This window comes from Monodelphis domestica, chromosome 5 (genome assembly GCF_027887165.1).
Source record: "Monodelphis domestica isolate mMonDom1 chromosome 5, mMonDom1.pri, whole genome shotgun sequence".
NCBI classification, from domain to species: Eukaryota; Metazoa; Chordata; class Mammalia; order Didelphimorphia; family Didelphidae; genus Monodelphis; species Monodelphis domestica.
In genome coordinates this window covers 208,660,428-208,899,854 of record NC_077231.1, presented here as the reverse complement: position 1 = coordinate 208,899,854, position 239,427 = coordinate 208,660,428, and the positions used below count along the sequence as shown (strand labels likewise).

General features: G+C 36.7%; 4 protein-coding genes across 6 annotated transcripts in view; 2 read left to right on the top strand and 2 right to left on the bottom strand.

Annotated features, from left to right (window-relative positions):
• Positions 1–19,066, top strand: part of FAM180A (family with sequence similarity 180 member A) — a 30,726-nt gene extending 11,660 nt beyond the window's left edge. The window contains exons 2-3 of the mRNA XM_007504382.2: positions 13,295–13,395; positions 15,455–19,066. Coding sequence (XP_007504444.2) covers positions 13,295–13,395; positions 15,455–15,799 — 446 coding nt within the window. The 3' untranslated portion in view covers positions 15,800–19,066. The remainder of the gene's footprint in view (positions 1–13,294; positions 13,396–15,454) is intronic.
• Positions 19,067–27,869: 8,803 nt separating this feature from the next.
• SLC13A4 (solute carrier family 13 member 4) lies at positions 27,870–81,699 on the top strand. 2 transcript variants are annotated; one of them, XM_056799735.1, is made up of 16 exons: positions 27,870–28,894; positions 37,705–37,833; positions 54,740–54,876; positions 56,778–56,956; positions 58,072–58,126; positions 59,536–59,575; positions 60,673–60,750; positions 63,066–63,250; positions 64,080–64,199; positions 66,819–66,920; positions 68,069–68,170; positions 71,557–71,654; positions 72,035–72,165; positions 75,666–75,827; positions 77,585–77,722; positions 79,843–81,699. In XM_056799735.1, exons 1-16 carry the CDS (start codon positions 28,796–28,798, stop codon positions 79,978–79,980), a joined length of 1,893 nt encoding a protein of 630 aa, XP_056655713.1. In that variant the 5' UTR covers positions 27,870–28,795; the 3' UTR covers positions 79,981–81,699. The 2 variants fall into 2 exon arrangements, with proteins under 2 accessions (XP_056655713.1, XP_056655714.1); XM_056799736.1 differs by having other exon boundaries at positions 27,912–28,894; positions 79,943–81,699.
• A 1,137-nt stretch (positions 81,700–82,836) lies between these two features.
• STMP1 (short transmembrane mitochondrial protein 1) lies at positions 82,837–102,024 on the bottom strand. The gene is made up of 3 exons (XM_007504379.3): positions 101,863–102,024; positions 89,608–89,661; positions 82,837–88,155 (listed from the first exon to the last, which is right to left on the bottom strand). The coding sequence occupies exons 1-3, from the start codon at positions 101,875–101,877 to the stop codon at positions 88,081–88,083; spliced, it is 144 nt and encodes a 47-aa protein (XP_007504441.1). The 5' UTR covers positions 101,878–102,024; the 3' UTR covers positions 82,837–88,080.
• A 3,277-nt stretch (positions 102,025–105,301) lies between these two features.
• On the bottom strand, positions 105,302–206,957 carry NUP205 (nucleoporin 205). Of its 2 annotated transcripts, none has more exons than XM_007504380.3 (43): positions 206,677–206,957; positions 199,197–199,339; positions 198,394–198,565; positions 195,716–195,860; positions 195,103–195,262; positions 194,472–194,700; positions 192,338–192,502; positions 189,149–189,324; positions 187,525–187,641; positions 186,633–186,770; positions 182,687–182,837; positions 181,352–181,557; positions 178,397–178,579; positions 176,784–176,834; positions 175,958–176,167; positions 173,495–173,594; positions 172,894–173,031; positions 170,797–170,986; positions 170,258–170,378; positions 168,619–168,700; positions 168,140–168,304; positions 167,213–167,337; positions 166,445–166,559; positions 158,965–159,114; positions 157,887–157,961; positions 155,863–156,020; positions 155,010–155,090; positions 153,090–153,281; positions 152,462–152,744; positions 152,272–152,370; positions 146,068–146,216; positions 145,103–145,294; positions 142,143–142,264; positions 135,855–135,993; positions 133,472–133,598; positions 129,668–129,744; positions 128,378–128,503; positions 128,076–128,202; positions 122,657–122,823; positions 120,232–120,355; positions 116,855–116,983; positions 111,826–111,899; positions 105,302–110,192 (listed from the first exon to the last, which is right to left on the bottom strand). In XM_007504380.3, the coding sequence occupies exons 1-43, from the start codon at positions 206,702–206,704 to the stop codon at positions 110,040–110,042; spliced, it is 6,054 nt and encodes a 2,017-aa protein (XP_007504442.1). In that variant the 5' UTR covers positions 206,705–206,957; the 3' UTR covers positions 105,302–110,039. The 2 variants fall into 2 exon arrangements, with proteins under 2 accessions (XP_007504442.1, XP_001374148.1); XM_001374111.5 differs by having other exon boundaries at positions 157,887–157,958.
• Between the last annotated feature and the right edge of the window lie 32,470 nt (positions 206,958–239,427).

Here is a 239,427-nt window from a genome sequence, read left to right as displayed (position 1 = left end):
TGCAGGCAGGCCAGGCTTTATCCCCCTCATTTATTCCTCCATTCATTCTGCTGTTGCTCTGTAGCACCTTCATTCAGTTAACCACATGTGCTGCTTGGAGGGCTCCAGCCAAGGGAAGCTGGCGAGCATCCATTCCTTTCACAAGTGGCCACATGTGTGCTCCCACAGGACCCCACTGTATTGGGCTCCGCTTCCAGCTTCCTCAGAACAAGGCTCTGCTTCCAAAGACTTGGCCCAGGAGCAAAAGAGTAAATTACATCAGCAGGACCTGAAATAGACTCTTGTAGAAATGAGAGCGTTTCCCTTCCACTCCCACTCTCATTTCCATAAAAAGTTGCTTCGTCTGATTCATGAAAAACATATTGAGTGTAATGCTATAAATGGAATTCTATATTATGCAGTTGGAGTCGTTGCTAGAGGGCTTGTCTAGTACCACTGCTACTTGCTGAGAAATAGAAAAGTAGTTTCCCCATTCTCTTAACTTGATTAATTGTTCTGTTTGTGTTTAGATATGTCTCAATTGTTTAGGAATAGAGGAGGGGAGAATATGGAGGAAGATTGTTCTTCAGAAAATATATAGCAATAGGGGCAGCTAGGAGATGGGACCTCCTATGGCTTCAGACACTTAACTGTGTGATCCTGGGCAAGTCACTAAATCCCAATTGCCTAGACCTTTTTGCTCTTTGTATTGGAACTGATACATAGCATTGATTCTAAAACAGAAGTTAAGGGAAAGGGAAAGGGAAAGGGAGAAAGGGAGAAAGGGAGAAAGGGAGAAAGGGAGAAAGGGAGAAAGAGAGAAAGAGAGAGAGAGAAAGAAAGAAAGAAAGAAAGAAAGAAAGAAAGAAAGAAAGAAAGAAAGAAAGAAAGAAAGAAAGAAAGAAAGAAAGAAAGAAAGAAAGAAAGAAAGAAAGAAAAGAAAGAAAGAAAGAAAGAAAGAAAGAAAGAAAGAAAGAAAGAAAGAAAGAAAGAAAGAAAGAAAGAAAGAAAGAAAGAAAGAAAGAAAGAAAGAAAGAAAGAAAGAAAGAAAGAAAAGAAAGATCCTATAGTAATAAGCCATAAATGATGGGCAAAAGCCAGGTTATAAAATAGAGAAAGTTCAAGGGAAATTTTTCAAAAAGTATCCATCTGGGGAGTGTTGGGATTCTGTCCTGAGGTACATAGACTGCAGTCTTTCTGGGAGAAATTAAAAGCAGTGCCTTCCAGGTAGGAGAGAGATGCTGGTGCTCAGAGTTAAGGTTGGTATTAAGCACGTGGTGAACACATACATCTGAATGAGGAGAAGAAAGGAATGAAAACTGAGAATAAGTCTCAGCTTAGTCCTGTGGGTAAGAATAGGGTTTAGCTAAGCACAACTTAGTGACAGTGAAGTTTAGGGATGAGAATATTTAATTTGTCCCTAGTTATATTATTTTAACCTGCACTTTAATATTGTCAAAAGAGAAGATCAAAGTTAATTTTTTTAAAGTACTATTGGTAGTTCAGTAGATTGAGTCGGTTCTAGAGATGGGAGATCCTGGGTTCAAATCTAGCCTCAGACACTTCCTAGCTGTGTGACCCTGGGCAAGTCACTTGACCCCCACTGCCTAGCCTTTCCTACTCTTCTGCTTTGGAACCAATACACAGTCTTGATTCTAAGATGGAAGGTAAGAGTTTAAAAATAATAATACAGATATATTACAAATTTGAAAAAGATATTTTTGAAGAAAATGGATACTGTATTATATGGCACATAACTGTATTCTATACTCTCTTCCTCCACTCCAAACACACACACATACCCTTTTCCATTTCTGGAACAGTAATCAAATCAATACCCTTCCTTGGCCACACCCCTACAGTTTCTACTTTTTTTTAACCCTGTCCTTCCACCATAGAGACGATACTATGTATTTGTTCTAGGGCAGAAGAGCGGTAAGGGCTAGGCATTGGAGTTAAGTGACTTGTCCAGGGTCACACAGCTGGGAAGTTTCTGATGCAGAATCCTCCTCTCTAGAACTGTTTCTCAATCCACTGAGCCACCCAGCTGCCACCTGTCTCTACTTACTAGAATGTAAGTTCCGTGAGGCTTTTGTGTTTGTATCCGCAGTGCTCATTAGCCCAGCACTTGCACAAAGTAAAGGTTTAAGGAATGCTTTTTCATCTTATTCATTCCTTTATTCATTTTTAAGTGATCTGAGCCTACAGAAAGTCGAATTGCACAATCTGTGCATTCACACAACAGCATCTCATTTTAATGGTGACACCCAAAGCTTAAGCAGAGAACCTACGAGGAGAACAGAGATGGTAACACCTTGTGAGTGTCCTGTGAGCCTGACCTCTTGGTCTTGTTTCCAATTCTGGAGTTAGTTGTCAGTCAATAAACACTGACCAACTGTGTTTCAGGCACTGTGCTGAGGGTACACATATGGAAAAAAGAAAGACAATTCCTGCCCTCAAAAAGCTTACAATCGGGGGCAGCTGGGTAGCTCAGTGGATTGAGAGTCAGGCCTAGAGACGGGAGGTCTTAGGTTCAAATCTGGACTCAGACACTTCCCAGCTGTGTGACCCTGGGCAAGTCACTTAACCCCCATTGCTAATACAAAGTATTGACTCCAAGATGGAAGGTAAGGGTCTAAATAAAAATAAATACAACCTTCACCTTCTGTCTTGGATTAGATACAAGATATCAGTTCCAAGGCAAAAGACCTGTAAGGGCCAGATAACTGGGGTTCAGTGATTTGCCCAGGGTCAGGCAGCTAGCAAATGTCTGCAGTCACATCTTTTACTATATTAAGACAAAATCAAAATCTGCCATTTTTGCAGTAAGGCAAGTAGCAAAATCTGGACTCAGGCAAAAGATATGGCACTTTGGAAAAGCCCTAGAGGTAATGGGGCAGAGAAGCGGGTCAGGACTGAGGAGAAGCTACCTCTAATTTTTCATGGCAGAGAGAAGGTAGACAGGCTTGGGAGTCAACAGGAAATGTGCATCATGTCCTCGCTTACCATTTTACCTACTTACTCTTGCTCGTTAGATACAAAGATCCATTGGTTCTTCTAAGATTCTAATCAGATGCATACTGCACAAACTATCAGCACCCTCAAAATGTAGCTTGTTATTTAGTCATCTCAGTCATGTCCAATTCTTCTTGACCCTCTTTGAGGTTTTCTTGGCAAAGACACTGGGGTGGTTTGCCATTTCCTTCTCCAGCTCATTTTATAGATGAGGAAACTGAGGCAAACAGGGTAAAGTGACTTTCCCAGGGTCACCCAGTTAGTGAGTGCCTGGGTGAGGAAAATAAGTCTTCCTGACTTCAGAGCTGGCACTCTATCCACTGTACCTCCTGGCTGCTCTGCAGGCAAAGTCTTGGTTGGCTTTTCCTAGTTATGGCTCTGTACTAGATATTGAGGCCATATAGGAGAAGGAAGAGGAAGAAAGCTAGAATTTTATCTAGTCTTTTCCAAATCATTTATCATGTAATAAATGAAAGTAAAATTATTAAATGTAATATTAATAAAAATATTGTGGTCGCCATTATAAAATTAACTCTCAAGTCAGGAGTCTGTTAGTAGCTCTTTAACAATGTAATTTTAGTCAAAATGGAAATATATGAAAAAAGGGAAATATAGGAAAGGGACAGAAAATCTCACCTACCTAGAAAAATACCCCCAAGCCAAAATCCTAAGCCCACCAAACCATTTAAGCCTCAAAGCCCTTGAGAGGAGAGGGGAGAGGGGAGAGGGAGAGGGAGAGGGAGAGGGAGAGGGAGAGGGACAGGGACAGGGACAGGGAGAGGGAGAGGGAGAGGGACAGGGAGAGGGCGAGGGCGAGGGCGAGGGCGAGGGAGAGGAGAGAAGAGGAGAGTATATATATATATATATTATATATATATATAGAGAGAGAGAGAGAGAGAGAGAGAGAGAGAGAGAGAGAGAGAGAGGGAGAGGGAGAGGGAGAGGGAGAGGGAGAGGGAGAGGGAGAGGGAGAGGGAGAGGGAGAGGGAGAGGGAGAGGGAGAGGGAGAGAGAGAGCTTCACCTCTGTGCCCCTACATCCCACAACACACTCATGCAATGTGGGGTAGGACAAACTTAAGGAATGGTTTCTATCATCACAATCTTAAAACAACACTGTGTAAAAGATAGCAAAAATATTCTTATCCTTAGAGATCTCAAGTGGCCTATCCAGAGTCAGGTCCCCAACCTACATCTTCCAACAAGGAGAGGTAGAAAGAACACTTACTAGAGTTGGTATCAGAGAATCCAGTTAAATCTCAGGTTCTTTAGCGGTAAACTAGGTGGCTCAGTGGATAGAGCACCAGGCTTGGAGTTGGGAGATTCAAATATGGCCCTAGACACTTCCTAGCTGTGTGACTTAACTTTCATTGCCTAACCCTTACAGCTCTTCTTAGAATTGAAAGTAAGACAGAAAGTAAATGTTTAAGCCAATTTTTTAAAAACCCTCAGGTTCTCCATGATGCCTCCTTCTCTCCTCTCTCACTGTCACTCCCTTGACCCAAGTCCTCATCACCTCCCACACAGACTACTATAATGGCCTACTGGTTGGTCTGCCTGCCCCAAGTCTCTCCTTATGCCAGTCTGCCCTCCACTTGGCTATCAAAGTAATCTTGCTCAGGGCAGGTCTGGCCATGTCACCTTCTACTCTGTAAACCCCAGTGGCTTCCTCTTCCCTTCCAGAATGGAATATAAAAACTTGTATTTAGTCCCAAAAGTCTTTCATAAACTGACCCTTGATTGCCTTCCCAGACTTCTGAGAACCTCTTAGGACTGTGAAGATTTAAATGACACACCCGGTGCCTGGCACACAATAGGCACTTAATAAATGCTTGTTTCCTTTCATGTTTCTCCTCATGTCACAAAAGACACTCTATTTCCCATTCTGTGCATTTTCATCAACTCTTTTCCCCTAATATATTAGTTTTTTGGTGTTTTGTTTTGTTTTTAATTCTCAACTATTTTAGTATCCATTCTAAGAAGGAAGAGCAGAAAGGGCTAGGAAATTGGGGTGAAGGGACGTGCCCAAAGTCCCACAACTAGGAAAGGTCTAAGGCCAGATTTGAAGTCAGGACTGCCTACTGCAGACCTGGAGCTCTATCCACTGTGCCTCCGCCATGCCCTCACTTCTTTGGAGTCTCAACTCTAATCCCATCTTCCACAAGGAGCCTTTCCCATTCCCCCTTAATGCTAGTTAGTGCCTTTGCTCTAAGATTTCCTCCAAGTTGTCCTAACTAGCTCTTGTTTGGATAAAGCTGTTCTCCTATCCTCTCCCTCATCAGCCTGGGAACTCCTTGAAGGCAAGAATTGGTTCTGTGCTTAGCACAATGCCGGGTACCCAGTAGGCACTAAAGGGATCCTTGTTGGCTTGGCCTGGTAGGCAAGTTACTTTGCCTGTTGCCTCATCTTTAAAATGAGGGAGTTGGTCTAGAGGGCCTCTGAGGTCCCTTTCAGATCTGGACCTCTTCTCTGACAACCTCCAAAACCAGCCTTCTTTCTGCTCCACCACGTTGCCCGGCTCCTGCTCATGAACAGCTTAGAATTTTGTCGGGCAGGGATCATGATGAGGTAACTAGAAAATACAAAATTATCAACCACCGATCATTTGTTAAGTCCCTCCTCTGTGCTACACACTGAGGATAAAAAGACAAAAAACCAAACAACCCCTGCCTTCAAGAAACCTACGCTCTCTATTATACAATAGTTGCTAAAGGGCATGGGGGCCAAACACAGGATGGCACCACCAAGGAAGGCTTCAGGGGAAAATTGGAATGATTTCTATTTTGAGGAGGATTGTGACATAGAAACAAAACATCATTAACTTAAAGATTTCATTGTTGTTCAGCCGTGTCCAACTCTTCCTGACCCCATTTGGGGTTTTCTTGACGAAGACACTGGACTGGTTTGCCATTGCCTTTTCCAGCTTGTTTTACAGATGAGGAAACTGAGGCAAACAAGGTTAAATGACTTGATCAGGGTCACACAGCTAGTGTATGGGGCTACATTTGAACTCAGGAACTGGGGGCTGTCTCTCAACAACTACTTTAACTTGAATGTCCTAAAAGGGAAGAGGAAAGGTGTGTCTCTTACCTTCCCTAATCTGAAAGTGAGGAGTAATGTGCCTTTTTGATACTCATTTCTAACGTTATGATTGTTTACTTCTTTCCCCTCCCCACCCCAACACACCCAAAAAGTTAATCATGGAAATAAATTTTGGAAATGGAATGAAAAAAAAATCAAGCCATTAACACCATCAAGCTCCCCTGTGAAAACTACCAAATTTTAGTCATTAATAAGAATTGCTAAAAACTGAAATTATTATTGTTTATTTAAAGAAATATTAAACATGGCACTGACCTACAAGAGCTTAAAATCTTCTTGGGGAAGACTAGCAGAACTTCTTTTCTCCATTGAGGGAAGGGGAGGAGGTAGAAGGAGAGTTGTGTAATACATTTAAAATGCTCAGGGATGGCAGGGACAGACGGAGATGATGCTCCCTCGTGGAAGAAGAGCTTCAGTGACCTCGTGTGAACCAAGCCTGGGGACCAGTGATCTGGAGTGCCACCACAGCTATCTCAGTGGGTGACCATTTAGATAGAGAAGCAGCAATCACTTGAAAAAGGCCACACGTGGCTTTGCCAAACCACAGAAGAAAGAAAAGCCATCTGTTTTAGGGGAGAAATGGGACTCTCAGCCCAGTGTAAGGTTCCACCGTTTAAGGGAAGTGGCAGACAACTGGGCTGCGATTTCCTGGCGGCAGCACAAGTCCTGGAAGCTGTCCTGATGCCCCAAACGGACGGCCAGGGCCAGCTTGGGACACTAGCCCTCTGTCTCGCTTTTGGGGACAGCAAGAGAAAGCAAGGGAAAGGTTTCTTGGACTATTTTCAAATAGGGATCTTCTGGATCAGCTATAAGGGACGTATACAGGATTCCAAACCAACGTGGAAAAAAGGGACTAAAAGAAGAAAATTCAGGTAGACAGCCCTGCCCTTCTTTTCCCCATGAAAGAAAAGGGGAAGGAGAAAAGGAGAAGGCAAAGCCTGAGAAGTGGGCACAGGATGCCTTGTAACATAAGGCAGTTTTGAATAGCAATTGTGTTGTGTTTGACAACGTGGGCTATGCTTGAGGCAAGAAGCATGATGACAGAACCCCCTGGGAAGAGGTCATTGTAGGCCATTTCTGGGGAGACCTGAAAGGAGGGTCATTTGGTAACTTTCTGTTTTAACTAACTCTTTTCAAACCTTTACTTTCTGTCTTAGAATCAATACTGTGTTTTGGTTCCAAGACAGGAGTGGTAAGGGCTAGGCAATGGGGGTCAAGTGTCTTGCCCAGGATCACCCATCTAGGAAGTGTCTAGGGCCATATTTGAACCCAGGACCTCTTATCTCTGGCTACCTAGCTTGCCCCCTATTTTAACTATTTTTTCTTGCTATCTAGAGGTTAAGCTATTGTCTCTTCTGCAGGACTACAAACGCTATCAAAGCCCTCTAAATTTAGGCACCTAAAAAAAAAAATAGCTGCCTTGCCCTAGTGGTAGTTATGATGGCAAGAATAATAATCATGGGAAAATCCAATTCAACAAACATTTATTGAGCACCTATTCTATTCCAGGGGGTTAGAGATAGGAAAACTCAGATCCATAGCATCACAACTTTAGAGCTGGAATGGATAAGAGTAGCCACTTAGTCTAACTCCTTCATTTTACAAATAAGGAAACTGAGGCCAGAGAAGCAAAGGGACTTGTCCAACATCACACAGAGAATAGATGTCAGAGATAGGGTTCAAATCCAGGTCCCATGACTCTAGATGCAGAATGCCTTCCATGGTGACACACTGCCTTCCTTATTATGATATAATACGAAACAGATGGAAAACGATCATTGTCCAAATAAAGACTCCAAGAGGCTCAAGGTGCCATGACTTGGGACTTCTGGGAAGGCTTCACAGAGCAGGGGGCATTTTTTGCAGAATCTTGGGTGGCATTTCAACTGGCAGAGAAGAGAGGAAAAGACATGAGAAATACCTAGCAAAATCCAAAGAAAAACTCACCATGGGATGTGGAGTTGGTCATATTGGCTCAGCGCTTACTCAGAGTCACAGGAGAATGAAGCTGGAAGGGACCCACCTCAGAGACAATCTTAGTGTTCCAGGGGATGCTGGGCAAATGAGTCAGGCAAATAATTCAAGTGTAAGCCCTTTGAAAATGCAGCACTACACAAATAATAGATAGAACTTGGCTCTCTAAGGCCTGGATCATCATCTTCTCTCAGCATCATTCAGGCAACTTGGTGGTGCAGTGGGTAAAGCACCAGGCCTGGGGTCAGGAAGATCTGAGTTCAAATCCAGATTTAGTAGACCTTTTCTAGTTGTGTAATCCTGGACAGATCACTTAACCTCTCTCTAACATATTTTCCCCATCTATAAAATGGGGATAATTATAGCATCTCCCTCCCAGGTTTACTGTGTAAGAATTAAATGAATGTTGAATACTTTTAGTATTTTTCTATATAGATTATTATCTGACAAAATAGAACCACATGAATAAATTTTCTACCTGCTCAAAATCCTCACTCCACCAAAACTGTGGACAGGAAGGAAAAGAGAGCTAGACACAAAATTCCACCCAATTTATATCCTGTCTATATCAGCACATAATGACAGGAAGTGAGTGGGGTTCCAGGAATCATAGTTTTATTGGGGATCATAGTTTTTAGGGTAACATTCTAATTTCACAATTGTAAGAATCAAATGAAATAATAATAATAATAAAAGTGCTTAATACAGTGTCTGGAACATTGAAGTCTCTATAGAAATGTTTGCTGTCCATTCCTGGAGTCGGTGTTCAAATCTAGCCTCAGATATTTCCTAGCAGTGTGACCCTGGGCAAGTCACCTAATCTTAAATTCATAGCTTTTATTGCTCTTCTGCCTTGGAACTGATACTTAGTATTAGTTCTAAGAGAAAAGGTAAGTGTGTGTGTGTGTGTGTGTGTGTGTTTTTTAAGAAAGAAAGGTTAGCTGTTATTATCCTTATAAATATTAAGTAAACATAAAAAAAACCATAGAGTCCTCTATGACCATTTTTTCCTTTTTCTTTTCTTATTTCTCTCTTTCCTTCCTCCCTGCCTTTCTTGCTTTCTTTTTACCTCCTCCCTTATATAATATAATATGGTTATTTATGTAGCATAATAAAATAGTTATATATAAAAAATAGAAAAATCCAGATGAACCCAGCTCTCAAGAAGAGTAAATTCTGACAAGGGGGAGACAACACAGAATAGAAAATATAGCTGTCAGAAAGATGAAAAGATCCAGAAATCCTGAGAGTTCCACAGTGGGTAAAGAACAAGGCCCAGAGAGCCTATAGGGGAGCTGAAATGACAGATCCAGGGGATGGCAGGGCCTAGAGACCAGACCTGCAGGTGTCTGGGGAGGCAGAAGCAGTGTATGGAAAGGCTCGTGGACCTCCATCCCATCAGAAGGAATAACAACCAAATGAGGTGTTAAATTTAATTGTGGTTGGACTCTGAATATTTATATACATGATTTTATTAGGTAGTCACCAGAGATTTAATTTCTAAATCCTAAAATGAATTACTAAAGTAAATGGAATTTATGGTAATTTATTTACAATAGAGGGAAGGTATTAAGAAAGAGAGAGGAGAGAGAGGAGAGAGACAGAGGAGAGAGAGGAGAGAGTGCGAGACAATGAGAGAGCCAGAGAGCGAGAGCGCTCTGGCTTCCACTGATACCAGTTAGAATTTCTAAGCCCCAGAGAGGGGAAGAGAGTCTCAAGATGATGGGCCTTTCTTGGAGGTTTAGAACTCCAAGAAAGACAGGGTCACTAAGTCAGCCTTTCACTCACCAATGGTGACTGTCTAAAAGGAAAAGCAGTCTGAGGTCTCCTGCACAAGTTCCTCCAGTCCAATTCTGAGTCAAAGAACTTCCATAGAATCCAAGCTCGAGGCTGATCCTCCAGTCCCACTCCAAGTCAGAGATCCTCCATCCAACTTGAATCTCGAATCGAAATCTCCTTTTGGCCTCTGATCCTCTTTTTAAAGATCCTTTTCTCTTGTGTCACCTCCCCTAAATTTTACATCTACCAATCACAGCAGATGCTTTTCTCCAGGACTGCCCACTCCTTAGTTCACACCTTCTTTGGTTAGATTATATCTTTTTGGGTTACTTAACACCTTTTTTGGTTAGTTCACCTTTTGTAGTTACTTAACACCTTTTTGTAGTTAAAATGGGCAGATCTACTTAAAATACTGAGTTATCACCTTTTGGGGATTAAAATCTAAAAATAGATTGTGGATTACAATTCAATCTTCCCAATAAAGGAAGAACTAAGTACCTTCATTGTTACAATCAGGGGATTACAATTTAATCTTCACAATAAAGAAAGAGCTAAGTATCTTCATTGTTATACTCAGGAGATAGCTAAATCCAATCTTCACAGAAGAAAGGGTGCCAGGATGGGGGGACACTTTCCTGATGCCAGGGCCAGAGAAGGGGCTTAGGGGGCCCTCTGCCAAGTATAGCCACTTACCCTTGAGAGGAAGGAGAGGGACACAGTTGGTCTAGCCCCCCCACACCTTCCCTGTTCCTTGCCTTCACTGTTCAGTGAAGTGGCCTTGCTAAGGCATTCCCTCCAATTGGGATGTTTGCCTCACAATAAAAGTCACAGAAAACAGCAAGTGGACAGACATTTGGAGCAAAGCTAAACACCAGAAAGGCAACTGGACTGTTTCTTTTTCTGAAACACAACAGCAAAAAGCCCAACGCAGCCAAAGAAAATGAGAGAGCAGTGAATTACTAGCCAGTTAGTCACCACCCTGTGCTGAGCGCACACTCTGGGCAAAGGCTACAGGAAGCCAAGGAGTACAGAGGAGAGAACAAGCTCCTAGGCACAGTAGGGCCTGCTACACCTTTACTTAATGCCTTGAGAGAGACCCAGTTTAAACAGCTTTAAGTTGTTCTACGAGTGAGTCCCCAAGGCCTGCCCCCCAAAGCTTGTAAACCAAGATGATGGCAAAGAAGCCAAAAGTTGACAGATTTAAAGGCGTCCATCCATCCACAAGTATGTATCAGGTGCATGCTAAGGGATGAAGATACAGAGAAGGTTTTTTTTTAAATCCTTACCCTTTTTTAACCCCTTACCTTCCATCTTAGAAACAATACTATGTACTGGTTCCAAGGCAGAAGAGTGGTAAGGGCTAGGCAATGGGGGTTAAGTGATTTGCCCAGAGTCACACAGTTAGGAAGTTTCCAAGATCAGATTTGAACCTCCTATCTCTAGGACTGGTGAGATCTCAATCCACTGAGTCAACTAGCTGCCCTCCCATCACTTAGTCTAGAAAATTAATACAACAATAAGTAAAGTCCTGTTTTGTAGACCTTGCTGATTTCTGAGATGTAAATGCTTACACCAAATATTTGACCATCAGCTGTCCCTGGAACTGACTCCAGCACATTCCGGCTTGCTTTGTAACTCTGGAACAAGTTCCAAAAACACAATATGATTATTTTTAGTTTATCAACTATAATTAGAGCATCAGACTCTGATCTCCCAGACCCTTCCCAGATCTAGAATTCTGTGATTCCAGGTTATTCAGAAAAAGAGCTTGGGTTTTCTGTGACCCCAATACTGCAGATGACATCAAATTTTGATGTTATTACTTAGTTTTATGAAAGAAGGAAGGAAGGAAGGAAGGAAGGAAGGAAGGAAGGAAGGAAGGAAGGAAGGAAGGAAGGAAGGAAGGAAGGAAGGAAGGGAGGGAGGGAGGGAGGGAGGGAGGGAGGGAGGGAGGGAGGGAGGGAGGGAGGGAGGGAGGGAGGGAGGAAGGAAGGAAGGAAGGAAGGAAGGAAGGAAGGAAGGAAGGAAGGAAGGAAGGAAGGAAGGAAGGAAGGAAGGAAGGAAGGAAGGAAGGAAGGAAGGAAGGAAGGAAGGAAGGAAGGAAGGAAGGAAGGAAGGAAGGAAGGAAGGAAGGAAGGAAGGAAGGAAGGAAGGAAGGAAGGAAGGAAGGAAGGAAATAAAGATGTCATAGAGAAGATTGAGTGACTGCCTTCTATCCCCTGTAAATCAGCTGATTGACTGAATCACACAGGCAGGTAACAGAAGTAGGTGCTCAGTGGTCCCACATTACTAGGTTAGGAAGGAATAAATAAAAGAATAAAAGAATACCTATAAGAAGACCAAAACGTTGGCCAGTCATATATGTGTGCAGGAGATATCTCCTAATTAGTAAAAACCTCCTGTTCATTTTTCTCAGGTAGATTTTGGACAAATTTGAAAAAAAAAAATAGGATCTTCCAGGCACTGTGCTAGGCTCTCGGAAAATAGAGATAAAAGTAGAACAGTCAAATAAGGTAACAAATGTAAAAACTTGAAAGTGCTGTACAAACGTCAGCTCTGGCTGTTACGTAAGGTTACACATCCACTCTTATTACTCTGTGAAAAGGCAAATGTGGAAATTCCTACCTGTCAGTTGCACCACTAAAATCTTAAATAAAGAAAAGGATTTGGATCTCCAGAGAGCCTCAGGCCAAATACTGCTCAGGAAGTCAGTGTCCTGGAACACCATAGCCTGAAGTTATGAATCCTACTAATGTTCTGAGCAACCAGTCTGCCCATTGGCATCAGCTCCTAGACAGCCCTGGACATCAAATTCCCTTTTGTTGGAAGCCAGCCCTTGACCAAAAACCTCATGCTCCTTATTTCTCCACCTAGAAAATCACCAGAAATTGTCAATAAATCATGGAAGCTGGAAAAACTGGCTCCTTGCTAGTCCATCTGTGTAGGAAGTGAGTCCAGATAAAATGCTGAGCTAGAAAACGAGGCCCCAGGAAAAAAAGAAGTGGCCAAATAGACAGACAGCTGGGGTCCGAAGGCATCCAAGACATGAGAGGTGTTACCCTGAAGGGGCATCAAGACTAGGTGTTGTGAAATGTATTCCAGTCTTCTGTCTTTGTTTCTAGTGTCCTAGCAGAGCTCCTTAAGGAAAGAAGTCTAAAAATAACAATAGCATTTAGATTGTACCTCTATGTGTGCCAGTTACTATGCTAAGCGCTTTACAAACATCTCATTTGACCCACAACCTTGGTGCCCTCTGTGGAATAAGGGAGAACCTGCAAATGACGAGGCACTTACTACCAAAAGAATCTGTCACCCCTCCTCTCAGTATTCAGCCATCGACATTAGTCAATATTGGCTCAAGATTGACTAATGACAAAATCTCCTGGTTCCTATCCATCACATCCCCATCCCTGTCTCTCTAACCTTTTGTATTTATTTGCATTCCAGCTATGCTCTTCCCCTCAGCTCATCGGTCAAAGAGATCGGCGTCAAGCCCAATAAATCCAGTACTTCAGAACTCTCTAGAGGAGGTAGAACTGCTCTATGAGGTGAGCTCTGGACCCAGTCTATCAGAGGGCATTGCCCACTTTCAAGGTGGGTTTGGGAGGCAACAACAATGATCTAAGCCCTAGAAACTCTCCCTAATGCATAAAATGAAGGAGAACCAGGAGATGAATTTAAACAATGACCACAAAAAAAGTGAAGAAAAACAATATTAAAACATTAAAATTCAGGTGGATGAAATGATCAGTCTTCATGCTCAAAGAAGAGACAAACAAGTCTTCCTCTCAGAAGAAAGGTGGCAGTTAACTGGTACATAAGGTAGACACTGTCCAGACAACATTTATTTTTATTTTACTTAACTGTATTTCTTTGTCATAAGGAAAGTCCTTTATCAGGAAGTACACTTATTGGGAAGTGACACTTTTTAAAAAGATAAGAAAGGGGCATCTAGGTAGCCTACTAGATAGGGGGCCAAGACTGGAAACTGGAGGTTCTGGGTTCACACTTCTTCATTATATGATCCTGGTCAAGTCACTTAATCCCAGTTGCCTAGCCCTTACAACTTTCCTGCCTTGGTAGTAATACTTAGTTTTGACTCTAAGATGGAAGGTAAGAGTTAAAAAGAAATAATACATTTAAAACTTCCTAGCTGTGTGACTCTGGGCAAGTCACTTAACCCCTATTGCCCAGCCCTTACTATTATTCTGCCTTGGAACCAATATTTAATGTTGATTCTAAGATAGAAGATAAGGATTTTTTTTTCAAGATGTGGGAAAGCTTCAATTAAATTCTATTTATAAAGAAATTCTATTTATAAAGAAATTCTATTATTAGCTATTCATTGAATTTGGAACCAGAAAACAAGGTTTCTCATCCTGACTTTCAATTGTAAGTGACCTGGGACAAGTCACTTCCTATCACCAAAATTTCTATCAGACCTGAAAAGCACCAGGAAAACCATAGCAAAGTTATAAAGAAAATAATGTTTCAGGGTAACCTTTCCCCTCCTCCCTAGAGCCTGGCATGGAGCTCTACAGTAGGTGCTAAGTAGATTTTTGTTTATTAATCAGCTAAGACTGTCAGTAATTTATTTAACAACCAAATGAGATCATGTAGAACCTTAAGGTACTATTAATATATATTATATATTATGTCAGAAAATATATAATAAGATACTATTAATACATAAATTTCAGCTACTGCTACTGTCAGGCTATTAGGTAGGGGTTCCATATACCCATCAGCAATAGAGCAAAGAACCCTAAAACAGGAGCCAAGAGACTGGACCACAAACTCCCTGCATTACCTTGAGCAAATCATTTCTCATCATTCTGCCCCCAGATTCCTCATCTGTAAAATACTGGGATTGGATTAGAGCTCAAAGTTCCCTTTCCAGTTCAAAAAATTGGATTTTTAAAAAAGTTTATTTAATTAATTTAGAATATTTTTCCATGGTTACATGATTCATGTTCTTTCCCTCCCCTCCTCCACCCCTCCCCCATAGCCAATGCGTACTTCCACTGGGTTTTACATGTGTCATTGATCAAGACCTATTTCCATGTTATTGATAATTGCACTACAGTGACCATTTAGAGTTGACACCCCCAATTATATTGCCATCGAACCATGTGATCAAGCAGTTGTTTTTCTTCTGTGTTTCTATTCCCACAGTTCTTTCTCTGGATATGGATAGTGTTTTTTCTTAGAGGTCCCTCAGAATTGTCCTGGATCATTGCATTGCTGCTAGTAGAGAAGTCCATTACATTCAATTGTACCACAGTGTATCAATCTCTGTGTACAATGTTCTCCTGGTTCTGCTCCTCTCACTCTGCATCAATTCCTAGAGGTTGTTCCAGTTCGCATGGAATTCCTCCACTTTATTATTCCTTTCAGCACAATAATATTCCATCACCAACATATACCACAATTTGTTCAACTATTCCCCAATCAAAGGGCATCCCTCATTTTATTAAATTGGATTTTATAAAAGAGAAAGAGAAGCATGGTGATAAGAAAAATGAACTCTTAATAATGAATTCAACTATATTTTTATTCATAGCAGACTAAAAATAATTCCTGTATTTTTTTTGTTTCTCATACCAGTTTCTTCTAGCTGAACTTGAGATCAGCCAAGACTTAAGGATCTCCATCAAAGATGAAGAACTTTCTTCTTTGCGCAAGGCCTCTGACTTCAACACCATCTGCAACGAAATCATCCCCAAGAGCATCACAGACATTCGTCGACTGAGTGCCCATCTCTCTGAGCGGGTCGGCGTCCTCAAGAGAGAAGACTTTGAACGGACAGCACTGACCCTAGCCTATACCGCTTATCGAACAGCCTTGGCCCAAGGGTTCCAGAAAGATGTATGGGCTCAGTCTCTCCTTAGCCTCTTCCAAGCTCTGAGACACGACTTGATGAAGTCCTCCAGACCCAAGCGTTCCCAATGAGAGACACCAGGAACACTGAGAAGGGGGAAAATCAGCAACCCAGGGCTTTTCCTAGCTTGTCACACTATAACCCCCCAAAAAAGGTCTTTATTCTCTTATCTTTTAACTTCCTTGTAGAAACAGGCAATTGAAGCACATTCTACTTGGAAAGAGAGGTAGTAATCAGAGGGGGAAACAACCCACAAAACCCTGTCTTTCTTTACTCCCAGACTATTTCCAACAAACACTGGCATCAAGTCAAGATTCTCTGGGCCAGTGTTTTTAAGGTACCACCAAAGATAAAATGGTTCACGCCCAGTGGCATTTGGAAGACACACACAAGTGTCCTGAGAAACCAGCCTAGATTCAGCATAGAGCTGGAGGAGGAGGCTCAATAAGTGTTGGGAAGAGGGATTGATTCTTCTTGTTTGGTGCTAAATAATTAAGAAACAAGATTTAAAAGATCTCTTTTTTCCATTTTGCATTGGTAGGAAACAGAGATGCTTGAACTATAAACAACATTGTATTAAACACATCAATGCATTTCTCACTTTCTTCCACAAAAGCCACCAAATGTACACCAGATCAAATACCACAAATTCTGAGATCTGAGCCTAAGTGTGAACTAGAGCAAAATTCAGTAATGCCCTCATTTCTAGCATTAGAAAGGAGGAAACTAGATACGGGTGAATTTTCCAGATAACTAAAAGATCCCCCTTCACATGTCAAGTCTTTTATATTTAACCTTTTTATGTAGAAATTTTTCTAAAATGTATTAAATATTTCCCTGTCTTCTTAAACAGAGTATATTAAAAATAACTTAAATTTTTTTCTCTATGGTTCATGATAGCTCATTATGATCATCAATTATTGTACTGTATTCTGTAATGTGATAATCCCTTCTGGGGCTCTGAGGAGTGCAGGGATATTTGCCCCTACACTAAATGTTCCCAAGTTACAATGCTTTCCTAATTTTGTGTCTGGCTTTTAAATTGTTCTATTTTCCCATACTGTCAGGCTCTCAGTTTTCAACTTTTTTTTTCCTATTATATCCTATCCTCCCTAACTGCCACCTCTCACTTACTACAGGCTAGAAAATCATATAACTCAGCCAGAATTGTGTGCTGAATAAGTCAGTCAATTTTCTGAGTAGGGATCTCCTTCACAAGCCTCTGCAAACAGCCATTTCAGCAGCAAAGAGATCCTTTCGGCTTACCTCCAAGTTCATTGCTATGTTCTAGAGGGATGAAGTTCCTTCAAGGTTGACCTCAAGATAAGCAGGAATTGGAGGCCTTGAATTTGGTTATCTCAAGGGCAACTTTAAGGACCCTGATTTGATCACGATAAAGTCTGATCTGGATTTCTATAAATCTTGGGATAAATAAAGCTTTATATACCCAACCCAAATAGCTTTTTCAGAGAAATAGTAGTAGGCTGGCAGGAAAAATATAGTCACCATCAAAAAATGTTATTTATCTTCCTCCAATCTCCACAGCTCTATTTTGTTCTGGTTCAAAAAACCAATGCCAGGACCTTTCTATCTGTCTGTCTCTCTCTGTCCCTCATCATGTGTTATCGTTCTTTCTGTTTCTTCCTAGAGAAAATGGAACATCTCAGGACCTGACATGCTTTCTTCCAGTTCTTTTTTTCCTCAATCTCTTTCCTTTTTATTTATTTATTATTATTTTTTTTTTGGTGGAAAGAGGGAGATGTTTGTGTTCATATCTCTCTATCTCTATGCCTGGCTCTGTTTATCTCTTAGGTCTGTTTATCTAACTTTGCCTCCCTGGGTCTGTTCTCTGAATCTCTTTCCTAATTAATATCATACCCTTCTTTCAGTGAGTTCTTGGGAGGATGAGAAGAGTTAATTGCCTCAGAATACCAAGATGCTTACATATCTTTTGCTTTAGACTCCCCAGACAGGTAATTGGGTATCTGCCCCATAACCTGCAATGTCTGCTCCTTTCCTAAGCATAAGTGTCCTGAATCCTTAAGAGCTCTAATGACCAGGTATCCAAAGAATGACCAGGTATCTGCTCTCTAGGATATCCTTCTCTGGAATGGCATTTACCCACAAATTAGCAGAACATTTCCAAGAACTATTCTGACCATAATTCATGGTCAAACCAACCCATAATAGAGGTAGATATATCAATTCCATTCCATCCTATCCAAAAAGCACTTATTAATCACTAAAGTGCCAGACATAGTCCATGCTAGACTCTGAGGATAAAGATTTCTAAATAGCTATATATTAAGACACTATATAAATGAATAATTGATTATTTTGACCCCCAAAACACTGGCACAATCTAATTATTCACCAACAAAAAATGTAAAATAGATAATGTTCTATCAGAGAGTCTTAATTCTATGTGTCAATCAATGATTGAAGAAATATAGAGGAAAAGGGGGGAAAGGAGCTCTCCTTGAAATTTTAGGTAATCAATTTTTAAACATTGTTTGCTTGAATATAAGCCAAACCTTTTTTTTTTTAAACTCAGAAAAAATTCTGAATACCTTTCTTTCTTCTAGGTACAAAATAAATTCAGACACTTTTCCCATACCAAAACAAAAACCAGAATCAAATGAATATAGCAAAGCTAGATAGTCCAGATAGCCTTAATCTTATTAAGTCCTTGTTCTGAACAATTAAATTAACTAGCTGTAACCTAAAAGGTTAGCTTCAAGTAAGACTGCCTTATGGTCAAAATGAAATGGTTGTTGGTTTGTGTGTGTCCATTTGGAATTTGCAAATGAATTATCTAGCAATATTTTTGCCTCACTTCTACATAATTCTTCTAGATAACTTCTACTAAGAAATTCTGAGAGCTGAGATATTCTAAAAATCATCCTCCTGCCATTCTCTAGAGATAACAAATCATTTGGTCAATATATCGGTTTTGAGAAACCTATGTGGACAGAATGGATACTAGATTCCGAGGAACCACATAATATGTTCATTAATTTTCACTGCCATGTGTTTGTACCCTGGATAGAGTAAAAGAGAATGTGAAAGTGGGGGTTCACTGTCGGGATTGATTTCCATGAATGAGCTAGCCTAAGCTTAACTTCCTTTTAAAAAACAAAGATTACAGAACTCTGAAAGAATCTCTAATTTCTCCATCTATTTGGATTTCCTATGTTTCATAAAATCATACTCTGGAAATGACTTGCTTCTTCAGAAAGTGGATACAGCCCCAAAAGGGAACTTTCTATGTCACTGACCTCCCCATTTTTATTTACTAGATTATCATATCGGATATAATAAAGATGCTCTACCATGTACTCCAGATTGCCTCATCTCTGTGCTGTCTTTGTTTTATTAAGTTATATTACTGAGGAATTTAAGTGCTTCAAAAGCTAAAAAGCACATGCTGACTCTAGTAGCTGCTTTGGGATCTCAACATATGGCAACTATAGCCCCAGATATGTCATTACCTATTCTTCCCAATATTTACAACCAAAATATGTCACATTATTCATGGCCCAAGTTGAGTTTTTAAAGCCAGCATAGAAGTGAGGTCAACATATCAGTCAGCCAATCAATAAGCATTTATTAAATGCCTAGTAGGTACCAGGCACTATGCTTAGCTCTGGGGATTCAAAGTGAGGTAACAGAGAGACCCTATTCTCAAGAAGCTCATGGTCACATGAGCTTCAAGAGAAGGCACAAGAATTGAGGAGGATCACAAAAGGTTCCTGTAGAAGAGAACATTTTAGCTGGAATTTGAAGGAAACCAGGAGGCAGAGACGAAGAGGGAGAAAACTGTAGGCATGGGGGACAGCCAGTGAAAACTCCTTGAGTCTTGAGATGGAATGTTTTGTTTAAGGAACAACAAGACCAATGTCACTAGATCATAGAGTACATTTATGGAGAAGAAAAATCTATAAAAAAGCCAGGAAGGTAGAACATGAATATTTTCTATTATATATTATATATGAATTATATATAATTATAAATTATATTTTATTTATATTATTAATCATTAATTTTGTTGATTAATTATTGTATTACTTTATTTATATAATACATATATTATATTATATATGATATGATAAATAATTATAAGATATAATAAATAATCATAATTATTTATTAATAATTATTAAAATTATAAATGAATCTAAAATCCAAACAGAGGACTTTCTATTTGCTCCTAATAAGGAGGTGTTTTAGGAAGCTGACAGAAGAGTAAAAGATGGACTGGACTGGGGAGAGATTTAAAGCAGGAAGACCAACGAGGGAGCTATTGCAACAATCCATGCTTGAGGTGATAAAGATCTGTATCAGGGTGATGTCAATGACAGAACAGAGAAAGGGCTATGTGCTAGAGATGTAATGAAGCCATGGAATCAGCAGGTCTTGGCAACAGATTGGATATGGAGGTTGAAAGAGAATAAGGAGTCAAGGATGAAACCAAAGAAGCAAACAGGTTAAATTGGAAGATGGTGATGCCTTTAACAGTAATTTTTTTTTTAATTATAAAAAAGGGAGGATTGGGGGGAAAGCTAATGAGTTCAGTTTGGGACATGTTGAGTTTAAGATGCCTCTGAGATATTCAGTTGGAGATGTCTGAGGTCAGAAGAGAGGATAAAGCTGGATAAATAGATTCAAGAATCATCCACAGGGATGATGATTGAATCCAGGGGATCTGATGAGATCGCCACGTTAAATAATAGAGAAGAGAATAAGGCAGAGGACCCAAGACAGCTCTGGGATATCTATGGTTAGCTGGCATGGCTTGAAAAGATAGAAGGAAAACCAGGAGAGAGTGATATCCCAAAAACCTGGAAAGGAGAGATTTTCCTTATGGAGGGTCATTGAAAATGTTAAAGATTTCAGAGAGGTCAAGAAAGATGATTGAGAAAAGACTATTAGATTTGGTAAATAAGAGATCACTGGAAACTTTAGATAGAGTATTTCTGGTTAAACGATGAGGTCAAAAATCAGACTCTGGAGTGAAGAAGGGTCTGAGAAGAAAGGAAGTGGAAGCACCTATTGTAGACAGCCTTCTCAAGGAGTTTAGCTACAAAAGGGAAGGGAGATGAGGGATGATAACTGATAGGAATGAATGGATCAAGTGAAAGTTATTTGATAATGGAAAAGGCATCGGTATACTTGTAGTCAGTAGGAAAAAAGCCAAGAGAAAGCGAGACCCTGAAGATAAAAAACAGAATGAGGATAATAAAGGTAATAATCAGCTGTAGAAGACAGAGTGGAATGGAACCACCTATACATATACCAGCGTTTGCCTTGGCAAAAAGGGTAATTTCATTTTGTAAATAGAGGTAAAGGAAGCATAAGAAGGGGAAGAGAAGACATTCCTGACAAATGGCATCAGTTTTTTCAGTAAAATATGAGGTAAGTTTCTGAACTGAAAGGGGGGAGGTAGGGAGAACCATAAGAGGTTTGAGGAAGGATGAAAAAAATTGGAAGAACCAGTGTGGTGAGTGGAATAGTGAGTTAATTAAAGAGATATTAAACACGTGCATTGCTGCCCAGAGAATCCAGTTGAGATTATATAACAAAATAGTAGATTCAGTCAGGACAGTATCTCATGATTTTTTCCAGCTTTGTTCAGTTGGACATAAATACATTATTCAGTTCTTAAATATACACTTTTTCAGTGTAATAAAAGAAATGCTGCCCAGGTCCCTGCCACATAGACTAGGCTAGCTTGCCTAAAGCCCTATTCCATGCAGATTTAGCTAGTTCTTTTCACTAAAAGGTCTTAAAATTCTCCTTAAGAGTCAAAACTCTCCTTGATTGACTAAGGAGATTATCTCAGGTTGTTAACATGGGTTCCTGGTCACCTGAGTAGAGAAGGCCACAAGGAGCTCCAGCCTCCTTTCTGAGATTTTTGGCCTCAAATGAAGAATATGACCTACACCAAGAAGCTGGGCTCAGCTGAATCATCATGGAATTCTCTCTACAACAAGCAACCTATTTGCCCCCCTCATGGGCCCTTCTTCCCCTCAATGTGACTCTAAAGGGAGAGAGTAAGGAGTACAAGGAGTAGATCAGTGCATGGCAGGTATGTAGGCTGTTAGTCACATTTGCTTTCAGGAGAGAACCTTGAATTTCAGGAGGCTGAGACAGAGGGGCAATAACACTAAATGAGGTTGTCACTTCAGGATTAGTGAGAACAGACTGTAGGATTGCTGATTTTCCCCTAATCTTTTGTACCCTCCCTAGATACCTCTCTTAAATCTCCCTTAAAATATGACAGAAAAGGAAAATGATAAATGCTGGAGGGGATGTGGGAAAATTGGGACACTAATACACTATCAGTAGAGTTGCAATCAGATCAAACTATTCTGGAGAACAATTTGAAACTGTGCTCAAAGGACTCTAAAAGTATGCATGTCCTTTGATCTATCAATACCATTACTCGGTCTGTATATCAAAAAAATTTTTTTTTTAAGGGAAAGGGACATATTTGTATACAGATATTTATTGTAACTTTTTTATAGTAGCAAAGAATTGGAAATTATGGGGTTTTCCATCAACTGGGGAAGTGGCTGAACAAATTGTGGTATGAGATAGTTATGGAATACTAGTGTGCTGACAAGAAATGACAAAGAGGATGATTTCATAAAAATCTGGAAAGAACTTACACGAACTGACAAAAAGTGAAGTAAGCAGAACCAGAAAAACATTGTACACAATGACAGCAATATTTCTTGATAAACAACTGTGAAGGACATCACTATTTTCAGCAATACAATGTTCCTAGACAATCCCAGAGATACATGACAAAAAATGCCATCTGCCCTGAGACAGAACTGGAGTCTGAATGCATACTGAAACACACTATATTTCATTTTCTTTATTTGTTTTTTCCATTTGAGAATTCTTCCACAAAATGACTAATATGGAAAAATGTTTTACATGATTACACATGTAGAAGCTATATTACATTGCTTGCCATCCCAGGGTAGGAGCGAGGAAGGGAAGAACAGAGAGAATTTGGAGTTCAAAACTTTAAAAAATATAAATATTTTTAAAATTCTTTTTGCATGCAACAGGGAAAACAAAAATATTATTTTTAATTCTCCCTTAAACCAACAAATTTTGCTATTCTTATGAACAGTATAGAAACTCTAAATAAGAGAAATAGTTTATATTATACCATCCATCATCTCAAAAGAGGTTTTTACTAACCACTTCATGGTCAGGCATAGGTGACAATCCATCTGACCTCAGCTTAATTGCACAGTTATTCCTTATTCCTCCTTAAATAGCCTTAAAGGATTTCTCTAATGGTAACCAACAGGACAAGATATGTAGTTGTGTCTGCCTTTTCTCCAAAGGGCTTAGAAATAGAACTTAGGGGAGATTAGTTCCTAGGAAATACAAATGTAAATATAAAAGGAAATTATTTTTTTAATTTTAAGTGCCTACTATGTTCTAGGCACTATGGAAGGTTTATAAATATTAAGGGAAAAAATTATAATCCCTGGCTCCAAGGAGTTTATGTTCTACTGAGAAGGGAGGGGAGAAGAAAGCCAGATACAATATGTTATAGTTAAGTAAATACAAAATGCCTTACACAAGGTCAGAGAGAACACTGGCAACTTGGAAAATCAATCCTGAATAATAATTACAATAATAACAATAACAATAGCATTTATACAACCCTTGAAAGTTTGCAGAGTCCCTTACAAATGTTATCTCCTTTAGCCTCCCAATAACCCTGGGAGATAGATTCTATCATTAACCCAAATTTGATAAAGGAGAAAACTGAATCCAACAGCAGGTGAGTAACTTGCCTAGGATCACACAGCTAGAAAACATTTGAGGTTGGACTTGAGCTGAGCCTTGGAAGGAGACAGAGATTCCAAGAAGCATTCAAGGTGTAGAGTCAGGAAATGCAATGTCATGTAAGGGAATGGGTTGGCTAGAATACAGTTTGGGGAGGAAGATAAGTTATTGAAAAGTAAGATATATTTTCTTTCCCAAACAAGTTCAAGGACCTCCTGAAATCTATCCATGATCCCAGATCTGCTGGTCCTTGTAATGAACAGAGTAATGAATGAATCCTATCTCAAAGCTCTTCAAATAATTCTTTTTTCTTCCTCTTCAACCAATTTAGACTACCCTCCCCACCCCATTCTTTTCCCTTTTTTGGCAGTTTCCTCACCTGGATTCCTCTGGCTTCAAGATCAGGTAAGAGATACCAGGAATATTCTGTCTCCCAACATATGGTCCCTCAACACCCTCACTAGCCAATGAGCCATCAAATGAAAGAAGGCATGTAGGGCAGGCAGCACATCATATAAAAATGACCTGGAACATCATGGTGATCCGGTTATTGGCAAGATCAGGCACCTCTCAAAACCTATTCTCCTGGGGGAGAGTCCAGAATCAGGGGGGAGGGAGATAAAGATGGCAAACAGGGCTGTCAGCATGGTATAGAAATGTCTGGAAAATGATCATAGAATGTAGAGTTGGAAAGAACTTTATTTAGTCCAACTCACTCATTTTACAGACAAGAAAACTGAGTCCTAAAGAGTAAAGGAATTTACCCCACCATACAAGTAGTAAGTAGTAAGGCCAATCCACTGACCTGTCAGGGATTTCATATAGGGGATCTGTAAAATGGAGATTTTGAACTCTAGACTTCAATGCCCAGAAGTCCTTGGTACTTCCCAGAATTCCCTATAATCTCACCTGAGTCCCCACCTGGGCGAGATCACAATTAGTATTTTAACTGGTGGTAAATCATACCTCAGGCTCTTCCATTGCAAAGATGTAGTGGGTAAGCTAAGCATGGGGGTTTTGAATGGGCTAATCAGCCCTAGGCACGTGGTTTTTCTATTTTGTATTTTCTTTATTCCTTGATTTCTAATAATCTTTAATAAACCTCTTAAAATATAATATTTCTATTACTAGAGACTAAATTTAATTTTTACAGTTACTTACTGAATTATAGTTTAGACTAGGTGATTTCTGTCTTTATCCTTCATTAGTAGACTCATCTGCTCAGGGGGTGGATGACCAGCACCTCTGGTGTGAGGGCTCCCTTTCCAGGGCTGTGCAACCACCTTGGGTGTCTACCGGCGATCCAATTCTCTCACCTGTAGTTTCCCAAAACTGTGGTACGCTCAGTAACCACAGTCAGGTAAAATCATCTAGCCAGACGGGCCAAACCAGACGGAGGGTAACCAAAAGATCTGGAGCCTGTGGTGGAGAAAGGGGACCGTGTACCCCACGTCTGTGAAGACTTCCCTCAGCAGAGCGGACTGTGGAGAACAGTTCGTTCCAGCAGCCAAGAAGACAGCTGAAACCGGTGCTGTGGAGCATCCATCGCCATCCTCAGTCATCCTGACTCTTGTCCTGCCACAAGACTACAATAACTCTGGAGGGAAGAGTGAGCCTGATGACTCTGTCCAGCTCTGCCTCACTGAAGTTCAACTCATGGGGAAGTCATGACCTGACCCCATGATATCATTAGTGTAAAGGAAGAATGCGGGGGCAGCTGGGTAGTTCAGTGGATTGAGAGCCAGGCCTGGAGATGGGAGGTCCTAGGTTCAAATCTGGCATCGGACACTTCCTAGCTGTGTGACCCTGGGCAAGTCGCTTGACCCCCATTGTCTAGCCCTTACCACTCTTCTGCCTTAGAACCAATACATAGTATTGATTCCAAAAGGGAAGGGAAGGGTTTTTAAATAAATAAATGAACAAATAAATAAACAGACAAATAAATGAATGAACGGGCAAATAAATAGATAAACAAATGGAGCGAGGGAGGGAGGAAGGAAGGAAGGAAGGACACACAACAGCTGACTCATCTCTATAGGACTTTCACTGCCATCCCTGGATACTGGTTCCCTTTTTTTCCTGATTCCACCCACACATACACATCTTTCACTTCCCTTTTACCATGTAAGCTTCTCAAGGGCAGAGAATGACTGCCTTGCTGCTTTTATTTGTATTTCGCATTGGTAAGCACAGTGCCTGGTACATAGTTAGTGCTTAATAAATGCCTGTTAAGCAACTGGCTGACTGATTTCCAACTCAGAGACAATATGGCCAATATGCATTCCTACTTCACTCCAGGGCACCATCAAATACAGGCATACTCCATTTTATTGAGCCCATTTTATTGTTTTGCAGATATTGCATTTTATATATATATATATATATATATATATAAATCTTATCTTCTATCCAAATCACAACTCAAAGACAAAAGGGCAAGGGCTAGGCAGTTGGGATTAAGTGATTTGCCAATTGTCAAATAGCTAGGAAGTGTCTAAGGTCACATTTGAACCCAGGACCTCTCATCTACAGGCCTGACTATCCATTGAACCATCTAGCTGCCCCTCAGATACTGTATTTTTTTTTTTACAAATTGAAGGTTTGTAGCAAGTCAATCTACACCATTTTTCCAATAATGTGTTCACATTGTGTCTCTGTGTCACCTTTTGGAAATTCTCAAAATATTTCAATCTTTTTCATTATTACTTTATCTGTTATGGTGGTCTGTTATCATTGATTTTTTATATTGTTATTGTACTTATTTTGGGACTCCACAAACCATGCCCATAAAAGATGACAAACTTAATCAATAAATGTTGTATGGGGGGCAGCTGGGTAGTTCAATGGATTGAGAGTCAGGCCAAGAGAGGGGAGGTCCTGGGTTCAAATCTGGCATCAGACACTTTGTATCTGTGTGATCCTGGACAACTCACTTAACCCCATTGCCTAGCCATTATCACTCTTCTGCCTTGGAACCAATACATAATATTGATTCTAGACAGAAGGTAAGGGTTTTAAATGAATGAATGAATGAATGAATGAACAAACAAATGAATGAATGAATAAATAAATAATTTTATGTTGCCTGTATTCTGATTGTTCCATCCATTCAGCTATGCTAGTCTCTCTCCCTCTCTTCAGGACTTTCTATTCCATGAGATACAACAGTACTGAAATTAGACCAGTTAATAACCCTAGAGTGGCTTCTAAGTGTTTAAATGGAAGGAAGAGTAAAGTGATGAGACAAATTCCATTGTTGTCTTATTTTAGGAAATTAGCACAACCACCCCAGCCTTCAGCAACCACCATCCTGATCAATCAGCAGCCACCAACACTGAAGCAAGACTCTCCACCAGCAAAAAGATTATGATTCACTGAAGGCTCAGGTGGTGGTTGGCATTTTTTAGCAAAAAGGGATTTTGAATTAAGATATGTACATTTTTTTTACATAACACTATCATGTGCTTAATAGGCCATAGTATAGTGTAACTACATAGTTACTTATATACAGTATAGCCTAACTACAGTAGAATATAATTTTTACATGCATTAGGAACCAAAAAATTCATATGACTTTATTTCAATTTTCACTTTATTGAGGTGATCTGGAACTGAACCTACATTAATCTCCAAGGAATGCTTGGGTTAGAAGAGATCTCCAAAGGTTAACCTGCTAAAACCTAAATAGTCTAACATTATTCACAAGAAGTTTCTGAGAGCCTCACGGAGGGTCTCTTTCTGCCTGATAGAAATTGCTTTTACTGCAAGGGCAGCCCAATTTCTTTGCTGTGTCCTGGGAAAAGATATAGAGAAGACAACCAGCATCCTCTACAGAACAACTTCTCATTGACTTGAAGAACACTGGAGTTTTCCCAAAATTCCAGAGACATTTTTCTGCTTTGCAATAGGGCTGCTTCATAAGCCACACATCTGCACTTTCAAACGCTGCTTTGGTCACTAGTTTTTCCCCAGGTGCCAGGTAACAGAGGTGCTTCACTGTGCCAGGCCCTTACCACCATTCAAAGAACTTGGTTGCCTACATTTGGGCTGAGGATGCCTTCTAAGGAAAGTTCTCAGCCCATTTTTCAAACCATAAAACAGAGTTCTCTTGGAGAAGGGGAGTTATGTCAAGGAGGAGGTCGATTGTTATTTCTACCCTTGGAATGTTACAGAAAGGTATTAAAAATAAGCTTTGCCAGTTGCTGCTATTTTCCAAAGTCAGCAGACACAGGGAGTCAGAAGTCTGGGGGTGGGGGTGGGGGGTCATTCTTTGAAACATCCTGATTGGCTTGGTGAGTTGGGGCAGGACCACTATTCTCTTTCAGGCTTTCCATAGGTGGATTGGAGGGAAAGGAGGGTCCCCAACATCTTTTTATCTTGAGCCAGAAAGGAATGTCTTCAGGGATTTCTCTTGCAAAAGGAGGACTTGGCTCAAGAAGTGGAGAAAAAGTAAATCAGAAGTGAGAAACCAATTTGAAGGAGAAGAATTTGGACCCAGCATGGTGGCAAGCCGTAGAAGAAAGAAAATCAGCCTTATCTGAAGTCATCATCTTACTCCATCCAGAGCTGGTCTTTCTATTTTCTTTCGTTGCTTAAAGTGAAGGAGAAAATAGATTTCATAGTGTCAGAGAAAACAGAGGTAGCCAAGGGAGATTGCATGTACTCTCAGGAATTAGCCATCAAAGGAAGTAACCCAAAGAAATCACAGTGCATGTAGGTTTTCTTTAATAATAATAATAAACTCTCCTGTGATTTTTTCTAGAGTCAGTCTTAGAATCAGCAAAAACTAAAAAGAAAAAAAAAGATGGAAGAAGAGAGCTGTTAAAACCCAGGGACCAAGTTGTAGGATTGTCCATTCTAATTTACCCAAGCCAAAACAAAGACGGAAATCACTATGCCCCAGTTTGTAATCCTTGGCCAATTCCCTTTTCCTGCTCAGAAAACTCTGCTTATCAATCCCACCTAAAGCATTCAAGGGCATAGAGGCCTTGGTGCCATTTCTTGGTCTATTTTTTAAATCCCAATCAAGGCAGCATCACCCCTAAATTCTGCTGCCTCAAAGGGAGTGTGCTACCTAGACAAGAGACAAGAAATAGTAAAGGCTTGTTGATGGTGCGATTGCTCTTTGTTTGGAGGTTTGTAACTGGAAAGGAAGGAGAAAGCCAGAGTTCCTGTTAAAGGCCAAGTAAAGCTCAACCAAAAGAGGGAAACAGGCAGGTCAACAATTGGGCAAGGAAGAAGAGTGGAAAATGGCTTTTCTGAAGGAATTGCTTAAAGCAAGGAATCTGCTGCTGGTCATCTTTATCCCACTTCTACTACTGCCTCTACCGATTTTGTACCCCAATAGTGTAAGTATCTCATTTGTTTCCCCCTTCTGATGTATAAATAACAGCTGCATGGCAACTGGGAGAAGGGTTCACCATATATCAGAAAAAGGAAGGGGGGAGCCCCTTGTATGCTTATGTAGCACGTAAATAAAATCCAGAACTTACTTGGACTCTTGACCATTCCTTCTAAGGAATGACTGATTTGCATTTAGGGGAGAATGTTAAAGAATTCCCCAACTTAGAGGGGCCATTCTCACCACCATAGCCCTCCTAGTCCATCTCTGCTACCAGCTGTTAGGTCATGTATTCCAAGAAAAGAGAGAGTCCAAGATGAAGACACAGAAAAAGCCACTCACTTCTGTAAGACAGCGTCTTTAAGGATAGGAACCCTTTCTGAGTTGTGGAAATGATTAAACGAGAGAGTTGACCTGAGATGAATCTTGAGGACTCTTTGAAGGCTGAATGGTACAACCCTGTAACTAATGATGAATTTGTTTTTGTTGGGAATTACCATGTGGCTGCCGTGTGGTATAGACGAATGAGTAGTGTTCAAATCCCACCTCTAAAGCTTGACTACTTGTGTGGCCTTGGGCAAATCATTTGCCCACTCCTGGGACTCAGTTACCTCATCTGTAAAATAAGGGGGTTGGACTAGATTTCTTCTGAGGTACCTTCTAGCTCTATGATCTGAGAAGGGCTAGAAATATGGGATTTTATATTTATATTTATTGGGAGTTTATAACCTTTTCTATGTCATGGAACTCCTTAGGCAGCCTGTGGACCTTTTCTCAAAATAAGTAGAATATTAAAAATTCATTATTAAAGGAAATGTTAATTTAAGTCAGAGGTTAGAGAAAATAAAGATGTGTTTTTTCCCATCCAAGTTCAAGAACTCCCTGAAATGACTCCTTGGACCCCAGGTTTAAGATCTGCTTGCTGGTCTAGTGTTGTCATAAATGGTGTAGATCTAGTGAAATGCTGTGGAATAGTCAGCTTGGTATCCAGGAAAGACTACTAGATTTGAAGCCAGAGGCTCTGGTTTCAAATCCACATCAGCTACTTATTACTCGGATAACCTTCAGCAAGTCCTTTCATCTCTCTAGTTATCAGCTTCCTAATTATAAAATATGATGGCCAGACTAAATTATCTTGAAGATCCCTTTACGATGTACTATATCTTGCTATGACAGTAAATTTCAAGATCTAACTTTCTGGTACCAAATGCAGTTCCAGTAAAATTTCTCAGACATCCCCCAGAGTTTGAGGGTCCTCTTCTAATGGCACTCCAGTTCTAGTGGACCCTCAAAAAAGCCAAAACTTAATTGGAATTCTTGCTCCCAAGGAAGTTACAAGGCAAAAATTGAGTATGGCTTTTTGCCCTGATCTTAGGCACATGATTCATCTGCTTATTTTTGTTCTGTGTGGATTTTCCCTTTGGTGCTCTTGGAAGAAAAGAAACAAAATACGTGGCCTAACTAATGACACATTCAAAAACAAAGAAGATCTCTAAGTCCCCAGAGCATGACCTTGACTTTCAGCAGGGTTCATGGAAACAGATCAGTCGGAGTCCTCTGAGCAGACTGTTTTGGCTCCCCACATTGAATTCTTCTCAGACTTACTACTTGCCTCTCCTTCCCCCTTTTCTCTTTCCCTGTTCAAACACAGTCTTTAGTTCTCTAGTTTTCTATAAAGTGGAACTCGATAAATTTCCATCAAACTGGGTCTAGTCCTTGGAGATATTGGATAAGAAAGCAGGGTGGAAAAAACCCCAAAGGAAAAAAAAAATCACCTTCCCCTTAGCCATAATAACTTGGTCACTAAGATTAAGTGCAGAAAAAAATTTTAATAGAGGAGATTAGGATGGTTCCTCTTGGAAACAAACTGGCTTAAATCTTTCAATGAATACCCCTGGAGAGGCAGAGGAAGCTGATTAAGGTTTGGCTGAGACTGGCAAGCCAAGGATGGTTGCTCAAACTTTTCATACCTCTGCTCTATCCATGTCCCCTTGCTGCCACCTGGTTTTCTATTTTAAGAATAACTCCTAATTATATATATTTCATAATAACTCCCATTTACAGAGGGCAGCTAAGCATGGTCTTGGAATCAGGAAGACTCATCTTCATGAGTTCAAATCTAGCCTCAAACAGCTATTAGCTATGTGATCCTAAGCAAGTCACTTCACCCTGCTTGCCTCAGTTTCCTCATCTGTAAAATAAGTTGGAGAAGGAAATGGCAAACCGCTCCAGTATCTGCCAAGAAAATCCCAAATAGGATCATTAAGAGTCAGGTAAAACTGAAAAACAACTGAACAACAACCCTCTTATATAGCTCTTCAAGGTTTAAAAAAATACCTGCCCCACCATAGCCTTGTGAAGTAGATTATACAAATATTATTAACCATATTTTGCCAAAAAAGGACACTAAATTGTGAGATTAAATGACTTTGCATAAAGACCTGCACACTGTGATATGAGAATCACATTAAAAGACTGATATATATTGATTTAAGGTTGCCAAGGAATTCAGCTATGTAATTCCTAAATGAAAACTCAAATCAGCAGTCAACCTTTTATGGGGTTTTTTTTTACTAACAGGAAGAAGAAAGGTATGTGTGAGAGAGAGAGAGAGAGAGAGAGAGAGAGAGAGACAGAGAGAGAGAGAGACAGAGAGAGAGAGAGACAGAGAGAGAGAGAGAGACAGAGAGACAGAGAGAGAGACAGAGAGACAGAGAGAGAGAGAGAGAGAGAGAGAGAGAGAGAGAGAGGGGAGAGAAGGGAATAGGGCTTAAATACCCCCTCTGCTGGGCCAAAGGCCCAAGGCCTTGGATAGCCAAGGCAAAGAAAAGAGATCAGTCCCTATCACTCACGTGACCAAAATGGAGAAACAGTCTCAGGGCTTCCACTCCAAGCCACCAGCCTCCAACAACCTCCTTTCCAACACACAGGAAGTCCTCAGACTCCTCAGCTGTCCTCTACCTCACTTCTTGTGTCTCCCCTGTGCCAATGGTGACTCTAGCTTAACCCAGGACTGCCCAGAGGTCTGTCCCCTATGCACATGTCTGTTGAAGGTCATATTCTCAAATAATTAAATCTTGAGCTTTGCTGCAGCCCTTCCTAAATCCTGTTACCCTGAGTAGGGTGGAGATTATAGTTTCCAAGACCTGATTCTGTCATTCCAAGTATCTCCATTGTTATTGATCAGGAAATAGCCAAATCCCATCCTCTAAAGAATGGCTTGAACAGAGTTGAGTAGTTTTGAAATTCACAACACCTAGTATCTGGGGCAAGACTTGAACTCAAGGGCTTCTGACTCCCAGGTTCTGTCCCTCATTAATCCAAAAGCATTTGAATAAAAGAAAAAAAGGGGAAGGAAGGTAATGGTACAGGAATATGTCGAGATGAAATTAAAGGAGGGCAGTCTCACCAATTCTTCCCTTTTGTGTATAGGAGGACACAAGAAACTTCTCTCCAAAAGAAAATCTTCTTCTTCCAATATGACCTTAAGTTTCTTAAATTTCTGTTCAATGGAGCAGCCATCATGGTAGATGGTGTGGTAGAACTGAAAGGGCATTGGGCATTGGTCTGGGGGTGTGAGATCTCAAACAACTGACTTAATCCCTCTATATTTCAATTTCCTCATCTGTAAAACAAAGCTAATGATGCTTCCATTGTTTCCTTAAGTGTTACAGTAAGAATCAGCTCAATATAAAGTCCATTGCAAACTGTAATGAGTGCTAAAAATGTCAATTATTAATACTATTAGTCAAGAGTGCTCTAGGGCTATGTTTCTTCATTTTTTAGCTTCAACTTGTGATGTCTAATTTTTCTGTGACCTATCAGGAGCAGAAGCAAAATGTGATATGTGATAGGAGTAGGAGTAAGCATAGCTTTAACTCATCATTTTGGTTACCCAAAATATCCTGCAAAAAAAAACCACACTCAGATTTATTCTGTAATTTATGATTTGAAAATAATAGAGGTCATTCCACCAATGGGAGGGGAAATTAGTTACCATAGTAGTTCATGGATGGGTGTTAACAATGCTGAAGGTCTGGTCATTCGTATTTCAATTCATTATTCGGGAAAGGGGGGGGGCGGAGAGAGACAGAGAGCAATAGAGACAGAGACAGAGACAGGGAGACAGACAGAAAGACAGAGACAGAGAGAAAGAGAGAGAGAATAGTAATATCCTCTAAATTTCAGTTCCCTAAGGTAAGACATCAGCACTTACTCAGCCCTTATTATGGCTCTAGAAGTGAGAGAGCATATACCCCTAAAAGAAAGATGGCAGAAAGGATTTGTCATTGGACATTTATGTTTGCTATGACAATCTAACATGAAGAGGAAAGAGATGGGAGAAAAGAGACTTAGGGAGAAGGAAAACAGAAGAGAAATGAATGAGAGCAGGATGATAAAGCAAGGTAGGGAAAGAATTCCAAGGAAACCTGTGTGCTGCTTGGTTTTCAGATTATTTGTGAGTTTAGTTTTTAGTCCTCTGCTTCTCCTCTAGCTTGTCCTCCTTTTTATCTTCTTTAGCTTTTTTTAGTGCTCACATTAAATCTGCATTAATTAGTTCTGAGAGATGTTGTTCCGTTAGAGTCTTAATTCTTCCTTCAACCTGGACTGCATCTCAGGTAATTAAAGATAGCATTAGTATTAATGCTTAGTCCTTAAAATCCCCAACTGGATTTGATTGCTTGATCTGCCTAAGTCCTCAGGGCACTGATTCTGCTACTGAGCCCAGCCCCCAGTGGTCTTAAGGGTGGTACTTAGGGCTCTTCCCAGAAACCTTCCCTTTATCTCTGACTTACAAGTATTTAAGAACTGGAAACCCAAAGTTAATTTTATATGTAAGAAAAAGGGAAGAGTAAATGGTTCAGACTGTGTTCAGCTTAAGTCACTTCCCAAAAATAAATATATTAACCAAGTATTATAAAGCTAAACTATACTTAATACAAATACAATTTCAGAAAAGCCCCTTTTCTTTTGCCAACAAACTGATCTGTTTTGAAATTGGGTAGTACATTATCTAGAGAAGCATTTCATATTATGATTTTTCAGATTCAGATTTATGAATTTTTCTTTTTAGTTCTCTAAGAATTTCTTTGTTTTGTTTAGTCATTTTTCAGTCATGTTCAGCTCTTCATGACCCATTTTGGGATTTTCTTGGCAAAGATACTAGAATGGTTTGCCATTTCCTTCTCCCTATCACTTTGCAGATAAAGGAACTGAAGCAAAAAGGGTTAAGTGACTTTCCCAGGACCACATAGCTAGTAAATATCTGAGGCCAGATTTGAACTCAGGAAAAAGAGCTTTCCTGACTCCAGGCTCAGCACTCTATCTACTTTACCACTTCACGGCCCCCAAGAACTTCTTTACAATGATATAATGGAAAGAGTCCTGTTGAAGCTCAAAGATCCAGGATAGAGTCTCATTTCTGCTACTTACTTTCTACATGACCTTGAGATAAACCACTCACCTTCTCATACTTGTAGATCAATGATTTATTAAATGTCATATACAACAATGACAACTTCTTAACCCTGAGGCTGGCTGCCTATCCACTGTGATACCACTTTGACTCTCCAAAAAACTGTTATGAAGTTCAAATAAAGAAATGGAATGTGAAAGAGTTTTGTAAATTGTAAAGTGCTGAACAGATATCGTCTTATTATTATTTCTGTTTGATGATTATGTACCCTTTTATATACCAATTTACATGTACTAAACTCAGAAGAACATATGAATTCCTTAGAATCAGTTGGAAACTTAAGCTAATCTTAAAAGAATTTGGTCAAAAAACAAATCATAAAAATGATCAATTATTTCTTTAAAGAGAATGATAACAAGGAGACAACTTAGCAAAATTTGGGGGATGCAGCCAAAGCAGTACTTAGGGGAGAATTTTTATCTCTAACTGCTTACATCAATGAAACAGAGAAAGAGGGGATCAATTGAGTATGCAATTCTTAAAAATTTGAAAAAGGACAAATTAAAAACCTCCAATTAAATACCAAATTGTAAATCCTGAAAATCAAAGGAAAGATTAATAAACTTGAAAGTAAAAGTATTTTAAAAAATGAACTGGTTTTATTGGGGGGGGGGGAGTGGTAAAATAGATAAATGATTGACAGTTTGATAAAAAGAGAAAGAAGAAAACCAAATTCCCAATATTAAAAATGAAAAGGGTGAAATTACAGTCAGTGAAGAGGAAATTAAAGCAATTATTAGGAGTTATTTTACTCAATTAAATACCAATAAATCTGATAATCTAAGCAAAATAGATGAGTATTTAAGAAAGCATAAATTTCCCAGATTAACAAAAGAGGAAATATGATACTTAGTCCCATCTCAGAAAAAGAAATTGTAAAAGCCACTAGGAAATTCCCTTAAAAAAAGCCACAGGACCAAATGAATTTGCAGGTAAATTCTACCAAACATTTAAAGAACAATGAATCTCAATATTATATAAATTATTTGGAAAAATAGGCAAAGAAGGAATCCTACCAAATTCTTTTTATGACACAAATATGGTGCTAAAACCTAATCCAGGAAGAGGAAAAAAAAACAGAGAAAGAAAACTATAGACTAATCTCCCTAATGCATATTGATGCAAAATTTTTAAATAAAATACTAGCAAGGAGATTACAGCAATATATCACAAAGACCATTCATTACAACCAGGTTGGTTTTATACAGGAATACAGAGCTAATTCCATATTGGGAAAACATCAGTATAATTGACCATCTCAATAACAAAACCAACAGAAATTATATAATTATCGCAATAGATGCAGAAAAAAGAAACTTTTGACAAAATATAATATCCATTTCTATTAAAAACACTAGATAACACAGGAATAAGTGGAGCTTTCCTTAAAACAATAATAGTATCTACCTAAAAAAACCATCAGCAAACATTATTTGTAATGAAAACAAGCTAAAAGCCTCCCAATTAAGAGCTGGAGCAAAGCAAGGTCACCCATTATCACTCCTATTATTCAGTATTATGTGAGAAATGCTGGCTATAACATATAAAGAAAAGGAAAAAAATGTGGGAATTAGAATAAACAATAAAGAAACAAAATTATTACTCTTTGCAGATGATATGATGGCATACTTAGAGAATCCTAAAGAATCAACTAAAAATTTAGGTGAAATAATTAATAACTTTAGTAAAATTGAAGGATATAAAATAAACCCACATGAGTCATCAGCATTTCCATACATTACAACAAAGCCCAGCAGCAAGCCACAGAAAAAGAAATTCCATTTAACTTAACAGTAAATAATATAAAATTCTTAGAGGTCAACCTGCCAAAACAAAACCAGGAACTGTATAAATTTAATTATAAAACACTTTTCACACAAATAAAAAACTGTTGGGAGAACTAGAAATCAGTCTGGCAGAAACTAGATATACCATTTATGAAGAAAAGATAAAAATGGATATATGACCTAGGCAGGGGGGATATCATAAGCAAATTAGAAGAACAGGCAACATATGACCTATCAGATTTATGGATAGGAGAAGAATTTGTGGATAAACAAGAAGTAGAAAGCATTGTGAGATGTAAAATAGATAATTTTGAATATATAGAATCGAAAAGGTTTGTAGAAATAAAACTAAAGTAGCAAAGATTAGAAAGAAAGGAGTAAGTTAGGAAAAAATTTATAGATAGTGTTTTGGATAGAGATCTCATATCTAAAATATGTAGAGAACTTTGTCAAATACATAAGAATATGAGCCATTCTCCAGTTGAAAAATGGTCAAAGGATATGAACAGGCAGTTTTTTAATGAAGAAATCAAAGCTAGATATAACAATATGAAAAAATGTTCTAAGTCATTACTGATTAGAGAAATGCAAATCAAAACAATTCTGAAGTATCATCTCTCAACTATCAGATTGGCCAAAGTGATAAAAGGGTAAAATGACAAATGCTGAAGGAAATATGGAAAAACAGGGACACTAAAGCACTGTTGGTGGAACTGTGAAATGATCCAACCACTTTGGATAACAATTTGGAATTATGTTCAAAGAGTTATAAAGCTGTAGTTACTTTTTGACCCAGCAATACTACTGTTGGATTTGTTATCTAAAGATGAGGGTAAAATGAAAATAATCTATATGTTCTAAAATATTTATAGCCAGCTCTCTTTATGGGGACAAAGAACCTAACATTGAAGGGATGCCCATAAAATGGGGAATGGCTAAGCAAGTTGTGGCAGATAATTGTGATAAAATAGTACTGCACCATAGGAAATGACAGATTAATTTTGGAAAAATATAAAAAAAACTACATAAAATTATGAAGAATGAAACAAACAGAACCAAAAGGACATTATATACAACAATAGAAATATTGTTTGAAGAATGATTTGTGTATTTATGCCTCCAGAGAAATAACTGATAAATAGAAATAAGTAAGACATGGTTTTATATGTACATATATCTTTTTGTCAAATTATGCTTTCTCTAATAGGGAAGGGAAAAAAGGGAGGGAGTTAGCTGGGTATTTTAATGTAACAAGCAAATTAATTTTTTAAAAATAATTAATACTAAGGCAGAGGAGTTAAAAAAAATTCAAGCTGTCCAACTCTTGGACTGTACCCCTGACAAAATGGCTCACTCCATCCACTGCCAGGTCCCAATTTGTTGCTGACTTCATCATTGGTGGGTCCCCAAACTAATTTTTAAACCTGGTCAGTCCATGTGACCACCTACTGCCTCAGCCTGCTCTCTCTGTGGATCTTGGTTCCCAAGGGTGGGATGAGAAGACAGCAAGCAGTGATGTCTGCCATGACTAATCTCCTCTTTCCTCTCCTGCAGGAGGCTGCATGTGCCTACGTCCTGATTGTTACGGCTATATACTGGGTATCAGAAGCAGTCCCACTCGGAGCTGCCGCCCTCGTGCCTGCTTTCCTCTACCCTCTCTTTGGAGTGCTCCGATCCAGTGAGGTTAGATCACACTGTGCCACTGGTCCCATTGTACCCTGCTTAAATATCCCAGATGGAGAAAGAGATCCAGAATATTTCACAAGTAAAACCAACCCAGTTGTCACTTGAGTAGGGTTTCTCTTTGTCCTCTGGGGGAAAAGAATCCACAGCTTTATTCAAACTTAAAAAGTACAAAGTATGAGTGAATAGAACTGCCCTCATCAGCTTTATAATCTAATAATCTTTTGCACAAGTCATCCTCCTCTTTAATTATCCATAAGTCCCAACACATTCCAAAGGGCTGCCTTCTCTGAATGACCACATCCAAATCCAGTTACGCCTTTTTTTCTGAATCCCCTCGGCATGAGTACACTATTTGTGCTACATGGTTTTGTGCTTAATATGTTACTAGTGATTTTTAAAAACCTTTTTTCATGTGTCCTTTCTAATCTCATTATATTGTAACTATCTCAGAAATGTGCTCTTTCCTTCATCTTTCCCTAAAGCACTAAGAACCTGTGAACAGAACAGTAAATGCTCATTGAGCACTGGACTTAATGAAGTTTCCCAGAATGCTCCCAGTTAGCCTTGCAAGTGGCCTTCTGATATATTCCTCCTCCATCTCAGATCATTAGATGGCTCTTTCTTAGAAGCAGTCAGTTTAAAATCATTGGCGGTTCCCCTCAGTCACTATCCTTAAACTGTTGGTCCTTTTCTCTTTTTGAGACATTTTCCAACTTCTTCAGCAGAAAGAGTCCAAGTTTAAGCATAGATATCCATGTTTAAATGTCCACCTAAGCCTATAGAAAGAAAAATGAAGTTGGGGGGGAAAAGAACCCAAGAGTAAAAGAAATGACACTTTTTTTTTCATTGAATCCTAGAATCACACAAAATCTCTAGAGCTGGAACTGAACTCAAAAGTCACCAACTAAGATTCTACTCAATAAAGTGACATTTGACTTTTGTCTAAAGTCCCCCAGTAAGAATCAACCCACTCTCTCCCATTTCACTTCTTATAGCTTCTAATTGTCAAGAAGTCTTTGCTCGCGTTGAGCCTAAATCTGCTTTGTTTTGTTTTGTTTTGTTTTACAGTTTCTACTCTTTCTTTCTAATTCTGCTCTTTGGGTCAAAGCAAAACAAACCAATTCTCACTACTTCACTTGTTGGTCCTTAAAATACTTGAAGATAACTATCATTCTCCCTGCCAAACTTTTCCAGGGCAAGCACTCCCAGTTGCGTCAATCTATTTTTATAAGGTATAATCTCCAGGCCTTTCATCATTCGAGTTCACAGATACCCTGGCACCTTTTACCCCTTCTGAATTGCAAACTCTGTAAGAGAAGGAATGAGCATCTTTTAAAGCAGAAGTGTCAAATGCATATAGAAATGGGGCCACTAACCAAAACATAAGAAGCCCTGTGGGCCATAGAGTGACTTAGAAAAAAACAGAAATTTTGTGTTTTAAATGTTTTGCTGAATTTTTTTTTATTTGGTTAAATATTGACCAATTATATTTTAATCTGGTTCAGGCTACACTTGGGAGTATTTGGGCCATGTTTGAGAGTTCTATTCTAAAAGACCTAAGGAAAAAAATTGTTACTAGAATTCATTCTTCCATTCTGTTCTTTTTATGAAAAACTGCTAACTTAGAGGTAAGATTTTTCAAATAAGCCAACATTTAATTAAACAGGATAAATTTTTCTATCTCACTGTAAACAGAACAGAGGCCAGACACATTTCTGAGACTTAGAGGAGATGATGAAGCACTAGGGTTCTAAGGAAATGGAATCTTCCTGGGAAAAGCAGCCAGGTCAGGTTCTGAACACTGTGAAAGAGCTGCTAAGCAACAGTCCAACAAAGGACCTAGGATTGTGAACAGTCAGGAAGGTCAAGCCAATAAGAACTACAGGCAGAGTCTCTGGTACCATCCTTGTAAGACGAGGTAGAGTGTTGGAGATGTTTTTATCCAAGGGTAGAAGACAAAAGATATTTTAATGAAATGTAAAAACTTCTTATTCCTTAGCAATGCCAAAATTCTAATCTCGCTGGCCAGGATGGAAGTGGGAAGAGGACAGGAATCGTGAAATAACAAGCACCAATTTTCCAATAACCAGTAGCCTAGTTTAACTGGCTTTAACATTATTGATTAATGCACAATGCCAGTGAGATCAAGGTCATGGACTTGGAGTAGTTATAAATAAGCCTATTAACTTTTCACATGGTAAAAACAGTCCCACAACCATGAACTCAATCCTCCTTATATTTACTGGATAGTTGTGCAAAAATATATGATTTCAGTCATAGAAAGAACTGAGCTATCCTCCTACATGAAGCCTTTGCTCCTGTCAAACTAGCCTACTTATTGTCTCTGAAGTATTTGTATTTTACTAACACTTCAATTCAACAAACATTTACTACATGCAAAGCAATATGGTAGACACTAGGGATACAAAAAAACAAAAGAAAAAACAGTCTTTGCCTTCAAAAGGCTTATCCACTTGTATTCTACATTCCCACTTTTGTATCTTTATTTATTTATTTTAAACCCTTGCCTTCCATCTTAGACTCAATACTGTGTATTGGTTCCAAGACAGAAGAGTAGTAAGGGCTAGGTGATGGAGGTCAAATAATTAGCCCAGGGTCACACAGCTGGGAAGTGTACATATTTGAATCCAGGACCTCCCTCTCTGGTCCTGGCTCTCAATCTATTTAGCTGTACCCTATATTCCTTTATATATGCCATTCCCATCCCCACCTGCATTAAAAATGCCCAAGCCTATCAAAATCCATATCCTTCAAGATCTGATTCCAATCCCACCACCTTGGCAAACACTCCTCTGTTCACCCCAACCAGAACTGATATCTCCCTCTTCTAAGATTATCTATAACCTTTCAGTCTGTACCACTATAATGTGCCATGTATTATAAATTGTTCTGTAGATATCTTCATCTCCCCAGCTTGCTGATAAGCAGATGTAAAGCAAGAGCCTTGTCTTATACAACCTTGTATATATCCAATTTGGGACCAATTCAAGACTTTTACCTATAATAGGAATTCATTATATTCTCTGAGACAATGACACAAAGTGGATAGATAGGTAGATAAAAAGAGAGACAGACAGGAAGATAGATAGATAGATAGATAGATAGATAGATAGATAGATAGATAGATAGATAGGTAGGTAGGTAGGTAGGTAGGTAGGTAGGTAGGTAGGTAGGTAGGTAGATTAGAGAGAGAGGAAGAGAGAGAGATGGATGATGGGTGGGTGGGTGGATGGATGGATGGATGGATGGATGGATGGATGGATGGATGGATGGATGGACAAGGACAGATTGATAGATAGGGATAGATAGATAGATAGATAGATAGATAGATAGATAGATAGATAGAAAGAAAGAAAGAACATGAACATAACAAAGTGAAACGTTAAGAATTGTCATTACAACAAATGTCATCAATTTGTATAAAAAATACTCAAAGATTTTGGCTGCTGATTAAAAGCTTAATATGGGCCAATACTTTGCCTTATCAACCAAAAAAGCTAACTAATTCTTAAAACACACTACAAGAAGTTTAGTATCCTTAAGAGCATAGAGAGAGAGACATCTTAGAGTAGCAGATCAAAGATTAGCCTTAGAGAAGAGCTTCTTAGAGAAAAAGGGTTCATAGACCCTCAAGGAAACTATAGGTTGATTTCAGGGCAGAATCAGTTTGGATTGGGGGGGAAAATTACTTTTTTATGTTCACTAGCTTCTAACTGAAATTTAACATTTCCTTCCATTTTTTCCAAATGAATTTTGTCAAGGAGTTCACATGCTTCACCAGACTGCCAAAGGCAGTTGGAAAAAAGACCTGTTTTCCAGTCTTATCTCTAACACAAATTGGTTATGGCAATATAACTTATTGGCAAATAACTTAATTTTTCTGTGCCCCAAACAATACTCATTTGCAGGACAGAGGCCTTTTGGCTTTTCTTCTACAAGTGAAGAAACAAATCTGGATAATAAAAGCATTCAGGACAAGAGAGGCAATGGTCCCATTGGACTCAACATGTATTAGACCACTTCTAAAGTTTTGTGTTCTTTTTCAAGTGCCACATTTTCATAAATAAATTTATTAACTGGAGCATGATTAAAGAAAGTCCATGAGAATGGTCAAGGAGTCCCATTAATGATATTATATGAGGATTGCCTAAAAGAAAAGGGAACATCCTCCCATAAGTGGGTAGTAGTAGCCTTCATCATTATCTTTTAATATCACAAAGATACCAATGGGGGCCAGGATCTACCAATTATGCTTTGCTCTTGTCATGTAACTAGCCCAGCTTCTTCTGTGCCCATACATTTCATCCAACCATACTTTTCTATAGTCTCCTTCATAATTCTTCCTTTGCTGTAGTGTGCTCATACCCAAAACATGTTCTCCATTGACTTCTCTTTCTTAATTCATTAGAGACTATTGTGGCTAGAGAACATATTTCTCTGTGTGTATCTAGTCATACAACACCACCAGAAGATATCAGTATTAAAAAGATGGGCCTTTGTTTCATAGAAAAGTTCTAGGTCAGGGGGCAACTGGGTGGCTCAGTGGATTGAATCAGGTCCTGGGTTTAAATCTGGTCTTAGACACTTCCCAGCTGTGTGACCCTGAGCAAGTCACTTAACCCCCATTGCCTAACCCTTACCACTCTTCTGCCTTGGAACCAACACATCGTATTGATTATAAGACAAAAGGGAAGGGTTTTTTAAAAATAATAAAGCTCTAGGTCATTAAAGCAATTTTGTACCCTCCAAAGACAATCCAGTCTGCTTTCCTCCTATTTAACTGTGAGCCCAAATAATTAAAACAACAATAACAGCATTTACATAGAACTTACTAAATTCTAGGACACTGTGCTAAATGTGTTACAATTATTTCATTTGAACCTCACAACAGCCCTGGGAGATAGGAGCTATTATTATCCTCATTTTAAAGATGAAGAAACTGAGGCAAACAGAGGTTGAATGACTTGCCCAGGGTCGCATCATTAATAAATATCTGAGGCCAGGATAATATTATCCATTATTATATTGTTATCATACATAGCTCTTAACTACATTGGGTCTACTATTTTTTTTTAATCCTTCACCATTAAGCTATCAGCTGTAAATTCTCACTGCAGCCACTAAGTAAAAGATCTCTTTCTTGTTTATTGCTTTTTGTAGGAAACTAGATAATTAAGCCTGTTGCAAACTGTGATTTAATTAGAAGAAAGCTGTCCATGAATGATAACCTAATGGCCTCTGCTAGAGAATTAAAGTACAGGCTTTAATGCTCAAGCTTTGACAGCTATTTTGAGGACTAAGAAGTCTCAGGAATGACCTCTTCTAAGCATCCCAAAGCTCCCTACCTGGGACTCCTTGACTCCTGTGCCATTCCCAGAGAACTTTTCCTGCAGTCCCATCCCTTCAAGTCGAGATGAGTACTCTCATTAAAGCAAGAGGGGAATGTCGAAAGCTGGATCTGAGGTGGCAAAACTGCCCGATTTCAAGGCCTTATTGGTTCTGATGACAAGCATCTTCCTTTTCTGACCACATGTCATAACCTGGAATTATTGCCCTCTTCTCACCCTGAGCTATTTGGGGAACCAGTTTCCACCCTGACGTCAGCTTTCTGTACGCCATGACCTTGTGGTCACAACCTTCTCTCTGCTCAACTGACCAAACACCACCGTCGTTAACCGTCTGTCACTTAGAGATAGTCCATAGTCTTTGACCAAGGGGGGCAGCATCCCTTAGACCCAAGCCTTAGGCAAAATCCAGGAAGAAATATGTTCTCTAGGAAAAAGGGCAAGAGGGTGACAGCTGATGGTGACTCCCCTAAGAGACTCCCCAGCAAAGAGTTTAAAGGGTGCCCGATGAAGCAATGATCACTAAGGAACAGGGCTTTGATCTAGGACTTCATTAATATAGGAAGGCTCATATCTTGCCTCTTTAAAGAGTTGCCAAGAGCAATGAGAGGCATCGTGTTTTGCCCAAGGTCAACAGCCAGTATATTAGAGACAAGATTTGAACTCATGTCTTCCTGCCTTTTAGGTTGGATCTCTATTCTGTATGTTATGCTACTTCTCAATCATCAATAAAACTAAAGAAAAACACCAGGAAGTTCCTCCATCAATTCCAGAACTATGCAAAAAAAAAAACGGGGGATGGGGGTGAAACTAAAAGCCAGCATGGTCTTTGGCAAATATGTGAATATGGGAGGTATCAAAACTTGAAGTCAGGAAGACTTGAGTTCAAATCCTATCACAGGCATTTACTAGTTGTTTGACCTTGGGCAAATCACTTAACATCTCTGATCCTCAGTTTCCATATTTGTGAATGGAAGAAATTGGACTCGGTGGTCCCTTCCAGCTCCAAATCTCTGTTGCTATGAGGCTGTGTTCTACTCTCAAGACCACTGACTTAAGGAACAGGACAAGGAGGGAGAATTGAAGAATCATCACACTCCCTGCAAACTTAACCCAATTCAAAACCTGGATACCATATGTCAAGATCCTCAGCAACTAGCATAACCTCTATGTACCTCAGTTTCCTTCTCTACAAAATGAGGGGAATGGATTCAATGGCCTCCAAATTCTAAAGTGTATGGTTCTATGATCCTAAGAAATCAGAAAACTACTCAGATTGAGTGGAACAAGTAGAAATGGTAATGAAAGACACCATTTGGACCACCATGCCTTTTATGGCTTTCAATTTGAGCTAGAGTTCTGCAAAAATTAAATTTATATCTCAAATAATAAAAAAAATTATAGTTTAGGAGGTTTATTAAATGATCATTAGAAATCAAGGAATAAAGAGGATACAAAATAAAAACCAAAACCACATGCCCATGGCTGGTTAGCCATTTTCAAATTTCCTCACCTTACCACCATCACCTCTGATGCTACATCAAGCCAAAGAGAGAGGAGGAGCTTCAACGCCCACTCCCTTTATCCTCTATATATTGGAAGTCATAATGACAAGAAGTCAGTGGACTCTCAGGATATGTAGTTCTTTTTTTAGGGTAACAGATTTTCAATTATACAATCCCTAAGGGAAGAAGAAATATAGTTGCTATTGGACCCACAATCTATTTGTAGTTCCTATCCCATACTCAGTACCTAGCCCCATCCCACCGCCTTTGGCTTTTCCATTGCTACAACACATCAATGGAGACTTAAAGAAATCATAAGTATTTATTAATTAGTGCCTCCTGATTTTCTAAACCTACCATTAACTGTGTCCTTTAAAAAGGAGCCAAGTCACTGTATCCTTTTTAAGCCTAATTCATACCAATACACACATGGTCTTTCCTGGATAGAGAAGATCCAAGACCAGACAACGTAGAACCTAGAAAATAGAAATAGGGGACTAAAGCTGAGAAACAGAAATGGTCCTCTAGCACATACACAAGGAGGAACATTCAGAAGCGCATAATCTGTTGAGTCTAATAGTGCAGTGCTTCCCATTCTCACAAGGACTTAATTCAAAACCTGAAGGATGTTTGTTCAAAAGAGCAACAACCCCTTCACTCCCAAGCATCTCAAGGATCTCATTAAGCTCTATAAAAATAATTTAAGCCCATGGACAGCTAGGTGACACAGCAGATAGTGTGTCAGGCCAGGAATCGGGAAGATTCATCTTCTTGAGTTCAAATCTGGCCTCAGCCACTTACTAGTTGTGTGTCCCTGGCCAAGTCACTTCACCCTATTTGCCTCAATTTCCTCATATGTAAAATGAGCTAGAGAAGGAAATGGCAAACCACTCTAGTATCCTCACCAAGAAAGCCCCAAATGGAGTCACAAAAAAATCAGAAACAAATGAAAAATGATTGAACAATAACAAATAAGTCCATGAAAACTAGGAGGAGCATACATATCACTCTACAATTGGCTAAGAAGCCCATGCCAATATAAAATGAGCATACCACTGGATTTCAGAGCTAAAAAGCTGCATGCTTATACCCTCATCCTCCTCTATACTGCATACCGCCCAAACACCCCATCTCAGAGTCCCTCTAAGAGAAATGCTCCAATCCGAAGCGTGCTAGGATAAGGCCTCTCGAGGGTACCAGAGGCAACTCCAGCTATGGCTCTCATCACACCATGAACTTACAAAGGGAAAATAGTCCCTCATCATCCTCAGAATCAGAACAGAGATTTGATTTCAATGAGGTCATGAATCTGGAACTAGAAGAAAATTTAAATTTCAGATGAAGTCAGATGAAGAAACTGAAGCCTGGAGAGGTTAAGCAATTTGGCCAAATTCACAGAGGTAGCAAGCAAGTGAGAGTAAGGGGAGGAATGTGAACATGGATCCCCTCACACCAGAGCCTATGCTCTTTCCACTGCATCAAGCCCCCTCCTTTGGGCAGATGGTATAAACATCAATGTATTCCCAATTCAGTTCAATTAATAGATATTAATAGTGAGTATTTACATAATGCTTTAAGGTGCACAAAACACTTTTCATATATTATCTAATTTGATCCTCACAGAAACCATGTGAAGTAAGCATTTTTGTTATTATCCCCATTTTACAGCTGAGCAAATGGAGGCTGAGAAAAATCAAATGATCTAAGGTCATAGAGCTAAATAAGTGTCTGAGGCAAGATTTGAACTTGAGTCATCTTAAATTCCAAGTCCAACACTTTGTCCACTGCACTTAAATATCTACAACAGGCACAAAAGCATGCTAGAGGTAGAATATGATAGCAACCAGGAAGGACTAGGCAAAGCGCTATGAAAAAAGTTGGGGAGGGAATGATCCCACTGGGACAAGAGGAATGGGGAGGAGGAATTGGGGTCAGGGAAGACATCATTTGGGTGGCACTTGAAGAAAGAAGAATTTTCAACACCTGGGTAGGGAAGAGAGTTTATTATATAGAGGGAACAAAGACTTGGAAACAAAACAAGTGTAGGACAAGAATTGGGAGCCATGATTAACCAGCATATATAACATGGGAAGAGGAATAGCACACTGGCTAAATAACAGGATAGAACAAGTTAACAGGGAGCATTAAATGCCAGAATCAAGAGTGTGTACCTTATTTATTCTTGAACCCTTACCTTCCATCTTAGAATCAATGATGTGCATTGGTTCCAAGACATAAGAATAGTAAGGGCTAGGACTATGCAAGGGGGAGCCAAGTGACTTGCCCAGAGTCTTAAAGCTAGGAAGGGTCTGAGGTCACATTTGAACTCTGGTCCTCCAGGTTGGATTCTCTATCTGTTCTGAGCCATCTAGCTGCTCCTGGAGGAGCCATTTCTTTTTTTCTTTTTTTAAAACCTTTACCTTCCATCTTAAAATCAATATTGTGTATCAGTTCCAAGGCAGAAAAGTGGTATGGCTTAGGCAATGGAGGTTAAATGACTTGCCCAGTTAGGAAGTGTCAGAGGTCAAATTTGAACCCAGGACCTCCCGTCTCTAGATCTGACTTTCAATCCATTGAGTCACCCAGCTGCCCCTAAGAATTTATACTTTAATAAGAAATGGAGAATGATGGGTAGTTTTTAAGTGGAAAAATTATGTGATCAAAGCAGTACATTACAAAGATTATTCAGAGAGATTAAGTAGGGAAAAGGCTAAAAGAAATAAGGGTCAGATCTAAGGAAAGTACTGGGATAGTGAAGAAGACAGACTAAATGCAAAAATATTGTGGAGACAGAATTAGAAGAATTTGGCAACTTACTGGACATGTGCAGTAGATGGGAGGGAAGAGTCAAAGATGGTACACAGCAAGGTCTGCCATCACCAATAAGAAACTCCAGGAAACCATTACCCTGGCCAGCCTCATACCAACCAGCCATTTAACTAACCCCAATCCAAAATAACCAGACCATGACAAAATCCAGTGACCCTCTCTTGTAACCCTGCCTATGTCCTCACCATTAGACCAAAGCTTTTGTCAGCTCTTCCATCAAGGTCCCTATTGCTATAGCAACATCATCACCAAAGACCTCCAACCAATTCAGGACCCATCTAAAATAGTCAAAAAACTTGGGATGAAAGGAAAAAAACCTGGCCCTAGCAAGAGTCTACACTCTGCCCATAATGAGCAAGGTGATCATGAATGTCAGCCTTCATCATCTCTATCCACTGAGTCAGTCAATTCAATGAGTTCTGTGATCCCTGTGACCTGTGATTAGAATGATTTCAACCTTTCCAGAAAAACAACTCAAACTGTGTGAAAATTTTGTACACAAGGATATTATATTTGAGAAAAATCAGATTGAGATATTCCCTACCACCACCATCCCCAAACTGCCTTATAGACTTACAACAAAGGGTTAGTTAAGAGATTCTCATTGAAATAATTTAGTGATCTCATCCACCTCTCAATAATATTGATAATATCAACATCGTTACTATTATTTACTAAGATAAATTATTTTATAGTGCTTTAGGGTTTGCAAAGTGCTTTACATATATTTTCATTTGATCCTCACAACAACCCTGTGACAAAGGTGTTAGCATCATACCTATTCCCATTTTATAAATGGAGAAACTGAGGTTCAAAGTGGTTATATCATTTTCTCTGGGTCAAACAATTAGTCAACTATATCTGAAGCATGATCTGAACATTTTCTAAGACTTGGTCCTTCCTGGCTCCTTTTAATGTGCTTTTATATATGTTGTTGTAACTATTTAATAAATATCTCCAGTGTGGTGGACAAAGAGCTGGACTCGGGTCTTAGGATAACCCAAATTCAATTCTTACTCTGCCTTTCTTGTTTCCTCTCTCCATTATTCTATGTAGCCACCTCTCCATCTCCTCTCTAGGAACAGAAACCCTGGCATTGACAATCTGCCTGGTCTTGAAGTATGTGCCAGATCCTCTTCTCTGGACTCATTTTTGTACATATTTGGGAATGGGGAAAGGAGGTGCTTTTATTAATAAAGAAGGCCATGTCCCAGGGAGAGGGCTGTGGCAACTTCCCGCCATCTTGTCTTCCTACCCCAGAGCCAGTGACCACAGTGGAATAGCAAAGAATGGAACTGGGATCCCAGCCCTGAAACCAATCATTTGTGGCTCTGAAATAGACCAGTTTGGTGGAGTGGGGGAAACCTATCCCTGCCCCCCATACCAGTCCCCAACAGCAATTTCCTATCTGATACTTGGAGAATGCCCACCACTTGAAGCATGGCACTTTGCTAACCCCACAATCATGTTACAATATAAATTATTTAATCAAAGTATTTTAATGCTGGGATGGATCTTAAGAACCATCTAATCCAACTCTTTCATTATTCAAATGAGCAAATTGAGGTCTACAGAGATTGTGACTTGCCCAAGATCACATAGCTAGTTAGTTGAAAAACCAGGAAGCATAAAAAGCCACATCTCCTGGCTCCCAGTACACTGTTCCATCCACAATACCATCCTATAATATTATTAAATATGCTTAACATTTTACCAGAAGATTTGCTTTGTATAAGATTTTAATGGGTCATAATGATCTTAAATGTGATTTTATGGTACCAATTTTTTCTGACTAAATGTTGCCTCATTTTTGTGATTGAAATCAATGGAAAATAATTAATTACATTTAAATTCATTTTAGAATGAATTCTCCTAGAATGTATGTTATGTTAAGTGAGGGAAATCATCTCTGTATATAACTAGCAACAGCTGCTTGGAACTACCTAATGTGCATGAATGTTTTGTGGTTGTTGGTATGAATGGAGTTAGGTGGGGTAGTCTGGTAGGATTTCTTGGAGGAGGAGGGTTTATAGCTAAGATCCAAAATAAGGGAGAAAAATAATTGGCAGAAAGTCAGAAGAGAGGCTGGTAAGCAGAATTCTTTAGAGGAACCAGACTGTCAGAGATTGTGATAAATGGAGATTTTGTTACAATTGTTAGAAAGACCATGTCAAGGCACCCAGATTTTGTAGAAAATGTTACTGGGCTCCTCTATCAATTACTGTGTAGGAAGGAGAATGTTGGGATCAAAAAAACACTTTAGAATGAATAAAGAATTATAAAACCTTACAGTCGGGTGGACCTTGGTTATCATTTAGTCTCCAAGAAATCCTATCTGATGTGTCTCCACAGATGAATGGTTGATTTACCCACCTTCTACTTAAATAATTCTGGTGAAACTTGTCAACCTGTTTATTATTCCATAGAAAAATAGCCTTTACTTTAGAAAGTTCTTCCTCACATTAAGCACAAATTTAATCTTTGGTAACTTCCACCCACTGATTCTCAGCCTGCCCTCTGGAGAAATAAGAAACAGGCTGCTGGCTCTCCTATGTGCTGACTTATTAGGATATTAGGGAATGGTTAGCACATTATGCTGTAATTTGTTCTCTAAGATAGATTGAAAAGAGCTCTGTTTTAGTGGCCTGGGATTTCCAACTTAAATCCTATCATTTACAACATTTAAATCCTGTCATTTACAACATGTGTGACCATGGGCAGGTCTCTTCCTTCCTCTGGACCTCAGCTCCTTATGAATAAAATGGCAGAGCTGGACAACTTTGTTCAATCAACAAGCATTTATTAGCACCTACTATGTGCTAACTTGCAAAGATTAAAATTAAGTCATCCTTGCCCTCAACAGACTTAGGTTCTATTGAAATGATCCCTTAAAGTCCCTTCAAAAAAGATCATGTGTAGTTTATAGAGCACTGGCCTTGGAATCAGGAATGTTTGGGTTGGAAGTCTAGATACTGACTAACTCTGTGAGCTAGGGCAAGTCATTTAATCTCAACAGCCTCTGATATCCCCTCTAGCTTCTAATCGATGATCCTACAATGCTGCAATTCCAGTTCTAAGGTCCCCAAATCTTCTGGTTCTTAGACTAAACAGACCCAGTTTTTTTTCATTGATTCCTCATAGAATTTTACAGGCACACCCCATTTTATTGCACTTTGCATATTGCATTATTACAAATGCAATATGCAATATTGCAAAAAAAAAAGATATTGCAAATATGACAAATTGAAGGTCTGTGGCAACCCTGCAGGAAGCAAGTGTGTCAGCATCATTTTTCCAACAGTATGTGCCCATGTCATGTCTGGGTCACATTTCTGTAGGGTTTTTTTGCAGAATTTCAAAGTTTCTCATTATTGTTATATCTATTACGGTGATCTGTGATAGTGATCTTTGATGTTACTATTGTCATTGGTTTGAGGTTCCATGAACCTTGCCCATATAAGATAGCAAATTTAATCAATAAATGGACTGACTGTTCCAGTCTCTCTCCCTCTCCTCAGGCCTCCCAATTCCCTAAGACACAGAAATACTGATGAGACCATTTTGAATCTTAATTGTCGCCTACATCTACCCACCATCCAGGTCTCAATGCTGTGCTCCTTACGGATTCTTCTTGCCTACCTTGCCACCAGGTGGTAGTAGGGTTCTATGCTGTAATTGGTAAGACAAGTGATTTTTTAAATAATGGCACAATTCTGTAAAGGCAAAAACATTTTAAATATGAGAAGGCTGGAACCTAGAGGTCAAGATTATGAGAGTGCAAATGATTAAGGGACCAGCTGTAGAGATGCTACAGACAATACTTGTGTGGTACCCACTGGCCTTCTGCCTTGCCTGTGATGCCCAAGTCAATTCAACTGCCATTGGGATCACTGGTTTCTAGTTTCCAGAAGCCATCACCCCACACATTCCCTCTAATACCTGCACTGGACTTCCCGAAGGGCTGTCAGAGACAGCCAGAATTTTGGGATGGGAAGTGCCTGGAGACTGAAATAACAATTACCCTAAAAATATAGAGTTCCTGCACAAACTCTTGGAAGTGGTAACACTGAAGTGACTTTGAAAAAGCACTTCAGAGTACCAAGAGCCTGTGCATACAAAGTGAGTCGTCTGTGCTTTGGTCTTTCAGAAGCTGGAGATAATAGTACTAAGCTACCTGCCAGGACTATGGGAAAGCACCATGCAAATAAAACCAGTCATTAGAAAGGAATCCTATGAAGTCTGAACAGAACCTCAATCTTTCTGACTTCTTGTCTGGCACTTGTTCCACTCTACAATGTGAGATGACTCCAGATTGTTGCTTAGGTTCTTTCTAAAGCCATTTCAATGGTATTTTCACCTCCTGTCAGGAAACCAGCACTTTTATGCTTGGGTCAGACATCAAATCAAATCATTCATGTCACCAGAAGGGGAGAATGGATTTCCCCAAAACTCTAATGAGCTCCTGCAAGGTGGGGATATCATATCCTCAGTAGGATTCGTGATCATTATTTCCTTTGGATACTAAGGGGGACCAAATGGATTTGCCTATGAGGGCTAAGCAATCAAGAGAGTTCAATCAACCAATCAACAGGCATTTGGTAAGTACCTACTATGAGCCAAGCATATGGTAGGTAATGCAGAAGCCAAAAGTGAGACATCTCTGTCTTCTTCCAAACATCTTTATGGAGATAATCTTTCCCTCTTTTAGGAATCAGTAGGGAGGCATTCCAACTTGGAATTGGGGAATGATCTAGATTCTGTGTAACTTTTACAACATGGATGAAAATTAATTGAACATATAAGACAGGTCGGTTTTTCTTTTTTACTATTTTGTCAAGTGGTCATACCTTCTCTTTCCAATTTCAATAATTTTCATTTATTCATTCCATGAGTATTTATTATATATCTACTTTGTTCTGGGAATGCCAAAAAAATGTATGCCTGCTTACAGTCTTTTCTTGTTGCCCGTCTTTTCTCTTTGAAGAAGATCAATGAGATCACAGAGTGATATCTTCACTTGTCTATGAACTGGATTTTTAAGTGAAATAGAGTTGCACAAAGCTGTCAGCCCATTCTTTCTTCCAGAGTCATCCAAGTCCAGGGCAAAAGTCAGGACAACTGGCAATGGCCTGGGATGCAATGGATGACCATGGCATCTTTAAGGTCTGACCAAGTACTCCTCCACAGCACCTACTTCAGCCACCATTATGTTTTGCGGGTTTTTTTGAAATTTTTATTTAATTAACACCATTAAGGTTATTGAAACAAATTGTTCTCATTCACCCATTCCACCCCAGGAAGTCTTCACAAGCTTGGGGTGGAATGGGTGAATGAGAACAATTTGTTTCCCCTAATTCACCTATGGATTTGTGCTCATCAGTTACCTTCAACCTGGTTTAGACTATCTGCCATGATGGTTTATTGGGTAAAGCAACTAGGCATGCTACAACTTCTTGAAGTCATGGTGAGAGCTGGGCACAGAATGTGGATGAGCAGCCCTGAAAAGAGCTAAGCAAGCCCTCACACTAGAGTTGCTAGTCCTCCTTTAACAGTCATACACCCCACTGACAGTCTAGTGGATAAATGACATACATACAAGTGAAAATTAAACAATGATGTAAGCTTAAAATACAAGCCACGTCACAAGACAGCATATATTACAAGTCATTTTTGACTCTTCCTTCTCCCTCATTACACACATTCAAAGAATTTCCAATTTCTGTCAATTCTATCACCATTGTATCTCTCCTTTCCATTCCAAAGGTACCACTTCCACCCCCATTTAGCACCTTACCTTTTCTCACTTGGTTTCTTCATTATTCTCCTTACCTCCAATGTACACCATCTCCTGTACATCCTTCGCATGACTGTTCTAATCTTCCTAATCTGCCTTTCTGATCAATCAATATCAATCAGCATGCATGGAATTAAGCACCCATTATGTACCAGGAACTGTGCTGGATGCTAGCGATATAAATAGAAATAAATATAAAAGTTACATAGTCCCTGCTCCCAAGGGATTTGCTTTATACTAAAAAAGATATAAAACATATTCTCAGTAACTTACAATTAGGAAGGATATATTCCCAACACAGATAAGTAAATATAGGATCCGGACAAAATAAATATATGATGATTTGTGGAAGAACACTAACAACTAGGGAAAAGCAGGAAAGGCCTCTTGAAGACGGCAGCTGTTGAGCTGAGTCTTAAAAGGAATTAAAGGTTCTGGAGTAGGAAGGAAAAGCATTCTAGGCATTGGGGACACACTGTGCAAAGGTAAGAGTGGAGAGAGGAAATATCGTATGTGGGTAACAGCAAGTGGGCCAGTTTCGTTGGGAATATGAGAAATAATGTATAATTGTTCTGGAATGATAGACCAGAATGTGATTGAGGAGTCATGAAATTTCTTTACTTAAAATCTTTTAGCAATTCCACATTTCTTAAGAACAAAAAAAAATTATAAACACAATCCTTGCATTCAAAGCCTTCTACACAATCAATCTCTAATCCATACTTTATAGCTGTGTGATCCTAGACAAAGAACTTAACTTCTGTCTGCCTCAGTTTCCTCCTTTATAAAATGGAGATTATAATACCTCCCAGGGCTGGCTGTAAGGGTAAAACAAGATAATTATTTGTAAGGTGCTTTACAAATCTTAGAGAGTTCTATAAATGCTAGCTATTCTTATTCCTATTCCTAGGCACTAGCACAGTACCTTACATATAGCTATTCTTCAACACTTCCATAAATCAATAGGCATATTCAATCAATATTCATATTCATATTCAATTCATCAATAGGCATCAGTGCTGATCACAACTCAACTCTACTTTCTTATCTTATCCATTTGATTTGTTTGACCTTCAGAAAATACCCACAACATATTATATCAAAGGATTTGAGCATATTAAAATTGGATCATTTAAAATATAATTTTCTGACCTCTAAAACCCCAAAACAGTTAATAAAATGTATTTACAAAGTCCAAAAAGTGGATTCTTACCATTCTTGTCTGTGTTGTCTCATAAATTCTCTATGAAGGATACAGATTTAGAACCTGAAGGGAACCCCTTCCCAGCTGACTTGATGATAGGAGTCAGTCAAATTTAGTTCATAAATATTTATTGAAAAGTTAGAAGAAAGTCTCCAGAAACCCCTATCCTTCTAGATGACTGGACCCAGTTCTTGCCTCCCTTCAGGTGGCTGCAGAGTATTTCAAAAACACCACCCTGCTGTTGATGGGAGTCATCTGTGTGGCAGCGGCAGTGGAGAAATGGAACTTGCACAAGAGAATTGCCCTGCGCATGGTGATGATGGCAGGAGCCAAGCCAGGCATGTAAGTAGAGCCTTACATTATTGGTAGATCCATGGCCACATTATTTTGCAATGTCTCTCCTCTTTAAGAGATTATAGGATTTTTAATCATAATTAAGAGAGGAGAAGGGAAAAAAGGGTTCTTTCAGTCAAGTGAGCAGAGAAAAAAGAGACAGAGACTCACACTTGCAACACTACCAAAAGCACAAGCTCCGAAAAAAGAGCCTCTCAGCATGGGTCTCAGGCAAATATATCTCTTAAGCATCCCTACGTAAAATGATGACGTAACTTAAAAGGATGCTGGGAATGTAGCTCAGGTGTTGCAAATTTTCCATCTGTACAAAACATACTCTATTTCTCCAAGAATGGGATTAAATTTTCCCTGTACCAACCACACTCCTACCTTGTCTCATTAGGGTCAGGAATATACATCTGTAGAATGACAATTGGCAATTAGGATGGTCATGAAACAGATTTTTGTCTGCATGAAGAAACTTAGCAAATATAAGGACTGAATTCAGGGATGAACTGGAGCCAGCTTGGACCAGCTATCAAGAATCAAGTGTTAAATTTTCAGAGTGAGCATTTATCCCTCAGAAATCGGCAAATACTACAAATCAACGCTTGATTTTTTTTCCTTTTCATGATTTCTAGGCTTAAGAAAGTAAAGGAGAAAATGTTAATAATGCAGATTAAACTTAAAAGTGTGTCATTCATACAGTGTTTTTCCAGACAGCTGACTGTTAAATATTTGAATACAGCACTGATTGAATTGATGACATCATCCATATCAGTACCATAGTTTAATGAACCAGATAAGTAGGCCTTTGGTAGAATATATGTATAAGATTGGACTTCTGCCTTATGGGACAAGGGTATTGACTAAAAGAAGATGGACAGATAGACAATGTGATCTTCTTGTGATGTTTTTCTTTTCACCTTTTTAAATTTATCAGAATTCTGGCAACAGGAAGGACAAAGGGTTGGGAAATCATCTAAGATATGGAATGTATCACTATTTACCACTCTTAAGCTCAAGTTCTGTGTTTATATGTATAAACATATATATTATATATGTAATAGATAAAATAAATATAAATATGTGTATATATATATATATATATATATATATACACACACTTGGAGAATGCATCAGATATATAGGCCAGTAATTTATTACTATGTCAAGTGTTATTTTTTTCTATTCCACCATTTCTAAAAAGTCAGAGGGATTGTTATTCATTGACAAATATCAGTATTTGAAAGGGCACTAATATGGCCCCATTTGGATCTGCCAGGTTACCAGCATGGCTCCTTCCACTGTACAGAGTTAATTTCAATCAATTCATTTTTGTAGAATGAGGACAATAAGGTATGTGCTTTCAAGGCCTGTAGATATCATTCCCTGGGTTACTCTAGCAAAGGATTATGAACTCCTTTGAATACTTTTTTGTGGAATGTTCATCCCAGACTAGATTCTCATCGACCCATTATCCAAGTATTTCTGGGTCATTCCCACTGATCATCTCCCCCATCACTTGTTATGATCCTCAAGAGGTTTTAAAAGCCATTGGATGTCAGCCTACTCAAAACACCTTTAGACCCAAGTAATCATTCGGGAATTCAATACGCTGCTCACCCTACTTAATTAAATCACATTGTTTCTTGTCTATCAAATAATGAGGCTGTTTTTATATATGCCCTATAGAAAGAAACCTTACAGAAACCTCTAGTGTGAAATACAAGTCCAAGTTTATGCCTAATAGATATATATTGTTATTTACTAGATTAGGACCATCCAATGCAAAGGCTACTGATGGAAGAATTGGGATGATTTTTTCCTAAGGTTCTAGATTATATTGCAATCTTCTCTCAAGCACCATTTGGCCCAGAAACAGCATCTCAGTTTTGCTGTGTTTTCAGGCTGCTGCTGTGTTTCATGTGCTGTACCACCCTTCTGTCCATGTGGCTCTCCAACACCTCCACCACCGCCATGGTGATGCCTATCGTGGAGGCCGTGCTACAGGAATTGGTCAGTGCTGAAGAAGAGCAGGTCATGGCGGCCCCTGACAACTCCACCAGTGAAGAAACTCAGCCAATCAGTACAGTTTGCTTGAGTTTTCCTAATCCTTTAGTTCTCTTTTCTTCCCCGTAGAGGACTATATCCTAAGTGTCTCCTAGCTCCTATTTTTTTGTGATTTGAAAATTTTTATTTAATTAATTTTGAATAGTTTTCCATGGTTACATGATTCATGTTCTTTCCCTCCCATCCTTCCACCCCCCTCCTGTAGCCAATGAGCAATTTCACTAGGTTTTACATGTATCTTTGATCGAGACCTATTTCCATATTATTGATATCTGCACCAGGGTGATCATTTAGAGTCGACATCCCCAGTCATATCCCCATTGAACCATGTGATCAGGCAGTTGTTTTTCTTCTGTGTTTCTGCTCCCACAGTTCTTCCTCTGAATGTGGATAGTGTTCTTTCTCATAAATCCCTCAGAATTGTTCAAGATCATTGCATTGCTGCTAGTAGAGAAGTCCATTACATTCGATTGTACCACAGTGTATCAGTCTCTGTGTACAATGTTCTCCTGGTTCTGCTCCTCTCACTCTGCATCAGTTCCTGGAGGTCATTCCCTTGAGCACAATAGTATTCCATCACCAACAGATACCACAATTTGTTCAGCCATTCCCCAATCAAAAGGCATCCCCTCATTTTCCATTTTTTTTTGCCACCACAAAGAGCGCAGCTATGAATATTTTTGTACAAGTCTTTTCTCCTGGTTCCTATTAGTTATATACTTTCTTATATGACTCTATTTTTCCAGTCTTTCCCCTAAAATCTTGATAATTTTCCCTTGAGAATGGCCACCTTCAATCTTTGTTTCTTCTCCCTTCCCCAACTAGTGAATACCATTACAAACTCATTCACCTTTTCTTCCCTCAAATGTTGTGGACCATATCCAACGCCCAACCTGAAGCCCATCTATGTACATTGTCCCTCTGGGCCTTCAGGGCAGAAAAGAAAAGTGTGGCTATCCATCAAGATACTCTGGAAGTTGGGAAGAGACAATAATGAATGCTACTGAAGACTTGAAATACTTCTCACCAATCTCAGAACCCCCAAAGAATCCCTTACTGTCCTAATGTGACACCTAAAGCCCCAATATTTTTTCTCCTCTCTTTCTCTCTCCGCCTCTTCTCCAACTGTAGGTCTTGGTGAAAAAAATGGACCCCCATCTCTGGAGCTCATTTTTGTCAATGAAGAGTAAGTACATCCACTCCCCAATAGGAAGAGGAGCAAAGTTTCTGCAACCCTTTGCATGTCTCTTATGCACTTATTCTATTTTATATCATAGTTAGCCATAATCTGTGTTACTTATAGTTATCAAGAAGTATCATCACATAATGGATAAAGTATTTGCCTTGAAGATAGAAAGACCTAGATTCAAAACCCATTTCTGAATATTCTGGTTCTATGACCCTGAGCAAGTCACTTAACCTGGTAGGGTTCTGGTTAATTATCTAAAACTGTAAGTTGGGGGGGGGGGGGAAGTACCAACTTGCCTTAACATCAAAGGTTTTCCCACCAAGGATCCCTATGAATGAAACCACAGATCCAATTCCTATCCTTACTTATATATACAGCTATATTATCCCTCCTGTTATTATTCAGTCATTTCAAGTCACATCCCACTTTTCATGATCCCATTTGGGGTTTTCTTGGCAAAGATACTATAGTAGTTTATTATTTCCTTCTCCAGCTCATTTTACAGAAGAACTGAGGGAACTAGAGTTAAGTGACTAGCCCAGGGTCACACAGCTAGCAAATGTCTGAGGTCAGATTTGAATTCAGAAACATGAGTCTTCCTGACCCCAGTCCTGGCACTCTATCCCCTGCACTACCTAGCACACACTTGGGTGCCAGAAGAATAGAGTAATCCCCTTCCTTACCCACATGAAGACTTTGGAGAGTCCAGTTTGGGTCCTTCCCAGGTGAGACAGATATGGCCTGCTAAGCAAGGTGGCCTATTTCTCTACAATATGGCCCAACATTGGGCCAGGGGCAAGGAGTGAAGGGAATAAAAGGAAAGTGAAAATGTAGGGGAATGGAGGAGGATTCCTATTCTATTCTCTTTTCCAGGCTTTAGATCAAGGATCAGGAGCTTCTTGAAAGCCTTAGGGCCACCAACAGAGATAAAAAATGGCTGTGAGAGCTACAGGTGGGCCTCAAGCACAGATCAGGGAGGAGGGAAAAAGGGAAAAAAACAGTTGCCCTATTATTCCTCCTACTGGAGGAATATACTATATACTCCTAGACAGTGGGTGCATTTGTATTTATTTCTGAGCGGTACTGGGGGCAGCTGGGTGACTCAGTAGATTGATAGCTGGGCCTAGAGGCAGGAAGTCCTGCGTTCAAATCTGGCCTCAGAAATTTCCAAGCTTTGTGATTTTGGTCAAGTCACTTAACCCCCATTGCCTAGCTAGTATACACAGTATTGATTCTAAGACAGAAGGAAAGGATTTTTTAAAAATACTAAGTACTCAATGAATGTTCTTTTATTCAATTAAAAAATAAATACTGTCAAAAATGAATAGAACTTAAGAGTTCCTAAAATCCCACAAAGTCCAGTCCAATGTCCTCTCTCATTTCTTGTTCTTTTTGCTTTCTTACAGCTCATCTCCCCCAGATTTCCCTTCTCTGATGCAGGGCAAGGTATTGCTTTTCTTTCTTTCTGTGCTCTGGGATCACTCATCAGGACAGTGGGATAAATCAGGGAGGTAGTGCTGCCCAGCCTCCCTGGTCCCCAAGATCATCATCTTCTACTGTCTAATGAAGGCAAAGAACCACTCAAAAATGGAAGGGTAGGGAAAGCATCCAACTTTGGGCAAGATGATGACTAACATCACCTTCTACTACAGGGTCAACCTAAATCCTTGACTCATAATAATGGACACTACTTCAGAAAGTACAAATGTATCTCACTTTTCACAAACTTGATATAGGAAAGTACAGATTTATAAGAAAAATAAGTTGAAGTATGGGAAAGGAACAAAAAGGATTCTCCATTTAAATAGCATTAATAATTATTAAAAATCACTAAAAATACTCCCTTTTAATAGCAAGCTTCTTTATATTTAAAATGAATAAATCTATAAAAATTCAATCTGCAATCAATTTTAAAGGGTACATATGTATGTGTGTAGGTAGGTATAATGTATATATATAGTAACAAAAGTTTAAGGAAGTTTAAAATTTTTGTATCAGAGATCCATCTGAAAGTCTAATCTATGGATTCCTCAAGATCCTATTTTTATTTAAATAAAATACATATGCTTACAAAAGAAACTAATTATACTGAAATATAGTTATCAATATGTTATAAAAACATGCTCACAAATCCCAGGTTAAAGAACCCTGGGTTTAAAAGACATCTTTATTATAAAGGGGCGGAAAAAAGAAACAAAAGTTTCTTTAGAGAAAACAAAATTCCAAAAAATTGATATCAAGAAGAGAGTTATCTTCTACCAGAAGTCTAACCTAGTGTTTAGCACAAAGGATGTTTTAGAACTAACAGCATTCCTATAGCAGTAATAACAGTAGCCAATTTATATAATGCTTTAAAATTTACAAAGTGTTTTTCTTAGCAAGAATGGAGGCAGAACTAATGGGAGAGGCAATCCCAGGCAAATTCCTTGGCTTCTAGTCCACTAACTCCATGGAGTCAAGTACCCTCTTCCCCAACCATACCAAGTGTCAGGGATACCCTAGATATGCTTCTCCTGGCAGACTCACTGCTCTTGTTCCTATAGAATCTGAATGGAGTACACATGATCACCAACCCCATCAAATCTGTGAAACCTCAGAGCAAGAGACAGCATGAGCCTCAGGTAAGGGAGTCGGGGGTAGTTCTGTTTCCTATATGAGCATGTCTTGAGGCCACATCATCTTCAATGAAGGCCACTGCCCCTGCAGACCTCAGAGGATCCAAGGTCTTATACTGGCTGGTGGCGCTGTGTCTCAGCGCTCTTTGCCCAGATGGACGTGGCTCACCCATGTGTGCCACAGGAATAGAGTGACCCCTTCCTTAACCACACGAAGGCTTTGAAGGGTCCAGTTTGGGTCCTTCCCAGGAGAGACAGATACGGTCTTAGTTCTAAGCAAGGTGACCTATTTCTCTACAATTTGGCCCAACATTGGACCAGGGCCTGGGAGGGAAGGGAATAAAAAGAAAGGGAAAATGTTGGGGAAGAGGGAGGGACCTACTCTATTCTCTGCTCCAGGCTTTAGATGAAGATTCAGGAGCTTCTTGAAGCCTTAGGGCCGACAGCAGAGATAAGCAATGCCTACTGGAGCTACTGGTAGGTTTAAAGCGCAACTTGGGGAAGAGGGGGAAAGGAGAAGGGGAAAAAAGCACTACAAGAAAGGGAAAGAGAGAAAAAAAAGAAGTTAGAGAAAGATGCATATGCTAGAGAGGAATAGTGTGTCATCAGCAGATAGATATCCAAGCAAATCCAGTAGAAATAGGGCTGCAAGTCACTGAGGTCAAAGTCAAGTAGAAAAAGAAACCACTAAACCACAGAGAAGAAAGGATCCCTTGAGGAGTGTACTGATATAGGGGACCACAGATCAACATTACTTTCTCATTTACATTTTAATCTGGTTCCCATGCGCTGCTGAGTATTGCTAGGGAATGTTTGACACCTCTGCTGTAAGTCAGGTCTACCAATTCCAGAACCTCCCTCCCTTGTGTACAGTCCATCTGGATCAAGAAGAAACATTTCAATCAACAGTCAGACTCCTTCTGTACCTCAAGAATGAACCATTAGTATTCACCCAACTAGGATGCTTTCTGATGTGAATCAGAAGAATGGGTTTGATCTTCACAGTAGTCACCTCCTCCCAACCGCATTTGGAAGGGTGATCAGACTTACTCTGCTTGGCTCCAAAGGAAAAAACAGGGGCAATGGCTGAAAGTTGTAGAAGGGCAGATTTCACCTTATCATAAGAAAATAATTAGAGCAGTCTGAAAAAACTCTGATGTCTCTAGAAGTAATGAGTTTCCTATCACTGGAAGCCTCCTAGTGCAGGGTGGATCATAATCATAGTTCACCTTTGACCAACATTATGACCCTCCTAATAGCCCTGTGAAATAGGTACTCTTATTATTTCTATTTTACAGATTAAGAGATTAAAGCTCAGAGAGGCTAATTAACTTTCCCAAAGTTACCCAGCAAATAAGTGTCTATGGTGGGATTGGAACCCAGGTCTTTCTGACTCTATCTACTCTACCACACTGACTTCTGTTGGTGATCATTTATCAGGAAAGTCATAGAGCAGATTCCTACTCAAGTACAAGTTGTACTAGATGGCTTCTGAGGACCCCCTTCTAGCTGTCAAATTCTAGGAGTCTGTGAATAGAATGTCAGTTCCTTGGGAATAGGGACTATTTCATTTCTATCTTTGTATCCTCAGTTATTATCATAGTGCCTTGCAGAGAGCAGTTGTTTAATAACTAATAATAGTAGTAAGAGGAGGAGGAGGAGAACAGTAGTAATAGAGTAGGAGTAGTAATAATAGTAGTAGTAGAGTAGTAGTGATAGTAGTAGTAGTAGTAGTAGTAGTAGTAGTAGTAGTAGTAGTAGTAGTAGTAGTAATAGAATAGTAGTAGTAGTAGTTAGGATTTGTGGTCTGATGGTGATGATGGTGGTGATAGAGGTGACAGTAATGGTGGTGATGGAGGTAACAGTAATGGTGGCAGTGAGTGTGGTGATGGTAATAATGGAAGTGACAGTAATGTTGGTGATGGTGATGGAGGTGACAGTAATGATGGTGGTGGTGATGGAGGTGGTGATGGTGATGGATGGTGGTGATGGAGGTGACAGTAATGGTGGTGGTGATGGAGATGACAGTAATGGTGGTGATGGTGATAGAGATGACAGTAATGATGGTGGTGGTGATGGTGATGGAGGTGATGGAGGTGACAGTAATGTTGGTGGTGGTGATAGAGGTGGTGATGTTGATGGATGGTGATGATGGAGATGACAGTAATGGTGGTGGTAGTTATGGAGGTGGTGATAGTGATGGTGATGGAGGTGAAAGGCAAGTATCTATGCTGGACCCAGGACAGCCCATCACTTGGGATGCTCTCTGCGCCAGGTAGCCAGAGCTGGGATGGAGGGGTACAGTACATTTCCTTTGGCAGGAACAGCTATTAGTCCTGCCCCCTGACCCTAGGAACCTGAAGTTGAACAGCAAGTACAGATCCCAACATGATCAGATGGTCTGCAAGTGCCTCTCCCTGAGCATATCGTATGCTGCCACCATTGGAGGCCTGACCACCATCATTGGCACGTCCACCAGCCTCATCTTCCTAGAGCACTTCAACAAGTAAGACTGTGGAATTTTGCACTGCCCTCCTCAGCCAGGGAGAGTAGAATAGAATAGAATAATAATAGAGTAGAATAATGCTACCTTTGACTCCAAAGGCATAGATCAGCATTCAGCAAAGCAGGCCTGTAGCCTCTTGACTACAAAATACTATGTCAGGATCTGAACACCAATCTTACAAGACAGTAAAAAAGACTTGATAGAAGCCTGGGTTCCTACTGGCTAAAGCAAAAGGGATATCTCAACCATCAGATATCTAGCCCAACTACTAAACACCTCAGTGGTCTGTCAGAGAATCTCTTCCAGTCCAACATTCCTGAGAGCAGAAGTAACCCTACATAAAACTCTGAAACATGTAAAGTTGGTCTTAGAATACAGAACTGGAAAGACTTCGTTTTAAGCCCAACTCCTGATCCTTGCCAGTTATACAACCCTGGACAAGTGATTTCTGAGCTCTAAACAATTTTCTAAGTTGAGGAGCAGAAACCAATCTGCTTTGATCAGAGGAGTATCCTCAACTGGAGTTCCCTGTACTAATGAAATCACAGGTCTAAGAAAGAAAAAAAAAGAGGGATGAAGAATTCAGTAACTGTCCTTTATCTTTATGATAACTATTTGATTACTCTGGGGATATTTTTGCCTCCTTTCTGGTTCCAACCAAGGTCCTGAGGAGTTGGGCTTATTAGCTATGTGCTTTCTAGATGAGGAAGATGTTAGTCTAGAATTATAGGCCTCTTCCCAACCATATTTATCTTCCAGAGTTTGAGTGTCAAAATGCTGTGTTTGTCCCAACTTTCCTGGTCACTGACCCAGCTCTTTCTTTCTCCAGCCAGTACCCAAGTGCCGAGGTGGTGAACTTTGGGACCTGGTTTCTTTTTAGCTTTCCTATCTCACTCATCATGCTGGTGGTGAGCTGGTTTTGGATGCACTGGCTGTTCTTAGGTTGCAAGTGAGTAGACCCTAATCCCAGAGCCCTCTCTATCCTTTCAAGTATAAAAGACTGGCATTGTTCCTATGTGTGGATGCAGGGTTCTTCTCATTACAAAAGCTGTCTGGAGGAGCTGGCAACAGTCCTAACATTATGCTTCTGGGAAACCTCAGTTTCTTCCTCAGGGAAGAGACTTCTGCTATCTCTGATCTAAAGGTGACTTTTTAATAAGCCTACAAAGAGTACTTTGGATTGGGAGGCAGGAATTCTCCATTCTGGACTTTGCTATTTCATTCATTAAAAGTCATTTCAATTTTCTAATCAATCAGTCAATAAGCTTTTATTAAGAGTTATGTGCCAGGTTCTGTGCTAAGCACTGGGGATACAAAGAAAGACTAAAAAATAAATAAAATCATTGCATGATATCATATAACCCATATCATATTGTCTAATGAATATGTCAGCCATTTGTAATTAATATACCATTTGAATATTAATAATAGCTAACACTTATATAGCAATTTAAGGTTTACAAAATACTTTGCATATGTTATCTCATTTGATCCTTGTAACAGCCCTATAAGGTAGATGCTACCATTCTCACCATTTTACAGAGGAGAATACTGAGGTTGAGATAGAGTAAGCAACTTGCCTGGAGTCACACAATTAGTCAGTATCTGAGATCAGACTTAGACAGTCCTAAGATCCATAAAAATTTTGTTCTTTTTGTGCTCCCTGAAATATCGTTCAACTTGCTTGGCAAACTGCTTCTTTATAAACTGTATAAAGATAAGCTCCAGCAGGTCAAGTTTTCATAAATTCCACACTGTTAAAGTCTAGCATTCCATAGGGCATAGAGCACTGTATTTGGTGCAACCAAGGATTTAAATTCTGTCTCAGGCACTTAATCATTGTGTGGCCACAGGCAAATGAATTTACCCCTCTGAACCTCAGTTTCTGAATCTGTAAAATGAGGCTGCTAATACTTGCAGCACCTGTTTCACTGGGTACTATAAGGAAAGGGTACATGGAACTCCTTAAAGACCTTCACAGATATGAGATATCACTACTAGGTCTGTACTCCAAAGAGATCAAAGAAAAAGGAAAAGGACCTATATGTTCAAAAATATAGCAATTCTTTTGTTAATGGCAAAGAATTGGACACTGAGAGAATGCCTAACAGTTGAGGAATAGAAGTTGCAGCACATGATTGTGATGGAGTACTAGTATGATAAGAAGGAAGGTCTCAGAAAAGCCCAGGAAGACGTATATGAACTGATGCAAGGTGAAATGAGAACCAGGAGAACATTGTACACAGTAACAGCAACATTGTACCATCATCAGCTGTGAATAACTTAGATATTCTCAGCAATACAATGATCCAAAACTATTCCAAAAGCCTTATAAGGAAAAATGCTATCCACCTCCAAAGAAAGAATTGATAGTGGGTATGCAGATTAAAGAATACTTTAATATTTCATTGTTCTTAACTTTTTAGTCTGAGTTTGCTTTTGCAACATGGCTAATATTGACCAATTTTGTATGACTGAACATGTATAATCTATATCAGATTGCTTGCCTTCTCAAGGAAAGGAAAGGGAGAGAATTTGAAACTCAAAATTTTTTAAAACAAATGTTAAAAAATTGACTTTACATATAATTGAGAAAGATAAAATGAAAATTAAATGTTAAAAAACCGTAATTAGGGGGCAGCTGGGTAGCTCAGTGGATGGAGAGCCAGACCTAGAGATGGGAGGTCCTAGGTTCAAATCCAGCCTCATACACTTCCCAGCTGTGTGATCCTGGGCAAGTCACTTGACCCCCATTGCCTAGCCCTTACTACTCTTCTGCCTTGGAGCCAATATACAGTATTGACTCCAAGACAAAAGGTAAGGGTTTTAATAAAAATAAATAAATAAATAATAAATTAAAAAATAAAAAAAAACATAATTATGTGATATTCGAATCAGAATTTTGTAGTCATCAAAGCATCAGCAAATGCAAGAAAGAAAACAGGGTGATTGATGAGGATGACTTTATAGTCAAAATAAAAAACTGTTCCTATTTCTATGCTGCTTGATAGTTTGGGGGGAAATGCATTCCTTATTCTCTTACTATGAGGCAGGTGGTGGGATCATTTTCAGTTTGGGTTTATAAAATGAAGACACTGGGTCTCAGAGAGATGTCCCACCTAATAGACTAGTCAGTGCTCAAATCAATGACATCACAGATATATTCCACATGCATATATCTGTTACCTCACATCTGTATAACAGAGAAAGTCATACACTCTCCAAATTACATGTATTTGGTTGGGGAGGCACATGAGAGGGTATGTGGCATGGATACAAATGGAAACAAAATGTATTTCACAATTGTCTCTCCCATTAGATTGTGAGCTTTGTGAGAGCAAAGGCTACCTTATTTCTATTTGTATCCTCAGGGATTTGCACATCGTAACAACTTAATAAATGCTTTTTCATCCATCCAGTTCAATGATAAGGAGGCTATAGGGGAGAGAATATCTGGTGAGAGGGGGAAGCAGTCGTAAAACCACAGAAAAGTAGGCACTTGATGTTGAAGCTACTATCTAACTTCTTTTGTTCACCTGGAGTCCTCTCTCTCTCTTCCCTTTCTCAGCTTTAAAGAGACCTGCTCCCTAAGTAAAAAGAAGAAGACCAAAAGAGAAGAACTATCAGAAAGGAGAATTCAAGAAGAATATGAAAAACTGGGAGAAATTAGGTAAAAAGCAACCTTCCACCCTTCAGGAGATAAACCATAACACAGAAGGGTCTCTAAGTCCAAGGTTTTTCCATTACTATAAATCCAAGCATTCAAGAGATGCTATTGCAATGACATATTGACCCAGAGTTGTGATGACCTGCATAAAGATACTCTTAGAGTATCCTTTTCTTTTTCTTTTTTAGACCTTTACCTTCTGTCTTAGTGCCAGTTCTAAGAAAGAAGAGCAGCAAGGGCTAGCCATCCAACTAGGTAGTGTCTGGGGCTATATTTGAACCCAATTCCTCCCAATTTCAAGCCTGGTGCCCCTATCCACTGCCACCTAGCTGCCTCTTCAAAACATATCCTTGTAACAGGTGAGAAATCAGGGGGAAAGTCATCCTTCTGTAACACCAGACTCATCCTCAAAAGCTCTATCTTGAATTATCCCTCTTTCATTTTTTACAGCCTATAGGCAAGTGAGGATGACAAAGGAAGGTACAGTTTAAAAAAAAACAATAAAGTCATTTAAAGACCCAGAATGGAATCCCACTTCTGTCACTCACAATCCAAGCGACCTTGGGCAAATTACTTCAACTGTCTGGGCCTCAGTTTCTTCATATTTAACATGACACAGTTAGACTAGATAGCCTGAGGTTTCTTCCACCTGTAAATCTATGATTTTCCTTTTATAGACATTTAAGAGCTTTTGATTTTTGATTTGCATTAAACACCTGAGGCAATATTTAATGCAATTAATCTTGCAAATAGGCTCCAAGTATGTACCTGCCCACAGTGGCTTTTATCAACTCTTCTTCCCATGTGACCAAAGTCAAGGTTAGTAATGGCTCTTCTGATAGCAGGAATGTATATGGCTTAAAGTGATCAAGTGGAAAAAAAAAACTGTGGAAAGAACACTCAATTGTGAAGCAGAGGATGTGGGTTCAAATTCTCAACATATATCTTTTCCTTCTGTGTGGCTTTGGGTAAATCTCTTAATTTCTCAGAATCTATGTTGCATCAGGTATACAACGAGGCAGTTGGCCTAGATGGCCTCTGAAGGTCACTTCTGGCTCTAGACCTATGATCCTATGCCAGGAAGCAAGCCTGGAATGAGGGAACTAGAAGATTAAGGCTCAATCACAGGGGGTTTCCTTTCTGTTCTCTAGCTACCCTGAGATGGTGACAGGATTCTTCTTCATCCTGATGACCCTGCTCTGGTTTACCCGGGAGCCTGGTTTTGTCCCTGGCTGGGATTCATTCTTTGAAAAGTAAGTAATAGGACCTCCCCATTGTGAATAAGTGTCCCTAATTGTTCACAGTGCAATTTCTCCTCCCCTTTCTTCTTCATGAAAAAAAAAATAGCAGAGACATTTTCTTCCTTTCCTTCCTATGTGCCCTGCTTCTGCCCTGACCCTCAGAAGCAGCTGAAGTGCCCTAGAACTAGCCCTGAATTAGAAATATCTTACCCTTCACAGAATTCTCAGAAGAGAACTGTGTGGCCCCCTTATATCCTATACTTACTCTTGCTGTTGGGAAGTTCTTCCTTAAGTAGAAGAGATGAGAGTAAAAGACAAGGATAGGAAGGGAAGGGAGGAAGCCAAAATAATAAGGCACCATTTCTAAAGCATTAATATTTTTCCCCTTGCCCCCATCCAAAAAAAAGAAAGAATTCTGCTTAATGTTTGGTCCTAGAGAAGAGGTAAGAAAAGATATCTTTTTCTCAAAGAAGATGGAGAGTCAAAAGATATGAAATCCTAATACTATTAGAAATCTCCTTCATCAAAAGTGGTTGATGTGTTATGGAAGTGTTTTTCTTTCCCTCTCCTTAATCTTTGTTACAAGGGATAACAAGGGAGGGTTAGATTTAGGGAAGGAAGGAAGGAAGGAAGGAAGGAAGGAAGGAAGGAAGGGAGGGAGGGAGGGAGGGAGGGAGGGAGGGAGGGAGGGAGGGAGGGAGGGAGGGAGGGAGGGAGGGAAAGAAAGAAGAGCATTGATAAAATAAGATAATTTCATTTATTTTTATTCTGAATTTTAAAACCAAATAAAAGGGGCACTTGCAATGTACATCATAGAATAGAAAAAGATAATATAGAAAAGATCCTTTTGGATATAGTTTGCTTTAAGCCTATAAGTCCAAGCTATAACTTTTACAGCAGTCATGCTTGTCTCACCTTCTTGCTCATCTTCCTTCAGTTTTTTCTCTCCATTTTTAATGCCTCAGACACCCCGTTTTCTTTCTCGTTTCCTTAAGATAAATTTTTATCAAAGAAAAAATGTTTTTTCCCTACTTAATCTAAGGACTTCCTACTACAATTTGCCAGTTTCCTCTTATTCTGGCCCTTTGAGAAGCCATGTTTGAACAGCATATCACTTCTATTTTGTATCAGACAGGCTAGGAATAGAAGGTATTAGTATTGTGGAAGAGAGAAACTGGGAAGCATGCAAAAGACAGAAGCAGTGGAGGCTGATGGCCTGTCAGTCAAACGAAGGTTCTATTTGGAATGTTTCCAGGAAGAGCAGTTGGAAGGAAAGGAACAGACAAACTGAAAGGTTATGGCTTTTAACCTGGAAGACAGAAAGAAGTGGTGGTCTCTTGTGACTTTGAAGGCAGAAGAAAGAAGGACAAGAGTCCAGATATCTCTCTGACTTACTCTGTTGATAGTGACTGAACCTCCAGACCTATCAGACATTTCTCTCTTCCACAATATGTTTCTGTTTTAGTTTTGGTACCACTAACATTCTTCCATCAGGTGATACTGATTATTATACTCAATGACTTCATGCTCCTACCTTGTTTTAAAGTACAGGGTCCAATTTTTTTTTTTAACCCTTACCTTCCATCTTGGAATCAATATTGTGTATTGGCTCCAACGCAGAAGAGTGGTAAGGGCTAGGCAATGGGGGTTAAGTGACTTGCCCAGGGTCATACAGCTAGGAAGTGTATGAGGCCAGATAGGACCTCCTGTCTCTAGGCCTGGTTCTCAATCCACTGAGCTACCCAGCTGCCCCTGGGGTTCCAATTTTTAAAAATTCAATAAAATACTCAGTGAAACTAAATGAGGTGCTCCTATGAGGTAGGCACAATGGTTCTTATTCCCAGATGCATTGTTCTTTGACAGAAATCAACATTCTAAAAAGGGAAATGGAACTGACTTTGATGGAAAATGGAAGTCCAAGTCCTACTTCTGCCACTTATCCGGGTGACCTTGGGCACAAATTGGTTAACTTTTTCTTTGAATCTCATTTCTTCATCAGTAAAACAGGGATTGTAATAATGTATCCCAAAAGTCTTAGTGCAGTTTTAAGTTATTAAAGCTTAAATTAAAATGATAATAAAATGAAAATGGAAAATGCATTAAATTGAAAATTTTAATAAAGTAAAGCTTTAATAGCTTAAAACTACACTAAGATTTTTGGAACATCCTGTACTTCCACCACCTCTATTATAAGACTGTTGGGAGAAACAAATCAGATAGTGATATGAAAGTGCTTTTTTAAGCATAAGACATAATAGAAATGTAAACTGTCATCTTCACACATGCCACTGTTATCACTACTGTTCTCCTATGAAGTTGATGCTAGCATATGGCAAGGCCTCAGCTTGACATTCATGCTCCAGTTTATGGAAGCAGGTCTTTTTTTTCCCCCCAGGCAGGCTGCCACTCTCCAGGGCCAGGCTCCTACTCCCTTTTTGACCTAAATGATTGACCTACAGTGACTTAAAAAAAAACCCCAACAATTATATGACTCCCTCACTTCCCATCTCCACCTCTACCACTGCTGAAAAGTTATGTCCTGCCTCACGATGGTGGCATTCCACATTTCTGGATACCATCAACACTGCCAATCAAATCTTCTGTAGTAACTATTTCCAGGAAGAATTTGGGTTAAATATAGTCAAGAAGTGGTCGTCCAGACTTTGCTAGAAGATCTGAAAGGAGGTGGAACTTCCTATGTCCCATTTCTCTTCTGGATAGCTCAAATAGAAGTTGACCTCTTATTGTACCAAGCTCTATCCTTCAAAGTATAGGAGAATTTCTCTATTTCCCCCTTCTACAGGACAGTCCTTCAAACACCAATAGCTATTGGATTTCTCTCCCTGGAATTAGACTCAAAAGTCCTGAAATTAAATATATAGTTGGCTACTTACTACCAAGTTATTAACCTCTCTAGGTCTTCATTTTTCACCTGAAAATTGTTTTTATTCAGTCACATCTGATTCTTTGCAATCCCATTTTTGGGGGGGTTCTGGCAATGATACTCAAGTGATTTACCATATTTTTCTACAGCTCATTTTTACAGATGAGGAGATTGAGGCAAACAGAGTTAAATGACTTGTCCAAGATCACACATCTAGTAAATGTCTGAAGTCCTATTTGAACTCAGGTCTTCATTAAGTCAGACCTAGCACTCTATCTACAGCACCACCTACCTGCCTATAAAAGAGAGGAAAAAAAAACACTTTATATCCCTAAAATTTTAAAAATAAAATTTTAATCAGAGATTAGGTTGACTCAATGAAGTTCTGAAGTACTCAGCAGAAGAGACAGAGAGTCCAGAGGATCCCAAAGGTACATAGAAATCCCTAGATACCACCCTATACCTCTGATCTCTCCGGTGGCATCTTTACCATTCATATTTGTTTCTTTGCTAGGAAAGGCTACCGTACAGATGCCACTGTCTCTGTCTTCCTTGGCTTCCTCCTCTTCCTAATCCCAGCTAAGAGACCTTGCTTTGGAAAAAAGGATAAAGGTAAGAGGCAAGCTGGGGTAAAAGACATAAAAGGCAATCAAATGAAGACAAGTTATAAGAACCACTGAGGAAGATCAAATATGTTATGATCGCATATGCTGTCAGATGTGGCTACTCTATATATTAGTCTGGGCTACCTTTTTTCTGTTACAAGGAAGGTTTTAATGAGGAGGAGGGTATTTCAGGAAAAAAATGATATAAAAACAAAAGTATCAATAAAACATTTTTAAAGCCTTCAAAGAGAGCCTTAGGTTTATTATAATCCATTCCCAAATATTAGAGTAGCCATGCTAATTAACTGATCTATTAAAATGCCATTTATCTCCTCTAATGAGGCTTTTAGGTTTTAACACAGACTTTTTACCTTCATAAAATTCTAGAGGCAGGAGAAAAAAGAGAAAACACAATGGAAATGGAACCCATCATTACATGGAAGGACTTCCAGAAGACCATGCCCTGGGAAATTGTCATTCTGGTGGGTGGAGGTTATGCTTTAGCATCTGGAAGCAAGGTAATGTTTTCTCTGGCTTTGGTCCGTTGAGAGGTTTTACAGAAGCTTTGTTTAACTGGACAATAGGAGGGAAGCTCTAACTGATGCTTTCTCTGGACCAGTGAAGGAATTGAGAGAGAAAAAGAATAAGTATCTTTTCTATAATCAATCAATTAACATTTATTAAGCACCTATTATGCCAGGCACTGGGCTAAGTGCCAGTGATCCCAAAAGAAGTAAAGGAGATCCCTATATAATGAGGGAAACAACAAGCAGACAAAAATATACAAATAAGCTATAGAATGCTGAAAGATGGGGAGTCTTGTTCGTGGAACAAGGTGGCCAATGGCATTGGATCAAAGAGTATATGTGGTAGGAGAGAGGGGAGAGTAGAAGCTAGGTGTCTCAGTAGATAGAGCACCAGAACTGGAATCTGAAAGACCTGGGTTCAAATCTGATCTCAGATACTTCCTAGCTGTGTGACCCTAAAGGAGACACTTAACCCTAATTGCCTAGCTCTTGGCTTTCTGTCTTAAGAGTTGTTCCTAAAACAGAAAGGGTTTAAAAAAAAAAAAGGTACATGTCAGTGAGTAAGATGTAAGAACACAGGAAAGGTAGAAGGCAGGTAAGTTCTGAAGGACTTTGAATGCCAAATAGAGCATCTTGTATTTGATCCTGGAGGCAATAGGGTGCCACCAGAATTACTGAATAGGGATTAATATGTTTAGATCTTCATTTTAGGAAAATCAACTTCAGTGGTTGAATGATGGAATGAAGTGGAGAGAGATTTGAAGCAGACAAACCTGCCAGCAGGCTATTGCATGGTCCAGACATATGTCAATAAGGGCCTGCACCAGAATGGTGGCAGTTTCAGAGAGATGGGGCCATATTGGAAAGAGGTGGAAAATATGAAATTGATACATCTTGATAATAAATTGGTTATGGGTGGTGAAAGACAGTGAAGAGTTGAGGATGACATCTAGTTTTGAGCCCTCAAAGACTGGAAGGATGATGTTGCCCTTTGCCATCAGAAACTGGGGGTGGGTTGGTTGGTTGGTTACTGCCTTTCATGCTCAAAGAGGACCAAAATGTCGGCAGTCAATGTACAGTGTGTCCAACTGTGGCTCATCCAGATCAATTTGAGCTCAAAAGGCTCTACCACAGGTAGGATACAAATAACCTGAAAAAACATTTGAGATGGAAATGTCTCAAAATTTGTGAATTTCACATTTCTTTTGAGCTTATTAAATGCTTGTTTCCTTCCTTCTTTCAGAGCTCTTTCTGAATAACTCTGGAAAGGAAGTCATTTTCTCATGAATTGCTTATTAAGCAGTCTCTTCCATGCTGTATTTGTACAGCAAATTAAAAAAAACAAAAACTTAAATCTTACATTCAATATTTATTCCTGTTAAATTTTACTTTTATTTGGGAGCTATTGTTTCCTGCCCATTACAGTATTTTTGATGTTTAAGTATTAAAACATTTGCATAAGATCATAGATACAGAGCTGGAGGAAATCTTAGAAGTCAGCTAACACAACTCCTTACTTTACTGATAAGGAAACTGAGGTCTCAAAGACATACGTGGCTTGCCTGAGGTTACCTAGGTAGTAAGTAGCAGTAAAGATTAAAATTCAGGACCTCTGCCTCCAAATTCAGCACTCTGTCTATCTGAAATAATCGTAGGAGAGCTACATTATACTAATGGTCTGATGAGGCAGATTTAAAGGGGCAAGTTTATAGTCCTTCTGTCCCTCTAAGTATAGTTATGAAATATGGATGGCTTATGATTATGACCCCAATTAGAGAAAGCAAACTCCCTAATAATGGTTCAGGGTGTTGGGATCCTAGCTCTGCAATAGGAAAAGTCGCTCTCAAGACTGTGTGACTTCCATAACTGTCCTGAGCTAATAATAATAGCTAACTTTGATATAGCATCTAATGTGTGTCTGCTGACACTGAACTAAGTGTTTTACAAATATTATCTCACTCGATCCTCCCAACAAACCTGGGAGATAAGTGCTATTATTATCCCCATTTTAGATATGAAAAAATTGAAGAAACAAGAGATTTAGTTGATTGGCTCAGTGGCACACAGGTAGTCAATGTCTGAGGCCAGAATTGAATTCATATTCTTTTTGACTCCAGACTAGGCACCCTGTCCACTGTGCCAGCTAACTGCCCCATACTCTGAACCAAGGGCCTCAGGAGATGCAAAGCATGGGGTCAACCACAGGTATTTATGAGAAGGAAGATTAGAGGAGTCTTGTAACAATAAGAGAATACGCTTAGAAATGGGTTGTGGTCACACCAGTTGAAGTGACAGGACGGGACAGGACAAGACAGGATGACAGCTAGTTAGTTGCTCCTCCCTATTTTCCTCCAGTTTCTGGGAAACAGTGACCCAAGATTTCATCAGATTGCTTAGTCATTCTTTCTGGCTCCTGAAAAGATAGCTTAGAGGTTGCACAGAAACAAAAACCCTCAGAGATCAAATGGATCTACACCTTAACAAGAATCCCCTTTAAAACATGCATGACCAGTAGCCATTGATCACATTTTACATGAAGATTTCTAGGGTGAGGGAAACTGCTAACTCCAGAATAGTAAGTAGAAAGTCAATTCATTTTGGGATAATAATCAGAAAATTCTGTCTTGTAACTTCCACCCATCACTGCCAATTTTGCCTTCAGCAGCAAAGCTGAAGGAGTTTTTTCTGTCTCCTAGTGACAGTCTGTCAAACAACTAAAGATGGGTATCATATCCAACCTGAGTCTTTTCTTCTCCAGGTTAATGGTCTTACCCTTGCTTTATGGCACCATTTTGAAGACTTCCATCATTATCCTGGGCCTCCTTCTTTGAACATCCTCCAGATTATCTATTTTTTTTCTAAAATGTGGCACTCAGAATCAATGTAGTCTAATGAATTAATTAGTTAATTCATTAATGTGTTCAGGTCAGAGTACAGCAGGCCTACAGCCACCTGAGCATCATGCTTCTCTTATTATTGCTAAAAACTGCTTTCACTCTTTTGTCTCAAGCCACATGCCCTTAATCGACAGCATCATTTTCATATATATAATACATCAGAGGTTGTAAGAATGATTAGATGATAAAAAACTAGCATTTATATGGTACGTAAAGGTTAATAAAACATTATACATTTAATCTCATTTGATCCTCACAACAACCCTGTGAGGTAGGCACCATTGTATCTCTATTTTACAGATGAAGAAACTGAGACCAAGAGAAGTTAAGTAATTTGCCCCAGGTCATACAGCTAAATGTCTGAGGGCGCATTTGAATTCATGTTTATCCTGACTCCAGTGCAGTGCTCTTGTCCACTGCACCACTTAGCTGCCCCTATAATGGAATTCTATTGCCATGGAAGGTTTTGATCCACATAGAGGCAGGAATGGCCTATTTGGCCTCTGGAAATCTGCTATGAGTCCAGCTTGCAGATTCCTGGCCATCTCAGGTACTTCTGCCTCACTCTTACCCTGTCACCCTCCCTCCTCTCAGTCCTCCGGTCTCTCCACATGGATTGGGCAGCAGATGTTATCCTTGAGCAGCCTCCCACCATGGGCAGTCACCCTACTGGCATGTATCTTGGTGTCCGTGGTCACCGAATTTGTTAGCAACCCTGCCACCATCACCATCTTCCTGCCAATCCTCTGCAGTTTGGTGAGTATGTAGAAGGGGCAACTTCATGTCCCCAGACCAATGGTCCAAAATAACCCCAATTTGGACACCCAAATCAATAAAAAGGGACAAAAGGGTAAGAATATTCTCTTCTATCTTTGATTATTTCCTACAACCTTCAGAGCTTTACACATCTGAGCCTCCCTTTCTATTGGGTAAAGAATGAGTAGAAATAAATGATAGGAGAGGGGGCAATAGTTGTTTAACATTGGAATGGCATAAGGGAATCTCCTTTCCAGAGTGAATGAATAAAAAAGCATGCTAAGTACTCGTGTACTCTGTGCTGAAGATGCAAATAGAAAAGCAAAACAGGCCAAGAACTTTTTCCAAATGAGGAGACAACATACATAAGAGGTTTCAGCTGCCAATCAATTGGAAGAGCCAGGTGGTCCTTAGGGCTAAGAATCAAAGCAGATGCTAATGCATCTTCTTTAGTGTCATTTCCATTGTGAAAACCATATATGCTGAATCTTCTGAGAGGAGAGCCAATAGGGTTAAGAAAGAAGTGAGAAAAACAAAATAGGACGAATCTTCATAGAAGTCCACACTTTCCAGTACAAACAGATCCAAGCCCTTGGCTGCCATAACCACCCCAACAAAAGTGTTTAGGCCAAGACAGGAGGAAAGCTACCCCAACCTCTGTGAGAGCCCTTCAGTTCAAGAAAGATGGGGAAACAGTTGCCTAGAAGTTTTTAAGGGCCTGACACTAAGTAAATGGTGTTCAAAAATGGAAGCAGTCTGCCATACTTTACCTGACCTGAGACCTGGTGAAAAGGAGATGAAAAAAAATTATTTCTTTTTCTTTACTTTTCTTCTTTTTCCCCCATCCCTTACCTTTGCTCTGATGTCTCCAATCATTCTCATTTTTCTCTTCAGTCTCCTTAAATTCTCTTTTCCTTAAGTCAGAGATGGGGTACTATTGGTGAAGTCAAGACTGGAGTCACAATTCCAAAACTGTCCATTATCTTCACTTAGAAGAAAAATTCCATTTTAGAGCTTCACACTGAGAGTATGCAACCATATGATAGATATATGCCATTGGTCACCCAGAAGACTGAGAAACACAATATAGATGGTTTAATGCAATCCATTCCTACAGAGGGAAAGGATCTCAGGGTATATGTCCTATTGATAAACTTAAGAAGGAATATTTGGACTTTGTCTCATGAAAAAGGGCCATGTACTACATAGAACAATAAATGTCATTTGGTATGGGAGTTAATTGATAGTTTTAATGTTTGTAGGCAGGACGGTGTGTTACTCCCTTTTTAGATTATATGTGAAATCATTTGTGTTAAATTAATGGGGGTGACTATTATTTTTAACTCTTTACAACATACTTGGTTTCTAATAAAATCCTAGTTGGTAAAAAAAAAAAATATATATATATATATATATAATTGATAGCATTAGCACATGATGTCTAAATCTGGCCTCAGACACTTCCTAGGTATGTATGGCTCTGAGAAAGTGACTTAACCCCTATTGCCTATCCCTTACCATTCTTCTGCCTTGGAACCAATACACCTAAGACAGTAGGTAAGGGTTCAAAAAAAGAAAAAGAAAAGATGACCTTTGTGGGTTGTAATCTCACATCATATCCTCCAAGGAATAGCAACTAATGTTACACAATCATTTAGAACTTACTTAAAACAATAAATACAATCGAAAATGTGAATGGGGGGAGGAGGAAGTTTTATATTGAATTTAATGCTCCTATCAATTCTCTCCTCTCCTAGTCTGAAACCCTACATATTAACCCACTCTACACTCTGATTCCTGTGACCATGTGCATCTCCTTTGCTGTTATGCTGCCAGTGGGAAATCCCCCAAATGCAATTGTCTTCAGCTATGGCCACTGCCAGATTAAAGATATGGTGAGTAATGTACCAGTATCCCCTCTCTCGAAAGTCCATGAGAAATAGGCAAGTTTGTCCTCAACTCTCCTAAAATTTTCCGAAATATCATTTATCAATTTATCAAAAGATATGTTTTTTATCCTCAAATCAGATACCCCCTAGTAGTTGCTTTACCAGTCCAGTCATCCATCCTCCAATGGTCAAGCCACCCACCATAAAACACTGAGGTCACTTTGATGTCTTGGGGTATCATGTCTGTCCCTCTCTGCTAGGTTTTGATTTGTCACAAAAAAAAAAAGAAAACTTCAAGAACCAATATATTATGGATATCCCAGTCTTTAAAAGGGAAAAAGTCTGGTTAAGAAAATAGAAATAAGATGGCAGAGCACTTGGACTCTATGACAAATGTGATTAAAAGAAGGGATGGAAAAAAAAGGATTTAAAAAAAGGATGTTTACCCTATAAGCTTCAGAGGGAGACATATAACTCTCAAGTGGAAGAGAGATTAGATTTGTTCTTTGAATAGAAGTTTCCATGGGAAACCTACCACCTCCTAAAGCAGTCTAGTCTACTATTGGACAGAACTAATTGTTGGGAAATTTTTCTTGATATCAAATTTAAATTTGCCTCTTGGAAACTGTTAAAGAGCCATGTTACTAGTCTCCAGGGCCAAGGTAGAATCCCTGTCTTCCTGATTCCTACCTCCTTCATAAACCTATCCATTATACCACGCTGCTACAGAGAGCTGGGCAGTGAGGTGGCACAAGTGGAGAGTGCTGCACCTGGAGTCAGGAAGGCCCATCAAATCTGGCCTCAGACACTTACTCGTTGTGTGACCCTGAACAAATCACTGTCAAATGAGCTGGAGAAGGAAAAGGTAAACCACACCAGTATCTTTGCCAAGAAAAACCCAAATAAGAGTTCCAAAGAGTCAAACATGTCTGACTGATCAACTGATCAACAACTTAGAGCTTAACAAGTATTGAATTGAAATCACCTCCTGTTGTGAAGATAAAACAAGACAAAATATGGAAGCTTCATAAATTTAAAAGTACTGTGCATGTGTATAAACAACAGACTATCTTAGAGACCAGGACTTAAGTTTCAAGTTCCATCTCTGACATATACTGTTATGACCCTAGCAAGTCACTCTGGGGGCTTTAGGTAAATCTTGAAGGCTCTTAAGTTGAGCAGAAGGTAAAGACCTACATTGGGATGGGGAATTTCCTTACCAGAGGGTTCCCTAAAGCATGTCTAGCCTCTATTCCTATAGGTACTATTCCTTATTCATATTCTATGACAGGGACACTCGCCGGTAACTCTTCCTCTCACCTTGCTGCCTAGCCCATGGCATTCTTAAACTGATTATCTGCTTTTTCAGACTTCTACTTTGGTATCAAACCAATGGCCCTTATGGCCCCAGAATTTGGACAGCAGGCTTTTATGATCAGTATAGCAAAGGATCACAATAATTAATAACTCCTCAGCTCAGGCTAGGGTACAGTAGAGAGAGGTTTTCCCTCATTTAGTCATTTGAAAAAATTTCCAAGCATACATTTTTCCCTTGCAGTTTTTCCAAGGGCCAGGCTAGATTTATTTTGTGTATGCTCTTTGCATGCTTGGCAACTCCTCTGGGTGGGGGAACAGTCATGTTTACTATACTAATATTTCCATTTGGCTATGCTGCTCCCAACACAAACCCCCATTCTACATGCCAAACATAGTTCTGCTCTGTGCTACAGCAGGTAAATGGGTAAAGTCCAGAGATGATAGCCCCTAGAAACAAAGGTCCCATGCAATTCCACCCTCCTGTGCTCATCCTCCATAGGAAGGGGTGAGTGGAAAGTAGACATAAGTGAGCTCCGATGACTAAAGATCTAGTGTTCACCTTCTCTTCATGCCTGACTCCTGAGATACTTCTCTTCTCTCTCACCTATCCATAATTACCTGGCAAAGCCAGAACATCCAGCAGAGAGCAAGCACATTTAGGAGCAGTGGTAGGAATATGGGAGGCAGTTGAATTATACAAGGAAGGGATGAGGAAATGTAGCTGAGACAACAACTCTCACCCTCTTTACCCCCACTCCTTCCCAGGGTCTAGAGAAGTGACTAGAATATATTGGTTTTATTTCCTATAGGTAAAAGCCGGCTTGGGGGTCAATGTAATTGGACTGGTGGTGGTGACAGTGGCTATCAATACTTGGGGAATTAACCTCTTCCATTTGGATACCTTTCCAGTCTGGGCTAAGGTCAGTAACATCACTCAACAGGCCTAGCACCTGTGGACAGACACATCAAACCAAGGCAAAGGTGCAAACTGCAATGCTAAGGACATTAACATGGACACAACCCTACATCCAAGCAATCTGAAGAATTCTTCTCTTCAAAGCTGGTCATAGGAGATGGAAGAAAAATGCACCAACTGGAAGGACATTCTGATTTTCTGTTGCCTTCTTTCCTACCCCTTTAAAGTGGCACTAAGAAAGCAGTTGTGAACTTTTTCCATTCCTCTTTAGAGAGTCTTCTTAAAACAGAGATGTGATTTTATGTAGGGCCTTTCTAAAACAAAGGAATTTCTCACTTTTCAAAGCCAAGAAAATCTGAAGAAGGCTACATACATTCTAGCTTGTGTAAACTCTGCCCTGTTTTTTTTTTTTTAAAGCAACACCTTATTGCAGCCCAGGAGCTGAGTTCTTGATCTACAAGGACTGATTGGATCTACCATGTTGCATGTTACAGCATTAATGTCACCTTGGGATTGAGGGATGGGAGATGGATGTCAAACTGTCATGTAGATAAGCCCAGAAGGCAAAACAATGCCAATTGGAATCATAAATGGTATTTGTCACTATTCCAGGTGCCTCTTCCAGATCCTGAAAGACAACTTTAGTTTCTTTCTTCTAAATGTTTAATTGTCCTAACTCCTGCCAAGGAGAACTAGTACAACTTCTTCTTCACCAGGATTCCCTTATTATTCTTAGCATCTCTTTCTGGAGGAGTAGCCCAAAAAGAAGAATTGCTTCTCTTTTCAGATAGGCCCATACAGTTTTCTATTTCAGCATGAAAGGATGTGCTCAGAATTTATAAGATTTAGAGATAGGAGGAACCTTAGAAGTCTAGTCAGCTCTCTCATTTTACAGATGAGGAAACTGGAAATTAAGGTCCATCAAAGTAGATTCTCCTAAGGTCACACAAACTAAAGTGACAGAATTGGAATCTGAGACAAGGTCCTCCAATTCCAAACCAAGCATATCTACACCTAGCAGTAAGAGAAGGGAAAAAGACTAAAGGGCAAAGAGACTGGCACCCCTTTCTTGTTTGGTTGCCCCTAGCTTCCTATTATAAATACCATCTCAGTGGTAAAGGAGAAAAAAAATTTTTTCATGACTATTTTTATCAGAGAACGAAAAACTATATATAAGCCATTAAGCTGCTACATTCATTATTTCACTTTATTTAATCCCACATAGAGATAGAAGAGAATATAGGAAACTGAAAAAACTGAAGCTTTCATCATTTCCAAAAACCTTTAGTGGTAGCTAACACTAGGAGGATGCTAGAAAGAACAGACTGATGGTGAATCCTTGTCATCCTTCATAGACCAGAAAACTCTGTAGGGCACAAATGACCTATCTTCTTTTTATTTCTAGTGCTTAGCACTTTACCAATAAGTTAAGAGCATGGTAACTCTGTGCCCAGTAAGCATCCAATAAATTTTTGTAGCTAATGAATATTCCAAAAAGAAAACCATTTCAGAATGTTTTTCAACTCAATGAGAACTAGTCTACTTGTTCCATGCTAGGTGTTCTACATGACTAAATGAATGCTCATTATTCCAGTAGCTTAACAGTATTGCATATTTCTAATCACTAAGTCAATTATTTGCTAAATATCTTAAAGTCCCTTGTAGTCAAATGTACTTATTTTAATTGGTTTTAAATTTCCAGTTATTAGCATATGAACTCCTACATAAATAAAACCAATTATTTAGCTTCTCTGGGTTGTAAAGATTCTTTTATTATCTAACATGAGCACTCCATATTACTCATTTCTATAGTGCTTTAAGGGTTTTAGAAGAGATCATTTGAATTTGGATGTGGATGGAGGGAGAAAAAAATGTCACTAAAAAATAGAAACCAGACTTGTGGGTTCTATGACTGCTGCTGTCTTGAAGCCGTTAACATGAACCACAGCTCTTGGGCCTGCCATACAAAATCACCTTTTCTACTATTCAAACATTGAGAACTAACATGGCTACTTCATATCACTATATGAACAGTAATTTCTAAGAATTAACACTCCAATACTTGGTGACATCATTACTCATTCAGTCCCTCATTTATCTCTTGCCAACGTTTCAAGACATTCTTTGTAGACACAAAAATTTTTAGACCTAGAAAGGATCTTATATGTCATCTAGACATAGGATTGAGCTAGAAAGGCCCTTGGGCGTTTGGTCCAACCGTCTCATTAAACAGATGAAAAAACAAGGCCAGAGTATAATGTCCCAGGGTGATGCAGCTAGTTTCTGAGGTGGGTCTGTCCAATTGCAAAGAAGTTACATTAACACAATATGATCTTGCCTTTTTTCATTTTATGACTAAGGAAATGGAGGCTCATTGGTTAGACAATTTGCCCAAGGTCATGCGGTAGTGGAGAGTTGAGACAGAACATCAATACCAAGGTCTCCTAATTCCTAGTTCCAGGGATCTTTTTACCATGGTATTTCTTCATTTTTTAGTTTTTCCTCCAGTGATGAAGATATACTCAGTATTGTTAGTGGATTGAACGATTATGTTTCTCAGACTCAGGAAAGATGTAACTTGAACACTTGAGAATGTATGTAAACTCCCTTTTTAAGGCTATACAAGTATCTCATCATATTTCCTTCCCCAAGTCCAGGGCCCCAGCAATAAGGAGAAATTAGTTCATCTCAATCAAGGATCCAAATAGCTACATATTGTCTGAAAGCAGGTGTCAAACCCAAATAGAAATGGATACCTGTATGTTGGGGGCACTATGAACGGAGAGCCATCATTGAGGAAGAAAAAAAAATAGGTAGATAGACAGGTAGATCTAGAGATCTACAAATAGATGAAGAGATAAAAAAGCAAGAGTCAGATGGGAAGGCATGACGTCCACAAACTGTTTATTATGACAAAGAGAAAGACTTTTATAGAGTAGTGTACCAAGCATTACAACATTCTTGGGGGGTGTTACTTTCCCACAGGATAATGTTTATGAAAATGGCTTCACACAAGAATGTTACCATAGTCACTATTACAGACATAAGCAAATTGAGAAAGAGTGATAACTAATCTATTCTATGTACTTAGGAAAAGGCAGGTTTGGTACTTTCAGTCATGATATTACAAAGATTTCTTTGCTCTTCAGAGTGGGTTTAATGATAACCTTTGGCTGAGAGCAGTAACGCCTTTGTGTGAGAATGGGACCTTGCCAGCAATCTCAGACAAGCATGGCTGCTTTCCTCAGTGGGCCTGACTTGTCCTTTATATATCCTCATAACTGTGGGTCACATATTAACTTAGAAAACTCCACACTAACATTACCTATGTTGTATTTAGTACTTTTGCTAAACATTTCCCAAATACATTTTAACTTGGTATCATCCACTTGGGAAGTCATTCACTCCCGCCATAAAGATGATGAACTCAAAATACACAATGAGACATACATTTTTAGATATGGTTACAAGTACAAATTTGTTGTGATAGACTGTATATTCGTTTTTTACTTTTTACTTTTATTTTTCCCCAATCACATGTAAAAAGTTTCCAACATTTTTATTTTTCCCCAATTACATGTAAAAGTTTCCAACATTTTTCCAAGAATATTGAATCTTCAATTCTCTCCCTCTTTTCCTTCCCACAGCTTTGAGATGGTAAGAAATCTCATATATATTTTACATATGCAATCATGGAAAACATTTTTCCATGCAAATAGAAAAAAAATTAAGAAAGTAAAGAAACCTTGGTCTGGATACAGACTCAGTTCTTTTTCTCTGGAAATGGCATTTATCATGAGTCCTCTGGGATAGTTTTGGATCACTGTATTGCTGTTATTCAGTTGTTCATTATACAGTATTCTTGTCACTATATAATGTTCTCCTGATTCTGCTTATTTTACTTTGCTTCAGTTTCTATTACAATCATATACTATAACTTACTTAGCCATACTCCAATTGATAGGTATCCCCTCACTTTCCAAATCTTTGCCCCCTTAAAAAGAACTGCTTTAAATGTTTTTGTACCTATAAGATTCTCCCCTTTTTTAAAATCTCTTTGGGATACAAACCTAGTAATAATATTGCTGGGTCAAAAGGTGTGTACTGTTTTATAGCCCTTTGGGCATAGGGTAGACCATATATTTGTTATGAGTTTTAATTTTTTAATTATTATTCAATGAGGAGATGTGACAAGAAATGCTTGATAAAAATAGACTTTGAAAAACAAATTAACCAGGAAATGCTAAATAATTTTTGGTAATTAACGAAAAGCATATAATTATTTTAAATTGTATTATTTACTCATAGAGGTTGCTTTTTCTCTTGATGGAAATGGATTAGAATCTTACATTGAAATTTATGACAAATAAATCATGGTTCACTTTTTATTCATGTAATTTATCAATCTTTCAACTATGAATATAATCAAAGAAAGCAAAAATGAAAAAATGCTATATGCAAATTATAGTAGAGGAAATATAAGAGAAAGCTCTTTTCCTCCATTATAGTAATGTTCCTTTTACAGAGGCTAATCAGAGCACACTGAAAAAGGTGCAGACCATAGGGAAAATACAAACATTGAAATAATATCCAAAGGGTGAGTGGAAATGAAAACATTATGTGCTATAAATATATGTATATATACTCTGAACATATTTAAAAATACTCATGTATGGATGTCTTCTATTTTACCTACATTTACACAAATGGAAATTGAAGGGGAGTAAATTAGGTGGAAAAATGAAATGGGGTAGTAAAACTGTTCCTTTAGCTTAAGCAGCAGAGAACCAAAGTTTACAGCAGCATAAAACACCAAATCAGAAGCAGCAAAAGGCATTAATAATTTCAGCCAATGAAATATCAGACCTTCCCTTTTTTGGCAGAACACTTTTTCTATTTATTCATAATGTAAAAAGTACAGTGAGTACTTTTGTAAAATTACATTCTACATAAAGTTTAGAAAAGTGTACTATGTATATATCTCATTTGAGCTTCTCAAGATCCTTATATGGTAGGTGGTAGAAATATTACCCCCATTTTATAGATGTGGGAACTGATTCAAAGTCACACCAAAAATCATAACTAAAGAACTAAAGGAGAATCCATACCTTCATCTTCAGAATCCACATCCAATGGTCACTCCATTTACATCATGCTCTTTTGTAGATCTAGTGAAGATCCAAGATTAACAGACCAAGTCCTGGTTTAGCTATTAGTATTCTCTGGCATTATAGTTAGTACAAGACAGAGAAATAAATTATCCTCAGACTTTTGCCCATCTCACATCACCCCCAAAAAATTCATGTTACTAGCAAATCTCTTTATGCATTCTACATAGGTCTTTACTAATGAAATATAGAACTTGGAGAGATCTTCTTTAATATTAAGTAGTCCTTTAAGAAGAGATCTGATGTTTGAAAACAGCTAAAAATCATTCAGAACCAAGTGGTTCTAACCAGGTGGGTTAGACTAGCTGGTCAAAAGCAGTAAGCCTTAGTATGAAACAGAAAGCCTTCAAGTCAGAAAGACCTTGCTTTCAGTCCCATCTCTGCTATATAATGGCTAAGAGATTTGAACTTCTCACTGCCCAACTCTAAACAAAATAAGTTGTAAAGCAGGTGACCTGCATTTGTAGACCAGCAAAGAAATCAATAGGTCTAGCCTCAAATCCAAAATAGCCCCAGCTGGTCAAAACCATTGTGCTCCTCTCTTCTCTTGCTCTCTCCCTGCAATGCCACGCCCCCCCCCAAAAAAAGAGTAAAATTTTATTATGAGGTTTAGAAATTAGGTCCAAAAGTAATGTTGATGGAACATAACTGAAGAGATTTTAGAATTAGAAGGGCTTTTAGAGATCCTTCCCTTCAATACTTTCATTATAAAGAGAAACAGAGGCCTAGAAAGGTGATATTCCTTGAGCCAGGTCACACAAGCATTAAAAAGGCACATGTTTGTAGCCCTGGTCTCCAGGTATCAAATCCAGCACTGCTCCCACCATACCAGGTTCCTTACTACAGGGGAACTATACAATGCAAACATCATTTAGACATGTTTGTGGTTTCCCAAGGGATATGATAATGGAAGTCTACAGCTTTATATATCTAAGTTCTGGGAGATTGAAGGTGGGTTGGTTAAATTCTTTATTTCATAATCACATAATATACTGCTATGCTGAGTATTTAGAAAAGCATGAAAAATTATTTCTTTCTGTTTTTAAGTTCTGTTAAATAACCTAGATGACACCACCAGGGAGGTTGATAAAAAAAATTTTTTTTAATCCACAAGTCTCACTAAAGCAGAACACCTAATAAAATAATATTTGATTTTGGCATATCTTAAAATATATGCTTTTAAATTAATGTGTGGATTGGTATTTCATCTGCCCAGCAGTGGAGGTCATCAAAGAGAATTAAATTCACAGAATGATGAAATGCTCCTTAAAGTAAATATGGAATTTGTAAAACAAAAATTACATGGGCTAAGTCAAAATCTTTTTTCAGACGACATATCTTTGAAATAATTAAAATAAATATAAAAGTATGGTGTAACAAATATTTCCTTTATATACAACCTTTCATATATCACAAATAGTTAAATCTCCTTAAAATGAGAATGATGACATTTAGGAGGAAAGATAGGACAAAATAGGCATATTAATTATAGGAACATGCATTCCACTCTTATAATCAGAGAAATGCAAATCAAAACAACTCTGAGGTACCACCTCATACCTAGCATATTAGTTAACATGATAGCAAAAGAAAGTAATGAATGTTGGAGGGGATGTGGCAAAGTTGAGACATTAATGCATTGCTGGTGGACTTGTGAATTGATCCAACCATTATGGAGGGCAATTTGGAACTATACCCAAAAGGTGCAAAAAGACTGTCTACTCTTTGATCTAGTCATAGCACTGCTGGGTTTGTACCCCAAAGAAATAAGGAAAAAGACTTGTACAAGAAAATTCATAGCTGTGCTCTTTGTGGTTGCAAAAAATTGGAAAACGAGGGGATGCCCTTCAATTAGGGAATGGCTGAACCAATTGTGGTATATGTTGATGAGGGAATACTATTGTGCTCAAGAAATAATGAACTGGAGGAATTCCATGGGGACTGGAACAACCTCCAGGAATTAATGCAGAATGAAAGGAGCAGGAGAACATTGTACACAGAGACTGATACACTATAGTACAATCGAATGTAATGACTTCTCTACAAGTAGCAATGCAATGATCCAGGACAATTCTAAAGGACACTATCCACAATCTGTGGGAGTAGAAACAGGAGAAAAACAGCTGCTTGATCACATGGGTCAATGGGGATATGATTTGGGATGTAGACTCTAAATGATCACCCCAGTGCAAATATCAGTAACGTGGAAACAGGTCTTGACCAATGACACATGTAAAACCCAGTGGAATTGTGTGTTGGCTATGGGAGGGGGTTGGGGGAGGGGAGAGAAAGAACATTATTTTTTTAATCCTGGAAAAATACTCTAAATTAATCAATTTTAAAAATTTTAAAAAGAAAATGCACTCCAAGGAGAGTAATCCCAAGAGCAAATTTAAGGTCATATTTCTTTTTTTAGCCCCCCAGAGCATCTAACACAATGTTGAGTACCTAAGAGGTGCGTGGGGAGTGGGGTAGGAGGGGAATACTCAATCATTATTTAACTGGTTACAATTATAAAACTGTGGTACTAGGACATAAAATAAATGGAAGTCACCATAAATCAGTTGCTACATAATGGTTTTAATTGATTTGGAACAATACTGTTTTGATACTAAATGCTTATAAAGCACCCAGAGTGGTAGACATAATTAGAGAATTAATATACTCCCATCTATTCAGCCATATAAAAAGCAACTTCAGAAAATCTCTAGAAATCCACAATTTAAAAGGTATGGGGAGAGACCACAAATCAAACTAGCATTTCCTAGTCAAGCACCTGTAATTCAAGTATCAGAATCTCCCACACATGTATAGAGGTCAGAGGAGTCCAAGAGGAGAAGTAAAGGGTAGTTTTGGCATGATGGGTGTATTTTAGCTCAAAGGCAACCTCAGGGTGAAGAAAGTAATCCAGTCCTGGAGAAGAGAATAGGAGAGCATCCAGATGACATTACTTGCTGTTGACATTAAGCATTTGGAGGTTTCTTCTTGGCATCTACATCTTTTTTAATCTCTTCAAGCTTTTTGGCCAAATTCGGAATCTTTGAAAAGAAAAGAAAGGATTTTAACTTTGCATCTAACCAATACTCTCTCCCCTCTCCCTTTTCCACCTATCCACAAAGGACAAACATATATTTCATAAATATATGTGATAAATTTTACAAGTTTACATTTATTTCCAAAAGATTTGTCAAATCACAGGTCTAAGAAGTACTAATATTGCTACTTGAATGTTAATTATACAAGAACTTATTAAGTTAAAAGAGGAGGCTTCCCTGAAAACATGGACATTTTCTCTATTTTCCAGTACACCACATATTCAAATGCTATATAAATGAATGAAACCTATAACAAGGAAATTTTATTTCAATGAGAAAGTTGATACTGCAAATGTTCTTAATTGTGCTAAAAATCTTACTCTTGAAAACTAACATCATTTTACATATTGTTTTTTAAGGCAAAAAAATCCTTCCCCCTCTAAAAATCTTTTCAGAGGTTCATTTCACTCCATTCCACCTCACTCCAAACTCCACTTTCATAGATAGGAATCCTGAGTTTCCAGTCTGCTTTTATCAATGATTTATTCTGACATGGGGAAAATAAACTTCCTTCTCCATCAGTAAAGGCTTAATGGCATCTCCTAATGATAATGAAGATAAATAGCTAACATTTTTATGGTGATTTAAGATTTGCAAAACCTTCTGTGTTTCTCCTCTGGGGTGTGTGTGTGTGTGTGTGTGTGTGTGTGTGTGTGTGTGTGTGTGTGTGTGTGTGTGTGTGTGTGTGTAAAATCCTGTGAATCTTCATCAACAACTCTGTAAGATATGTACTATTATAATCTTCATTTGACAAGATGAGGAAACCAAGATTAAGAGGGACTCTTATTTTTCCAGGGTTCACATAGCCAGTAAATGTCTAAGCCCATATATGAACTACTAAGTTTGTTGCTCTATCTGAAAAACCATCTTGCCTCCTTAGACAGTTCTGAAGAACTCTGAACAACTTGCAGAAGCTGACTATAAAAATTAGTCTCCAAAATTATTAGTAAATTGTTACTATAATTATTTTTCTCTACAAATGGGAATGATGGAAAGCGAAAACTATACTGCCAAAGTCTTTTATACCCTTTCTACTTGGTTTTTCAAAGGAACTGAAGAGGAGTCCCAATTAAATGAAATAATATTAACTCAGGACTAACAAATTATAGTATAAACTCACTGGAAAGGTTCTCTCAAATGTTAACAAGTTGCCCTCTTGTGGTGAGTTGAGAGAGAGATAAACATTATGGCGATGTTCAAGTATGATAGAAAAATCTCCACTAAATGCTGGATTTACTCCAAGATTTAAACCTCAGTCATCATCCCTTAAATATTTAAGAGAAAACTGCTCCTTGTTTTTGCTGGGATTCTGGCAAAGAAAGTACCCATGATTATGGTAAATTACTATAAAACACTTCAATAGAAACAAAAAGGTCTTGGATAACAGTCACTTACATCATAGTTCTGAGCCAGATACATCCCAACCACATTGCCGAGTGTAAATCCTAGCTAAAGGAAAGAATGGAACAGGCGTTACAGATGTAAAGGGAGAAGGGAAGGGATTAAGTATTTATATAGGGCCTACTAAGTAACAGGTACCATGCTAAGTAACTTTACAAATATTATCTCATTTGATTGCAAAATGAAATTTAAAAAATTGACATTCTTTTTTGTAGAACAACTCTTGGCAATACATGGTGGAGTTATAAAATTGATTGTATCCCCCTTGACCCAATGATCCCAATAGTAGGCATATATCCCAGAGTTTTTTAATAAAAAAGAGAAGAAGGGGGCAGACTAGGCAATTCTGTGGATAGCCTAGAGTCAGATCCTGGGTTCAACTCTAGCTTCAGATACTTCTTAAACTGTGAGACCCTGGGCAAGTCACTTAACCCCCATTATCTAGCCTTAATGCTCTTCTGCCTTGGAAGCAATACACAGTATTGACTCTAAGACAGAAGGTAAGGATTTTTTTAAAAATAAATAAAAAGAGAGGGAACTATAGCTACACAAAGTAATTTGTATTGCTTTATTTATAAAAGCAAACTGATAACTAATGTAACCAAAGATTTGGGGAATGACAATAAAAATATAGCATAGCAATGTAATGGAATGTTGTTGTTACAAATAAGAAATATAAAAAAATGTGGAAAGATAAAAACCAAAAGCAGAATTAACATACACATTGAATGCAACTATATAAAAACAAGACTTTAGATCAACAGGGGACAGTAAACTATTTTAACATTTAAATTCTTTAAATTGTTCACATCAGATAATGTTCTTAGGGGTTTGTTCCTTATTTGTATTGGTTTACACAAATTTTTGACAAAACTTTAATTAAAAAGTTGTGAGTGGGGTCAGCTGGATAGCTCAGTGGATTGAGAGCCAGGCCTTGAGACAGAAGGTCCTGGGTTCAAATCTAACCTCGGACACTTCCCAGCTGGGTGGCCCTGGTCAAGTTACCTAACCCCCATTGCCTAGCCCTTACCACTCTTCTGCCTTAGAACCAATACACAGTATTGATTCCAAGATGGAAGGTATGGGATCAAAAACAAACAAACAAACAAACAAACAAATAAATAAATAAGTGATTTTTGAGAAAGAAAAGGTTGTGAGTGTTGAGCTCTTCTCTCCACTTATAAGAAAAGGTAGCCAAGAAAGCTTAACATCAAATCAAATACTGTAACATCTTCCCTAGAGTAAATGACAGGTATTATTCTACAGATAGATGTGATGAAATTCTGTCCTATCTTCTGATCCAGTCTTAAAGTACAAAGTTGTTTTCCTTGCCAAGGCTAAACCTCTCCACATGGATCTCATCCCTGCTGCATGTCTATCTTCAATCTACTGATCAATTCTGTCTGAGCTGCCCATAAACACACTCAGATCTCTCCATCCAGAAAAATCTTCTCAATCACATAAGATGTCTTCTCTTTTTTCTCCCCTTTGCTGCTAAACTTCTGGAAAGAGAAGTCTACACTCAATATCTGTACTTCCCCACCCTCTTATTACTTCACAGCCCCACAATGTAGCTTCTGTCCCCATTCTACTAAAACTTTCTCCAAAGTCTCCAAAAATCTCTACAACTGGCGTTCTTAGTCTTTCTCCTTGAACTTGTCAATCTTTTTTGACTGTCTTTTTAAATTAAGCTTCCACGGTAATACCTTCCTGCTTGTCTGACCAGTACAACATAAATTACTATTTTCCTCCTGCCTTCTAAATGTGGGCAAAACCCTAAAGATCCTTAGCCCTTATAACTTTTTCTATATTTTCCCCCTCAGCTATTGCATCTACTCCCAAAGCTTCAATTATTAGAAGCCCTCACCCCCACCAAAAAAAAATGTTTTCCCTATAAATCTGCAACAGCATCCTGGAGAGTTGTCCTATATATTTCCTCAAATTCACACATAAAATTCAAATTTAACACCTCAAATTCAACATAAAACCAAATTAATCTCCTCTGCTCCCCCCAAAAAATTCTTTTTCTCCCAATTTAATTTTTTGTTGATGCCACCACCATCCATCCTTTCAATCATCTAGACTTAAAATATCTGAATTAAACATGGCAATGGGTTCGAGTCAAGAACACATATGATACCAGTGGAATCACGCGTCAGCCACGGGGGGGGGGGGGGGAGGGGGGGGGAGGGAGGAAAAGAAAATGATCTTTGTCTTTAATGAAAAATGCATGAAAATGATCAAATAAAATACTATAAAATTAAAAAAATATATATCTGAATTAATCATCTCCAACTCATCGTCCTCATATTCTCTATATCTAATCAGTTATCTGCAACATCTTCCATATCCATCCTCCAACTCACACTGCCACTATATTTATTACTTGAGATCCTCATTACTTTGGTTTACTTGTCTTTAGTTTTTCCCACTCTTCAGTCTAGCTTTCTATATCTATAGCATATATCTATAGTATCTATAGCATCTTCCGCCTTTCCATCTCTAAAGTACATTTCATTCTTAGGACAAGGGTTTTGTCTTCCTACACCAATATATGAAGCCTAATTAGCAAGTAACAAATCATTCAATGTCTGTGGAAAATACTGCCCTATGCCTACAAGCGTTATTTTATAGTAGCTAAAATCTCTTTAAGAAACATATTTTTCCTTTATTTTAATTCTACTGTGTTCATTCTCTATCAGTGGCTTTCACTGTCAATTAAAATCTCTCAATGTCAAACATCTAATATGGTTGGGGGGGGGGGGTAGGAATGGAGTGGAGAAAAGAGATTAATCAAAGCAATATTTTTTTGCCAAAAAAACAAATCAGAGGCTAAGTATTTAATTATTATGGTTTCTTTGATATAGTAATAATAAAAATAAATCGCTCTGGTCAAACTTTAGGGCAAAATACAGCTTTATCTTACTACTTATTCTTGTGGAGCAGTCAGATGTTACAATCCCAGGCCTAAAATCAGGAAGACTCCTCTACCAGAATTCACATCTGGTCTTAGACACTTCCTAGTTGTATGACCCTGGGCAAATCATTTACCCCTGTTTGCCTCAGTTTCCTCATCTGTCAAATGATCTGGAGAAGGAAATGGCCAACCATTCTGACATCTTTGCCAAGAAAACCCCAGAGGTCATAAAGAGTAGGATACAACTAAATAACAAGAAATGCTTGTACTTATATAAATTTCAAGTTCCTCTGGTTCAAAAAATTGAGAGAAAAAAAAAGACTGGACACGAAGAAAGGTCTCTCACAAAGTAACATGTTCAAGTTCTCAAGAAAATTATCTTTCCATATAACCATGCCACCTCCCAAACTATCCAAACTCTTTCTGTAAACAAATAAATGTGAAGGCAAAATAGAACTAGCTTAAAAAACAAAATAGTTTTAATGTTTTTAAGTACGAAGAGTTAAAATAATTTATACAACTTACTTTGTAGCACAAGCTTCTCTGAGTCTCATTTTTATCTTCCGAAAAAATTAGAAATTCAGACTAAATGTCTGTAGTTCCTCTCTAGACCTGTGTCTAAATTACTTCTAAAAGTTTCAATTTTTCAATTTCCCTGGGAATTAGAGCAGGATTGCAATCATCATAGTAACTATATAAAACTATCTAAACAGAAGTCATTTAAAACCCTAGTCTGAATACATTTAACATTTTGCCAGAGGTTATGTCTCAAAAATGTGTTACCAATTTGTCAAAAGGAAAGTTAATTCACTTTAAGTTAGTATATACATACTAAATAAAATATGCACTTTTTATTCTAGCCTGTTAGACCAAAAGGATTAACTATAGTCATTAGAATACAGAATTTTTTTAAAAAACTAAATCAGCACTAAAAGACCTTTGTGAATGTGACCAATTTTTTATCATAGGCTCTCAAAGAACCAAATATACTTTGTGAATCTGTCATTTCATCATTGCTGGTACTTCCCTACAATCGCATAAATTCACCATTCAAATGGTTCTGCCTCCTTTTCCAGGCCTACATCTTTGATGGTATTTTTAATGCATAATTCTTCACCATATGTAGCTGGTTTTAATATTTGTCGACTATGCATCTCTCCATTGTTCTTTAGGTGACCTACGATCCTGAGTATTTATGGTTTGCAGTCATATGAGATCACCAGAAAAATACTGATATTTAAAAGACAGGGATATTTTGGGATTATATAGATAATGTAAGAACAAAAGATGTTATTTTAAAATTTTTATTATGAAATAAAATTTTACTTAAAAGAAAAAAGGTTTTGAACTTGGGTCTTAGAAAAAAATAAAGAAATGTACCTCTGTCCTTTCATTAGAAATTAGAAGAATGATACATGCACTGTCATACTGAAATCAGTATAGCAGTTGTATTTATTTAACTGGTTTTTATTCTTTGCTAAAAAGGAAAGCTTACCAGGTAGAAAAGAAGGAAATATTCATAAATGTTTCATATAAAAAGAAAAGGCACAAATAAGTCAAATAAAAATAAAAATATAGGTTTCTGTTTCTGGGAGATGCTTGGAGTTATTAAAAGTACTTACTACACAATTTCCCACTCTCACTCCTGTAAATCTGATTCTTCCGTTTCAATTCTGGTCGCATTTTATTATACATCTGTTGTATCCATCCAAGATGTATGTGCTGACAGACTAACTATATGTGGATTATTCACCCAATTACATCTCAGGCTACTACCTTTTCCCCCCTTATGTAGAGTTAGGCCAAACTCTTGATTGATTTTGGATTTCACTTAGAAGGCTCAGCAATATTCTGAGACTTGAAAGAAATAAACACAAATCTATTCACAAACAGGAGAATCTGGAAAAACCAGATAAACCAGAGGGAATTCTCTATACCACCTCCTTTTTTTTTTAAACCCTTACCTTCTATCTTAGAGTCAATACTATATATTGGTTCCACGGAAGAAGAGCCATAAGGGCCAGGCAATGGGAATTAAGTGGCACACCTTAACACACCTAACACACCTAGGAAGTGTCTGAGACCATATTTGAATACAGGATCCTCCCATCTCTGGGCCTGGCTCTCTTATCCTTTGAGCCATCTAATTCCCCCATCATTCCCTCTTTTTGACTTGAACCCTGCACTTGACATCTTCCCAGATGGTGTCAAAAAATTCATACCAAATACAATTTACAATACAACTAACCCACTCTAGGTTCCATTTAGTAATAATCAGAATGTCAAACAACTCTATGTATCTCTATTGCACTTTTCAAGGATTCCTCTATGGGCTCAACATAAGCATTAGGCACATCATACTGCAGATCTCTACCCATTCAAATGCCTCCTTAACAGTCAATAAACATAGAAAAATGCTTCACCTCCTGATCAATAATTCCACTGCAAAGATATGATATACTACACAACACTGCCTGCAAAAGCCTGCCTGTTCTTCCCTAGCCCTATTAAAGATTCCCTCAACATATGGGAAAATCATTCTCATAAAGCTCCTGTAGGGATAGGAAAGCAGGAAGGGATCCTCAGTACCTGGAGTTTTCAATCATTTTGTCTAATATTTTTCGGATTTTAACCCAGGACCTCCCATATCCAGGCCTGACTCTCTATCCACTGATCGACCTCGCTTGCCATCCCCCTTCTTCTCTTAATCTTTAGCTATAATTTCCAACATTTTTGCTGATCTCCCCTATACATACATTTTCACTTGTCACCAAGTATTAAGAACTTCCAAATTAAATTAAATGGACCTTAAAAAGCTTTTCACTTAAGTTTTCTATCATCCTCTGCATCAAATGCCCACACTACAATTATATTCATGATGGTCTTTTTTACAAACTTTCACCATGAGTACTGAAATAAAATATCAAATGTACCATGAAATAAGATTTATTGTTTCATTTGAATGTATCAACTCTAAAACCAAATTTGCCAACTTCTTTGTTTCCTTCTTCAAGAAGAATTTATGAGCCATCTTTCATTTAGCTGCAACTTCCTTTTGTCTCCTTACTTTATAGAAGGAATGTTAAAATTTGATGATTCAGTTACTCCAATGGTGTGTCCATTTGATGGTCACTGGCCATGAACCTTACTTTAGAGCACTAAAAACTGAGTTCAGATTGGTTACAATCTCTAAAAGCTGTACAATTCTTAGTATCCTTTGTCCTTTTGTGTGTGTGTGTGTGTGTGTGTGTGTGTGTGTGTGTGTGTGTGTGTGTGTGTGTATGTGTGTGTGTCATTTTGGCCAACACTGCATAAGCATAAGAGGCCACACAGGAATTAGGATCATTTTGCATTTTCTGTTCCCTGGGTTGCCAAGGCTAAATAATTTAGCACCTAAAATCTATTCTAGCTAAGTGGTTCAGTGAATAGTCAGGCCTGGAGATGGAAGGTTCTGTGTTCAAATGTGATATCAGATAACTACTAGCTGTGTGATACTGGGCAAGTCACTTAATTCTGTTTGCCTTAGTTTCCTCATCTGTAAAATAAGCTAGAGAAGAAAATGGTAAATCACTCCAGTATCTTTGCCAAGAAAATTCCAAATGGGGTCACAAAGAGTGGGATTAACCCAATGAAATCAGTCCAAGAACCAAAATTAAAAAATAATTCACACTATTTCAGTTTTCTAATATACTCTATCCCAGGAACTTTACTGAGACTAAATTCTGACATAAGAAAAGTAAAAAACACGAGGCATCCATTTATTCAGGAATAAGCATTTCCAGGTTGCTTAAACTATACAGACAACAGTACTTTGTAATATAAAGCCTGTCTATTTGGGAGGGGTGCATATTAGGTATATAGGGAATTGTCTCTCTATTATGTATTCAGCATGTCCTACTCTCCCAGCCAGTAGGTCAGCAGGATCTAACAGTAGCTTCTGAAGCCTTGCTTTTGTGGCATGCATCTCCAAGCCAGTTGCCATTCCACATACTTCCCCACTATAAACTTTCTCAAGATTCCCTGGGGAAAAGAAAATCTAGACATAAGCAAGGACCTTCCCTTCTGGCTACAAGTACCTTCTTCTGGTAATCAAAATTTCACCACAAAGTTTTTGGAAATTAATCCTCACCAAAAAGCCAGAAAAATGAGAAGGTAGTGATGGCTCTTAAGCAAGAAATGCCATGATGTTTAATCTGGTAGCTGGCTTGTAGTCAGACAAGCTTGCCTCCTATTTCTCTAAGAGTTCCCTTATTTCCCAACCCCAATCATCCACTCTTACTCTCCTTCATCCCCTAAATCCTATCAATTCTATCACCACATTTATAGTCCTTTGCTCCCTTATCTCCCCTCACTCAATCATCATTTTAATTCAAGTCCTCATCATCCTTTGCCCAGACTATTATAATAACCTAATTGCTCTCTTTACTTCCAATCTCTCTCCTATTCAGATAATCTTTCACAAAGTGACCAAAATAATATTGATAGGAGAATGTTGGCAGATTGGTGGCACAGCCAATAGAGTGCAACATTGGACTTTGGCATCCAGTCAAATCTTGCCTCAGACACTTGCAGGCTCAGTGGTCCTAAGCAAATCATTTAACCTCTTCCAGCTTCAATTTTTGCAAAACTTTTATAATAGCATCTATCTTTAAACAAAAATTGATATAACTCTTACTATGTGCCAAATGATTTACAATTATTATCTCATTTGATCTTCAAAACAATTCTGGGAATTAAGTGCTATAATTATCCCCATTTTATGGATGAAGAAACTGAGGCAAACACAGGTTAAGTGATTTGCTCAGGGTCACACAGCTAGCAAACAGCTGAGGTTGGATTTGAATTATGCTCTTTCTGACTCCAGATATTGCACTCTATCCAACTAGCTGTGTCAGAAAAAGACATCAGGTAGAAAATGCTGTCCCAGATAAGTCTTAAAGGAAAGTAGGAATTTAAAAAAGCAGCAGTGAGGAGGCAGTGCATTCCAAGAATGGGGGACTTCACTAAAGGCACCAAGACAGGAGATGGAGGAAGGGCAAACAGTACCATGTACCTAGACCACAGAACATGGAAGAAGTAAGATATAAAGGAGAAAACATAAAATTGAGCCTAGGTTGGGAAAGGCTTGAAAAGTCAAACAGAGGAGTTTATTTTATACTTCAGGTTAACAGGGAGCCACTGTAGCTTACAAAGTGGGGACTGGAACATAGTCAGGCTTCCATTTTAGGAAAATAACTTTAACAACAATATGTAGGATATACTGGAGAGGAAAAGGTAAAGGAGGGAAATCAGTTGAAAGGTTATTGAAATAGGTGATGCACACCTGAACTAGGGTTAGGGTTATGAGTAGAAAGAGAACAGATGCAAGAAATATCGCAGAGGTGGCTCAGAGACCAGGAAGTCTTAGATTCAAATGTGACTTCAGACATTTCCTAGCTGTGTGACCCTGGGCAAGTCAACCCCCACTGCCTAGCTTTTATTGCTCTTCTGCCTTAGAACCAATACACAGTATCAAATCTAAGACAGAAAATAAGAATTTAAAATATATACTTTGATAACTGATTAGATCTTTGAGAGTGGATGAAATCATGTAGTTGGGAATGACACTGAGTAGTAAGTCAATAAACATTTATTAAACATCTACTATGTGCCAGGCACTATGCTAAGTGCTGTGAATACAAAAAAAGGGTAAAAGACATCCCAATCCTCAAGGTGTTCTCAAGCTACAGCATAAATATCAAAAGCAAAATAGCAGGGAGAAAGTATGTCCAAGGAAAAGGTAGTAAAAGTTCTCCAGGCCAGGTGGTACCTGGGCCTCTACATAAAATGAAAGATATGGGAAGGGCTCTGATGTCCATCCTCCATTCTCTCCAATCAAAGGAATACAGGAACCCCAGGGACAGGATGTCCTGAGGAGGTGTAAGTTTCAGAGTTGATTCAATCTTGCAGAAACAATGGAAACAATGATGAAGTCCAGGAGAGTAGCCAGTTGGGAAATGATGAGTACACAAACTTAGGTTACCAGGATGGTGATGCCCTCAACAGAAATAGGGAAGTTCCAGGTGAGTAGGGGGTCCAAATTACTCCTGTTTTATTCATTTTGAGTTTGAGATGCTTACAACACACCCATTTAAAAACATCCAATACCAATTGGTGATGCAGGACTACAAATATAGTGTTATGCTATACCACAATGTCTCTCAGTATCTTTGATCTGATTTCCACCTATCTTCCTAGTCTTATTTCATATAATTCCCTGTATTCTACTAGTTGATCCAGCTAAATTGAACAATAATCTTTCACCCTCTACACCTGTAATAACATTTCTCAAAATTCTTACTTTTTTTAAGGCTTTAGCACAAGTTCTACTTCCTAATGAAATCTTCCTTGATGCCCCCAATAATTAATGATAATCACTGACCTCAAATTACTTCATGTTTACTTACATATCTATTGTGTCCCTTAATGGAATGTAAACTCCGGGCTATGAAGATATTTTTGTATTCCCAGTTTATGGTACAATAAACTGGAACTTAATTTATTTGTCAAACTGAACTATAGAATGAATTAGAAAATAAGTCTGTAATATTGTCTCAGGGTCAAATCCTACCACCAGCTATTTCCTTTAGTATTACCAGGGAACTAAGAAATGTTTTTGCATTTTAAAATAAAGTGGTAAGGCTCGGCCTATAGATCATAGCTTGCTGACTCCTCAATTAGAAAAAATGAGAGGTTGAAGAACCAATGAGAGAAGGTTTCTGACTATATTAGTAATACAGATGTGAGATAAGGTGGCAGATATGAAATTAAAAGAGATGGATGCAAAAAGCACAGATCTAAAATATATTCCATTGTCCAAATATGTACTGAAAGCTCATGTACTCAGCATTGTACTACAAAAAGTCAAAGAGCTTTCAATCTAGTTAAAACTAGATAAGGGATCAGCTAGATGGTTCAGAGGATGGAGGCCAAGCCTGGGAGGTCCTGGGCTCAAATGTGCTGCAGACACTTCCTAGCTGTGTGACTTAACCCCAATTGCCTACCCCATATCATTAGCTCTTCTGCCTTAGAACAGATACTTAGTATCAATTTTAAGACAGATGGTAAGGGTTTTAAATTTTTTGAAGGACTAGATTTATACAAAGAAAGAGTTAAATAACAATGCAAGAAAGCACCTACTATATTATCTTACATATAGGAAATGTTAAAAAATATATGATATAATTAAGGGTAATGATTTAACAATACAAATGAAAAATACAAGATGTCACAGAAGAGCTCAATGAAGACTCTAACAGTCATACAGTATATTAATTCATGGACAAAGTAGAACTTGAACTAGGCAGAACCTAAAAAAGTGGTGAAAAGCATTGCAGATAATGAAGCAATGGTAGGAAATAGGAATCCTCTACTACAGTCAGGCCTATTGAAAAATTGTAGTTAAATAAAAGTTAAATAACACTAGTTAAGATTAAATACCCACAGAGAATCCAGAGAAATGGGAGGGGTGAAATAACATTAGAATTAATAAGGCAAACAACTGGAAGTCATTACATGTCATGGAATGCCATTACTCTGGAATTTTGTTGGGGGGGGGGAGTAGTGGCAGTGGGACTTCTGCTGTTCAGTCCTATGTGACTCTATGACCTGATTTGGGGTTTTCTTGACAAAAATACTTGAAAGCGTCTGCCAATTTCTTCTCCATTTTACAGATAAAAAAGGGGGACAAACAGGTTAAGTACCTTACTCCAGGTAACATTGCTAGTTAAGTGTCTTGAGGCCAGAACTGAACTCATGAAGATGAGTCTTCCAGATTCCAGGCCTGGCATTCAATCCACCTAATTGCCCAAGATAATTAAGTAGATAACTGTCAATGTTTCAGAATAGGGTATATAGCTCATAAAAGGTACAACTTGTTAAAAAATAATCTGTTCTCTTCCCAAATCTTAGTGTTCTCTCTTCCAAACTACCTTGGATTTAACTGGGATTTATGTATTTTCATTTATTCTCTTTATATTTGTTGTATATATTTATATAAATACTTCTCTTCTGTATTAGGATGCAAGCTCCTTGCCAGTAGATTGTTTCATTTCAGGATATGTTTAAAACAACTTTCTGATTAATACTATAAGAAAGAAACCTTATATTCCCTATGCTCAAAAGGCCAAGTTAAATAGGTCACCCAAAAGACATTCAACTATATGTCACTTACAAAACATTAAAGCCTTAAGAATCTGGTATTTCAAAACATAAAATAAGCATTTACTTATTTTAATAATTTGATTTGGAAACTTATTGGCAGTTATCTCATGAAACTTGCACCATCCCTCTATAAAGCACACAAATTCCTTAAAAAGGGGAGAAACAAATCAAGTTTAGATGAAAGTTTTGTTTTGTTTTTTAATTTACGACAAATACTGCACTCCTTCATGGCAATTCATTTTCCCTCATGAAACACTTTGGAAAAAGTTGGGTACAACACTAAGAACTGTTCCAGCAATTCACAACCCAAACAAAAATCTTCAATATCTGAGAACCATAAAGCCCTGTGTAGGTACAGTAAGTCCACTGCAGTTTCTGATAAGTCTTGGTCCAGTCCCCTTCATTACTTACTATATTTTGAACATATTAATTTCTAGTTTTCACCTCCTCTAGACAATTAGCAGGGCTACAACTGGGATAGCTACATTGAAAAGTTGGAAAAATAAACACTCTCCTTACTCGCTTCCTCCTCTGCTTCCCCAAAAAAAGGCATCAAAAATACAGCAACAGGCTTTACAATCCTTAGGCTATACCAGAGAAAAACAAGGTGTGGAATGGAAGCCTTCGGCTGTGGAGAAGCAGGACAAGGGGTGAGACAGCCAACTTCAATTTACTTTATCATTTCAGAAGCCTAGCGCTTGGCAGGGTGTGTTCAGATCGGATGACAACTTTATGGGTGTTTCCAGAACAGGAGGGGAGAAGAGGTCTGCGTAGAGAACAACAAAATCGACCAGACGAGAACAAACCCAGCAAAGAGAACTGGGGAACGATCGGGGGGCCAGGTGAGGAGATTAAAAACTTAGGACCGAGGGTCCCAGCACCACGGGCTGAAGGGATACTTAGCCCAGGAAAGTGAGGCGGTGGGCCAGAAGACTCACCCGCAGACCCCGCCCTCCTCGCCACGCCCCGTCATGCCCCGCGGGGGTCCCCGGGGCTCCTCCCGGCTAAGGGAAGGGGCCCGACAGGTCTTTTAGTCCAGGGAGCCGCTCCCAATTATCCCCTCCTACCCCCGCACAATCCCCGACGCCGCCAGGGCGGAGGCAGAAAGGGGAAGCGAGGCTGGCACTCACCAAAAATTGGAACATGGTGATGGTGGTTACAGGGGCGGCGGTAGCAGCTGAATCAAGAGGCCAAACCAATAAGCACTATTCCTTTGTGAGGGGGGGTGACGGAAGCGGAAGGGCGGAGAAAAGTGAGATGAAGAATACTTCCGGGTCACGAAGCCATACACGTGGTTTGGGGTTTTCTTTTTCTGCCCCACCTTCCCGCCTTGAGTTTTGAATAGGAGCTCCGCCCCCTAGTGGGGTAGGGCGGGAGTTGCAGTCCCAGTTGGATTCGCTACATAAGGTGGTGATTTGCGCTCACAAGACTCTCTGGGTCAGATGTTTCCAAAAAATTTGGTGCAGTTTTAAGCTCTACAAACAAAGACTTTGGGGGTACCTTATACAAAAAAGATACAATCTCAGAATTACAGATTAAAAGGGAAAGAAAAGCTGCCAGGTGGCTCAGCCAGGTCGAGAGATGGGAGGGTTCAAATCTGGCCTTAGACACTTCCTAGCTGTGACCCTACTAATTAATACATTGATGGTGGCACATCATCTGGGGCATAACTTCCTATCTGTAAAATGAAGGGAGTTAAACTCTTTGGCCTCGACTCTAAATCTATAATTTCTCAATTAGACCAGGATTTCACAAACCACAGCCCAAGCCACCTGTTTTGTACAGCTTTCAGACTAAGAACAGTTTTAAATGTTTTAAAACAATAAAAATTAATTTTGAAATGCAAAAAGGGGTCATAAGACCGCAATAATTTGCTGACTCCTGAATTCTAACCTCAGATGAGACCTAGAGAGGTAACTGACCTGAAATAGGAAACCGGGTCTTCTGATTGCTAATCCTGTCCTCAAGACAAGTCAACAACTTGATCATTGCTCTGCAGGAACACCGCTCTTTCTTTTCCCAATCCAGCCAACTGTCATATCCAGTTGAATCACCCTTCACAATATTCCTTTCCCCTACATCTACCCTAGATCTATAAAGAGCAGATTAAAAAAAGGGTTCAGAACCAAAAGAAAATAATTCCCAGGAGAAAACATTCATTATATAATGAGACTATTATGAATGCACAAAGAAATCACCAATTAATTCAAATTGTCTTAAAGCAGTGTTACCCAGGGGATTGAGAGTTGGGCTTCAGAGTCAAGAAAATCTGGGTTTAAATTGCACCTTTTACAATTTGATGCTATGATCCTCTTCAGAGTAGCTCTCTAAGATTATACATTCTAGAAGTTACCAGCATTGGTAAATCAAATATGTGTAATGGGTTTGGCATGCTTATCCTCCTCCCCCTCCACGGTGTCAGAAAGACCTTCTTTAGAAGTTCCCTACCCCAATGAACCCACAGGTCCATTCATACATAGCCCCCACCTCCATCCCCCAATGCAACAGAACATAAGATGAAATGAATGAGAGGAAGTAACAGAAGAGATTCAAAAAAGTATGGCACAGGACTATCAGAATAGTGTTGGTAGTGTGAAAGCTGAGAATGCTAAAGTTAAGAAGAATAAAAAGCAATGTTGGGGAAGAAATGAGGATCAAAAAAAGTTAGAGGTTGCCTCACCCCACCCCACCCCCGCAGTGGACAAGATGATGATGATGATGATGATGAAGATGATGATAACTGGCAGCCAAAAGATGGCACACCTGTCCAATCCTTATTTTGCTTCAGTTTTGTCAATGAGATTGGTATTTGAACTGGAAGACTGGAAAAACTGGTTAATAGAGGGGACATCCAATAAAAGTAAGAGATCATCTTGTTCCCCTTGATGAAGGAATCTGAAGGTACCAAGATCTAGACCAATTAGATAATTAATACCAAGCAGGCATTTATATGTTAAGTGCTGACTGTAGCAGATATTCACACAAATACTAAGGTGAAGCAGTTCGGGTCTTCAAGGGGCCAATGTTTTAACAGGGGACAACACAGTACATAGCCAGTGGCACCACCTCTCCGAGCAGTAACTCAAATCACAGGCCTTCTCACCTGAGAATGGGCTCAGAGCAGGTTGTTAAAAGCATTAATCTAGGCATGAGGGGCTGGACCCAGGGTGTGCTAGAGTTGTCACCTGCTTTTGAACTGATTGTTAAATTTTCATGAAATTATGAAAACTTCATGAGTTTACAACTCAGAAATCAATAAACTTTACAAATCAGTGATTTGTTTTATTGATTGTCTAGACTTAAAGTGATGAAGAAAATGTTAATAACGTAATTTAATCTAAACGTACACCATGGATACTTCTTTTGGGGAGTGAAAAACTGTGGGGAGGGGGAAGAGAGAGCCAGCTGTTAAACACTTACCAGCCCTCTCCCAGCTGAGCCTGTGATTTCACTGATATTCCTGGGGAGGAAACTCTCTTGTCAGTGAGGGTCAGCACTTTCGCCGCAATTCATAATTCTATTTCTAGAACACCAGGAGGTGAAGTCACTTTCTGGAGTCACATAGCCAGTGGATATCAGAAGTAGAACTCAAATCCAAATCTTTCTGACTTTGAGGTCAGTTGTCACAATACCAAGACCATGCAATCTCTTGAAAGTATATGAGGTAGGGGGCAGCTGGGTGGCTCAGTGGATTGAGAGCCAGGCCTAGAGACGGGAGGTCTTGGGTTCAAATCTGACCTCAAGACACTTCCCAGCTGTGTGACCCTGGGCAAGTCACTTAGCCCCCATTGCCTAGCCTTTACTACTCTTCTGCCTTGGAGCCAAAAAACAGTATTGACTCTTAAGACAGGCGGTAAAGGTTTAAAAAATATATATATATATGAGGGACAGAGAGGTGGCTCAGTGGACAGACCAGTCCTAGGTTCAAATCTGGATTCAAGCACTTCCTAGCTGTATGACCCTGGACAAGTCATTTAACCCCCACTGCCTAACCCTTACCACCCTTTTGCCTAGGAATCAATCTCCAGTATTGACTCTGAGACAGATGGTAAAGGTTTAAAAAAAAGTTTATTTACAGGATTACCTCAGAAATATTATGGATTGGTTTCCAGACCACCACAATAAAGCAAACATTAAAGCAAGTCCCACAAATTTTTTTGGTTTCCCAATGCATATAAAAAAATTATATTTATGCTATACTGTGGTCTATAAAGTATACACTAGTACTGTCTAAAAACAATGTATATACTTTAATTTTAAAATACTTTATTGCTTAAAAATGCAATTGGTAATCTTTTTTGCTGGGGGAGGGTCTTGCCGTAGTGTGAATGGCTGCAAAGAATGGTGGTTCCTGTGAAGGCTAGGGTGTGTGGTAATTTCTAAAATAAGACAACAGTGTAGTTTGCCTCATCAAAGGGCTCTTCTGTTCCCTTGAACACACAGAGGCCATTGTAGGGTTAATAACTGGCCTACTTGCAATATTGTTGTTTCTCAGGAAATAGAGAGGCCCAAGAAGGAGACCTGGAACAGACCATTGGTAAATCAGTAAGAACACACACAGACCACTCATCAATTGAATTTGCCATTTTATATGGGCACAGTTCATGAAGCCCCAAAACAATTATTATAACATCAAAGATCAATGATAATAGATCACAAAACAGATATAATGAAAAAAGTTTGAAATACTGCAAGAATTATCAAAATGTGACACAAAGACAAGGTATGAGCACATGCAATTGGAAAATTAGTGTCAAAAGACTTGTTTGACACACCACACCACGAACCTTCAATTTGTAAAAAAAATGCAATATCTTCAAAATACAATAAAACGAGGCAAGCCCCTATATACAAAATCAATAAAAGATAGTGTGGGTAGTGGGCAGGAAAGTCTTCATGAAAGCATTAACATGGTACTGGAGCTGATTCCAAAGGCAAAAGTAAGGAGAATGTGCATGTCACACTTGGAGGATGGCCAGTTAAAAGCCATCAAGACAAAGGGATAGTGTGTAAAACAGCAAATGGGCCAGGATGACTGAATCAGTAGGTACATCAAGGGGAGTTTTTTGTAAAATGACTAGAAAAGTAGAAGGGACCAAGTTGTGAAGAGTTGTAAATGCCAAACAGAGGAGTTTATAGACACTCCTAGAAGTAACAGTCACTAGAGTCTAATGGGTGACATAGTATACCTATGCTTTAGAAAAATTAAATTTTCAGATACTGAAAAAAACTAATTATCAATGGCAGTTGAAAAAAAAAACAATTGATAACAGGAGAGATATTATAAACCTAGAAGAAATGATCTGATTTTTTTGAAAAAGGAAAGAAAACCTGCCAAGTGTAACCTAATAAGCTCAACTTGAATTCCTGAAGAAATTCTAGAATGTAGTATTTAAAAGGGGTTACTGGAGATCTAGAAAAGGAAGCCACGATCACAAAGAGCCAAGCTGACTGGCTTTTTTTAACAGATCATGTCAGACTAATCTTATTTTTTCTTATAACAGAGTTACAACCAAGGAAATTATATGAGATATACTTTATCTAGTGTTTGATTATCTCATTCTATTCCTAAATCAATGAATGAAAAAGCATTAACTTTTACTATGTGCCAAGTTCTTAGGAATACAAACATAAAATAAGATAATCCCTGCTCTTCAGGAGCTCACACTCTTGACAGAACATATATGAGAGTTGTGCACAAGAGCAAAATTTTGGTTTGAAAGGTTACAGAAACGGTGAGTACATAGGGGCAAAGGGTGAAACATCTTTTCATGAGCAATAACAGTTGGTTTGATTTGAAGGATAGAAAACACACTGGATAACAGCACAATTCAAAAATATCTTGACAGACTGAGCCTATAGATGTTTTTATCTTCCTATAAAGAAAACTGATCATGTTACTTATTTTTAATATTTTGTATCTTTTAATTGACCTAGAATATATCTCAATATATCTACTCAGAAAATAGAGTAAATCAAAGAAGAAAAACTGGGAGACGTGCACCAGAAGAAAAGAAAATTATTCTTTTACTTTTTAAGTTGTATATCTTGATTGGTACAAAAAATAAACATGGGTGCAAGGTGAAACATTTTGAAGTACTGATTGATCAACTGCACAGACATCTGTAACTAAGCACCAATAATATGTGAATTCTAGATACCCTATCATAACAAAAGAGAAAAAGGCAGTCGACAGTGTAGCCACTACATCCTATAAGTACAGATGGTCCTAGAAACAGAGAATTGTCATTAAAGAGGACTGTAAATTAAGCCACTGCACCAGTACTAAAAATTTAATTAGATAATGTTTCAGATTCCACCACGGTCAAATATTCAGTGACATTCTCACTGACTGTATAACATGTAATTTCTATGGATTCTCAAATCATAATTCCAAAAACATAACTGCTGATCTAAGGTTACCCAGAAGAACAACAGCACCATGGAGGGGTAACCTGCTCAAAAAATGAGTTCCTAAGCAACTAGAAATTCTGGGAGAATGTTATTTTGGAAGTAGGGATTTTTAGATCTAGAGGATTTTGGAGAACATCTAATTTAACTCTATTTTTAGTATAAGATAGCAGAGTCAGAGAGATGATTTTAACTGGTCACAATGGGGTACAGCCAATAGAATTTAGATCCCCTGACTCGCATTCAAAAGCCATTTCCTCTCATTTAAAATGCCACTTGGATTCACTGCATTCTTTTAAAATTACTGCCAAATGGAAATAAGCCAGAAATTGAGATAAAGCCTATCTGTTACAAGACACTACATTTCAAAAGATAAGGGATCAGCCACTGGTATCCTGAAGCTGACTCCAACCCTCTGTGCTTTAAAAGCAAACACAAACACCATGGGAGCAGGGGGTCCCAGCAGAATTACTGCCAGTACGTGGCCCTCAAGGATCCTTTTCTATGAATTGGTCCTGGTTTCTATTTGAATATGATCCCACTGATGTAGATAGCCAGCTTTCCTGAGGCCTCTCCTGGCATTTATTTCATTCTCCCTTTTATGCTAGTTATTTGTATATCCTTCACTCCATTAAGCTTCTTGAGAATATGTGTTTCTTATTCATTCAATAATCATTTATCACATTTGTTATCAGGTACTATGCTAAGTACTGGGGACATAAAAGACAAGGAAAAAAATGTCTACATCCTCTAGAAATTTATATTCCAATGGAGGAAAATAATGGACACAGGTAAAGATGAAATTATATATACATATGTATACATGCACATAGTGATATATATTATATATATATATACATATATATATAAAAATATATAAAATGTGTGTGTACATACATATGTCTGTATGTGTTTATATTGTGACACAAAGTAATTTATTTTGGAGGTGATACTAACAACTGGGTCTGTCTGGATAGTATTCCTGTAGGAGGAGAACATGAATTAGGCTTTGAAGGGAGTTATGGATTCAAGAAGCCTAAAGGCAGGCAGGGACAGTGCAGGGCAACTTGGTACAAGATCAAAGCAGCAAGAGATGCGATGTTATGTACAAGGAACAGCAAACAAGTCACCTTCCCTGGAAAACATAATTCATAGAGCAAAAGTCATGTGCAATAAGCCTAGGTCAGCTGGAATTGTATTGTAAAGGGCTTTAAATATTTGGCAAGCTAATGGAGGCAGGCAGAAGTAATACAATAGAAAGAGCACTGGATTTAAAGTCAGAGGACTTGAATTCAAATCCTGAATATGCCACTTAATACCCATGGCAGCTAGGGGGTACAATGGGGGAAAAAGCACTAATCCTAGAGTCAGGAGGAACTGGCTTCAAATCTGGCTTTAGACACTTCTTAGCTGTGTGACCCTGGTCAAATCATTTAACGCCCACTGCCTAGCCCTTGCAGCTTTTCTGTCTTAGAACGGATACCAAAGCAAAAGATGGTTTAAATTAAAAAACACTTATGAGACTTTAGACAGATTATAATGTCCCCTCAATCTTTAGTCTCCCCTAAATGAAAGGGTTGGACTCATTTCTAAAGTCTTTTTTAATTCCAAAGTTTCCATCTTAACCCAGGCAGGGGTTCTTTCTTGGGAGTCATAACTTTAAAAGATAATTGTAGTTCAACTTAATTGATTTCCTTTGTAACTCTATGGTTTCTGTCTTACAGATTTAAAAATGTTATTCCTAGAAGGGGTACACAAGATTCATCAAATTGCCAAAGCAGTCCATGATGCACACATACAAAAAGTTAAAACTTTATGAAGTAAGAAAAAGCTTTATCTTCACTACCTCTGCCTTTCTGACCCTTTCTGGTACTGTTACCTAGAATATCTCCCCCCGCTTTCTAACTAAATCTTGCTAACATTTCTGGGAATCAAAACCAATTTCAAAATATTATTTGAGGGAAACAAAAGGCATTTTGACAAATAACTTTTTTGTTGTTATTTTAAGTCTTCTTTATGACCATGAAAATTTGTAACACTGGAAGCAAAGTTTTCATTTTCTTTCCTTACATGGGTTTAGAGGAACTACTGCTTCTTCTCAGTAGTATTTCTGAATTATTAGACCAAAATGGTGGGACAGTCCTTTTATTAGACAGGGTGACCAGAGAGGCAGTAATTAGAAAAAGCAGTGACCATATGAAATTTCAGTCATTTCCATAAAGTTAGTTATAGATGAAATTAAAATTTTTAATTTAGGACATTTCAAGACAAGGTCTAAAAAACAAATGGCAAATTGTTATTTCTCCAATGATAAGTACAATAGAATTTATGTACTTTTAGCCCATAAAGCATTACTGGAAAAGGATGTTTTTACATTTCTGTAGCATATTATTCAAAGAATTGAGTAGTGTTATAAGTGGGCCCACCTCATCTGCTCTCTTACTAATAACAATAGGTCTAATTTACAAAATAATAGGGCTATATAGTTACTTATCCATGTGACTTCCTCCAAAGGCAAAAAAGAACATAAAAAACAGTAAGGCTATAGGTTTTACTGTGATTGAAGAAAAATCCAATTTCAACAATATACCTTTTGTTTTGCAAATGGAGTAAGATTCAAGAATTTTTCTTTTTGCACCTCTACCCCCAATAATAGGGGATTATTCTCTAGATCATTTTTTAAAAGATGGAATATCCATTTGTTTAAAAAAACTTTATTTTTTAAATTTTTACTGATAGGGAATCAAGGTGGGAATTATGCACAAAATCTATTTGTATAAGAAAAAAAATAAGAAAATATTTTTTTTGGCCATAATTTAAAAATAAGTGGTCTCTAAAACTTAAAGAATGTCCTCCAGGTTATCTGTAAAAGAAAGAAAGTAGCACTAATAGTCTTTTAGCCCCTTGGTTGCCTTAATAAGCCACGGATACGTCTGACAAGTGCTTGTATAAAACAATAGCGGGATCGAACTTTGGAATATAATCCTTCAATATCCAGAAGCTTCTTTTGCAGTGATTCACCGAAGGCATTGATGGCTTCAATTTGAAGCTAGAGGAAATGAAAAGGACATCTTTCAGAACAGCAATGTCAGGGTCATACTTTACAAAGTTTTAACTTTTTCACAATCTAAAACACCTCAGAAATTTTTAGATCAATTCAATCCTTTAATATATGTCAAGTTTACTTTATATTCACATTCACAACCTACAATTTTCTACCTCAATTGTTAGTGATATAATAGTTTTGAGGGGTTGAAAAAAGGGATGACAACGCTTCTAAACAGATCTACCACTTATATATAATGTATATGTAATATCCATATCTGTGATGTAATCAGTTTGGGAAACTCCTCTTAGAGAGATTCATTCCCGACTGGTACAGGTCAGTTTACTCATCTCTCACTTCTGTTCTTAGAGAGTTGCCTAGGGCAATAAGAATTTAAAGAACTTGGCTATGGTCACAGAGAGGTAGAACTTATATACCATTTCTTCTCGACTCCCAAGCCAATTCAGTCCGTCATCTGCAATATTTAAGAACCTCCAACAACAAAGTCAGAGACACTGAAACAGCTGTGTAACCCTAGGCAAGTCACTTAGCTTATCTGCCTCAGTTTTCTCCAGTACATAACAGGGAGAACCTACCTGGGGAAGGTTGTTCTGAGGATCAAAGGACATAATATCTGTAAAAGTACTTAGCATAATGCTTAGTTATATGCCTAATATACAACAGTCATTTAATAAATTCTTGTTCCCTTTTCTCCTTTAACTCCATGATACTAACATAAATCTATAACCCTAAATATAGCCAAACTTAAAATTAATATGATATCACAAAACAAGTCTGGACAAAAACACACAAATAAATCCTCTCAATAAAATAACTGTATAGGGGGCAGCTGGGTAGCTCAGTGGTTGAGAGCCAGGCCTAGAGATGGGAGGTCCTGGGTTCAAATCTGGCCTCAGACACTTCCCAGCTGTGTGACCCTGGGCAAGTCACTTGACCCCCATTGCCTAACCCTTACCACTCTTCTGCATTGGAGCCAATACACAATATTGACTCCAAGACAGAAAGTAAGGGTTTAAAAAAAATAAAAATAAAAAATAAAATAAAATAACTGTAGTCAAGCCTATGGTGACAACATGGCAACTGAGGCATGAATGCAAAGCTGAGCTACCTCTCCTTGATCCTGAATTAGATCCAAATTTCAGCAGATTTCTAAATTCTTCAGCAATGGTATCTATGTGTAGTGTGTAGGATGTCTAGCTCCAAGTGATTTGCTCTGGCACACCACTAGTGTGTGTCTACAGTGAGACGTTAAACCTACTCTTCTAGATTCCACTGCAGGGAAATGAAGCAAAAAATAAATGCAAAATACTGCTGCTCTTCAACTCCAATCAACCCTAGCAAAATGTTTTTATTACTATTTTATCATCAAGGACTACTTTCCAAAGTCATTAGAGTAAAAACTACTTAGGCTCTAAGTACATAAACAGGACTAATCAGGAGAAGCAAAACTATCAGTCCATCTAAAATGACTGATTTAGTATCTTTGAATATCTGATATGAATTATATTCTAGGGTATATTCTACCATATATAATTAAGATACAATTATAATTATATTCTAAAATATATATATTAACTTTTTTATTTTAAAAAATAATTTATGGGATCCACCTTACCTGCTCTATATCATGCTGGCTCACTCGAGTCAACCCACTTCTGAAATCCAAGTTTGTTTCTGAAGTAAAAGTATCTAGAAATAAAAATAAAGGTTTCTATTTTTATTATTTGAATGTTATCAATGTACATGAATAAAGAATTTAGATAATCTGATTTGCTACTTCTGTAAAAGCAAGAATGCACATGACAAAAATGTGGCTGGTTATATTTTTAATTACTATAGAAATAATCATCAATAAAGCATTTTATTAGTCAGTCAGACCCCAAAGCCCCATATGAATTTGTATAAAGAGGTATCCCATACTGCAAAAGCAGTACTCCGGGGAAAATGTATATCCCTGAGTACCCATATAAACAAAAAAGAGAAAAGAGGAGATTAACAAAAGAGGAACGCAACTAAAAAAATCAGCAAATTAAAAACCCTCAGATAAAAAAGCAAATTGGAAATCCTAAAAACCAAGGGAGAAATTAATAAATTGAAAGTAAAAGAACTATTGAACTAATAAATAAGACTAGGAGCTGGTATTTAAAAAATAAATAAAATAGATAAAGTATTGGTTAATCTAATTAAGAAAAAGAAAGACGAGAACCAAATTAACAGTACCATGAATGAAAAGGGTGGCCTCATTTCTAATGAAGATAAAATTAAGGTAATTATTAAGAATTATTTTGTCCAATTATATGACAATAAATAGAACAATTTAGGTGAAATGGATGAATATTCAAAAAATGTAAATTGCTTAGATTAACAGAAGAGGAAATAGAATACTTAAATAATCCCATATCAGAAAAAGAAATCAAACAAGCCATCAAAGAACTCCCTAAGAAAAAAATCACCAGAGCCAGATGGTTTCACAAGTGAATTATGTCAAACATTTAAAGATCAATTAACTCCAATACTCTACAAACTATTTGATAAAATAGGAAAAGGAGTCTTACCAAATTCTTTTTATGATACAAATATGGTACTGATTCCCAAGTCAAGAAGACCAAAAACAAAGAAGGAAAACTATTGACCAATCTCTTTAATGAACATAGAAGCAAAAATATTAAATAAAATACTAGCTAAAAAGCTACAAAAAGTTATCACAAGGATTATTCACTATGACCAGGTGGGATTTATACCAGTAATGCAAGAAAGGTTTAATATCAGGAAAACCATTCACATAATTTACCATATCAACAACCAAACTAATAGAAATCACATGATTATCTCAATAGATGCAGAAAAAGCCTTTGACAAAATACAGCACCCATTCTATTGAAAACACTAGAAAGTATAGGAATAGAAGAGCCTTTCCTCAAAATAATAAACAGTATTTATTTAAAACCATCAGCAAGTATCATCTGCAATGGGGATAAGTTAGATGTCTTCCCAATAAGATCAGGAGTGAAGCAGGGATGCCCATTAGCACCACTACTTTTTAATATTGTACTAGAAATGCTAGCAGTAGCAATTAGAGAAGAAAAAGAAATTGAAGGGATCAAAGTAGGCAGTGAGGAAACGAAACTATCATTCTTTGGAGATGACATGATGGTAAACCTAGAGAATCCAAGAAAATCAACTAAAAAATTAGAAGAAACAATCAATAGCTTTGGCAAAGTTGCAAGGTACAAAATAAACCCACATAAATCATCAGCATTCCTACATGTATCCAACAAAGCCCATCAATAAGAGTTAGAAAGAGAAACTCCATTTAAAATTACTCCAGACAAGATAAAATACCTGGGAATCTACTTGCCAAGACAACTACAAAACATTCTTCTCTCTCACACACACACACACACACACACACACACACACACACACACACACACACACACGATCTAAACAATTGGAAAAACATCAACTGCTCATGGGTAGGATGAGCCAATATAATAAAAATGACAATCCTACCTAAATTAATTTACTTATTCAGTGCCATACCTATCAAACTACCAAAACACTTTTTATAGAATTAGAAAAAAATTATAATAAAGTTCATCTGCAAGAACAAAAGATCAAGAATATTAAGGGAAATAATGAAAAAATGTGAAGGATGGAGGCCTAGCTTTACCAGAGATCTCAAACTATACTATAGAGCAGTGATCATTAAAACCATATGGTACTGGCTTAGAGACAGAAGGGTCAATCAATGGAATAAACTTGGAGTAAATGACAATAAGAAGATAGTATTCGAAAAACCCAAAGATCTCAGCTTTGGGGACAAAACCCCACTATTTGACAAAAACTGCTGGGAGAATCAGGAAACCGTATGAAAGAAATTAGGCTTAGATCAACATCTTACACCCTACACCAAGATTAACTCACAGTGGGTAAATGACTTAAATATAAAGAGGGAACTCATAAACAAATTAGGTGACCATAGAAAAGTAAGAAATTTAAGACCAAGTAGGAGATAGAAAACACTACAAAATGCAAAATGAATAATTCTGATTATATTAAATTAAAAAGTTTCTGTACAAACAAAACCAATGCAATCAAAATTAGAAGGGAAGCAACAAATTGGGAAAATCTTTATAACAAAAACCTCTGACAAAGGTCACATTTCCCAAATTTATAATGAACTAAGTCAGTTGTACAAAAAAATCAAGCCATTCCCCAATTGACAAATGGTCAAGGGACATGAATAGGCAGTTTTTAGATAAAGAAATCAAAACTCTCAATAAGCACATGAAAAACTGTTCTAAATCTCTCGTAATTAAAGAAATGCAAATCAAAACGACTCTGAGGGGGACAACTGGGTAGCTCAGTGGATTGAGAGTCAGGTCTAGAGAAGAGAGGTCCTAGGTTCAAATCTAGCCTCAGACACTTCCCTGACACTTAACCCCCATTGCCTAGCCCTTATCGCTCTTTGGCCTTGGAACCAATATACAGTATTGATTCCAAGATGTAAGGTATGGATTTAAAAGAAAAACAAACAACTCTGAGGTACCACCTTACACCTAGCTGACTAGCCAATATGGCAAGCAAAGGAAAATAATAAATGTTGGAGGGGATGTGGCAAAATCGGGACACCAATGCACTGTTAATGGAGCTGTGAATTAATCCAGCCATTCTGGAGGGCAATTTGAATTTGGAATTATGCGCAAAGGGCTTTAAAAGAATGCTTGCCCTTTGATCCAGCCCTACACACTGCTGGGTTTGTACCCTAAAGAAATAATAAGGAAAAATATTTGAACAAAAATATTCATAGCCATGCTTTTTGTGGTGGCAAAAAATTGGAAAATGGGGGTGGGGGGGAGTCCCTCAATTGGGGAATGGCTAAACAAATTTGGAATTGCTTGTCGGTTCTGGGAGGGGAAGGGAAGAGGAAGGGAAAGAAAATGAATCATGCAAACATGGAAAAATCTATTTAAATAAATAAATACAAAATTTCAAAAATTTTTAAAAGAGGTATCCCAGAGTGAAGTCAGTTTACAACTGAAGAGCACAGACATGGTTCAAGAATGGTCATCAGTCCAATACTGGAGTAGACAGGAAAGTCAGAGACCAAGTGAACAGAGGTATATGTTAGCCCAAGTATCTAAGGGTAGAGTATTGCAGCCCTAATAAAAAGTGACATACCTTATCCACAAGCTGGTTACCTCCAAGCCACATGAGGCATGTGACTGGCTTAGGGTTATTTAGTGGTTTATTGGCCACATAACTCTTTTTAAAAACCCAGGGAATTTGGGCTCTTTATACCTGCCTGCCTAAAAAAAAATGGCAAAAAAGAATCCTGGCTATGGCTCCTGGCTTCATTATGATTCCAGTCTACATTATTACAAAGTAAAGTTAAAACTCTTATTTGCCTAAAGCCTGACCCAAAAGCCTAAGATCCAAACCAATTCCTTTTTTCAGAAAATGGGAAAAAATTATTTAAAAGGCATAAATAGTCAGCAATATGAAATACTTCAGAATCTACCCACCAAGATATCCATAAGAACTATATGAACACAGTTTACAAACCCTTTAAAGAAAAAAGACAGAACAAAAAAACTGGAGAAATAGTCATTGCTCATAGGTATACAGAGCCAATATAATAAAAATGACAATTCTACCTAAATTAATTTACTTATTCAGCAACATGTCAAACTACCAACAAATTATTTTATGGAGTAGAAAAAATAATATTTATCTGGAAGAACAAATGGTCAAAAAATACGAAGGGTATGAATGAAAAATTTTTTAAAGAAGATAGCCTAGCAGTACCAAATTTCAAACTATATCACAAAGCAATAATCAAAACAATATGGCACTGGCTAAGAAATAAAAGGCTGGACCAAGTGGAATAGATTAGGTACACAATACTCAGAAGTCAAAGACCACAGTAATCCAGTATTTGGTTAAACACAAAGATCCAAGCTTTGGGGGAAAGAAATCCCTATTTGACAAAAATTGGTGGGAAAACTGGGAATTTGGCAGAAACTAAGTTGGCAAAGACCAACATCTCACAACATATATCAAGATAAGATCAAAATAGGTACATGACGAACATAAATGGTGATATTATAAGGAAATAATGGGAGCATAGACATTTTACCTTTTAGATTTATGGATGAGTTTATGATCAAACGATATAAAGATCATAGAAATATAATGGATAATTCTGATTGTAACTTAAAAGGTTTTGCACAGAAAAAATGAATGTAACAAAAGATAAAAGGAAAACAGGAAACTGGGGGGTTTGGAGGGGGATCTTCCAGCAAGTTTTTCTGATTGAGGCTATATTTCCCAAATTTATAAAAAAGAAGAGCCTTTCCCTAATTGAGAAATGGTCAAAGGATATGAACAGTTTTCAGAAGAAGAAAGCAAAGCTATCAAGAATCATATAAAAAGGCAAAATTTTTTTTTACCAAAACGGGACCTCCAGATAAGTAGGTAGTAATTAATTAGTTCTTAATGGCCATAATTAGATTGTGATAATGTGACACAAAAAGTTTTAAAAAATCTGTCTTGTCAAAACACAAAACTCATTCTCTTTAGGTATTTGTTTTACTATATTGAAATGCAATACATTGATAAAGATTTAGAATAAATCTTACCTTGTAGCCTCCTATTTTTAAATGAAGCTGTAGAAGCCAGTAGAGAATCTTGGCAATCAGTGGGAGTACATCGTAACAGATAGTATTCTAGGTGGCGCCAAAAAATAAATAGGCAGGTCTCTATGATGTCTACAGGTAAGACCTTAGGTCAAGGAAACCAGTTTTGTTAGGATTATTTTTTTAAGACTATAGCTTCCTAGGGCTTGCTAAAGTACAAACATTTCTTTTTAAATATTACTGCTGCTATAGATGTAGTGTAGTAGCACTATTCTCATTAGGATTTGGGGGGAGAAATTATGCATACACAATATTTAAATATTAAATAAACATACACATATATAATGGACTTAGTTTTAATCTAATAGTAGAAAAGACTTAAATATTATTAGGCATTAAGATAATGATGCATATGTTGAAAATATGAAAATCATTCAGTTAGCTGTTTTTGTTACAGATCAGTAGTTAGAAGCACTGCAGGATTATTAATGAGTTAGATATCTTGCTACAAGACTTGAGAACTGGAAGGACAGGGCATTACTGCAAGTTTTTGAGAGGGCAGACAAGAAGTAACACTGGAGAATAAGAACCAAGGAATCAGATGTAGGTACAAGGTAGTCTAAGGTGAATCATAAGCATGGTCAAAACTCTTTGTCACTCAGATGTTCTTCACATGCTGCTGCAGCTCTGTAACCAGTCCAAACAATTTTTAACCAATTAATCAGTATTGTTAGTTTCAATATACTATATTTAAGAGTCAGTGAAAATATTTCTTGTGTTCATTAGCTTGAAGAAAGAAACAATGGAAATTATAAGACTTCACATATATATACTCCAATTGCTCAATGAACCCATTCACAACAAGAATGATAATAATCCCATTATTGTCTGCCCTGTTCAAGTCACATCCAGCATAAATATATATGTATGTTCAGGGTTAGGTGCAATTTCTCAGGAAGGATGTTAGCAATCTACAGTATGTCCAAAGGTCAGTATGTATGTATGAATAATAAGTGAACTTGAAATGAAGGTGACATTCTTAAAAAATTCCATTTGTAAAAGGCAGCTAGGTGGTATTGTGAGCAAAAGAAGGTTAGAGCAAGTTGCAGAGGCATGAGACTAACAGAGAGAATTCTAGAATGGAAAAGTAAGGGAGAGACTGAGATTTAGGGGTCATGGTAACAGTGGATAAAGCACTGGGCCTGGAGTCAGAAAGACCTGATTTCAAGCACAGGCTCATATATTTACTACTTGTGTGATCCTAGGCAAGTCTGTTTGCCTCAGCTCCCTCAAACATAAAATTTGGGATAATAATAGTACCTATTTCACAGGGAAGTGAGAATCAAATAGTATTTGTAAAGTGTTTAGCAAAGTTCCTGGCATGTAGCTAGGGCTTAATAAATATTTATTCCATAACCCTCCCCCTCTCTAACAGGGAAAGTCAAAAAAAGAGCAGTGTATCATTTGGTTTCTCCAAAACTCTTGAATCCTCTCCTTGCACCCCGACCAGTTTTTCTTAAAGAAAATTTCAATGAAAGGGGATAATTTATTTTCCATCAAAATGTAAAATCTCAGTCATCTCTATTTAATTTCATCTTGTTTCCAGCAAACTCCTCTCTGCTTCTTATTTCAAACCACTGTTCTAACCTATAAAAATATTCTTTAGTTTGATCACTCAACATGTTATCTAATACTCTCCACTTCTCCATCATCTAAAGACCTGATAACCATAGGTTCTGTGTCTTTATCCAAGTCTCATACAAATCACAATAGCCATGTGTCCTATGCCTTCATTCAAAGTACTGATAAAAGTGTTCAACAAGGAAGGTCCAAGGACCCAAGTCAACATTTTTTAACTAGATTCAGCTATTTAAGCCAGCTAGACCACATTTAACCAGATTTAGTGTAAACTTTACAAATAGTCAACTATTAAAATTCCAGTTTTCTGCTGCATTCCCCATAGTTAACTAGGTCAGCAACCTGTTGATAGACTGATTAAATGGTAAGGAAATTGTATTGTACAGCTACTTCTTCAGAGTACCTCTAAGGTACCTCTTACAGCTCCAATTACATTCAACTGACTATTGTCACTGCCACCTTTTTAAGTTTTTAGTGTAGTTTTGTGAAGGAGAAATAGAAGAGAAATGGTAAGGAAGCCATCAATCTTCTTAACTATAATACATCATTAAAAGATGGCTCCTTAAAGCCAAAGGGTAAGAGCATCCTTGGTCTGGTAATTATAAAGAAGTAACTCATCTCAATGAGTTTGGGGGGGGAGGGGGAGAGACCAAAGGAAGTCTTCATAACTTTGTTTGTAGGAAAAAAAATACTCTTTCCAATTAGAATTCTTCACCAATTTTTAACTCCTCTCCTACAGCTGACCAGGAGGAGAAAGCCATGAAAGTGTAAAGTTACCGTATCTGACCCCCTCTGAAGAAGCTGCCTTCTTGAATGGCATGTTCTCCAGAAAGAGAAAATGGCCAAGAGCAAGGCACAACTTTTGGAAAGAGATGTGGAAGGGACTTGCAATCTTACTCTTACCCTGAAAGAGGAACAACTGTTTATTCTCTTCAAGTAAAAGAAAAAAGAATGTTTCTGACTGCCATGGGAAAGATCAAAATATAAAAGTCTTAGGAATATAGGAGAGAAAATGAAAAGGCAGGCTTAGTGGCAGAGCTTACTCAACAAATAATCCTGAGTTAGTGACAAGAGCCCCAGAGCAATGGACAAGGAGAATAGAGATCCCTGTTGGGCTACCTCTGACCCTACAAAGAGTAAAGCTCAGCTGACAAGAAATGGTAGTGGGAGGATGAGTATTCCTATCTTTCCCTCACAATCCTCCCCAATGCTCAAAACTTTGTTCTGAGATAGGCAGGGTCTAGATGCCTTCTTGGAACTCACTGTGGGATTACTGAACACATTTCAGTAGTGCATTCACAATACTTTGAGCTGGAAGGCTCTAAAAAATACTTTGGTTTGGAAATTAACTGTACACAAACATAATTCAAGGACCTATGTAAATGGTGAACTTCTTCCACCAATGATGAAACAACCCATTTATAATTTCCAATGTTAAAAGCCTGAGGCCTAAGGAAATTAAGTGACTTATCTAAGGTCACTTGGCTACTAAGGATAAGAGGCAAGATGTTAACTTTGATACTGCAGCCTGCCAAGTTCAATGTGCTTATCCATTACACCATGGTGTCCCTCAGATAGAGATTGAATTTAGAGGGGAAAAACTCCCTCAACCACTTTCAATTCATTAAGTTGTTTTGGTGTTCAATGAGAAAATAAATAAGAATACAATAGCTTTCAATAGACCTCAGCAAGTTTTCTCATACTACACCTTTCAAGTTTTACTATTATTTGATTAAGGATACAAGAACAAAGAGACAGCAATATAGCTCTATTGTTGATCAATTTCACCAAACGCCGTCTTGCCAAGATGTACTTCTGGGAAGTGGAGATTTTATCGACCCCAGCTGGCATCACTGACTGGCACAACTGCAAAGAAGAGGATGCATCATGAGGTATATAATACAATGTCAGCAATTTTTCTGGCATGCAATATGTACAAAAGACTCATCCAGTGTAGTCACTTTTATCATCTGCTCCAGAAATAATGATACTTCAGTGCTAATGATTTGTTTCTGCTTTTCACCAACTTAGAACTATTTTGACACTTTATATCTAAAGTAATTCTAACTGGGTTTTGTTATCTTCTTTTCCCCTACTTTTCCCATCACTTTAATTTATTGATTTCTTTCCAGATGCTACTGCTCAATCATTTTAAGTCATGTCTGACTCTTCATGACCCTATTTGGGGTTTTCCTGGGATTCCTCCATTTAGGGAGTGGTTTCCAAATTCCTCTCCAGCTTTTGAGGCAAAGAGGGTTAAGTAACTTGCACAGGGTCATATCGTGTCTGAGGCCAGATGTGAACTCGGGATTTCCTGACTCCATTCCTGGTGCTCTTTGCCACCTAGTTCCTCAAGTTCTTCCCAAATATTTGCTGGTAATTAATTTGTAATCTGCTGTGTCACCTGTCTCTTTACCTTTAAAGAGACAGTGCATAAAAGCTAAGGACTAAAATATCTAAGACTTGGGTACCAAGGAGGATTGGCTTCAATGTCTAGCAGATCAAGAAGTCTATCTGGAAACCATCTGACTGACAAAAGCAATTAATAAATTAGTATATTGTAAAAGTACTAAACTTCTTTTCACAGCCTTATTTGTTAATTTTACAGAGACCAGTATCTATCCTATATTGATAGTGAAAGGACATTCACATTGATAAGATCACAGATCCGTTGAAGCACATAAGCAAATATCCTCATTTGGAAACTTTTAATACATCAAAATTATTTGATAAACCTGATTAGCAGACTTTTTTATTTTAAAGTAAAAAGGACTAGGTAACTCATCTAAAGGAATCAACAAAGCAGGATAACATCACAAAAACTCCAAAAACTGTAAAGTGAAGATATTGTTTCTGAAAATAAACTTTTAGCTTTAATTAATTCCTTGAGTTTAAAACTTTAATAGATGAATTTCTGTTGACATCTCTATAGGATATACACTACATGGCAATTAGTTATTTCATGCTTAAATAATGGTCCTTATAAGAAGATTAGTTCTCAATCATAAACCATAATTTCATCAGTATGGAATATATTACTAGCACCTACCAGCAAATTACAGAAAGCAGACATTTAAATGTTTATTGCATTGATCTGAAGTTCAGAAAAAGTATGACTATACCCAAAGTTTAATGATGGGAGGTGATGGTCAGGGAGTGGTACAGTTTCATGAGACAGATGTAAGCTACTATTATCTCAGTGTTGCTGAGGTAGAGTGGAAATGGAATGCATATAATTGTGATTTGGCCACAAGAAATTTTCTACAATGACTAATCCTACACAGTATCATCTTTGGCCTTGGTCTAGTCATAATAAGCTCTGCCAACTTCTGACTGCCAACTCAGACCAACTTCAGAGTTCAATTTGACTCTACTACTACCACCATCATGACAACTAACAATAACAACTACAACTACTAATTAGGTTCTTTACTATTTCTACTCCTCATTATGTGTTTTTAATTGCCTTATCAATCTATTCTATGTAGATGTCTATAGATTTATAGATATAGATAAGTCTCTATTATCTATACCTGACCATTCTCTCTCTCTCTAATATGTACACACACACACATATAACCATTATCATTATTAGAAAACTATAGTGTCTTATATTTGTAAAATGAATAAATCATTTCCTACAACATTGCAAGGTGATGTTTAATGATTAATTCCTTTAACAAAAAGAAAAAAAGAGAGAACCCATGAATAAAATGCACATTTTTATAGGATATCCCATTTAGACAACATGTATAACTTTAATGAAAATTATAAAGGCACAATGAAAACTTATCTAAGAAATAATCTTTAAAGGAAAGGCAGCTACCTAAAAAAACTAATTTCCTTGGTAGAGATTTTTGACTATGAGCTACTAAGAATACTTATTCAAAGTTACCATTTTCCCCCTGGATGCTGGTTTCCATGAGGTGTTCCCCATAATCACATTTTACAAAAGAACTGTTAGGTTTACAGGGTTCAATTAGAACATTAAAGCATGATTTCATAAGTTGCCCACAAGAATCACTCTCATCCCTTTAAAATCACTCTTCATCTATCATCTTTGTTCAGTTATCTTTAAAAACAGTACCATTTTTCTTTATCAACAAAACATTTTTTCTCAATTTATCTTTCCCAGAAAGGCTAAGCAGTTTATTATAGATTACATACCTCTTTTATCTCATCTGGGGGGAGCTGTTCTACATTCTGTAGCTTGTTGACATTCTGTCGATGACTGTCATAATAAGTGAAGAAATCATTAGCACTTTGTTTCAGCAAGTAGACAATAATGCCCAAACCAGGTAGACGCCAATATGGAACCACTGGAGCTTGAGTATCTAAGCAGAAATGACAAAATAAGAGAATATTTAACCCACAGTTAAGGTTAGGGTTACATTAATCAAGAATCTACAATGACCAATTCTAATATATAGGAAATCCATCAAATATGAGAGAGAGGTGGCACTTGAAAACGCCTTGATAGCTACCACATTCCCACTGATAAATATGGTTCATTATATGACTAAAAACAATTAAAGAAGAACAACTAGTAAGTATGGTGAAGAAACTGGAAACCAAAGTCAACATTTATATAACACTTTAAGGTTTTTGAAACAGGTTTACATAATCTCATTTAATCCTTACTACAGGAATTACTGTTCTTATTCTACAGGGAGACTGAAGCTCAGAGAGGTTAACTGACTTGCCTATGATCACAGCTAAGAAGGAAGAGCAAGAATCAAAATTCCTGATTCCAACTCATGATCTTTCTACTCTACCATACTGTTTCTTCTTTATGAGTATTAAATGAAGTAAGCTAAGATAACTTATTAGAGAGGATATTACTGGGATTGTGAAAGTCCTCTTCAAGTATCTGAAATACTATTGTGTGAAGAGGGATTATATTTGATTACCTTTACTCCAGAGGATAAAAGTAGGACCAATAGATAAAAGTTATATAAAGGAAAATTTAGGATCAATTTAAAGAAAAACTGCCTTAAAATTAGACCTGTACAAGGGTGGAATGAACTGCTTTATGAAACACTGAGCTCTCTACATCAACAGTATTCAAGCTCTAACTAGATTACCACTTGTCATGAATGTTGTGGAGTTCAAATGTAGATTGAGATAGATGCTTTCTGAGGTACCTTCCAATACTCAGATTCTAGAATTCTAGTTGTGTTGGGTTTATTTTTAATTTTGTTTCTCTCATTCTAGTTACTATATTGTCATCCTAAAACTATTTATTACTTTCAGTTTGTATTACTTCATTTTGGTGAGGGAGAGAAAGATCTTTTTACTTGCCAGTGGGCAATAAATCCTATAGAAAGACAAGTTATTGTCAATGCTATGAAATATTAAGTTCCATTTTATCTAGCTTGGAAAGAGATATTTGTGGTAATGAAATAGGGGGAAAAAATCCTTGTTGAATTGAATTAAAATGAAATAAGGGAAAGGAAAAGGAAAAGCATTTATACAGGGCCCACTAAATGCAAGGGCACTATATTAACAACTTTACAAATGTCTCTTGATCCTCACAACAGTCTTATGAGGTTATTATTATTATCCTCATTTTACAGTTGAGGAAACTAAGACAAACAAGTTTTATGACTTGCCCAAAGTCACATAGCTAATAGTCTACAACCTTAACTGTATTTCAATTTAAGAAAAATTCTGCTGCATCAGTTTTAAATAGTTGATGACAATTTTGTCAGGGGCCAAATTGAATGTTAATCCAAATTATACTTAATTATTCCTCTTTCATTCTTTGGTTTCAAAGAAGAGGAACAAAGTTCTCATGATCAAAAGGAATTAAAATGAATACTCAAAACAAAAGCTGTACTGGTATTTATTCAAAGGCTAACTACTTGAAATACAAGTTTTATTCAACTCAACATAGACTACAGGGAAAAAGTTGACAGGAAGAAATCACTTTTTATATATCTTTAAAAACTTTATTTCCATATTATTTGAATGTGATTTTTGGAAGTTAAGTATAGGAGGAAAAGGGCACAAGTCTTTTTCCCCTACTTATTTTTTATTTTATTTTTACCAATTACATGTAATGAGTTTTCCAGAATTATATGATCCAAATTATCTCTTTCCCTTCTTCCCTATCCCCCTTCCCAGCGCTAGTAAGCAATTGCAGTCTTTTTAAAAATAATTTGTGAGTCACTAACTGTGTGAGCCTGGACAAGTCACTTAACCCCTAATGCCTAGTCCTTAATGCTCTTCTGCCTTGGAACCAATATACAATATTGACTTTAAGATGGAAGGTAAGGGTTTATTTAAAAAATTTTAAAATTAAAAAATTTTTAAAGTAATTAATATTACAATAGTTTGCTAGAGGAAACATTATAAAACTTCTGTTGTTAACAAAGAAAAAATTTTTATTTCAATCTCTGTGAAGGAAAGGGAATTCCCCCTTAGAAGGGGGGAAGTCTCTCCTTAGAAGAAGAGAATCACAGGGGATTCACACTGCCTACATTTCCTCCTGAAGTGTTTATCGTCTCTCTTCTACATTTTGATATCTAAAAAGAGTTTTTACCTTGTAAAAAGAGATAGAATTTAATTTATTGGATTATTAGAGAGAATTCTAAGGCTGCTAACTGGAATACCAGGTCTCTCTCTGTGACCAATTATGAGCAATTTTGAAAGATTTCTCCTGAAGGAGGGAAGAAAAACTTCCATTAAAGGATTTTGGTACTAAGCTGCTTTGAAGAATAGAGGCCAGAGTTAAGAACTATATTTATACTCTGTGGTGGTTTCTGTCTACAAGAAAAGATTCAAGGTCAATTGACATTTATTCTTCTTAAGTCTAAAGTAAATAAACTAGATAAATTAAATAGAAATTGTTAATAGTAAGATAACGAAACATTTGCATTCTAAACCATAAATTAAGTCAATTCTATCACTTGCTCAAGGAAATGATTTATCAATTTACTTCCCTACAGGCCTACTCCTTTTCCAAACCATCCATATTATTTTCTCTCTATATATTAGAATATGAAGTAGCTGGGTCACTCCATGGATAGAGGGCTAGGCCTAAAGTCAGGAATATGTATCTTCCCGAGATCAAATCTGGCCTTAGACATTTACTAGCAATGTGACAAGTCACTTCACCCTGCTGGCCTCAGTTTCCTCATCTGTAAAATGAGTTAGAGAAGAAAATTATAAACTACATCAGGTTCTTTACCTAGAAAACATTAAATGGAGTCAAAAAGAGTGAAACTAAACAACATGAGCTCCCCAAGAGCAAGGGCTGTCTTCACTTTTGTATTTGTATTCCTAGTATTCAGTACTTATAAGTAACTGCTCATAATTGCTTATGTATCTAATGTATGTATTTAAATCTTGCTCGATGGGGCAACTGGATGACTCAGTGGATTGAGAGCCAGGCCCAGAGATGGGAGGTCCTGGGTTCAAATCTGAACTCAGACACTTCCTAGCTATGTGACCCTGGGCAAGTACTTGACCCCCATTGCCTAGCCCTTACCTCTCTTCTTTCTCAGAACCAATACATAGTATTGGTTCCAAGACAGAAGGTAAGGGTTTTAATTTTTTTTTAATCTTGCTCCATATGTATACTTTACAATTCCATACCAATATTAATAAATAGCTCTTAAGTCTACAATTATGTAAAAGTCACATATGAATCGAGGTTATGACCTATTTACTCAACCAATGGCACCTAAGGAAACTTTCTTGCTCAGATTATGAGGTCAGCCCTTATAACCCATCCATTTGATCAGTTTTTTCAAATTTATTGCCCAGTGCCTATAAGAAAATAAATGCCTCATCCCACTAACCTAGAAAAATTCCATCTATATAAGATGAGAGGCATAGTGGAAAGAGCTGATCTTAAAGCAGTAAAGTCTATATTCAAGTCCTCTACCATGTCCTGATCCTGGGTACAGTCCTAATAAGTCACTTAACCTCTAGGTATCCAGCACAGAAGATGCTGACTTAGATTGGTAGAAAAATTTTCTCACTTGGGAATTTTTGCTAGCAAAGAAATTACAGGTTCAGTTCCAGTGTCAAGACAGAGTATGAAGTCCAAGGTTCAAAATTCCATTTATACAAGAGTAACAGCAAACATCGCTTCTACTACTTTGAGAATGATGAAAACAAGACTATAGAGTAAACTAGAAACATGTCAAATAATCAAACCAAGTTAAGTAAGTTATCATTTGTCTACTCCAAATAATTTAAGTACATCCCTCTGCAGAATATTAAAGTTAAACATCTGAAGGAGAATGAGGCAATTTATTTCATTGTACCAGCTCAGCCAATGAATACCAGAATTTTTCTTTCCAGGTAAAGTAACCTATATTTTCCACAGGGCAATGAGAAACTTTGCCTTGTCTTCAAATGTAATTTTGGAAACAGTCACAGAATTTTAGAAGTAATCTAGTACAAGTCCTTCATGTCATAAATTAGGTAACTGAGACCCTGAGAAAGTGACTTGCCTAAGATCATACAGCTAACTCATAGAAGAGTCGGAGCTAAAATCTCCTAAAAGTTTTAAAGCTAGGAATGCTTCAAATGACTCACTAATGGCACAGTTAGAATGATCTTATTAGTCACCAAAAAAGTACCTATTCACTGTACTAAATAAGATAATTTTATACATGGTAGAGAAAAATGGAAATAGTTTAGAATTACAAAAGTGAATTTCAACAGTGTAGTATCTTCCTGTCAAACATGTGAATCATTTCAACTTAGCATAATAAATATTTGTTGATATAAATGATGAAACCCAAGTATTTCAGATATCACAGTAAAATTTGTAAACATAACACTGTAGAGTTGCCAGTGCCCCTTTCTTGTGTCATCAAATGCATGGAAGACCTCTAGAGAATACCCAGACTAACCATGTTAGTAAACCTATGGCAGAGGGGGCTGTTCCCCTCTTCTTCTCCACCCATGCCTGAAGACACCCTTCCCTCTGTCCAGCAGCCCAACAGGAGCACTTCCTCCCTCCCCTATCTGGGGTAAGGCAGGGGGCTCACAGGTAGCATGCAGTTTGGGCACTCAGTCTCTAAAAGGTTCACCATTGTTGGCCTAACCCAAACCATAAACCTATTCCCCACACCCCTGCTTGTGTCACCCAGCATGTCATATTAGTCATGGTATGAGGGGACAATATATATTTTAATCACTATGAAGCATTTGAGAGGAAAAATCTGGACTCAAACACTTTCTAGCTATGTGACCATGGGCAAGTCATTTAATCCCAGTGCCTTAGCCCTTATCACCCTTTTGTTTTAGAATTGATAAGAACACAGAAGGTAAAGATTTAAAAAATCTTGCTGATATCTTTTTAGGTAAGAGCACTTTATTCTACCCTCCAATCCACAGGCTGAGGATCATTATGTTGTTTCTTTTTATTCTAATTCAACTATAAAAATTAGATTTATGTTGAAAAGCAATTGTATTTATGCCAACTTCAGTATCACAGGGGACATACTTAGAATTTACTTAAAAAGAGTTAATCATCTCATTCAATCAAATATAAACAGAATTCTGTCATAAGCACTTAAATGACAAATTCGTTTCCAAACTTGGAAAATAGGGTAACAATTCCTACCTTGTCGTGGTCCATCTCTGTTAATAGTTTCAGAAAGGCTAGGAGTGAAGAGACATACTGCATGCTGGAATGTTGGAGAACTCTGTAACATGAGTGACTGGCAATATTCCATGACATTAGCACAAATCTACAGGGGAAGAAAGGTAGGCACAAGTATTATACAAATTATACAAATAAATTATACAAAACAAAACAAAGAGGCACAATATATCTCTGCAAAATCTACCCATTCATTTCTAAAAGTATTACAAATTAATAACTATCAATATATAGAATACTTTCAAAATCCTTACTCCTCTTACCTGTTGCATAGCCAATTCAATCTCATCTTTCTTGTTCACTCTATCTCCTTCCACACCATCTTGAAACTTAAATTGCCGAAGTCTGTCTGAACCACCAAAGCGACTTAATAGTCCTAAGCATTGGCGCTAAAAAGAAAAGAAAGAAAATCAAGTAAATAGGCTTAAAAGTCAAACTATAAAATCAATTGTACAGATATATTTGCTTCCTAAATATTTTGAAGTAAAAAAAAAAAACAAAAAACCTCATCCACCACACATCCAAAAGTAGAAAAATGTTAAAGCATGTAAATACATCCTCAAAACCAAAGTGTAAAGAATAAATGTTAAAAAAAGGAAATCGTTGTTACAATAGCTACGTCAAACAAATTCTCAAATTAATCTTATCTAAAAAAATGTAGTTCACTCTGTATTCTGAGTCCGTACATTCCCCCCCCCAAGTTCTTCTAAAACCTCAATCATTTCTTCCACCATGATAGTATTCCATAAAATTCACACACCCACTCATTCAGCTATTCCCCAACTGATGGGCATCCCCTCAGTTTCCAATTTTGCCCATCACAACAAGGGATTCTAAAAATATTTTTGTATTTATGAGTCCCTTTCTCCTCACTGTTTGACTTTCTTGAGGTATAGCCCTAAGAGTGGTATCATTAAGTAAAAGATTACAATTTAATAGCTTTAGGACATAATTTCAAACTGCCTTGAAGAATGGCAGACCTGTTCACAGCTCTACCAACAGTGCATTAATGAACTTATTTGCCCATGGCCCCTTCAGGATTGTCATTTTCTATTTTTTGTCAACTTCATCAATCTCATGAGTATTATTAGATGTGCTCAACTGTTCTATTCCCAAAGGGAAGCAGAATCATTAGGAAGAAACCACAATGCTTTTAAAAATGAGTATTAAAAAATTCATTTTTTTTCAAGAGAATGAAGATAGGTCACAATATAAAAACTGACAAGGTAAAGAGTCATAAAAAATAACTGACCAATAGAAACCTTGGTTCTTTCTAATAGATCTGAATCTAAAAGCAACTAGAATAATTCAACAAATATAGTGTCCACAGTCTGGCTTTTCATTACCGAATCATAATACATATCTATATACCATCACACAAAACTAGCATAGTAATTTAGAATATGGTAGTCAAATTTGAGAAGATTTCATATATATTACCACAAAAGAAACATGGAATTTAAAAGAAACAAAGTGAAGGCTTTGCACAGTGGCAATACTGTAGCCAAAGAGGTTTTTCCAAGGTGCAATTATTACTAAAAGAAACAAATTACCTGGAATCGCCCTATGTGTCCCTGTAGCTCCATCAACGACCCTTCCGTGACATCAACATCTAGTTCACTTAGCACCCCTACAAAATATATGTGGAGTGTTTTTTAATTATAATTTTATAATTAATAGAATGAAAACTTCTGGCAGATTTCTTAAGATTTATATACCCTTGTGTGTACTTAGACGAATCTTTGAAATAAATATTTTAAGGAATTTGAATTTTAGTGCTCAGACATGAAAAGATCATCAAATGAACATGCAAAGTAAAAAGGAAACTTGAGACAATTAAGTTGCCATAAAATAAAGCTATTTTTAAAGTTTTGAGTAAAATTTCAGATATGTTCATCATCCAAAAAATTGACTATGCAAAACCAATGCAACCAAAATTAGAAGGAAAACAACAAATTGGGAAAAAAAATTTTATAACAAAAACCTCTGACAAAGGTCTCATTTCTCAAATTTATAAGGAGTTAAGTCAATTAAACAAAAAATCAAGCTATTCCCCAATTGACAAATAATCAAGGGACAGGAATAGGCAGTTTTCAGATAAAGAAATCAAAACTATGTGAAGACTGGATTTAGCTCTCCCCTGATTTTAACAATGAAGATACTTAGCTCTTCCTTTATCGTTAAAATAAAATTGTAATCTCCTGATTGTAACAATGAAGGTACTTAGCTCTTCCTTTATAGTGAAGCTAGAATTGTAATCCAGAATCTATTTTTAGATTTTAATCCACAAAAAAGGTGATAACTCAGTATTTGAAGTACATCTAACCATTTTAACTACAAAAGGTTAACTACAAAAGGTGTTAAGTAACTTAACCAAAGAAGGTGTGAACTAAAGAGTGGACAGTCCTGAAGAAAAGCTGATAGGTAGATGTGAAATTTCTCTCTCTCTCTCTCTCTCTCTCTCTCTCTCTCTCTCTCATCCCTTAATATCTTCCTTCTATTGTAAATATTGTAAATAAACTACCATAAATTCTATTTACTTTAGTAATTCATTTGGGGATTTTAGAAATTAAATCCCTGGCGACCACCTATATAAGTATTCAGAGTACAACCACAATTAAATCTAACAGCTATCAATAATCAAAAATTGAATACATCAAATCTGAAATATAAATCTTCTTTCTCTAGCTAAATATTACTAGTAATTTTTTAAATTTCCAATTAATTTTTCAGTATGGATTAAATTCCAACTTCTTGAATAATTCCAACACCAGGTTTGTTTTCTTCTTCTTCATCATTTGGAACTTACAAGTTTCCTGTCCTCTTTGACTTCTTTTCCTCTTTGACTTCTATTCCATACCAATCATCTACCACCAGCACAGATATAGCATTGACTAAGTCACTACAAAATTATGGTCTTCCTCTGAGATCTTAACCATGGCATGTGCTTTGTGTGTCACAGGGTAAATGGTGGAATTGGCATTTAAGATGAGTTTCAAAAGAAACCAAGGATCTACTACCTCCAAAGAAAGAACTGTTACAAGTCAAATGGATGCAAATCAAAGCATCCTATCTTTCACGTCATTGTATTTATGGTTTTATTTTGAGTTTGGTTTTCTAAGAGTGTACTCTCACACAATGGCCTATATGTGTGTTTTGCATGATAATACATTTATGGCCCAGAATAAATTACTTAACACCCCTAAAGGAGGAATGGAGATGGTTTGGATCTTATAATTTTGGAAAACATGTTGAAAATTATTATTACATAGAATTGGGAAAATCAAATATCTTTGAAATAAGACAAATAAATAAAAATTAAATAATTAGATGAAACCAGTAATCTAAAAGGTGGAGATAAGGAAAAAGTGCATTTCCAGGAGAAGGAGCAGTAAGATGATCAATTTGGCTAGAGTGCAGAGAATGGCAAGGGAAGTTAAAGCTGGGGAGGGAGTTTAGGGTAAAAGAAAGGAATTTAAATAGCACAGGAATGTATAGTTTATTTTATAAGTGATAAGGAACAACTGGTTTATTCATCTGTTGCTGTTCAAGAGTTCAGTTGTGTCTGATTCTTTATGACTTGTGAACCATGATGGCCATCAGGTTTTCTTGGCAAAGACACATGAATGGTTTACACTTCTTTCTCCACTGGATTAAGAAACAAAAGTTAAGTGACTCACCCAAGGTCACAAAAATATTGTCTGAGACTGGACTTCAATTGAACTCAGGTCTTCCTGACTCTAGGTCCAGCATTCTAACCACTAGCCATTTACCTGGCTCAAGGAGGAGTTTATTCATAGGAACATCTAATCAGCAATGGATAAAAATGTGCTTCAAGAATAATTCTTTGGTAGCTGGACAGAGGTTACATTAGAGAGGGAAGAGATTTATATCAGGAAAACCAATTAGGAAACTATTGCAATAGTCCAAGACCTAAGAAACAGTAACTTCTCACCAAAACTGTATTGATTTGGACAGATAAAACCTACACCCATAGAACAATTCATCAATCAATCAAAACCCCTTTATTAAGCAGTGACTGTGTCAGTGCTCTAAGTCAATGGAATACAAAGAAAGGTAAAAGTCCTTGCCCTAGATAGAGGAGGCATGCTAATGGGGGAGACTATATGTAAAAACTACTGGGAGCCTGGGAAGAGCCTAATAGGAGTGATATTTGAAGGAAACCAGAAAAACAAGGGATGGAGAAAAAGGGGAAGAGCATTCCAGAAATGAGGGACAACCAGTAGAAAATATGTGCAATGTCATGTGCAAGGAACTACAAGCAGACCACCTCAGCAAAATCATAGAGTACTGGAGGGGAGGTAAAGTATAAGAAGATTAGAAAATTGAGAGGGGTCACCGTATATGATACAGAACAATCAAATATTAAATTGTATGGAGGATCACAGATACTAGAAGAATTCAGAGGAAAAAAGGGATGTGGACTAGAGACAATGAGAGATGGCTCTAAAGAAGAGATGAAATTTATAATAGGTCTTGAAGGATTGCTAAGATTTTAATAGATGAAAGAGGGAGAGAGAATTCCAAACAGGAGATGCACAATGAACAAAAGCACGGAAGATGAAAGCAGGAGCCAGAAGTTTGCCAGCTCAGATGAAAAGTTCCTCAGTAAAGCAAAAAGAAATTAGAGGAGAGGAAAAATGAATCGATGCATACTCAAAATTCTTAAGATGTCATCTATCTTGCTTTGCATTTGTTCCCCAGTTGTTTCATATGTACATATGATCTTTCCCTAAGTAGGCTAAGTCACATAAAGCCAGGATCCATGTCTTCTTATTTCTTCCTTCTCTAAGGCATCTATTATATTATATCATATTTTATACAAAGTAAACACATGAAAATCACATCCAGAATGACTTCTTGCTCTGAATACCACCTTTTCACAATAACCATGAGTCTAAATTAGGTCAATGACGATCTAAAAGCTGTTTCAAAGTTTAACCAAAGGAAATGAAATCCATGTAATCATACTGCCAAAGACTGAAAATTTTAGTCCACTTCAGTTAAATGGGCACAATAGTATCACTGGTATCAATTTCTTTTTTCTTTCTTTTTTAAAAAGTCCTTATTTTTTGTCTTAGAATTCTAAGCCAGAAAGGCAAAGACTAGGCAAATGCAATGAAGTAATTTGCCCAGGGTAATAAAGCTAGGAAGTGTCTGAGGCTAAATTTGAACCCAGACCCTCCCAACTCTGGGTCTGGTGTTCTATCTACTAAACCTCTTAGCTGCTCCTCAATTTCAAATAAATAATCTACAACAGAACATTGAAAAATGATAAACACACACAGCAAGTCTGCAAGAGAATATTAAAAGTCCATCTAACACAATTAGCTCACCAGGCAATGCAGCTTTGCTGATGATTCCTGTGAGAAGAGCTAGCTCTTGCAGGGAGCCTGCACTGACATCCTGACAGCGTAATATTGCTTGTATGGTGTCAGAATGGGAGATGAGAAACTGCAACACCTAAATTGAAAAGAGAATAAATGGAAGAAAACAAAAGAGAAGAATACAAGTGAGGGGTTTTCTTATAAATTATTAGTTTTTAGCAACAATTAACTATGCCTTTCAATAAACTGAGTAGAATCATTAAATACAAGAACTTTTCCAGATTCAATCTATGGTTTCATCAAGCTTCCAGGTATATAAAATCTCTTCATCTATCTGTGCTCGCTTCCTCAATAGATAGATAAGATAGATAGTCAGAGATAGAGATAGAGATAAAGATAGAGATAGAGATAGATATCACTATCTGCTGCAAAGAGAAAGAAAAGCTATGAAACCCCTCTTGCACTTAGACGCCCTTCTTTCTCTAAATCTTATTTGGAACAGACTTTATTTTTTAAATAAAACTCATAGTATTCCTGGAGATGTTGGCTAACTCTAGGGAATAACACAAATTTTAAGTACTGTTATCTCTAATCTCACGAAGAAATTTATAGGCTAGATTTTATTTAGGTTAAAAGAAAATCAGAAAAAGAGTGAAAAAGAATTTACTGTTCTTCAATGCTGCAGGAATAGACAAACCATTAAACAAGGATTGTTTGTTTTTTACCTTTATAAATTATCTTTTTTTTTTCAATTCCATGTAGAAACTATTTTTGGCAATTGTTTTCTGATATTTTATGATTCAGATTCTCTCTCACCCTACACCCACCCTTCTCTCAGGCAATAAATAAACTGCTACAGATTATATATCAGTGATTTCATGCAATATAAATTTCCATATTGCTCATGTCATGGCAGAAGTCACATATCACATGTAAAATAAAAAACTCATTTTTTTAACCTTTTAAATTGTATGAAAAAAGGCAGTGTGGCATAGGTGGAGAGACTGATGTCAAGAAGTTCCTTCCTGATACATACTGGCGGTGTCCACAAAAGTAGATTCTATTATCACCTATTAGTCCCTGCTTGTCCCTGCTACACACAACAACACTTTATGACACAGTTCTCTTTAATTATTTCATACATGTTAAATCTTGACTGTCCATTAAAAATCTAAGTTTCTCAAGGGCAGAAAACTTAGCCCAGATAGTAATAGCCTGCTTATCTGGAGATTACACTTTGAAAAGCATCTTCTAAATCAAGTCAATGGTTGTTATGCAATTGTGTCCAACTCTTTGTGACCCTGTGAACCATACTGGCCATGGGGTTTTCTTGGCAAAGACACTGGACTAGTTTGCCATTTCCTTCTCCAGTGGATTAAGGTAAACCGAGATTAAGTCACTTGCCTGGGTTCACATGGATTAATAAGTATCGAAGGCCAAATTTGAACTCAGGCGTCAAATATACAAAAGTACTAAATATAGAGTTGGTTTGCATATTATTTCATTAACATAAGGGAACTCAATGAGAAAAATTCTTCAACCAATATTGATCAGAAATTATTCTGTGGGCATCTAGGTGGTTCAATGGATTAAAAAAAGCCAGGTATGAAGATAAATGATCATCTTATGTTCAAATGTGGACAAGTCTTCCTAGCTATGTGACTCTGGACAAGTCACTTAACTCCAACTGCCTAGTTCTAACCACTCTTCTGCTTTGGAATTGATATTTAATATTAATTCTAAGATAGAAGGTAAGACTTTTTTACAATTATTTTGCAACTCAATTTTTGAAAGCAGACTGAGATGCTAAAAAGGCTGGGTGACTTGCCCAATGTCATATGAATAGTATGTATCAGTGACACAGCTTGTCTTCCTGACTCAGCGGCTATTTCTCTACTGCCACACTGTCTCTCACAGTATCTAGTCAATAATACTGAATTTAATTTTATACTAAGAAGAAAAATTTATACTCTTAATACCAAAACTGCAAAGACAAAAAAATGCTTAAGAATTCTGATCAATGCAATGACCAACACAATTCCAGAAAACTCATGAGGAAACAAGCCTCCCATTTCCTGGCAGGGAAGGTGATGGATTCAGAGTATGAATTGTCGTTTTTTTAATACGGGCAATATTAGAATTTGTTTCACTAGATGATATATATTTATGACAAAGGATTTTTCCCCCTTTTTTTTCCAATTAGTGGTAGAAAAGAAGTTTGAGGAGAAAAGATAGATTTACATTCATTCAAAAAATTTTAATTTTTTAAAATTTAAAGTTTATTCCCTCACAAGATTCTACATTCCATTTAATTGTTCTGTTCATTAACCACAATATCACATCCATCAAACTGACATTGGTAGCAACTCTAAAATTCTCCAATCTTTCTCACCTGTCCTGCTGCCTGCAGATGCTGAGCCATACTGGATGTGAGAATGACCTGACACAACTGGAGGGCAGGGAGAAGAATCTGGCGATATCGATCCACTGGAGCAGGAATGAATACAGGAGGATCTCTCATGCCAAACAGTCTGTATATTTTAATAAAACGAAGAAAGCAGTATGTCAAAAAGGTTACACTTTTTTTAAAAAGAGATCATTTTCACAATCAGGGCAGTTGAATTTATAACATCAACAAATGACAGAAAAAGGAGTCAATCATTAAACTAGTAAACATTCTGAACTGCTATTATTGCTATTCACCAGGTGAAACAAAAGGATATGATCTATATTGGTAATGTCTGCTTCAATAACACATATACCAAAGTTGGAAGGTACCTGGCTCAAAGGAAAAAAGCTCTTACCTATACTGTATATGTTCAGCACATACAATTATGGTTTAGTTAACAAGGTCAATTATTATAAATTTTTAAGATTTCTTAGCAAAAACAAATATTTCTCATAAACCAGCACCGAAAATTCCCATTATAACTATAACCCTGGTTTATGCAGATACTGATTCAAAAACATAGAAAGCTAATTTCTCTCCAAATGTTTCTCTCCCACTCTTGACTTCAGAAGTTTGTATTCTTTATTTTTATTTTTTTAAATAACTCTTACCTTCTTACTATCAATTCTTTTTTTTTTAACTCTTAGAATATATAAGTATTAGTTTCAAGGCAGAAAATACAGTAAGGGGCTAGACAAATGGGGTTAAGTAACTTGCCCAAAGACACAAAGCTAGGAAGGGTCTGAGGCCACACTTGAGCCCAAGTCCTCCCAACTCCAGACCTAGTACTCTAGCCACTGTGCTGCTGAGCTGCTTTTGTCTGTATTCTGAGTTCTACTTAGACTTCCTCCAGACTCTACTAAAACTATTAAGGTGACACAAGCAGTGTAGTTATGAAAGAATCTTTCATACACTGGTCCACAGATTCATGATAGCCTCAAATTACTAAGATATCCTAATACTCAGAAAAGCAAATTTCCAAGATTATCACAAGGGATTCATGATGAAAAATGCTCTCTACAGCCAAAGAAAGAACTGTTAGAATCTGAGTGAAAATAAAATCTTCCATTTTATTTCCTTCATGAGACTCATCTTCATGAGTTTGAATCTAGCCTAGGACATTTACTAGCTTTGTGACCCTGGTCAAGTCACTTAACCCTGTTTGCCTAAAAAATAAAAATAAAACTTTTAAAAAGGTATCCTGATACTTTTATCTAAATCTATTACATAGCTGATGAGTCATTTTGTGTTTGATTTATGTGTACATATAAAGTAGAAAATACCACACAATTTTTGGAGTTAGAGAGGAGCAGGTAATCTCAAAACTGTAAACTTATTCAGTTTAGCATATGGAAACTCACTTACTTGGCCAAACTAAACTTTTAAACCAGGAGGGAAATGTTCATGCAGCTTAACCATCTAAATTTGTAGATAAGTTTTAAGGAAATACTTTTTATATCTACGTTCAAATTGTAATGAACATCCAGCTAAAATAAATTTGAATGCAAAGAATTTCAATGGTGAATTACAAATTAAGAATTGGAACATAATTCAGTACATTTTTACAAGACAAAATGCTGAATTCAGAAAAATGATGAATTCTTAAACCTCAATTTTAAGTCCTTCACCAATTAACTGTTAACTATTTAATAATCTCAAAACTCAAAAGATTTGCTGGATTGCAAATAATATCCTCTCGCATAAAAAACAAATTTTCTTGCAGCTAAAAACTTCTTTCTGATAATTTAAACTCTTGAATGGGAGGCAAACAAAAACACAGTGAATTTTTATTACTTCACTGACAGTGAAAAAAGCAAGTGAATAAATATTTTTGGCAGAGTTTTAATTTTCTTTTTAGAAAAGGAAATTATACTTTACCAAAATGATGTGATTACTTCATAAACATTCTCCTCCTATCAAACTCATCATATTCTCATATATTTATTCATCAAATTCTATATATGCTGCCATCTGCTAATCATCCACTTGAGAATTTATAACTGAATGAGTTTCTGTTATCTATTTCCAAACCTGGATATAAATATATCGGTGTGTCTATGAGCCATTTTGTGGAATACACTCAAGGCAGATTCTGTTCAATTATGGAACACCAATAGACAGCCTAAAATTTTGCTTCCTTCTCCAGTCCATTTTCTGAAATGTACAAGCCCCGCTCCCCTACCAGCCAGCACTGGCTTCTCTGCAACAATGTCAAGACAAAGGAGATAGCAAACAATTCAGAAATACAGTGAGACAATTAAATGTGAATCAAGAATATTTCTGAACCTTTAAGAAATGTGTTAACTGGAAGGCCAAATCAGTAAGTTAACAATATATAGAAAGCATCACTTATCACACATATTTAAACCCAGTCTACAAAGAGATTTTATTTTATACAAGGACTCTATGTAGAAAGAGACTAATATAGACACAAAGAGTATATTAACAGACTATGATAACACACTGCACTAAGTAGTGGAGCTTGAATATCATCAGTTAAGTAGATTTTAGTTATTAGAACAGTAAAAACACTGCTCACCAATAAGATAGCCCTATGGCACAGTCTTTTCTGCTACCTCCTGCACTCAGGGGGGCAGTTCTATAATAAAGCACCACTGAGTATATTTGATGAATAAATCTTCCCAGTTTCACATATTTTTTAATCTTCTAAGCCCATTAGATTTTTAAAAGAACATTTTTTAGCTATTTACATAGATGTAAATTGTTAGAAAAATTGTTCAATTATTCCTCCTTTTGTTTCTGCCATTCTATCTCATTCTAGAAAAATCAAATAAAACTAAAATTCATTTTATTTCTACTGTTTAAAACTTCTGAGCTACTTAAGCCCTTCCATTTTTGTTTTTTAGATTGTTATGCTCCAATTGCCTAGTAATTGTGATTTCTACCATCTTCTAAAAATTTCAAATACCATACAGGTTTTGATTCTTATTTTTGGATTTATTTGGTTCAATTAGCTATTTAAGTGGAAATGCAAAGGGATATTATGAATCTATTTTTTTCAAACCTATCATTTGTTTACAATAGGTTAAAGCTTGGAGTAATGTGAGACAAGGCAAATGCCCAACACTATACCTTAAAGGATTTACTGTATAATATGAGAATTCTAATTATTAGTAATATAGTAATATGAATCAATAGAAAAAAAGTATGAAGAAAAAATGTTTAAACAACTTTTAAAACCCCAAGTTAGAAATATTTACTTACATAATATCTTTTTTCTTTGACATTTTCAATATATAAAAGAGTATCTACATCATACATACACACACACACAGACACACTCTATTTATTTAGCAACCTTCATTAAATATTAACTAAGAGTGATTAACTGTTAGGGCTTAGGAAGGAATATTGCCTCAGAATGAAATGAAATATAAAAACCTTCTAACATTTCCACTTCAATTAAGACAAAGAATCTCAGCTTTAGGAAGAACCAGTGATGGTCATCTAATCTAACTTCTAACCTGAAGTATGAATCTAGACAAACATCTCAGACAAGTAGTCATCTAGCTACCACTTAAAGATCTTCAATGAGAAGGAACTCATTACCACATAAACAGCCAATTTTAATTTGGGACAAATCTAATTGTTAGGAAATTCTCCTTCACATTATGCTGAAATCTACCTTACTATATTCTTTTTCTAGTTCTGCCCTTTAGGGCCAAGCAGAACCAGTACAATTGCTCTCCCTTTGGATAAATCTTCAAATACAAGAACAAAGCTATCATACTCTTTTAAATTGTCTTTTCCTCATTTGTTTACAACTTAGAAACAAAGACTGTTTTTAAGAAATTATCATGAAGGGGAAGCCAGTGGATAAAGTACCAGGCCTGGAGTCAGGAAATCCTGGGTTCAAATTTGACTTCAGATACTTCCTAATTTTGTAATCCTAAACATGTCACTTAACCCCTCATCCCTGTTGCTCTTCTGTCTTAGAACTGATACTAAGATGTATGAATTTTAAAAACTACTCCACCCTACTCAGATCCCACTTTAGGAGATTTGATTTAGCTACCTCCTGATTATAACAATAGAGATACTTGGTCTGACAGAATCAGGAATATCTTGGGAACTTTTAAATTACTCCACCCTACTTAAGATATTTACATACTTACCTTATGGGGAAGATAAAGTTGTAATCTCCTGATTGAACAATGAAGGTACTCAACTCTTACCTTATAATGAAGCTAGAAGTCTATTTTTAGTATCCTAATACAAAAAGATGTTAAGTAACTATAGAGGTTAAATTAATCACAAAAAGGTCAATTAACTAACAAAAGGTGAACTTAACAAAGAAATGTTAAGTAACTCAAAAGATATAACCAAATCAAAGAAGGTGAGAACTAAAGGTATGGGCAGTCCTGGAGAAAAAGCCTTTAATGTGATTGATAGATGTAAAAATTTACATCTTTCTTACTCTCTTTCCCTAATTGTCAGTGAAGCTGAGAGCTGCATGCCTTTCAGCATCTTAGCTTGGCTAAAAGCTATTGTCCTGTTAGGTGGTGAGTTTCTGGCTGAATTTTCCTCCTTTACTTTCCAACTTTTTCTTCTCAGAAGCCTCTAATCTTCTTCAGAGACCTAGAGGCAGGGAGATTAAAACCCCCCCTGGCATAGGCCAGATAGGAGAAATCCTATATCCTCTTTCCTCCTTCTCCTTAAATTCCTTCCCTCTATATTATTTAAATTACCATAAATTTCCAGACTGACTTGGGAATTTTATTTGGCAACCATTTAAATCTAGATTTAAAGTCACAACCCTAAAATTATCTGACAGTCGGAAAGTAAAGGTTTTTAAAAAACTATCATGAAGGACAAAGTACATACTTATAAGGAAGGAAGTATTGAAGAATAGTACCAAAGTGTTTAAATATGATTCCCAAAATAAACGTAGAGAAGCATGGAAAGTTTCACATGAAGCAAGTGAAGTAGGAGAACCAAACAAGCCATCTACCCAATGACTACACCAACATTAATGGAAAGAACCACCACAAAATAAACAAACATGAGTGTTATAAAATTACAAAAAATCATAGCCCCAAAGAAGAAATATGGGAAGACCTCTCTAGCACATTCTTTTGGAGGTTCACAAGTACAGAGCATTATATATATTCTCAAACATTTCTTAATGTAGTCGGCAATTTTGCTGATCTTTTCTAATTCTTTTGTTTCTTTAAAATATTATTTGTTATGTAAGAGAACTGTGAGGAGGAAGAATACTAGAGGAAATTTTGGTGACTTGAAAAAATCAATAAAAATTTATCTTTAAAGAATTATGATGAAGTATAATTATAAGAATGGAGAAGGTGTTATAGAATGAGATCGGGAATTGCTTTTTTTTTTTAGCTTCAAATATGAAGCAGAAAAGGAAAGTTCTAGTGTTACAGCCTAGAACAGTGCAGAGGCTTTTTTTTTTTTTAAGGAGAGTAGCAGATCACCCAACCACAGTATTTATAAAAGGTGATAGAGAAGCAACTGAGCAGGGACAAAAGCAGGGAATAGTATTAACTAGCTCTTCCTCTCTTCAGCTCAGGTTGTGGTAAGACATTCCTATGGGGAATGCAGTAATGATTTCAAATTAAATGTTATATGTGTGTTGAGGATTGATTAAGTAAACATTTTCCTCGATTTTCTTCTTAAAATAGAAATATATTGACATACTTACTAAAATCAACAGAAAATAACCAAATAAGTATAATAAATTACAATAAATATTATACCACCATTTACTATTCATTGTCATGACGTAAGGACATATATATTATAACCGAGTATAATGTGGTAAATACCACAAATCCAAAATTATAATTCATTTCTCCACTGTATGTTCATTTCAATGATTTGAGGAAAGATTGCAGACAAATGCAAGAGTAAAGGCTTTTAAACAAATGTAATTTATTACTAGTCACATCTAAACTGTTAATAATATCTACAATAAGGGATTTTAAATAGCCAAATTCTATTCTCTGGGAATTTCTATTGATGTAGCTGTTAATTAACACAATGTACCTAAAATATGAGCTTATCATTCAGAAAAATGGGAGTAAAATACTTAGTATAACAGTTCAAACAGAATTTTACCAACAAAAAGCCAGGAATATTTCATTTTTACTGGTACATTGATTCAGACCCTAAAAGTAGGGATAAAAAAATGACATCATAACCCCAAACTGAGAGAGTATTCAAACTAATTCCCACCACACTGATACTTACCCCTGATGGTCTATTTCTGGACGCATGTCATAGACTTGGCACTGTGCCAGTCTCACAATCACCCCAGATTTCAGCAGCTCTAATGCTCCTTGTTGTATTTTGGCCACTCTTGTCAAGAATGCCTAACAAAAATAGGAAAATTTATTAAGTAGGTTCCAGTAAAGGGGGAAGAAATTACAAAAGTGATGATCATGTCTCTAGGAGTTTACCTTAAACACAAAAACTGTTAAAAGTTATATCAAGGTTCTCCTCTCAAATAAAAGTCAGATTCTTACTTAGATTAAAACTTTGAATAATGGAAAATTCTATATGGGCTAAGAAAAAGCAAGTAGGACTGTTTCTTTTCCACAAAAAAGAAACGCTAGTAAACCAATGCTGTCACACTACATTGTGATTTTTTTGCGTGATTAGAAAATAGCTAACTGGATTTGGGATTTGACCAGAACCAAGAGGATCAAAGCAGGGCAGTGGCACAGCATCACACATGACTAAAACAATTAAACAACAATAATAGGATCAATATAGTGATCAAAGTTCTATAAGAAAAGTTTTCACTATAGTCAAGGGGTGACATTATCCAATATTCTAATGGGAATATGCCAACTCTGCTCTTTAATGCCAAGGAAATGAACCTCCACTACATAACCATACTAAATATATTCTTTAAATGAGCAGTGAATGTGGAACTAGAAGCCCTGTGTTTGAATTTTAACTCTATTTCTTACTACATGTGACACTGAGTATTCAAATTCTTTTGGCCACAGTTTCCTTCCCTACAAAATGGATTAAAGGATATCTTAATTCCTTATCAACTATAGATTCTACATCCCCAAACTTTAAAATTCTCTGCTGAATCACTGAAACAAAAAGTACATGTTGGGGAGTAAGGTGTAAGAAGACTGGAAAGGTAGGAAGGGACTAGATTTTAGAAGGACTTTGAACTTCAAGTGGAGAATTTTATATTTCGTCCAGGAAGCAATAGGGAGACATTTGGAGTTTATTTTGTAATAGGGTGGTGTGACCAGTCCTTTGCTTTAGAAAAGGTTAAAGTGGCTAAATAAATGCTTGTTCTCTTCCCTTTACCAAAAAAAAAAAAATCTCTGCTGATACAAAGGGCTTAACAAGATTGCCTACCCTTTGATCCAGCCGTATCACTGCTGGTTTGGTACCCCAAAGAGATAATAAGGAAAAATACTTATACAAAATTATTCATAGCCTCGCTCTTTGTGGTGGCAAAAAATTGGAAAAATATTCTAAATAAATAATGTTTTTTTAAATTCTCTGCTGAGAGCAATCTAGTGTTTGACAAACCCAAATAGCCCAACTTATGGGATAAGAACTCACTAACTGATGAGAAAATTAGAAAAAAGTATAGGAAAAATCAGGTTTAGATCAATACTCACGCCATATACCAAGAAAAGGTGAAAATGTGTATATGACTTATATAAAGGGTAATATAAGTAAATTAGAGGAACATAGAATAGAATACCTGGCAGCTCTATGAAAGGGAAAGCATTTAATGACCAAACAAGAGATGGAAAACATTATAAGATTTAAATAAATAATTTTGATTATATTAAATTAAAAAGGTTTTGAATAAACAAAACCAATGCAACCAAGATTAGAAGGGAAACAACAAACTGGGGGGAAAAATTTTTATAATAAATTTCTCTGAAAAAGGTCTCTTTTCTCAAGTATATAGAGAACTAAGTCAAATTTATAAAAGTACAAGCTATTTCCTAATTGATATATAATATATATATACATATTATATATTATATATATATTTTATATATATATCATTTTGATACACATATATTTTTGATATATATAAATAAATGGTAAAAAAATATGAAGTTTTCAGATGAATGAATCAAAGCTATCAATAATCACATAAAAAAATCTACTTTACTGTATTCTTTTATCTACTGATTCTAGTTCTCTTGATTAGAGAAATGCGAAGTGAAACAACTCTGAGGTACCATTTCACACCTATTATACTGGCCAATAAGACAGTAAAGGAAAATGATACATTTTGGAGGGAATGTGGCAAAATTGGGACACTAATACATTGCTGGTGAAGTTGTAAACTGATCCATTCTGGAGGGTAATTTAGAATTATGTCCAAAGAGCTATAAAAGAATGCACACTTTTTGATCCAGTAATACCACTACTAGATCTGTATTTCAAAGAGATTTTTTTAAAAAGGGGAGGTGGGGGACAAAGGATCCGCTTATACAAAAATATTTATAGCTGTCCTATTCATAGTAACTAAAGGAATGTCTCTCAATTGAGGACTGGCTAAACAAAATGTGGTATATGATGATGGTGGAATACTATTGTGCTATAAAAAATGATGAACAGGACTATTTCAGAAAGAACTGGAAAGACCTACACAAACTGATGCAGAGTGAAATAAGCAGAACCAAGAGACCAGTAACACAGCAACAACAATATTGAAGAATGATCAACTGTGATAGACTTAGCTACTCTCAGCAATACAATGATTCTGGACAATTCTAAGGACTTATGACAAAGAAGGATATTCACCTCCAGGGAAAGAACTGTTGGAGGTCAGAATGCATATCAAAGTATATGATTCATCACTTGTTTATCTGGGCACATGTTTTGGGGTTTCGGTTTTATAAGATTATTCACTTATAAAAATGAATATGGAAATGTTTTGCATGATAATACATGTACAACCCAGACTGAATTGGTTGCCAGCTCCAGGATGGGGGAGGAAGAAGGGAAGGAGACAATTTGAATCATATAACTTCAGGAAACTTATATGGAAATTTGTTATTACGTATAATTTGTAATAAATAAATTTTTTTTAATTCTCTGCTGATATCTACAACTCATATGATAGGAAATAGTATTAATGATTTTTAGTAGATTTGTAAAGAACATAATTCACTCTTACAGGCTGAATGAAGACTATAAATGCAACGGCTTACCATTTTGGATTCATAAGTATAGAGAGCTTTCAAAAGGGGAGGCTGGGGAGTAAGCAAGGTCTGCAGAGTGAGGTCATCTTCCACTAGACTGTCCACAAGCACCTTCAAGTAACCACTGTTGGAGAGATACAAGAGCCACTGCTGTTGTTTATCTACAGAAACAATTCGGTCAAGCAATGCCAAGGCCAACATCTGAGGAAAGAATAAATGAAAAACCATAAAGATGATTCAAAAAGTTTTTGATGTAACTTAAAAGAATGCTATTTATAAATCATTAGCTTTTTTTTTATGTTAGTAGGAAATTGTTGTTGAAAATCAAATTTATTCCCTTTTTATTTAAAGGAATATAAAACCTGATGTGTTTCCTTGATATATGATTTCAGGATCTTCATAAATTTCAAATTCAAGAAGCATAATTTGCTTTGTGAAAATTAGGAAGTTTATAGAGAAAATTTACATTCATTGATTACTCCATCAACAAAATGGTGGTATTAAGTTTAGCAGAACATTCTCATTTTCTCTTAAAGTAATTTTTTTTTAATTATTCTCTCTCAAGCAAAAACAGATCTAGAATATGGAAATAAAATTTACTAGTTCATTTAGGGATCCTGGAAACCAGAAAACTATTTTTAAAGTGACATTTTTGTTTTTCTATAGTATAATGATCATTGCTATTCATAATGATGCAACTTGGACAAAAATGCCTTTTGCACCAAACGTAACAATAAATCTTGCTCAGTAATTTTAGTATTAAATATATTTAACTGAAAATTAGCAGGGGGGAGGGTAAAGGCAACTCTCCATTAACCAGAATACAACTTTTCTAATCATGCTACATAATTATATTCTTTATAATAATCCAGAAAATAAATCTCAATCACATTGCAATTATTTTTAAATTGATATACATTTGTATCTAAGCAACTGAATTTCTCATTAAGATAAAAAATAAGGAGTTAATTTACTCTTCCAATCTCATGGCCATCACAGGCATCTCGACACACTACTTCCATAAGGGCTGCTCCATAACTCTCAATGATAGCTATGTTTTCTCGCTGCAATTTACTGAAAGCATCTTCAGGTGCTGTCAGCCGTTCCCACATGGTCTTCTTAGCTAAAACAGCAAAGAAATAAAAAATTAAATATATGCCAAAGCTTTTTAATGAGTATATTTTCTACACAGAAATGTAAAATAGATTTTCATCACTTTATAGGCCTAATCAATGAGTCGAGCAACTAACTTTAAAGAACAGCACATCCCATAAGCATCCTGAGATAACAAAATCAGCAAAAGGATTATTAATTATTTTTAAAAGAATCAAAATGCGTTAGGAGAATCTATTATTAACTAGCAATCCATGGTCATGTTGCTGACTACCTTCTCTCTTATCCAAACATATATACCCAACTCTCTCTTGTACAGTCTTATGGAATCTCTTTTTCTTGAGACCTTTCTGACATGTCTAAAATGATTTATATATAATTTTGCAAAGACAATCACTGCAATCAATTTTTTTTAATTTTCTAATTAAAATTTTACATTTTAAAAAATTGTAAAGATAATTTGAAGGTGCATTAAAATAGTATCATAATCTATGGATTATAATTTCCAATTATTCAATATTTGACTTGAGGTATTCACAAAAGTATTACTTTTTTTTATCTTTTTCTGTATAGCCAATGCCTAAGTTAAAAAAAACCCTTGTATTCTAAAACTAGATATCAGTAAACTTAGAATCCAGAATACCAAGTTTCCACTAAAAGAAAATGGTCTTTGTTCCCTAATTTGGAAAATATGAAGGATGAACTGTGTATGTAACATTTCTTAAACTGATATAAATGACTGTCCTTTCTTCAGCTAATGTTCAATAAGGAGGCACAACTCTAAGTAAGGAGAGGGATGAGCTGCTGAATGCAATTATGTGGTAGTGATATATAATACAAAATGCAATAGATTTAATACCCTGGCTATACTGATTACTTTGTAATCCTAGGGAAATTCACTTCATTTCTCTAGGTCTTAGTTTCTGTATCTAAAGGATATATATATATATATATATATATATATATATATATATATATATATATATATATATATATATATATATATATATATAAAAGACACCCATCACTAGTAATACTAGTAATATACTTCAGATGCATTATAGATTCACTGGGTTGTTATGAGCTGACCTGGAAAACTAATTACTACTTACAATACCATATCTATAGAAAATTTAATTTCAAGATCTAAGCAATCAACCTAGAAACAAACTTTTGGAAAACAATTTTACAGTAAATTATGGACTACCTATATACAACTGACAATACAATTTGTTAGAAACCCAAATTCATAGATTTTTTCCAAAATTCTTAATGTAATGATCTAGAAAACAAGTGTATCTGGTCAATGGGAATTAGCCTCAAAGATCACATTAAGCATGAAGGATGATCATCCTAAAATTTGGGACTGATTTTTCAGAGAACAAAGTCTATTAATAGAAGTCAAGAGAACAAAGAAGTAACAAAGTTTATTGTGGAAACACAGATTTAGAGTTAGGAGTTATCTTTGTCCTCCAATCCAACCCTCTCATTTTACAACAAATGAAAATATTAAGGTCCAAAAAAGAAAAGAAAGCAATTTAGCCAAAATTACAAAAGTGGTAGGTGGGAGAACTATCATTTAAAACAGATTCTCAGATTCCAAATTCAGTTCTTTAAATTACACCACTACTTTCTGTTTGAAAGATTTTTGTTCAATAAAAATCATACCCTTTCCATTCTTTAAAACAGCAAGATGTTAAGAAGATAAATTGACATGGGAAGGTTTGAAAGGAGTATGCTAAATTTATTATATTTTTGAAAGGCAATCTGTTCATAATATTAAATTTTCAAATATGATCTCATTTTCCTGTTCCTACACTGGATTTGTAATTATTTTAGTGTTCATTAAATTCAGAGTATCAAAAAAAGAAAAGAAAGAAAAGAAAAAAAGGTAAAATCACAGAGATCACTATTATAGCCTCAAATTGTTTTCCTTTACATAAATCTCTCTTCATCTGTCACTCTGTTTTGCGTATCACTATTACCTTAATTTCCTCTAACAGTCTTTTTCATGTTAAATGTAAACAAAAATAAAACCTTTCAAAAATATTGAGATTTTTGATGCCATTTGAAAACAGGGTTAAAATTTGCTCAGAAGAGTAAATTTAGAGGTCTACCACCACACCCTATCTTGAGAAAAATATTACAGATTTAAAATAAACAAATACACAAAGAAAACTCCTTTAAATAAGAGAAAATCTAAGAATTTAAGGCTGTCAACTTACATAACAATTTTCAATCACATATGATCCACAGAGTGGGTGATAAGTTCTTGAGAAATGGAAGAACATAGCTTCAACTACCATGTTACAATACAGCATAATTTTAGTCTGGCAATTTCAATTTTAACAGGATTAAAGCAGAACAACTGTTTTAACAAAACTAATTTGATATGTAAAAGCCTAACTATGGAGAACAAAAAATTACTGCTTTGTTAAAAGAGAAAAAAAAAGTAAAAATACTAAAAAAAAAACTACTGCTTAATGACATGGGTCAAAGGGGATATGAATGGGGAAATAGACTCCAAATGAACATCTTATTGCAAATACCAACAACATAGAAAGAGGTTCTGATCAAGAATACATGCGATACCCAATCAAACTGCACGTCGACTATGGGAGGGGTGAAGGAAGGGGAAGGAGGAAAAGAAAATTATTTTTGTAACCAAGAAACAATGTTTGAAATTAAAAATAAAAATTAAAAAAAAAAAGAAAAAAGTTTTCAAATCATTTGATATATGGTTTTTTACTAATGAATTTTTATACTGAATTTAAATCTGATTCAAAAAAATTTTTTTCATTACCAATCTTACTATAAATTTTAAATAAAGTTTTTAAAGACCCATATATACAGAACACTAATGAAAAATTGAAAACAACAAAAAGAAATATAAAGTGTCAGTTAATTCATATATTATATCTAATTTTATTCTACTAGTAACTGATTCAAAGGAAAGAGTAAACTGGAAATTCTGGATAGTAAAACTATATGAAAACTATGCTAAGGAAATGTGTATTTGCAAAGACAATGACATTAAAATAGCCTAAAAAGCACTTATACGAATGATATATACATTTTTTGAAATTACAGTGTTTTATTGATAAGCTTATATCAATGACATGGAGCCCCCTAGATTTAAAAGAAAGGGAAATAGTTCATTAAGCAAATAAATATAGAGGTCTCAATATCATAATGAATTCTAGAATGCTAGGCACTGTAATCCAAAGCAGATCATGACACTGTCAGAAGAGTTGACTTTGACTCCCAACTCATTAATAACTAATTGTGAACCCTTCAATCACTTTCCTTCACTACTTTATATTTATCCATATATTAAAATTAATATTTGCTCTAAGTGGTTCCTGTAAAATAAACTAAAATAATAAAGTAAAAAAGGTGCTGAACAAGGAGAAAGGGAAGGAAATAAGTATTTATACAGCTTTTTCTACTGCTATGTACCAAGCAGTGTATTAAGTGCTTTTTTTTTTTAACAATTATTTTCTCATTTGACGCTCACAACCCCACTGGGAAGTGCTTTTATTATTCCCTTTTTATAGCTGAGGAAACTGAGACCAATAGAGTTAAGTGACTTGCCCAGGGCCATACAGCTAGTATATGTCTCAGGCTGTATTTGAATTAAGTCTTCTTGACTCCAGACCCAGCATTCCATTTACTGGGCTACCCGCTGTTTCTTGAATAAGGTATGTTAAAAAAAATTAAATGATGAATTAGTTCCAATGATAAGAAAAAAGGGTTTTTGATATGAATTTAACAAGAACAAAAACAACATAAGCAGAAGCCCTATAGTAATTATCGCAAAATTGGAAGCTTTAAAAATCATTGATATATATATATATATATATCTCAACATCTAGTAACAATCATGAAAACTCACACCTGAGATAATGCAACATTATTGTCCCATGTCCTATATTCAACTTGTTTTTGTCCTCCTTAATTTCATAATAAAAATTTTTATTTCTGATCACCAGAACTCGTTAAACACATAACTATGATATATTTATATATGGGTCATAAGGGCATTGGTTTTAAAAACAAACCACAATAATTATTAAATCTTAAGGTGGAGAGTGAAAAAGCCCCTGAAAAGGAATGTAAATACCCTAAAAATACAACATTCTAAATTAAGAAACAAGATATCTTCTCTTTAAAAGCTCTTAAATTATTGCTATAACTTAAATAAACGGCATTTAAAAAATGTCCTTGAATTAGTGAGCTGGTGGATAATGCAAGGATATGAACTGGTGACTGACTATATAATTCAATCCAACAGTTTGAAGAAAAGCAGTTTTCCATTACTGTGATAATCGGTTTGCCTTTAAAGAAATTAACCTTAATTCTATTTAACAGTGACAGAAAGGAAAATTTGAGACAGTAGGAATACAGTGTTTCTACTATTACTTATGGGAGAAAAGCACTTCTCCAATGCCCAATTATAGCACAGAATTATCCAAAGATTCTCTAAAGACAGGAAAATCCTGTAAAAGTCCTACCAAAGTAGAAAAGTACAGGTCTAGCAATAGACTTGTATGTCTACTACCCAAAAGATGAGCCTCGCTAAGTGGCCTTGTAGAGAAATCTTTTGGGGCCTGTCACCTCTTCAAGATTGTCTACCAAGGTAGAAACAGCTTGGATCTGTCAGTGGAAGAAGAATCCACAACAAGGAAAATCACAGATCACTTAAATGTTGAAGTATATCTATGAGAAATACAAATCATTTTAAAGAAGCTCTTTAGACCATCTCATAGGAAACTTCAGCAAATATTACCCATCTGCTGTAACATTTCTACCCTTTCTTATTACCATAAGAGTCACTACAGAGGATGCATGGAACCATGGAAATAATTTAGATTTAAGAATCAAAAGCCCAGTTCAAACCCACCTCTACCACATGCACCTGTGGGACTTGGGGCATATTGCTTAACTTTTCTGACCTCTTGTTTCATCATCTAAGATGTTTAGACTAGTTGTCTCTGAGGTCTTTTCTATCCCTCTAATCTAAAAATATCTGAGCTTCTAGAGAGAAGGAATTGTTTCGTATTTTTTTGTATCACTCACACTTTGACATAGGACCTAATATACTGTAGGCACTGAATAAATGTTTGCTGTCCAGACTTCACTGCCTGCCTGTGAAGGTAGTATGAAGGTAACGCCTGGGTTTTCCAAGGATATTTGTAATTATTAGCAGAATGCAAGCTGAGTGGGCCTGCAAACATAGAAATGTTCTGAGTAAAGGCCCAGAAATGCACTATGCATCTGATGAACACGGGCTAAAGAGAGACTAACCCAAAGGTTATTCAGCAAGCAGTGATATTTTTGGCCACAACAACATATGATATTGAAAAAGGAAGTACAAACATGAATAAGTCATATAACCTCTTAAAGTATCAGAAGAGAAAAAAAACAATGTGACGTAATTTTCTTTCCCACGTGCCCATCTATTATTTCCTTAAAAACGACAAGTTGCCTGACATATTTCATTGTTCATATGGCACATGACAATTTAAGTGCTATATAAAAAAGTGGATTTCAAAAAAAATCTGTCCCATCTGAATACTTGAAAAATATTTACTTTAAGAGAAAGGCAAAGAAAAGCATTGAAATACCAGAAACCAATTCTGGTCAATTTAATAAATATCATGGTGATTCTGGCCATATCCTATTACTATCTATTATGGTAGTACTATAAACAACCTCATTTTGCTTTTCTAAGTTTTAATATGTTTTTGGTGACCAGTTAGGATTCTTATGACTTAGGGCTGGAAAGTAGTAGCTAGTCCAACCCCTTTATTTTACACATGAGGATAGGGAAGGCCAAAGATCACGATGTCATGCAGAGCAAAAGTGGTACAGTGGCATCTGAACACAAGTCTTCTGGCCCCAACAAGTGAATGCTTTTTCCACTTCATTATTATACTGCCTTTCTAAAAATTATGATACCACTTGAAACTTGCACTAAATGTTATACTAATATATTCAAAGATACAGTTAAGAAATTATTATTCTTTTTAAAAAAACAAAATCTAAAATCTAAATTCTTTTACCTGCTTCTAAAGTATCTGGTTCATCTGGTCTCTGAGCGATCTGTAAATAATAAAGCAAAGAACCATACAAGTGTGTCCTCACTCGTTGGAACCCACCACCTGGAAAGAGAAAGAAGAGTTGAGCCCCTTAAGTATATAACAGAAACAAGTTGGCATACCAAAGATTATGCATAAAAATCTATATGAGCACCTGTTTTCAAAATGAAGTCTAAAAGTTTCTTCAATATGATGTGAAGTGAGGAATCTCCAATAGAAGCAAACCCCACAATCATGCTCTCTAGTGAAGATGTTGAGTTAAAAGAACTATCAAGCATCAGAACATATTGGGATTCTCCAGTCCCTGTAGCAGGGAGGGGTGGTGGCTGGGGCTGCTTCTGCTCTGTTCGCACAGACTGGCTCAAGTGAGCTGTCAGGGTAAACACAGCCCCTGCCACAACTGGCATTAGTTCTTGGGCTGCATCATCATCCAGGATCTGAAAGAGGAAAAGAAGAAAAAAAAAAGATTAGGCTCATATTTTCAGCTGTAATCATAGTATCTTAATGTACTGGCAGGTACTCCTATGAACTTCCTAACTACTACAAAAGTAAAAAGATAAAAACATACAGTTAAAAGGGAAAGAAAGGAACTTGTAAGAAGATTTTAACACAGTATAGTAAACCAAGAATCCAGACGAGCACAATCTGTTCTACTTGACCTCACAAAGAAAACTCTGAACAAGTAATGTGTCCTATTCTATAATAAAATCAAGTGAAGAGCATTTATTTATTACCATACCTGAAAAAAACAGAGGAATTTAGTGATTTAGGAGATGTATTACCTTATCATGTATGTCTTGTAAGAGGTCACGAATAATCAGTTGTCTGTCCTCTGCTTGAATGAGGTCCTGAGGACAAGCAGTCAGTATAATTTCTACCAACTGTCTCCATGATTCTAGTGCATGCCGTTTTGCATGAAGGCACTGTAATAATTTGTTTCTTCCCACAACATACTGTAGAATAGTGCTGATTTCCTAAAGATCCAAAAGTTGAAAGTTTAGTATATAAACATAAGAGTCCAACTAAATAGGATCCAGTAGTGTCAAAATTGATTAAACTAGCTATATAAAAGAAAGTAAGGGCATTATCATTCTTCTCCCTTCTTCCCTACCCGCCTAGCTCCAACAATTAAGTTTTAAAAAGAAAGCTTGCCTATGGAAATTAAAGCAGACAGTAAGAGCACAGGCAATTTTTTTAATACTCATCTCCTAGAAAAACACTACTTATACTGGCCAGTAAAATAAATCAAATATAGAAAAGGTGGCATATGAGGTGGTTTCTCATGGCATAGTAACCAGGGATATAGAGAAAGGAGTTTATAAGGCATTGCATAAGAAGAAACATAGTTCCAACCTCCCTCCTCCTCCTAGGTAACTAGACTTCTGAGAAGCCTATGGTTCAAAAGAATGTTTTTCACATCTGTCCCTTTTCTGGGCAAATGAGCTTGAGTGAGCCCTTTGAAATGGCTTTCCATGAGTGCAACTACTACCAAATTCTCATCCTGACTACTTGTGAAGGAGAATCACACCATCTCCACCACCATCACCACCACCATCTTTTCCCTCACCCTTTTTATTAAGGAATGAATGAATGAAGACTTAGCATGGCACTTCAGAAAGGTCAAACCTTGATCTATATCCTGTCAGAAACCAGATACATATTATTTACTCTAGGATATTAGACATAAGTATAAAATTCAACTTACTGATTTGAAACTTAAAACTTAAAAATCAAAGCAATACCTTTGACATTTAACCTTTTGACTAGTTAAGTGGCCACTTAACTAGAAACACTTTTGTGCTTTAACTTTACTCTTTTTTTTTTAACCCTTACCTTCCATCTTGGAATTTAATACCTTTTATTGGCTCTAAGGCAGTTAAGAGCAGTTAAGGGCTACGTAATGGGGGTTAATTGACTTGCCCAGAGTCACACAGCTAGGAAGTGTCTGGGCCCGATTTTAACCCAAGACCTCCTATCTCTAGGCTTGGTTCTAAATCCACTAAGCCACCCTGCTACCCTCTAACTTTATTTAGTAAATAAAGTCAACTGAATATCCATGTTTAAATAAGTAACCTCATTCTCTGGGCTATGGAAACAGGACCTTTACTTAACAGCAAACACCCTAATCCACCAATGCCACCTAAACTCATGAAGAATATACCTTCAGAGGCAGCTAAGTGCTCAGAGAACAGAGAGCCAAGTCTAAAGACAGGAGGTCCTGTATTTAAACAAAATCAGACATTTCCTAGCTGTACGACCCAAGACAAGTCACTTAACTCTATTTGCTAGCCCTTATGACTCTTCTGCCTTGGAACCAACATAACATCAATGATAAGACAGAAGGTAAAAGATAAAATAAAATTATATTTTATGAATATATATCTAAACACATAGATATATATTCATAAAATAAATATATCTTCAGATCTTTAGTTCCCACTAAACATTTCTACTTTTTAACTTATTTAACTTTCTAGCTAATATCCATGTCTATATCATACTATTCCAGGGAATATTTTTACTACTCATCAAACACTATGAAGGTAAATCCCCCTCTAAGTTTTTCACATGAAAAATTATCTATTAGAAATTAAATGAACCTTTCTATTTAAATGCCCTCTTTAACTCCTTTTTTCTTCTCCTCACCCAAACTTCACAATATTTAATAAAAAATAACTTAAAATTTAAGTTTTAGGTCTTACCTCCATAAGCAAAGGTCTCTGGCCTATAGCTGCCATACCCTGAAGAGCATTTACTTCTGCCACAAGAACCCTGTGCAGAAGCTAGAAATTTGGGGAAAGAGAAAGAAGCAAAGTTAATGCTTTGACACATGGATAACTTAGAATCTGCCAATCAATGACCAGAAAATGCTCTAATTCAGTTCCAAAAGCACCTATGACAAATTATTTCTAGTGTGCTGGGTGATAAAAACAAGGCAGTCCCTACCTTCAAGGACATGATTTTCTACTAGGGATCAAGGCAGTAACCAACTAATACTCTCTCTCTCTCTCTCTCTCTCTCTCTCTCTCTCTCTCTCTCTCTCTCTCTTCTGACAAAGTGTCAGTATGTACAATACTGAGACATTTATGAGGTGTTAAGATTAAAATTTAGTTTCTCTGGCTAAAGGTATTATATTTTTATGAGGTTTATTAAAAATTAAGAAATAAGGAAAATACCAAATAAGAAAGCACGTGCAACCTTGTCCATTTTTACAGAGGTATAGAGTGGCTCCAAGCTTTCTCTGCAGCATGCTGTTGGTGACAAGGTCCTATGGACCTTATTAGTATAAAAGCAGAATGGTAATATCCATTACTTCTGTCTATGTATGACAAACAGGTTCCAATCACTTCATAGTTGTAGTTGGGTAGATCAACTGCTATGAAGAAAGATATGGGGAGGTATTTGGGGAAAGGGAAGAAGGTACACAACACTCTCAGTGCCAGTTTACACGTGGAAAGTGGAGTCAGAGAAACTTCTTCATAATCAATCTAATCAGTGAAAAAAAGTCATATATCCAACCACTTTGACATGTTGCTAATTTAAACCATCATTTACCTTGACATTGCAAACTGTCTGCCCCCTCAAATTCTTATGTTCACAGTTGGCAATGACTTGCTCAATCTGAGCACGATCAAAGAAATCCAACTGCAAAGGCTCAGGAATCTCCTGGCTAAAGTCAATTGAATCCAAAATACTTAATATTTTTCGACGTACTAGGAGAGAAATAAAAAGTCAGTGTTATTCAAGAAAAATGTTCAACTATATGAAATCTTTATTTAAAAAGGTCATTTTTAGTAAGAGTTTAATTAACAAGAATCTCTCCAACTCTAAAACATATCTAAACCATGATAAGCTTGCACATGTCTAAGGAGTTGGCTGCCAGGAAATATTAGACATTTGAAGGTTAAGAGAGCAGGCTACATGGACCTCATCTGCTCCTTCCAGTATGAATAGGTAGAGTACAAGACTTCTAGGGCTTCTTTCTACTACTAAGCTAAACTCCTAAGTAAATTCATGTGTTACTATCTTATAATAAAAAGTTTAAGTTCTTTTAAGTGATTTTAGGGTAAGAAACCTGCTGCCTCCCAGAATCCAAAAAGTGAATTCCTTACAGAAGATACCACAAAGATGCCTGCAGAGAACAAACACTGCTCCAAGAGATCCTGAGCAAACTTTTGGATGTGCAGAATTGAACTTTGGGAGGGTTAAATGCATTTGTTTTATATTTATATAATGCCAAAGGACACTGCCCCCTAATTGGTTTTGTTCTTTTTCTCTTTTGTTTCCTTATAGTCCCCAAATTGTTGCTTTTTCCCCTTAAACTGTATGTATCTTTAGTTAAAGTTATAAGTTAGGTTGTGTTTGTAGGATCCATTGGGGAGACTGGTCTCCCAACGGATGGGGTGGGGGGGGGGCGGTATATGTGCTTTTAAAAGAAAACTGTGTGCTGGAGAACCACATTCCCCAGCATTCTGTACCTTTATGAAAAACGGTATGCTGGGAAACTACATTCCCCAGCATGCCTTGCATCTCCCAAGGTTCCCTCCCCCTACTTCCTGGTGTGGGATTAATCCTACCCTAGGGAAGGAACTTTGCATGGGTTTTGATCTGGTGGAGCTGTGAGAGGGAGCAGAAACTTGCTGGACAAGAGACCTTTTTCATTTATCTATAAAGACCTTTCTTTTTCCTACTTCCTCTGCTTTCATCATATTTTATTTCTTACATTCTAGTCTGACACTAGACACCTCCCCATGTTCAGAACTTTTCAGTTTATCATGGCTGTAACACCTGACAGAGATTTCTGCCTTTTCTGCAATATGTCCCTCCCTATGGAGAGACAGGCAGTAGACTCACACTTTCCAAGTCATCATATATATTACATTCAAACTAGACATGCATTTGCAACATTCAAGGTTCCAGAATTCTCAGCATTCTAGCATTCTACTACTATTCTATTGTCTAATCTACTTGCATGCATTACTATAAATCTCCCTACATGTATAATGCCCACTATGATATTTCTGACTTTCCCCACCACCCAGTAATTTTTCCTGTTACTATCTGTTTTAACTCACTAGACTCTGAGACCCAGGGTATGCTTTCTTATTACTTCTGTTAGAACCAGCACATGTAGATGGTCTGCTTTCTTGCTACCAATGTTGGTGTCAACCATGCATCAACTGCCCAAAAGGAAGCTATGATAACACTAACATTTTGCCAAGCCCACAATATCCACTACCCCAAAATTTTTCTTTTAGTTTATTGACAATGACTAGAGATTCCTAAAAATTTAATGGATAGGCTTAAGAAGAGGTATTATAACATCATTGGCCACAGACTATGTTATGCTAGAGGTCTTAAATTTCTATTTCAATCTTTCATATTTTCTTTTACATTTACCATGTCATTTCCTTCAATCGGAAAACCTCAAATTACTATTAAATTTTGATGATAACCCTTTTGTATAACTTATCTGTTCCCACTAAGAAAAATCTTTCCATTAGCTTACTGAAATAGCTCTAGAAAAGAACCTGATTAGAAAATAAATTATCTTTAAAAATTCAAAAGGGCTTCTTTACCTTTGGTGGCAGTATCAAAGTGAAGAAAACCACTGACAGACCTATTTTCATCTTCTATTCCTCCTTCACCATCTGCTACAATATTAGAAAAGGAAGAAAAAATATAAAAATTTCAAAAATATACCTATTTCAATCACAATGCTAAATGGACTAATCATCAAAGACAGACTTTCATTTCAAGGTAAGAAGAGATGGTTAAAAAAGTTATTACTGAAATAAATTCATATACATATATGTGTAAATTTCAGTCACATAAGATATCATTAGCTATTTATAAAGAAGTAATATGAACATAAAAGGCCAGTTGTTTGTTTTAGTGATTAAGAACTGTCACTTCCCACATCACACTCTCTAATCATTACTCTTCTCCAAAGGAGCTATTTCAAAAGAAAGACAGAAATAAGGATAAGATTAAATCTAGTCAAAGAAGTAGTGTTTATATCTAATCTATATTTTTAAATGAGATATCAATACAAGTATCACAAATGCAAAATGCACTGCCATAGTTCTTAATCTAAGCCTCCAGTAAAGAGGGCCTTGCGATGTACAAGTGGTATGCAGTCATCCCTCACTATATCATAGTTCACTTATCACAGTTTCACTATGTTGTGGATTTTTAAAAAATATATATCATTCTGTATCATGGAGTTTTCTCTATATTGTAGGATTTTGTAGATGAATACCGTATTTCACACAATGAAAATTCAATAAACTATTACCACTTGCACAAGTTTGCCAACGTGAGATTGCACATGGCACACTATTGGTTGATGGATTGAAAAGCAATCAACCACAGCTTTGAGTTCTGTATCTTGGGTGCTGCTTGGCTCAATTACTATACTTCATGGATTTTCACATATTGCGGGGGTCTTTGAAACATAATTCCTGCAATAGGTGAAGGATCACTGTATACACATAGCACGTGATGAATGGTTAATGAATATGTAAGAACATTTAAAACTAAAACTAAAATCCTATAACCTACTTTAAAGTGTTGGTGAGTGGAGAATGCAAATAACACACCCTCCAATATACACTTAAAAATACAATAAAACAAACTCTAATATTCATAATTCACCTGAGTAGGGTTTGACTGGCATGTCATCTAGCAACAAATGCAGTAGTCTCTGAGTGTGAGAGCGCTGGCGATTAAGAGAAGTTACTCTTAGTTCTATTGAGGCAGTCTTCATAAGCCATGACATTTGGTTCAGCATGGATATTTCATACTCTAGAAGTCAAACACATGAATGGGTAAAAAGAAATATAAGAATTTTCACATGGAAAAACCCAAAATAATTAAATATATATGGGGAAATGTTTCCTCAGCATGATGATAAAAATAATTTAATAATTATAATTTTAATAAATCAACATGGGATAGTAGAAAGTGCCCTGGGTTTTGAGTCAGGAGAAACAAGTGTAAATCATACTTTAGATATTGCTAGTTGTATGTAACAAGCAAGTAAGAATCTGATCTTTTGTCCTCCTCCTTAAATAAGATAATATTTAGAATACCTGCCTCATAAGGTTACTGTGAAGATGTAACAACTCACATTTTTGTCACTTTAAGGTTTGCAAAGTGATTTATAGATATTATCTCCCTGAACCTCACAATAATATGAGGTAGGCCTCACTATTATCACCATCTTGTAATTGAAACAACGGAAACTGAAGAAACATTAGTAAGGGACTTATTTGCCCAGAACAATACAGATAGTATATGTTTAATGTAGGATTCAAATACAGCTCTTTTTCACTCCACTCCAGCATTCTATCTATGGCTTGCTATGTCTCTAATGAGATGTGTACAAAAGTGCTTTGCAAATTTGAAAACACGATATAAGTACAGGTTTTTGTTATGACTGTCTTTATTTATTTTTTCCTGACCTGAGATTTCACTGGCCTAAGAATTCCAAAGCAGATCAACAATTGCTCTTCAACTTGTAATCTTTCAAGTGAGTTGGGAAGTCAACTAAGTGGATCAGGGGTAGAGAGCTAGGTTTGGAGATAGGAGGTTCTGGGTTCAAATCAGAATACTTCCTACCTGTGTGACCCTGGACAAGTCACTTAACCACTATTTCCTAGCCCTTATTGCTCTTCTGCCATAGAATAAATACATAGTATTGATTCTAAGACAGAAGATGAGAGTTTGGAGAAAAAAAAAGTGAGTTGTGGGACAGAGGGCAGGTAGGCAACACAGTGGACAGAGTGTCAGGCCTAGAGTTGGGAAGACAAGGGTTCAAATTTGGCCTCAAACAGTTCCTAGCTGTGTTAGCTAGGCAAGTGACTTAACCCCAATTGCCCGGCTCTTGCCACACTTCTGTCTTAAAACTGATACTGGAAACATTGAGAAATTGTGGCTTGCTCAAGGTCATATATCCAATATGTATTTGAGACAAAAACCAGATCTTATTCCAGGTTAGATCTTTATCCATTATGCAACAATGTGTTTATTATTAATGAGTTTAATAGAGATAAAAATTAATACAGACATAAAATATAGGTAAACTAAATTAGGCAAAAAAGATAAGATCTTCTGCTATTTGGCAGTCAGTAAATCAATAAGCACTTATTAAAGCACATAACATGAGCTAAGCACTGTGCAAGAACTAGGGATACATAGGCAAAAAAAAAATTGATGTTGTCCTCCATAAATTAAAATCCTAATGGGGAAACAATGTATAAATAACTAAATACATGAAATAGAGGCAAGGTGGTAGGGTGGGCAGAGAGGCCAACCCTGGACATGGGAGGTCCTGGTATCAAATTTGACCTCAGATACTTACTGTGTTACCCTAGGCAATTTTTTAGCCCTTGCCACTCTTCTATCTTGGAACTGAAACACAGTATCGATTTTAAGATAGAAGGTAAGAGTTTTTTCAAAAACCTATTTACAAAGCAGATAGAATATTATGGAAGGGGAAGGTCTCCACAGGAAGATGGGATTTTAGCTGAATCTTGAAAGAAGTCAAAGAAAAAGACATGGGAGAACCTTAAGTAATATGACTTTTTCATTTAATTTCAAAAAAGCTATATTTCACTTAGAAGAACCATCATAAATATTTTGAAAAAAAAACCCATATATTTAACAGATGATAAAGAACAATATAGAAATGGGAAAAATTTAAATCCTCATTAATGGAACAGTTTCATGTACACTAACTGACCATGTAAACTTCATATCATCATTTCTCATTAGAACGTAAGCTTCTGGAGAAAAGAACCTACTTTTGCTTTTTCTTTCTGTACCCAGCACCAAGAACAGTGCCTTATACTAGGCACCTAAGAAATGAATCGATATGTCTAGCCTACTGACTTAAGAGATTTGATTTTATAATATAAAAGTTATGTGTTCTTTTAAATTTAAAATATTTTTGAGAATTTGAAAAAACTTTTTAAAATGATGGCTGTTTCTGAGTATCATTCAAAAATACTGAAGAATTATTGATTTCTCTCAATAACAGATATTTCAAAACTCAGTACAACCAGTATTCATTTAAGTATCTACTACATGCCATAATGCTAATGCTAACAAAGACAAAAAGAATAGGCATGTTGCTCTCCAGGAGCTTATAATCTACTAAAGAAAAAAAAATTTCACAGAAAAGTAGAAAGTGCCATTTTTGAAAAGGTAGAAAGGATTCATTATTAGGGATAACAGGAAAATCTTTTACCAGCTATAAGAATTCTTGATTTAAGCTCTGTTAAACCTATGACTCATAACTAAAATGGCAAAATCATTAAGAATATTAATGTGCTGAGATTTGTGAAGGTAACTTCTAAATATACATTATTAAATCTTGAATAAGAAAAGGACTCTAAGTTTTAAAAATATATTAAGTAGAATTCAATTGGCCGGTTTTCATACGGATTTGGATATAGCATTCTTCAATATCTATCCCTAAATAACTAGAGGTTATACCTATATCCTTAACTGATTCACATAACAGAAAAATCTGAAAAGAAAACCTATTATGTTAACAAATTAGCTAAACTTAAGTAACTACTGTGAAGACTGAATTTAGCTGTCTCCTGATTGTAACGATGAAGATACTTAGCTGTTTCTTTATTGTGAAAATAAAATTATAATCTCCAGATTATAACAATGAAGGTACTTAGCTCCTTCCTTTATAGTAAAGCTAGAATTGTGAGCTACAATCTATTTTTAGATTTTAACTACAAAAAGGTGTTAAGTAACTACAAAAGGTGAACTTACCAAAAGAGGTGTTAAGTAACCCAAAAAGATATAATCTAACCACAGAAGGTAAGAACTAAAGAGTGGGCAGTCCTGGAGAATATCTAACCAAATAAGGTGAGAACTAAAGAATGGGCAGTCCCGGAGATGAGTATGCTGTGATTGGTAAATGTGAAAATTTAGAGGAGGTGACACAAGAGAAAAAAGTCTTTAAATAGAGAAAAAAAAGAATGAAGAGGACAGTCAGTCACCCGGACTTAGACTGAAGGATCAGTCACTCTGAGCTGAAGGGAAGATGGATGTTCGGACATTCGGACATTCAGGCACTAACTCAGATGAGCAACTGGAAGACTGACACCCAGACTTCTTTAAGACTGTCTCCGTTGGTGAGTGAAAAGCTGACTTAGTGACCCCGCCTTTCTGGAAGCGGGAAGCCTCCAAGAAAGGTCCAACTTCTTGAGACTCTTTTCCCCTGGCTGGGGCTTAGAAATTCTAACTGGTATCAGAAGAAGCCAGAGTTTTCTCTCTCTCTCATTCCTTAATATCTTCCTTCTGTTGTAAATATTGTAAATAAACTACCATTTACTTTAGTAATTCATTTTGGGATTTAGAAATCCTAAAAAAACCTAATTAATATATTTCAGTCTCAACCAGAATTAATTTTAACACTATGGGTGAAAAAATGTTTTAGGGGACAAATAATTCCATTGCAACAAAATTACAAAAGCCAGATATGCTCCTTGAAAGTCAAATTCCTATTATAAAGCATAAAAAAATCTATCTTAACAGAGATCAGAGGGAATTATGTTAAGTAGGTATGATTTAAGTGTTTTTGGATAAAACCTAAGGACTTCAAGATGAGTTTAGATGTTGGTTTTTCTTTAAAAATGTCCACAGCTGGGAAAGAACAAAGAAATCAGTCAGAGTTCAATCTTAGTGCTACAAGTGGATTAGAGATGTGGACCCTGTTTTTCAGGTCAGCAGAGCAGGGACACTGATTCTAAATTAGATTAGTTGTGCTACAAGTTTTTTTTTTAAACTTCATGTTTTTCTTTTCTTTTTTCCTATTCCAGAAGGAATTAAGAATCAATTAGCTTGATGCCACTTGGAGGCATCAAACTAATTCCTAACTACATAGTTCCAAACTGCTTAATTCCTAACCACTTTGGAAGTTTTTAAACTATCATCACAGTAAGTGACAGCTGAGCAAACACTCAAACTGGATACAAGTTCAGTTGGACAAATGTCTAGAGATTAGCATGAAAACTTATTATTAACTTAGTATAAAACTTAGTATTAATATTGTGACAAAGTGATATTTGTTGAGGTCACTTTATGTGGTGTATACATGTATGCAAAGAAAAAATATGAAATGACATGGTTAGCCTATATGACCAGTATTAGTTCTGCCTCCTGATACCAGTGTCATAAATGGAGTATATTATACAACTGTTTTTTGCACAAAAGGTTTGATCATCTAATGTGAGCTCACTGAAACCAGGACAAACAAAAATATAATTATTTTTCACAGTTCTCCCCTGGAATATTCCTAACACTTTCTTATATTTTCCTATTCCTTAAATGTAATCTGAGTTTCAACAGCTTAGTCCAAGAATCAACTCATCCCCTTGAAAGGCTAGATTTTTAAAACTTCATACTACTAGCTCAAATAATAAGCCTTCTGACACCACAAAACAAAGGTGAGAGGTCACATGAAAAAGAATTAAGCCACCTGGATGGGGGAAAAAACTCTCCTTCAATACTATGATTATATCCCAAAAGATTGTGGGCAAGTTAAAATTAAATGACTGGAGTTATTCCCGAACTTCTATTTAACTTTTGTATCTAGTCTGCATATGCTTCTTATTTTGTACATACTGATATATAAACTCTTAAGATCAAGGATGATTTGGAAATAGGTTCTGATCAAAGACACATGTAAAACCCAGTAGAATTGCACATTGGCTATAGGAAGGAGTGGGGGGAAGGGGAGGGAGGGAAAAAATATAATTCTTGTAACTAAGGAATAATGTTCTAAATTAACTGAATAAAAATTTCCAAAAAATATATATTTGTCAGATCTTTGGGAAAGGAAAGACTTTAAAACCAAGCAAGAGCTAGAAAAAAACACAAAATGTAAAATCAATCATTTTGATTACATCAAATTAAAAAGTTTTTGTACAAAACTAATGCATCCAAAATTAGAAGGGAAGCAACAAATTGGGAAACAATATTCATTACCAAAACCTCTGACAAAGGTCTAATTACTCAGATTTATAAAAAGCTAAACCAGTTGTATAAAAAATCAAGGCATTCTCTAATTGAAAAATGGGGAAGGGATATGAATAGGCAGTTCTCAGCCAAAGAAATCAAAACTATTAATAAGCACATGAAAAAGTGCTCTACATCTCTTATAATCAGAGAGATGCAAATCAAAACAACTCTGGGGTATCACCTCACACCTAGCAGATTGGCTAACATGACAGCTATGGAAAGTAATGATTGCTGGAGGGGATGTGGCAAAGTGGGGACATTAATTCATTGCTGGTGGAGTTGTGAATTGATCCAACCATTCTGGAGGGCAATTTGGAACTATGCCCAAAGGGCGATAAAAGACTGCCCTTTGATCCAGCCATAGCATTGCTGGGCTTGTACCCCAAAGAGATAATGGACAAAAAGACTTGTACAAAAATATTCATAGCTGCGCTCTTTGTGGTGGCCAAAAATTGGGAAATGAGGGGATGCCCTTCAATTGGAGAATGGCTGAACAAACTGTGGTATATGTTGGTGATGGAATACTATTGTGCTCAAAGGAATAATAAAGTGGAGGAATTCCATGAAGACTGGAACAACCTCCAGGAAGTGATGCAGAGCAAGAGGAGCAGAACCAGGAAAACATTATACACAGAGACTGATACATTGTGGTACAATCGAAGGTGATGGACTTCTCCATTAGTATCAATGCAATTTCCCTGAACAATCTGCAGGGATCTAAAAAAAATACTACCCACAAGCAGAGGATAAACTGTGGGAGTAAAAACACTGATGAAAAGCAACTGCTTGACTACAGGGTTGGAGGAGATAAGACTGAGGAGAGACTCTAAATGAACACTATAATGCAAATTCCAACAACAGGGAAATGGGTTCGTGTCAAGAACACATGTGATAACCAGTGGAATCATGCATCGGCTATGGGAGAGGGAAAGGCAGGGGGGGGGGGGGGGTGAGGAAAAGAAAATTATCTTTGTTTCCAGTGAATAATGTATGAAAACGACCAAATAAAATAATGTTTTAAAAAAAAGAAAAAAAAGAAAAATGGGAAAGGGATATGAATAGGCAATTTTCAGTTAAAGAAATCAAAATTATTAATAAACACATGAAAAAGTGTTCTAAATCTCTTATAATCAAAGAGATGCAAATCAAAACAACTCTGAGGTATCACCTCACACCTAGCAGATTGCCTAACATGACAGCAAAGGAAAGTAATGAATGCTAGAGGGGATGTGGCAAAGTCAGGACATTAATGCATTGCTGGTGGAATTGTGAATTGATCCAACCATTCTGGAGGGCAATTTGGAACTATGGCCAAACGGCGATAAAAGACTGTCTGCCCGTTGATCCAGCCATAGCACTGCTGGGTTTGTACCCCAAAGAGATAATAAGGAAAAAGACATGTACAAGAATATTCATAGCTGCGCTCTTTGTGGTGGCCAAAAATTGGAAAATGAGGGGATGCCCATCAATTGGGGAATGGCTGAACAAATTGTGGTATATGTTGGTGATGGAATACTATTGTGCTCAAAGGAATAATAAAGTGGAGGAATTCCATGGGGACTGGAACATCCTTGAGGAGTTGATGCAGAGTGAAATGAGCAGAACCAAGAAAACATTATACACAGAGACTGATACACTGTGGTAAAATCAAATGTAATGGACTTCTCCATTAGTGGCAATGCAATGACCCTGAACAACTTGGAGGAACCTACGAGGAATACCACTATCCACATCCAGAGGAAACACAGTGGGAGTAAAAACACCAAAGACAAATAACTGCTTGAATATATGGGTCGAAGGGATATGGTTGGGGATGTAGACTCTAAATGAAAATCCTCATGTAAACAACAAGATGGAAATAGGTTCTGATCAAGGACACAAGTAATATCCAATGAAATTGCATGTTGGCTGCAGGAAGAGTGGGTGGAGGGGAGGGAGGGAAATAAAGTGATTATTGTAACCAAGGAATAATGTTCTAAATTGACTAAATAAACTTATTTAAATGGAGAAAAAAAAAAGATTTTCTTTATATCTTTAGTACCTAGCACAGGACCTGGAACACAGTAAAAGCTGAATAAAAAAGTCATACCTCTATTAGAAAAAGGTAGATGCTGCAACTGAGAAAATAAAAAATCTTGGCTGGTTCTCAAGTATCTCATAGTTGGACCAGATGTATCTGAGCATGCACACAGCTGATAAATAACCTATTTAATTAAAATAAACAGATATTTAAGTCAGTCAGCAGTATTAAGTCAGCTAAAAAATTTCAAAGATAAAGAATTTTAGTGTCTCAGTTCTATCAAGATTAAGTTAATTTTATTAGCTGCACATTATAAATTTAACCACACAGGATGGACAAAAACACTTCCATAACTAAACAAGGTATATGTAGCAAGAATGTTTGTGATTACATAAGACCTTATGTGAATAAGGTTGTTTGTTTGTTGGGTGAGGGGAGAAGGATCCTATTGTACTTTGCATTAATTTGGTTTTCTGAAATATTCTCAATGTAAGGATAAAGAAAATGAAACATAGAGGAGAAAGATTCATACAAGTAAAATCCCAATAATTTAACTAAAACTATATGAAAATTTTCAGGGCCACAAGAGAGAATTCCACATCATCTTATTTCAAACATTATTACCAACAATCCCAGTACAAATAAAATAATGAAAGCCATCATCTCTTGGTATTCTCTGGCTATTTTCTTCTAGGATTTGACCTTTCAATGAGTAACTGGCAACACAGTAAAGAGAACTCAAAAATGTTCATCCAATTTAGTCACACAATTGTACTAAGTTCATTCATAATATCAAATTTCGTTTCTGATCTTAAAAATTAGTGGTATTCTATATACCTGGTAGCAGAGTTCTGCGAGTTGAGGTGATTCCCTTACTGCCACAGGGCCTGTTCTCCCTTCAGTTCCCTTCTCCAAAATATTCAATATGGCATGAAGACAAGTCCGGGGGCAACCTAAGACTCCTAAATACAAGGCAAAAGCAAAAAAGATTCCTTTTAACATCTTTACTCATCTTCCATTAAACATTACTAAGTTTCTCTTCACAAAATTCTAAAAGGGCAACTAAATGGCTCAGTGGTTTGAGAGCCAGGCAATCTTGGATTCACACCTGGCCTCAGACACTTCCCAAGAATATGACCCTGGACAAGGCACTTAACTCCCAATGCCTATCCCATATCGCTCTTCTGGCTTGGAATGGCAAGGGTTTAAAAAATATATTTAACAACTAAATTTCTTAGATAACATTTTCTTTTAAAAGTCCATGCTATCTAGGTGTGGCTGCACAGATCTATAATCCCTGATACTGAGAAGACTGAGACTAGCAAATCATTTAAGCTCAGGAGTTCTGAGCTTCAGTATGTCTAAGTTAATAATGACCGTGAGGTAGGAGGTGTGGTTGATGCTACCAGGTTGCCAAAGGAGTGGCAAACCACTCCAGGTCAGAAGGTCAAAGCTTCTACACTAATGGGTAGTAGAACTGAGTCCATTGTACTTACAGTCTAACTACCCTCCTCAATCCTCAAAATAAACCCAATCTTTCTATTTTCTAAGTCAAATGTCAAACTGAATACATAGTTTGATGAATTTAAATCAATTTGCTGAGGATTGATATATTATTATTGGTTATTAATTCAAACAAAGATTTTACTCTCTCAACCAATTATCCCAGGGACATTAGATTTCTAGAAACATCAACCACCAAATTATCTAGGTTACCCTAATTGGGAAATAAATGCTAATGGCTATGTATCTGATCTCCCCTACCTGGATCCTGGAGGTTTGTAGTACTAACAGATTTCTTCAATTCAAAGCCCAGAAGATATAAGGCAAGGTTGGGTGGGTTGCGTTCCAGAGAAGTGATGAGAAGATTCAAGATGTGGATTCTTGTTTCATGACGGATTTGTGCTAGTTTTTTATCAGGTTCTAACTCTTGATTAAGAAATGAAAAAGAAAGGTAATAACATCATTATAAAGTTAAAGTGAGTAAAGTAATATAATTGCTCTACGTAAAAATTATTAGTTCAATTTTTTATTTGAATAATAAAAATTTACCTAACCTTCCATTACTTTGTCCTATTTCTTTTTTCCCCTAAAAGTTTCTCAAAACATTTTTTTCCTGGGAATCTTCCATTTTCTCTTGATTCCACTAATGAATTATGTTGGTTTTATGCCTTTTCCTTCATTCACTAAACTACATTAATATCAACAAATATCATGTTAATATAATTCAAAATTAAGCATACCCTCTTCTGGATTAATGAATTCCTCAGCATCTTCACTATCCAAACATTCCACAAATCCAGCCATCAACTTCTGGCTTATATTCTGAAATCATGACAAGAAGGTAGAATAGGAAAAATTATAAAAATAAGTCACATAAATGGAAAGACATGAACATAAATATTATCTATGTAAACTGAAAGGAGCATTTTTTCAACAAATTAAATAAATTTAGTTTTTTAAACTTTATGACCTAGGCCCCTCTTACCTTTCTAGGCAAATTTTCTTGAGCTTTACTCCCAAACACATACTTTTCAATCCAGTAATACTAGTCTCCTAATTGTTCCAAGATCAAGACCCTCTATCTCTCAGCTCTAGATATTCTCTCTGACAGCACCCCATGCCTAGAATTCTGTCCCTCCTCCCCCTCTGAATACTGATCTTCCTGGCTTCCTCTTTGAGTTCCAACTAAAATCCTACCTTTTACAAGAAGCTTTCCCTAACCCTTCCTCTTAGTTCAAGTATTTTTCCTCTTTAATTGTTTCTTATTTATCCTTTTAAAGCTTGCTTTTTATGTATTTGTTTACATATTGTCTCCTCTATTAGACAGCAAGTTCCTTGAAGGCCAGAACCTGTCTTTTGCTTCTTTCTGAATATCTCTAGCACTAAGCAGTGTTTGGCACATTGTAGGTGCATAATAAATGTTTATTAATTTCTCTCCTTTTTGAGATCTTATGAAACTGTTAAGCTCTCTAAAAAACACATAAGATCATCTTCTACAAAAACACTTCAAAACTTTAATATGTCCAAAATGTTAATCTTTACTCTAAAAATTGAACCTATACTTTCAAAATCCACATTACATTATTCTATTTTTCAAGACTAAATGAAATGCACTTATGCTTTCTACAGACACCATCCCCAGTCTTATACATCTGGAGCCCATGGTTTAAATAAACTTTTTATACTTTAGAAGAATTTCTAATCTTTTAAACAACAGTTCCAATGACAAGAAGCTCCTTAAAACAGCTGCCATTTGGTAAGCAGAGCTGTGACAATTCTCAGAAATATTAAAATAAATAATAATTTAATAATTATTATATTATATAATTATTATATAATAAATTAAATATATAAATATATATATTTATTATAAATATATATATAAATATATAAATATAAATAAATAAATAAATAAATAAATGTAATTAAAAATATAATAAATTAAAAATAAATAATTATTATATAATAAAAAACAAAATGTAAAAGAGATGATAAAGCACCATAATAAATAATATGGTATAGAAGGTGATTGCTGAGAAAATGCAAAAACAGACAGGGCAAGCTGATGAACAGTAATCAGAGACAGAATGATTCAATTACAAATGAGGCAGCAGAAGGATGGTAAGACAAAAAAAGTAGTCAAAAACAATGTCAGGCAACAGAAACAATATCTGGAGCTACAAAATCACATGATTTCAGTCTTTAAATGTGCTCAGTGTGTAGACAACTGGTCACATTAGCCTGTACAATAAGTTTTTGTAGCATCTACGCATTCTTTTTCCATTAGAGATAATTTTCCACCAATAACAGCATAATTCCTCTAAGATATGTTGACAATATATTCATCCAGAACACACACATACACACAGAGAGGGTTACCTGATCATGTGTGAAATCTCCTACTAATTTTATCTGAATGTTAGAATTACAAGAGATACAGCAGAGGATCTTGGCACTTTCAAAAGCCAGTTCAGGATTGCTATTGCCATGATAGAGGTACCTTGAAAACATAAAGGTTAGAAGTATATTATAGTGAAAATGTTGGCCTCCTACAGTTCTCAAAGAATGAAGACTTAGGATTGAAGAATAAGAGCTCAAAAGTAATGAGTCAAAAATTTAAATCAAATGTTACCCAGCATACCCAAGAAATCTCTTATTTTATCTTTAATATTAAAAAAAATTTTAATAGTGAAAATAAAATCTACAGTAATACTGATATGGAAAAATAATGACTGACATTTTAAACAAATCACTCTAGGCTACTTTAACATAATTGTTTTAAAGGTCTATTGACCAGCAATAGTAACAAAAAAAAAAATTTAATACTGCATTAGCAGCAGTTCTGTCAAGTTGAGAAATCAAAACTTGAACCTTTTATGGCCGGTTTATTTTTTTTTTTATCTTCAGCAGCCACTTACCTAGCGATGTTAACCACATTATCTGCCTTCTTAGTTCGGGGATTGATGCCTTGTAATAACTGTTCTAATGGAGTGACTATTAGAGCCAGCTGACTTTCTCTTAGGAGATCCATAAAGAGATTTTCCTTCTGTAGTGTCAAGTTGAGAAGAGCAAGGCAATGCTGCACTGCTTTCTCCAAATGTTTCTTTCCTATAATTGACAAAATGAATTTATAGAGTCTCCAAAATGTGGGAAATACTTACTAAAATATCAGTCCTTCTAAGCCATTTTACATGGGAATTCTTAGAGAGAAGTGTAAATTTCTAAACATAAAAAGGTCTTAGTTTGAAATAAATCATATGGTTAAATAATTCACTACTAAAAATTATTAATAAACTTTATTATCCATGTTGCCTTGGTGCTATCTTTGTTAAAACTATTCGTAACAACTTAAGAACTTAGATCAATGTAAAGACCAACCACAACTCTAGAGGACCAATGATGAAGCAAATGACTGAAGGTGCAAAATGATATATGTGTACTTTTTAGACATGGTCAATGCAGCAATTTGTTTTAATTATTCCTAAGGATTTTGCTTTTCTTCGTTTCTCATTTGGAGCTGGAGAGTTCGAAGGGAGAGAAAATGTCTTGGTTCATAAAAAAAATTAAAACTACTTTTACAGAAAAAAGTGTTTATTTAATAAACAAGTCAACAGAATGACTTGGCAACAAAGATAAAACTAATGACGTTTGGATACAAGGGTAGAGTATACAGAATAAAAGAGGTGAAAATGCAATCATACTCTAAACTGGCGATACTATAGTCAGAGTACTATGTATAGTCATGGTACCACTTTTTATGAAAGACATAAATAAATTAAGGCACAAGAAGGATATTTTACAATCATGCTATATGAGAACAACTGAAGGAAGGAACCAGGGATGCTTGCCTAAAGAAAAAAGATTAAAAGAAGATATGGTTATTTTCTCTAAACAACTAAAGCAATATTATGCCAAAAGGGTTAAAGCTAATCATATCTTCCTTTAAGTTTAGTAAGAAAAGTAACTGCCATTACATATTTTGGCAAACAGGGGACAGGATTCCTTAAGAACAGACACTTAATATTTAAAATTCTATACTGTACTCTCCTCCTATTCAAAAATAATACAACATACCAAACAAATATTTAAGATAAAGGTGTCCAGAAAAGTCAAATGATGGAAAAATGAGTAAACTTTTTATGAATGAGAAGTATAAGAAGAATTAAACTTGGTCCAAAGACGGTGAAAAATTCAAACTATAAAACTATATTGCTACCCTTAAAGTCATATTTATTACATTTCCTTTTAATACATTATCTTTAAAGTCTTAATATTACAATCTGAAATGTGATTTTATTAGATCCTGGGGACACTTGTTCTAATAAAAAGCATATCCAACAGATACTCACTTTACAATAATTTTTGCTAGAATATAATAATTTTGGCAGATCTATTCATTCCAAATTTAGAAAAAGTGAAAGTATGTAGTATATCTCAGACTGTCTAATAGTGTTGATCAATAAAGGTATGCATAATATTGAAGGCAGGAATCCCTAAAATAAATGTATGTCAAAATGTGAGCTTAAAAAATAACATCCACTCTACTGCAGATATGAATAACACAGAAATGGGTTTTGAACAATGATACATGTATAACCAAGTGGAACTGACTGTCAGATGCAGGAGGGGGGAGGAAAGAGCGGGGAGGTGAGGAGGGGGTGGATCATGAATCATGTAACCATGAAAAAAAATTCTAAAGAAAAAAAGAAATACAATAGGGGCAGTTAGGTGGCTGAGTGAATTGAGTCAGGCCCAGATGGGAGGTCCTAGGTTCAAATCTGGCCTCAGACACTTCCTAGCTGTGTGACCTTGGGCAAGTCACTCAAACCCCCTTTGCCTAACCCTTACTGGTCTTTTGCCTTGGAACCAAAATACAGTATTGATTCTAAGATGGAAAGGGAGGGAGGGAGGGAGAGAAGGAGAGAAAGGGAGAGGAGGAGAGGGGAAGAGAGGGAGAGAGGGGAGAGAGGGAGAGAGGGAGAGAGGGGGGGAGAGAGAAACATCCAGATACATACCAGGAAAAGATGCATAGGTATCAAGTTGCTTAACGCCTTCTTCCAACAAACTAAGAGAGAGCTCCAACATTGGTGACTCATTCAGAAGATGATACATCAAACTAAATCCTGGAGGCTTATAGGCTATGATTTCTTCTCCTAAAAAAGAAATAACTAAGCATGGACCAGGGTGCAAAGACACAGTAATCTTCATGTTCTTCTTCATTCAGGCCTTTAAATGTTAAAAAAGTAACCTATGTATTGTTTTTAAAATGACCAGCCCCCAAATAACATAGGCATGTACAACCTTGATAGCACTATAAAATAAAATCTAATTTAAGTGATTACTGGTGTTTAAAGAGAGTTTTGTGATTCAATAACTAGAAACATTAGTAGGGAGAAATTTCAATAAGGATACTTCTGCACAGTATAGTTGCTCAACTAATGCTTACTGACTAACTAAAAGCCATAACAAAGCATCCATACATGGCAAAAAGGATTTGACCCTAAGTTTCTAATGTATCAAAGTCAGAAGAGAAAAAAATTTAAAATATTAATGTACTTCTAAGCTACAAAAGTATTCAATATGTTTGAAAACAGAAAGTACAAAGAATTCAATTACCTCGCAATTCAACAAACTGGTCCACAAAATCTTCCAGCTGAGGTTCATAATCTCTGAGCAGCTTATAAAACACCTCCAGCACCACCTCAGCAACTTCCCACTAAAGAAAATCAAATGCTTATCATTAAGATATCATTAAGATGAGGGGGAAGTGGAGCAGGACAGAAACAAGATGACAAAGACTCCATGTACTCTTTAGAGAGATTATAGAGAAAAAACAAATACTTTTCTAGATAGCACTTTTGGCTAATTTTACATTCTGTTTCTTCCTCCTACTAGAAGCAAATAAAAAAAATGCCTTTTGTTTTAATGACTTTCTGGATTTCATTTGCAAGAATGTATTGGCCAAATAAAAAATTAAAGTTTATTTATTTGTATTAATGTTTATACCATCAAATACACCATTATGTGTTTTACAGTTCAGGCAAAACAATTATCTTTTCACTATGTGAGAAATTTTTTAAAGCAAATATTTGCACCTTTAAATCATTTTGCCTTAAAGATCTATTGTTTAATTTACTGACTATGTAAAACCTGATTTGGACTCTGGCTTCTCATGCAATTTTAGCATTTCATACAGTTTCAACCTAAGAAAAGTTTCAATATTTCATACTTTGAAAGTGCTTATCTCATTTGCCCTGCTCCTCCACACAAAAGAACCCCAACCATCCATATACCTAAAGATAGCTGACAATGGATCTGGCATGTGACTCACTCGGGCTAAACAGAGCTTGCAAACTTTCAAATGAAGCTTATATGTACACATTACCTAAATCATTCCAAAGCACTAATGACATATAAGGACATCTTCTAAAGCTTAAATGGAAGACTTATAAAGTCAAAGAAAAATGCGACAGAGCAAATATTAACTGTAAAAGGCAGAGAAAAGATATTTCCCAATCAAGATTCTGATATTCTGACTCCCTCCCAGGAGTCTCCCCTGGTTTCCTCAATCAGTTTAGTGACTGGCATAAGGTCTTTCTCTCCACTCCAAATTCTGCCCTGCTGCTACGGGGTCTTGATCATATATACTGACACTCCCACAAAACTCTAACCTACTAATTCCTCTGTTTACTCAATTCCCATGCTCTACTTTTCCCTACAACAGACACACACAGACAAACTTGATCTTGGTCCAGCTGACTCAGCCAATCTCTTCATCTTGCCATCACACACAGGTGTTGCATTTATATTCATGAGTTCTGAGACTTCTTAATTTAACAATAGATCTTCCCTGGTTAGCTTCAAGATTTAGTTCAAATACCAAATTCTTCAAGAGGCCTTTCAGGTGTCCCCTCATTCACTCTCACTAATGTTGTCCCTCTAAGATTATGTCCAATTTACCCTGTGTAAGTCTTATATGTACATAATTATCTGCTTATTGTCTCTACCATAAGAACGTGAATGACCTGAGAGTAAGAGCAATTTTTACTTTTATTTGGATCTTCAGCACTAAATACAATATCATATTTTGACTTACTGGTCAATGAAAGAAGGCATACCTGATTGACTGGATTATGTGATTACAAAGTAAGAATACGACACAATAATATACTGTAATAGGTGCTAGTCATACTAATCCCTCTGAAAGTGGAAATATTTTAAAAATCAGAAAATATCTGTAATCATAATAATTAGCATATTAAAAAATAACAATTAAAAAATAAAATGTTCAATAATAAAATGAATATTATTTTTTAATTGCTGTTAGTACGTGTAATTATAAGACATGTTAATTTGTTAGACATTATCCCTTTGGTAGCTCACTCCTCTACAAAGAAAACAGTAAAAAGCAGCCCACTTGAAGAGCATCTTGGAAAAAAATGCAACGTTCTTTATAAGTTATGATATTCCAGAGGAGCTGCCACAATAAGAAGAGTCAAATTAAGAAAAAAAACAGTTTTACTTAAGGGTGAATGGAGTAGGCACTGCAAATTAGACTGGTCCAGGAAATAGGAAACTTTGAAAGGCAAGGTTATTTGAACTAAATCAATTGGAAAAGATGAGTTCACAATAGCCAAGGATTCAGCATTACATGTCTTTTTTTTTTCCTGACAAAATTCTGAATAACTATGCACTATAATGCATTTAAAATTAATGATCTGTAAAATGTTAAGCCCTGACACACTGTCTGACATCTAAAGTATTCAGAAAGTGAAGAAGAAAATGTCAGTACAAACAGCAATTACTTACTGATACAAGTAAATAATAGAAATGCTCTGGTTTTGATTCTAACAACTAAGATGTTTTTATCTGATTTACAGAAATGAACAAAAACTATTAACTCCTGAAACTAAAGAGTTCAAAATATAAAATGAAATAAAAACCATACTGTTCTAGTGTACATCAGTATATATTCTAAAAAGGTAAGGAGCTTTTATAGCATCTACCATTTTTAACAGAAAACAGTATAAAATATAAACAGATTTTTTTTAAAAAGCCAACATCCCTTAGAGAAATTACCTTTTCAGCAGCTCTGCGATAAGCTCTAGTGCGAAATCGGAGAAACACAGAATCTCTAAGGAACTGCAAGTATGGATCAAAGCCTGGTGGACGCAGTCCAGCACCCAAGTTAGATGGAAATGAACTTTCTACTAGTGTGCTAATAAGCTGACAAAAGGCCCTTGTCAGTGGATATTCTTCACATCTGGATTCTATTTCATTTAATTCAACCTTACCAATGGAAACAATGAAGACATAAGTTAAAAAAATAACAAAATTTGACATTCAAGGAATTCAGAAGCAAAGTCTCTCAAATCATTAACTCATTAAACATTATAACATTATTGTAAGATGTGAAATAACAAATATTTTCATGTTTCAAAGAAATTTAAAGAAGTGCTAATATGTATTTGTATAAATCAAAGCAGTTACAAAACCCCAAATTCCCAATTTCTAGTCCTGTATCCCTTTTAATGAACTGCATTGCACAGTTGCAAATACCTTTAGCTCTACTAAAACAAATTGAAAAGGACAAAACTCAATCATTTTAGGTTGACTCAAATAACTGAACTTAACTAGGTGAATCTAGAAACTGTAGCTTAAATGACTGATCAGTAACAATTCATTTTGCATTCTGAAATTCCATTAAAAGAAGCTGTTAGCTTTAATTCAGATCTATGAAGAATTTGTTTCAAATTAAATACTGACAGAAAACTCCTAAATCTTGAATGGAAAATAAATAAAATCTGAATATAAGATAGGAATATAAGCAAAAAAAGACAATATTTTTAGTTTCATACAACATTCAAAGAAAATTGATATGAACACTTTAGTAGGAATAATTTACCTCAATGCCAATTGCTTGTCTCTGGCTTGGGATCCTTATAGTCTGCAATATCTTTAAAAAATAAGAAAAAGAAATTAGGAATTTTCTATTCCATTCATGAAGCAAGTCATTTCTGACTTTTTTGTGACATCATTTGGGTTCTTCTTGGTAAAGATACTGGAATGGTTTGCCATTTCCTTCTGCAGTTCATTTTACAGATGAGGACACTGAGGCAAACAGGGTTATGTGCTTGCCCAGGATCACACAGTTTCTTGTTTCTGAGATTGGATTTGAACTCAGCCCCTACCTAACTCCAGGTCTAGCAGTCTATTCACTATACCACTTGGTGTCCCTTAAAGTATACCTACAGCTGAAATTAGAAAAATAAAATGCAAATTCTGAGGACAGGCCTCTAAGACAAATTTCTAAACACTGGTATTTTGGCTTGACTTTGCTATTAACTGACCAAGAAGACTACAGATTAAAATACTATTTTAGTCAAGAAAATGCTACCATGCAAAACTTTTTCATATATAACTACTAAAGATATAGTGTTTCAATATTCTATTACAATCAAAAAAGTTAAAATCTTATGAACTCATAAATTCTAAGATTTCCATCAAACACAGAAAATGCATATACCATTACATTTATCCAAGTCAAACCATATTAAAATTAAAATATACTGCTACTTAACAAAAGCCAACACCATGGTATCTTGTTTTTAAAATATGTATTTATCTATATTCCTCCAGGCACATATGTTTGAGATTATCTATAATATTTCACTTCCTCTAAAATAAGCTCTGGAAAAAAAAAATCAGTGAACTACAGTGTTAAGCTTTCTATTATTTGTAAAAATTCATTTATTCTGCAAAAATATTTTCTCAGACTAGAGATGTTTTTCAGCACACCACTACACTGTATTTGAATGTAAGACCATGATTCAAAAATGCCAATGATGTCTGCATTTACAGAAAAAATATGCAAATGTTCATTTTTTTTTAATTTAAAGCCAAAGACCTCAGATTGTTTTACAAATATTAAATTATATTCTTCCTCCTAGGAACAGATATAGAGGAAAAGTTAAGAGCCTAGAACCTCCTTCACTTAGTCTCAAGGGAACTCTATAAATGGGACCAGGGAACAAATACAATTTTATACTGTTCTTAAAATGAAATGAATAAAAAATTTAACAGCTAGTGGTACTGTCCCAAAATGGAAGAAAAGAGTATAATGAGAGGTCCCACATTGGAATTACATATACTCAAGTTTATCTGCTTAGTGAGTTAGGTAAAGAAGGAAAATCAAGAAGTATTTCTGGCCCACATCCTCTTCTGTGTAAATCGGTAAAAAGAGTATCATACTCATTTTTATTAACATTTAAAAGATAGTGGAGAAAAAAAAATCTCAATCTGCCCTAGGTAATCTAGGGAAGCTTTCAGCAAGAACCTACAACAGAATCTAAGCCTTCCAAGGTTTCCAGTCCTATACTATGACCAATAAAGAATGCTTCAAATGGGACACACAATTAATATACTACAATGCTTAATGTTCCTTTTGTTCTTGGCAGTTACCAAGCATTATTCTGCAAAATACATTTGGAAAAACAGAAAAGTTTAGATTTATTCTACCTGTGTATATTCCAAAGACTGCCAAAGGGAAGCAGCAATTTCAGGAGATTTTCCAAAGGCTGTAAGTGTCTTCAGTAGCTCAGCTTTTAAAATAGGAGGGATACTACACTGCAGGAGTCCCAGGATGACAACCACAGGAGTCCACTGAGGATGCTCACAAAGAGCCAAACGAGCATTCTCACTCTGAAGAATAAAACACAGAAACAAAGAAAACTAAAGGCAAGCATTCGATTTCTAGGATTTCAGTTTTACTACTGACTAGTTAAAGAAAATATCATTAAGAGCCTGGTGAACTGGTTAGTGTTTGGTAACCCAATTGATTATTCATCAGTACATCACATCACTAATACAGGGAAACATCTCATAGCATTGCTAAGGATAACAGTGTATTATATCACACCACTATACTTCAGGAAGTTTTACATTTCAAAGAAAGAAGTAGAAGCATCACTTGCAATAGAAAGTTGACCCCAAATAACTACTAAATAAATGAAAATTCAAGATGATTTAATCTTCTCAGGGTCATACACATCAGCAAGAGAAGCAAAAAATTGCGAAATCCCTATTAGAACCTCTGTTTACCCTTTCTGGCACAAAATCAAAGTGTGAACACAATCAAAATAGAACATAAGTGTTTACTATTATGAGCCTAGGACTGTGCTACACACTATTAAAAAAAAACTGATCTTTGTCCTCAAGAGGCATAATGGTATAATGAAGAGTGCTAGACCAGAAAGGAGGAAGAGACTAAGGATAGAAAGTAAACATTTATTAATTGCCTACAATGTGCTAGGGTGTGTACTAAGTACTTTACAAATATTATTTCATCTGATTAATACAAACACCACTCGAGTTAAGTGCTATTCTTATCCCTATTTTATCACTGAGGAAAATGAAGCAAACAGAAGTTAAGTGACCTGCCCAGCATCACTTGCCCAGAGTCACACAGCTAGTAACCATCTAAGTCTAGACTGAAATTCAATCTGGAGGTCCAATGTCCATTTCACCACATAGTGGCCTCTCTCTATAACTAGGCCAAAGAGAAGGCCTGGATTCCAAATCCAGCACTGACACTGGCTAGCTGAATGGGTATGAGCAAATCTTTAACCTCTTGTCAGCCTCAATTTCTTCCACTGTAAGAGGAATGCAATGTTTGGAGTTCTCTGAGAAGGAAGATCAGCTGGCCATATGGGGAGAGGGAAATTTATATAAACAATTTTCAACTTCATTATTCAACTTAATTATTACAACACAAGACAGAACTGCTACAAGGCCAGGAAATACTACTCTCTTTGGAGAAGCATGGGTCTAGTGGAAAGTTAGCTTTCTTATGTCCCCTAGCCTGCCCTCCTGACACTAAAGCCCTCTTCCCTGTGGTATGCAGACTATTCTGAGTTCACAAGGCCTAAGCAAAAAAAAAAAAAACATAAGTCCTGGTACAAGATCTGATTCCAAAAGGTACAAGGCCCTATGTACACCAACTTGGAAAGGATTTGAGTATAAGACTGGCAAAAGACTCTGTTATCTATCATCTGAGAACCAGACTAAGTGGGAAGAGGATCACCACCAGAAGTTTTACCAACATGTAATGTATATTTTTGGTCACAGAGACTCATGAAACCATCTACTAACACATTGCAGTGCTGTACTCTATAAATGTCTTGTACTCTATAAATCTTAAAGCAGTATACAAATATCAAGTATTACTACCAACATAAAACTGTGAAACAACTAAGAACGGCTCTAAACAGGAAATTATGTGATCCTGAATATTCATCTAAGTGCTAAGGATATTAAAAGTAAAGGAAGATCACTGCTAAAAAGGCTTAATATAACTTGAAGAAAGGAAGAAATAACAGAAATAAATAATCTGGATTGCCAAAGGAGAAAATGGTATTGCATACTGAAATTAGGGCGAGACAATGACAGAAGGAGCAAAAGCAAATATGTGGCTCAGAGCATATGTAGAACATATTCAGTTCAGTTGTTTTTCAGTCATTTTTTACTCTTTTTTTCAACATCATTTGGAATTTTCTTGGGAAAGATACCAGAGTATATTTGCCATTTCCTTCTCCTGCTCATTTTACAGATGAGGAAACTGAGGCAATTGGGATTAAGTGACTTGCCCAGGTCCACAGCTAGTATCTGAGGCCACATTCAAACTCAGGTCTTCCTGACTCCAGACCCTTAGAAGGTGAGTCTTTGCAATACAAAGTATATTTCGCATGATAATACATGCCTAAACAGATCAAATTGCTTACCATCTCCTGAGGAGTAGGAGGGAGCAGAGGAAGGAAAAAAATTTGGATTTCCTAATTTTGGAAAACATATGCTGAAAATTATTTCAGAAAATGGAAAATTATCTAAATAAAACATGGAGAAAAAAAAGAAGATGGGTATTTGAAATCTACTCTGGCCAACAAAGAACTATCTACCTGGTAATGAGCTTTTCCAAACCTAGCTAAGTTGGTCCTTAGAAAACTAACCTGAAATCCTTTACACTAAGCACATACCAGAAGTACATGCAATTGCCTTTAAGAACACAGGGTCACTTCTATCCTATTTGGGGGCTTTGAAATTAAGCTCTCTTGGAGAATTCTTACTAGTAACATAGAAAAGAATTCATCAGTGCAGATGGTACTGCTGGAGTAGCATGAGTTTCTCAAAGAGTTTCATTCATCAGAGTTCAGTTCCAATATCATGGATTATATTTTTTTATTTTTTAACAAAGTTCTTATTTATACTGAATTGTTTTCTTTTTTCTGATCTAATGTCTAGTGTTCAGCTTATGGTAATGAGCCTTCTATCTGCTGATTATAAAGACATAGAGATCAATATATAATGTTAGATGCACGTCTTATCATCCTAAAGTTTTGATTAAATCTACCATACCCATCAAAGAACTTTTTTTGAAAGCATATAGATACTAATACTGTAAACCATTTAGTTACCTACCCATGAAATGATTGTAGTTGTGAGCTGCAAAAAAGCAATCAATCCATCCTGCTCCTTCTGGGTAATGCCTCGTAAAGGCAGGTGACGGTACTGGACACTATCTGCACTTGGCAGATCTTTCCTTAAGTGTTCATGATAGAGCATCAAAGAGTGAAAGAAATGTTCCCAGGAAACAGGGCTGCCACCTGCTCCTTGAATGTTTTCAGCTGTTAAAACACCACATACAATTTCTTAAATATTTGGAAATCAAAACAGAAAAATAACTTTAAAATGCTGAACTTCCTTTTCTTTCACCTTTGGATAAAATGCCTATTTTTAAGTTTGTTTGTTACTATGCTATAAACACATGAGATTATAAATTCTACATCATCCTATAGGGACATTCAGATTAATTTTTATACAATGTCTAACATGAGAACATACCAATATACTCCTTAATTAGTTGACAATTAACCATTTAATCATTTAAGTCACCCAAAGTTCCCCTTTGACAAAAAAAGAAGCCTACTGAGTCATCATAGTTACAAAAGGGGTGCTCTTCACACAAAGCAAAAAATTATTCCCTAATACAATGCATAAGATTGTGATGGGATATTTTCAATTTAATTTTTTCATTACATGTCATGAGGGATAACTGATAGCATACTGTGCACTTCTTTGTAAATCATTTAATATCAAAAGATCTTTTGGAGGATTTCTGGGACTAAGTGGACAAAAGTGCCATAGATTAAGACATAAATGGGTACAATTTATACCACTAGAGGGAGTACCCAAAAAGATGAGTACACAGATCTAAAGTTTCCCAAGTTTTTAAGAGTATTAGGATTCCTTGTCATGTCCAGTTTACACCCCAAATTAAATGGGAAAGTTTGAGATGGCCTAGAATAAAACAACCAAATTTGAGTGAAATATTAAAATCATACTTCTATTGGAAAACTAGGTATAAAAATTGTGTAACAAATATATTTGCATTTGACAATGATCTTGAAAAGGAAAATGAAAACTAAAATCTGGCAAAATTAATCATATTTTAAAATAGAGGAAAACAAAACTTCCCAAATACCATTATGATGTTAACAGTACAAAAGTCAGATTTTCCCAACAGCCCAAGCTCCTATCCTGTCCATTAGACATTTGCTTCTTTCTGTTTTCGTTGTTATAGATTAGTCTAATCTTGTCAATTCTTGACTTGTTTAATATACATTGAAAAAGAATTTAACATACATATAAAAGTATGCATTGCCACACAAAATTCCATTAGTAGGTAGACAGAGATGGGGATATTCTGCCTGGGGGTGCCACAACCAGTTTGGAAAGTTTCTAGATTGTTCTTACCATGACTACTGCCATTGACTTTCAACAAACTGAAACAGTAATGAGCACACTGTGGTCCGCTGGCCAATCCCTGGAGCATTTTCAGATATGGAATATAAATAGTAGGAGGAAGTAGGTCTCCCATTTGCCTAACAAACTTTGACAAGACAACCTGAAAAAGAGAAAAGTTTGTAGTTTATATCAAACACATCTTTCCTCCATATTAAGATAGCATTATGGCTAGGTACAGTTTAAAATCAAATAACAATTCTAGTTTAACAAGAGGCTCTCAACCTAAGCAAGATTCTTGACTCATTCTCTCTTACTCCCAATGTCCAATCAGCTGCCAGATCTTGTCATTTCTACCTTCTAAATATGTTTTGTATATGTTCCCTTCTCTCCTCTGACTATTGCAACAGTCTGCAAGCTGTCTTTCTGACCCACGTGTCTTCAATCCATTCACCACTCAGCAGTCAAAGGAATCTTCTTGAGGCACAGGTCTACCCATATCACCTCTCTAGTCAATAAACTTCTGTAACTCCCTATCATCTCTAGGACCAAAAATTCTATTTGGCATTCAAAGCCTTTAATATTCAGTATCCCTTGCCCCAAATTATTCAATCTTCTTCAACTTTACTCACTGACATGTTCACTGAAATCCAGTGGCAATACCCTCCTCACAATTCCTCACGTAAGACACTCTCTCCCCAAATTCCAAATGTCCCCAATTTCTAGAATCTTCACTCTCCATCTAAGCCTCCTGATTTCCTGACCCAGCTAAAGTCTTACTTTCTATAAGAAGCTTTTTTTGGGGGGAAGAGGGGGGATTTGGCGCTGCCAGCTGGGTGGCTCAGTGGATTGAGTGCCAGGCCCAGAGATGAGAGGTCCTGAGTTCAAATATGGCCTAAGACCTTCCTAGCTGTGTGACCTTGGGCAAGTCACTAAATCCCTATTCCCTAACCCTTACCACTCTTCTGCCTTGGAATCTATACACAATATTGATTCTAAAAGAGAAGGTAAGGGTTTAAAAAAAAAGAAGAAAAAGTAGAAGAATCTTTTCTCAGTCTCCTTAATCTTAGTTGCTTCGCTATGATTATATCCAATTTATATTGTGTGTTTATATAATATATATGTGCATGTAAATATAAATACACACAATTTGTACTTTGCTGTTTGCCTACTGTCTCCTCAATTAAGATATGGGCTCCTTGAGAGATCCATCTTTTGTCTTTCTCAGTATTCCCAGTGCTCAGCATAGTGCTTCATATATGATGCTTGCTGACTACTAAGTTATTTTTCAAATGTTTATTAGTGACAAATGCACTTCCAAATGTAGCGAGAATTAACTCAAGCTGAAAGAAATTATTTTATGGATCTGAAATGTCATTTATTTAAAATAATAATAACCTCATAAAGAAGGTCCTAAGAATGTTTCAAGGCAACTTATGTCTTAAATGTATAAAACAGAATTCTAGAAACTGACTCACCCAAGACAAATTCAGAAAATTCCTACTTATATTTTGAGATTAAAACAACAAAATCCTAACTCCTAGTCTAATTCATCATTTAAACTAGGAGTGTAGGTATGGAACTGAGGCTATCACACACAGTAGAGTCGGTATTTTAACCGCAAAGCCCACCACCCAACACCATCATTTTTTCCTAGTCTTTTTCTCACATGTGGGTTCTGGTTATTTTGCTTCTCTTTTCTTCTTTTACCTTTTCCTCTCCCTATGTGTAGTGGAGTCCCACACTAATTTAGGCAGATGTCAAATTTAAAATATTCATAGGTTCATGGATTTGGAGCTGGAAGAGAACCAGCCTAAACTCCTGATTTGCTGAAAAGGAAGCTGAGGCCAGAAAGTGACTTGCTCAAGGTCACACAGATAGTAAGTGGCAAGAGCCAGGGCTCAAATTAAGTTTTCTGACTCTAAATACAATATACCTTCCCCTTTAGCTATTAGCTAGCATTTATAGAGGGTTTTTAAGTTTCCAAAGTGCTTTCCAAATATCATTTCATTTTATCCTCATAACCACTCTCAGAAGTAGGTAGACATTCTGTATCACAGGGATTAGTATTCAGCACAACTACCACCCCCATACTCTCCTTATAGATCTATAAAATGTGCATAGAGTTTTTTAGTCATTTCTTCATTCCAAAGAAGTCTGAATTTTTTTTTCTTTTATGGGGGTTTACAGTAAAAGAAATTGTGTACACTTATGGTATTAAAACATATTATGTTGATATTATGCAATATTATATATATTTTCTATGCAATCCTGAGTTTCTAAACTTTTTCTGTTACCTGCTGGCCTTTGTAATTTATGTAATTTATGTAATTTATGGCTTCAACAAAATTCTCAAAAATTTTCCATTTAATTTCTTATGCCAATAAGTTGAAACCATGATAAGAAAGTCACAATGTGGAAGGGATACCTGTACCATTATTATCGCCGTTTCACAGATGAGGAAACTGAGGCAGGCAGAAGTTAAGTGACTTGTCCAGAGTTACACAGCAAGGAAGTGTCAAGAGGACATATCTGAACTCATATCTTACTGACTTTGGTTACAGTACTATGCACTGTACCACTTAGTTGCTTCACATACCATGCTCTCTCTAAATATTTCTAAGTATAGGGCAGACTACATGACAAAATATTTATAACAATGCAATAACCTCACGAATTTCAAATGCAAAGGTGACAAAGAATAATGCCAATTTATTATATGCCAAGATTTTTATATGCCATACAAATCGCAGCTTAACAATTTCTTTACCTTTATATATTAGGCTTTTTGAAAATACATGGGGGATAGAGAGGAGGCAAGCTAAGTGACTCGAAAGCCAGGCCTAAAGACAGGAGGCCCTGGATTCAAATCTAATCTCAGTCATTTCCTTGCTGTGTGATCCTGACCAAGTCACTTGACAGCCCCCCACCTCCACCCCCCACTGCCTAGCTCTTACTACTCTTCTGCCTTATAATCAATTGATTCTAAGACAGAAGGTAAGGTTTCAAAAATACATATATATATACCAGCATCATGCCAGGTCTTGACATCACAATACCTCTACCCAGAGTATATTTGTAGTTACTATGACCTCTAACTTTGTTTTTCTCTCATGCTTGCCTTTCCTATTTTATGAGAGGAATGCTGACCACTTGGCCTTTATATCCAAAGAAAATAGAGTAAGGGCATGAATTCAATTAGAAAGGAATATAGAAAGCCATAAAGAACTAACATCTATAGTACACCAGTTAAAATAAATGATTGCATGATCCAGGACAATTCTGAGGGACTTATAAGAAAGAATACTATCCACAGCTAGAAAAAGAAATGTGGGAGTAGAAATCCAAAAGAAAACATATGATTTTTCACTTGTTTATAGAGGGTTTTGGTTTTAAAAGATTAGTCTACTATAAAAATGAATAATATGGAAATAATTTTGAGTGATAATATATCTATAGCCCAATGAAATTGCTATTCAACTCCAGGCGGAGGTAGGGAAGAAAGAAGGAAAACAAGAATCATGTAACCATGGAAGAACTTTTTTTTTAATGATTGCAAAGTTTCCACTGAACTCTAAAATTCTTGAGTTTTAATCATCATAATAATATATATCTCTTCTGGACTACCAAGGAAAATTTCAACTCCTAGAGAATTTTAAGAGAACAACAAATAAATCTCTGGGCTGGATGATTTAGAATTCATATAATCTGAAAAAAAGGATTGAAACAACATGACCTTAATTGCAGCTCCACTATTTGGAGTGATTTTTAAAATTAAAGTCTTCAATTATTTTAAAACATTGACCTTGGGAAATTTAGAAGCAAAAAAAGAAATCAACTATTAATAATCAAAGTCCACTCCTCTGTTACAAGGAAATAACTAGAAACACTGAAAAATACAGTTAAATAAGACTCTCACTTAACAAATATAAGTAAAAGAATGAAAGACATAACTAACCTGGCGTTGAGGGGGTCTCTGATGCGCTACCCCTAGGTAAGATCCCATGATAGTTGAACTTTGAAGAGGTTCTGAAGGACACCAATATTCCAATGCAAGCTCCAAATTAAAAGGGTTTTTTTTATACAGTTCAGCAATCTGCAAGTTGTGAACAAAGATTTTTGAGGAGAAACATTCATTTTTTTTCCTTTTGATGATTATGAACTCCAGTATTAAAGAGGTTAAGTATTTATTAAATCATTAACTATAATTGAAAATTATGAAATAATCACAGATATGAATAGAGTTAATCATTTGATTTTTCCCTCTCTCACCTATCCACTCCATCTTGCACCTTAGCTTTTCTAAATAATAAAGAGAAGCTATGCAATGTACTAGATAGACAGCCAAAATCTGTATTCAAAGTCTACCTCTGGCACATACTGGTTGTTTGGCTCAAGGCAAGTTACTCAACTTGTAAATATCCTCAGGCCACTCTCAAAGATACTGCAAGACACCAAAAAGATGCCTATGTGATCTGGTAAAGGGAATTTCTTCACTGGGAAAAAATGGACTAATGAAACCACAGTTCAAACAAAAAGGAGTTAAGAGTAAACATTACCAACTATAGGGTGAGAAAAGCTAAATTATTACCAGGAAGCTGAATCTAAATAGAGGGATGGCTTTTGGCTTTCTTTGAATCATTCATATTCCACCCTAACTCTTCCTATGAGACTTAAAGGCAATAATATAAATTTAAATAATATTCTAAAATATTAATGTTGACACAAGAAATAATGATAGTTTCATATCCCTGGGTACATTCTCTCTCCATGAGAGTTAATATAAGGTAAATCAACTCAAGTTCACAAGTATAAAAAAAAATTAAATTTTATCTAGTAACTTGGCTTACCAAAAGCATAAGGTGTTCCAGATCTCTCCGAAGTGAAATAGGAAGGTCATTACCCATATGCAAGCTCATGTGAATCATTCGAGCATCTTCATCTGCTCTATTTCGCAACTGTTTCACCTATTATAATCATTACACAGATGTTAAAGACATTTATTAGAGAGAATGTAATTTTTAAAAACAGGCAGCTAGCTCAAAAAGATTAAGCCTAAAAATATATCTTTCTTTACCTAATTGCACTATTTTAAAGAGGTAAAGAAATTTACAGTTGAATTTTATCACTAAATTATCAACTCTCATGTATAATTAATATTTTAATGGAGCAATATGTTTCATGCTACAGAGAAAGGTTTGATTTGTTACCAATCTGTACCAAACCTACATCAGATTCAAAAGGACAAAAATAGAATACCATTCCCACATTAAAAACACAACCATGTACAAACAGTATAACAGTGTTCCTAAATTTTACTCCTGCGTCTTTCCATTCCCAATATGTCTTAGAAGGAAAGCTGAAAGTCAAGATCTTCATAATAAATATACACACAAAATCATTTTTTAAGTATTTGTACTCGCTTAATACTAAAGAACAGGAGCTATCTGTTAATTTGTGGCTCTTTCAAGCAAATATCCATTCATGTGAATGAAAATCCAAATGACAACAAATCGGTCATCAAATCCTTGACTTTCAGATATCATGTAATTAATGAGTATTTTCCTCAAAGCATTAAAATATACCTCATTTCCAAATGAATTACTATTTAAGAGTCATATTCTTTTGGTTTCTGGTCCAATAGCTTTTCTTTCTGAAGTATAGCAACCCAAAGTGTACAAATGCATTTCAGGAGTGGACACCATGACAAAATTATTTATAGGATCATAATTTTTAAGAACCTCAGAGGTTGTCTAGTCTAATCCCCTCATTTTACAGAGGAGGAAACCAAAAAGTCTGAGAGGTTGAATGATGTGATCTCTTCTTTGAAAACGCTTCCCGATGACCTCAAGTATATTGTTCACTTTTCTGGCCACATCATCATGTTGAATAGAAATCTTCGGGGAAAAGCCTACACAGTCCCTTGAGTTCTCCTTATTGGAAATTTGAAGATAAATCACTGAATAAGCAAAATTTGTATTTTCCCCCTAAATTTGTTAATTTACAGGTGTTTATAATGAAGGCCATTTGGGTAATCTGGTACCCAAATAGTGTCATCTACAAGTCTAGAATTTCCCTACGTAGACTTTTTCCCTCATTTATAAAAATGTAAAATAAAACCAACTCTAGCTCTGTCCCTGGGGATTGTTATTATCCATACTTTTCTGTCTAAAGAAGAATCTGTTCATATGTCCATTTCCTCTCTCATGATAAAAATGCGTTCCTAATAGCTCAAATTAATTAGCAGAAAATATTTGCCATCAATTTTTCAGGATTCAGAAACCAAATTACAATACAAAAGGTAGGTCATGAATCTTTAAATTTTTCACAATAAGTGAAAACAATTTAGTGTGAATGCATTCAACGTTCTGCCCATCTTGAAAATTTTGGCTGGTTTACAAAATAAAGCTAATTTATCAAAGCCTTGTTTTAGGTTTGTTGTCACTATGTCTCGATTATGTTTTAGTAACTTACCTTCATTGGCATAAGTGCAAGGAAATCTGTGATGAGGTTATGAATTCTGCGGATATAAAATTCTTCCTGGTAGAAGTTTTCTGACCCCACTACAGACTCAGTTAGGAAAAGGAAGATATTGTCTGCAATTGCAAGTTCTGCCATTGCTTCATCTGCTTCTGTAAATTCAGCAAGAGCTTAAAAGAAATTAGGAAAAAGAACAAAATAATGGTAAATGTATGCATTGAGGAAGTAACAGATCAATATGCCTTCCTTATATAAAACTCAGATTTTCCTGCTAATCCACTCTCTGCCATGTGCAAGAAAAACTGTCAAAATGCTGTTTCCTGATGTGCAAATGGTATATACATATCAAGGGAAAAAATTGACATTCAAAAGATAATGGGAAAAAGCTGTCTCCATAGGATGCCAGAAGAATTAAGGACAAATAACTACTTTTAGAGGGCATGTGATATAATCAAAGAAAAATTTTGGCTACCATTTACCTAGTTTTACATTAACAGAGTACACTAAGGATGATTGTGTTTCAAAATATAAAATCAAATTATACAGGACTGACCTTAAATTTACCTAAAGAAGAATTTAAGAAATTTGTCACAGATTAATAAAAAAAAATGTCATAGATAAAAGCATAAATAAAATTGACTTAAGCCTTAAATCCAGAATTCAACATATCTTTCCTAAAAAATTCAGTTTTTTTATTTTTTTATTTTTGTCTTTACTGAAAAGGATTGTTTAATGTGGTCATAAGCTTCCACAGTAATGAGGACCAGATGGCAGGCAATCTTTCTTTTCCTATTCCTACTAGTTCCCACATAGTTATTTTTAATTGACTTTGGGGTTCAAGAAATTGTATGAGCAGAAGAGAAAGGTCTCAGACCAGGACGAGTTAAGTCTTCTGTAACATTTACATAAGGACTTTCATAAATGTGTAGAAAAAACAAATTCCCTACAGCATCCAAGCTCAAGAACAAGAATAGGTCATCTATAACCTAACAAATTAGAGTCAAAAAATATTAATCTTACAAATAAATTAAACTCAATAAATCTCCTACTATAAACTACATCTGACTATAACAATCTTTTCAGAATATGGATGGCATCTTACTCATCTTTTCCTAATTAATACAGTTTAGTAATTTGCTCAAAGAAGGGATTCGATATGGATTTGAATTGGATTCTATTTTCTCTTTTTTTAAAGATTATTAATTCAGGGCAGGTAGGCATTACAGTGGATAAAGCCCCAGGCCTAAAATCAGAAAGATATGGTTCAAAACTAGCCTCAAGACAGTTCCAAACTGTGTGATCCAAGAAAAGTCACTTAACCCCTTTTGCTTAGCCCTTGTCAGTCTTCTGTCTTAGAACTAATATTGAGGCAGAAAGTAAGAGTTTGTTTTTTTTAATTATTAATTCTCATCAGAAAAAAAAGCACAAGTGAATTTCTTAACTTTAGACTTTTCTTTGATATAAAAAAGTTAACTTATGAGTGTCTGTACAGTACTATAAACATTTACACTTGCTATAATTCTAAATAGCTTCCTACATTAATAGATGTTTTAACCTCAACAATATATTTTCATGAAATCCAAGATTTAAAATTTTGTTCAATTAAAAATGTGTTCAAGAAAAAATATTCAAGGAAAGAACCTTGCTAACTCCTTAATCCAGAGAATGAACTATTTGCAGAAAGATGCCAGTAAAACCTACACTGTAGGGGGCAGCTGGGTGGCTCAGTGGATTGAGAGCCAGGCCTAGAGATGGGAGGTCCTAGGTTCAAATGTGGCCTCAGACACTTCCCAGCTGTGTGACCCTGGGTAAGTCACTTGACCCCCATTGCCTAGCCCTTACCACTCTTCTGCCTTGGAGCCAATACACAGTATTGACTCCAAGATGGAAGGTAAGGGTTTAAAAAAAAACCAAAAAACCTACACTGTATCAAGAAGATCCAGAATGAACTTTGGGGTACAGCTGATTGAACTGAAGGGGGTTGAACATTTCTTTTAAATGTACACTCTTATGCCATAGGGGATTGCCCCCTAATTGGCTTTTTGTCAATGCACCTAGCAAACATTGGTTTTGCTTTCTCTCTTCTATTTCCCTCTTATCTCAAACTACTGTCATTTCCTCTTAGAAGGTGCAATTTTGTATGTACCTATAATTAGAAGATTTTTAGAGGTACAAGATAATTATGTTAAATGATCAATTGGGGAGATTAGTCTCCCAAATGATCACCAGGGGAAATTGTGAAGATAGGATTAACTCTCCCCTCTTTATTCTTTAGATTTTAGCCACCAGGAATGTATGGGGGGGAAGGATGGATTCTATAACCCATATGTGCTAGCCAGTTTAATTTAAAGACAGTCTGAAACAAAGTTAAAGCCACCACTGGTACATGTAAAAATGGACCAATGGCACAGGAAGTGATGCAAAGAACTGTATTTAAATTTGGTAACTTCCTGTGAGGTTTTTTTCGCCTTTGAACTTGGCAGTGGAGAAGCTCAGGCTTGAGACCTCAGACTGCTTCCCTTTGGACTGACACGTGGGTGAGTGAAAAGGATTGACTCTCTTTCCTTGGCTTTTCTGGAGGCACTAGCCTTTGGAGAGGCCCCTCATCTTGGAAGAGACCTCGTGGCTGGAAGTCTTGTTTAATTAATCCTCTGGAACCCACTTTGCTAGGTGCCTCTGAAGTCCTGCCTGGTTCGGACCAGGTCAGAGTAGCTATTGCAGGCTCGCTCACACTTTCTCTCTCTCTCTCTCTCTCTCTCTCTCTCTCTCTCTCTCTCTCTCTCTCTCTCTCTCTCTCTCTCTCTCTCTCTCTCTCTCTAATTTTCCTTACTTTCACTCTCCCTATTTGTAAATAGACTACCATAAAAGTCATTCTGACTTGAGTAATTTATTTGGAATTAAGTAATTAAATTCCTGGTGACTATACTCTTAAATATTCAGTCCAACCATAATGTTTACTCTTTACAACAAGCAGATACTATTGAAATTGCACTAAGAAAAGCAAATAGTTTTTTTTTTAAAAAGACTTAAGATAATACATGTATAACACTATAGAATTGCTAGTCAGCTCTGGAAACAGGGAGGGAAAAAGTAGAAAGAACATGAATCATGTAACCATGGAAAAATATTTAAAAATTTTTTTTAATACTTTAGAGATGATAATATTATCTCTAGTCAATTTACCTGGTACATCAGATAGTTGGGATATACCCCGTAAAGCCAATGCCCAAGCAAGTCTAATAGTGGCTTGCAGACCAGGTAGTTTCCAAGGTTGTGAGTCCTGAAGACGTGAGTGAATTGATGAGATATATTGTTTCTCTGTTAACAGTGGTAGCTGTTGAATTATATCTGTAATTACAAAATGGATCATTACACCAAAAACTGCAGAATAATGAAATTCTCACTTCCTGAATAAAGAAATGACTAAAAGAGATTTGATTTTTCTTCATTAGTTACTGGAAGTCAAGTTTTACATAATCAATTCATAAATAGACAATGTACATGAAATGAAAAAATGTAAGAGATAATGCTACCAAAATTTACATTTTCATTCAGATTTTCTTTCACATGATTTTGAATTACTTTTCAAATGTACATATCAAGCATCCCTCCCTCAGCATAGAAATCTGAAAACAACTTAATGTCTTCTATTTGTCATAAAAAACACAATTTTAGTAAATAAGTTATAAGTAGCAAAAATTTAGAAGTTTCTGAAAAGGCTAAAATGTTACCAAAAAGATGAAATGTAAGAATAAATCAAGTAGTTATGCAGATTACATTAATTGAATCAGTCAAATAGCCACTTAGCTTATACGGGGGCTTTAAATTTGCTAAGCAAAAGTACTACAGTGCATTAGATACAAAAACTATGGGCTAAAGTAGTTTTCAAAGAGGAACCACAAAAGTAAACAACTATGGACAATTAACTTATACAGTCAAAGAAATTAAAGCATTCTCAATTCACTTTTTTAATGAAACTTTCATTATTGTGAAAATGCATTATAGAAACCTAACTCCACAGCATCTAAAAGGGAGCTAAAAAACTTGTGTAGTTCCAGGTACTTGCCACAGAGGAAGTAAAAGAGAAACATGGATAAACAGTTCGTAGATAAGGTGAAAATGCCAATACTCCATCAAAACTGTACTGATTAAGGGCACCAGGGGGAGTTAAAACAAGAATTAATTAGGGGATAACTGAGACAGCTTAGCATAGTGAAAATAAAGCCAAATTCTGAAGTCAAAAAGACCTGAATTCAAATCATAGATCTGACACATTCTGGTTTTATGGCCTTGGGCAAATCATTTAACCTCACAATGCCCCAGGGAATTCACACATTTTAGAAGTGCCAATTTGCATTGGTCAAATTTTCTCACAAAAAGTCAGATCCCTATAAAATGAAATCAGTTTGGTCCAACATTACAAAACTGAGAGCATTGTGTATGCAAATACTTATCATTACAATTTTGTTAGGAATAAAAATTGAAATTACTACTTCTTTTAGATTTTTTCCAGTTCTAAAGAAAATTTGTTTAAAAATTACTACAGTGAAATTTTAACCACTTTACAGAAATGTGTTACTTGAAGATGATTTCTTTGTATTCAATTTCAAGATTCTCCTTTAAAACATATATTTTTTAAAGGGCTTAGGAACCTTAAATAAAAAATAAGCAATTAGAATTACATTTGGGGCATATAAAATTCATTAATACCAATAACTTTTCTGACTTCAAAAGTATAAATAAACTATGTATTACAAATATGAACCACTCAATTCAAGAATATACATATTTAAAATGTTATTTTACTTGTGAAGAGTAGAACATTGGTAACAAAATGACTTAGGCCTGGGATGCTACAACAAGTATATAACATTCCTATTTTAGATAAATTTTGTAGACAGTCAAATTTAAGTATTAATCTCAAAATTAAAAATGCATCTCTACATATAACATAATCAGCCTCAGAGTTAGGTTCAAGTTCCATTTCTATCATGTACAGGATGTGTGACTTTGGACAAGTCACTGAATCTCTCAGTGCCCTAAACAAATTTCTAAGACAATTAAGCTGCAGATCTATTGCCCCTGGTCATTAATAAAGGGAGTCTCCAAAACAGGAGCTTCCCAAAGCAACAAAATTATTGGTCAAGACCAAAAGCATTTATGTATGTGCATACACACATGCACATACATAAACATATATACACCTACATGCATGCACTTATGTGCATCTCTCTGTCTCTCTTTCTCTCTCTGTCTCTTTCTCTGTCTCTCCCCACCCCACCCCCTTTTCTTCCTCCTTCCCTGCATCCTTCAGTACCTTCTCGGTCCTCTGCACCCTGTTCTATAAAACTGATATCAAAGCAGTAAAGGAGAGCCATGACAAGAGCCAAGTTCACACTATCCAATGAGCCAGAAGCTTCAACTGTGACTCTTTCTAGATGGCCAATAAGGAGCAGAGTGTCATCTTTGCTTAAAGGTGACTGGCAGGTCCAGGAAAACAGGCTTTCTGCCAAAGACTGGCGGCATTCCTTGATGAGATCTGAAACCTAGAAATCAAATATAAAATTCTCATTATAAACCAACTACAGTGAAGCTAGCAGCTAATATGACCTAATTAATTGAAATAGATTTGAATCCCCAAGTCATTTTTAAATTCTACTTTCAAAACTTTAGCCAACCCCTACTATTCAACCCTGTAGCTACCAAACTGCCATATGGAGTAATGGCCTTTATGAAAAATTCACCTCAGATGCACAGACAGAATGACTTAAGAAAGAGCAAGAAACTACAATAGCCATGAAGTCTCCTGAGTAGGCTGCCATAGTCTTCTCAAGGTGTCATAGCATTCATTCCCTGGGGCTGGTTAGATGTATATTTTAAATGACTTGGTGTATCTACAGTTTACATTTTCAGAGACATCCTGAGAAGTAATCTGGCTGAATCCTTGCCTCTTTGCGATGTTTTTCACTGCCCAAGCCTCTCTCCCGCTGTAGTTTCTCAAACTCATTGTTCACATCAATTTGTGACAACAGAGTTAGGATTTTATGAGTCAATCCCTGTTCCATTAGTTCATCTGTAAAGCGTGTTGTCATGGACACAAGCTCGGGACTATAATGTAAGAAAAGAAATAAACAGTTAGAAGGAGACATGCTTATGTCTATTCAGCACAGGAGATACCATGAAACCTCATTCTGCTAATATTAGCTGCACATATAGTACAGCCAAAATGGTTCATTTTATAACTTGGAGGGTTTTGTTTTTTATTTAAAATTACTTAAACGTAACCAGTATGTACTAAAAATTATCCCTTAGACAACACTTATGTTTTGAAATCTCAATAGGCTTCTCTGTACATACATTCTCATTACTTTTCATGTATAATCAATATAATACATGTTTTTAATCTACCCCATAGTTGTCAGGCAGACTGTAAAAGCCATTTCTCAGGTTATAGTAAATGTTTGGCTTAAGTCTACATATCATTTCCTAAGTTATGATTTCCCATGTAACTTCTAAATTAAAATTCTTAAAATCAAGTAAAATTCAAAGAAATAGCTAGACCTGAGTTCTAGTGTCCATGTCTTGCCTCTCCGTGACTGTATCAGGGCCTTGAGGGAATTTGCAATGCATCGCTTTCCATCCCAGTACAAAAGAACAGCTACTAGTCCTCTTGTAAGGCCAGGAAAATGAGGCTGTTGGTGTTCTCCTAAAAGTGGGAAGAAAGTAAAGAATAAGAATTAACAAGAAAATGCAACACATTCATGGATAAAGGAAAGATCAACATACAGCTGAACAACAACAAAATGTAACCATGTATTTGTCATAATCTGCTTTTTTTTTTTTTTAAACCCTTACCTTCCATCTTAGAATCAATACTGTGTATTGGCTCCAAGGCAGAAGAGTGGTAAGGGCCAGGCAATGGGGGTCAAGTGACTTGCCCAGGGTCACACAGCTGGGAAGTGTCTGAGGCCAGATTTGAACCTAGGACCTCCAATCTCTAGGCCTGGTTCTCAATCCACTGAGCTAGCTAGCTGCCCCCATAATCTGCTTATTTTATAATACATTTGTTTGAAATGACCACTAGTTTTACTTTTGTTTCAAAAGTCAAGTTACTGTGCAGACATGCAATCATAAAATCATATTTTTATTAAGCATCTATTACTATAAAGGGGAATACAAAATATAAGGTATCAACTCTGCCCTTACGGAGTTCAGTTAAACATTTGTTTTAAAACATTCTTTCTTCAAATCACATTTACATCAAAGAACAAAATATTGTTAATGATTATTAACTCAACAGCAAAACTTGTCACAAGGCTTCAGTGTAAATGTTTACTAAATAAAACTGAACATCAATGTGGTCAAATCAAAATCCATGGTAATAATGAAACTGAGGGCCAAAAATTTAAAGCAAATGATTTATTGGCTTCTATATAACCTCTTTCCCCATGATGAAAATACATTTTTAAAAAAGTTAGCCATTTAAGTTTTTCTTAATCTTCCTATTAAAAGACTCATAGTTAAATAATTCTGGATAATCTAAATAATCACTGAATGAAGAATCTTTACTGACTTTTAACAAGTTTAAACCATCAATGATTTTTTTAAATACAGAGAAAGCATAATACATACAAGCAAAAGAGCCAGTCACTGGTCTTAGTAGTTCCAAATTTCTATGGATCCCTGATCTCACCTGTGTGGATGGGTTTTCTATCACAAAGAGTAGATCCTAACTCAATCACACTTTCTCCTGTGTGACTCCTGCCCATATCCTACCTAAATCATCCAGAGGTCTCCCTTTAGAACTTTTAACCTCCCAGGAGTACCAGTGCTTCTGGCATTTGTGGAGTCTATACAAAATTTATGACACTAATGTCCTAAATAAATGGACTGCCTGTATAATTTCATGTTGGAATTGGCATACTTTTTTTTTTCAGTGGTCATGGTTCTCAGGAAGAAAGCTCTGCAGTATTCTGGAATAGGGATTACTTGTATTCAGTACAAAGACATCTACAAAAAGAAGCATCTAGAAGAACTCAGCATGTATAAGAAAACTTTCTTCTATTTGACCTCTGTGCAAATCATCCTCCATGGCATCCATCTCCTTATTTGATGACTCCATTCATTCTGATAATAAAAGGATTGTTAAATAAAGTTATCTCTCTGGTTCAGGTAATCCTATGAGATCAACACCTTTGGGAGGACAGCCTTTAAGACTGTTTTGTTCTTAGTCAAATGCCTTTATGCAAAAATAGTGGGATCAATTATGTCATTGTTCATTTCTCATAGTTTTGTCAAGGATAATCTAGGTTTATAGAGATTAATCTTACAAAAATTGTTATAAAGATGAGAAATGTGAGTCAGTAGTTACTTATGTCCTCTCAGTCTTCTTTTAGTTATTAATGTGATTTTTTTTCCCCAATCTTTGAGTATTTTCTCCCCTTTCAGATATTTTGAAAATCAGTCCTTTAATACCTTTGAAGCTGTATAACCTCCAGCATGGATTTTTTGTGTGTATGTGCATATTAAGTACCTTAACAAAATAGCATAGTGATAATAATAGCTAACATTTATATTTTACATAAAACATTTTAGTTTTCACAGCTCTTTCCAAAAAACATGTCAGCATAGAGGAAAAGCAAAATGGTGCAACAGACTAAACAATTTACAGTCTAGTATACTAACTTTAATCTTCAAATTCACTATCTCTTCCTGTCTCTTCAGCACCTCAAATCCAACATGTCTAAAAACAGATTTATCATCCTCCCCAAAAAACCTGCTTCCCTTTCCACCTTCTCTGTTTCCTTGTCTGTTAAAGCCTCTGAGTCTTTGCTCATGCTCATTTCCTAAACCCAGCTTTAACTCTACTCCGATCAGTCTCTGCCTTAGATGACAGTAAATACCTACTGTTCTCTAAATTTTCCTATATCGTCAATTAATTTGAGGATCTGTTAGTTTGCCATTTTGAAGTTACATTAAAACTAGTTAAATTAACATTTATGAAGAAAAAAGATATGCTTTCAGCAATACTTTTCAAGTGAGTTAGCTCCTCTAGTTTTAACAAATGGAGTTAGATTCTAGATCACTTAAAATTATCTAAATATGCACTGATAATTACAATCATCTGGACTAACATATCATAATAGCCACATTTATACAGAATTGCATAAGGTTTTCAAAGTGCTCTCTTTATCTCAATTCCATACAGTCAACAGAGATTCACTTTAATCCCAACCTACCAGCCAAAAGAAGTTCAACAGCAGCTAGTTCACCAATGTCAAAGAGGTCACTCAGGATGAAGGCTTCTCTAATGAGCTGCTCAGGAAGAAGTCGGGTTCCTTGCTGACCCTGTATAGCAACACCTTCTGTACTTGCCTTCTGAACCTTCTCATGTTGCTGAACATTTTTGGCCTAAAAATAGAAAATACAAGAGTATTACCATGTCAAATTGGGTGTTTAGTTAGTGAGAGGCATGATGTCACCTCTAAAAGTATGATGTGATATCACAGTAGCCTAGTAGCTAGTAGCCTAACCTTGATATAAGTATTAGCAGAAGAATTTTTCCTCAAATTACTCCCAGTCTTTCCCATTCATAACCTTAGAGGCATCTGTGGCTCCTCCTTCACCCTAGACCAGTGATGGCAAACCTTTTAGAGGTCTTAGAGACCAAGGGCCCAAACTGCAACCCTCACTCCACATGTCAGCCCCCCACCTTTGCCCAGACAGGGGAGGGAGGAAGTGCTCCCATTGGGCTGCTGGGCAGAGGGGAAGGTAAAGTGAGGAATGTCCTCAGGGAAGGAAGAGAGGGGAAGGGGAGCAGCCTCCTTCAGCATGCTCCACCACATATGCCATCAGTTTGCCAACATGGTCTTAGGTCCATACATCAAAACAGTTCTCTTGTCTTATCAACTGTACCTCTATAATATCTCTAGAATCCATTCCTTTCTACCAGTCCACATGGCCTGACACCCCCACTCTCTCATCCTCTTTGTAGTTAATAGTCCTTTTCTCCTTATATAATTCCCAGTGGAAAACTTCTTACTGGATTCTTGAATAATGAGATGAAGTCAGGTTTGTGTTTCTTTAAAATAAGGTCAACAAGGTGGACAGCTTCAGGTTGTCTTCTCCAAATGGCATTTCCCACTGTTTGCCAAATATCTTTGTAAGGACCCCAGAGGCTCGCAGCTTAAAGAAAAATTAACAAATTAAAATCTACATTTGGAATGCAATCTTGTACATCTAAAACCATTCAGTTTCATGATTTGATGAAACAAGCTATTTTGGGCAAAGAATAAATGATCCTACTTGAAGTATAAATTGAGAAATGTTTATGTTCTTAGGAACAAATATATATGATACTTTACCCCAACATTGTAAGGTGGAAAATAGACCTGTGATTTCATTGTTATAGGAAATTTCCAGATGAGGAAATTCCTTCCAACAATAAGATCAGCACTTATTCTAAAACTTAAGAGCCTTAGAGATTTGTCTAGAGCAGAAGGATCAAGCATGCCATAACACTCCCTCAGATACATAGCTGGGAAAATATTAACAAAAAAATAAAAACTACAATAAAACACAGATTACATTACATTTAAAAACTAAAAACAATATGCTACCCACAAGGACCCTTATGTATGGATTAGGGCTACTTCCCTACCTCCATCTCATGCCGAATTTGAACGAAGGTATTCCTGGCTCCAAGGCCAGTTTTCTATTCCCTACACCAGCTCTTATCTTATTAAATTTAAGAACAACAATGAAGCACAATATTCACAGCTTATGAAAAGCAAGAATGGTTTTATGACAGACATTTCAGAGAGCAAGCCACCTTAGGAATCTGAAAGGAAAAAAAAAGCATTTTTTCGGGGAAGCTATTTGAGAGTAGTACAGATTTTTATTTAAGTTTATGAAGATACCATCAGTTAGAGGAACTTTCTTAGATAATTCATAGAGGAATAGACAAGTCACACAGGATGGAAATGTGCAGATTAGATGCAATCTGCCCTATTAACTAGAGTGCCTACATCAAAGAGTTCACAGATTCATATACTAAGGAAAATACAAAACAGCACTACACTGATGGGCAGAGTAGAAAGAAAAGATAGAGAAAGAAATTTTTTCTTGAAGAGAGAAGCTAAAGAGTTTGGATTTTAAGCCTGAAGCAAAAGTGAACCACTAAAGGATCTGGGGGCCAAGGAATACTTGCTGAAATTGGTATTTTTAAAGTTTAATTTGGCACTGTTATATAGAATGGACTGGAGAGATACTAAAATTACAAAGGTCAGGTAGGAGGTTACTGCAATAAACCTGGTCTGAGCCCATAGTCTCGAGCTGGCACTGAAAACAAAAAGGAACAAACACTAGAGACAATGCAAAGACAATGCAAAGAATCAACAGGACTTGGTAACTGGCTGGAAATAGAAGCTAATAAAAGCCAAAATAATTCCATGCTAAGTCCAGGAAAACTTGCTTTAAATGAAGTAAAGTATCAAAGAAAATAATAGAAAAGAAAAAGAATAGGCTGTCTGAGCCTACAAAAAGCCATACTCAAGACACAACTCAAAAGTTCAAAAGTTGATCAATTTCTAAAGTACTATATGTAATACTCTGATAATTTCTTTTTTTCTTAACAGTAGAAATTCAGTTCTTAAACAGCTGCTCCTGGGCAATGTATGGGGAAAGGTCATTGGTTTAGAGCCAGGGACTTGGGTTGAAACCCTGACTCCATTATTTATTATCTGTGGAAGCTAGAGCAAGCATCTAAGAGCCCATGTAAGAGGGGCAGCTAGGCAGCACAATGGATAGAGAGCCAGGCCTGGATTCAAATCTAGCCTCACACATTTCCTAGTTGTAAGACCCTAGATAAGTCAATTAAGACCAGTTGTCTAGCCTTTACCTCTCTTCTGCCTTGAAACCAATACTTAGTTTTGATGCTGACAGAAGGTAAAAGTTGAAAAAAGAAATAAAGAGCACATGTAAGAGCAAAGCTCAAACTAGCTTAAAATGTTATTAGCAGGGGGAAGTTGGGTGGCTCAGTGGATTAAGAATCAGGCCTAGAGACCAGGAGGTCCCAGGTTCAAATCTGACCTCAGGCACTTCCCAGCTGTGTGACCCTGGGCAAGTCACTTCACCCCCATCGCCTAGCCCTTACGGCTCTTCTGCCTTGGAGCCAATACACAGTATTAACTCCAAGACAGAAGATGAGGGTTTTTTAAAAAAATAAACAAATAAAAAAATGTTATTAGCAAATGTTTAATAAAAAAAGTTATAAAATAGATGTTAATTCATGGTTTTTTAAATTAATATGCTGTCATAGGGATCCATTTCTCAGATTTACACAAACATGGAGAATTAACAGAAGTACTGAACAGGTCTCTTGACACAGTCATGTCCAAAACTTTTATTACAGCATAGATAAAAGTACAGAAAGCATTCTTATCAAAGAAGAGATGATACAAAACTGGGAGAGATAACTAAAAAACTAGGTGATAGCAAGATTAAATAAGATTAAAAGGCTAGGAAAATGTGCCAAAATTATTTAGATAGAACAAAGATAAATGTAATATCTTACAATTTAGTTTGGTTTGTTGTTTTTTTAATTGCACAAATATAGGTTCAGAAGGCCTAACTTATGGTAGTTCATATAAAAAAGATCTAAGGTTTAAGTTGTTTTCAACCTTAAAAGATGAAAAAATAAAAAAGCTATTCCTAAGATACTCTACCATAGATGTGTTTTGTAGGGCATTTTCTGGGCACAAAAGTAAAGGGCATGAGAACAAAATGAATTATAAAGGAAGAGAGAGGGTGGCAACTAAAATAAAGAACAGGGAAGAGTTGCTCAAGGAACTGATATTGGTAACAGCCCTATTATTAATACTAAATGATAAATGTATTTTTTATCATTTAAATGCCAACAGGGAAAAAATAAGAGGAATATAGACATAGTTTTCATATATTAGAAGGGCTAAGAACAAGGAATAAAGTTTAGACATAATCTTCAAATCTCTTAAAAGTCAGAACTAGAATCAATGAGATAAAAATTTTAAAAAGGCAGATTTCAACTCAGTGTAATGAAAAGATGGAATAGGCTAACTTGTGAAAATAGTAAGGAGCTCCTCATCATTGGATGTATTCAAGCAAATAGAGTGGCATTTTGCAGAGATTTCTGCAATTGGCAGAAAATTGGATGAGCATATGGGTCACAAAGTTGCTTCAAGTTCTAAGATGCTGTTTCAAAATTTTAAGACTATAAAAGTATACCCCCAAACACCACAATCAAGAACCATTTTGCCAACATGAAGGGTAAAGTCTATTGGGTCTATTCAATCAAGTATATAGGAAAGTCAAGAACCACAAAATTAGAATTAGTGAGTTGGATTGGACTCTCATAGACATCTACCATATAAGTCATATACAAAAGAAATCCTCCTTTTTCCCATGCCATATCCAATAAGTGATCATCCAGTCTCTGCTTAACTACTTGAGATCAGAGGAAATATATATCATTACCCCATACAATCATTTTACTTTTGGTTAGCTCTAATTATTAGGAAATTTTTCCTGAACTCAAGTGTGAATTTGCCTGTTCAATTTCTACTCTGTGCTCCTGGTTCTCCCCCAAAAGGACAAACAAAACAAGTGTAATCCTTCACCTATGTACCAGCCTATTCAAATATTTGAAGGCAGCTATTACAGTCTTTACATCTTCTTTTTTCCAAGACAAAAAAAAAAACAGTTCCTTCAATTTAATCTCAAAAGTCCAGGCTTTTAATCATTCTGAATGTCTTCCTCTGGGCAATCTCTAGCAATCTGGTTTATTAATGTCTTTCTTAAAACTGTAGCATCCAGGACCAAACACAGTGATGTTCCAGATGAAGTCTGACCAAGGCAGAGTACAGCAGGACTATCACTACCTTATTCCTGGAAGAGATAGCTCTCTTAACTCAACCCAAGAGTACATTAACTTTTTTGAATGTTACTCAGTTTAAGTCCAATAAAACCCTAATTTTTTTCCAGAAAAACTACTACTTAACTATATAAAGTTGATTTCTGAACAAGAATAAAACATTAAATTTACTGCTATTAAATTTCATCTATCAAATTCAATACAATGCTCTGTCCTGTCAGAATGGCAATACAATTGCCTTTTTCCCCTCTTATTTTAAAAAATAGTTTGAAAATTTATTTACCTTAAAAAACTCACACAGCTGACATGGTTCCCTGTCTCCTATAGCCCAAGGTCAATAGAACTTTTAGAAGTTCAACCCTCTGCTTAGATGCACCCAATTTGGGTTTTAAGGGAGCTCCTACTGTATTCCTCAATGAAAAGATAGCATCCTCCAGAAAGTTTTCATCAATCAAGGTTGAAAGGCAATTACTGACATCAGTAAGAAAAGGTCCAGTCTAATCCCTAACCCCCACTGAAGAGAAGGAAGCAGGGCAAAGAAGGACCTGGGTAAGGGGAAATTCAAGGAAGAAGAGCTGCTAAAGTGATATTCCTAAAACAAAAGAATGACCCTGCCATTCTTCTGCTCAATAAACTCCAGTGACTCCTATTACCTGAAGGATCACAAGCTCCTCAGACATTTAAAAATCCTTCACAATCAAGGCAGCTAGGCAGCACAGTGAACAGAGCACCAGGCCTAGAGTCAGGAAGACCTGGGTTCAAAACTGAGCTCAGACACTTCCTATCTGTGTAACCTAGGCAAGTCACTCAAGCTGATTGCCTAGCCCTTGACACTCTTCTGTCTTAGAACTGATACTAACATTAATTTCATAACAGCATATCCAAACTGGCTTTCTTGCAGTATCTCTTAATGATATTCTATTTCCTTTCTTCATACCTTCTCACAGGCCTTCCCCCAAGCCAGAAATGTACTCCCTCTTAACTTCTCCCTCTTAGAATCCCTAGTTTCCTTCAAAGTTCAGTTCAAATGTTACCTCCTACATGAGGCCTTTCCTGATCTCCCCAGTTGCAAGTGATGCCCCTCCCTTACCTTATTACAATTATCTTTCATTTACTTTGTATCTCATTTGTATAGACTTTTGTGTGTTTCTCTCTAACTCAATAAATTCTTTCATTTTTGTCTTTGCATCCCCAGTGGCTAGCACACAGCAGATATGTAACAAATACTATTGATTGATCCACCATTCCAAAGGAAGGTACCATAGAACTAAGATCTCCTTGCTTTGTAATCCCCAGGACAGGCAAACTGAGTCCTCTTCCAGGGGACTTTGCAGGAGGGTTCAATGTCTAGAATTGATGCTAGAGTTGACAGCACAGATGAAGCTCACTTTGTCCAGCAGGTGGCATTTGTTCCTAAAGGGCTGTGAGTGAATGAAACCTCTTATAGGAGCATTGCTATAACTAAATTAAAATCATGTTTTGTACTGATTTGCTTTTTCTATACATCTGAATAGATGCAGAACAGAGAAGATACCTAAGAAAATGAATTGTAATTAAAGGTCTTTTATCCATACAGTCCAAGGAATAGAGGACAGATTTCTACAATTAGGAAGTATTCTGATAAGGAGGGATGTTTCTAAGTAAGCCTTAGGTTTACTGGCCCAATAGCTCAAAAACTTTGGAAGTCTTAAGTGATCACTAAGATTAGCAGAATATATCAAAAAGAAAATCTGAGTGAACATTCTCATCTTTGGAAAAATAACGAAAAGGATCCATTTCAGTACTAATTCAAGCTCACGGAAGTATAGCTGGTTGGGAAAAGCTAGGAATCAGGAGCAGCAAGCACATCAGCCTCCAATGGAAAGGAGAAGGATGATTCCACATAAGTAAAGCCAGTGAGCATCTCAGGAGAGGCAAACAAGGGTGAAGAAGAGATCCTGCACATGAGCAATGACCATAAAGCAAGGGAGTTTTCACATATATGAATTACAGAAAGAATACTTGGTCTTATTCATATCATCCAACTGTGGGCACATAGTAAGTCCTTAACTGACAAAAAGAAAAAAAGGAAATTAATTCATGGGAGACTAGACTAAGAATCAGGAAGATGTGGGTTCAAATCCCTCTTCTGATTACTTAACAGGCAGTGATTCTGGATTAAGTCCTTTATCTTCTTTATATCTCAAAGCCCCTCTAGGATTTCTCTAAATCACAGAAATGAAGTTTCCCCACAAGATCCCAAAGTTAGAAATCTCTAAGAATTTACTTAAAGTGGTATGTTTTTTTAAATGTGTTGTTTAGTAAATGTGGAGTCTCCTGACTTTAGATCTTTTTATTATCTTCCATTACTAAAATGTTCTCCCTCCTGACCTCAGTTCCCTAGCTTCCTTCAAGACTCAGCTCAACTCTAACTTCTCTGCCAAGCCCCTCCCTTGCCTTCTATACACTGCTTCTACCATGTACTTTTAACTCTTGAAAAGCAAAAATCACAATTTGTTTTTATAATACACCTTCACACTTCTTGGTCTACTAAACCCAGTCTTCAACACCTGTACTTCAGGCACTAAATGGAAGAGGGACTAGAGGCAGTCAGGTGGCACAGGACAGGAAGCAATGCACAGGAAGACGAATTCAAATCCAGCTTCAGAAACTCATTTGCAGTGTCACCTGAGCAAGTCACTTAACTTCTGTTGGCCTCAGTTTCCTTATCTGTAAAATGGGGATGAAAATAAAAGCTTCCTACCTCCCAGGCCTGTTGGGACCCTGGGCAAGTTCACCGAACTTCTCCCTGCTTCAGGACCCCATTTAAAGTGAAGATAATAACAGCACCCATCTCCCAGGATTAAAAATTCTACAGGTGAAATTGCCTGTCAACTCTGGGAGTGGGGAGACAAGAATCACATAACCATGAGAAAAAAATTTAAAAATAAAATAATAATGTGAGGGGGGGAGGTGAACACTGCGACCCTGGCAAGCCGATTAATCTCTGACAGCCTCAGTTCTCTCAAATGTAAAATGAGGATGATAAGCCTAGTCCCAACCTCTGAAGGCTTTAACCGCTGCTTCCCTCCGTTTCCCCATCTGTAAAATGAGTACTATGAAAGGAAACGCAGACCATTTCAGTATCTCCGCAAAGAAAACTCCAGATGGAGTCACGAAGGGTCAGGCAAGACAACACTAAAAGAATGAATGTAACAATGGCCCTTTTCTCCCCAAGTGGATGAGGATCCATGCGAGATAGTATTTACAGAGCGTTTTGCACACCCTCAAGGCCGAGCCGGGGAGGCCTGCAACCCAGCGAGGGGCGGGACGCGAATCAACGCCCCCAGGGCAGGCAGGAGAACCGTTTGGACCCTCTACCCAGCCCCGCCGGGCCGGAAGCGAACCCGGAGGCCTCGGCAGTGGCCGCAGCATTCAAGTCCCGCTGAGGGGCGTGACGCGAGGCTGGCCGCAACGCCAGGGCCGCATCGGTGCCCAAACTCCCGCAGAGGTGGGAGCTGTGCGCTCCCGCGCCTCGCCCCAACCCACCCTGCACCCCAGTGCTCAGGGGCCCAGGGAGCCGCTGCTAAGATCAGGATTTCCTACGGCCGAGGAATCAATTAAGGGCTCTTACCCGAATTTACCGCCAACAACGCAGCCATCTTGGAGGCCGACTACCCGGTTCTCTACACGCATGGAGGGCCCAGAAGAGAGATAGGGAAGGCAATGGCAGTGCCTGAACAGAATCGCTGAAGTTCTATAGTCTATGAAATTCTCGCCGCGACCACCAAGACGTAGGGCACGCCTTCGATATCCCCCTCTGATGCTAAATATCGGCTCTTGTCGTTAACGTTTCTTTTCAAATAAGGCAGGAGCAAATCGAGTGACTTGTAAGGTCTTCAAAGGAACGCTGGGTTCTCGCAGTACATCATGGGATATGTAGTTCACGTGTCACTATCGGCTTTACTGTAAATGAATAAGTGAAAGCGGAGAACTGAATGCCCGGAATTAATCATTTTAGGCTCATTATTATCATTTCTTGATTCAGAATGAGTTATTATTGCTTCTCTCTATGACTTAGGGAAGTTGTGTACGCAAGTCATCCTTTCTTCAACATTAAATCCCTCTTCTCTTTATTCCTTCCTGTCTGGGAGTCTGTCTGGGAAACCAAAAGTTTCCATCAAGACCAGATACTGAATCTACTGCTAACAATATTCAAAAAAAAGAAAAAGAAGACGACAGTATTCCAAGGGTGCAACATGGTTGCACAGAACAAAGAAAAGAAAATCACAAAGATGACTTTAAGTACATGGATGTCTCAAACGTTTATTTGTGTAGTTCTGCTATTTTAGCATAATACCTCGTAATGTTTTGGTATAAATATTTATTTTTCTTAAAAGTAAGTTTTTACTGATGTATTTTGTTTTTCTAAAAAAGCATTACTGTAATTTCACTTAGTATTCCTTTCCCTCCCAGAAGCTATCAAACAAATAGAAAAAGAATTGTTAGTACGACTGATAGAAACATCGAAAAAGTTTCAGAATATGGGCAGCGTACAACACTTGAGGATCTCTCGCCTCTGCAAAAGTGAGGGATGAAAGTCTATTGACTATTTTAAAGATGATCCACGGATCTTACAAATCACATTCGTTTCTCACAATATTTCCCAGGGGTTAAAAGAAAACGGAGGTCACTGTAACCGCTTTACTTTGCGGGGGTGGGGAGGAGACACTGACAAACGATAAGTTCAAAGCTAGTGAGAAGATACAATTCAACTAATATTTATTAAGCATCTACAATGAGTTAGTTATATATTCTGAGAACAGGAAGAGTGAATGGGGATGGGAGAAAGATTCACGGACCTCAACGAACTTATATTCTCCTGGGGTATTCAACATGTACCCAAGTAAGTAAATGCAAAATAATTTCAAGAGGAAAAGAGTGCTAACAATTGAAGGAATCAAGAAATGACTCTTGTAGGAGGAGACTAGGAATACTAAGACTTGGGTTAAAAGGGACTACATTTGCGACATAAAAGACTACATGTACCAAGGCATAGATGTGGTAATATAATGTTTTCTACAAGAAAACAGTTAACAGGCTAGTTTCACTTGAATAGAGAATGCATGAAAGAGCAATATAAAATAAACCCCGACAGCTATATGGGAGCCAGAATGTGAATGGCTTTAAATGTCAAACAAAGGAGTATTTTATCCTAGAGGAAACAGGGAACCATTGAATATTTTTAGTTGAAGCAAGGCAACAAGCATTGTATTGAGGCACTTAGAATGTATGAAGCACATATATAGAGAGGTGACATATTGGAAGAATATAAATTTGACCACTTGTGTGGAAGATGGTTTGTAGAGGAGAGAAACTAAAAGCAGAGAGACAAATTAAGAGCTAATTGCTTTAGTTCAGCTGAGAAAATAAGAGTTGAAAGTAGTTGAGAGACTGTGTGAGTGGAAAAGTATAAAAAATGCGAAGGCAGAACTATAAGATAGCACACAATAGGATATAGTCGTTGAGAAAAAGGAAAGAATCAAAGATGATTCAGAAAATTGTGAATGTGGATGACAGGAAATATAGTGATACCATCAACAGAAAAATGGTCATTTGGAAAAGAAATGTTTTAGAAAAAATGAGTTCCCTTTTACATATATTTTAGTTTGAGATACATAAAAAAATCCAAGTAAAGTTGTTCAGTACTAAGACATACAACAGAGTAAGGCTAAATTAAATAGATTTGGAAGTTACTACATAAATATGATAATTAAACTCATAATAGCCGATGTGTTTGCCAAATGAAAGAGTGCAGAGAGAAAAGAAAAGATTCAAAAAGAGTCCATCAGGAACCCTACACTTAATGATGAGAAAGGAAGAGGATCATACAACAAAGGAGAATGGTCAGAATAGTAGGAAGAGAAGCAAGAAAAAATACTGTCATGGAAGTCAAGGGAGAAAAGACTGGCCAAGAGAAAGAAGTCTACAGGGGTTAAATACTATAAAAAGATCAAGTAGAATAATGACTAAGAAAAGGCTATTTCCTTGTATTTTTGAGCAGTTAGGATAATGCCTGGCCTATACCACAGGCTTAATAAATGACTCTCTTGAATGACTGATTTAGCAATTAACCTTTGTTGTTTCTTTAGTTTTCCTTTTATTTTGCTATGAATTTATTAGAGACCTGAAAGTAGACACCCTTGATATTAAGGAATTATAGCATTTGGTACAGTAATAGAAGATCACAAGCTCATAGAGATGTACATGTGATCCCCCATGTCAATATGGAATCTAGGAATCCCAAATTTGTGGCCTAGTGGGATCTGATGAACCCCAAGTTTCAGGACTAGCTTATAGGTTGGAGACCCCAAAGTTTGTACTTGTTCCCTGTTCCCATGGGAATCTACTCTGAAGGGCATCCCAGGCTAGCAGTTTCAGAGTGAGTGGGGGACCCTTTGGGGAATGACAATCCTAGTTGAGTGGGACTAAGCATAGGCTAAGGATCCTTTAGTATCCATTGTAAGTAGCTCCTTCTCTTACACCCTAGCCTCTAGCTATGATTCCTTTCCCAAGCTTGATTGTATCCTGTCAGCTTAGTTGGAACACTCCCTTTTTCTTTGTAGCTATAGTGATGTCAATCATCTTTCCCTGCCCCTGGACCCCCCAAATGGTATATAGGTTCCCAAAATTCTTTTGTTCCTTGGAGTCATCATCTAGCATGGTGGCACTCCCAGGGATAACATCCCCAGAGTCTAGGGTTTACACCCTGAAAAAGTAGTGGCGCCTGACTGAGTAAAGAATTAAATACTGGATTTATCCCTATCCTGATTAAAGATTTGGTTTTTCTAACTATTTGATAGTTCTGTGTTATTTCCAAGTTAACACCCATAAGGTCTGAACAATGTGCATTTCTGAGCCCCAGTTTCTGGTGTCATTCTTGAGGACTGCTTCTCTGCAGTTCCATGTTCAAGGGTCCTAGAAAATGGCCTTGTACAAAGCAAAAGTAAGTTTTCTAGGCAGCATGATCATGGCATCCAGTCTTCCAGTCAGAAAAAGGAAATTTCCTGGCCAGTACCTACCTTGAAATTTGCCTCATGAGTAACTCATTGAATTCAAGACTTCAGAAATCTTTCCTTCTGTGTATAGAAAGAGACTTACCTAAACAATCTGCCTCTTGAATAGTGAAGAGAATCACTGACATTCATTTCATATCCTTGGACCACAGATTTCATAACCAGTTCACACAGCCTCCACCTCTGAATCTTTTACTATCCACCTAATACTCCTGCTGGGGCAGCTCCCTCTCCTCTGCATTCTTCTCTCCTATTCTGATGCTGCCAACTAGCACTGAAGGAAGTCACATAACTAAGTAGCCAGGACCACTCCAAATTTACGTTATCTCACTTTAACTAGACCCTTACCAATTATTTTATTCTTCCTTTATTAGTCCTGTCAGTCATTCCTGTAGCAGTTTTTCCTCTCTCCTCAAGTCCTTAACAACATTCCTAGCTCCTTGTTTCTTAGCGGTAACTTCACCTGACTGAAAAAAAAAATGAGGCTATCCAGGGCAACTTGCCTCATCTAGCCTAATCCATACTTCAAATCTCTATAACTGCTGTTTTCTCCACCTTTGCTCTTGTCTACAAAGAAAAGTAGCTTTTCTTTTTGAAAATATTTTTAAGTAATGAAGATTCTCCTCACTCTCCCTTATCCCTGTTTACTCACCTTATTAAAAAAAAAGAAAAAATCCTTGTAATAAATACATATAATCAAGAAAAAACATTTTTAAGTATGTCTAAATCTACATTTGAGGCCATCATCTGTCAGGATGTGGAAAAAATATTCCATCATTAGCATAGCTAACATTTACATAGTACCTACTATGTGCTAGTCACTGTGCTAAGCAATTTACAAATATTCTCTCATTTAATTTCACAACAACCCTGGAAGGTAGATACCATTGAATAGGTGAGAAAACTGAAGCAAACTGAGGTTAAGTGACTTGTACAGGATCATATAGCTAGTCATCTTTTGAGACCAAATTTGAACTCAAATTATTGACTTCAAGTCCAGCACTCTATCCTGTACTATCTATCCACTTGAGCTCTGAAATCATGGTAGGCCATTGCATTGATTATTTTTTTAATCTTTCAAAGTTGCTCATCTTTATAATATTGTTATCATATAAATTGTTCTCCTTGTTCTCCCTTCATCACATCAGTTTTCCCCAGGTTTCTCTGAAACTCTCTCAATCATTTCTTGCAAGCACAATAGTGTTCCATTTCATTCACATACCATAATATTTTTAGTCATTCCCGAATTGATGAGCATTTTTATTTTCCAGTTCTTTACCATCAAAAAAGACTGTTATAAATATTGTTGTACATGTGGATCCTAGAGGTGATATTGCTGGGTCAAAGGGTATGCACATAGTCCTTTTTGATCTTATTCTTTACAATCTCCACTGTGAATTTACCTTAGTCACTCCTATTCTCTCTCTCTCTCTCTCTCTATATATATATATATATATATATATATATTTCTCTCTCCCTCTTTCTCCTCCTTTCCTCTCTCCTTCCCTCCATCTGTCTCATCTTCAATTTCTCCTTTTCTAATGGCTACTGTTCTGTTAACCATTAATACGCTGAGATCTGCTCTAGCCTTTTAAAAAAAATCATCATCATTTGACCTTGTCATTTCCTCTAGCTAACTATTTCTAAATACTTTCACTGCTAAGCTTTGATAACATATTGTACACTCTCATTGCCTATGATTCCTAATTATCCATTCACTTCTCTGAATCTTCAAATCTGGGTATATACCAGGATTTTTAGGGAAGACTAGTGGTTGTGCTAATCTCATTGTTGTATACCTGTGAAACCTGGACAGTATACCAGTGCCATGCCAGGAAACTGGCTTTTGCATTTTTTAGGAATATTATCAAGATGACTTGGCAAGATGAGGCACTGAGATCCTTTCTCAAGTTGAACTGCCAAGAATTCAGACTTACTGAAAGGAGCATGGTGCTGATGGGCTGGCCACATTGTTTGAAAACCAAATGAATGTTTTCCTTAAGACCTAAGTTTTTAATTAAGTTTATTTATTTAATTAATTTAGAATATTTTTCCATGGTTACATGATTCCTGTTCTTTCTCTCTCCTCCCACCCCCCTCCTATAGCCACTGAGCAATTCCACTGGGTTTTACATGTGTCATTGATCAAGATCTATTGCCATATTATTAATATCCTTAAGACTGTTTTAAAGAGAACTCACAAAAGGTAAATATTCACCTGGAGGTCCAAATAACTGATAGAAGGATACTCTCAAGGTCTCTCTGAAGAACTTTAATATCAGTTTTAAGACATAGGAGACACTGGCACAGGACCATCCTGCGTATCATGCCCATATCAAAGAAGGTGCACAAAGCACCTCTATGTGCAAAGTAGAATTGCAGAACCTTGAAAGAAATTACAAATTTAGAGACATCTCCGTTCCAATTGTTCATATAGGCTATTTGTGCCCAACCTATGGTAGAGCCACAGTTAGACATGCTGTACATTGACCTCAATGTAGTGACTTACATCATTTTGGTCTTCTTGAGTACCAAAAGACCCCAAACAAACAATCCTTCCAATCAGGCTTCTGACCACATCTCTCTATTGAAACTGCTTTCTCCAAGCTTACCAAGAAATCTAATGGCATTTTCTTGATCCTCATTCTCCTTGGCCTCTCTGTAGTTTTAGACCACTGTCCACCCCTTTCTGCTAGAGACTTAGTTTCAGTGATAGTGCTAGGACCTACCTGGTCTTTCTCTATTTCAGTTCATCTTATTCATCCACTATTGCCATGATAATTAGTAAGAAGTGCAGAAATATGAGTTTTGTACTGAAGACTATAAGGCAAGTTTACTAAAGTGGTAATAAGACTTAGCAATAAGAGAGTGAGAATGCCCTGAATTCCCCCGAGAATCCTTCTGGAACACCAAAGGCTGAAGGGGGAGCTCCCGCTATATCTAGTTTCTCAATTAAGAAAAGAAAAGAGGTCAGAGGTTGATGGATTCTAATCACTTGGAAAGACTTGAAAATCATTTGAAAATCTACTGCCACAGCAATATCTTATTAGCATGAATGATATTAATGCTATCTAGCCTTGAGCATCCTGTGGCAGTTTTAACTTGGCCACACTGCAGATTGCTGAATATTCTTAAATGTACATTTAATAACTGCCTAAGTGGTAATAGACATACGATTTAAAATACTGTTAAAATTAGATACCAAATTAATATTGCTTCAGGAAACTTTGCAGTTGCCATTTTCTATGATTTTTGAAAATTTCACTTCCCAACTGTAAAATTGTATTAATATGAACACCATAAAAGCAATTATTTTGCATCTGATAAAAAAACATGATTTTGCATCATTGGAACATAATTGCTCTTGGGCTTTTAAAAATTCACTCTGCATAGGAACTAGCACAAAGCAAGGCACTTAGTAATTATTTTTTGAGATGATATTAAGAATCTTTGATTATTAGAGATTCCTAAGACCAGAGAAGATCTTAAAAATAAATACCTTCAGACATAAGCCATCCTATAATGCATAGAAGAAAAATTACCCCAAAGAGCAATTCTTTTTTTAATTTATATTTTAAATAATATATTGAGACAGCTAGGTGACTCAGTGGATAGAGCCAGGCCTGGAATTTGGAGGATTTGGGTTACAATCTGGTCTCAGACACTTGATAGCTCTTTGACCCTGGGAAAGTCACTTAACCCTAATTGCTTAGTCTAGCCTGTCTTAGAAGGCAAATATTTAAAATATATGTACTATATTTTAGACAATACATAAAGGACAAGTATCCAACAAAATATACATAGAAATTGGGTAAAGTTCAAAGGCTTTATTTATGGGTAATAATGACTAATTTTGTTTTGGGGAACTAAAAAACTCATTTATATGAAAATATTTTAACACACAATAATAAGAGGGTGAACCATTTGATGATCCCCATGCAGTCTAAGAAGAGATAAACTAAGAATTTGTCACTGGTTAGTCAATGCTATCTAGGGAAAGGGATGTTTTGCTAATGAAGATTGGTGTTTGAGACAGAACTATTAGCAAAGTAGAAAAAGATAATGCACCAAGGCATTGTAATTCAATAAAAATAGCATTAAACTTGAGAGACAGGAAATGTGGGTCAAAGACCTAGCTCTATCCTTAACTGTGTGACTCTGGTCACTTTCAAAGAGCTTCTCTAAGACTCAGTTTCCTCATCTACAAAATGGTGATAATGATATTTATACTACCTCACAGTACAGAAAGAAGGTTTTATAAATTCTAAAATGTTACATATATGCATATATATTATTATTATGTACAATAAATGTATGAGGAAATCTTAATAAGAGTTATAAAGTAGGTACAGAGACAGAATATACTTGTGACAAGAGACATTGGACATGCATTGATAGGATGATGCATTCTCTCTCTCTTTGTCAGTGTCTCTTAAAAAAAAATAAGCTCTTGTGGGCAGTTGGGTAGCTCAGTGGATGGAGAGTCAGGTCCAGAGACAGGAGGTCCTGGGTTCAAATCTAGCCTCAGACATTTTCTAGCGGTGTGACCCTGGACAGGTCATTTAACCTTCTGCCTTAGAACCAATACACAGTACCGATTCCAAGACAGAAGGTAAGGTTTAAAAAACAAAACAAAACTCTTACTTGCGATCTTAGTAACAACTCTAAGACAGAAGGGCAAGGGTTAAGCAAATGGAGCTAAGTGACTTGCCCAGGGTCAAACAGCTAAGAAGTGTCTGAGGTCAATTTGAACCCAAGAGCTCCTGCCTACAGACCTGGGACTCTATCCTCTGTGCTCTCTAGCTATCCCAGATCTGTCTTTTTCTGTGGGTCTCTCTGTGTCTTTCTCACTAAAGAAACATCTATTCATTCTTGATTTGATGATTTTGTCATCTCACAGGTAGAGGAAGTGACAAGAAAGAATGATTTTTTTGAGACCTAATTATGCCCCACAAGGAGGGACTGATTGGTGAGGAAGAAATGATTGTAACTATGGAAGGGAGTGGAAATAACACAAATTGATTACAGTAGTAATAATGTCATGGCCACTCAAATCTACATGAATTTCAATGAGTTTCAGGAGAAGATCAATACAGTTCCATGGCCTAAAACTCTAAGAGAGAAATCAACCAAACAGAGATATTAGTTGCTCATAAATTCAATTCTCACAATAGAAATCACAAATGTGTTATTCATTGAAGGACTTACAAAGACAAATGTGGCTTCCAAGGGAACTAGTTCCTTGATAAATTCAAACATACAAAAAGAGGAAAATGTGGGGCAGATGAATGAGAATAAATAAAAATAATAGAACAATACTGTAAGAATAATATCAAGGAGATCATTATGACTTCTGACTTCTGATACATTGAATAGATGACAACTAAGAGCAAAACAGAGAGGAAAACTATATAGACTAATAAAAACAGCTGACTTATATAATCCTTTAAGGTTTAATAAATACTTTATGTATATTAATCTCATTTGATTTAATAACCCTATCAAATAGATGCTATTATTACCTCCATTTTACAGATGAGAAAACTGAACCCAAAAGAGGTTAAGTGACTTTCCCAGGGTCACACAGTCAATAAGTTTCTGAAACTGGATTTGAACTCTGCTCTTTTTAACTCTTAAGTTCAGTACTCTATTACCTATACAAAACAAAAGAGTAAGAAGCTACGATAACATATTTAAAAGGTATTGTCACCAATTTGCCATACCAGAAATTGTAGGACTACTAAAACATTAGGAACGCTATAAAAAAAATATTATAAAAATAACAAGAAGATTTTTTTACTAGGTTTGGCACAAGAGGACAATCAGGGAAAGCATATAATTTTCCATGAAGTAGATTGGATGACACCAACAGTTAGAAGCAGAACTGCCCAACTCACATTTGGCTTCTGTTTTATTTGTCAAGGAAAATGATCTTCAAAAAAAGGAAAATAGAATGTGTTCAAGAGAACTAATACCAGAGGTTTGCTAATCCCAGTTCATATCAGGAGAACCACATATTAAATTTTCATTGACAAATGTTAGATTTACACCTTGGAAATTGTCAAATTCTATAAATCTGGGCTTGTATTGTTGTTTTATTGATTGTCTAGATTTTTAAAAGCAATGGGGAATATGCTAACAATGCAGATTAAATTTAAGTCTGCCCTGGGTAAATATATATATATATATATATATATATATGCACATATGTGTGTATATATGTATGTATATAACATATATGTATGTATCCCAAAGAGCTGGTTGTTAAACATTTACCAACACACTACTGACAAAAATCAGAGAAGTGTACCAGCTTCTTCTTTCTTTTTTTTATTTGTCATGCTCACTATTTTTTTTTTCAGTTATATTTAGAAACTCTTTCTGGCAATTGTTTTCTGACATTTTAAGATTCAGATTTTCTCTCTCCTTCTCTCCCCTAGGTGGTGATTAGTCTGATATAGATTATACCAATGCTTTCATGAAAAAACATTCCATATTTCTCATGCTGTGACAGAAGACACATCACACATACAATAAAACACTCATGAAGGAAATAAAGTGGAAGATGGCATGCTTTGATCTGCAATCCTTCTTTGGCTATGGGTAGCATTCCCTTGTGGATATCTTGGGAATTTGCTTTGTTGATAATGGCTTAGTCCTCCACAGGATAATATTTCTGTTACTATATACATTGTTCTCTTGGGTCTTCTCACTTCACTTTGCAGCACTTCATATAAGTCTTTCCAGGTTTTTCTGAATTCATCCTGTTCATAATTTCTTATGGTGCAATAGTATTCCATTACAACCATGTACCATGTAATATGACAAAAAAAGAAAATGATAAATGTTGGAGAGGATGTGGGAAAATTGGAAAACTAATATTTTGTTGGTGGAACTGTGAACTGATACAGCCATTCTAAAGAGCAATCCAGGACCATGTCCAAAGGGCCATAAAACCATGTAAACTCCTTGACCCAGCAATGCCACTACAGGGTCTGTATTCCAAAAAAAATCAAAGATAGAGAAAAAGGACCTACTTGTACAAAAAATATTTTTGTCAGTTCTTTTTGTAGTGGCAAAGAATTGGAAACTGAGGGAGTGTTCATTAATTGGGGAATGGCTGAATAAATTGTGATGGATTATGGTTGTATTGAAATCCTCTTGCACCATAAGAAATGATGAACAGAATTAGTTCAGAGAAATCTAACTATATGAACTAATGCAAAGTGATATGAGCAGAACCAGAACAGTGTATACAGAAACAGAAATATTGCACAATGATCAAGGGTAAAGGACATTATTAGCAAAACAAGAGTCCAAGATCATTCAGAATGTCATCTTTTACTTGATTTCCTCCCTGAGTTTTTTTTAATTGTCTATGTGATATGTCTTCTGTCACAGCATGAGAAATATAGAAATATGTATTTCATCTAAGCATGGGTATAATCTATATCAGATTATTCACTGCCTCAGAGAGAAAGAGAGAGAATCTGAATCATAAAATGTCAGAAAACAACTGGCAAAAATGGAAAAATTGTTTAAACTTTGTTTAATTTTAAAAATGTTTAAAAATTAAAGAAAAGCAATTTGTAAACAGAAAGAGAGAGAGAGAGAAAGGAAGGAAGGAAGGAAGGAAGGAAGGAAGGAAGGAAGGAAGGAAGGAAGGAAGGAAGGAAGGAAGGAAGGAAGGAAGGAAGGAAGGAAGGAAGGAAGGAAGGAAGGAAGGAAGGAAAAGAACCAACTTAGGTAAGTAGGTGATGAATACTGGACCTAGAGTCAGGAAGGTCTGAGTTCAAACATGACCTCAGACACTTACTAGTTTTTGTATGCATGTGTGTGTATGAATGCTACCCAAATCATAAAATATAATTGGAAAATATTTAACAAAATAAAAATACATGGATAATATTACATTTTAAGAACTAAGTCAAAATGCTTGCCTGTGGGGATCCTTATGTATAGGTTAGCACTAAGTCCCTACTTCTATTTGAGTTTTACACCACTGTCCTGGAGTAATTTCTCCTTTCTTTTTTCATTACCATCTTGTTTTCTACATATTTTTGTAAATGTCCTGTCTCTGTAATAGAATACAAGTGCCATAAAGCATCTATACCTTATAATATAAATACAAATATAAAAATATATGCCTGGGCAAATCACTTACTCATCTGTAAAATGAGCTGGAGAAGGAAATAGCAAACTATTCCAGTAGCTTTGCCAAGGAAATCCCAAAAGAGGTCACAAAGATTTGGATATGATTGCAATGAGTGAACAGCAGCAGCAATCCCTGTTATATTTCATCTTATTGTATTGAGCCCAATGTTCTAGCCTGTCAAGATTTTTTAGAATTCTTTTTTCTAGTGAGTATCCCTGCTAGTTTTCTGTCATCTGAAAACTTGATGATCTTGCCATTTGTGCCTTAATCCAAGTCACTGATACAAAGTGTTAAGCAGTACAGGGTCATTCCTTGAAGTATTACCCTGGAGATTTCCTTGTTGACAGAGAACTATTAATGTCTACTTTTTGAGTTTGGCCATTCAACTTGTTCCAAATCTAGCTAACTATACTATCATCTAGCCCACATGCATCTTTTTTTTTTTTTAAATCCTTACCTTCCATCTTGGAGTCAATACTGTGTATTGGCTCCAAGGCAGAAGAGTGGTAAGGGCTAGGCAATGGGGGTCAAGTGACTTGCCCAGGGTCACACAGCTGGGAAGTGTCTGAGGCCAGATTTGAACCTAGGACCTCCTGTCTCTAGGCCTGGCTTTCAATTCACTGAGCTACCCAGCTGCCCCCCCACATGCATCTTTTATAGAAAAGATCCTTCTTGTAAAAGAAAAAATAAGGTATTTTTTCAAATAAATTCAAGTAAACAATATCTATAGTGCTGTTGGAAAACCACTTCAGTATGTTTGCTAAGAAAACCCCAAATGGGGTCATGAAGAATATGACATGGCTGAAAAGGATGATTGAACAACAAAAGATCTACATCATTTCCCTGATTTACCTGTTTACAAACCTTGGCCAAAAAAATAGGGCTAGTCTCTCATGACCTGTTTTTACTGAACAAGATCTATCATTGCGATCTCTGCTTCTCTTTCTAAAGGTTTACTAACCATCTCTTTAATAATACATTCTAAAATTTTTCTTAGACTTGAAATCAAGCTCATTGGCCTAGAATCTCTAAGTTCTAATCTAGTCCCTTTTGGAAACATTTTTCCTCTTCAATCCTGTAGTCCCTCTCCCCTACACAAATATCACTGTCAGTGGTTCAGCAATCATATCCAGGATCTAGCTTCTGAACGAAACGGTCTAGGTTCATGAGATTGAACCCTACTCTCATTTGAGGAATTCTTATCCCCAATACCTGAAGTATGGGAAAAGAGGTCCAGGTTACTTAGATATCAGAAACATTAAAGCTTTCTTCAGGAGTATGTAGTTAAAGCAGTTGGTATGGAATAAATTGTCTATTCACCTATTTTTTTTTTACTAGAAAAATAGAGCTCTTCATTAAAATAATTACATTATTAATAAATTTCTAACTTCTACTTAGAAACAACATGATAATCAAACTAAGTCAAGTATAAAGAAATAAAAGCACTTAAGTTCAGATTAGAACACCTTTTAGTGGATAAAAACTCAATTATTGTCACCCACTACTCATCTAAACCTAAGCTTTTCTTCCTACTTAGAAAGAGAAAGTTGATTTTCTTTTATCTATATACTATGCAAGAACTTATTCACAGCTACGGATCATTTAAAGTTCTGGCCTTCTGCACTAGCTTTTCAAAATGAAGGTGTTAATTGCCTCCTTAACGCCCACCTTTTAAAAACCCAGTACTTCCTATACTAACAGCGTCTGCTCCTAGGGAAAGACTGCTTTCTTTTTTTTATTATTATTATTTTTGTAGCAAAAACCCAGATCCTGAGTTTTCAGGCCCTGCTGCTCTTGGCCTGGTAAAAAGGTAAACCAGCTCTGAAACAAAGACATGTTAACATGCTAACATTTGCATTACGACTTTCCAAGATGGTTTCTTTCCAAAAAGGGGTCCATCTGGTAGCACATATCTGCTGTACTCATCTAACTCTTATAATAAATCTGTTTTAGTACTTTTTGCTAAGTTTCCAGGGTAGTTGATTTTCCAGGTTCTTCAATTTACTGAAAATTCATTAAATATTTCTGAAATGCCTACTGTGTACAAGGAATTCTGACAATTTAAAAATGAAAAATTGAAGTGCTTTAAGGTATTTGAATTCTATTAAGAAGATAGAACAGTTACAAAAATATGTATTAAAACTAGTGGAGGAAGAAAGAAAGGTTCCAAGAAAGTATTCTAGGACAGTGGTGTCAAACTCAAAGAAGTATGGACAACTAATCCATACATAAGGATTCCTGCAGACAAGCACTTAGATTTAAATCAAGGTTTGATTTAGATAATTTAAAATGTAATGTTATCTATATATTTTTATTTATTTTGTTAAATATTTCCTAATTATATTTTGTGACTTGTGTAGCACTCAGGAATACTATGAACTGCATTTTTGACACCTCTGCTCTAGGAGACTAATGGCTGAAATGGTCAGGTGCCTAAAAGGCAACTCCTCAGCCCACTAGCCTAGGTCTCACATACTTGTGCCAGCAAAAGTTTGTACCAGACCCAATAATGATCAAGAAATCCAATGAGAAATTATAGTAAATAACATCTTTCACTTGAGAATGATTCAAAACTTACCCAATTTTGTAGGCATCGAAGGTAACATGAACAGTTATATTGATGGACACTGTCATCTAGAAAAGCCACCATGAAGATAATTGAAGCTGATAACATTGATATCTATGACAGAGGATGAAGAGATAGGAAAATTATGCCAAGAATTCATCATATTATATCAATTCATGCTTTTCATACATTTCTGGCTGCCTAATGAGTGGGAGAGGGGGCAGAAGGAGGGAGAGAATTTGGAAATGAAAAAAAATTTTTAAGTTCAATTTTGTGTTAGGTGAATGATATTCTTTACTTTTGGATTCATGGTTTCTCATTTCATTGATCAGAATTCTACAGTCTTTTAAAGTCATTTTTCTCTATAATGGAAGTGTCAAATATATAGCCCATAATACTCCTAAGTGGGGATTGAGCTAGATTAAAATGTAACTTGGAAATTTAACAAAATAAACAAAAACACAATAAAACATCAGTAATTTTAATGTGCAGTTTTCTAAGTCAACATGTGACCTACAGAGATCTTTATAAATGGTTTAGTGGCCCTCATTGTTATGCATCTGATATCACTGCTTAACATCACTGTAATCATTGAATAAATTGTTTTCCTAGTTTTATGTCTTTACTTTTCATCAGTTCAATTCATAGAAATCTTTCAAGTTTCCTCTGAAGGAGCTGATTTCATAATTCCTTATGCTACAATAACATATTAAAGTATATTATTTTCTTAAGTAGAGAAAAATAATATTACCGTATCACAATTGGTTTAACTTTTCCTCAATAGAAGAGTGTCCCTCCCAATTTCTGGTTTGGGGTTACCAAAAGAATTAGCCTAAACATTTTTGTACTTAGAGGTTGTGTTTCTCTTTGGTGATATAGGTCTACAATTATATAGGGTCAAAGGATAGATGCATTTTAATAACTTTTTGAGTAGTGTTCTAAATTGTTTTCCAAAATGACTAGACCAATTAATAGCTAGACCAGCAGTACACTAATGTACTTATTTTCCTGAAGTCTATCCAATTTTGTCATTTTCATTTTTTGTCATCTTTGCCAAGTCTGATTGGCATGAAGCAGAACCTCAAAGTTCATTGACTTCCATTTCTCCAATTATTACTGATTTACAGCACTATTTTCATACATTGGCCGATAGACTGGATTTTCTTTGAAAATTGTCTATTTGTATCCTTTGACCATTTATTGAGAAATGGCTCTTGTTCTCATAAATTTAAATCAGTCCTTTGCCTAGCAGAGAAATTTGCTGTGAAGATTCTCTGCCAATTACCTGCTTTTCCTACTAATTTTTACTACATTGACCAACATCAGCTTATAATATAAACTCATGTATAAAATTTTACAGAAGAAAATAGTGAAAGATAGCGAATGGTATCATGACATAAAAAATAATAAGTAACAGTAGAGGGGAAAATGAGTCTTCAAAAAGTTTCATGAAAAACCCAATCTAGAAAAAATGATACTTAGAATATTTAAAAATTAAAGTTGAGGGAAGGGAGAGGAAGAAACCCGTTGAAAAATGGAAAAGATCTGTCAATATTTCTATAACAAACTCTTTTGTCCGTTAATAACAAGTACAGCTATAACATCCAGGCTCCCAACATAAGTTTCTGATATGCAATGTGAAGAATTAGAAAGGTCATTAAGAAAAATAAAGATATGAAGATAAAACCGGACTGTACAATTATTCACAAAGGAGCTATTCTGACAGTGTAAAATTGAAGGTGTTGCAGGATCAATTCTCAAAAAATATGAAAAGGTAAGAGTACTTTGTGTAAACCTTAAAATTTCTTAGACTTATAAATGTTGGAAATTTCACCATTGGGAAATTTCATACTTGGAAAATTTCTTAGTGATAGTCTATTGGAATGTGAACCCCATTGGCATGGGAGGTTCCTCCTCCTACCTTCTTAAGATTACTTTAGGACAGAAACCTTTTGCTGAACAATGGAAAGGGCTTTGACCTATGCATAAGCATAGAACAGGAATTTCTTTGAGTCATGATTGATTTTAGAATTGATACAATAGAGATACTTGGAATGACAGAATCAGGTCTTGGAAATTGCAATCTCCACCCTACTCAGTCCTAACAGGATTTAGGAAGGGCTGCAGCATAGATCAAAATTTAATTATTCTAATCTCTACCCTACTCAGGGTAACAGGATTTAGGAAGGGCTGTAGCAAAAGATCAAGATTTAATTATTTGAGAATATGACCTTCAACAGACATGTGCAAAGCCACAGACCTCTGGGCGGTCCTGGGTTAAGCTAGAGCCACCATTGGCACAGGGAAAATGATGGACAGTGATTGGTAGATGTGAGAACTGAGGGGAAGGAACTTGGATGGTTTCCTTAAAGATAGAGGGGTCTGAGGACTGGGTGGTTGGGGGGAGAGTTTTGGCTCTGAGTGGTTGGAGAGGTGCTCTGAGAAGCTTGCTTTGAAGGAAGCTGGAGGTGGAGGCCCCGGAGACTGTTTCTCCATTTTGGTCACGTGAGTAATAGGCACTGATCTCCTTTCTTTGCCCCAGCTATCTAAGGGCTTGGGCCTTTTGGCCCAGCCTAAACAGAGGGGGTATTTAAGCCCTATTCCCTTCTCTCCCCTTTCTCTCTCTCTCTCTCTCTCTCTCTCTCTGTCTCTATCTCTAATCCTTTCTTCCTCTTGTTTGTAATTAAACTCTATAAAAGGCTGACAGCTGACTTGAGTTTTCATTTAGGAATTACATAGCTGAATTCCTTGGCGACCTTAAATTAATATATATCAGTCTTTTAAAGTGATTTCCTTATCACATTGCTAGAGAAAGATATTGCTCCTTATCCCTGTTCCTTCCTCCCTTTCCCAACCAATAAATCTGAATTTTTAAAATATGTTCCCTTTTGTTTATTCCTCACCAAATTCCTATCATAACAGTACCAAATGGTTGGGAAAAAAATCACAGACATTATTATTCCCTGAAAAAGGTTGTTAAGGAAATATCAATAACAATTACTTTCCCATTTCTTCAAAATCTTTATTAGAATAGTCCATGGCTATTAGACATGGAATATCACAGTCTATGAGGAATTAAAGTTTCAGATTTTCTAAGTGGTGTTTGTGAAATAGCCTACAACATGTTAGTAATGAAGAATTGCTCAGGGAAAATATCATAAAGGATCTCATCAGAGAGATTTATGAATGGAAAAGGAAGTAAGCCAATCATTCAACAAGAATAAAGGCTGTCTGGTGGATAGCCTGTTGCTCTTTTGGTATCCAAAGCATGCTGAACAATTTAGGGAAAGTCCCCTTCAACTTTGCGTCCAGGTGCATTTTACATTGCTGTCAGGTGAAATAAAGCATGTTCTGTATATGATGTGTTGTGAGTTCAAGTTTTTGCATGGGAACTGAGGGTACTCCTCTTTCCTAGACATCTAGATATGAACCACATTCTGATATCTCTAAGGTGGAGCCTTCTGTGAAGGTAAAATTATCACAAAGGAGTGATTTGTGAGGCGCCCTTCAAGAAGGAGACTGGCCTATGTAGACTCCAAATTTTTGTTCCAGTCCACATACAAATCATCATTAGTAATATGTTGCAGCTAATCCCACAGCTCTGAACTCAAGACTTCTTAATCCATATCTTTATAGGTAAGCCTGAAAGGTAAAAGAAAAAGTTGTATTTCCCCAATTCTTCTGACCTTAAGACATAAAGTGATTAAAGGACTCTTCTAAAGACAATGAGCCAGTGATCAATTGAGCCATGACTCCCAAATTCCAGTCATTCATTTTATTCATCTGGCTATGCTGCCTGACTCCTAAATGTATTTATTCTCTCAGGTCATAAAGAAAAGAATGACTCTAGAGAATGCATCTATCAGAAAATAGATCTATACTTTTCTCAAGGTATGTCAGAATTTGGAACTCATTGCTCCTCTGAATATACAAACCTGTTCTCCACAGAGAGCAGAGGAGGAAAAAGGACGTCTTCAGAGCAGAAGACAACATACATGTAAGACTTCAGATTTCTTTTTAGACTCTTCCAGTCTGTCTGAGGAAACAAAATGGTTTGGCTGGGCACTATTGCCCACTTGTACATGACCATAATCAACCCTCTATTATGTATAATCAGTTGAGTTGGTAATGATGAGGGAATAGAATCTGAGAGTTGAAGAGGACCTCAATGTTTTCCAGTCCAAAGTGAAGCCCTGAAATGGGCACAGTGGTTCCTCAAGTTCTGTTACATAGAATCCTGGCATCCTATGTAATGCAAATTGATGTCCAATGGGAAAATGTTGATGCTAAGGAGCCATCTATAGGTAAATGGAAGATTTTATGAGTTAAATTGCTTATGATTTTTAGAATTTATGTCAGCAACAAGTATTGTGGTAGAAAAAATAGAAACTACTGAATGAAATTAGGTCTAAAAGTTAACATGTGGATTTGAACTCTCCAAGGTTAGTTCAAATTATTAATTTTAACTGCAGTGAAATTTTAACATCTTGCCCCACCCCCTTTTATTTTGGCCAAAGAGTGATCTCTGATAAATAAAAGTGCAGTAATAATGGTGGTGTCTTAAAGTGAATGAATTAGCCAAAGTTGGAAAGTCATGGCATTGACAAAAGATCCCTGCTTGTCCCCTTTAAGGAGCAGAAGGAAATAAGGCTGGTATATGTTAGTTCACTGCTTAGAAGATTTTATATAAGCTGGATGCTACAAATGCTCATCTCTTTACTGGCTCTGAACTCCGGAACTAGTTCTGAGTTCCTGAGTTTGTCAGAAGCTGCATTTGGATACTTCATGGACCACCATCTTTATGTCTCATACATACAACAACCCTGTGGGTAGAAATAAGTATTATTTCCATTTTGCAGATGAAGTAACTTAGATTCAAAGGACTTATATGATTTGTCCAAAGTCATTTATAAATTGTCATAAGTAAGCCTTGAATCTAAGATCTTTAGATTCCAAATCAACTCTCCTTTTCTATGATCTATACAATCTTATATTACTTAACTGTACATTAGTGATTCTAATCTTTTTCCTCTCTGCTCAAGCTTCCAATAACAATCTCCCTTTTCTGTAAGGCAGATGGATGCTTGGGTCTGCTAAGCACAGTTTCTGGCTTTCAGCCTCTGATGGGTTACCACCTACTGGTGAGACACAAAGATGTAATTAGTGCAGGGGTTTTCCTATAGACCACTATCATCCTGTAGATTGAGGAAAATGATCCTGTGAAGAAAGAATTAGACTCTCTTAGTTTATTTTTAATGTAATCAATTAGAAACCTTTGATTTGATCAATCAAGAATTTGAAGTACCTCCTACACCAAGATAAACTCGGAATGGGTGAATGACTTGAATATAAAGAAGGAAACTATAAGCAAATTAGGTGAACACAGAATAGTATACATGTCAGATCTTTGGGAAAGGAAAGACTTTAAAACCAAGCAAGAGCTAGAAAAAAAATCACAAAATGTAAAATCAATAATTTTGATTACATCAAATTAAAAAATTTTTGTACAAACAAAACCAATGTAACCAAAATTAGAAGGGAAGTAACAAATTGGGAAACAATATTCATAACAAAAACCTCTGACAAAGTCTAATTACTCAAATTTAAGAGCTAAACCTATTGTACAAAAAAATCAAGCCACTCTCCAATTAATAAATGGGAAAGGGACATGAATAGGCAATTTTCAGTTAAAGAAATCAAAACTATTAATAAACACATGAAAAAGTGTTCTAAATCTCTTATAATCAGAGAAATGCAAATCAAAACAACTCTGAGGTATCACCTCACATCTAGCAGATTGGTTAACATGACAGCAAAGGAAAGTAATGAATGCTTGAGGGGATGTGGCAAAGTCAGGACATTAATGCATTGCTGGTGGAGTTGTGAATTGATCAAAGCATTCTGGAAGGCTGTTTGGAAGTATGCCCAAAGGGCACTAAAAGACTGTCTGCCCTTTGATCCAGCCATAGCACTGCTGGGTTTGTGCCCCAAAGAGATAATAAGGAAAAAGACTTGTACAAGTATATTCATAGCTGTTCTCTTTGTGGTGGCAGAAAACTTGAAAATGAGGGGATGCCCTTCAATTGGGGAATGGCTGAACAAATTGTGGTATATGTTGGTGATGGAATACTATTGTATTCAAAGGAATAATAAAGTGGAGGAATTCCATGGGAACTGGAACAACCTCTAGGAATTGACGCAGAATGAAAGAAGCAGAACCCGGAGAACATTATACACAGAGACTGATACACCATGGTACAATTGAATGTAATGGACTTCTTCGCTAGAGGCAATGCAGTGGTCCGAACAACTTGGAAGAACCAAGAGAAAAAAAAAAACAACACTATCCACATTGAGAGGAAAAACTGGGAGTAGAAACACAGAAGGAAAAAAACCAACAACTTGAATACATGGGTTGAGGGGATATGGTTGGAGATGTAGACTCTAAAGAAACATCCTAGTGCAAACATCAACAACATGGAAATAGGTTTTGATCAAGGACACATGTAATACCTAGTGAAATTGCATATCAGCTATTGGAAAGGTTGGGGAAGGGGAAGGGAGGGAAATAATATGATTCTTGTAACCAAGGAATAAAGTTATAAATTGACTAAATAAATTAATTTAACTAAAAAATAAATAAGTGATCTGAAGACAACAACAACAAAAAAAGAATTTGAAGTACCCCTACTAAGCACTTGATAGGTCACTAGGTAAGAGAGTTCACAAGTCACTTACTAGAAAGGTCACAAGCACTGACCCGCCTTGTGCAGTGCTAGGCAAATTGGGAGGCTGTGATTGGTTCCTATGAAGTGGGAGAGAGACAGGAAGTGACATGGGAAAAAGGACTATAAAAGGCAAGACCAAGGAGATTGAGGAGCTTTTTCCTTGGCTCATCCTGAAGGACTCTCTCTCAGTTGGTGCTTCAGTGTGATAATTTCTTCAGCGTGAGCTGTGGTGAGATTTTTGGAGGTCTTAACCTTGTGTGAGCTGAAGATTCTGGCAGACTTTTCAGTGTCTCCTGGCTCTTTGTATTTCAGCTTCCTAATTAGGACTTTGGATTCTGGTGAGACTCACTTTTGGATATGTATTCATGGTCTAGGATTTAAGATATTTGTAACTAGATGATTTTTTTATACCTCTTTCCTATATTTCACATCTCTACCAACTTGTAAAATGTTCTGAGAAGGAAGAGCCAGACTATCTAGGGCAGTGATGGCAAACCTTTTAGAGATGGATACCAGGTTCCATCTCTACCCCCTGACTGAGTGCCGTGCCCCTCCCCCCACCAAGTGCTGGGCTTGCCTTGCCCCTCCTTACCCCACACAGGGAAGGGAAAAATCGTTCCTATTGGCTGCTAGGCAGAGGGAAGGGGGATGTGAAAAAAATATTATCAGGCCCAGTAGAGAGGGGGAAGATAACAGCTCTACCTGAGTCCCTTTGCCTTTCTAGTAATACTCTGGGGTGGAAAGGTGCTGTATGCCACCTTTGGCACCCATGATATAGGTTCACCATTACTGATCTAGGGGAGGGATCATCTTCCCTCCTGGTACACTGAAGTTAAGCTGCCCTCTTCATTACTACTTCCCTACTTAACTAAGTTTGCCCCAGACATCAGGATTCCTGGTTGTGGCTCTGGGGAGACACAGCATTATGTCCTAAAGAACCTTTTAGCCACTGTACATATTCTCTATATTGAAAATAGGGTCCTTAGATAGCCTGGAAAAGTAATCCTCTAATACCCAGATAATGTCCACACCAGAGGATACTTAATGGTTCTGTGAGCAAGTAGAACAAGATATCATGCTACATTTCCATGCTCTATCAGCACTTTAGATAAATGTATAGGTCAGACCAAAGAAATCCTGGTGTTCCTCATTCAAATCTGGCATTTTGTGAACCTCTACCTACAGGAAGTGTATATCTAATTGGGCAAGCTTTCAGATCAGATATGAACAGATCATGTATAACCCAAGGTGGTCTCTTATTAGCGATGCATGATGATTTCCTTCAGTTATTCCAGCAAAGATTTGACAGTGCTCTTAGTAGTAACCCTTCCAATCAATATATCAGGCATCTTTGGCAGAGAAGGAAGCAAAATTATGCTAGTGATATACAAATAAAATTACATATTTAGATTTATAGCCCTAATATATTTTATTACTGCTATCTAAATCATAGACTTGTTTTTAATTATATTTTATTTTTATGATTACATATAATAACAATTTTTAACATTCATTTTTAAAAAATTTGAATTCCTAATTCTCTCCCTCTTACCCCTTTCCCCTCCTTAGAGGGCAAGCAATTTGATATAGCTTATACATGTACATATACAAAACATATTTCCATATTAGCCATGTTGCAAAAGAAAACAGATACAAATATGTAAGAAAAATAATTTTTTAAAAGTATATGCTTTGATCTGCATTCAGACTTCATCAGCTCTTTCTCTGAAGGGGATAGCATTTTCCCAAAAAGTCTTGTTAATCTGGTTATATATTCCTTTGAACCCATGGATAATGGGATGTATAATATGATTTTACAAAAGGGTGCCCTTTGACCATGAGGTTCAGACTTTTGGATTGTGCCAATTTTTTCTAGGTTCTCAGTCAGAACTTGATTTGAAATGAGCCACTATTTCTGGACTAGTTAAGTGAGTGACTGGCAGGCTGAGCAAGTCTAGATAATAATTATCTTCCCTTCTGAAATCCAGAAGTATCTTGGCATCATTGAGTGGCTCCTCTACCCACTGCCTGAATTGACCATATCTCATTATACATTGTATTGTCCCTCTCAATCCTATCTAGAGCCACCTTGTCTGACCAGGAGGAGTCTATGAAGTAGCTGGGAGGTCAGGGGAGAGATGAGGGGAAGGGTGCTTTTTCAGGTGATCCCTGCAGGATACTCAAAAAGATTGGAAGAGAGTTTCCACTGTTATTACAGACAATCAGATCTCTGCTTTGCACACGAGATGGTGAGGAGGCAAATGTAAGTTTCCTTAATCATAAGAATGAAGGTGAAACCACCCCTTTCCATTGCTCATTCACCCAGCAGTTTACTGCTCATGGGCTACTTACAGGAAACTTTTCCTGATTCTGCAAGGTGCCAGTGTTTTCTCACTCTCAAAATAACTTTGTATTACTTTGTGTATATTCCTTATATTTACTTATTTTTGTACAAATCCACACAGCCAAATAGAAGCCCCTTGAAGATAGGGACTATTTTTTTTTTTTTACATCTCCAGTGCCTAACATAATACTTTCCACATAGTATGTACCTAATACATATTGTTTTTTGAATGTAATAGAATGGAATCCCATTTTCTCAGGACACATAGATCTCCTAGACTATGAAATTTGGAAACTGTAAAATGCTGAGCTGATGGGATTTGGCTGCAAATTTGGACTTTATAGTTTCCTGTGACCTTGAATAAGTCACTTAACTTTTCTGGTCCTCCATTTTCTCATCTACTAAGTAAGACAATTGGACTAGAAGATCTCTAAGGTCCTTTCCAGTTTGAGATCTATGAGCCTATATGTTTTAGGACAGGAAGTAGGATTTTTGACACAAGTATTTCTTAGAGAATCGGGAAGGCCCCAGAAGGTTCTGTCAAGAAGCTGGCTACTAATGATCTTGTGACATAGAATCATCTTTCCTCAGCCTCTTGATATAGTTTGCTGCATGATTCAAATCACTGGGGTAATTGGATACCCAGAAGTATACCATATTGCCACAAAAAGCTCTCTTATCTTGTTCTCTTATTCTTCCTTCTCCCAAAACACAGTCCTACCATCACAGTATATTAAACTAGCCTATATTCCACTGAAGTGGATTAAGATCACCCTATTTTTATTTTTATCCTCTCAGCTGAAAATGAGAAAAAGTAAGCCCATTGGTTATAGTTACCACATTCTTGCCCCATATATCATAGGGCCTTCTTGATTGTGGTAGCAGTCTAGGTCTACCCAGAATAATTCTAATTAACTTAGTTGCAAGAGCCGACTTTATAGTCCTAGCCTTGGGTCCAGTGGGAACAAATCACAGGGCATAATCAAGGAGGATCTCCTACACTTAAGCACCATGGCCCTTGAGATGTATCTCAGGCAGACGTAGAGCATGCAGTCAAGACCTCCTTGTCCTTGATATCTCCCTGTTAATTTTGTGTTTTATATTTTTACTAAACATGACCCTAAAGTCATATCAAGCACCGAGACATAATTAGATCTGTCCTTTTCCTCAAACTGTAGACTTACATCTTAAATTACCTATAGGACTCATACAGCAGGATGTTTTCAATGACCAACTCAAACATGTCTGTGATAGGCTTGCATTGGGGATGTGGCAGGATAGATCACCAGTACACAACAACTGGCATTGACCAATAAGGAAATTTCCCTAAGTGTGTGGAGCCTAAGGTACAGGTGTCTTTGGGTATTTAATAGGATGGAGGCCTTCTGAATATATGTCCCTTACAAAGGGGCATACAGGATTAGTTACTCCTCTCCTACCTCAGTCTTGACAAATCTCTAAGCCCTTGAGCACTGCCTTCATCACAATAAGAAGACTTCAGGGACCTCTGTTCTCATGTGCTTCAGAGACTACCCAACTGCCACCTACCTCCCAGAAGCAACTGCTTACTTAAATATTCAGACTGTGAGTGCTCCATTGCATTAGAATAGAATTAATCCAAGGTGTCTGCAACAAATTTATCTCTCCTCTAAATCTGCTTTTCTCTCTGAGTACAATGTTTCTACCACTGTTACCACTAGTATTTGAGAGCTTGGACTTGACTCACTCCTTTTTCCCTATGAAATTTCTCTGGCTTTTGTTGCATCTTTTCTATTCCTATAATCACCTTCCTAGCACACCTCAACTGCACACCTCAACTCCAAACCTAGATTATTACAAAAGTTTCTAACTGATCTTCCTAATAAGAAAGAAGTAAGGGAAATAAATGAAATAATGGAAAAAATTAGAGCTAATAGATATTTGGAAAAAATTGAATAGGGATAAAAAAGAATATACTTTCTTTTCAGCAGCACATGGTACATATACAAATATTGGCCAGGTACTAGGGCATAACATTTCAAACAAATGAAGAACAGCAGAAATAATAAATGCAATTTTTGGATCATAATGCAATAAAAATCATAATAAGGGCTCATGGAGAGGCAAATTTAAAATTAATTGGAAACTTAATAATCTAATTCTTCAAAACTGGTGGGTTAAAAAACAGATTATATGGAATAGACTTGGGGCAAGTGACCTCTATAAGACAGTCTATAATAAACCCCCAAATCCACTGTTTGACAAAAAGTGCTAGGAAAATTGGAAAGCAGTATGGGAGAGATTATGTTTAGATCAACATCTCACATTCTACACCAAGATAAACTCAGAATGGTGAACAACCTGAACATAAAGAAGGAAATAATAAGTAAAATAGATGAACACAGAAAAGTATACTTGTCATATCTTTGGGAAAGGAAAGATTTTAAGACAAAGCAAGAGTTAGAAAAAAATTACAAAACGTAAAATAAATAATTTTGATTATATTAAATTAAAAAGGTTTTGTACAAACAAAACCAATGCAACCAAAATTAGAAGGGAAGCAACCAATTGGTTAAATCTATAACAAAAACCTCTGACAAAGGTCTAATCTCTCAAATTTATGAGGAACTAAATCAATTGTACAAAAAAATCCAGCCATTCCCCAATTGGTAAATGGGAAAGGGACATGAATAGGCAATTTTCAGATTAAGAAATCAAAACTATTAATAAACACATAAAAATGTTCTAAATCTCTTATAATCAGAGAAATACAAATCAAAATAACTCTGAGGTTATCACCTCACATCTAGCAGATTGGATAACCTGACTGCAAAGGAAAGTAATGAATGCTAGAGGGGATGTGGCAAAGTCAGGACATTAATGCATTACTGGTGGAGTTGTGAATGGATACAACCATTCTGGAAGGCAATTTGGAAGTATGCCCAAACGGCGATAAAAGACAGCCTGCCCTTTGATCCAGCCATAGCAACTGCTGGGTTTGTGCCCCAAAGAGATAATAAGGAAAAAGACTTGTACAAGTATATTCATAGCTGTTCTCTTTGTGGTGGCAGAAAACTTGAAAATGAGGGGATGCCCTCGTATTGGGGAATGGCTGAACAAATTGTGGTATATGTTGGTGATGGGAATACTATTGTGCTCAAAGGAAAAATGAACTGGAGGAATTCCATGTGAACTAGAAGGACCTCTATGAATTGATGCAGAATGAAAGAAGCAGAACCAGGAGAACATTGTACATAGATACTGATACACTGTGGTACAATCGAATGTAATGGACTTCTCTACTAGTAGCAATGCAATGATCCAGCACTATTAGGAGGGACATATGAGAAAGAATGCTATCCACATCCAGAGTAAGAACTGTGGGAGCAGAAACACAGAAGAAAAACAACTGCTTAATCACATTGGTTGATGGGGCTATGACTGGGAAAGTAGACTCTAAACAATCACCACAGTGCAAATATTAATAATATGGAAACGGGTCGTGATCAGTGACACATGTTAAACCCAGTGGAATTGTGCATCAGATATAGGAAGGGGTTGGGGGGAGGGGAGGGAAAGAACATGAGTCTTGTAACCATGGAAAAATATTCTAAATCATCTAAATAAAATTAAACAACATAAATAAATAAATAAAGGGGGGGGAGAACAAATCATAGAAACAATTACTGATTTCATTGAGAATGATAATGAGGAAACGACATATCAAAATCTATGGGATACCACCAAAGTGGTACTTGGGGGAAGCTTTATATCCCTAAGTGCCTATATCAACAAAATAGAGAGGGAGGAGTGAATTGGGCTTACAACTTAAAAAGCTAGAAAGAGAACAAATGAAAAATCCCCAGAAAAAAATTGGAAATCCTAAAATCAAAGGAGAAATTAATAAAATTGAAAGTAAGAGAACTATTGAACTAATAAATAAGTCTAGGAGCTAGTGCTCTAACTGATCTTATTTCCTCTATTTCTCCCATCAATCAATCAGCAAGTGTTTGTTAATAATCTATTATTTTCCAAATGAGGGGATGCCCTTCAATTGGTGAATGGCTGAAGAGACTGTGGTATCTGTTGGTGATGGAATACTGTGCTCAAAGGAATAATGAAACGGAGGAATTCCATGTGAACTAGAACTAGAATGACCTTCATGAATTGATGCAGAGTGAAAGGAGCAGAACCATTATACATTGAGACTGATACATGGTGGTATAATTGAATGTAATGGACTTCTCTACTAGCAGCAATGTAATGATCCAGGACAATTCTGAGAAACTATGAGACAAAACACTATCCACATTCAGAGGAAGAACTGTGGGAATAGAAACACAGAAGAAAAACAAGTGCTTGATCACAAGAGTCAGTGGGGATATGATTGGAGATATAGACTCTAAATGATCACCCTAGTGCAAATATCAATAATATGGAAATGGGTCTTGATCAATGACACATGGAAAACACAGGTGAATTACATGTAAGCTACAAGAAGGGGGAGGAGGAGGGCAGGGAAAGAACATGAATCTTGTAACCATGGAAAAATATTCTAAATTAATGAATTAAATAGTTTTCCTAAATTAAAAAAAATTTTTTTTAAAGAATCTATTACTTTTCACTATGCTTAAAGGGCTATAAAACCGTGCATACCCTTTGATCCTATAATATCACCTCTACAGAGTCTGTATCTCAAACAGATAATAAAAAAGGGGAAAGAATCTACTTGTGCAAAAATATTTATAGCAGCTCCTTTTGTGGTGGCAAAGAATTGGAAATTTAGGGAATGTCCATCAGTTAGGGAATGGCTGAACAAATTGTGGTACATGTTGGTGATGAAGTACTATTGTACTATAAGAAATGATAAGCAGGGGCAGCTGGGTGGCTCAGTGGATTGAGTCAGGGCTAGAGATGGGAGGTCCTAGGTTAAAATCTGGCCTCAGATAGTTTCTAGCTGTGTGACCTAGGCAAGTCACTTGACCCCCATTGCCTAACCATTACTACTCTTCTGCCTTGAAACCAATACATAGTTTTGATTCTAAGACAGAAGGTAAGGGTTAAAAAAATAAATAAATGAAAAGCAGGATGATTTCAGAAACAATTAGAAAGACCTGCATGAACTGATGCAGAGTGAAATAAGCAGAACCAAATCAGGAGAATATTGTACACAATTAACAGCAATATTGTATGATGATCAACTGTGAAAACTTGACTACTCTCAGCAATGCAATGATCTGGGATGATTCTGGAAGACTTCTGATGAGGAATGCTATCCATCTCCAGAGAAAACTGTTGGAGTCAGATGAATGTGGATCAAAGCAGACTATCTTTCACATCAGTTTTCATATCACCTTTATTTTGAGGGTTTGGTTATTGTATGAATAAGCTCTTACAACAATGACCAATAGGGAAGTGTATTTTGCACGATAAAAAATAAAATAAAATAAATTTATTATGTTCCACGCACTATGGGTGCTAAGGATACAAGAATAAGGAATAAAAAAAAAAACCCCAACCCTACTTGAAATAAGCTTATATTCTAATGGGTGAGTAAACTTATGTTAAAATATACATGCCATAAATACAAAGCTAACAAATAAAAATAGATACAAAATTGTTAAATACATGATAGTTTGGGAAGGATGGAACTAATGGTTAGGGGAAAGGAGAACTTCATTAAGAAGACAGTACCTCTTCTATATATTAAATAAAGGCTGAGGCTAATGAAAAGAGGGAATACATAGGAACAATCATTAGCACAAAGACAGGAAGATAGGAGATGGTTAGTGTTATGAGGAAGAGAGAGGTGGACAGCTTAGTTGAATTATAGAGTGCTAAAAAGGAGCATCATATTCAATGAAATTAGAAAGGTAATGTTTGGGCTGGTTTACATTGAGCTTTAAAAGCTATACAGAAAGGTGAATAGTTGGCTCAGTGTATAGAGAGCCAGGCTTGGAGATAGGAGGTAGTGGGTTTAAATTTGGCTTAAACACGTGCTCGGTATGTGGCTCTGGGCAAGTCACCTTAACCCCATTGCCCTTATTGCTCTTTTGCCTTAGAACCAATCATTAGATTGATTCTAAGATGGAAAGAAGGGAAACGTTTAAAAATAAATGAATAAAAATAAAAGCTATACAGAGCAGTTTATATTTTTTCCAGAAGCAATAAGAATTCTCTAGAATTGGTTGAGTATAAGAATCTCATGAGACTTCCAGGTAAAGATAACTGGTAATATAGTGAAAATACAGGATTGGAATCCAAGAGAGTAGAGATAGATAGATGAATCTGATTATTAGCTGCAGAAATAGAAACTTGGCATGGCATAGAGGATAGTGAGTTGGCCTGAGAAACAGGAAACCTTGGGTGCAAATCTAGTGTGTGATTCTGGAGAAATCATTAACTTTTCAATCTCCAGGTAATGCTCTATAAAACTACTAGTTGCAGAGGAGTCAATATGTATTGGAAAAGTGAGTTTTCTCATCAAAAAGGTCTCTATATCAATGAAACCATAGTCCTGATCCTATCCCACATCTCACAGATGTAACTGAATTGGTAGGAGCTGATTAGAAAGGGAGAGATTGTGGAGCAGAGAGGAGAAGGGATTCTAGGAATGAACCTTTGGGCTATTAACGTTACATTCTGTGTTGGCTTTCACTGACAAAACAGACTTTCTGTATCAGTTTGTATCAACAGAAGTGGTCCTAATGCTATAATTTTAACAAAATAAACTAAGTTTTCTCTGTTTTCTAGGCTTATCTCAATTTTATGGAATCTTTTTGGTATTGAACTCAGTAATACAGAATGCCATGGTCAAGGACTCAGTCCACCAACTGGAACATTTGTTGGATCTAGGGTTATTGGTATTCAGTCCTTTCAGTCTTATCTGACTCTTCCTGACCCCATTTGGGGTTTTCTTGGCAAAAATAGTGGAGTGCTCTGCCATTTTCTTCTCCAGCTCATTTTACAGATGAGGAAACTGAGGCAAACAGCTTTTGCTGTGAGTTGCCCAGGGTCACAGAATCATAAGTGTTTGAGATCAGATTTGAACCCAGAAAGAGAAGTCTTCCAGTCTCCAGGTCCAGAACTCCAGCCACCTAGCTGGCCCTTTGGGCTAGAGTTAGGAGTGGCAATATAGAGGTGAGGTCTATGGTGTCTCTCTTTAATTTCTCTCTCTTTTTTTTTATGCAGTATGGATGGATTAGAAATAGACAACTTGTGGTGGGTAGCTAGAGAAAACAGAATAATGGTTCTAGGAAATGGGTTGGATAGGCTATATTTATCCCTAGCTGTTCCTTCTCGATTGGATAAGGAGAAATAAGCTTCTCTTTCCAGTTCAAATGGGAAAAGAAGAGGTCTAATTTTAGGAGTATGAACTTTATTTGAGTCAATACAAATTCATATTCTGGAAGATCTTATAATGCAGGAGGACCAAGAACCATCATCCTCACTATGTTATCAAACTGGGGAGCCAGAAAAGGGACCAGCAGTGGTAGATGATTCCCTACCTCAGGTCTCTCCCCACTTTAATCCATCCTCGACACAATGGTGGAAGTGATTTTCCTAATGTAGGTATGACCATGTCACTCCAACTCAGTAAGTTCCAGCAGTTCTATAGAACCTCTAAGATCAAATATAAACTCTTCTGTTTAGAATTTCAAGTTCTTCACAACCTGTCCTCTCCCTTTACTTCCACTCTTCTTATAAAGTGTTCTATTCCATTTATACTAGTTCTCTAAGGACCAGTCATACTGGCCTATTTACTATTTCTCACACACAAAATTCCTGTATCTCTGTATCTTTGAATTCATGCCCAAAATACTCTCTTTACAGTCACCTCTTGAAATCCTTGGCTTCCTTTAAGACAGCTTAAATGGCATCTTCAATAGGAATAATTTCTCAGTAATCCTTACTACTTGTGCCTTTTCTCTGAGATCACCTCCAATTTATACTGTATATATTTTGTACTTTATAGTTGTTTGCATGTTTCTCCCCAATTAAAATGAGATCTTCTTGAAGACGAAGGCCATGTTTTTGCCTTTGGATCCCTGGTGCTCTGTGACAATACCTGACACACATAAACACTTCTTTTTCTTCTTCTTTTAAATAAAAACCCTTAGCTTCCATCTTAGAATCAATACTGTGTATTGGTTCTGAGGCAGAAGAGTGGTAAGGGTTAGGCAATGGGGGTCAAGTGACTTACCCAGGGTCACACAGCTTGGAAGTGTCTAAGTCCGTATTTGAACCCAGGACCTCTCATCTCTGGGCCTGGCTCTCAATCCACTGAGCCACCCAGCTGCCTCCACTAAATGCTTCTTGACTGATGCTGATTATCATTGTTTTAAATTGTTTTTGTTTTAAAGAAAAAAGGGCATTTTGTTTTTACCTTTTCATGCACATGCCATCTTTTCCATTAGCCTGGGAGCTCCTTGGGGAAAAGGGTAGCCCTTGTTTTTGTATCTTCAATACAATACCTGTCACATTGTTGTTTGAGCTTTGCTTCATATAGGACAGATGACATCACAGGGTGATGTTCTGACTTGCTTGTGAATTGGATTTAAATGAGGCAGAGTTGCACAAAATCATCAGCCTCACTCTTTCTTCCAGAGTTGTTGAAATCCAGTGGCAAGACAAAAGTCAGGATAACTGGAGCTGGATCAGAATGTAATGGATGAACTTGGCATCTTCGACATCTGACCAAAATCTAAGTGCTCCACAGTGCCTGCTTTTGGAACGAATTGTTCTCATCTGCCCATTCTGCACAAAAAAATCTTTGCATACTTAGGATAGACATCTGTCTAAGTCACTAAAGAGTTTGTGGCCTCTCAGGTACCCTCAACTTGGTTTACACATCTTATTTTGCTAGGGTCATGTTGATGAACCTACTGCAGGCATGCCAGAGAGTGCTGTTCCCCTCCCTCTCTCCAGGCTCCTAAGGACATTTCTCTCATCACCTGACCCTCTGCCCAGCAGTCCAATGGGAGCCCTTCCTCCTTCACCTGTCTGGGATAAGAGGGCAGCTCACATGTGGCATGAGGTTGCAGTTTGGGCACTCATTCTCTAAAAGGTTTGCCATCACTGTGATAGGCATGCTTATAGCTTCTTGAAACCAGTGAAAAGTGGGCCCCAAAAGTGGATGAGCAGCCTTAAAAGGCTTGGCAATCAATCCCTCACACCAGAGGTACTAGTGCTTCCTGCACACCCCATACACCCCTACCTGTTACATAGTATATGTACAATATAGGCTTATTGCAGTCATGTCTAAGTCAAGAGCCTTAGATGGATCTTGTTGGAAGGTCATGGGTTTCCCAAATCTTCCTCTTTTTTAAAAAGAATAGAAAGCAGAAGGAAGATAATCAAGAAAATTATGTATCCAGTGTTTAGTTCATGTATATATATATATATATATATATATATATATATACACACACACCATAACATACGTACTGACTTGGTGAGTATATCCTGGATTGATTGTGTGTGTGGTTCTTGCTAGTGGCTTCATGTCAGGAAGGAAGAGGCACCTTGCAACCTGAA

Bases quoted from the DNA above. Each gene is read 5' to 3' on its own strand.
- SLC13A4 (XM_056799735.1), top strand. From the start codon at position 28,796: ATGGCTTTTCTGAAGGAATTGCTTAAAGCAAGGAATCTGCTGCTGGTC. The intron at 60,751-63,065 runs GTAAGGGAGTCG...TTCCTTTGGCAG, and splicing joins AGAGACAGCATGAGCCTCAG to GAACAGCTATTAGTCCTGCC. The intron at 77,723-79,842 runs GTGAGTAATGTA...TATTTCCTATAG, and splicing joins ACTGCCAGATTAAAGATATG to GTAAAAGCCGGCTTGGGGGT.
- STMP1 (XM_007504379.3), bottom strand. The intron at 88,156-89,607 runs GTAAGTGACTGT...TTCTTTTCAAAG, and splicing joins ATCTGGCTCAGAACTATGAT to ATTCCGAATTTGGCCAAAAA.
- NUP205 (XM_007504380.3), bottom strand. From the start codon at position 206,704: ATGGCTGCGTTGTTGGCGGTAAATTCGG. The intron at 135,994-142,142 runs GTAAGTATCAGT...TAAAATATACAG, and splicing joins CCAGAAATAGACCATCAGGG to ACTGTTTGGCATGAGAGATC. The intron at 129,745-133,471 runs GTGAGCTAATTG...TATATTTTGTAG, and splicing joins CAGCAAAGCTGCATTGCCTG to GGGTGCTAAGTGAACTAGAT.